Here is a 282,118-nt window from a genome sequence, read left to right on the forward strand (position 1 = left end):
TGCACATGAATCTTCTCGACTAATAGCAATAAGCGCTTAGACTTATATACCACTTCACAATGCTTTACAGCCCTCTCTAAGTGGTTTACAGAGTCAGCCTCTTGCCCCAACTATCTGGGTCCTCATTTTACCCAACTCGGAAGAATGGAAGGCTGAGTCAACTTTGAGCTGGTCAGGATCGAACTCCTGGCAATTGGCAGAATTAACCTGCAATACTGCATTCTAACAGGAAGGAAGGAAGGAAGGAAGGAAGGAGGGAAGGAAGGAAGGAAGGAAGGAAGGAAGGAAGGAAGGAAGGAAGGAAGGAAGGAAGGAAGGAAGGATAGCAATAGCACTTAGACTTATATACCGCTTCACACTGCTTTACAGCCCTCTCTAAGAGGTTTACAGAGTCAGCATATTTGCCCCCAACAATCTGGGTCCTCATTTTACCAGCCTCTGAAGGATGGAAGGCCGAGTCAACCTTGAGCCGGTCAGGATCGAACTACCAAATTGCAGGCAGCCGGCAGTCAGCAGAAGTAGCTTGCAGTCCTGCACTGTAACCACTGCGCCACCTCGGCTCCTATATATGAACCCCGGATGCTACCACGATCATAAATTGGTGTTTAGCACCCAAACTTCAATCGTGTAACCGTTGTAGGGACGGTGAACTGGTCATCGGTCATTTTTTTCAATCCCACTGTAACTTCAAACGGTCACTAAGCGAACGGTTCTAAGCCGGGAACTACTTGTAAAGATCGAAGCGTAGTTTTGGCTGCCATCCCAAAAACAGATCACGTACCTGGGGTGTGGCTGGAAGGCATCATGCCCCACGCCCGAGACATCCTGGCGGACCTCTGCCAGGGCAGCCACCGCCTCCTGGGCAACAGCCATGGCCGAGCGAGGCCTGTGATGGGCCAGGAAGATTCTGCTTGCCCCCTGGATCTCCTCCACGGTTCCTGGTGAAGGGATTTTGCCGGATCCAGGCTTAAAGTGAGCGGCCAGCGCAAGGACCAACCTCATGATGCATTTCAGATTCCCGTCCACGATATCTAGAAGACACAAATACGTCAAAATGGCCATGAGCTGCCCAAGGGGAAGGCATGTGAAGCTGTCGTTCAAGCCACAAAGGACAGCCCAGAGCCACCGCAATAGTAATGACCCCTTATAGGGGGATGAGTTGTGGTCCGCCAGCAGCCTGCAGAGCTGGCAGCAGAGTCAGACAGTGAGGAGGCTGGGGAGGACAATGGGCCAGTCCTGGAGTCAGGGGAAGGCCCAGACGAGGGCTCAGAGTCGGAGGCAGAGATGGGGCCAGGGCCATCTGGGAGCGATGCATGGACTCCGGAGCCTCCAGAGGCTGACAATAGAGAGGCAGAGGAACAGGAGGAGCCTGTTCCTAGTACACACATGCAAAGAGCTGCCAGAAGGCAAGAGCAGCTAGAGCAAAAAGGACGACTCAGGAGTAAGGCCAGGAGATGATTGGCCCCTCCCAGAAAGCTTGAAAGAGCAGCAAGGGCTCTTGGGCTCTTTGTAGGAAAGCAATGTTGCTGCATTTGTTTCTGGTCTGCTTCTCTTCCTTCTGAACTTGTGCCAAGAAAAGCCTTTGGCAGGGTGCCAAAGTAGACAAAGGTTTGTGATAAGGTTGAAGGACTGTTTATGAAGAATTTGTTTGGACTTAATTTGGACTAAGCTGAGAATGAAGTAATTCTCAGCTGTTTTAATAAAATGCGTTTGTTTAGGACTGATTGTGTCTTGGGCCTGGGTCACAACAGGGTGATCCTGGACTTACAACCAAAATGGAGCTCAACATTTCTGTTGCTAAGTGAGACAATTGTTAAGTTAGTTTTGCTGTATTTTATGATTCTTCTTGCCACAGTTGTTAAGTGAATCACTGCAGCTGTTAAATTAGTAACGCCGTTGTTAAGTGGACTTTGTTGTTCAGAAGATCTCATTCTCTTTCTCATTTTCTATCTTTCTCTCATTCTCTCTCCCTCTCTCTCATTTTCTCTCTCTTTTTTTCTCTTTCTCTCTTTCCCCTCCCTCTCTCTCATTCTCTCATTTATTTCTCTCTCATTCTCTCTCTTCTCATTCTCTCTCTCTCTCATTTTCTCTGTCTTTCTCTCACTTATTCTCTCTCTCTCATTTTTTCTCTCTCTCTCATTCTCTCTCTCATTCTCTCTCTCATTTTCTCTTTCTCTCATAATCTCTCTCTCTCATTCTCTCTCTCATTCTCTCTCTTATTTTCTATCTTTCTCTCATACTCTCTCTCTCTCTCATTTTCTCTGTCTTTCTCTCTCATGCTCTCTCTCCCTCTCGTTTTCTTTCTCTCGTTCTCTCTCTCTTCTCATTCTCTCTCTCTCTCATTTTCTCTCTTTCTCTCACTTACTCTCTCTTTTTCACATTCTCTCTCTCTCTCTCTCTCTCTCTCATTCTCTTTCTCTCTCTCATTCTCTCTCATTCTCTCTCTTATTTTCTATCTTTCTCTCATTCTCTCTCTCATTTTCTCTTTCTCTTTCATGCTCTCTCTCCCTCTCGTTTTCTTTCTCTCGTTCTCTCTCTTCTTTCTCTCTCTCTCTTTTTCTCTCTTTCTTTCACTTATTCTCTCTCTCTCATTTTTTCTTTCTCTCTCTCATTCTCTCTCTCTCATTCTCTCTCTCATTTTCTTTCTCTCATACTCTTTCTCTCTCTCTCATTTTCTCTGTCTTTCTCTCTCATGCTCTCTCTCCCTCTCTCGTTTTCTTTCTCTCGTTCCCTCTCTCTCTTCTCATTCTCTCTCCCTCCCTCCCATGTTCTACTCTCTTCAGCAAGAGAAGCCCCAGGGTGGACTGGAGCACCCAGGCCCTTCACGGTGAGTGGCTTAAGGGTTGAGGCTCACCTTGAGCCGAGATCTGGTGCATGCGGATCTTCTTGGAGGCCACGAATTGTAGGACTTTTTCCACGTTCTCCTTCATGGCCTGCTGGTTGGTGGGCGATTCCTCCACAGCACTGAGTTTCTCTCCAGCTGCAAGAGAGGAGCAGCCAAATTTTAGGGCAACTCTTAAATCTGCAGGTGTGGAGTTTGGCAGGGGGACAGTGGTCAACCCCCCCTTGGCCTAGGATGCCACTGTGAATATATAAAAATATATTTTGTTCTCTTCTTGGAGCATCAAAAAGCTACTACAGGCAATCCTCGACTTACAACAGTCCATTTAGTGACCATTCAAAGTTAAAACGGCATGGAAAAAAATGACTTATGACCGTTTTTCACACTTACGACCCCATGGTCACGGGATCCAAAATTCAGTCCCGGGAAGCCAAGTGATCCCCTTCTGCGACCTTCTGACAAGCAAAGTCAATGGGGAAGCCACATTCACTTAATAAATGAATATTACTGACTTAACAACTGCGGCAAGAAACATTGTAAAATGGGGCAAAACCCCCTTGAGAAATGTCTCACTTAACAACCTAAATTTTGGGCTCAGCTGTGGCCGTAATTCGAGGACCTCCAGTACAGTATTGAACTTCAACTCCCAGAATTCCCCCCTTTAAGTGAAATGTAAGTAGGGCAAACAGGCGGGAGGTGAACGGTGATGTGGAGCCTTCTCTCCTGCCCCCTTTCTCTGCTCCTCCCCCTTAATCCAGATTAAATCCAGGCTACTGAGCCCCGAAAACCATCCAAATGTCTTTGAATAGAATAGAATAGAATAGAATTCTTTATTGGCCAAGTGTTATTGGACACACAAGGAATTTGTCTTTGGTGCAAATGCTCTCAGTGTACACAAAAGAAAAGATACCTTCATCAAGGTACAACATTTACAGCACAAATGGTGGTCAATATATCAATATAAATATAATATAAATCATTGCAATGAGGCTACTCACCTACGATCTCAATGAGGGATGCAAGGACCACGCCATCGCGGAGGTCGCGTCTCAAATCCTGCACCGGTTGAATTTCTGGCTTCTTCTTTAGCTGTGAATTCACCCAGGTGACGTAGGACTGCAGCTGTTGCTGGAAAAAAGGAAGGAAGGAAGGAAGGACGTGGCTCAGACTGGTAAAACAGTCTGTTATTAACACAACTGCCTGCAATTACTGCAGGTTCTAGTCCCACCAGGCCCAAGGTTGACTCAGCCTTCCATCCGTTATAAGGTAGGTAAAATGAGGACCCAGATTGTTGGGGGCAATAAGTTGACTTTGCATATAAATATACAAATAGGATGAAGACTTGCTAACATAGTGTAAGCCGCCCTGAGTCTTCGGAGAAGGGCGGGATATAAATGCAAATAAAATTTAAAAAAAAACACTAAATGACTTCACTCAAGTGTAATGAAAGCATTAGCTTCTCCTTCTCTCTCCCTCTCTATCTATCTACTTACCTGCTATCTATCTATCATCCATCTATCTATCATCTATCTGTCTGTCTGTCTATCTATATCATCAATCATCTGTCTCTATCTATCTTCTGTCTGTCTGTCTGTCTATCATCTGTCTGTCTGTCTGTCTGTCTATATCATCAATCATCTGCCTCTATCTATCTATCTGTCTGTCTGTCTGTCTGTCTATCTATCTATCTATCTACTTACCTGCTATCTATCTATCTATCATCTATCTGTCTCTACCTCTTCTATCTACCTATCTTCAACCTACCTACATATCTATCTATCTATCTATCATATATCTACCTACCTACCCATGTACCTATCTTCAACCTACCTACATATCTATCTATCATATATCTACCTACCTATGTACCTACCTCTCCACCTACCGACCTAAGCAGCACCCCTACATTTAAAAAAAGCAAACACCCCTCCATAGAAAACCTTGCACCAATAACACTCTTTGTTCTGCAATAGGGTGCAATGGGAAAAAACAGTAGTGGGGCATGGAGGGACATTTGGGATGCAAATGAGAGTGGAGCTCTTCCCACTAGGCCCTACTGCCCCGCCTTATGGGACTTCGAGCCTTTCACGCGCCGCCCCAGCACGCAAGAGCAAGACAATCTTTCTTGCCACTGTTGTTAAGTGAATCACTGCAGTTCAGTTAGTGACAGAGTTGTTAAAGTAAAACTTGGTTTCCCCATTGACTTTGTTTGTCAGAAGGTTGCAAAAGGAAATCACGTAACCCCGGGACACTGCAACCGTCATAAATGTGAGTTGTTTGCCAAGCGTCTGAATGAGCCTCTGGTGGCTCAGACTGGTAAGACAGTCTGTTATTAACAGCAGCTGCTTGCAATTGCTGCAGGTTCAAGTCCCACCAGGCCCAAGGTTGACTCAGCCTTCCATCCTTTATAAGGTAGGTAAAATGGGGACCCAGATTGTTGGGGGCAATAAAAATTGACTTTGTATATAATATACAAATGGATGAAGACTATTGCTTAACACAATGTAAGCCGCCCTGAGTCTTCGGAGAAGGGCGGAATATAAATGCAAATAAAAAAAAATTTGTTTGCGTAAATCATCAGGATGCTACAACAGTCGCTAAGTGTAAAAAATGATCATAAGTCAGGTGAACTAATTATCTCCTGCAAACTCCACTCCCCTTTCGCTCCTCTTTTATTCCCTCTGGGAGGGGCCATTCACTGTCCACCTGTGGCCTTACTCCCAAGTCGACCCTTGTTCTTCAGCTGTTCCCTTCGTCTGGCAACTCTGTGCATGCGCACATTGGGAACAGGCTCCAGCTGTTCATCTGCCTCACTGATATCGGACTCCAAAGACAGCTTGATAACTGGCATTCGGCCCTGGCCCTCTCTCTGCCTCCGACGCAGAGCCCTCATCAGAGCCTTCCCCACAGACTCCAGGACTGGCCCATGTTCCTCCCCAACCTCCTCACTGTTTGAATCTGGGACTGCCATAAGTCAAGGGCTGCCTGCACACCCAAAACCCCTCTCTGTTTAAAAATTTTGCTGCCTTCCTCTTTTAAAGAGGCTGCCCCACTGAAGAGCGGTGCTCATCATATTGTCGTGTCCCACTCCTCCTCTGACCGCCGGGTCTGGGAAGTCTGTATCAAGCGTGGCCACGAAGCTTCTGCAGCTTTGCCAAATTCCTGTCAGAGTTCTCAGGGCAGGCAGGAATCCAAGGTGTGACTTCAGCAACCAGATGAGACTTTGCCTGATTCAAGGAATGCCCAAAAAGCAGATCCTTTATATAGGCCATGTGGTGTGGCTCCATGACTCAGCACTTATCCAGGCCTGCCCCTCCCTTCCTTTTGCTGATGTCGCCTCTCCATTCTCCGGAAGCTTGGATCCCTCCACCCTCCAGCTGCCGGCAATTCCAGCTCATGACTGGCTTCATACTCCTCATGTTCACATGCTGTGGGGGAGGTGTTTATTTGCTCAGTTTGTGCGGGCATGGTGCCAGGACTGGGGGCTGGAGGCATGCCAGGCCGTTCGTCTTCATTATCCGTCTCTGGCTGAGATAACAGGAGATGAGAGGGGCCTGGCTGCGGAGAGGGGGGCGAGCGAGGCACAACACATATCCAAGTCTGGACGTGAACTTTCATGAATAGTTTGAGACTCTTTCGGAGAAATTCCCGCAGAACTTCGCGGCTTATTATGCCCGCGGAAAACTCCCTTACGGGATTTTTTTTTGCCAGACTGAATGGAGATTTTAAATTCCTCCCAAACAAGGAAAAAAAACAGAGGGGGAGAAAGCAGCTATCTGTCAACTGCGACAGCTGAAGGATTAACAAGCGGCAGAAATAATAAGGCATTAAAATTTAATGGAAAGAAAGAAGAGCAGAGGGATGTTAAATGCATAGAAAGCAGAAAACTACAGAAGGGGGGGGGAACAAACCCCCCACCCCACCCAAAAATAAATAAATAAATAAAAAGAGATGTGAAAAGGAAGGGAATTTAGGGCAATTGCTTCTTTATTTATGACTTCTCCCACATGCATGTCTCGAATTGTGCTAATATAGCGGAAAAAGTGCTTCCCTAAGGCTCCCTGGAGCAGAATAAAAGGCTGACTGGATCTTGATTGAAAATAAATGTATCTTGCATTCTGTCAGCATCGATGCTCTCTCACCCCGAGAAGGTGAAGAAGGCGCCCACACAACGGCTGTGTTTTCCCAAGATCGCTCAGGTTTTCACATAACGAAAGAGGAAAATACCACAGTTCGGGTTTTCAAAAATCATGCCCGGATGCGTTCGCAAACATTAGGCGTAACTGCGGATTTCACACTTATTTCCACATCCCTGCTGAATAAAAAAAGTTCAACCGACAATAAAAGTTATTGTCTAAACTGGAGAGGATCTCAACTCCGATAGCAAGAGGGTCAACGGGCCTTAAGTTAATGTGAATTCCTCTCATTCACCTCCAGCAAAGTCTTTCAAGGGAGAATTTACAGTCAGGGACCTTTTCTGGCTTGGGGAGCTGCCAGGACAATATCTTCAAAACCTGGCAAACAGTCTCTGAGAGTTACAAGCCAATTAAGTGAACTAATTGTCTCCTGCAAACTCCACTCCTCTTTCGCTCCTCTTTATTCCCTCTGGGAGGGGCCATTCACCGTCCACCTGTGGCGTTACTCCCGAGTCGACCCTTGTTCCTTAGCTGTTCCCTTCTCCTGGCAGCTCTTCACATGCACACGCCGGGAACAGGCTCCAGCTGTTCTTCTGCCCACTGATGTCCGAATCCGAAGGCAGTTAAAAACTGTCAGATGGCCCTGGCCCCATCTCTGCCTCCGACGCAGAGCCCTCATCAGAGCCTTCCCCAGACTCCAGGACTGGCCCATGTTCCTCCCCAACCTCCTCACTGTTTGAATCTGCTGCCAGCTTTGCTGGCAGTTGCCAGGCCACAACAGATAGGGTAGACATCCCTAGCTCCCACAACCATTCAGTCTATGTCCAGCTTCCACACCATCTTGCTCTTCTTTGCACAGTTTCTAGACTCTCAATATATTTTCTGTATCATAGGGACCAAAACTGGACTCTGTATCCCCTCTGTGGTCTTACCAGTGCTGTACAAAGAAGTACTAACATTTCACGTGATCCTGATGCTATCCCTGTTGTTGATGCAGCCCAAGACTGTGTTGGCTTTTTGTTAAGTTATTAGGTAACAACATCAGGGCTAGTATATAGACAGAGAGCAAACTCCCCTTCTAGCACTGATGATGTTACCTGGTTTGGTAGCGAAACATCTTCAAGAAAGCAACCCAGCTCAGAACCACCAAGGATTCCCCAAAAATGATATTTAGAATATATTGAGACTCCATGATGTTTGTAAAGAAAAAGATTTAAGATAGCATTGTGCTGGAGATGTAGTAAGGATATGGTAGTCCTCTGTTTATAACCAGCGGCTTAGTGACTGTTTGAAATTACAATGGACCCCTCCCCAGTCGGTACTTAAGACCCAGTTCTAAAACGCCAAAAACCGGGCGGAAGAAAGAAAGAAATTTATGCAAAATACAGTATGTTAAAAAAGGAAGTATTCCGAATGTATTAGTAATAAATATATGCAGGCTTAAATAATAATTACACTGAATACGTATATATAGAATTGTCACTGTTAACAGCTGTAATAATATATTATTCTTTGGGGAACAGGGGTTGTTGAATTTTTTATTTCCTAAAGCAATTTCTATGCATTTTTTTTCTTTTTCAAATGTACCGCATTTACACTGCAATTATCTCTTGTCTTTTGTTCTTTTTTTTTCTGCTACTATTTTAAAAGCAAAAAAAAAAAAAAAATCAATAAAAAAACAAACCTCCCAGCCGATTTCTGCCTTTTGTCTAAAGAGCTTTAATTACCGAGATCCTCCCGTCTTGCAAATCAGGTCAAAGCTTGCAAGCTTTTCATCTGAGGGTTTGCCCGTGAATGGAAATCTCTGCTTTGCATTTTTAATGAATTAGTTTTAAAGTTGCTTGCTTCCTTGACATTTTTAATTACAGATTTCTTTTGTACGTTAAACCGCGAGCAGATGTTCCATTCTGCTTTGGCGCTGCATGGAAATCGGAGGAAACCGAGAAGGATAAAAGGGGAGCCCGTAATAAGAGATTATTAATGAAGATAAGGAACGTTATACGGCTGGAGACCTCGGCGGACGACGAAAAGTGGAATCACGTCAGCTTACGTCTAGTCTGGATCCGATCGTTTTTCTCTCCCTGGGGAAGGGTTTCTATGTAGAACTTCCATCGCTGAAAACTAAAACTGGAGAACATGAATCTCCCAGAAGGCCATTTACGCACAGGTGGTTTTTAAGATATTATTAATACCTTTAGACCAATATATAAATCAGGCATGAAAAAGATGTCGAGACTCTGGAAAGACTGCAGAGAAGAGCAAGGGGACTGGAGGCTCAAACATACCAAAGAACGGTTGCAGGAACTGGGCCTGGCTAGTCCAGGGGTGAAATTCAAATTCTTTTACTACCAGTTCTATGGGCGTGTCTTGGTGGGTGTGGTGTGGCTTGGTAGGCGTGTCTTGGTGGGCAAGGTAGGGGAAGAATACTGCAAAATCTCCATTCCCTCCCCACTCTGGACCCAGCCAGAGGTGGTATTTGCCAGTTCTCTGAACTACTCAAAATTTCCACTACCGGTTCTCTGAACTGCTCAAAATTGCCGCTACCGGTTCGCCAGAACCTGTCAGAACCTGCTTGGATTTCACCCCTGGGCTAGTCTAGTGAAGAGAAGGACCAGGGGAGACAGGATAGCAGGCTTCCAATATTTGAGGGGCTGTCCCAGAGAGGAGGAAGGGGGTCAAGCTATTCTCCAAAGGAAAGGAAAGGAAAGGAAAGGAAAGGAAAGGAAAGGAAAGGAAAGGAAAGGAAAGGAAAGGAAAGGAAAGGAAAGGAAAGGAAAGGAAAGGAAAGGAAAGGAAAGGAAAGGAAAGGAAAGGAAAGGAAGAAAGCAAAGGGTAAGGAAGGAAGGGAAGAGAAGGGAAGAAGGGAAAGATGGGGAAGAGGTGGGAAGACAGGGAAAAGAAGGGAATTTCCAACGTTCCCTACCAGCTTCCCCTAAGGAAAGTCAATGGGGAAGCCAGTAGGAAGTCGGAAGTCATTCCTGCCCCCACTGCTTCTGGGCCTGCCCACGGTCATTCTGTTCCTCTCTACAGATAAGGGCATATCTCAAAGACAATGACCTAAAGGGCCACAGGTTGTTTGGTAATGTTTTAAAAATTGGCGACAGGCCTACCCATTCTAAAGAGGAAGAAGAAAGAAGGGCCGCATGGAAGCTCCCTTGAAGCATTGATGCTCCGATCCTTGCTCGGGTTCTCATGTTTCTTGTGGCGTCAGACGTGGCTGTGAGGAGAGCGACAGGGATCCATCTCAGTTTCTCTCTTCACCAGAGCACCTTGCACGCCGCAGCGCCTAGCAACAGGTTCTGGAAATTTAAAAATAGCTGGCACATTTTCTCTCTGATTTTTTTCGCCCCGTTTCCAAGGAGAAGCAATCAGGGGGGCAGGATTAAGCTGGGTTCAGCTGTGGAATTCAGCAATTAACCCCCTGAAGCCGGTATAGATTGGGAAACGGGAGTTCTGGCGTTCGCTTTATAACACCGGGCAGACCCTGAAACGTAAGCCTTGTCAATCGGATCTTTTCGATACACCTATTTCACTCCACGAAACATTTAGAAATGCTTTGTGTATCCAACCTCTATCAATCTGTGCCTGGGCGTGCTGAATTCTGCCTGCAAAATGTTCATTGCTTGATTTAAAGGTATTGGCTGCCAACTCCAACGGACCAAGATAGACGGTAGATACCGCAGCGGTCAACGAATCGTCCAAAAATAGGACAACTTCATTCATTAAAAAGCCTCTCCTCCATGATAAATCTCATCTCATCTATCTCTTTCCATCCATCTAGCTTTACAAATATGGAGGAGAGAGGGTGCACTTTTAAAAGGCTTTGTGATCAACCAATTCATTCCCAGCCTTCAGAACTATTTCCCCATTCCAAATATTGGAAATGATTCAAAAGAGTCCTTTTTCCAGAGATCTCCACTGATTCCAAAACTTCAATAAATAAATAAATAAATAAAACAAAATAAAACAAAAAGGCCATTTAAGTGCCTCTTCCGTCCCGTGCTTGTCATCCAGTGCTTCTTTTTTCCCTTCAAGGAAAATAAATACTTTCTTTCTCCTTTTATGACTGTCCAAGTCACAAGAGCATGATAAACTCAATCAGCAGTTCCATAATTCGGACTTCAACTGCCAGGCTGCAACTTCCATAGGAATGAATGTATGCATGTATATATGTCTGTGTGTTTGTGTGTGTGTGTGTGTTTGTTTGTGTGTGTATATGTGTGTGTGTGTGTCTGTGTGTATATATATGTATATGTGTGTATGTATATGTATATGTATATATCTGTGTATATACATGTGTCTATATATATGTATATATGTGTGTTTGTGTGTTTATACATACGTGTGTGTGTGTACACACACACAAACACACACATATATATATGGAGGATGTGGTGGCTCAGTGGCTAAGACGCTGATCTTGTCGATTGAAAGGTTGGCAGTTCGGCGGTTCGAATCCCTAGTGCCGCATAACAGGGTGAGCTCCCATTACTTGTCCCAGCTTCTGCCAACCTAGCAGATCGAAATCAGGTAAAAAATGCAAGTAGTATATTACTATATATATATATATATATATATATATATATATATATATATATATATATATATATATATATATATATATATATATATATATATATATATATATATATAGTATATAGTATATAGTATATAATGTATAATTATTATGCATAATAATAATAATCGGTTCTACCATGTTTATATCTCTTCCCTCAAGCAGGGTTTCTCAACCTTAGCAAAACTTTTCAGACTTGTGGACTTCAACTCCCAGAATTCCCCAGCCAGCAAGGAATTCTGGGAGTTGAAGTCCACACATCTTAAAGCAGCTAAATGTTGGCTGGGCACTTCTGGGAGTTGAAGTCCCACCAGTCTTAAAAGTTGCCACAGTTGGACACCTTTCTTCTAATCGTTGGGCATGATCTAATGTGGAGTTGCCCTCCTCATCCTGAAAATGCGTTCTGGGGGTGCAAACGAACCCCCTTCTAACGAGAAAAGGGGGACCCCTATTCTCTTTGGCTCAGTGACTCCCTGAGATTGAACGAAGATGGGCTGGGATCCCACAGCCACCAAAAGGAAGGCAGGAAGACGCAGAAACAAAGGAAATTTCTCCACCAGCCTTCCCAAGTCCAGCCGCAGATGGGCTGCCCAATTCCCCACAGGGCCTAAATACGTTTTGGCTGGGATGAATGAAAACAAGACCAGGGGATTATTGGAGCAGCAGCCATATGTTCCTTGCCGTACAACACACTTAAAAGCACTTTTCCACCGTCACTGTGATTAATGGTGTGCATTCTTACCAAGTCATACATTTCTAGGAGCAAAACTAAATGGCCTGGAATACAACGCACATTATTGCTTAAAATGCAGAACAAAACTCCCACGAATGTCCAGCAGCTTGAAGAGAAATAAGGCCACACCCTAAGGAGGGTCATGCTGTACCCAAGGAAAACTCCACATGGGGCCAAAAGCTTTGAAGATTTGAGCTGATTTTTAAGGGAACTAGCAGGAAGTCAGAGAACTTAAAGTCATGGGAGCCTCAGTTCTCCACAGGAAACATGCTTTGAAAGCTGGAATAAGAACATCTTTATCCTATTTCCTACCCATATTTGAAACTCTTACAACAGAAAAGGAAATTATTTTCAGAACAAGCCAGACTAATGATAGCATCTACTGTGAAGTGAAGGATGAATATCTGGTGTCTAAAGTACAGGACTGGCATACATGGGTTGGGTTGGGTTGGGTTGGGTTGGGTTGGGTTGGGTTGGGTTGGGTTGGGTTGGATTGGGGGGAAAAAACCCACTGAAACAAAGTCAACTGAAAGTTGGCTCTTCAACCTACATCATGAAGCACAGTTCCAGACAACTCCCATCTTGCTGGGCACTCCAAATTTTTCTGTATTTCTGGGAAATGCACATTCCTGACATCAAACTATGATCCTTTGGTGTGGACAGACCATGCAATTCCATCCAGTTCTTAGATAGTTTATCTAAGAACTGGATGGGAACTCCCTTCAGACAATCAGGCATGCAAACGTCACATGGTTTCCCAAACCTCTTCCAAAACTTGGCTTTGGCCACCAACAAATAAGACAACCACATCTTCATGAGACCAACTAGACTCAGGTTACTGACACCAATCGGTGAATATCATCCGTGGACCCTCTCATAGGGGATTTTTTTCCAAAAATGTTGCTTAAACAAAAGTTGAAGCAAACAAAAGTCATCAACCCGAATCCAAACATCAAGGAGTACTTGTCCATCCTCTTATTACACCAATTTTCTGCTTTCATTAGAAGCTCCAAACATTAGGAGTACTAAACCTTACCGCAAAGTTTACAGTTCCATCTCCCGCACTCAGCAAGCTGAGAATTATTTAAGCCAGTTTTTTCTCAAACTCAGCCACTTTTAAGATGTCTGGACTTCAACCCCCAGAACTCCCCAGCCAGCAAAGAACGCTGGGAGTTGAAGTCTGCATCTCTTAAAAAGTTAGTAAAGTTTGAGAAACGGTCGATTTTAAATCTCATCAAAATGAATGGTTCTTTGCAAAGCACCAGCCAAACTGCCCAGCATTTCCACTCCAGCCCGCAGACACCACCACCCCTCTCCCTCCAATTTCTCCCGCGTCCAACATCTCCCTCCCCCCCACAGAGCCCCAGAGGAACGGGAGCACCGCCTGGAGACGAAGACGAAGCATCCTTTACCTCTAAGCTCTCCTGCGCGACATCCCACAGTTTCTCCCGGGCCTGGCAGGCAAGCATTTTTCACAATGCCTTCCCACCCCAAGCATGGAGTTCTTGGCTCACGCTGAGCAACTCCTCCTGCCTTGGAGAAGACCCCCGTTTTCCTCCTTCCACCGGAGGCGAAGACTGCACAGCTGATGGCCAACCTCTCCCAGGGTCCCTTAGAGGCAGCCCCTTACTGCAAAGGGGATGCTGGACCCCGGGTCAAGGCTCTTACTGGGCATGCTCCAAGGAGATCAGCCGCTTGGGAGATGCCTTCCCGATCTGTTCCCGCAGAGCCGAACAGCTCCTTCTGCAAGTCCCAGGAACGAGACGGGAAAAACATCTGCAACATATTTCCAGAGTATGCCGGCCTCTCTCCACGCAGGGGCTGCGAGCACTTAAAGGAAGGAGGGGAGGGCGAGGAGGGGGGAGGGCCAAAGTGGCCTGGCTAAAAAAGGGAAATGCATTAAATATATATTATATATATATATACACAGCCGTACACACACATAAGAATTAAAAGGAGCCCAAAGGTTAACAGGACTTCCCACTCTGAAACTCTGGAAGGAAAAGCTGAAAGTTAGCCCAAGCAGAACACGCTCTTCATTTATAAACACAAACTTCAGAACACTTTGCAAGGGAGATCTCATTTAGTTAAGTTAATAAATCCCACAAAACCGGGGGCCACGTGGTTTGAATTTACACAATACCAAGGGGCGTTCCTAGGGGAAAATAGGGTTCCAGCTTAATGGAAATCAAGCAGTAAAAAATCGTGCGTGCGTTTTGTTTTTAATACGGACATGACTGAAATAGTATAGTGAAGGGTTAAAAACAAAACAGTACCAGTAATTTAAAATGACGGTTCACAAACTCACAGAGTAGTTACAGAAAGAGCTAAATGAAGTTTGGTTCTCCCAGCAATCTTGGGGATGTGAGTTGCCCTCTTAACTCTTCTCTGCATATTTCTAGACTTTTAAAAAGCAGAGCTGCACACAAGATCAGAGTGGAGATTATGCAGTGCCGATGAATAGAATAGAATAGAATAGAATAGAATAGAATAGAATAGAATAGAATAGAATAGAATAGAATAGAATAGAATAGAATAGAATTTTTTATTGGCCAAATGAGCTTGGACACACAAGGAATTTGTCTTTGGTGCATAGGCTCCCAGTGTAACATCATGTAGAAAAGAATTGATGTACTTATCTGCACAAAAGTTATGGCAATAAGCAAACTGGCAAGACCCAGGAAGTGGATGGTTAATGCAAAGATGCAATTAATCTCTCAGCCACATTTGGATAAATGAGTAAAAGGGCAAATAAGCTGAAAAACAGCTTCTATCCCAGAGCAGTAACTATACTGAATTCTACTGCATAGTGCAATATTAATGCAATATCGGGGTTTTAGTTCAATTGTATAGAACAGTGATGGCTAGCCTTTTTGCCGTCATGTGCCAGGGAGGGAGGGTCCCATCGGAAGTTGGCAAATGGGCCGTTTCTGGCCTCGGGGGGGAGGGGCGTTTTCGCCCTCCCCAAGCTCCTAGAAAGGCTCTGGAGCCTGGGGAGACAGAAAAATGGGCCTCCCCTACCACCACCCCGAGGCCCTCAGAGGCAGGAAACAGCCTGTATCCCTACTTCCAGTGGGCCCAGAAGGCCCAAAAATCAGCTGGCCGGCCTATGCATGCGTGCCGGAGCTGAGTTTGCGTGCCCACCGATATGGCTATGTGTGCCACAGGCTCACCATCACGGGTATAGAATGTAAAGGATGTGCGTTTGTGTTTTATTTTTATAATTGTAATGTACACTGAAGATGGCATTTATTTTTGTTGTACGAGATGCAATGACAATAAACTAAACTAAACTAAACTAAACTAAACTAAACTAAACTAAAGATGCGATCATGCAAAGAAATTTTTGTTCTGCACAGTAAATGACTTCGCTTCTCTCTTCTTTTTTGGATGATAATTTTTCCCCCCTCTTTTTAGAAAACAGAACAATAGAGTTTGGAAGGGACTTTGAAGGTCTTCTAGTCCAACCCCTTTCTCAGGCAGGAGACCCTAGGCCCGTGATGGCGAACCGATGGCACGCGTGCCCAAAATGGCACACAAAGTCATGTTGCCCGGCACGTATGGGCTTTCCTGTTTGTCTTCCGGGTTTCTGAGCACATGTGCGCAAGCTGTCCTTCGCACGCGCGGCAGTGCCGAAAACTGGTGTGAAATTCGGGTTTTCCGGAGCGTGATCCCTTCATGCGCATGGCAGTGCCTGCATGCCAGCCAACTGATTGTTGGGCACGCATGCCTGCTAGAACCCGAAGTTTGGCTTTTGACGAGCGCGTGGGCACACGTGCAACATTTCCGCGCAACCTTTTCAGCACTTGATGCTGAATCACCATCACTGCCCTATTTATTTATTTCGTCTTGCTGGACTCGCTTAAAGTTTTAAAATTATCAAATTGATTTTATGGGTTTTAAATTTCTTGTAAATTTTATAGGGAAATATTTTATTTAAAGTAGCCAAATGGAATAGGTTTTTTAAGGGTTGTTTTTAGCTTTGTATGTGTTGTTTTGCTTCCCTGTATTTTATTCTGGCTGTACACCGCCCTGAGTCCTTCGGGAGAAGGGCGGTCTATAAATTAAAATATTCTATTCTATTCTATTCTATTCTATTCTATTCTATTCTATTCTATTCTATTCTATGCCATTTCCGACAAGTGGCTGTCCAATCTCTTCTTAAAAGCATCCCATTTTATTTGTTAAACGAAACCATTTTTTTAAAAAAAAACAATTTAATGGAGGTGAGGTCTCTCAGCCCTGTTGAGAAAACAGATGGGGAATTATCAGGGTCAGCCTCGGGAATAATCCTGTCTGCAGAGCTGATTATATACATTTATTTTTTTCCAATCAACCAACCCAAGGAAGCATTTTTCTGTTTTCCTGTCTGGGCTCCTGAGGGCGGCTTCAAAGAAAGACTCGGTGAAGGCAACAGACGATATTATTCTTCCTTACCTGCTTTCTGAGGGAAGAAACTCCGCAGAAGTGAGATAAAAGCTAACAGAAGAGCGGAGTCAACAAAAAAAAGGGGGGGTTGGAATTGTGAGGTGCCTTTTCACACCCATCACATGTGCAACTCACGTGTTGAAAAAGGTCGGGGGGTTTTAGTTGCGCTGTTGTGGCCATCTTGATATTTTAACACACACCCCCATGCCTCTGCAATAAATATAATCCTCGGGTATTATGACCGTCATGGAGCCTGCCCATGACGGTCGTTAAGTCATACTGGCTGTCAATGATTACTTCAGCTTCAATCACAACAATCCACGAGCAAATAAGAGCAAATAAGAGGACCATTCCTAAGAGGACTATAAGGGGCGTGCATAAGAGCACATCTTTTATCTTTTATCAATTTTTAAATGGGGTTTTTAGTATGGAAATTTTTAATTTTTAGGCTAATTTAAATAAGTTTTTTAAATGGTATTTTAATCTGTACATTGTATTGTTTTATCTTGCCTGTACACCGCCCTGAGTCCTTCGGGAGAAGGGCGGTATAAAAATCAAATAAATAAATAAATAAATAAATAAAAGTGCCTACCGTTCCTGTCCTATTGTTCCCTTCATTATATCAAATTAATATAGTTGATGCATATTTTTTTACTTATATATATATATATTTTCTTCAAGATATGTTGTTTTATCTATGACAATTGTTTGTGTATACTGTTGTGACAAAAAGAAATAAATAAAAAAAAAATACGAACTCAAGCTAAACCGCTCCGAACTCGATTGCAGAAAATATGACTTCAGTAACAGAGTGGTCAATGCCTGGAATGCACTACATGACTCTGTAGTTTCTTCCTCAAACCCCCAAAACTTTAACCTTAGACTGTCTACTGTTGACCTCGCCCCATTCCTAAGAGGTCTGTCAGGGGCGTGCATAAGAGCACAAACGTGCCTACCGTCCCTGTCCTAATGTTCCTTTTTACTTACCCTTTTCATGTATCCAAATTATGCTTATACTTTTACCTGTTATCTTATACATGATTGACAAATAAATACATAAAAATAAAAAATAAAACAGGTCAGCCACATGACCAACCTAATTTTAAGACTTTTTGGCCTGTTTTACGACCATGCAATGAAACAGGTAGATTTTCATTCTTTACCTGTCCATATAGGCATTTCTTTGTGCAATCTGGACTTCCTAAAATGCTATAAAATAAACGTGTCAGATCTCCACTTCTTCACTTCTGTGGTCTCAGTGCACCAGCGTAAATGAATGTTTGCACACAACCTTTTTGCTATTTCTAAAGTTATGACGCTCAGAAGCGGCCACCTCCCTATATCGTATTATCGAAAGGATGTTTATTATTGTCTAGTCAAAATGCCCCCAAAACCCTAATACTAAAACATTTAACGACTGCAGCATGTCAAAAGTCCCCTCCTCATATAATCTCAAGGGAGCCGTAGCTAATTAAACCAAATTGGACTTATTAGTGGAAGACACCGGGGAATTTTCAGTGCAAACTTGGGACAGCTGTCTCTCGTTCTTAGCACTTAGCTTTTAAAAATGGCTATTTTTCTCCCCCATAAATTCTGAAATCCTTCAAACTTTCTAGCTGAGATGTTTGCTTTTCAGGATGAACTGTCTTCAAAGCCGTATAAATATTGAAAGAGACGAAACAGGGCAGACTAAGCGATATTGATGGGTGGACCGTGATTTTGAGGTTTTTACAATCAGGCTCCAAAGAAGAAATCTTTTCGAGCTACGACCGTAATTGAACTCACAAAATTAGGAGTTGTGATGGCAGCAGGTGACCACATGGCCAGGTCCAATTTTTTGCAGCAATTGTTAAGCAAACACCACCGTCGTTAAGTAAACCCGTTATGTGCCATGGGGCAGATTTTGCAAGGCAAAATCATCATTAAATCACAGTTTTGTAATTGTGCAAACAGCCGTAAGTTGCTGAGCATCCGAACTGCAGTCACGTGACCACGGGGGAAACCCAGAAATTATCATTTTGAAACCGGGTTGCAAGTAGCTTTAGGAGAGTCCGTCGTAACTTCGAATGGTTGCTAAGCAACCGTTCGTAAGTCAAGGACCTCCTGTCTCATTCCAGACCCAAAGTATATAAAACTTACTGCTGATTTTAGACACACAAGAGAAATACCCCTCAAAAGTAATACTCCTCTCTTCCTTCTTTGATCTTTCCCTGAAAACCAGCCTTACAAAAATTGATATTCCAGTTTCCCCCGAAGGATTTGATTCCTTCAAACGAGTCTTTTTTCTGCCAGGCTGAGATTTCAAAGCGCTTAAGAGGAAATCTTGGATCAAGCCCCGAAATCTGAAAACTGGTTTTAAGAGGCAGGAAGCTGAGAAATTGATCTCTGGATTTGCTGAGCACAATATCACTGGACTCTGGGGTTGTTGTTTTTTTTGCAAATGAAAATAAGACTTTTTTGCCGGAGAGTTGGTTGCAAGGGGGACAATACCGCCTTTCATTCATCTCCAGAAATCATAATAAATGAGGTCATTGGAGCAAAGCTGCTCAGGCCAGCTTAAGAAAGAGATTGGCTGTCAAAAGGAACAGGCAGGGTGATACAAGAAATGAAAATATGACACCCCAGCCCTAGCGCGAGGCACTCCCCCCTCAAAAGAACTTCAATTTACGTTCATAATTAAGAACAGAATTTCCACTGCTAACCATGGCCGTCGGTAAGCGAGTTGCACCAATTTTTGATTCCAAATATTATCTTATTCATTCCCAAAATAAACTTTGAATATTCAGCTAAAAGTACTTCGGTAAAGGTTATAGAGCCACAGAGATACCTGTTAAGGCGGCCTCAAATAAGCAAAAATTAAGGAAAACAGGCAGCGACTTTACTGTAGCAGGGAGTTGCTTAGCTACCTAAAATATAAATTTACACCTGGTTGGTAATGACCTCTGCTGGTCAATTCTAATAAAATAAATCCTTCTGCCCCCAAATATCTTCTTTTCCCTCTCCAGACACGATCTGTGCCACAGTATATTCAGATATCATTCCTATTTTTTTTTTAATCTGCATATTTTAAAAAATAACACGCGTCCTCCGATTGTAAGAATTTCAGAGCTGCCTTGTAGAGACCTAACCGTATTTTGCTCCCAACCAATACGGGGCAAGGTTATTTATGGACGCACATCTCGTGGGTTGCCCTCATTATGAAGGTAGACTACTTGGCACATGGGAGGCTCTTTTGGGCATCACCAGGCACCAAGGACCCCAATCGGTGGGATTCAAAAGACCCCGGTGAGCCCTAGCTGTAATCTTATCTTTGTTTTTGTCGGTTTTATGGTTAATTTCTTTCTTGGATGGTTGCAGGCTACCCACACTAATTGAGATTTGGGCAACGTCCAGCTGGGTTTAATCTATTATTATTATTAGCGTTAACCTTCAAATCGTTCATTTATTAATTGTTGGGAGACTCACTGAAGTTTCTCTGGGCTGTGACGGATAACCGGTTCTTCCTTCCTCAGCTGGGATCTCCATGCTGGCGCTTAGAAACCTGGGTGAGCAGAGAGGGAGAGTTCTTCTAGCAAGCGGAGGTCCATTTTCCGTCTTCAAAGACTTCAAGCTGTCTGTGCCACCTGCGAGAAAATAAAAACCAGGTGTGTGAAGAGCAGATGTTGCGGGAGAACCACGATAAATCTCTGCTGCCAGAACAGGTCTGTGCTGGTAGAACAGGGTTGCCCAACGTGGCAATTTAAAAATGTATGGACTTCAACTCCCAGAAATCCCCAGGCACCTTATGTGGGAGTTCAACTCCTGGTCCACCCATGCTGGCTATAGACTTCTGGGAGTTGAAGTCCACATATCTTAAAGTTGCTAGTAGAACATCAGGAACAGTCAAACAGCAAATCCCTTTAATTATACATAGGCTGCTTTGAGGAGGTGATGTTACCAGACTCCTTCAACAGTCCTGGACTTACAATCATCCGTTTAGCGACTGTATGAAGTTACAACGACATTGAAAAAATGTGACTTATGCCCAGTCCTTACACTTACAACCATGGCTGCCTCCCCATGGTCATGTGATCAAAATTTGGGCACTTGGCAACAACCACTGTGTATTTATGACAAGGGCAGCATCCCCTGGTCACATGATTATATACACACACATACACGCATATACATACATAAAAATCTATATCTATATATATATTAGTTATATAGAGATATAGATACAGATTTTTCAATTTCAATTTAATTTCAATTTTAATTGCAATCAGAATAGAGCTGGAAGGGACCTTGGAGATCTTCTAGTCCAACTCCCTACTCAAGCAGGGGACCCTATAGCAGATAGATGGATGGATGGATGGATGGAGAGAGATAGAAAGAAGATGAGGGATGGATGGATGGATGGGTATAGAATACACGATAGATACAAAGACAGATAGAGAGTTTAGGGTACATAAATTATATAGATACCATGGATGGATGGATGGATGGATGGATGGATGGAGATAGATAGATAGATAGATAGATAGATAGATAGATAGATAGATAGATGGATAGATAGATAGATAGATAGATAGATAGATAGATAGATAGGCAGACTGACGGACAGACAGAGATGAGAGAGAGAGAGAGAGAAAGATTATGTAGTAATAGAGATAGATAGATAGATAGATAGATAGATAGATAGATAGATAGATAGATAGACAGATAGACAGACAGACAGACACAGAGATGAGAAAGTATGTAGTGATGATAGATAGATAGATAGATAGATAGATAGATAGATAGATAGATAGATAGATAGATAGATAGATAGATAGATAGATAGATAGATAGGCAGACTGACGGACAGACAGAGATGAGAGAGAGAGAGAGAGAAAGATTATGTAGTAATAGAGATAGATAGATAGATAGATAGATAGATAGATAGATAGATAGATAGATAGATAGATAGACAGATAGACAGACAGACAGACACAGAGATGAGAAAGTATGTAGTGATGATAGATAGATAGATAGATAGATAGATAGATAGATAGATAGATAGATAGATAGATAGATAGATAGATAAAGATGGGCGGCCAATAATTTTTAATAATAATATTTATTTATTTATTTATTTATTTATTCGATTTTTTATACCGGCGTCTCCCGAAGGACTCAGGGCGGTGTACAGCCAAAAATAAAAACAAACAATACAATATACAATTTAAAATACAAATTAAAAAACTTATTTTATAATTGGCCTAAAAAACTTTAAAATATATAAAACTAAAACCCCATTAAAATTAATAATAGATAATTTAAAATCAATAAAATCAATAATAATAATAATAAATAAATTACCATTTGCGATCTTCCTAGCTGGCTTCCTAACAACCAAAGTCAATGGGAGAAGCTGAATTCATTGAACATGATTCACCCAACAACTTCAGTGATTCACTTAATAACCATGTGGTTCACTTAACAGCTGCAAGTGATTTGCTTAAAAACCATGGCAAAAATGCTTGTAAAATCGGTGCAACTCACTTAACCCCTGCCTCGTTTATCAATGGACATTCCTATCTCAATTGTGGTCCTAAACTGAGGACTATCTCTTATATTTACAGCCAGACTGTACACTGACGCAAAAATTCATTGTTCCTTTGAGAGTATGGAAGACCCCTGAAAAATTTCTTCCCAATGTTAAAACTTATCTAGCAATGCTGATTAACTTTTGTTAACGTATCTGCTGCATACTGTATTCATTTTTCAGCCCTTGTTAATATTTCACCATCAGGAAAAAAAATCCAAATGGCCTCTGTAAAAATGAGCTTATTATGCCTTATTAAAATTTCTTATTGCTGACTCTTTGCTCGTTCTATGCACGGAGTTTTGCTTAAGTGCTGCTTTCTACAGAAAGGGGTGTGTGTGTGTGTGTGTGTATGTATGTATATATATATATATAATTAAAAACCTAACTAATAAGCCTGATCTATTACAGACTCTTCTCCATGCTTATATGAAAGCACTAAATTTAACAGTTTAATAATTCATAATTACATTTAATTGGAGGTATCGAAAGCTGGTGCTTCCCTAAGCCAAAACTTTCTCTATCAGGGGATTTAAAATAAATTGGAAGGAACAAACGTGCCCCAATAAGACCCATGAATTTGTCAGCCTTACGTTTCCTAATATCCACTTTTCCCCAAGGATTATTCATAGGGACAATTTGCACAGGTCTCCACTAAAAAACCAGCACAGAAATCCACTCCCCATTTCCTGCTGCGCCCTTCCCCAATTTTTTGCAACATTGCAAAGTCCATTCCCTGTGGGCCCCCCAAAACTTTTGCAATATTACTCCATTCCCTGCTAAACCCCCCCTCCCCAATTTTTGCAATATTGCAAAATATTGCAGTCCTTCCTGTTAAAGACTACTTCAGCTTTAATTGCAATAATACAAGAGCAACCAATAGATTTAAACTTAATGTTAACCGCTTTAATCGAGATTGCAGAAAATATGACTTCTGTAACAGAATCATCAGTGCTTGGAATACTTTACCTGACTCTGTGGTCTCTTCCCAAAATCCTCAAAGCTTTAACCAAAAACTCTCTACTATTGACCTCACCCCATTCCTAAGAGGTCTGTAAGGGACATGCATAAGAGCACAAACCTGTCCTATTGTTTCTCTTTTTCTCCTTCTTATATATATATATATATATATATGCTTATTCCTCCTAATATTTACTCATATATATGTTTATACACTATATAATCTTTTTGTATGATACTTATATATATTGTTGTGACAAAATAAATAAATAAATAAATAAATAGTCTGCTTTCCGCTGCCCACTCCCCCACCCCAATTTTTGCAACACTGCGAAGTCCGGTCCCTGTGAGCCCTCAAAACTTTTGGAACATTACACCATTCCCTGCTGCCCCTTCCCCAAATTTTTTTGCAACATTGCAAAGTGTATTCCCTGCTGCTCCCCCCACCCCACTCCGTTCCATTTTTTTGCAATATCGCAGCCCATTCTCTGCTGGCCCTCCCACTCCCCAATTTTTGCAACACTGCAAAGTCCGTTCCCTGTGAGCCCCCAAAACTTTTGCAATATTACACCATTCCCTGCTGCCCCTTCCCCAATTTTTTTTTGCAAAGTCCTTTCCCTGCTAACCCCCCCCTCCCCAATTTTTGCAATATTGCAGCCCATTCCCTGCTGGCCCTCCCACTCTCCCCCCAAAGTCCGTTCCCTGTGGCCCCCCCCAAACTTTTGCAATATTGCACCATTCCCTGCGGCCCCTTCCCCAATTTTTTTTGCAAAGTCCATTCCCTGCTAAACCCCCTCCCCAATTTTTGCAATATTGCATCCCATTCCTGCTGGCCTCCCACTCCGCCCCCAAAGTCCGTTCCTGTGGGCCCCCAAACTTTTGCAATATTGCACCATTCCCTGCGGCCCCTTCCCCAATTTTTTTTGCAAAGTCCATTCCCTGCTAAACCCCCCCTCCCCAACTTTTGCAATATTGCATCCCATTCCTGCTGGTCCTCCCACTCTCCCCAAAGTCCGTTCCTGTGGGCCCCCAAACTTTTGCAATATTGCACCATTCCCTGCGGCCCCTTCCCCAATTTTTTTTGCAAAGTCCATTCCCTGCTAAACCCCCCCTCCCCAATTTTTGCAATATTGCATCCCATTCCCTGCTGGCCCTCCCACTCCGCCCCCAAAGTCCGTTCCCTGTGGGGCCCCCCAAACTTTTGCAACCCTGGAAACACCCCCACCCCACTTCTTGCAAAAGCGGCCTGGCCCGGCAAGGGAAGCGGCGGGGCTGCCCAGAGGAGGCCAGGCTCGGGCCCCCAGCCCCCAGGGACCCCCGGGGACCCAACACTGGATGCTTCCCCCCCCCCAGCACCCACCTTCGGGGTCTCCCCGCCAACAGCAGAGCCCGGCCAGGCCCGGCGGGGTTGCATCGCCTCCCGGGAGCAGCCGGCCATCCCAGCGCGTTCCCGTTGCCTTGGAGACGCGCGCCGCGGCGCCCTCTCGCGGCTGGACCGCAAACCGCATCCTCCCTCTTGCAAAAGGCCTCAAATTTTAAAATCCAGATTAGATGACACAAAAGAAACCACGCGCGCACCTTTTGCGCCCAGGCTCGGCTGAGAGGCCGGCTGCTGGAGCGCAAAGGCTCGCCAGATGCAAAAATGCACGAGCCGAATTGGCTGCAGAGCTCCGTTGAGAGTCGGGGTTGCTGTCATTTGAGTTGTGTTGGTGTTTGTGTGTGTGTGTGTTTCTGATAGAATAGAATAGGATAGGATATTGGAATGAAGCATAGGATAGGATAGGATAGGATAGAATAGCTTACATAGTGTAAGCCGCCCTGAGTCTTCTGAGAAGGGCGGGATATAAATGTAAATAAAATAAAAAAAGGATAGGATAGGATATTGAAATGAATAGAATAGAATAGAATAGAATAGAATAGAATAGAATAGAATAGAATAGAATAGAATAGAGGAATGAAGGATAGCATAGGATAGGATAGGATATCGAAATGAATAGAATAGAATAGAGTAGAATAGAATAGAATAGAGTAGAATAGAATAGAATAGAATAGAATAGAATAGAATAGAATAGAATAGAATATAGGAATGAAGGATAGCATAGGATAGGATAGGATATCGAAATGAATAGAATAGAATAGAATAGAATAGAATAGAATAGAATAGAATAGAATAGAATAGAATAGAATAGAATAGAATAGAATAGAATAGAATAGAATTTTTATTGGCCAAGTGTGATTGGACACACAAGGAATTTGTCTTGGTGCATATGCTCTCAGTGTACATAAAAGAAGAGATACGTTCATCAAGGTACAACATTTACAACACAATTGATGATCAATATATCAGTGTAAATCATAAGGATTGCCAGCAACAAGTTATAGTCATACAGTCATAAATGGAAAGAGATTGGTGATGGGAACTATGAGATGATTAATAGTAGTGCAGATTCAGTAAATAGTCTGACAGTGTTGATGGAATTATTTGTTTAGCAGAGTGATGGCCTTCGGGAAAAAACTGTTCTTGTGTCTAGTTGTTCTGGTGTGCAGTGCTCTGTAGCGTCGTTTTGAAGGTAGGAGTTGAAACAGTTTATGTCCAGGATGTGAAGGATCTGTAAATATTTTCACAGCCCTCTTCTTGATTCGTGCAGTATACAGGTCCTCAATGGAAGGCAGGTTGGTAGAAATTATTTTTTCTGCAGTTCTAATTATCCTCTGAAGTCTGTGTTTTTCTTGTTGGGTTGCAGAACCGAACCGAAGAATAGAATAGAATAGAATAGAATAGAATAGAATAGAATAGAATAGAATAGAATAGAATAGAATAGAATAGAATAGAATAATTATTTTTTATTGGCCAAGTGTGATTGGACACACAAGGAATTTGTCTTGGTGCATATACTCTCAAGGTGCCCGGAATCACTTTGGAGAGCCGGATGGAAATTAATTACAAATATAAATATAAAATATAAATACATACACACCCCGACTGGAAATTTGTTTGATGCATGGCCCGTCCTTTGGATGTGAAGTTGGAGGGCGTGATCACACACACGCACACACACACACAAAGAGGGAGGCAGTTGTTTGCAACTTGCTGGTAAAAGCCAAGTCAGAAGGAGTTAACCCAATAGGCAATCCACCTTGATGATAAGAGAAAAAAGAAAGAAAGAAGGAAGGAAGGAAGGAAGGAAGGAAAGGAAAGGAGAGAGAGAGAAAGGAAGAAGGGAAGAAGAAAGAAAGAAAGAAGGAAAGGAGGAAAGGAAAAGGAAGGAAAGAGGAAAGGAAAAGGAACCCAGGGGAAGGATGGCATGTTTCCCCATAATAAAATCAACAGAGCCTCCAGGGTTAACTATAAAAAATATTTATTCTTCTGTAATAAAAGGTGCAGCTCATGAACCAGGAGCCAGGAAATTATTAACTACCTCCCATAATTTCTCTAAACACCCAAAGGAGGAAGAAAACAGACCTTTCAAGACACAAACTTACTTTCCAGAAAATGTTCCTCTTAGTGGAACTTCTAGGGTTATTTAACTATTCGTCATAACAAATATTGATCATTAGAAAAAGGGGATTTTAATACCTCTCAGCTTGGCGGCCGCTGAAAAGGATCCCAGAATCAATTTCCTTCATATAATGGTTAACAGAGTAATTGTGCCATTTTATTATGATTTTGTCAACAGAAACTGTCCAGTTACTCCAATTATTTGCAAGAGAAAACAGCCTGTGCTCAGATCAAGAGTTGTTCATTATGAAAAGCATGTGTGAAAGTAAACACCAGCAAAAAACAAAAACAAAACCCAACCCCAACAACAGGGCCAAATAAAACAAAACAAAACAATCCCTTCTGAAGTTCTAGAAAAACATTTCACCCACATTCATTCTTGTGGACTTTGGAAGGCCAGAATGAGATTCATTCAGGCTGAAATGCTCTCGAGCAATTCATAACGTATCGGTGAGGCTGGCTAAAAATTAACCCTGATATTGAAGGATAATTATTGCAAAGCTAAAATGAACAGATTGATTGGCCTGCCTGCATCCATATAGAATTCAAAGGGTTTGCAGATGTTAACTCTTTTTTTTTTTAAAAAAAGACATTTTTGTGCTGTTTCTGTAAAAGTGTTGCATAAACTAGCTTGAAAACAACCGGCAACTGATACCTCAAAGTGGATTTAATACTTTAAAAAGAGCACAGAATATTCCCATATTTAGCTTGTGATGCTTTCAAAGGTTTGTTCATACTGGAGCTCTGTTTTTGAATGGCTGTTGGCTTACACCAATGTTCCTGCCCAAACATAACTGCATCAAATGAACATTAAAACAACTGGCATTTATTTTATTCCCCAGTTTATTTTAAGTTGGGAGAGTCCTCATACTTCAGGCTCTGTGCAAATATTGTCTTCTCCAATATTCCATTTATATTGCACCGAAATGCCGTCTGTCTGTGTTTACCAAATTTATTTTTAAATTAAATATAATTATTGTCACTGTGAATCTCAATATTCACAATCCTGAAAAAACCTTTTAAAGTCATAAATACAGTTTAGAAATTTAAAAAACAACAACAACCCACACTTCATAACATCTTTCAGATTTTTTTCCGGGTGCCTTGAGGACTAGCGCTGTGATCCTTTTAAAATAATATTCGAGCGGGTCGAGCATTGAGCGATCTCGCTTCAATTTCGAATCTGATCTGATTCCAGTTCAATAAATACAAATAGGATTCGGAAACACAGAAAATATGTCTTCGTGATTGATAAAATTCAGTGCAAATAATAAACATAAATTATTGGGGGAAATTTTTTTTTAGAACAAAACCGGGGATCACGTTTCTTTTATTTAGCATTTGTTTTTTTAAAAAAGCTAATTCCTCTGTTACTTAGGGCAATTTATTTGCGCTTCTTCACAAAACATTGGATTAGCTGTTAAATATATGGTACCTCTTTAGCCAAAGGTGTAAACTAGACCGTTTTTCGCAGGCTAAAAATTCTGCAGAGCAGCTGCGGATAAAAGAAACTTTTCTTCCTTATATTTTCCACAGCAGGCAAGCTGATGTATCTCCAAACCCTATTTATTCGACAGTCCAAGGTTGGATCTGGAAAGCAAATCTCACGCCTTCCATTCCTAGTTTCACTAGCTTGTGAAAACACACAGACAAACAAACCTGACAGACCGACTTATTTGTGACAATATTGTGAAGTTCAACAGTAGTGTGTATCCAACAGCAAAGCAAAAGAGCCAAGGGCGATTTCTTTAGGCTGTTTCGCTCTTCCGACATTGCGAGTCCTTTTGGGAGTCCACTGTGACCACTAGGCTATCCTCCTCCATTTAAATATCTCCCAAATATTGGAGAGCTGCAGTCCCATGGCTCTAGAGGAGTTGGGAAGTAGCTTAACAAGGGGTGGAGCGATCCAAAGGATTCCCATGTCTTTTTGTAAACATGGTGACCACAGGATTACCCCTTGCGTCAGTCTCTTCAATGGTCCTCCTTCTCTGCTGATCTCTCGTCTTACTACCATCGTTGTTGACAGGACAAGAAGCAACCGGTGGAAACCAAACAAGGCCAGAAGCAACTAAGGTGGAATTTCCTGACAGTGAGAACAATTAATCCATGGAACAACTTGCCTCCAGAAGTCGTGGGTGCTTCATCACTGGAGGTTTTTAAGAAGAGATTGGACAACTGTTTGTCTGAAATGATCGAGGGTCTTTTGCTTGAGCAGGGGGTTGGATTAGAAGACCTCCAAGGTCTCTTCCAACTCTTGTTACTTCTTTATTCAGTTGTCTGATCCACACTGGCTGGGGAACTCTGGGAGTTGAAGCCCACCCATCTTAAAATGGCCAAAACTGAGAAATACTGCTTTTCAAGAAAGACAGGCCAATGATCTCGCCGTGCGGAAAGAAGACAGGTGACCCTTTCTGCCAAAATTGTCACCCGCCATAATTTCCAAACCATTTCCTTCCAAGGATACACACTCTAAGAAGGCAACAGGGGGCCCTGATCCTCTTTTCCCCTCGAAAATAATCTAATTTTAGCACGTGAGGAATCTGCATAATTTTACAACATCATTGTCTTTTTCCTGGATCCAGTTCCACCACGTGGAATCTTCTCTTCGCTCCATTCCTGGTCACCCCGGAGCTAGGTTTTCAGTCTGGTGAAAAGAGATCCTTGTTTCTTCATGAGCTGAGCTGCCGAAGGGATCACGCACTTGTTACACACACCAAGAAAATCCGTAGCCATTTCCTCCCTTACCAATTGGAGAACATTTCCAACACCTGCCAAATTTCACACGTCCTTTGCTCCAAGAACTGCTGCAAATGAACGTCCAAGCGAAGACACCCCCTCCACACCCTCAAAAGTTTTCTGTAGTGTGCTTCCCCCCTCCCCTCCCCTTTATATCAAAAAACAAGCCCTTTCGATATAAAGACATCCTGCAATGATTGCTTGGAGAACAAAATCTTGCAAAACTTTATGTTGCTTACGGCCGTATTTCAGCTGGGCTTCGCCCTCCAGTTTGCTCTCTTGCTTGGTAACATGATCCAAGAAGCCATTTTTCCTCTGCAACTTATTCACTTATCCCACTGCCCAAAGGGCTAATTTTCTCGCCCCCCCACTCTAGAAAATAATCCTTCCTCCAAGATTCCATTTTGATCTGATCCAGATTGCAGGTTGTTTTTTTTTTCTTGAAAGCACCTGTGGTTTCTGATGTCATTTAACAACATCTTTATACCAGAGTCCCGTTCTTGTTGTCGTATTTCAGGGGGGCTCGGGGGAAATTGAGGGTGGCGTATTCCGTCGCATTCTGCGACTGGAGGTTTCTCACCTCCTGGGCGGAGCGTTCGCGGGGCTTGGCGAAGACCTGAATGTCGGCGTAATGCACGCTGCTTTCGTCCAGCTTCATGTTCTTCGGCTTGCTCACCGTGGCGTAGACGGGGAACTCCGAGACATCGTCATAGACTGGGCCCACCTCAAGACCCTTGGCAGAGAGAGAGAGAGAGAGAAAGAAAGAGAGAAATCAAATTCAATTCGGGTGCAATTCAAGGTGTTGGTTACCACCTTTAAAGCGCTCCATGGCTTAGGACCGGGGTATTTACGGGACCGCCTTCTGCCACCGTTTGCATCCCATCGACCTGTGTGCTCCCATAGGGAGGGCCTCCTCAGGATGCCGTCAGCCAAACAAAGTCGGCTGGCGACCCCCAGGGGGAGAGCCTTCTCCGTGGGAGCACCTACCCTCTGGAATGAGCTTCCCCCAGGACTTCGACAACTTCCTGACCTCCGGACCTTTCGCTGAGAGCTGAAGACGTACTTATTCTTCCATGCAGGACTGGCATAAAATTAATAACTATTAGTAATTTTAATGGGGTTTTTTATGGTTTTACTGTGTATTTTAATTAATGGGCCAAATTGAATAGGTTTTTTAAAATTGGTTTTAATTGTATATTGTACTTTTTACTGTGTTTTACTTGGCTGTAAACCGCCCTGAGTCCTTCGGGAGAAGGGCGGTATAGAAATTAAATAATAATGATAATGATAATGATAATGATAATGATAATGATAATTATTATTATTATTATTATTATTATTATTATTATTATTATTATTATTATTAAATCACTGAGGCTCAGGTCAAACTTTTAGAAATAAGAGGTTTACAACCCAACTGGCGCTCGCTCTCCGTTCCTTAACAGGAGCATGAAATAAATATTGGGTTAACTCTGCCCTCCAGGAAGGGGAGCTACATAAAAAGTCAGTTTTGCACCCCATAGGACAGACCTTTGGGGTTAAATTAAACAACAGAAATTTTGAGCTGAGTTGTCATCATAAGTAGAGGACTACGTATAACCAGGGGTGTAATTTTGCCCCATTTTATGATCTTTACGGCCATCGCTGTTAAGTGAATCGCAGCAGCTGTTAATTTAGTCACACGGTCGTTAAGCGAATCCGGATTCCACATTGATTTTCCTTGCCAGAAGGTCACAGGACATTGCGGCCTTCATAAATAGGACCCAGTTGCCAAGCGTCCGAATTTTGATCGCGTGATGACAGCGGTCGTAAGTATGAAAAACGGTCTTAAGTCGCTTTTTTCCGTGCTGTTGTAATTTTGATCGGTTGCTATATGAACTGTTGTAAGTCAAGGTTATCTGTATTTTCTTTTTCCTTCGAATGTTTTTATTCTGTAAATTATGGTTCAATTCAAAACTAATTATGGAATAAAAAGGAAGTTCTCTCCCCGAGAAGGGAATTTATTTACCTTATTGATTTCTGGCGTCTGTAAACTCGGCTTACTGATTCTTGTATCTGTAGGGGAGAAAAAACAGTGATAATTGCTGAACTGACATCGCTTGAAATCACAAAAGCCTTGAATCTGAATAGAATGAGAAAACTCCAAGGCCCTGTGGCTGTTTTCATATTTAGGGAATTCAGTTAAATCTCAGAAAATAGGAGAGCAGACTGAAATTTCCACAGCTTACCTGGATAAGAATATCTGTATTTAAATCCAGAATCATATCTAACCCCCTAGATGCAGAGATTTGAAACTAAGGATTTTGGGTTTCAAAATCCTTAACTGATTACAAACTATGCAAAAATTTTGTTGTGGGTTTGCCTTCTCAGAATGCAAGTTTTCAAGCCGCACATCGGCGTTATTTTGCGTTGAATGTCAACTCCTAGCTAGCTGCTCCTTTGTTTCTAAGCAAAAAGAAAAGAATTGGCCCCGAACTACACTTCTCAGGGCGAAATAAAACCAGAAAGAAAGAAAGAAAGAAAGAAAGAAAGAAAGAAAGAAAGAAAGGAAGGAAGGAAGGAAGGAAGGAAGGAAGGAAGGAAGGAAGGAAGGAAGGAAGGAAGGAAGGAAGGAAGGAAGGAAGGAAGGAAGGAAGGAAAGAAAGAAGGAAGGAAGGAAGGAAGGAAGGAAGGAAGGAAGGAAGGAAGGAAGGAAGGAAGGAAGGAAGAAAGAAAGAAAGAGAAAGAAAAAAGAAAGAAAGACAGACAGACAGACAGACCATTTCAAACAACAATTCACGGAGGTGGAGATGAATGTGATTCGTGATGCCATTGTCATAATCCTCAGCTAAGTGCCAAGAACCTTCATTATGCCCTTTGCAAATTTTTAACCCAATAGGCCCCCGCCCCAACTCATCCCTTTGGTGGGCCGTTTCCCATGAAGCCTCAAGGTGTCCTGGACTACAATGCCCATGTCAACATTCAGCCCAGCAGAAGGATCCCGAGATTGCTGGAATTTTCTGCTTGTTTCTTTGCAAACTCTCGCCAAAGGTATTTTGCAAGAATAAGTTTCCCCCAGGCAGTTTTTATTTATTTATTTACTCTCAGGAAAACGACGCCTAAGCAGAGAGACTGAATTCAGTTATTTCTTCGCCCTGGAATATTTCTGCACTCTCCTCTCCTAGATCCCTTCTCACGTCGGCCCAGCCACTTCCAACCTGTGGCCATGGTAGTTTCCTTGGCCTTGCTGCCATTTCATGCTGGCTATCCAGACTCACTGGGGCCTGTAAATGGGATAAATTAATAAATGCATCTGTATGGCTTACCTGGTTTTCCTTTGTCCCTCTTCAACAGCGAAGGGCAGTTGCTGTTTTCAGAAAAGAGAGAAAGAGGCACGAATGAATTTTGAGAGGATTCAAATTCTGACAGCGGTTTCATGACTCTTTCGCAAATAACACACTTGATCTGTTGCCTGACTAGGTGGCTCAGTGGCTAAGACACTGAGCTTGTCGATCCGAAAGGTTGGCAGTTCGGCGGTTCGAATCCCTAGCACAGGTCTCCTGCGTCAGCAGGGGGTTGGACTAGATGACCTCCAAGGTCCCTTCCGACTGTTACTGTTACAGTTAGCCAAAAGGCCAAAAAGGGAATAACAAAACAGCAAGTCTGTGTGGATCATAATAGAATAGAAAATAGACTAGACTAGACTAGAATAGAATAGAATAGAATAGAATAGAATAGAATAACTTTATTGTCACTTTGAATGTGCACTAATTGGCTTACATTAAAAATGAAATTTCATTGCACACAGCTCTCAAATGGTCACCACCAATTTTACACTACATAAACATGGCAAGATAAATAAGTAGGTAAGTAGGTAAGTAAGTAAGTAAGTAAGTAAGTAAGTAAGTAAGTAAGTAAATAAATATACCCTGTTTCCCCGAAAATAAGACATCCCCTGATAATAAGCCCAATCGGGCTTTTGAGCACATGCACTAAAATAAGCCTCCCACCTGCTCCCGAAAATATTTAAACGCAGAACTGGAAATCAGGTAAGACGGCAAGAGGAGCCCTGTCTTGCTCCTCGCACCCCAAAATAATAAGACCTCCCCAAAAATAAAGCCAAGTGCTTATTTCGGGGTTCGAAAAAATATAAGACAGGGTCTTATTTTCGGGGAAACACGGTAAAATTATGTATATACCCACGCATATTATACAACACAGAGAAACAACACAGTCTAGTTCGGATGTATATATATATATGTACACAGCGAGAGAAACGAATCTTGTGAGTTGAGCTGTCACAGAATCGGGGAGTCCTGCTAGAAATACTTCGAAACCTCCCTCCAAAGCTGGGGGTGGTCTCCAACCTTGGCAACTTTAAGACTTGTGGACTTCAACTCCCAGAGTTCGGGCTTTGCTGCTGCTGTCCCACCTCTTACAATATTCAGTCTCTCTACATTACGAAGTCCTGGGACTTGGCAGCCGCTTGGAGCACAAGGAGTGGCTTTCTGAATAAGTTGCCTGTTGCGTTTCACATTCAATTCCATTTCAGTTTCCCAGCAACAAGAAAATGAGATATTTAAAAAAAAAGGGGAAAAAAAGAATAGAGGTCTGAGAACTTGCACCGTAAGACATGAAAGAGTGCAGGGAATTCACCTCCTGGCTCGACTTACCCCAAACCGGTCTGTCCTTTCTGACAGATGGGCATGCCTTTAAAACGGGGTAGCTTTTAAATACAATACTTTTTTTAAAAAAACATTTCCTGCTTGCTCCTTCATGTCGTCAGTGCTGTTGTCAGGGGCCCCAAAGCGCTATTGTTTTGGGGGGGGTCTTCCTTGCCCGAGGGGGACATTCATGCTCTGCCTTCTATCTCCCCGTTGGCATCATCCCCACCACCGTGGCCCGCCAAAATTTTGAACATGAGAAGGTACTAAAAAATGATTGGGCTCCTTCAAGAGGTTGGCGCAACGTGAACTTCCGCCACTTACGGAAAGCCACAGAGGGATGTTGGGGAGGGGGGGGAGGAGAATGGCAACGGGGAGGGTGGGCTTCAAAAATTTTAGCAAGGGGTTCTCTGCCTGGTTGCTGGGTGGGCGTGGGCATGGTGGGCGTGGCCTAGTTGGCTTCCTGCACCACGGTACGGAGGCGTTTTTGCCCTCCCCGGGCTCTGGAGGCGTTCCTTGAGCCTCCGGGAGGGTGAAAAGGGCCTCCCCAGGCTCTGGAGGCCCTCTGAAGGCTGGAAACGGCCCCATTTCTGGCCTTCCCACTTCCAGTAGGCCTGTTTTTCACATTCCCTGAGCCTCCGCGCACGCCCTACATCCAAAACGGGCCATGTGGGGACTCCTGGGAGGAGAGGGGCGGGGTGGGCGGGGCCAGCCAGGAATGGGATTTGGGGGTTCTCTTAACTGCACAGAATCTTAGCTAGAGGTTCTCCCGAACCCCTGCGAACCCCCAACAGCCCACCCCTGGCTGTGGCGGAATCCCCCATCCCCACCCTTCTTTCTCCGGGCAGCGAGTCAAAACAGCAGCTGGATGACCTTCTGTTGAACAGACACTCAGTTCTAGTCTGTGTAGCCTCAACTCCCCCCACTTCCTGAAAGGAAGACGGCGGCGTGGGGGAATATCCAGATGGGTATGAAGGGCCTCTGGTGGCTCAACAGACTAATGCAGTCTGTTATTAACACAGCTGCTTGCAATTACTGCAGGTTCTAGTCCCACCAGGCCCAAGGTTGACTCAGCCTTCCATCCTTTATAAGGTAGGTAAAATGAGGACCCAGATTGTTGGGGGCAATAAAAGTTGACTTTGTATATAATATACAAATGGATGAAGACTATTGCTTAACACAGTGTAAGCCGCCCTGAGTCTTCGGAGAAGGGCGGGATATAAATTCAAATAATAATTTAAAAAAAAGATGCAGCAACCAACAAACCCATCGTGCCCAGACGCCCTAAACAGACCCCCCCACCTTTTTTTTCCAGCCCTCCAAACAAGAAGAAGGATCAACTCTCCTCTAAATAAGATGAGCTGTTCTGCAGCTTTCTTTGATGGTGGGGAATTCAAGACTCTCCCCCCCACCCTATTCTGTCCCTTTCAGGGGCATTTCCCTCCCCACTCCAGAGGGATTGGGGGGGGTTGTTCCTGCAGCCCTTTTCATCTCCCCTGAAAGACAAAAGAGCCTGTTGCCCTTTTAGGAACAAGGAACAGCAGGGGTGGTCAGTGCCAAGACTGCCTTAAATAGCTCAGCCTTGAATCGGAGCGGGTCATAATCATTGGCGCTCCATGGTTGGCATTTCAAGCAAAGAATGAAAAGGGCCCAGGTCGCTTTTCCAGATCGCTTTTCTCTTTGTAGGGGAGGGAAAGAAATAGATGGCAGAGTCTGCCTCCCCCCACCATTCAGCCCACCGCCTCAAATAGATCCTTTTCTCAACCTTCGCAGCTGGAAGACGGCGTGGACTTATAAGTTCCAGAATTCCCCGGCCAGCTATGTTGCTAGGGAATTCTGGGAGTTGAAGTCAGCACCCGTCTTCCAGCTGCGGAAGTTAAGAAACACCATTCTAGGTCAATGTTCAATTTTGGGGATATACCACTCCACGTAAGAAAACCCCCAAAATTCAACATTGACCTCGACGTATGAATGTAGTAAATAACTATTGTAAGCACTGAGTTCTTATTTTTTATGAAAAAGAAAAAAAAATCAACGCTTCCAAAGGAACCATTCAGCAGGGAAGGCATAGATTAGATATAGAGATAGAGATAGAGATAGAGATAGACAGATAGACAGATAGACAGATAGATAGATAGATAGATAGATAGATAGATAGATAGATAGATAGATAGATAGATAGATAGATAGATAGATAGACAGATAGACAGATAGATAGATAGATAGATAGATAGATAGATAGATAGATAGATAGATAGATAGATAGATAGATAGATAGACAGATAGACAGATAGACAGATAGACAGATAGATAGATAGATAGATAGATAGATAGATAGATAGATAGATAGATAGATAGATAGATAGATAGATCTCCACCCATTTCATGATTTGGGGTGATTCTTGATAGGAGGCGAGGGCTGAATAGAATAAAATAGAATTTTTTATTGGCCAAGTGCGATTGGACACACAAGGAATTTGTCTTTGGTGCATACGCTCTCAATGTACATAAAAGAAAAGAAAGAATTCTTGAAAAACGTATCTTTTCTTTTATGTACATTGAGAGGTACAACAATGATAGTACAAATAGGGTACAAAAGAGCAATCAGGAAACAATATCAATATAAACGTAAGGATACAAGCCTCTGTGGCTCAGAGTTTTAAGACAGTCTGTTATTAACACAGCTGCTTGCAATTACTGCAGATTCAAGTCCCACCAGGCCCAAGGTTGACTCAGCCTTCCATCCTTTATAAGGTAGGTAAAATGAGGACCCAGATTGTTGGGGGTAATAAAAGTTAAGACTTTGTATATAAATATACAAATAGAATGAAGACTATTGCTAACATAGTGTAAGCCGCCCTGAGCCTTTGGAGAAGGGTGGGATAAAAATGCAAATTAAAAAAAACAACAAAGTTACAGTCATAAGTGGGAGGAGATGGGTGATGGGAACGATGAGAAGATTGATAGTAGTGCAGATTTAGTCAATAGTTTGACAGTGTTGAATTAGGACTAAGGGAAATATTGCCATCTTTGGGGGGGGGGCTCCAGATGGGCATATGGGAAGGAGGGAAGTGATGCCCCCTCCCTCCACATCAGCCAAGATGAATTGCCAGAATTAAAGCCCCTTCCCCAAACAGTGCGACACTTCCGTGCACCTCCGCTAAGTGACGCTGATTCCTCCGATTTGGCCCCAGCAGCAGCTGGCTCGCCTTTCCCACGGAGCTAAAAGCGTCTCTTTCTAAAAGCGAAGCGGAGTTTCCGCTCCGCTTTTCCCAGAAAGGATGAGCTGCTAGGAGGCAAACTGAGTCGGCCCAGGATCGGGGGGTGCAGAACTTTAGGAGACCCGCACCCCCACTTAAAAAAATTAGAGCGTCTTAAAGGAGGAGTTTCCAACCTTGGGAACTTTTAAGACTTGTGGACTTCAGCTCCCAGAATTCCCCAGCCAGCACGTAGATGCTTTAAGATGTGTGGACTTCAACTCCCAGAATTCCTTGCTGAATTCCACAAGTCTTAAAGTTCCCAAGGTTGGAGACTCCTGGGGTCGAGAAGCTAAAATCCCAAATTCCACTGGGGGGGGAGGGGAGGGAGTAGGAAAGTTTCTCTCCTGGCCAATGGCCCCAAGAGAGCGTCCGTCTTTGTGTGTGTGTTTGTGTCTGTGTGTTTGTGTGTGTTTGCCTGTGTGTGTGTTATGTGTGTGTGTTATGTGCGTGTGTTATGTGTGTGTGTGTTTGTCTGTGTGTTTGTGTGTGTGTGGTCTGTGTGTGTGTGTTTGTGTATTTGTGCGTGTGTTATTTATTTATTTTATTTATTTATTTATTACATTTTTATACCGCCCTTCTCCCGAAGGACTCAGGGCGGTGTACAGCCAAGGGTAAAACTCAATATATATACAATTAAAACCAGAATTTAAAACAAAGCAAATCACAAAAAAAGGCCGACATTTAAATTTAAAAAATTTAAAACCCTAAAACAATAAAAACCCAATTTAAAATAGTAAAACTATTATGCCTATTATGTGTGTGTATTTGTTATTTGTGTGTGTGCTTAACTGAGTGTGTGTTTACCTCTGTGTGTGTATGTGTGTATTTGTGTGTGTGTATTGTGTGTGTATGTTTGTGTAATTGTGTATTATGTGTGTGTATTTATTTGTGTGTGTGGGCGTTGTGTGTTTGTGTCTGTGTGCATTTGTGTGTTGTGTGTGTGCCAGGGAGACGCGCCAGCTGAGCCGAGCGCCGCTCCCAGAAACCTCTTCCTTTCCCCTCTCGCCCGCCTCTCTCTGGGAATACAAAGCCAATCGTCCGCGGCTGGCAGAGGAGCGCAGAAGCCCCCGCCCCGATAGGGGGGCACCGCCCTCCCTCCCGCGACCCCCCGCCGCTCCATTCAGGCGCCCCCCGAGCCCTCCCGGCTCCTTCCCGCGATGAGCCCAGCCAGGCAGCCAGGCAGCCGGGGGGCGGTGGTCGGTCGGTGGGTCGGGGGGCTGGAGGGGCCGGGCAGGAGCGGCTGGGGAAGCGGGAGGCGCTCTGTGCATGGGCAGAGGTTGCTGCTGGCCGGGGGGGGTCTTCCTCCTCCTCCTCCTCCCGCCCCCCCCCCCTTCCGCAGACTCACCGGCCGGCGCAGCAGCCGCAGCGGTTCCCCATGGCGGTGGGCGCCGCTTCCTGGTCCCGGCTCGGCCCCGGGATGGCAGCCCGGCCGCGGGCGAGCAGGAGGCGGGCAGGAGGACGAGGAGGAGGAGGAGGAGGAGGGCGGAGGTGTCGGGTTTCCCGGCCGCCCTCTGCTGGCGGCGCTGGCGGGCGGCGCGGGGGGCGGCGGCCAGTCGGGGCGTTGTCCCACCTTCGGCCCCGCGGAGCTCGCCTTCCCACGGCCCCGACAAGCGGGGAGCCTCCGGAGCGCTCTCAGCCCCATCATCCACAGCCCTTCTACTCCCAGCATCCTCATCCTGCCCCATCATCCACAACCTTCCCATTCCCATCATCCACAACCTTTCCACTTCCAGCATCCTGCCCCATCATCCACAACCTTCCCATTCCCATCATCCACAACCTTTTGCCTTCCAGCATCCTCATCCTGCCCCATCATCCACAACCTTCCCATTCCCATCATCCACAACCTTTTGCCTTCCAGCATCCTCATCCTGCCCCATCATCCACAACCTTTCCATTCCCAGCATCCCCAACCTTTCCACTTCCAGCATCCTGCCCCATCATCCACAACCTTTCAATTCCCATTATGCACAACCTTTCCACTTCTAGCATCCCCCTCCTGCCCCATCATCGACAACCTTTCCATTCCCATCATCCACAGCCTTTCCACTTCCAGCATTCGGCCACATCGTGCACAACCATTCCACCCCCAACATCCCCCTCCTGCTCCATCACCCACAACCATCATTCCATCATCCTGCCCCATCATCCCCAGTCATTCCAGTCCCATCACCCACAACCTTTAAGCTGTCGCAAGGAAAGAGTCGGGGAGCCTTCTCCGCCCAGAAAGTCCCCACTGGGGGAGCTGATTTGGGGCCCGTGCCAGGGCCAGGGTGGGGCCACAATGCTGCCATTGAAGCTGTGTTGAGTTGGAGGCACTGTGGTGGCTGCCATTTTGACTTTTTTGCCCCACTTTCCATTTTATGGAACCCCCCTCCTGTGCTGCTGGCACAGTCCCCAGAAAGATGCTTCTACCCATTTTATTTTATTTTATTTTATTTTAATTTTATTTATTTATTTATTGGGAAAAATTTATTTCCCCAATACAAGATTTTGTAAATGCAGAATGGGAGCTTTTTACGAGCAGCAGATCTTCCTGGTGGCTTCCTTCCAGATCCCTGGAGATCCTCTCCTACGTTTCCCCCCTCCCCAGATCCCCAAAGAAAGCAGAAAAACAGGACATCCAACAGGAAAGGCTGCATGTTGCAGGGCGGGGTGGGGGCAGCCAGCCCTGTTGGATTGTGGCTCCCTATAATACGTGCAGCTGTTAAATGGGGAGGGGGGCAACCCTTCCGAGAACAGCAGCAACAGGTGGCCTTCTGGAGCCGTCCCCCCCCCACAACCCAGATTTTGATACCCTGGGAAAGAGGCCTGGCTGCCAGGCGCCCAGCCTGTCCATCACCTCCCATCATTTGGCAGGAGGGGGAGAGGTAGAAGCAGAGAGATTGACCCCTGTCATTCATTTCATTCTTTAATGAAAACCCTTTGCTAACAGGAGGGGGCAGCGGCCAGGTAGACGAAACCTCAGAGGAGATGTTCAAAAATGCTTATATACCCCCTCCCCCACCCTCTGGAACAGGGGTCTCCAACTTGGCAGCTTTAAGCCTGGTGGACCTCAACTCCCAGAATTCCCCAGCCAGCTTTGCTGCCCAAGAGGTTGTAAAAAAATGCTTTTAAAAGGCTCTGACAATCCCAGCTGAGTTGCCTGATCGTCAGGGGCTTTTGTTTTCTTTTAAAAGCATTTTTTTTTTGCTTTTAAAAGGAAAAAAAGCCTCTGACAATCAGGCAACTAAGCTGCAATCATCAGAGGCTTTTAAAAGCATTTTTTTTATTGGCTGAAGAGGTTGTAAAAAAACACTTTTAAAAGCTCTGATGATCCCAGCTGAGCCGCGCGATCATCAGAGGCTTTTTTTTTTACTTTTAAAAGCATTTTTTAAAAATTTTAAAAGCTGAAGAAAAATGCTTTTAAAAGGAAAAAAAAACCCTCTGATGATTGCGTGGCTCAGCTGGGCATGGGGGGGGGGCAGGGATTTATGCTATCAGTTCTCCGAACCACCCGCCATCATCGCTACCAGATCGGACGATCCGGTCCAAACCGGGAGCATTTCACCCTGGCTCCACCCACCTACCCGGACATCTCGATGCATGTGTAAAAGTGTCACATGCCCACAAGCGAACCGGTAGAGAAAGAAATTGAAACCCACTACTTCCCCAGACCCATGATACAAGCAACACAGGAGTGTGACCTTTGCTCTCAACATCCATCCCTCTCCCCCCTCTCCCAAGGTTTCCACAAGCCATGAATGTAGGGTAAGAAGTGGCTTGGGTTGCAAAGCATCTTGGTACCGTTCGTTTAGTGACCGTTCAAAGTTACAGCGGCCCAGGTCGGCGGTTCGAATCCCTAGTATAGGTCTCCTGTAGCTCAGGGGTCTCCAACCTTGGCAACTTTTAAGACTTGTGGACTTCAACTCCCAGAGTTCCTCAGCCAGCAAAGCTGGGATTTGGAGTCCACAAGTCTTAAAATTGCCAAGGTTGGAGACCCCTGGTATAGATGACCTCCAAGGTTCCTTCCAGCTCTGTTACAGTTAACTTCAAGAGGCCCTGAACAAAGTGACTTATGACCATTTTTCACCCTTACGACCGCTACAGCGTCCCCAGAGTCACGTGACTTACCGGTATATTCGGGTGCTGGACAACTGACTCGCATTTATAACGGTCGCCGTGTCCCCAGTGGGGTGGGGGGGGCGGGGTGTCGTGCGATCCCCTTTTGCAACCTGACAAGCAACTGTCTGTGGGGAAAACCCGATTCGGTTAACGACCGGATTTCTAATTTAAGAACTGTACTGATTCCACTTAACAAAGGTGCCCCCCCCCCAAAAAAAACACCTCGCAAAACTCGCTAACTAACTAAATTAACTAACTAACTAACTAAACTAAACTAACAAATTTCTCAGCGAGATAAATTTTACGTTCAGTCTCGGCTGTAAGTGCAGGACTGTGATTTTTGTGCGGCTGGAGGCAGACAGGAAAATGCAAAACAAAAAAAACACAACCACCACATTTTGCAAGGTGCTCAACTTGTTGCTGGCAGTCCTTATGATTTATATTGATATATTGACCATCAATTGTGTTGTAAGTGTTGTACCTTGATGAACGTATCTTTTTTTTATGTACACTGAGAGCATATGCACCAAGACAAATTCCTTGTGTGTCCAATCACACTTGGCCAATAAAAATTCTATTCTATTCTATTCTATCTGGCTCCTCCCCTCCCAATTTGTGTCCCTGCAATGGCTTTTCACTTGAGTGCAGAAAGACAAACGCTCCCCCCGCTTCTCCGCCCCTCCCTGCGCCACCAAGCCAGTCTTGGCTGCCTGTTCACATTCCCTTTTCATAACGCGTCTGTGGGCACAAAAGGCCAACACACACCCCCCACCCTCTTAAGAGCGCCCTCGGGTGTGTTTTTTGTGTGCTGTCCTGATCAAATCCAGCCTGTACTGGCATCCAAAGGTAAGCCCTGCGTTTTGGTAGGGAGGGGATGGAGGTCCAGGTGGGAGATGGGAGGTCAGCCATCGTTGGGCACCAACAGGAGAGGGCACCGTGCCAAACCGTGGAAGATCAGATCCGAGGAATTTCTGGAGTCCAGAAAGATTTGGGACCGGGTGGGGGGTAGGAGGGAGAAAGCAAAGTCCAATTTATGGCGAATAGATTAACCGGCGGCGCAAAGGTTTAGTGCTGCCCCAAATACCTTTCTTAGGAATGTTGAATTTTAATGATTTATTTATTTTATTTGTCACAACAGTATATATAAGCATGAAAATAACTATATAAGCATATATATGAGCATAAGTATGTGATAACTAATGGACACAGGTCCGAAATCCTGGCTCCTGTGATTCACTGCTTAGCGATCCAAATTTTCCTTGTCTCTCCAATTTGTGCCTGGCAAGGTTTTGTCAGAACAAACCTGGAAAAACCACGTGTGTTGCTCTAGGAAGGAGGGTGACCTGAATCATTTATAAAACTTACGAAAACTGTTTGAGGGTCTTGCAGATGGCCAGCACGAAACGTTCTTCTTGGGAAAATCCTCCCATGATTAGAGAGATCCATTTGGCCTCCAATTGGTGTAGCACTTCACCTCCCACCCCCCATCCAGAAAGTCCCAAAAGTGGACAATCTAGCTTAAAAAAATGTTTTCAAAAAACACAAACACAAATATAATTAGAATTCAGCACTGCAGACAAGTTTCACACAGCCGAGAGTTGTTATTGCAGCCTGCTTTCCAGATTATGTGGGTCAGCGGCTGCAACTCAAATGTGCTTTATTAAATGTAAACTGTTTCAACTCCTACCCTCAAAACGACGCTATAGAGCACTGCACACCAGAACAACTAGACACAAGAACAGTTTTTTCCCAAAGGCCATCATCACTCTGCTAAACAATTAATTCCCTCAACACTGCCAAACTATTTACTAAATCTACACTACTATTAATCTTCTCATCGTTCCCATCACCCATCTCTTTCCACTTACGACTGTATGACTGTAACCTTGTTGCTGGTAATCCTTATAATTTATATTGATATATTAACCATCATTTGTGTTGTAAACGTTGTACCTTGATGAAGGTATCTTTTCTGTTATGTACACCGAGAGCATATGCATCAAGACAAATTCCTTGTGTGTCCAATCACACTTGGCCAATAAAAATTCTATTCTATTCTATTCTATCTGGCTCCTCCCCTCCCAATTTGTGTCCCTGCAATGGCTTTTCACTTGAGTGCAGAAAGACAAACGCTCTCCCCCGCTTCTCCACCCCTCCCTGCGCCACCAAGCCAGTCTTGGCTGCCTGTTCACATTCCCTTTTCATAACGCGTCTGTGGGCACAAAAGGCCAACACACACCCCCCACCCTCTTAAGAGCGCCCTCGGGTGTGTTTTTTGTGTGCTGTCCTGATCAAATCCAGCCTGTGCAGGCATCCAAAGGTAAGCCCTGCGTTTTGGTAGGGAGGGGATGGAGGTCCAGGTGGGAGATGGGAGGTCAGCCATCGTTGGGCACCAACAGGAGAGGGCACCGTGCCAAACCGTGGAAGATCAGATCCGAGGAATTTCTGGAGTCCAGAAAGATTTGGGAGCTCGGGGGGGAGGGAGAAAGCAAAGTCCAATTTATGGCGAATAGATTAACCGGCGGCGCAAAGGTTTAGTGCTGCCCCAAATGCCTTTCTTAGGAACGTTGAATTTTAACTATTTATTTATTTTATTTGTCACAACAATATATATAAGCATGAAAATAACTATATAAGCATATATATGAGCATAAGTATGTGATAACTAATGGACACAGGTCCGAAATCCTGGCTCCTGTGATTCACTGCTTAGCGATCCAAATTTTCCTTGTCTCTCCAATTTGTGCCTGGCAAGGTTTTGTCAGAACAAACCTGGAAAAACCACGTGTGTTGCTCTAGGAAGGAGGGTGACCTGAATCATTTATAAAACTTACGAAAACTGTTTGAGGGTCTTCCAGATGGCCAGCAGGAAACGTTCTTCTTGGGAAAATCCTCCCATGATTAGAGAGATCCATTTGGCCTCCAATTGGTGTAGCACTTCACCTCCCACCCCCCATCCAGAAAGTCCCAAAAGTGGACAATCTAGCTTAAAAAAATGTTTTCAAAAAACACAAACACAAATATAATTAGAATTCAGCACTGCAGACAAGTTTCACACAGCCGAGAGTTGTTATTGCAGCCTGCTTTCCAGATTATGTGGGTCAGCGGCTGCAACTCAAATGTGCTTTATTAAATGTAAACTGTTTCAACTCCTACCCTCAAAACGACGCTATAGAGCAGTGCACACCAGAACAACTAGACACAAGAACAGTTTTTTCCCGAAGGCCATCACTCTGCTAAACAATTAATTCCCTCAACACTGCCAAACTATTTACTAAATCTACACTACTATTAATCTTCTCATCGTTCCCATCACCCATCTCTTTCCACTTACGACTGTATGACTGTAACCTTGTTGCTGGTAATCCTTATGATTTATATTGATATATTAACCATCATTTGTGTTGTAAATGTTGTACCTTGATGAATGTATCTTTTCTTTTATGTACACTGAGACCATATGCACCAAAGACAAATTCCTTGTGTGTCCAATCACACTTGGCCAATAAAAAATTCTATTCTATTCTATTCTATTCTTTCTTTTCGGTTGTGGCTTTACAGCCGGCTGTTTCTCATTGCACTGAAACACAAGCAAGCTGTGAGTTGGACGTGGCCCTCCAGCCAAAGAATGTTTTCTCCCTGTTGAAAATATACTGGTGGCCTTCGAAACCCGGCAACCATCAAGCCCCAAGTCGTTCCAAAAATTTGGGTCTGTGCAGTGATGGGATTCAGCCGGTTCGCACCTATTTGGGAGAACCGGTTGTTAACTTTCTAAGCAGTTTGGAGAACCGGTTCTCGGAAGAAATCTTATTTTGTTTTTTTTTACAGAAACTGCCTCTCTGGTTAACCTGTGTTACATTGTAACAGCTAAGGCGAAGCGCCCATCAACCTGAGCAACGTTGAGTTGACCACACCCACAGGGTCACATGACCACCGAGCCACGCCTACCCAGCTGGTCATTAGCGCAGAGAACCGGTTGTTAAATTAGCTTTTAGTCCGTATGATGGGAAAAGTTTATTGGATGAAAAGTTTAGCTAAGTAACCTAGAGTTAGGTGAATGTGGGATATTTTTGTATCTCTGTTTAACTGTTTGCATTTATTTATTTACTTTCCTCTCCCAAGTTATGATTCATCAATAGTTCTGAAAGCAGGTTCTTTGCTTTATACATTTTTTTTTAATTTTAAAATCTCATTTAATCATCAACAGATGAGTAAAAGAAGTTACAGAATTCCAAAATAAAAAGGGCCAATCATTTGAAAATGGAAGGAATTATGATGGGTAGTTAAACCAAGCCCATCTCAACAAGGCCGCCGATTAATTTTTTGGTAAAGAAAGTAAAGTTGAATCATTTGCAACTCTCTTAATGCCAGCAACATTGCGAGCGCCATCTTCTCCCATCTACTGGCCTTCCAAATGCTTTGGACCACAATTCCCATCAGCACACTGGCAGGAAAATGGTAGGAATTATGGTACCCGTTCAAAATGAAAAACGAAAAGGAATTCGGTTTACCCATATCACAGGTTTCAAACTGGTGCGGTGGCCTTTTACTGTCTCCCATCATAATCCTGGGAATTATATTTCGAAGAAAGAAGGGTTAGAGGGCATCTGAAAAGATAAGATGGAGAAGCTTCTTTGAATGAAAGCCCTAGATATTTGGGGAGGAGAAGAAGAGGCCAAGGAGACCAACTAGACATGAGCTTTTGATGTCCATGAAAGACTACTTCCAGACTTGCCTACTCAAACTGACCAAAATTAGGTCATTCTAGAACAGGGGTCTCCAACCTTGGCAACTTTAAGCCTGGAGGACTTTAATTCCCAGAATTCCCCAGCCAGCAAAGTTAAAGACCTCCAGGCTTAAAGTTGCCAAGGTTGGAGACCCCTGTTCTAGAAGGATGCTTTAAGGATCTGAGATCTCTCCTGAACTTCCTTCTTTCCTTTCAGGTTGTCCTTGGAAGGTGACTTCCACCTCGTTGACTTTGGCCTTCAGTTCCTTCCCAGTCCGCCGGACGTCAATGCTGAGGATGCCATCGTGGGTCACGGTGGCTTTGACCGACAAAGGATCGACATCCAAGGGGAGGATGTAGGTCCGGGTGAACTCGCGCGAGATGTATCCATGTCGGTCGATCTTCTGAGGATGCTGGGCCGTCACCTCCAGGAGGTTGTCCATGGTGCGGACAGCGATTTCATCGGGGGTGAACTGGCAGACGTCAAGGAAAACCTGGAATTTGTGTTCATTGAGGGTGACCTCTGAAATCCCTCGTTCCAGCTGTTTGTTGATCCGGGGCCTGATATAATAACCGTGGTACAAGGTTGGAGCCAGAATATCTCCAGGGGAAAGGCCTAGAAGAAACAAGGGTAGTGGCTTAACATATATGATGGTTTATAAGAGGTCCTGTTGTGACCCAGGCCCAAGTAGGTAATAGTAAACTCAGTCAGTTCAAAAACAAACAAACTTTATTAGAACAGCTGAGAATTAACTCATTCTCAGCGTCGTCCAAACTAAATCAAAGCAAATTCTTCCTAACACAATTCTTCAATCTTATCACCAACCTTGGTCTAATTAGGCAAACTGCCAAAGGCTTTTCTTGGCAAAGGTTCAAAAGCAGAAGATGCCTACAAGAAATAAATGCAGCAAGACAAGGAGCAAGGCTATCAACGTTGTTTTCTGACAAAGAGCCCAAGAGCCATTGCTGGTCTTTTAAGCCTTATGGGAGGGGCCAATCTTGGCCCGACTCCCGAGTCATCCTCTTTGCCTTAGCTGCTCTTGCCTTCTGGCAGCTAAAGGAACAGGCATGCATTAGGAACAGGCTCCTCCTGTTCCTTTGCCTCACTACTGTCAGCCTCTGGAGGCTCGAGTCCGCACATCACTCCCAGATGGCCCTGGCCCCATCTCTGCCTCCTACGCAGAGCCCTCATCCGGGCCTTCCCCAGCCTCCAGGACTGGCCCATGTTCTTCCTCAGCCTCATCGCTGTCTGACTCCGTTGCCAGTTCTGCAGGCTGCTGGCGGATCACAACAGATCCTTAGTGCTCTCTGAGCTTGATTTTTTCCTTGTAGACATTTCATGACCCAGCTAGGGAACATTATCAATATGGTGCATGGTGTTTGGGTCGTGAAACATCTACAAGAAAACAACCAAGCTCAGAGAGCACCAAGGACCCTGAGCTACAAATATTCCCTTCTATAGATTATGGTTTGTTTCATTATTTTATGGCTGAAAAAAGCAGGAGGGAGGGTTGCAGCGAGAGAAAGCAATTTTGAGCAGAAGAAGGAATCTGTGAGAAGAAGCAAAGGGTTTTGATTTCTAAAGAATAGAAGCAGCGGTATGAAATTGTATGAAAGCGGTATGAAAGAAGAAAGGGTCAACTTATTTTCTAAAGCACCCAAAGGCAGAACAAGAAGCAATGGGTGGAAACTAAGCGAGAGGAGCAATCTGGAATTAAGGAGACAATTAACCAGTGGAACAGCTTGCCACCAGAAATCGTGGCTGCTCCGTCACTGGAGGGTGTTAAGAAACCGGACAGTCACTTATCTGAAATAGTATAGGTTCTGCTGCTCGAGCAGGGGGCTGGACTAGAAGACCTCCAAGGTCCCTTCCAGCTCTATTCTGATTGACTGATTGATTGAAACCGACCTCCAGCTCATGACTTGCTCCTCCAAACCCCCCCCCCCCCCAATTGCTTCCACAGCTAAGCAAGATCTTTTTCAGAAGGCCGGTATTTGGTTTGAAAAACCCGCGCAAAGCCTTCAGAGGAAAGGCTGGAATGGGTCCCATGGCATTCACACCCATTGTCCACTCCCAATAGCTTCCCAAGGGCTGCTGGTGGAGAAGACGGACTCTTCCTTGGAGGAGAAATGGCAGCTCCGTTGCTGAGCACGCGGCTTGGCAGAGCCAAGGAAGGTCCCTGCCCAGGTGCCAAGAAAGACCTCCACTGCCAATAAAGCCGCCTGCTAACAGCTTTGCTTTGGGGGTCTCCAAGGAGAGGGCAGCACCATCTCTCTCTCCCACCCTGCAGAGCCCCAATCTCTTCGGCCTCCCCCGTCTCCAACTTCTGCCAGTTTCTCTTCCCCAAGGGGGGCTCCATCCTGGTTATGTCGGGAGGCCCTGCCTGGCATGGTTAGCTGGGCCACAAAGATTCCCCCAACCCCTTCTTGTGCAAGGCAGTTGTTCTACCGGTTCATGCCAAGAGCTCCACTCCCTGCAGGCTGCCCGGCGGGGCTGGGAGGTGGGGTGGGGGGGTGGCGGAGCGATGGCTGCCTCTGCATTCCTTCCAGGGGCGTTTCGGCCTCGCGTGCCAGCTGGGCTATTCAGCGATTAAGTGGGCTTCCCAAAGTCTCCAGCTAGCAGCAGCGTTGTTGTTTTTTTCCCTTCTCCAAAAGCTCCCTCTTCGTGCCAGCCGACTGCATTCTACCAGCTCTGTTTGTGCCAGGGGAGGGGAGGGACAGGCAGGGACGGGGAGTGGGGGGGGGAGGACTGGTCAGAAACATCTCCTTGTCTGCATCCAGATGGAGATTATTATTAGGAGGAGGAGAATTCCAAACTGTTTGCAACCATATCTTCATCACCCTCACTTGTTCACAATACTGAGGTTTTCCTTTGTCATTTCCTTTGTTCCTCTTTCTATCGTATTTTTTACTACTATCGTGAGCTGCCCGGAGTTGTTCGCGAAGCTGGGCGGCAGCTGAATCGAGTCATTAAAAGCAATCTCTCTATAATTAAAGGACGTTGCCACGAGCATCCAAATGAGCCACAGAAAGGCAGGCTGGCAAGCAAGTTTCCAGACCTCAGGAATTTGGCCGAGAACCCACCAACCGGTGAGTTCTCTCGCCTTTCTGCGGAAGCCGAAGAGAAATGGCCGGCCGTTGGGAAGATTTTCATTTGGGTCTCTCTGCCTTGAGCAGGGCGCTGAGCTCGACAGCCTCAAGGGAACCCTTCAGAGGTGGGTTTCAGCAGGTTCTGACCAGTTCTGGAGAACCGGTGGCGGAAATTTTGAGTAGTTCGGAGAACCGGTAGCAAACATTCTGACTGGCCCCGCCCCCATCTATTCTCCGCCTCTCAGCTGATGGGCAGGAAATGGGCATTTTGCAGTATCCTTCCCCTGGATTGGGGAGGGAATGGAGATTTTACAGTATCCTTCCCCTGCCACGCCCACCAAGCCACGCCCACAGAACCAGTAGTAAAAAAATTTGAAACCCACCACTGGCAACTTTTCCAATTTTCAAGATTCAAGGCAAAGCCAAGCTTTTCCTTGGAAAAACTCTTTTGTCTTTGTGAAGCTTTGGGGCAGGAGAGGAGGCAGGGAGGATAGTAACAGTTACAGAGTTGGAAGGGACCTTGGAGGTCATTTAGCCCAACCCCCTGCTCACGCAGGAGACCTGTACCAGGGATTCGAACTGCCGACCTTTCTGATCGACAAGCTCCGTCGATCAGAAAGTTCCCTATAATATAATAGGTTTCCCTATCTGACGAGCCTATGAAACACAACCAGCAGCATGATAAAAATACTACAAATTTTACGGCAAAGAAGGAACTTTTAAGCATGCCCGAATCATCTACCGGACTTGAGTTAGTTCTAGACAACTGACCCACCTTACAAGCCTGGGATTTCCAGAATGAAGTGTGCCCCCCACCTCCACCCCCCAAATGGTCCCTTTCCACTCCCCACCCAGTACTGATGGTAGGTAGGATGCTCAGCTGGGCTTCCTCCAAGCAAGTTAACCAAAACTAATCTGGAAGGTCCTCCTCCCCAAACTTCCAAATCTCCGTAAGTATGGTTTGCTGGCCCAAATATTGTCTCCCTCTACACAACCACACAACCAAGGCCTGAAAAAGAGCCAAAGAAGGCTCACGATGCACTTTTTAGCACACTGGAATGGGGAAGGGGAGGGGGTGGTGGAAATGCACCCCAGATTAACTAATCCCAGGAAGGTCCTTCCATCCTAGAGCAGGAAACATCTGAAACTTGCAATCTGGAAGGGTGGTGGGAGGGGGTGGATGTCTGCCCCTGCCCGCCTTACCTTCTCCAAAATTCTGGTCGTAAACCTTGCTGGGGTTGGCAAACTCGCACTCGGGGCTCATGGGGTAGGCGTGGGGCAGGCTGTGCTGCTGAGCCATGGTGAGCAAGCTTCTCTTGATATGCCCGCTTGCCCAACGCCTTCCTTGGGAAGTTTGCAGCCAGCCAGCCGGCTGGCTTAGACACTTGGATCAAGCAAATTCCACCGGGGTGGGTTAGGGGAGAGAAAGCGATAAAAGATGGACCAAAATAGACAGGCGGCTCCTGCCATACTGAGCCTCCAGGAAGGGCCAGATGCTCATGGCTCTGCAACCCCCCCCCACTCTTCCCCAAGGAGAACATCTACTGGCTACTAGAAGGTGGTGAGAGATCTCTTGGACCAGCAACTCTTGGGGAAAACTTGGGGGGAGGGGGAGGAGATCTCATGTGACTCCTGGAGTTCGAATCGGACCGCAGCTGAATTCAGATGGTCTCATTATGGCTGCTGCTGCCTCCACTGTCCAGGTTAAGAGGGTGATGATTAATGGGGGGGAAACTCTCACCACGCAGAAGTGATGCAATTCCCTGGGTACTTTCACGCCCACCTTGAGGTGAGGGACAGACAGGCTGGGCTGTCTTCCTTGGTGCCCTGCAGGGTGTTGATCAAATGGCCGCAGGGCTTCTTGAACACGCTGGACCGGACCTCTGAGATGCGTGCAACAGTGGGCTTCCCATGTGCCTCGTGCACAACCATCTGCGGCCCCCAGTGGTGGGTTTCAAATTTTTTTAACTACCGGTTCTGTGGGTGCTTAGTGGGCATGGCAGGGGAAGGATACTGTAAAATCCCCATTCCCACCCCAATCCAGGGGAAGGATACTGTAAAATCCCCATTTCCTCCCCAGAGTACTAGCGTGCCAGGAGCGGGGGGGGTCGTGCACGTATGCGTGGGGGTGGGGTGCATAGAATTATGGGTGTGGGCATGCGCGCGACCCCACCCCACCCCACCCCCCTGCCTCCCGGCACGCAATGGCAAAAAAGTTAGCCATCACTGACCTATAAAATCCCTTCCAACACTGTTAATCTAATCTAATCCGACGTTCAAACTGTGTGGGTTTTAACAGATACGGATGTTCAGAAACCAGAAACCCCCTGCACTTCTTTTGGGATAGCAAATTCCCCTTGTTTGCATAGAGCGAAATCAGAGATTGGAGCCTGACTGTCTGCTTCGCCGCTGAAGCCCCATTTCCTCTGCCCTAGAGATCAGACGCTCAGCTGACATTGGTGGCATTGGATCTTGGCTGTCACAGAACAGCCCCAGAGACAGAGCATGTTGCCCTGGAAGCATGACACATGCAATAACACACTAACCATACTTCAGCTTTGGGTACAGTGCACATCCAATACTTACGACTGGTAGAGGGTTGTGCTGTGTGTACCTTCCTACAGTTAGTTCATCGCTGATTAGGAATTAGTGTTTGGATGAACGCAACTGATGAGGCTAACTTCCCCATGAATTCTGTTGCAGTCAAAAGGACAAGAAATAGACCTCTTAAGAAAGCTAAAGCTACTTTTACTGGTAATGAGATCGACAATAATAGAGGAATCTTGCAAGCCTGATGGGGCTGCACCATCCCCTTCCTCTTCCTCCTCCTTATATGTCACTGAATCAGGGAGATGTCTGTCTGATCCGCTTCCAGATGTTATCTTGTTGCTCTGGACTTTAAAAAAAAACATTTCAGCCCCTTTTGGTTAAGATTCCTGCGTGTCTTAGTCATCTTCCTTACTATCTACGGCTCCTAATCCCAAATTCTGAGCTTCAGAAAAGCATCGTCCCGAAGATTTCGATGCAGGCAGTCACACTGAGTTCAAAGGAAGCTTCATCCTTCATTTTTATACCTGTTTTCATAAACGCTTGGAAATTTCTCAGCGGGCAGGAAAGTAGATTTGCCGGTTGACTTGGAGCAGAAAATGGATGGCAGGAAAAAAATTAGACATCTCTCTTGCCTTCTGTCTCTCCCCAAAACACAAATCAAGGCCAATTTATATGTAAAACAGCCAAAGTAAAATGAATTTAGGAAAGGCAAAACCGTTCTCAGCAGTTATCGAGATTCCTTCCCCCCCCCCCAACCCCGTTTTAATCAGCTCATCGCTGGAATAAAGTCTGTGTCATATTTCTTTTCTGCTTTGGGAATATTCTCTGTCTGCAGAAATTCCCATCAACATCCCTTTTTGCCAGGTTTGAGGGTGTTGCTGGATGCCATCACTAAAATTTGACTCCCATTTGTTTTGCCTGGCTATTAAAAAAAAAACCAGAGCAAAAACAAATCCAGTTTCTCCATTTTGACAGATTGCAAGTGACAAGCCAGTCCCCAAGAGTTTTGAGGTTTCGTGCAACCCTAGACCTTAGTGCTTCGGTAGCTACAGCTGCCATAAACCTCAGCCTTTAAAGTCCTATGATGGAGTACGTCTTATATTTGCATCGGTAGATCAGGCTGCAAAACCTTCACTGCTCCCAGCTGCTGACAGCCAGCGACTGAATCTGGAAGCCTTATTACGCCTCTAGGAATAATCGTAGGGGTTTATTGCAATGGTGAAATTCAATTTTTTTTACTACCGGTTCTGTGGGCGTGGCTTGGTGGCCATGGTGTGACTTGGTGGGCATGGCAGGGGAAGGATACTGCAAAATCTCCATTTCCACCCCACTCCAGGGAAAGGATACTGCAAAATCCCTATTCCCTCCCCACTTTGGGACCAGCCAGAGGTGGTGTTTGCCGATTCTCTGAACTACTCAACCTTTCTGCTACCAGTTCTCCAGAACCTGTCAGAACCTGCTGGTTTATTGCCATAACATTTTTCAACAATACACAATGCCTTTCTTCATTTCAAAGGGCTCCTGAAAAGAAAATTCAGAACTTATCCTGCATAAAGTTTTGGAAACTTGGCTGTTGTTGTTTTTCTTCTTCAAATGTTTACACTCCCAACCTAACCAAAGTGTGCTAAATGTCCACTCCACCCTTTCACAGAGTCACAACATGTGTTTATTGACCTCACGGTTGCAATATAAATAGGCACGTTTATTGCTGAATGCAGGCTGACTCAGATGTTCCTTAACTGACACTTGTCAAGTGAAAACACACCAGCAGAGGACTCGACTTGGGAACAGGTCGTATTTCCAAGTAACCATGGACAGGTCCTCTACTCAGAGCTTTCTTTATGATCCCAGGATCTGATTTCCAAGGAGAACTGTTAATTACTCAGGAAACTGCAGAATGGAGGCCGTTGTTCTGGGTCCCCCCAGCATCTGATGACAAAGGAAGGTTTATTTAACCCACCTTCTTAATTTCACCGTCTGGAAATTGTGTCAAGGTGATGGATGGATGGATGGATGGATGGATGGATGGATGGATAGATAGATAGATAGATAGATAGATAGATAGATAGATAGGACTATAAAAAAGATATTGAGACTCTAGAAAGCGTGCAGAGAACAGCAACCAGGATGATGAGAGGACTGAAGGCTAAAACATACGATGAATGGTTGCAGGAAGTGGGCCAGGCTAGTCTAGTGAAGAGAAGGACCAGGGGAGACAGGATAGCAGGCTTCTAATATTTGAGGGGCTGCCACAGAGAGGAGGAGGTCAAGCTATTCTCCAAAGCACCTGAAGGCCAGACAAGGGACAATGGATGGAAACTGATCAAGGAGAGATTCCACCTGGAAATAAGGAGGAATTTTCTGACAGTGAGAACAATCAACCCATGGAACAGAAGTTGCCTTCGGAAGTTGTGGGAGCTTCATCACTGGAGGCTTTCAAGAAGGGACTAGACTGCCACCTGTCAGAAATGGTGTAGAGTCTCCCGCTTGGACAGGGGGTTGGACTAGATGCCCTACAAGGTCCCTTCCAATTCTGTTAATGCAATGAGGGGTTTAGACTCGGCAAAGATGACTTGAGATCTGACAAGGAGAAACTCTCAGCTCTCGGGGCAAAGGCCTGGCAGCGCTTACACCCTCACATACTTTGGGGGTGAAGAAAGAGGAAACGAAAGAGAAACGGGGGAAACTGGTCCAACCACATTCATGGCGTGCTCAACTGGAGGTGGTGCTGCCACGATTGGCAGGAGCAGCCTTGCGTAGGTCTCCCGCCCACCTGGCCTGAGCAAAGGGGTTTAAATTTAACCCAGTGGGAAAAAATGATTCATCTCTTCTCTCTCGCAGTCCTATTAAAAACATTTGGTTCAGGGGTGAGGTCAAGGAAGCAACCCATCCACCCACCCCCCACATGGTTCCCAAGGCCGAAATGAATGACCCAGGCTGTGTCAGAAGTCTTCTGGTGAAGTCAGGGGTCTGCAAGAGGAAAAGGGGGGCTTTGGGGAACAGGAGAGGGAGGGAAGGAGGGAGGGGAAGGGAAGGGAAGGGAAGGGAAGGGAGGAAGGAAGGAAGGAAGGAAGGAAGGAAGGAAGGAAGAAGGAGGGAAAAAAGGAAAGGAGGCAGGAAAGGAAAGGAGAAAAGGGAAGGAAGGAAGGAAGGAAGGAAGGAAGGAAGGAAGGAAGGAAGGAAGGAAGGAAGGAAGGAGGAAGGAAGGAAAGGAAAGGAAAGGAAAGGAAAGAAAGAAAGGAAGAAGAAGGAAGGAAGGAAGGAGGAAGGAAGGAAGGAAGAAAGGAAAGGAAAGGAAAGAAAATGAAAGGAAGAAAGGAAGAAGGAAACAAAAGAAATGGAGAAGGAGAAGGAAGAAAGGAGGGAGGGAGAAGAAAGGAAAAAGGACAGGGAGAAGGAAAGAAAATGGAGAAGAAAAGAAGAACGGAAGAAGGAAACAAAAGAAAGGAAGGAAGGAAGGAAATGGTTTTGGATCCATTGAATCCAACTTCTAACTCCCATCTAAAGTCTTTGCAACATCCCAAGACCAGTTGATCGTTTACCCTTCTGCCGTGACATTCACAACGGAGATTAGATATTTGAAGAGTGTGACCCTCCATACCCTTCCTTGCCTTTCTCTCCCCCCACGCCCCTTATGCTCTCTAACCCAACGGCCATCATCCTCAAGTGTTGCGGTGGTGACCTCATCTTCCAACCCTTGGCGGGCCTTCCATTCATCAGGCCAAGATGACTCCACTCCCCCAGGGAGGGTGCAAGGTCCTGAATCCCTTCTCTTGGCCGTTCAGCCCAAGAAGAGGAGGAGGAGGAGGAGGAGGCTGTTGCGGGCCAGATGACCGAAGGCCAGCCTGATGCCAGCTTCCTTGCACTCTTTCCGAGACAAAGATAGTCAAGGCAGGATTCACCCCGGCGGCCGGCAGAAGGAGCAGGAATGTGGATCACGCTGGCTGAGCCTTTCTTTTTTCTTTTCCAGAGACAGGAGGGGGCGGGGGGGGGGAGGAAAGAGAAGCTGTTTCTGCTGACCAGCTAGAATTTCACTGTGTTCTTTTCCGTCCGGCCATGCGGGCGCTGAGAGGCCTCTGCCAGGCCCCCCCACCCCACCCCCAGCCAATGGCCGTCGGACGCAGGCAGAAGAGCAGGATCAGGCTGGGCTCGCTGACATCATGGGTCGGGAGGATTTAGTCAGGGCAAAGCCTGGCACCAGGGAAGCATATAAAGCCAGGCTCCCTCGGCTCTCCGGTATGCGCTGCGCTTGGGTGGGGGGGAGATGGACGTCACCATCCACCACCCCTTCTTCCGTAGACGGCTCTTCCCCGGCCCCTCGCCCGGCCGCTTCTTCAGCCAACGTTTTGGGGAGCCCCTCATGGAATCCGAACTCTTCGCAGGCAGCTGGCCCCTGGGCTCCTACCTGGAGAGGCCCTTCGCCTTCAGGAACGCCGGATGGATAGACAGCGGACTCCCCCAGGTAACCCTTCCCCTTGCGCCGATCCCAGGAGAGGGCACCTGCTGACCTTTTATATATATATATTTATTAAACGAAGGAAATTTATACAGCCGCCCAACTCACTCGTGTTGGTTCCAGGAGCTTACAAAACCCCAAGACCAAAACCGAATAAACCCTCACACAGACACACACAGAGACACACATACACAGAGTAACAACAATCAGGCCAGCCCCTTGATGGTCTCCGTCTCATCCTCTGCTCCCTAGGGTTCGGGGCAAAACCGCACCTGCAGGGCCTTTTGAAAGAGGGCCAAAGAAAGAGCAAATTTATCTCTGCAAGGATGTTGTGTCCCCCGCCCGCCTGCCCGCCCCCGGGGGAAGGAGCTACCACGGAGAAGGCCCTTCTTCTTGGTCCCACCAGATGGACCCTCTTAAAGAGACGGGACCTGTAACACCTCTTGCCTCCCACCCACCCAGTTCCGATGGGTCAGTGGGCATCACAGGGAAGGAACGATCCTTCTGCTAGTCTGTTCCCAAGCCACGTAGGTTTGTTACCTTTGCTCTGTTATTCCTCTCTTTGTGAGGTTTGCATGCAGCAGAGCGAGGATGGTGGCAGGAGGGGCTCCATGGCAAAAGGCTCTTAATTTGGGTGTCGCTGATGACTTCTGTTGAGACAGGTTATACTAATAATAATAGTAACAACAACAACAACAACGAGTTGGAAGGGACTTTAGAGGTCTTCTAGTCCAGTCCCCTGCCCAGGCAGGAAACCCTACACCACTTCAGACAGATGGTTATCCAACCTCTTCTTAAAAACTTCCAGCGTTGGAGCATTCGCAACTTCTGGAGGAAAGTTGTTCCACTTATTGATTGTTCTAACTGTCAGGAAATTTCTCTTTAGTTCTAAGTTGCTTCTCTCCTTGATCAGTTTCCACCTGTTGCTTCTTGTCCTGCCCTCAGGTGCTCTGGAGAATAGTTTGACTCCCTCTTCTTTGTGGCAGCCCCTGAGAGATTGGAACACTGCTATCCTGTCTCCCCTAGTCCTTCTTTTCATTAAATTGGACATACCCAGTTCCTGCAATTGTTCTTCATATGTTTTAGTCTCCAGTCTCCTAATCATATAAATTTAAGCAATTTCCTTTCCTTCCTTCCTTCCTTCCCTCCTTCCTTCATCATTCCAACCCCAACTTGTCTGTCATCAGATGCGTTTGGAGAACGATACGTTTTCCGTCAACCTGGACGTGAAGCATTTCTCGCCCGAGGAGCTGAAGGTCAAGGTCTGGGGAGACGTGATTGAAGTCCAGGGGAAGCACGAGGAGCGCCAGGTTGGTCTCTTTGGGGGATGAGCCCGTTCGGCATGGCAGGGAAGGAAGGAAGGAGGGAGGGAGGGAGGGAAGGAAGGAAGGAAGGGAGGGAGGGAGGGAGGGAGGGAGGAAGGAAGGAAGGGAAATTGCTTAAATTTATATGTCACCACTTCACTCTCCGAAGCGGGACATCTAGGGAGGCCAAATTAATTGGCTTATCCTTTCATTTAAAAAAAATAACCAGGGGCAGACAGAGATGAGGTTAATCACGAGATGAGTAATCGCCCAGGCTGCTTCAGGGTGGCTTGTCCAGTTCTCAGGGAGGGGATGGAACCCAAGATATTTTCCACTGTAAGATACTGCTTATTTCATCTATTTATTCATTAGATTTATCTCCTGCCTTTATGACGGTGTAAGTGATTCAAAGCAGCGAACATACTTAATACTCCTTCTTCCTCTGATTTTTCCCCGTAACAACCCCCCTGTGAGGTGGGTTGGGCTGAGAGAGGGAGAGGGACTGGCCCAAAAGTCACCTAGCTGGTTTTCCTCTCCTTAAGGTGGGACTAGAACTCACAGTCTCCAGGTGATTGTCCCAAAGTAACCCAGCTGGCTTTCATGCCTAATGCGGGACTAGAACTCACCATCTCCGGGTAATTGGCCCAAAGTCATCCAATCGGTTTTCTTCTCAAGGTGGGACTACAACTCACTGTCTCCCGGTGATTGGCCCAAAGTCACCTAGCCGGTTTTCCTCTCCTTAAGGTGGGACTAGAACTCACAGTCTCCAGGTGATTGTCCCAAAGTAACCCAGCTGGCTTTCATGCCTAATGCAAGACTAGAACTCACCATCTCCGGGTAATTGGCCCAAAGTCATCCAATCGGTTTTCCTCTCAAGGTGGGACTACAACTCACTGTCTCCCGGTGATTGGCCCAAAGTCACCTAGCTGGCTTTCATGCCCAAAACAGAACTAGAACTCCCAGTCTCCTGGTTTCTAGACCGCCACTTTCACCACTGAATCAAACAGGCTCCTGCAGGACGATTCCCAAACTGACCATGCAATGCCTTTTCTGCCTCCCCCTCCCCCACAAAGGACGAACACGGCGTCATCGCCCGCGAGTTCAACAGGAAGTACAGAATCCCAGCCGATGTGGACCCCCTCACCATCACCTCCTCCCTCTCCTCGGATGGCGTCCTGACGGTGAATGGACCAAGGAAACTCAAGGAAGTTCCGGAGCGCCGCATCCCCGTCACACGGGAAGAAACATCGGCCCTCCTCCCAGGACCAAGGAAATAGAGAGACCCTCGGAGACCCCGACCCTTTTTTATACCAAAGAAAGCCTTTCCATAAGGACAGAAACGGCAAATCGATTCATTTATTTCTCTGTGCAAAGATAGGCACGCGAGCTGCTTTAGTGACAAATAAAACGGGTGGTAGCTTCTTCCCTGAACCTTCCTGGCCAGCTGCAATCTTAGCCAAGGCTCGGTCCTGAACAGGGAGGGTTTAATCCGGCTGTGGAACTGCGAAGAGAGTCACACACAAAACTAGGAAGGAACCAGGAAGGGAAACACGGACGTGTTGGGAATCTCCTGGCAGGCATTTCTTTTATTTTAGGAACTGCTGCCCATTAACCGAGCTTCTAATCTTGCGGGGGTGGGCAAGGAGACCCTCCGGCAGAGATTTCCAGCCCCAGGTGATCCTGGAGCAGCGGCCTACTGCTTCGGCGGCGTCTCGGCTGCTTCCGTGGGCTTCCCTTCGGCCAAGGAGCAGGCTGCCCTGCCGTGCGGAGGCTCGTAATCGATCATGTAGCACGACCGAGCGGTGGGCTTGATCGGAGGTGGCTCCAGCTCGGGCTGGTGTCCGGGGAACCAGTGAGGCTCGCGCGTCACCCCTAAGAGCACAGAGAGGACGGGAAAAGGCAGGAAAGCAAAGCCTGTATGTGTGTGTGTGTGTAGCAACACTTAGCCCACACACTGGGCTCCTTTTGCAACAGCCCAAGGCAGCCCTGGCCTGCCCTTCTCCTAACGAAAGGGGATCCCCCTAACTCAGGGGTCTCCAACCTTGGTCCCTTTAAGACTTGTGGATTTCAACTCCCAGAGTCCCTCAGCCAGCAAAGCTGGGAGTTGAAGTCCACAAGTCTTAAAGGGACCAAGGTTGGAGACCCCTGCCCTAACTAATCCCCCTAACGAATGGGGTGGCCTGAAAGGCCAATAAGCTGCCCTGCTTTGCAGGAATTTCAACATAGGTTGTCCTCGAGTTACGACCACAACTGAGCCCAAAACAACTGTTGGTAAGATGTTAAGTGAGGTTTCCTCCATTTTACCCCCTCCCCCCTTTTTGCCACCGTTGTTAAGCAAATCACTGCAGTTTTTAAATCAGTCACACGGCTGTTAAGTGAATCTGGCTTCCCGTTGAATTCGCTTTGTCGGAAGGGCGTCACGTGACTCTCCGGGACACGGCAACGGGTCACAAATACCAAGTTGCCAAGTGTACAAATTTTGATCACGTGACTACGGGAAAGCTGCAACGGCCCTAAGGGTGAAACACAGTCCTGGGTCACTTTTTTGCCGTGCCGTCGTAACTTCAAACAGTCACTACACGAAGAGTTGCAAGTCAGGGACTACTTTTCTATCTTCCTGGCTTTGTTGAAAATCACACCTGGACCCTTATGCCAGCCCAAGGCTTCGGGTTGCTAATGGGGCTTAGCTGGAATCCCCCAAACCCAAAAAACAAAACAAAACCAACAACGGTGGGATGAGGAAGGAGCAACAGCTCCTTTGCACATCTGGGTTTGTTTCATTGATTGTCCTGGGGTGCGCCTGAGATTCTCCCCCCCCCGCCCCCCAGTCTTTGCTTGGGATATCAATTTTGATCTGAGCCCCCTTGGAATCTCTCAGCTCCACATGCTACCTACCAGTGCTTGTATCTGTCTCATTTCAACTCTTCTGCTAGGAATCTTTTGGGGGTGGGAAATATATATATATATATATATATATATATATATATATATATATATATATATATATATATATGTTGGAAGTGTCTTGGCGACGTTGACGAAGTCTCATTCGTCATCTTCAGGCTTCAGCTTCGTGCTTCTGGGAGCAATGTGTGATCGCAGCTGTTTCTTCCTTTTTAACTGCTTTAACTGCTCCCAGAAGCACGAAGCTGAAGCCTGAAGATGACGAATGAGACTTCGTCGAAACGTCGCCAAGACACTTCCAATTTTACGCGGGAGAAAACCCGAATAACCAAAGACCTACATACAAACACCCGCGAAAACCTCAGAAAACAAATATATATAGAAGCCCTTGCTCTCTTGGCTGAGTGTTTTCTTCCTGCGTGTTAAGTTTTGTACACCTACTTCTTAATCTGCGAGGCTTTTCCTTGGAATAGTCTGACGCGTACGTGGCCTCAAAATAGTGACCGTACTGCAAGGGAAAGTGCAGGGTCAGTGTCCACGCTTCGTTCAGAAGGCCCTTTTTCCTTCACTCCAAGCCCAACCTTCAACCTTTCTCCCCTAAGCAGCCCTGCGACTAGGAGACCGACAGGGTTTTAGGGCAGCGCAGCGGGAAAACGAGGAGGGTGACGTGATCACCTCCGAATACCTGAACTCAGAAGTCAGCCTTGTTAGGTTCAATTAGATTGCTGCCCCCAAAAATATGCACACAGGGTGGCAGACAAGGAAAATAACCCAGGAGCTGAACAGAGAAAGTAAGACAAAAAAATAATATTAAGAATGGAATGGAATGGAGTGGAGTGGAGTGGAGTGGAATGGAATGGAATAGAATAGAATAGAATAGAATAGAATAGAATAGAATAGAATAGAATAGAATAGAGGAATGGAAGGGAAGGGAAGGGAAGAGAAGAGAAGAGAAGAGAATAAGGAAGGGAAGGGAAGGGAAGGGAAGAGAAGAGAATAAGGAAGGGAAGGGAAGGGAAGGGAAGGGAAGAGAAGAGAATAAGGAAGGGAAGGGAAGGGAAGGGAAGGGAAGGGAAGGGAAGGGAAGAGAAGAGAAGAGAAGAGAAGAGAAGAGAAGAGAAGAGAAGAGAAGAGAAGAGAAGAGAAGAGAAGAGAAGAGAATGGAACAGGAAATGGGTGTGGAATGGAATGGGGAATGGGAATAGAAATGGGAATAGGAGACAGTTGGAAGGGACACTGGAGGTCTTCTAGTCCAACCTGGCTAGGTGGATCAGTGGCTAAGACATTGAGCTTGCCATTTGGCGGTTCGGTGGTTCAAATCCCTAGTATAGGTCTCCTGCGTGAGCAGGGGTTGGACTAGACGACCTCCAAGGTCCCTTCCAACTGTGTTACCGTTATAAACCCTGTGCTCACAATAGGCCGAATGTGTTCCACGAGATTTTTTCAGATTGCTTGATTTTTTTTTAAAAGCAACTTTTCGTTTCGATTGGAGGCTGTGCAAAATGTTTTAAATATCGTCTCTGTGGCCATTGTTTAACTACACCGGTGTCTCATAAGAGGCCTAGAGAGTCTGGCTTTTTCCTCTTACCTTTTATGCACATCAGGCGATAGGTTAGGCTGAAAGAGAACTCACACCGCACAAAATCTTAAGTGTGGATTTTCTGGGTGTTGCACGACAGTCATTCGTGAACCCGATCTACAGTGGTTCGAAAAACCATGACTTATGGTACATTATTCAACAAACCATAGTTTGAAACAAGGGTTGGGTGGATAAAATGCATGAACCCAACTGCTGCCTGCCTCCAGGTTATGCAGAGCTATCGTGCCTCTGATCCAGCCCTACAGGAGTTCTGAAGGCTGAGCTTCAGGCCTTTGCAAATTATAAAATGCCCTTTAGCCTTGGTGATGTTCCCTAGCTGAGTCATGAAACATGTGCAAGAAAACAATTAAGCCCAGAGACCACCAAGGACCCCATCCTCCCCCTCCCCGACTCCACAAACCCGCCTCCTTTCTAGCACTGATGATGTTCCCTAGCTGGGTCATGAAATGTATGCAAGAAAACAACAAAGCTCAGAGAGCACCGAGGACTCCATAAAAGGTAAAGGTTCCCGTTGCACATACGTGCTAGTCGTTCCTGACTCTAGGGGGCAGTGCTCATCTCCGTTTCAAAGATGAGGAGCCAGCGCTGTCCGAAGACGAGATGGTCATGTGGACAGCATGACTCAATGCCAAAGGCGCACGGAACGCTGTGACCTTCCCACCAAAGGTGGTCCCTATTTTTCTACTTGCATTTTTTACGTGCTAAATTGGCAGAAGCTGGGACAAGTAACAGGAGCTCACCCCCTCATGCGACGCCGGGGATTCGAACTGCTGAACTGCTGACTTTTCAATCGACAAGGTCAGTGCCTTAGCCATTGAGCCACCATGTCCCTATGAGGACTCCATAGAGAATTATAAAAAGCCCCAAAGCCCTGGATAATTAGCAACGGCCCTTTTTGTGGCGACCCAGCGAGCAGAATCCTGTCCCAAGGACGGACAGCCTGACCTGGGAAGGGAGAGGTTTGAGTTGCCTCCTTCTCTGGATGTCGTAACGCTCCTCATTCCAGTTCCCCAAGAGGGTCTTGTTGGTGTACATGTCCTCGTTGGTGGTGCACCTCCAGCCATATTGGAAGAACTTGGAGGTGCTGTTCCAGTCCGTCCACACTTCCCCGTGGCCGTCCGCTTGGAGCAAGCAGCCATGAAGAGGGTTAAAGAAGCACGACAGGGACATGTCCTGGGTGGAGACAGGAAAACAGGCCAAGGGCTGTACAGCAAATCAAGAAAGCCCCTACTAGCAGTCCTTGACTTAAAAAGCTAAAGGTTTCCCTCGCACATATGTGCTAGTCGTTCCTGACTCTAGGGGGCGGTGCTCATCTCCGTTTCAAAGCCGAAGAGCCAGCGCTGTCCGAAGACGTCTCCGTGGTCATGTGGCCGGCATGACTTAATGCCAGAGGTGCACGGAACGCTGTTCCCTTCCCACCAAAGGTGGTCCCTATTTTTTCTAACTTGCATTTTTTACCTGCTTTCGAACAGATAGGTTGGCAGAAGCTGGGACAAGTAACGGGAGCTCACCCCATTATGCAGTTTACAGTCAAGTTACGTCAAGTTAACTTAAGTCAAGTTGCCCTTACAGGCATTCATTTAACAGCCGTTCAAAGTTACAACAATGCCAAAAAAACAAGAAAGTGATTTGGCAACGATGCCAAAAAAAACCAAGAAAGAAATGCTCCTTGCATTTACAACCAAACAAGTCACGTGATCTACCAAATCCAGGTGCTTGGCGACCAGCGCGTAATAGGCCGTCTTCGACTTAACAACTTCCAAGTTTCTGCTGTTAAGTGAGACATTGGTCACGTGAGGTTTTTGCTCCATTTTACAACTGTTTTTTTTTTAATTGAAAAGGTTTTACAACAACAATTAAATTTTTTCCCTCCCCTCCCCCTCCAACTTTTCTTGCCACCGTTGTTAAGTGAATCAGCGCAGTTGACAAGTTAATAACCTGGTTGTTAAGTGAACCTGGCTTCCCCCATCGACTTTGCTTCGAAGTTCGCAAGAGGGGATCGCGTGACCCCGGCGACACCGCGACCATCATAAATATGAATCGGTTGTTAAGCATCCAAATTTTGATCACGTGATCATGGGGGAAGCTGCAAAGGACGTAACTTTGAAAAACGGTCGTAAGTCACATTTTTCAGTGTTGCTGGAACTTGGAACAGTCACTAAATGAACCGTTCACTAAATAAAGTAAGTCGGGGGGACTATCTGTATTTCTCCCTTTTGCAATGTCAGTTCCTCCGTCATTTTAATCCATTTATTCTGGAGTAATTTTAATCCAGAAGAGCAAACTGATGGCCAAGAGAATAATTAAAGGGGGAAAAGGGAATTTCCCACCCATCCCCCCAACGCTTCAGCCTGGAATGGTGAGAAATCGGGACGCTCGGCAGCCAGAAATACCTCGGACTCAGAAGTTGTAGTAGTAGTGATATTGGAACTACCGCTCTCGTCCAAACTCCACATTTTCTTGCTACTTTTCCCGTTTCTCAGTTGGAAGATCTCAGAAAAAATGGAACACCTCAGAAACCTGGGTGCGAAAGCTATCGATGGATTTTAAAAGTGCCAAGGGCTTTGCTGTGGTTGGGGACCTGGGGCAGCCAGCCCCCCCAAAAAACCCCTAATTTGTTTAGTTTGTGATGTAATCTGCTGATAATTGGGGAGGACTGAAGTCACTGTCCTCAGCTGAGATGAGAGACTTTTAATATTTACAGACCCCCCTCACATCCTGGACATAAACTATTTCAACTCCTACCCTTAAAACGACGCTATAGAGCACTGCACACCAGAACAACTATACACAAGAACAGTTTTTTCCCGAAGGCCATCACTCTGCTAAACAAATCATTCCCTCAACACTGTCAAACGATTTACAGTTTGCACTACTATTAATCTTCTCATCGTTCCCATCACCCATCTCTTTCCACTTATGACTGTATGACTGTATAACTTTGTTGCTTGTATCCTTATGATTTCTATTGATATTAATTGGTTCCTGATTGCTTATTTGTACCCTATGATTCTTGATCTTTTCTTTTATGTACACTGAGAGCATATGCACCAAGACAAATTCCTTGTGTGCCCAATCACACTTGGCCAATAAAATTCTATTCTATTCTATTCTATTCTATTCTATTCTATTCTATTCTATTCTATTCTATTCTATTCTATTCTATTCTATCCCAAACTGCATCTTGCCAACAGAGGTGGGCACTAAGAGCTTTGGCCCCTTTGGCCACCAGCCTGGCATGAAGAGGTCCTGGTTTTTTTTCTGCTGCGTCTTCATATTGTTTTCTTTAAAGCTCTTTCTTTTTTTGTCATGTTTATGCAGTGTATATTGGAAGTGGTGTCCCTTCAAGAGCTGCATGCAAAGGAATTTCATTTTAATGTATGCCGATTAAGTGTACATTTAAAGTGACAATAAATTTATATTTTAGGTCTTGTTGCCTTTCTCTTGCCCATCGTTCTCCATGAGTGAAGAGAGGTCTAAGTGGGCTCTAGCTGTCCCTGGATTAAAGTGGTCAAAGGCAGGGAATGGGAAGAGAAGAGAGGGGCAGGAGAAGGATGGCAGTGGGGCCAGCCACCGTACTTGCCCTCCTGCTGACGGTGGGGCACAAAAGTCCCATGGGCACCTCCAGACAGCCGATTTCGTGCACTCCCTTCAATAAGAGGGTGGCTCCAAGTACCTGTATAATTTACTCGGAATAAGATATGCTTCTCTTTTTTTTTGTATATTGTAATATTTGTTAACATAGGTAGGCAACTTGTTTTGATTTTGCAGACACCGAGAGGGTCTTGGGGAACCCCCAGGGACCCTTAGGCCGTGCTTTAAGAAGCCCCAACTTAGAAGAACCCTGCATCTCCCCCTCCATTCCTCAGAAAAGGGTGGACTAAATGCTCTCTAGAGGTACCGTCCAGCTGTAAAACCCCATCCCTTCCCTTCCTGTTTTTCCCCCCTCCCTCTTTTCTTTCTTTCTTTTTCTCTTTCCTTCCTTCTCCCCCTCCCTTGTTTCCTCCTTCCTTATCTCCTCCCTTCTTTTCTTTTCTTTTTCTTTCTTTCTCCTTTTATTACTTTCTTTCTTTCTTTTTCTTTCTTTCCTTCCTTCCTTCCCTTCCCTTCTCTTTTTCTTTCTTTCTCTTTCCTTCCTTCTTTCCCTCCCTCCCTTGTTCCCTCCTTATCTCCTTCCTTCTTCCCCTTCATCTTTCTTTTTCTTTCTCCTTTTCTTTCTTTCCTTCCTTCTTTTTCTTTCTTTTTCTTTCCTTCCTTCTTTCCCTCCCTCCCTTGTTCCCTCCTTATCTCCTTCCTTCTTCCCCTTCATCTTTCTTTTCTTTCTTTCTTTCTCTTTCCTTCTTTTCTTTCTTTCTTTCCTTCCTTCTTCCCTCCTCCCTCATCTCCTTCCTTCTTCCCTTCATCTTTCTTTCTTTTCTTTCTTTCTTTCTTTCTTTCTTCCTTCTTCCTCCTCCCTTATTCCTCCTTATCTCCTTCCTTCTTCCACTTCATCTTTATTTTCTTTCTTCCTTCTTCCTTCCTTCTTTTCTTTCTTTTCTTTCCTTCCTTCTTCCTCCTCCCTTATTCCCTCCTTCCTTATTTCCTTCCTTTCTTTCTTTCTTTCTTTCTTTCCTTTTCTTTCTTTCTTTCTTTCTTTCTTTCCTTTCCTCTCGCTCCTCTGTCCTTTCTCTTTCTTCCTTCCTTCCTTCTTCCTTCTTTATTCCTTCATTTCCTTCCTTCCCCTTTTTTTAAAAACAAGCCATGCCTTGCCAGCTTTCATACTTCCGCCCCTCCCCCTCTCCTCCCCCTTTTTTTTTTAAAAAAAAAATGCCACATTTTTTTTCTTCCACGGGTGGCCCGATTTGAGCTAAATGGGCTTTGGCTCCCCTCGAAATGCATTGTCCCAAAAATGGGGGGGGGGAAAAAGTGAGCGGGAAAAAGAGAGACGATAGACTGCTCCTGAACATGGAGGCTCCACCGCCCCCCCCCCTCCCCAGACAACCGTCCCAACCCTTCCCAAGAAGTGACCCCCTCCCCTCCCAACCGACCACGAAAACAACCCTAACAGCTGCAATAAAAGAAATAATTTGAACCCCCCCCCCCCGGTTCCTACCTGCCGAAGTCGCCCCCGCTGCCAAGAAAGCCTCGGAAAGTCCGAAAAGGGAGGGGGGGGGAAATTGGAGCCGTTCCTATGGCAACCGCAGAAGCCGCGCAGCAGGAAGGAGGGGGCGCGCGCTCTATCTCGCGCGCGCGCCGGAAGTGACGCACAAAACGCTCGACCGCGCCACGGAGCCCTTCTTCGAAGGGGAGGGGCTGGGGAGGAGGAGGAGGAGGAGAAGGGGGAAAGTTTGCGATAGTTTTGCGGTGTATTTAATCCTTTTTTTTCCCCCTCCCTTTCCGTGAATTTGTTTTATAAGTTGGTCAGAAGGGGATTTGGGAAGGGGGGTGAGAGAACGGATCAGCTGGGTGTTGTGGCCTTGCCGTACCCATCATCCCCAGCCAGGTGTCGGGCGCCTGTCCTTTGCTTTCCTCTCCCAAAGAATCCAGAATATAATAGGGATAAGAATAGCCAGGTGATCTATTACAATAATATAATATTCTGTTAAAATAATATAATATACCACCCCTGAGGTGTGCTTTGAAAGAAAGCAGTGGAATGAAATTGTAGCCTGGGAGGGACCTTGAGGTCATCTAGTCCAAACCCCCCCCCCGCCCCGCCCAAGGCAGGAGGCCTCATATAATCTGGAAAAAATAATTGTCCAGCTTTTTTTCTTTTCTTTTCTTTTCTTGAAAACCTTCAGTGATGGAGCAACCACATCCTGGGAGGCCAAGCTGTTCCCTTGATGAGTTGTTATCGCTTTCAAGAAATTTCTCCTTAGTTCTAGGCTGGATTTCCCATTGATCAGCTTCCACTTATTGCTTCCTGTGCAAAGGCAACCTGGACTGTGGCAGTTCACCTCCTTGGTTTCACTCCTGCAGCCTCCTTGGAGGCAGTTTTGTCAGAGAACCAAGATCTTTCTCTAATCCAGCAGGAGCCCTGAGGGGCTGCTTCCTTCAAGTTTTGGGGCGCAGCCTTCCCACTTTGCAAGCTATTTTGTCTTATCCTGGCTACCGCTGAGCGATGCTTGGTTGCTCCTCTGCTACACAACAAGAGATCTGGTGATCTCTAAGCATCTCCTCAGTTCCTATTCCAAAAACGATTCGGCCGATTGCCTCAGAAGCTACAGACTAAAGGAGCAGAATCCCCTGAAGTCTTCTGCAGGCCAAACTCTGGCTTTTGACAGTGACCGTTTTCCTTCATGCAGCACCAACAAGCACGTTTCCTCCTGGTTGGGGAAGGAAATTTTTCCTTCTCGGTCCATCTGTACAAAGAAAGAGGCTGTGACACTCATATTATTGCAACCTGCTACGGTAGTGAAGAGTCTATATCTGAACAAGCTTTCACCAAATCCAACGTACAGTTTCTGAGAGACAAAGGTAAACGAGGTGTGGGGGAAGCAGTAGTATTATTATAAACTTTTATTCATTAAACATGAAACTCAAGTCAACTGAACATTTAAAAACGCATCACAAATACTATTGACTGGTACTAATGGTTGATACGGGTGGCTGTCAGCGTTCTAGGTATCAACCAAGTACCTTCTTAAGATGTACGATGTTCTGAGTAGCGCAGTTTTTTGCAGTTTCGCTGGTGGTATTGCAGGAAGCTGCAATTTGTTGATGTATCTTATAAAATTCTTGGACATGGTACCAAGTGCCCCGATGACAATGGGTATCATTGTTACATGTTTCATCCATAGCCGTGTAGTTTCTATGGCCAGGTTGCAATATTTCATCATTTTTTCCAGTTCTTTTTCTTTGGCGTCTTCTGGTATCGCTATTATTATTATTATTAGTAGTAGTAGTAGTAGTATTTGCAGTCAGTCAGCTGTTCAGCTTGGCATTTTTGTCTACCTATCGAGTCCTTACCAAGGACCCGGGATAGGCAAATCTGGATGTTTGATGGTGTTACAGATATTGGTGCAGGATGGAAGCTGTTCCAAATAAAGCTACCTTCTGCAATTGACTGATGGCAAATTTGTCAATGCCCATTGTGTTCAAGTAGTGCTCCAATTGTTGTTATTGTTGTTGTTGCATTTTTGTTAACCTTATATTTTGTTTACCTGGGAAAAAAACAATTGTTAAACAATTGTGTGTTATTATTCTTTTAATAATCCAGGTGCCGAAGTCTACTTTTCTGTCAACTGCACAAAACTGAAGGAATACTTCTCGCCGGCTATAAGGAATTTTGACCGTATTTATTTCAATTTCCCCCATTGTGGAAAAAAGGCTGGAATAAAAAAGAACAGGGAGCTTCTTGCCAGGTTTTTCTGCAGGTGAGACAAAGCAAGGCTGCGTACTTTTTTCTTGTTCCATATGTGTGTCTGTTTCAAGGCCATTATGTTTACATTAGAAGTCTCAAAATATAGATGTCAAGAAGATAGAGCTACCTTTGTTACTCTTAAGAGCATTGGGCAAAGAGCTGTTGGACAGGACATGGTATCGGCAGAGGAAATATAACTGAGAATTTCTATGGCTTTGGTTCTTGGTCTTGCTATCCCTGTATCCCTATCACATTTCTGATATCAATACAATTGAACGTGTCCAGAAATATTTTACAAGAAGAGTTCTCCATTCCTCTGAAAACAACAAAATACCTTATCCCACCAGACTTGAAATTCTAGGCTTAGAAAACTTGGAACTCCGTCGCCTTCAACAAGACCTAAATTTAACTCACAGAATCATCTATTGTAATGTCCTTCCTGTTAAAAGACTACTTCAGCTTTAATTGCAATAATACAAGAGCAACCAACAGATTTAAACTTAATGTTAACCGTTTTAATCTAGATTGCAGAAAATATGACTTCTATAACAGATTCATTAGTGCTTGGAACACTTTACCTGACTCTGTGGTCTCTTCCCATAATCCTAAAAGCTTTAACCAAAAACTTTCCACTATTGACCTCACCCCATTCCTAAGAGGACCATAAGGGGCGTGCATAAGAGCAGTGCATACTTATATATATTGTTGTGACAAAATAAAAATAAATAAAAAAGTATGCACTTTCAACAGCAAAGATTTTTATGTAAAACAATATTTCAGAAGTCTGCTGAAAAGATACCTTTGGAGCTGTTTTTCCTTTTTTCTTAAAAAAAGAAAACTTCTGAGAAAGACAGCTTGCTACATTAGCTGCGTGGCAAGGACACCCCTCTTTTCCCTTTTATTCCAGTTGTGCAGATGTTCTGGCAGAGAAAGGAGATGTCCACGTGGCACTTTGCAAAGGACAAGGAGGCACCCCTGCAGACCAGCCGGTGCGTGAGTGGCACAACAGCTGGCAAGTTGCGGAGATGGCAGCAGAAGCAGGATTTATCTTGAGCGGCATCGAGCCATTTAATATCAGAGATGTCGGTGGATATAAATGTACAGGCTACAGGTAAGTTGCGGTTGATCCTATTCCAGTTGCCATCTTGGATGTTGCGCAAATGCTCCTGTCTCTGCTTACCAAATGCTCCTGTCTCTTTTGGGAAGCATCATGCAAATTCTGTGGGTGAGAACTGCACATACAGGATTTGTTTCTCATAAAACTAATATGCCCCATATTTAAATTTCTATTACCTCTAGGAGAAAAGATTTATGACTCTGTTGGTTCTCAGGCCTTTGTGGGGGCAAATTTATTGAAGGAACAGATTAAATTACTAACAAAACCCTATACAAATTTGAGGAATAATCAGACCTATACAGCCTTCCTTAACTGAATTCTTAATTGGGCTACCAACCTGCCTTCCATTGAGGTCCTGTATACTGCATGAGTCAAAAAGAGGGCTGTGAAAATATTTACAGACCCCTCGCATCCTGGACACAAACTGTTTCAACTCCTATCGTCAAAACGACGCTACAGAGCACTGCACACTGGAACAACTAAACACAAGAACAGTTTCTTCCCAAACGCCCTCACTTGCTAAACAAATAATTCCCTCAACACTGTCAAACTATTCACTAAGTCTGCACTACTATTAACCTTCTCATTGTTCCCATCACCCATCTCCTCCCACTTATGACTGTAACTCTGTTGTTCGTATCCTTACGATTTATATTGATATTGTTTCCTGATTGCTTATTTGTATCCTTTGACTATCATTAAGTGTTGTAAGTGTTGTAGTACCTTGATGAAGGTATCTTTTCTTTTATGTACACTGAGAGCATTTGCACCAAGACAAATTCCTTGTGTGTCCAATCACACTTGGCCAATAAAAAATTCTATTCTATTCTATTCTATTCTATTCTATTCTATTCTATTCTATTCTATTCTGTATATGTTGGACAACAGCTCCTTCATCTCACAAAGAATGTTCTTCAGTTGACACCTTTCAGCCTGAATCTTGCCTGGTGCTTCAGGCAGCCCAATGTTAATCTTCTGTATTTTGGATTCCATCGGTTTGCTTTTGATTGGCTCAGCTAATTGTACAAATGAACAGCATTGATTCTTCTGCTCCCAAACTTCATCTGCTTTCTTCCTAGGAATCAGGATAAATCTTTCTGCATAGAAGGCGCTCTGGATCACATATTCACACGGAGTGTGCCATTTCGGCATTCTCAACCTTCGATTTGCAAAATGGAGCTGGAAGGCGAGTCAGTGTCCTGCCAAATTCCGCAGATGTTCCTAGATAAGATAAACAGGTATGCAGCAAAATTTCCAGATCCTTTGAGTCTGGTCTCTGCATAATGTAATCAACTTGGCTGATGGGGTGTGTGTGTGTGATCTTAAATGGAACATTTAAGGGTGGGGGGGTCTACATTTCCTTTGGTTTCCAGATGCCTGTTGGACTGACATCTGAGAAAGTCAAATAATACTAAGGAAAGGGCTAAAAATTGTTACACACTTTCCCATTTACCCAACAAGAAAAACACAGACTTCAGAGGATAATTAGAACTGCAGAAAAAATAATTGCTACCAACCTGCCTTCCATTGAGGTCCTGTATACTGCATGAGTCAAAAAGAGGGCTGTGAAAATATTTACAGACCCCTCGCATCCTGGACACAAACTGTTTCAACTCCTACCCTCAAAACGACGCTACAGAGCACTGCACACTGGAACAACTAAACACAAGAACAGTTTCTTCCCAAACGCCATCACTGCTAAACAAATAATTCCCTCAACACTGTCAGACTATTTACTGAATCTGCACTACTATTAACCTTCTCATTGTTCCCATCACCCATCTCCTCCCACTTATGACTGTAACTCTGTTGCTCGTATCCTTACGATTTATATTGATATTGTTTCCTGATTGCTTATTTGTATCCTTTGACTATCATTAAGTGTTGTAAGTGTTGTAGTACCTTGATGAAGGTATCTTTTCTTTTATGTACACTGAGAGCATTTGCACCAAGACAAATTCCTTGTGTGTCCAATCACACTTGGCCAATAAAAAATACTATACTATACTATTATATTCTATTCTGTTCTGTTCTGTTCTGTTCTATTCTGTATATGTTGGACAACAGCTCCTTCATCTCACAAAGAATGTTCTTCAGTTGACACCTTTCAGCCTGAATCTTGCCTGATGCTTCAGTCAGCCCAACACTAATCTTCTGTATTTTGGATTTCATCGGTTTGCTTTCGATTGGCTCAGCTAATTGTACAAATGAACAGCATTGATTCTTCTGCTCCCAAACTTCATCTGCTTTCTTCCTAGGAATCAGGATAAATCTTTCTGCATAGAAGGCGCTCTGGATCACATATTCACACGGAGTGTGCCATTTCGGCATTCACAACCTTCGATTTGCAAAGTGGAGCTGGAAGGCGAGTCAGTGTCCTGCCAAATTCCGCAGATGTTCCTAGATAAGATAAACAGGTATGCAGCAAAATTTCCAGATCCTTTGAGTCTGGTCTCTGCATAATGTAATCAACTTGGCTGATGGGGGGGGGGTGATCTTAAATGGAACATTTAAGGTTGGGGGGGGTGTCTACATTTCCTTTGGCTTCCAGATGCCTGTTGGACTGACATCTGAGAAAGTCGAATAATACTAAGGAAAGGGCTAAAAATTGTTACACACTTTCCCATTTACCCAACAAGAAAAACACAGACTTCAGAGGATAATTAGAACTGCAGAAAAAATAATTGCTACCAACCTGCCTTCCATTGAGGACCTGTATACTGCACGAATCAAGAAGAGGGCTGTGAAAATATTTGCAGATCCCTCGCATCCTGGACATAAACTGTTTCAACTCCTACCCTCAAAACGACGCTATAGAGCACTGCACAGCAGAACAACTAGACACAAGAACAGTTTTTTCCCGAAGGCCATCACTCTGCTAAACAAATAATTCCCTCAACACTGTCAGACTATTTACTGAATCTGCACTACTATTAATCGTCTCATAGTTCCCATCACCAATCTCTTTCCACTTATGACTGTATGACTGTAACTTGTTGCTGGCAATCCTTATGATTTATATTGATATATTGATCATCAATTGTGTTGTAAATGTTGTACCTTGATGAACGTATCTTTTCTTTTATGTACACTGAGAGCATATGCACCAAGACAAATTCCTTGTGTGTCCAATCACACTTGGCCAATAAAATTCAATTCAATTCTATTCTATTCTATTACTGCTCCATTTACTGTTTTTGAAAGTACAACGTCTGAGGTTAGTGGCTTGTCCCTCTTTAATACTTCTTTTTTTCTAATATTTTTTATAATCTGAACTAGGAACTACTTAGGTGTTGATTCGAATCATCCTGTGAGAACCATAAATGAAAAACTAATTGACGGCCTCGGCAGATCGTTCGCAGTTCAGAAGGTGAATTCTTCATTTCCCTTGGTATTCAAAGACCATTCTGCTTCATCGGACGCCTTTTGGATGGTTCCTGTGGCCAAAAGCCGCCCTGAAATTAAGTCTGTGGCTTCTAAAGGAACTGATGAGGACCAGGATTTGACTTGGACCTCAGGACAATATTACCTTCGGCCTTCCCAGTTGGTTTTCCTTCATTCTATTGTAAAGCAAAGAGGCTTTTCTCCTCAGAGTTTGTTGGCCCTCAGTGGACTGGCTTTTAAACAGTGTAAAATTTCAGTTCACGTGCCTCCTATTTTTCATGAGGCCCTCTTTATCTGCGCAGTTAAGGAAGAGGTAGAAGAGTCACAACTCCTGACGGAAGGCCTCCTAGGCACGTTGAATTCTTTACTGCGGTCATCCGATGTTAAGTTGGACTCTCTGAACCAGGAGTCAGAAAGCACTCAGCAAAATACCTTTCTACCTTCTCCCGAATCGTTTCTCCTCAACACAAAATACACTGTGACTGTCAGCTGCCACGGCTCTGATTCCGGCCCCAAAGAATTTCCCGTCGGGACAATAAGCACCGTTCGGTGTCAACCTCCAAGCGTTACTCAAAACACGGTCTGCATTTCTTTGAACCTCGACCTTCTGGCGATGCGCGCGTGTGGCATTTCCGACTGGCGGATGCTCTGGACTCCGGACGAGCGTTTCGCGAGCCAGTTTTTGGGGGGCCGTTTAGGCGTTTTCCAGAGCTTTTCCCTCCACCCGCCAGCCTACGTGCACGACATCAGCTTTTGGCTTCCAGAGGCAGAAACATTCCGCGAAATCCAGTTTCATACCATTGCCAGGCGTGTGTCTTTAGACGCGGTTGCGTCTGTCCAGCTGCTGGACCGTTTTCGGCACCCGGGCGCAGCACACGCCACCAGCTTGTGCTACAGGCTCACCTACCAGTCTTGCGACAAAGCGCTCGCTCGCCCCCAGGCGGCGGCCATGCAGATGGCGCTTAGGGAAGAACTGCAGCGTTGTCTCCGGGTGGTGGTTAGGTAGGAGGACCAGGAGGAGAACTTGGCAGGGAGGGCCAGTGGTAGTGCGGGCAAAATAGGAGGAGGGAGCTGTGCTGGATGTTTTGGCCGCCTGGAGTTACTGATAAAATATAAGAAAGCCGGAATTTAAATAAAATAAATGATTAAAAACAATTTTTCCCGACGGGCAATATTCATTCATTTACTTATTAAATTTATTTATTAGATTGAACTGCATACATTTTATTTATTTATTTTTTATTTATTTGCATTTATATCCCGCCCTTCTCCGAAGATGGCAAGCATCTATAAACGCTCTAAAAAAGCAATAACATTTGCAGCAATAAATGCCGCCCTGTGCAATTGCACCCAAATTGCAATTGGGGCGCAATGGAGAAAACCAATCTAGGGGAAGGCAATTAGGAGACGGAAGGACCTTCGGGTTGCAAATAAGATCGGAGCTCTTCCCACTAGGCCCTCCTGCCCCGCTTGGTGCCCTTCTTTTTTTTTTTTTTTTTACACGACCCGCCGTCGCTGCACCAAAGCGCCGCGCGAGCCCGCAGGAGCAAAGGCGTGGGAAAGGGGAGAGCAACTGCGCCTGCGCCGTGCCCACAGTGAAGATGGCGGCGGGCGGCGTCGCGTCCCCGCACTGAGCGCCACGAGCCCGGCCGCCTGTGCCCACACCCGGCATGGCAGCCAAGGGGGCCCGGCAGCGGCCTCGATGGGGCGGCGGGGATTCGGCGGCGCCTGCCCGGCAGCGAGACGAGGGGCTTCCTCCGCCGCAGCCGCCCGCCGAGGAGACCAAAGCCGAGTAGGGGCCGAGAGCGGGGAGGGTTTCTGCCCCAGCGGGCGTTCCGGTGGGGTCTGGACTACAACTCCCATCACCCCTCAGTGTCCTCAGCCGTCCATTAGAAGGTGGAAGAGACTGAGGGGTGATGGGAGTTGTAGTTTACTGCCCCCCTCACACCCCGCTGCTGAGAACCCAGGCTTGGAAAGGGGAGGGGGTGGTCTCTCGCGTGCTATTCATGGGATGAGGGTATTATGGGCTGGCCTGGAGGGGTAAATGGGGAGGGGGGGGAGAAAGGAGGACCCCCATTTGGGGCGGAGGAGGGGAGGCAGGAGAAGGGAATGGGGTTGCACCTCCTTTTAATTCAAATCTTGTCTGAAATGCCTGGGCTGGGGGTTGGACTAGAAGACCTCCAAGGTCCCTTCCAACTCTGTTGTTGCTGTTATTATTTATTATTATTATTAATCCATTCAATGGCCAGCCTTGGGGTGCCCGCCCCAAGTGACATCAACAAGAGGAAAGGTGGACTTGTTATTTTTCTCCCATCCACAAATCATCATTTTGCAAAAACAAAAACAACAACAACATACTTTTAATAGGTCCCTTTAACCAGGTTCTCTCCTGCAGGGCGATCAGGCCAGCTTTAAACCTTGATGCAAGTAGCAATTGATCGATTCGAAACGGGGTCTCTCCAAACTTGCCCATTTTTAAAGACTCGTGGACTTCAACTCCCAGGATTCCTCAGCCAGAACTCCACCCCACACCAAGTTTCAAAGAATACCCGATATGATGGCTGGGGAATTCTGGGAGTTGAAGTCCACAAGTCTTAAAAAGTGGCCAAGTTTGGGGGAGCCCTGATTAAAAATAAGAGTAGCATTTTAAGTAAAGAATAAGTGAGGTTCAGATGCAAGGGCGCTTTTTTTCATGATCTTTTTTACTCCTTAAATGCCCCAATTTGTCCCTCTATTCAGCCAGAATAGCTGTCCAAGCAGCACCCTTTCCTTCTCCTCTCTCTCATCTTTCCAACTCCCTTCTACAGGATTAATAACGGCCACTTTGCTTTTCTCTTAGATCCTCAGGAACCAAAGCAGGTCAAGTTTGGGCTCCTGAAGGATCAACGGCTTTCAAGTGTCTAATCTCAGCCAGGTTCTGCGCAGCTCTGCTAAGTAACATCTCTGACTGCGATGAAACCTTTAACTACTGGGAACCGGTGAGTATCGTCCTTGCCTGTGATAATAATACCTCTTATTAGCTTGCAGGACAGTGAATGCTTCATCGGCCTCTTTAATCACTTGCTGGATTTAAAAGTCGTGACTTGCTCTCAGCTGAACCCTTTAAAACCAGGTCACGGAGACTGTAAAGATTAGCTTCCTAGGACAATCATCAGGGTACCAAAATGCCTCCCATTTTCTTCTTGATGACTGACAGGTATCCCAAAGGTACTTTTCCAAAAGGCAACTGGACTTTTCTTGGGGTTTTTTCTTGGTTTGGCTTCTTCGGTTCTTCTTAGAATAGAATAGAATAGAATAGAATAGAATAGAATAGAATAGAATAGAATAGAATAGAATAGAATAGAATAGAATAGAATAGAATAGAATAGAATAGAATAGAATAGAATAGAATAGAATAGAATAGAATAGAATAGAATAGAATAGAATAGAATAGAATAGAATAGAACAGAACAGAACAGAACAGAACAGAACATTAGAATAGGATAATAGAATACAAAATTAGAATAGAATAAGGAATAGAATAGAATAGAATAATAGAATAGAAAATTAGAATAGAATAGAATAGAATAGAATAGAATAGAATAGAATAGAATAGAATAGAATAGAATAGAATAGAATAGAATTCTTTATTGGCCAAGTGTGATTGGACACACAAGGAATTTGTCTCAGTGCATAAGCTCTCAGCGTAAATAAAAGAAAAGATCCTTTCGTCAAGAATCCTAAGAATCCCATAACATTTAATGATAGTCATAGGGTACAAATAAGCAATCAGGAAACAATATCAATATAAAATTGTAAGGATACAAGCAACGAAGTTACAGTCATAAGTGGAAGGAGATGGGTGATGGGAACAATGAGAAAATTAATAGTGCAGATTTAGTCAATAGTTTGACAATGTTGAGGGAATTATTTGTTTAGCAGAGTGATGGCATTTGGGGAAAAAAACTGTCCTTGTGTCTAGTTGTTCTGGTGTGCAGTGCTCTATAGCGTCGTTTTGAGGGTAGGAGTTGAAACAGTTTATGTCCAGGATGTGAGAGGTCTGTAGATACTTTCACAGCCCTCTTTTTGACTCGTGCAGTATACAGGTCTTCAATGGAAGGCAGTTTGGTAGCCATTGTTTTTTCTGCAGTTCTAATTATCCTCTGAAGTCTGTGTCTGTCTTGTTGGGTTGCAGAATATTTTCCAAAAACAAAACCCCCAAGAAAACCCAGTTTCCTTTTTTGGGGGGAAAAACATATTTGGGCAACCATGACCTGGATGATTGAGACTCTCTGCAGACACTTTGACAGGTCCTGGCTGAGTGCTTAATATTCATCCTTGTATGCCTGTATGTTGTAGATAGCAAAACGTTGGACATTTTTTTGTTGTGAGTTTCTTTTATAGATGCACTACCTCGTTTATGGCAAAGGATTCCAGACGTGGGAATATTCTCCTGTTTATGCCATTCGCTCCTATGCGTACCTGTGGCTCCATGCTCTGCCGGCCCTCTTCCATGCTAGAGTTCTCCAAACAAACAAGGTAACACGAATTGCAGTCACATGACCCTGGGATGTCACAAATGTTCATAACTGCGGTGCAGTTGCCCAAATTCAGGTCATTAGTCCCTTTTCTTTTCTTTTTTATCCAATTTTTTTTTATTAATTTTACTACAACAACACAACACCAACATATATAACACAAACACATAATATGCGTTTTCTTTTTACATGTCATAAATTAACGAAAGAAATAAAGGGAAGAGACAGAATACTATCAAGTAGGGACTAAGTGGTACGATTGGTTAGAGAACAGGAGAGGTAAATATGAATAAATGATGGAGAAGAGAAGGTGACAAAAGTATAAAATATTGTAAATGAATAAAACTAGATATAAAGAAACGATAAAGGTAAGAAAAGAGGGGAAAAATGGGGAATATATAAAGCAGAAAGTATGTGGAACAAAACTGACATGTAAAAAGAAAACACATATACGTTTTTGTTATACATAAGTCCCCTTTCAATGTCCATCGTAACTTTGAATGGTTGCTAAGTGGCCAGTCGTAAGTCAAGAACTATCTGTATGCATTCATTTTACTTTCTTAAGCCTGCTCTGTTTTAAGTCCCTTATCTCTGCAATTCCTCCTTCTTTTGTGTTCCTGGCCAGCAGGTAGAGCTCTTGCTTCTTTTTTGTGTGTTGTCGAGCTGGGCTCTTTGCTTCTTTCCCTCTTTGGGGGAAGTTGTGGCTTTATCAGCAACTCCCCCCATGTCCTGGCTGGGAGAAAGTCTTCTAACGGGAGGGAGGCAGCTCTAAGGCCTGCAATTCTGCTCTTCTGCACCCTGACCTATTGAGCCCAGGTCTAATCAAAACACGATTTAGTCGGCCTAACAGACATTCTGAATGGCAAACTGAGTTGGGGGAAAAAGAAAGAGAAACCTGGTAGCTTTTATCATCCTGCATTTTGTGTGAACACAGCCACTGTCTTGTTTCTAGAAATTTTGTAACCGGAGCTGTTCTTCCTAGGTCCTCATCTTCTATTTCCTGCGCTGCCTTTTGGCCTTCCTGAGTTGCGTTTGCGAGCTTTATTTTTACAAGTGAGTATCGGTTAGGGCCTCCTCAGTTATCTTTGTGCACTGCTGACGAAGATCTGTGGGAGCGGCATCTCCCCATCTGCTATGTAATGTTCATCGTTTAATGACCCCATAATCCCTTGCGGGGTGGAAACGGGGCAACTGAATGGAACTAGCAGAGTGTTTACTGGTCGGATGCCCTTCTTGTCACCAATGCGGAGTTACATTCAGCAGACATATTCTCATTGTGCCCAGAGAGAGAAATATCAGCCTCTACCTAGGATTGAACTCACAGCCTCCTGATTGTGAGAGCGCCACCTCTAGGCCACCGCACCACTCTCCATCTGCTATGTCATGGTTATAGCAAATCACAGCAGCAAAATAAACATTGGTTCTCCAATCTTGATGGGCTTCCTGCAGATGTTTCATTACCAGGCTAGGTCACCTCATCCGTGTCTGAAGGAGCAGAATTCGTGCATTGGCAAGCAACTCTATATAAACAGCCAGCAAACCTCACTCCCCCATGCACTGATGATGTGATCTGGCCTGGTAATGAGACATCTGACGGGAAAAATCCCAAATTTCAAAGAATACCTGACAACTTTAGCTGTCAGCAGCCCACTACTGTAGGTGAGCCATCCTGAAACGCTCAGCACCCCCAGAAGAGGCTCCCTCTCTCTCCTCTGTCTCCCAGGGCAGTGTGCAGGAAGTTTGGGCTTCACGTGAGCAGGCTGATGCTGGCGTTCTTGATACTTAGCAGCGGGATGTTCTGCTCAGCCTCAGGTAAGTCACGGCAGGAGTCGGGCGGGAACCAATTTTGTGGTTCGACTAAGTACATCCAGTTTTCAACTTACGATCCTAACCGGGGCTGGAAAAATCCTCGGTTAAGCAGCGCAGTCCTTAAGCAAAGGGTCCAGGACTTTTTGCCTTGAACTCTTGGCGCTGCCTGTTTCTCCACCAGGGTTTCGCCTCCGTGTTATTACGCCCCAGCACTTTGGGCCATGGCGTCCCAGTCCCTTCGCCGTGGCCCATTCGTCACAGAACAGTTCGTGTCGGGCTTTTGGGCGCACAGGACAGTTGGAAGCTCCAAACTGACAGAGCCTCCCTCTAAACTGCAGCCCCCGCTGTACCCCCAAAGCCCCTGAACCCCTGCACCGATTGGCTTCAAACTTCAAAAGGCCAGGAACCACAAAATCCTTTTGACATCTCTCTCTCTCCCCTCCCTCCCTCTCTCCCCCCGCTCTCTCTGTATCTCTCTATGTCTCTCTTTCTCTCCCACTCTGTATCTCTCTGTCTCTGCCCTGGCCGCTTTTCCATCCCCCACCGTCACCCTCACTTTCTCAGGCCAGGCCAGGAGTTGACTGGGAGGGGAGGGCGAGGGGAGGGGCGGGGCCAGCCAGTGGTGGGATCACCTGACAGGGAGTCACAGCAGAGGGCCCAAAGAGCTGCAGGTTGCTGACCCCTGGCCTAGGCCGTCCATCAGGCCTCAGATGGAGAGTCAGCAGCTCCCAGGTCTGGAGGTAGCTGATGAGGGAGAGGAGGAACAGCTGGGTCCAGTGCCTGACGCATGGGTGCGCAGAAGGCTGAGGAGAGGAGAACAGTGGAAATCTATGGGCCGGTCCTTGGGATGGAAGAGCCACCACTGCTAGCAAAGGCCCCTCCTCCCTAGCTCTGGGGATAAAAAGCAGGGGGCAGAGATGAATAGGTGTGGCAGACCCTTCCGGTCCTCTACTGATAGCCTATACTTCCAAATCCTGCCTCGGAATTATCAGAATTCTTCTTGGAATCTGCAGCGCCTTCTGGGTATATATCTCTGCTGTGAGAGCGCAGCTGCTGGCGCTCCTAATAAAGGGAACGTTTCGTTAACTACAAAGGGCTTGTCGTGTTTGGGAGCCGGGTCAGAACACTTTCTGGATGCCAAACTCTCTTCTGCCTCCTCTTCTTTGCAGCCTTCCTTCCCAGCAGCTTCTGCATGTACTGTACCATCGTAGCCATGACAGGCTGGTACATGGACCGAACATCATTGGCAGTCCTGGGTGTGGCCGCCGGAGCCATTGTGGGTTGGCCGTTCAGCGCAGCACTTGGGTAAGTGGAGGTCAGAAGGAGGGATGCCGGAATTGTTTCAGGATGGCAGGCCGTGAACAGAAGCGCCCAGAGGCGTGTTTCTCAGCCTTGGCGACTTTTAGATGGGTGGACTTCAGCTGTGCTGGCTGGGGAATTCTGGGAATTGAAAAGTCCACCCATCTGAAAGTTGCCAGGGTTGAAAAACTCAGCTCCAGAGGGTCGTTCGGGAACTGGGATTGGAGGAGGCTTCCCAAACACCTTCCTTCTAAGTAGGTAACATCGGCAGTGCAAGAAGAGAATAGGATGTGCAGAGTGGAGGAGGAGAAAAAGGAAGAGAGGAGGAAGAGAGTCGTGGGCTCCTTGGTGCTCTCTGAGCCTGGTTGTCTTCTTGCAGACATTTCATGACCCAGCTAGGTTACATCATCAGTGCTAGAAGGGTTTGCTCTATTAATGTACTGGTGGCTGGCTCTGTCAGTGTTGGTGGGAACCACTTTGGTGCTTCTTTGATTAGGCTGTTGGTTACTATTTGACAGTTTGTCTGAGTAGATAAATTCCTTGATTGGGGTATGGGGTATGACGTTGAGCTGAAATAGTTTCCCCCACCTTCACTAATAACCTCCCTCGGTCTTCCATTGGGCAGCCTCCCAATTGCTTTTGACTTGCTGGTCCTGAAAAGACGGTGGAAGAGTTTCCTGCAGTGGTCTTTGGTGTCTCTACTGGTGTTTCTGGTGAGTCTCCCACGGTCAGCGGGGGGGGGGAGGGGAGAAGGGAGCACCCCTCAACCCTGCTTTTGGTGGGCTTCTACGTCACCCTTTGCCCTTGGAAACAAAGCCTCCTTCATTAAGCTAAGTAGCCGTTCTGTCGGAGGTGGACTTCACATAATTTAACAACCGGTTCGCCTAGTGCAGAACTGAAAATGTGAATGCATGCACACACGCTTTGCTTGCACACTCGTCTTCCGCCCTTGCGCGCGGCTTCAAACAGACGGGAATTTCATACGTGCGGCTTCCAGCACACCGTCTCGGGCAGCCGCGGTGAGTAGAGCGGGCGAGGCACAGAAACCAGCTGGGCTGCGTGGACAGGGCGAGCGAACCACAGAGTGAGATATATAGGATGGGATAGCACTGGGGCCGATGAATGGGCCCAGCCAGTGGTTGGAACTACCGGTACGGACGAACCGATCCGAACTGGCAGCAGCCCATCTCTGCGTTCTATCCTGCATTTTCCAAACTGGGGAATCTAAGTGCTGGCAGGGCCCAAAGTGCAGGACAAAGCTCTGAACGGTGGCTTGTTTCTCAATGAAGGTGCCCATGGTGGCCATCGATAGCTACCACTATGGGAAGCTGGTGGTAGCTCCTCTGAACATCATCTTGTATAACATCTTCACCCCACACGGTCCAGACCTTTACGGTGAGTCTACCTGCGGGCAGGAGGAAACGTTTCGGGGCGATGATGGGGTGGTCGCACGGTCTTCCTTCCCCCTACCTGGGTTTTATTTCTCCATAGAAATAAAACTTTGCTTGTCAGCTGTGGTTACAAAAGGCCATCACATCTTACATACACACACACACACACAAGCTCCTGGCTGGGACAGTGTCTCCAGGGAGCTCCTGACCTCTTTCTCCTTTCCATCCTGCAGGCACAGAGCCCTGGTCCTTCTACTTCATCAACGGCTTCCTGAACTTCAACGTGGCCTTTGTCCTGGCCTTGCTGGCTTTGCCCTTGACCTGCCTAATGGAGAGCCTTCTGCAGAAGTTTCGAGGTGAGCCCAGTAGACCTCAACACCTGAGTTGTGTTGGGGGTAGAGTCCCTGGGCAGACTCACCCAGCATCTGTCCCTGCCTCCAAAGAGGAAACATCTGGATCAGGGGTCTCCAACCTTGGCAACTTTAAGACTTGTGGACTTCAACTCCCAGTTGAAGCTGGCTGAGGAATTCTGGGAGTTAAAGTCCACAAGTCTTAAAGTTACCAAGGTTGGAGACCCCTGATCTGGATGGTGTGTTCTGACCAAGCCATCCAAGCACAGAAGACCTCCTTCGACTTCCTGGTTCAGGAAAGAGGCTGTCCCATCCCTCCAAAAAGCCTCCTCTTCTATTTAATTATTATTATTATTATTTATTTTAGTCAATTTTTTATAAGGCAACTCCGGCCAACTTACAGCTTACACAAAGACAAATAGAAAAATAATCAAAGTGCAATGTGCAGAAATGGATTAAGATGTCGCTGGAAATTAAGGAAAGGGAAGAGTCGGAATACTATAAAGTGTGGAACAAACTATATGATTGGTTAGAAAAAAGAAAACAAAATAATAAATCGGAATATTAATCTAATTAGGTTAAAACTTGGAAGTGTAAATTACTGAATAGTGTTAAAGGGACAATTACGGTTCTATAAATAGACACCAATGTAAATATAAGCACGTAGATGAACGATGGAATTAAGAACAGAGAGTATATATCTATGTTGATACAGCAAACTGTAAAATAATATATGATGTTATGTTTGCTACATGTTTTTAATGTGTTTTTGTTTTTTGTTGCATTTTTCTTTGTTTTAAAAGTTTAATAAAAATGACTTTAAAAAAATAATCAAAAGTATTAAAACCACACAAATCGACCTTTTACAATTCGTCCCCAAAATAAACCCAACAGGTTTTTTTCTCCTTCCCTCTGCCCCTGATCCTCTTTCGGTCTGTCTCTTCTTCCAGTCCAAAACCTGGGCCGCCCATACTGGCTGACGCTTTCTCCCATGTACATCTGGATCCTGATTTTCTTCAGCCAGCCGCACAAAGAGGAGAGGTTTCTATACCCCATCTACCCCCTGATTTGTCTCTGCGGAGCGGTGGGGCTCTCGGCCCTCCAGGTGCGTTTTGGAGGCAGAAGCAATGTGGGGCAGGGGGCAAGAGAGGAGGGATGGGAAGGAGGGTGCTTGTTCTGTCTCCTTCCCCACTTCGGAGCAACGAGCCGGCCTTCAGCCAGCGGATTCACGGCTCTTATCAGTCCTGGCAGAGAAATCGCAGCTGCCTGCCAAAGTTCAAACAAATGACTCACGTAGCAAGACTTTCAGCTCTTTTTGAAACGGTTCAGCTAAACTTTTGCTTCCCGTGGAGTGAGAGCAGTCCCAAAGCTCCTTATATATCCTGTGGGGTGGGACTCCTGCCCCACTCTTCCTTTTGATGACGCCACCTCTCTAATCTTCTGAAGCATGGGTCAAGCCAAGCTTGATTATTATTATCAGCTGGGTCTGAAGGCGTAGCCTGGGGAAGGGAGGAATCAGGGGATGACGGCCTCATTACGTCCTCCGACTGGTCTGGTTCTGGCTCCTGGAGCCGAGCCAAAGGAATTGGTGCTCCCGAGGTAAGCCTTACTGGCCCTTCCCCCTCACTCTCGGAGTCACTTTCGGGCATGGGGCCAGGTTCGGGGGCTGGAGTCACAACAATGTTTCTCCCAGTGGGCCTAAACTTTTGAGCAAGGGTCTCCTACCATGGTGTCGTGTCCCACTCCTCCGCTGAGGACCGGGTCAGGGAAATCCGAATCAGGCGTGCCTCTGCAGCTCTGCCAAAGTCCTAGCAAAGTTCTCAAGGCAGGCAGGAGACCAGAAAGTGACTTCAGCAAGAAGTCAGAGAATGCCAGAAAGCAGATCCTTTATATAGGCCATGGGGTGTGGCTCCATGACCCAGCACTTATCCAGGCCTGCCCCTCCCTTCCTTCTGTCGCCTCCGCCTATCAATTCTTCTGAAGCGAGGGTCACTCCAGTCTGCAGCTGTTGGTAATTGACCTTCCTCAGGCTCACATGCTGTGGGGGAGGGGGAGGGGTCTAGTTGCTCTGTTTGCCTGGGCATGGAGCCAGAGCTGGGGGCTGGAGGTACTTCTTCCTCCTCAGCCTGTCTGGGCATGGAGCCAGGGCTGGGGCCGGGAGGCATACTAGGACATTCCTCAGCGTTCGGAAGCAGATAAGAAGGCCCCGGCTGCGGTGAAAGCGGGCGAGACACAACACATGGCAACTTTTAAGACTTACGGACTTCAACTCCCAGAATTCCCCAGCACTCATGTTTTTCTCTCTCTTCCTGTCCCCCTCCAGAAATGTTATCACTTCGTTTTCCAACGGTACCGTCTAGAGCATTACACCGTCTCTTCCAACTGGCTGGCGCTGGGCACCGTCCTGGTCTTCGGCCTGCTCTCCTTCTCCCGCTCGGTGGCTTTATTCAGAGGTGGGTTTGGGCAAGGCAAGGAGGGATCCCAGGATCTATGACCATTCGCCACGGTGAACTTGGTCAGCTTGGCCAATGCCAACTTGCCATGGCCAGCTAGCTGCGGGACAAGAGCTAGGCTAACATCAAGGAATTGGTGGGACAGAACCATTAACGGAAGGAAGGGCGCAGAAAGAAGGGGCAGAACGAAATGTGAACGGCCAAAATTAAAATGATTTTTATTGAATTTAAATCATTCAATAGAATTTTTCACGTTGTTCCGTGGTAAGTTTTCTCCAGTGGTGAAATCCAATTGTTTTCTTACTACCGGTTCTGTGGGTGTGGCAGGGGAAGGATACTGCAAAATCCCCATTCCCATCCCACTCTAGGGGAAGGATACTGCAAAGTGTCTATTTCCTCCCCATTCCTGGGGAAAGGATATTGCAAAATCCCCATTCCCTCCTCACTCCTGGGGGAAGGATACTGCAAAATCTCCATTCCCACCCCACTCTGGGGCCAGCCAGAGATGGCATTTGCTGGTTCTCCGAACTACTCAAAATTTCCGCTACCGGTTCTCCAGAACCTGCTTGTCGTGTCCCACTCCTCCTCTGATGGCCGGGTCTGGGAAGTCTGTATCAAGCGTGGCCACAAAGCCTCTGCAGCTTTGCCAAAGTTCTGTCAGAGTTCTCAGGGCAGGCAGGAGTCCAAGATGTGACTTCAGCAATCCAAATTAGACTTTGCCTGACTCAAAGAATGCCAGAAAACAGATCCTTTATATAAGCCATGGGGTATGGCTGCATGACTCAGCACTTATCCAGGCCTGCCCCTCCCTTCCTTTTGCTGACGTCGCCTCTCCATTCTCCAGAAGCGTGGATCCGTCCACCCTCCAGCTGCCGGCAATTCCAGCTTGTGACTGGCTTCAGGCTCCTCATGTTCACATGCTGTGGGGGAGAGGTTTATTTGCTCGGTTTGTCCGGGCATTGTGCCAGGACTGGGGGCTGGAGGCATGCCAGGCCATTCGTCTTGCTCGGTCTGTCCAGGTATGGTGCCAGGACTGGGGGCTGGAGGCATGCCAGGCCGGTCGTCTGCACTATCAGTCCCTGGCTAAGATAACAGGAGATGAGAGGGGCCTGGCTGCGGAGAGGGGGGCGGGCGAGGCACAACATTGCTGGATTTCATGCCTGGTTTTCCCACAGCGAGTTGACTGTGGCAAGTTGTCCCATTCCCAGGTTCCCATTCTTCCTTGACCACGCAGAGCAATTAACCAGTAGATCCTCTGCAGGGATCGGTTCCTCTTCCCCATCCCCCACCCTTATCACCCTCTGCAGCGATCCGCCCGGTTACAGTCAGGCTCCTCAAAGGGTTTAGGTCCTGATTCATCATTCAGCAGTAGGATTTTATCTAACATGGCTTTCTAAGTCTTGATTCCCTTTGATTCTGGGGAGGCAGGGAGGGAGGTCTATCCTGATCCCCTCAAAAGCTCTAAGCTACGTTGGGTCCATAATTTGGAGGGAGGGGGTGTGTCTTATCACAGATAAGCAGAGTGTTTTTCAGCCTTTGGTCACCTGAAGTTGGTGGACTTCAACTCCCAGAATCCCCCAACCAACAAGCTTGAGCAATGGCTTCAGCCTTCTGGCTGGGGGATCCTGGGAGTTGAAGTCCACCCATCTTAAAAGGGGGAAAAACTGAGTCAAGACACGAGGGGGGAAGAAAGGATAGGAGGAGAAGAAGGAGGGGAAGATAGAGGGTTAGAAAGGTTGGAAGTGAGAAGTGGGAAAGAGGAGGGGAAGTAGGAAAGGGAGGAGAAGGATGGTGGGGAAAGTCGAAGAAGGATGAGAAGGGTAGAAAGGATTAAGGGAGGGAGTGGCGGTCGAGCAGCCCTGTTGGAGTATAATTTGAGTATAGGATCGATTGTTGGATAAGTGATTGTATTGTACATTGGTCAAATTGTGGGAATTATTATGGAAAATAAAAAAAAATGAATATATATATATAAAAAAAGACACGCAGCCTGGTCTTTCTCCAGGTGTTGTGACGGTATCACCCTGGACTACTCAACCAACCTGGGATCTTTGGGCAGTTCTGGGACTTTCTGCATCTGGTTGGAGAAGTGTTTGAGGGAGACATTAGCTCATTTTTTTTCTGTAGCCGTGGGCGACTTTTCTCCTCTTTCTTTTTCCACTCGCTGCTTTTGCTGCCCAGGTTACCACGGGCCTCTGGACCTTTACCCAGAGTTCCACAGAATTGCCACAGATCCCACAATCCACACCGTGCCCGAAGGCAGGCCGGTCCACATCTGTGTCGGGAAGGAGTGGTACCGGTTTCCCAGCAGCTTCGTCCTTCCAGAGAAGTAAGTTCCCGGTCCAAAATCAGAGTCTGATTACTGCCTGGGCACACAGGAGGCACCGCTGCTCATGCCGGCAGTAAGGGGACCCTGCCTGGGCCACAAAGCCAGGGGAGGTAGGAAGCCATAGAATAACAGAACTGGAAAGGACCTTGGAGGTCTCCTAGTCCAAGCCCTGCTCAAGCAGGAGACTCTAGACCCGTCACAGCGAACCTATGGTACGCGTGCCACAGGTACCACGCATAGCCATATCATACGTGCACACCGGCCAGCTGATTTTCAGGCCTTCTGGGCCCACCAGAAGTTGGCAAACGGGCTGTTTCTGGCATCTGGAGGATCTCCAGGGGTGGGGGTGGAGAAGGCCGTTTTCGCCCTCCCCAAGCTCCTAGAGACGCCCTGGAGGCTGGGGACAGGGTAGAATGGACTGGACTGGACTGGACTGGACTGGAATGGAATGGAATGGAATAGAATAGAATAGAATAGAATAGAATAGAATAGAATAGAATAGAATGGAATGGAATAGAATGGAATGGAATGGAATGGAATGGAATGGAATGGAATGGAATGGAATGGTACGGAATAGAATGGAATGGAACGAAATGGAACGAAATGAAATGGAATGGAATGGAATGGAATGGAATGGAATGGAATGGAATGGAATGGAATGGAATGGAATGGAATGGAATGGAATGGAATGGAATGGAATGGAATGGAATGGAATGGAATGGAATGGAATGGAATGGAATGGAATGGAATGGAATGGAATGGAATGGAATGGAATGGAATGGAATGGAATGGAATGGAATGGAATGGAATGGAATGGAATGGAATGGAATGGAATGGAATGGAATGGAATGGAATGGAATGGAATGGAATGGAATGGAATGGAATGGAATGGAATGGAATGGAATGGAATGGAATGGAATGGAGTGGAGTGGAGTGGAGTGGAGTGGAGTGGAATGGAATGGAATGGAATGGAATGGAATAGAATAGAATGGAATGGAATGGAATGGAATAGAATAGAATAGAATTGAATTGAATTGAATTGAATTGAATTGAATTGAATTTTATTGGCCAAGTGTGATTGGACACACAAGGAATTTGTCTTTGATGCATACGCTCTCAGTGCACATAAAAGAAAAGCTACATTTGTCAAGAATCATAAGATACAGCACTTAAATGATAGTAAAAGGGTACAAATAAGCAATCAGGAAACAATAGCAATGTGAATCGTAAATTGGATACAAGCCACAAAGTTACAGTCATAAGTGGAAGGAGATGTGTGATGAGAACGATGAGAAGATTAATAGCAGTGCAGATTTAGTCAATACTTTGACAGTGTTGAGGGAATTATTTGTTTAGCAGAGTGATGGCATGGAGGAAATAGCTGTTCTTGTGTCTAGTTGTCCTGGTGTGCAGTGCTCTGTAGCTTCGTTTTGATGGTAGGAGTTGAAACAGGATGTGAGGGGTCTGTAGATATTTTCCCAGCCCTCTTTTTGACTCATGCAGTGTACAGGTCCTCAATGGAAGGCAGGTTGGTAGCCATTGTTTTTTCTGCAGTTCTAATTATCCTCTGAAGTCAGTGTCTTTCTTGTTGGGTTGCAGAACCAAACCAGACAGTTATGGAGGTGCAGATGACAATCGTTCCTCTTGGCCCATTTGAACCCATGGGAAGGGGGCCACCACCAGCCAGCCAGCCCTTCCCCATCCACCCCTCTGCCTGCCTCCATCTTGTGCTTGCTCACTTAAAAGCCCAGGTGCGCCCTTTATAAAAACATCTATTCCTCCTTTCTTCCCGCAGCTGGCAGCTTCAGTTCATCGCCTCCGAATTCCGGGGCCAGTTGCCCAAACCGTTTGCCAAGGGCCCGGGGGCCACCCGCCTCATTCCCACAGACATGAACGATCAAAACCGAGAAGAACCTTCCAGATACGTAAGTGGGGGGGCTGTTTTGTTTTCATCTAGGCCCATCTCTCGCAGCACATCATTCCAAGTCTTGCCAGTTTGTCTTGCCTCTGTCCTCCTTCAGCAGGTTTAGGCCACTGCGGTGAATCTTGATTGCCAAACGTGTTTTTACACATGCTGTGAGAACCAGTTCCACTCGTGCTGTTTATTTTCTCTTAATTTTGTCGTCTTCACGAACTTCTGAAATCAACGCTTTTTGTGAATTGGGGAAGTTCTTGCTCAGAATTGTTAGGGGTTTTTTGACAGCTTTGGCCACCTAATACTTTGGCCACACAATGAGAAGGAAGGACTCACTGGAGAAGAGCCTAATGCTGGGAACGATTTGAGGGCAAAAGAAGAAAGGGACAACAGAGAATGAGGTGGCTGGATGGAGTCACTGAAGCTTCAATGGACTCCAGAGGATGGTAGAGGACAGGAAGGCCTGGAGGAACGTTGTCCATGGGGTCGCAATGGGTCGGACACGACTTTGCAACTAACAACAATGATAGATAGATAGATAGATAGATAGATAGATAGATAGATAGATAGATAGATAGATAGATAGATAGATAGACAGACAGACAGACTGACTGACTGACTGACTGACTGACTGACTGACTGACTGACCTGACCTGACCTGACCTGACCTGACCTGACCTGACCTGACCTGACCGACTGACCGACTGACCGACTGACTGACTGCAAGGTGATCCAACTGGTTAATCCTAGAGGAGATCAACCCTGACTGCTCTTTAGAAGGCCAGATCCTGAAGAGGAAACTCAAATACTTTGGCCACCTAATGAGAAGGAAGGACACCCTGGAGAAGAGCCGAATGCTGGGAACGATGGAGGGCAAAAGAAGAAGGAGATGGCAGAGAACGAGGTGGCTGGATGGAGCCACTGAAGCAGTTGGCATGAGCTTCAATGGACTCCAGAGGATGGCAGAGGACAGGAAGGCCTGAAGGAACATTGTCCATGGAGTCGCGATGGGTCGGACACGACTTCGCAACTAACAACAACAACAGCAACAAACGACAGCTGCAGCAGTGTAACTGGGGGTAACCTGCAGTCTGTTCCTCTTTTGCTTTAAAGAAAAGCAAAGTCTTTCTTATCCCTTGAATGTTTTTTATGTTAGTGTTGACTCACTGGCTAATAGAAAAAGAAAACCTAGCCGTTTCCTGGAGCTTCCTTCCTCCCTGCAGGGAGTCCTGAAAAGCAGCAGCTGAAATTCTCCCCTGCCGCACCAGAGTCTTCCAGCTCTATCGACAGAAGAGACTCTGCGTAGTTCAGGATTGAACTGTGGGGTCCTGGGTGGTCTTTGGGCTTGGTGATTTTCTGCCAGACGTTTCATGACCCAGCTAGGTAGCATCATCAGTGCTAAAAATAAGATGTTTCTACCCCAAAGGTGCTTCTTTCCAAAAGATAATTGGAATTTCTTGGGGGTTATTTTGTTTGCTTGTTTGAAAATGTTTCACTTCTCATCCAAGAAGCTTCTTCAGATTAAATCATTCCTGGGGTAATATTTGTAGTACCGATGATGTTACCTAGTTGGGGCATGAAACGCCTGCAAGAAAAACAGTCTTGCAGGAAGGAGTCTCTCTGCCATGGCTGGGATCAGCTACCCGGCCCAGGCAGCTTTGCTCAGAGAATCCACCCAGCAGGCTGAGGGATCCTCTCCTCACTGAGGCCCTTTCCTCCCGTAGTTCGACATCTCCAAATGCCACTACTTGGTGGATCTCGACAGCCCCGACGAAGCTCCCCGGGAGCCCAGATACGCGGCTAACAAGGAGGAGTGGATCACGATCGCTTACAAGCCTTTCCTGGATAGTTTAAGGTGAGAGTCCAGGGCACGCTGGCAGTGCGGGGAGCCCTCTGGCTCAGTGGTGAAATCTGAACCGGTTTACTACCGGTTTGCTTGCTGCATGCACCGCGCACACCAAATGCAAGGGGCACTTGCACGCTCATTGCACGCCAAAAGGAGGCATAGGGTAAGTAGAACGGTGCATGGGGGATCAGCTGTGGCGCACGATCTTTTTTTTTTTTACTTCTAAAAGCATTTTTTTTACAGTTTTTTTTTTTTACTTTTAAAAGCATTTTTTTTACATTTTCTTCGGCCAAATAGGTTGTAAAAAATGCTTTTAAAAGTTAAAAAAAAAGGCCTCTTGATGATCACGCAGCTCAATTGGGATCATCAGAACCTCTTTTTTTTAACCTTTTAAAAGCATTTTTTAAAAGAAGCAGGGAAGTGGGTGATCGGGTGGGCATGGGTTGGGGGCGGGAGGGATTTTTGCTACCGGTTCTCCGAACCACCTGCCGCCATAGCTACCGGATCGGCCGATCCGGTTCCAAACCGGGAGCATTTCACCCCTGCTCTGGCTCCTTGTGGGTGGAAAACGCCTCGAATGCCAGCTTGGGCGATCGGATGGTGTCGTATCAGACAAGCTGCCCTATTCAAGCCAAGACGGGTTGGTAATCCCAACAAGAAAACAGGCTGTGGGTCATCGGCACTTCAGTCTCCCAACCACCCCACCCCCCACCAAATGAGTTTCTAGGGGGCTGAAGTTCATGCCACCCCGCCATCCCTTCTCATCCAGGTCAAGGGGTGGACTAGAAGACCTCCAAAGCCCTTTCTAACCCTGTGAATCTATGATGGTCTTTGGTCACCTTTTTCCCCTTGCTAGGGGGAGATAGAGGGATGTGGTGGCTCAGTTGGCTAAGACGCTGAACTTGTCGATTGAAAGGTCGGCAGTTCAGCTGTTCGAATCCCAAGTGCCGCGTAACGGGGTGAGCTCCCATTCCTTGTCCCAGCTTCTGCCAACCTAGCAGTTCGAAAGCAGGTAAAAAAAAATGCAAGTAGCAAAATAGGGACCACCTTTGGTGGGAAGGGAAGAGGGTTCCGTGCGCCTTTGGCGTTCAGTCATGCCGGCCACATGACCACGGAGATGTCTTTGGACAGTGCTGGCTCTTCCGCGGAGATGAGCACCGCCCCCTAGAGTTGGGAACGACTAGCGCGTATGTGCGAGGGGAACCTTTACCTTTTAGGGGGAGATAGAGGAAGTGCCAGCCATCTGTGAAGGGAGGCCTGGAAAAGATGAGGAGGTCTTAAGAGGAGGGGGAGGGTGGCTCGGAGGTGGCAGCCCCTTCCTCTCCTCTCCCACCCTGAAGGGGGTGGCAACGGAAAGGGTCTGTTTCCCCCCACGAGACAAGACACAAAAGGCAGGTGCTGGAGAACAGCTTCTCTCTTAGCAAAGAAAAGCTAATTGCTGGATGAGATGAGGGGGGTGGAGAAGGCAGGGTGAGAATTCCCCCAGGGAGAGAAAGCAGTTGGGAGGAAGACAGGAAGAGCCAGGTCAAATTTCTCTCCTTCCCTCCCCAACCAGGGAAATCGGTAGCCAGGTGGTTCGGCTCTTTGCCTCGCCCCTTCTTGCTTTGCAGGGGCTGATAGCATTTATCAGCTGGTGCTTTGCAGCCCAAAGAAAGTTGAAAGGAAGGAAGGAAAAAGAGAGGGGAGGGAGGATGGGAGGAAAGGAAAAAGGAAGGGAAAGGAAAGGGAGGAAGGAACGAGGGAAAGGAAGAGGAAGATGAGAGAAGGAAGGAAGGAAGAATGAGATGAAGGGGAGGAAAGAGAAGAAAAGATGCAAGGAAAGGAGAAAAGAAAGGAAAGAGAGGAAGGAAGGAAAGGAAGAGAAAGAGAGATCAGAGAAGGAAGGAAGAAGAATGAGATGAAGGAAAGGGAGGAAAGGAAAGAGGCAAGGAAAGATGAAAGGAAAGGAAAGGGAGGAAGGAACAGGGGAAAGGAAGGAGATGAGAGAAGGTAGGAAGAAGAATGAGATGGAGGAAGGGGAGGAAAGGAAAGAAAAGAGGAAAGGAGAAAAGAAAGGAAAGAAGGAAGGAAAGGAAAGGAGAAAGAGATGAGAAGAAAGGAAGAAGAATGAGATGGAGAAGAGGAGGAAAGGAAAGACGCAAGGAAAGGAGAAAAGAAAGGAAAGAGAGGAAGGAAGGAAAGGAAGAGAAAGAGAGATGAGAGAAGGAAGGAAGAAGAATGAGAGGAAGGAAGGGGAGGAGAGGAGAGGAGAGGAAAGGGAAAGAGAGAAATACCCATGGAGGGAGGGAAGGTGTGTGTGTGGGGGAGTATGCGAAAAGGGTGAACGCTCCCCCCACCTCCTGGTGGGAGGGGGGGGCTTTGTCCTTCTCGCAAGGGGCTTCTCCGCTCCTTCTGGGGGTTCCCTCCACCCGCCGGATTCGAGTCTCCGGCTGACGTCACCAAGAGCCGCAGAGCCAGCTCTCCCTCTGGCTCCGATAAATGGGGCTTTAATTGAATTAGAGAACACTCGGAGGAGCCATTGACTAATCACGGTGCCCGGCTAGCAGCTTTGTCTGGGCCCCCTGACTCCTGCATTGGCAGCAGGAAGACTTGGGGTTCCCGGCTGGGCTCCAGCTCCCCTCCCACCCACCCACCCCCACCCAATTTTCCTTCCCCCCCCCAGTGCTTCCAAGGGAGGGGCTCAGCCGTCGTCCTGCATCTCAAGCCCACGGCCATCTTTCCACCAAGCTACTCGGCAAACCCCTTCAAAAGCCGGTCTCCCCTTTCGGGCCAAAGTGGACCCCCAGACATGAACACGGATCCGGGGGGGGATGCTTTGCCTGAGGGGGGGGGGGGACAAGGGACAGCCTTCCCGGGAGAGTTGGGCGTGGAGACCCAGTAGAATGAGCCACAGGGCAGAGAATGGAATTTCAGCTCTGTTGAAAGACGGCTCCCGTGACTTCTTCCCGGCTATTTAATCATCTTCCCCTGTGACAATATTAAAATATCCTTATCATCATCTTCCGTGTCACTTTGGAGACTTGTGGACTTCAGCTCCCAGAATTCCCCAGCCCTGCCTGGGGAAGTCTGGGAGTTCGAAGTCCACAAGTCTTTAAAGCTGCCAAGGCTGGAGAGCCCACCTCCCACCCCGCCTTAAGGCAGGGATGGGCTTCCAAAATTTTAGCGAGGGGTTTTCTCTGCCCGGTTTGCTGGGTGGGGGTGGCCATGGTGGGCATGGCCTGGTCAGCCTCCTGCACCACAGCAGGGAGGGGGGGAGCGTTTTTGCCATCCCCGGGCTCCGGAGGCTGGAAATGGGCCCGTTTCCAGTCTTCCCAAACTTCCGGTAGGCCTGTTTTTCGCCCTTCCTGAGCCTCCGCGCAGGCCCTGCACTTACCTGCATCCGAAACAAGCCACATGTGGACTCCTGGGAGGGGTGGGGTGGGGTGAGTGGGGCCAGCCAGGAGTGAGGTTTGGGGGTTCTCTGAACTGCACAGAATTTTAGCTAGAGGTTTTCCTGAACCCCTGCGGACCCCCCCCCAGCAGCAGGGGGTGAAATGCTCCCGGTTCAGACCGGGTCAGCTGATCCGGTAGCAATGGTGGCGGGTAGTTCGGAGAACCAGTGGCAAAAATCCCTGGGACCCCCCCAATGCCCAGCTGAGCCACACGATCGTCAGAGCCTTTTTTTTTTACTTTTAAAAGCATTTTGAAAGAGAGAGAGAGGGAGAGAGAGAAAGAAAGAAAAAGAAAGAAAGAAAGAGAAAGAAAGAAAGAAGGAGGGAGGGAGGAAAAAAGGAGAGGAAGGAAGGACTAAAAACCTGGCACTAGACGCAGCTTCAGAGGATAATCCAGGGCTGGAAGGGACCTGGAGGTCATCTAGCCCAACCCTGCTCCAGCAGAACATTGTTACATTGTTAGTGAGTTTCTGTCTTTTGATCCTCCAGTCACATGGTTACATAGCCACGCCCACCCAGTCACATGACCCCACCACCCCACCAAGCCACGTCCACAGAACCGGTAGGACAGAAATTTAGATGTCACCCCTGCCCAGCAGCCCACCCTGCCCTGCCTTAAGGGACCCCATCCAAGGTTGTTTAGGCCTCAACCTGAAAACTTTCTTGTCTTCTTCTAGATCCGCAAGGTTTTTCCGGGCTTTCTACATTCCTTTCCTTTCCGACCAACACACAAAATATATGAACTACACCATCTTGAAACCTCGGCGGGCGAAACTCGGCCGGAAGAAATCGGGAGCCTAAAGGGGCCGGAGCAGATCCCCGGCTTCCTCTTCGAATTTTTTACGATCCTTTTCCCCAGTTTGGCGAGTTCTGGCCTAAGAGACCTTAGAAAGAGACAGACAGACAGACAGACAGACAGACAGACAGACAGACAGACAGACAGACAGACAGACAGAAAGAAAGAAAGAAAGAAAGAAAGAAAGAACAAAAAACTTGCTGTGTTTCTGACAGTTTCCCATTTTTTGACTGATCCGTTCGGCAGGACACGGAAGAGATCCGACGGTTCCTTTTCAAAAACACCCCCGGGGGAAAAAAAATATTTGCAATATTGCTCTTAATTCTGGTTAAGGGAGCCAAAAGAGCAGACTGGATTCCTGGCTGCAGAGCAGGGCTGGGCTGGACAGGGATGCGGTGGGGGCTGGGGCCATTTCCAAACACCCCCCAGCCCCCCAACTTCCCCTCCCTCCCACCCACCCCCACCTATCTGTCCCCCCCCCCCGAGCAAACACGCCTTCATCTGATGCTTTGAGAGGCCTCGCCAGGCCACCACTAAAAATGTCTGCGAAAAAAGAGCAAGCCTGAGCCGAAATAATTTGCACTTTGGAAAATTGTGCTATTCAAGCGAAACCCGACTCGTGGGATGGGCATTTTTTTCAAAAGCGCCGCCGTCTTTTCATGCCCGCTTTTTTTCTCCCCAAAACAAAACTTTTTTTAGGATTTTTCCCTTCCCGGGCTCTTCGCCGGGTTCTGGATTTGTCTGGAAAACATCTGGCTGGATTGTGTTTCTGGATCTGGGGAGGGGGAGCATCCAATGCTGATTGTGTCTCCCTCCCCCCACCTCTTCCACTGTTTGGTTGTGAAATATCGTTTTGTTCCATCCCACCCGATCCGGGCTCTGTAAAACTTCAGTGTTGATTAAAAAGAAAATTGGCCTTTCGGTTCCATGTGTGGCCTCCCCCCCGACCCCCACCCCCACCCCGAGAAGGAAGAAAGCAAGACTGGGGTGCCCTTGTTTTCCCTGTGGCCCCCCACCCTTGTGGAGTTTTGTGTAGACCCTACAACAGGCAAAAAGTAGTTGACATGAATACAATAAGAGTAGAGTAGAGTACAATACAATACAATATACAATACAATACATATTGGAATATAGAATAGAATAGAATAGAATAGAATAGAATAGAATAGAATAGAATAGATATTGGAATGAAGAATAGAATGGAATAAAACATAGGATAGGATAAAGGATAGGATGAAATAGAATAGAATAGAATAGGAAGGGACCTTGGAGGTCTTCTAGTCCAACCCCCTGCTTAGGCAGGAAACTACACCACTTCAGACAAATGGTTTATCCAACATCATCTTAAGAACTTCCAGGGTTGGAGCAGATCCTTTGCCTAAGAGCGATTGGGGATCAGGTTCACCCCCAAAAGCTTTGCCTAAATTCTGGGGTCTCTTCCTTGCTTCTCCCACTCCCTCAAAATGACTTTGGGGGCCTACCAGGCAATCAGCGATGAGCAGAAGAGGGTGGGTGGGTAGCTGTGGGAAGGGCTGGAAATCACCACATCTTGAGCCGATTTTCCGGTGACTTGGAGTGACCCAACTGGCTTATACAAGGGCAGCGTGAACCAACATCATCCCGAAGCCCCAAACTATTATTAAATTAAGAAATTGCTGCTAGGATCCAGAATTCCCCCCCCCCCTCATTTTTGGCTCTAATTCTAGCCTGTGAACGGTTGGGTCTTTGCATCTTCTGAAAATAGACAGATAATTGTCTTCCGCAGCTGCTCGGACGGCTCCGCCGACGCACTTGGAACGCAGGACCCTCCATGGCTGCCAAGATGGGCATCAGCTGGTTTTGTGGGTTTCCCATTCACAATCTGACCGTGCGCCGGGCAAAAGCAGGCTTGACCTCTTGCCAAGACATCTCGGCTCCCCAACAGTTCCTCCCTGGGGTCAAAGCACGGCCTCCAGCAGGCCTTTGCCAGCAGGTTTTTCCAGGCGGAATGGGAGGTTTTGCCTGGAACTCTTGGTGCTGCCTGTTTCTCCACCAGGGTTTCGCCTCTGCGTTATTATGCCTTAGCACTTTGGGCCACGGCCCCTCCATCCCAGTCCCTTCGACGTGGCCCATTTGTCGCAGTACAATTCGCATCAGGCTTTTGGGTGCACAGGACAGTTCAAAGCCAGCCAATCGGTGCAGGGGGCTCAGGGGCTTTGGGTGTAGATTGGGGGCTGCAGTTCAGAGGGAGGCTCGGTTAGTTTAGAGCTTTGAAATGTCCTGTGCGCCAGAAGCCGGACGCGAACTGTACTGCGACGAATGGGCCACGGCGAAGGGACTGGGACGGAGGGGCCCTGACCCCAAAGTACCGGGGCGTAATAACACAGAGGCGAAACCCTGGTGGAGAAACAGGCAGCGCCAAGAGTTCGAGGCGAAAAGTCCTGGACCCTTTTCCAGGGGCTCGAAGGACGGTGCTGACTCCATCAAGGAGACGGCTGCTTCAAAAAGCTTTTGGGGGGGGAATTTCATCGCCCAACTTAAACAGCAAGTGTGGCAGGCCACAACCAAGTGCCTTAACCACCTAGCAATCTACCACCGAGGAACTAAATACGGGGGAAGAAACATCCCGCAGCGCTCCATGTAAGAAGCCATTTGTCTGGAACGGTTTAGGGCCTTGATGGCGAGTCTATGGCACCCGTGGCAGAGGTGGGACGCAGCGCCCCCTCTGATGGCACACAAGCCATTACCGCAGTTCAGCTCTGCTACGCATTTTTTTTTATTTGCATTTATATCCCGCCCTTCTCCGAAGACTCAGGGCGGCTTACACTATGTCAAGCAATAGTCTTCATCCATTTGTATATTATATACAAAGTCAACTTTTATTGCCCCCAACAATCTGGGTCCTCATTTTACCTACCTTATAAAGGATGGAAGGCTGAGTCAACCTTGGGCCTGGTGGGGCTTGAATCTGCAGTAATTGCAAGCAGCTGTGTTAAAAACAGACTGTTTTAGCAGTCTGAGCCACCAGAGGCCCCTAGGCTGCCTCCTACCAGCCAGCAGGTTTTCAGGTCTCTGCTATGCATGCGCAGGAGGGTGGGATGTGTGCGGGGGGCATACACCAGAGGTGGGTTTCAGCAGGTTCTGTCCAGTTCTGTAGAACCGGTAGCGGAAATTTTGAGTAGTTCAGAGAACCGGTAGTAAAAATTTTGACTGGCCCCGCCCCCATCTATTCACTGCCTCCCAAGTCCCAGCTGATCGGGGGGGAAATGGGGATTTTGCAGTTGCCTTCCCCTGGAATGGGGTGGAAATGGAGATTTTACAGTATCCTTTCCCTGGAATGGGGTGGGAATGGAGATTTTGCAGTATCCTTCCCCTGGAATGGGGTGGGAATGGAGATTTTACAGTATCCTTCCCCTGGAATGGGGTGGGAATGATCCTTCCCCTGGAATGGGGAGGGAATGGAGATTTTGCAGTATCCTTCCCTGAATTCTGACTGGCCTCTCTCCCATCTAATCTCTGCCTCCCAAGTCCCAGTTGATCGGGAGGAAATGGAGATTTTGCAGTATCCTTCCCCTGGAATGGGGTGGGAATGGAGATTTTGCAGTATCCTTCCCCTGGTGTGGGGAGGGAATGGAGATTTTACAGTATCCTTCCCCTGCCACGCCCACCAAGCCATGCCATGCCCACCAAGGTACGCCCACAGATTTGGTAGTAAAAATTTTTGAAACCCACCACTGACACACACGCATGCATGGGGGGGTGGGGTACATGCGCAGAGACTGTGCACACATTATATTTTGAGAGTTCGGGCACGCCCGTGAGCATTCATGCGTATGTGGGCATTGGGCACTCGGTCCGGAAAAGGTTAGCCGTCACTGGTTTAGGGTTTCCTGCTTGAGCAGGGGGTTAGACTAGAAGGCCTCCGAGGTCCCTCCCAACTCTCTTATTCTGAGGCTGGAAAATATGTGACTTCTCTCATCCTCCCGTAGACCACAAGTGAATTTGTGCAAAGTGTCATTTTCTGCAAACAAAACTCGTCCCGAGCCTCACCTCACCTGCATGTCTTCCTCACATACCATCTGAGCCTCTGTGGCTCAGACTGCTAATGCAGTCTGTTATTAACAGCAGCTGCCTGCAATTACTGCAGGGTCTAGTCCCACCAGGCCCAAGGTTGACTCAGCCTTCCGTCCTTTATAAGGTAGGTAAAATGAGGACCCAGATTGTTGGGGGGGCAATAAGTTGACTTTGTATATAAATATACAGATAGGATGAAGACTATTGCTAACATAGTGTAAGCCGCCCTGAGTCTTCGGAGAAGGGCGGGATATAAATGCAAATAAAAAAAAACCCCAAAAAAACACAAAACCATGAGGTTCTTCTTCCTCAGCTTAAGACAGTCTTCTCTAAGCCCTCCATAAACAAACCGCCAGATCTGGACTTCAGGGCTGGGTTCCAGCAGGCAGAACCGCCATCCAAACAAGCTCAAGCAAAAACACACAAAAAATATAAAGATTAAGTGCTGTTAGAAATGCTAACAGCTTGTTCGGAACAGCAAATATTGATGGATTAATCTCCAATGTTTTTCCCATGTTCTCAGCTTTTGAAGGCGGGTTTCTGGCAGAGGCAACCCGAAGTCCTTTGTAAGGATGGACTGGAGAAAGTTTGAGGATAGAGATGGAGTCACTTAGGGCAGGGGTCTCCAATCTCGGCAACTTTAAGCCTGGAGGACTTCAACTCCCAGAATTCTGGGAGTTCAAGTCCTCCGGGTTTAAAGTTGCCAAGGTTGGAGACCCCTGGCTTAGGCTAATGGAACTTCAAGTTAATAACACTTGATTATAAATTATGGTTCCTGGGTGTAGTTCAAAGCAGGGCTCTCCAACCGTGGCAACTTTAAGACTTGTGGACTTCAACTCCCAGTATTCCTCAGCCAATTCTGGGAGTTGAAGTCCACAAGTCTTAAAGTTGCCAACGGTTGAGAGACCCCTGGTTTAAAGGGCTCCGTTCAACCCCGGAAAGTCTGATATGGTTTGGTCTCCAGGACGATCTTCTTGAAGAGAAACCAACCTGGCCATCCCAGAGACAGGGCTTGTGCTACTTCACTTCACATGGACTCCGAGAGCGTATGCACCAAGACAAATTCCTTGTGTGTCCAATCACACTTGGCCAAGAAAAAATTCTATTCTATTCTATTCGGTCATGGGAGATGCGCTGAAGTCTTGAGGAGAAGCCTGTCCATGAAACCCCCCCTGTGCTTTTGGAGCTACCCTACCTGGGAGTTTGATTTCCTTCTTCTGCAAGCAGGTCGAAACAGAGCTTTCTTTTTAAAAAAGAAAAGAAAAAGAAAAGTTTTTTATTTTCCCTAATAATTTCAGCAATTTAACCAGTGTACAGTACAATCATTTGTCAAACAATTAATCATCCCTTAAATTGTACTCAATTGGGCCTGCTCAGCCGCCCCTCCCTTCCTTAATCCTTTCTACCCTTCTCTACCTTCTTCTACTTTCCCCATCCCTCCTCCTCCTCCTCGCTTTCCTACTTCCTCTCCTCCTTCCCACTTCTCACTTCCATCCTTTCTTACCCTTTCACTTCCCCTCCTTCTTCTCCTCCTATCCCTTCTTTCCTACCTACCTACCTACCTACTTTCTTCCTTCTCTCTACTCCTCTCTCCCTACCCTTTCCCTTCTGGAGTGGTTGCTGAGCAGCCCCGACTTTACACCATTCCAACCTATTTAGTTCTTCAATTATTCCTGTACATTGGCAATCAATCAGTTTATAATCTTCCCCCTCCCCCCCCACTTTCCCCCTCCCACCTCCCTCCCAAGACTTCCCAGAACAGAATACAGGATATAATGTCTAACAAACATAATCTAAAATAAAACATAAAACATAATCCTCGATATGATTAAGGTGGGAAACAGAGCTTTCTTGAAGGCTGTTTCAGCTTAGAAGACCCGATCTGGTGAAGGTTCTTCTCACCCATCATTCTGACTTTCAGAAGATAATAACAGTATGGTGGTTGGTTTCCAATTATCACTTCTTGAAACGAGGGGGCTTTTTTCTGTGTTTAACCATAAGCGCTTCGGTGGTGGGTTGCTCCCGGTTTGGTCCGGTTCTTGCGAACCGGTTGTAATGGCGGTGGGAAGCTCTGCCCACCCACCCACCCGGACGTCATCATGGATAATCTGCGCATGTGCGGAAGCGAACCAATAGTAAAGTTAAGTGGAACCAACCCCTGGCTCTTTGCGCTTTTGGGGCCACCAAGAGCCTTGACTGCAGCACCATACGGCAGGGGTGAAATGCTTCTGAATCAGACCGGATTGCGCGATCCGGTAGCGATCGTGGCCAGTAGTTCGGCGATCCGGTAGAGATGGTGGAGCAAAGCTCTGCCCACCTGCCCAGGTATCATTACTTCCTGGTTTTAACCAGGAAGTAATGTGTTTTTTAATCTCCTACGCATATGCAGAAGGTTTTGTGCATGTGCAGAAGGTGTGCGCGTGTGTGTGTGACACGCACAGTGCGTGCACTTCCGAGCCGGTAAGGAAGGTAAGTAGATTTCACCCCTGCCATACGGTCCAACGTTTCTCAACCTTGGCAACTTTTGAGAGGTGTTGACTTCAACTCCCAGAATTCCAGCAGCCCATTAAAACAACCTCCCCTTCGCTGCTGAAGGGGGAAGGGCTGTGAATGTGGGAATGCTTCGGACAGTGCCGAAGTTTCTCCTTAGAGGGAAGCTGCCCCTTGCAGCCGCCTGGCACGGGAGAGAAGGCTGCTTCTTAAGGGCGGATGAAGGGCATGCCAAGAATGGATGATCTCCTGGCATGAATCCTGAGCGAAGGGAACCCTGGAGAGAAGATTTGGCAGGTGGCTGCTGTCTTCCACTCCACCCCTGCTCACCACCTCTCTTCTCTTCCCCCTTTCCACCCTCGTTTTTGGAAAAGTCCACCCTTTCTGCAAACCCGTTAAGCCTTTCTGGCTTAACAAACCTCCCCCCCTCCATGCTCCCCAAGCCAAATGAAATTTTGAGTACAGCCCTCCCCCGCCAAGGAAGGTTGCTTGAAGTAGCCCATTTTTTTTCCCCCGCTTCCCATCCTTGGGGCCAAGGGTTAGACTTGTCTCCGCACGGACCATTTTTATTTTTTAAACCAACCTGCTCCTGCGCAGAGTTTTGTCACCATCTTCGCAGCGCCCCTTTTGTTTCGTATTTTTTTTCTTTTCAAAACAAACCCAGAGCAGTGATTTAAATCCAAATTTCTTTACTACCGGTTCTGTGGGTGTGGCTTGGTGTGTGTGGCTTAGTGGGCATGGCAGGGGAAGAATACTGCAAAATCTCCATTCCTTCCCCAGTCCAGGGGAAAGGTACTGCAAAATCTCCATTCCCTCCCCACTCCATGGGAAGGATACTGCAAAATCCCCATTCCCATCCCATTCCACGGGAAGGATACTGCAAAATCTCCATTCCCTCCCCACTCCTGGGGAAGGATACTGCAAAATCTCCATTCCCTCCCTACTCGAGGGGAAGGATATTGCAAAATCTCCATTCCTTCCCCAGTCCAGGGGAAAGATACTGCAAAATCTCCATTCCCTCCCCACTCCTGGGGGAAGGATACTGCAAAATCTCCATTCCCTCCCTACTCGAGGGGAAGGATATTGCAAAATCTCCATTCCCACCCCATTCCATGGGAAGGATACTGCAAAATCTCCATTCCTTCCCCAGTCCAGGGGAAAGATACTGCAAAATCTCCATTCTCTCCCCACTCCATGGGAAGGATACTGCAAAATCCCCATTCCCATCCCATTCCACGGGAAGGATACTGCAAAATCTCCATTCCCTCCCCACTCCTGGGGAAGGATACTGCAAAATCTCCATTCCCTCCCTACTCGAGGGGAAGGATATTGCAAAATCTCCATTCCCACGACATTCCAGGGGAAGGATACTGCAAAATTCCCACCCCACTCCAGAGGAAAGATACTACAAAACCTCCATTCCCTCCCCATTCTGGGGCCAGCCAGAGGTGATATTTGCCGGTTCTCTGAACTGCTCAAAATTTCCGCTACCGGTTGCCCAGAACCTGTCAGAACCTGCTGGATTTCAACCCTGCCCCAGAGGTTAGGGGCTCCCCCCCCTCTCCTTTTTCCTGTTTCTCTGGGTCCTTTCCCCAAAAAAAAGGGAACCCTGCAAAAAAAACCAAAAACCCCAGGAACTGGCTAGCAGGCACAGAAACCAGAATTAAGAGATGGAAAAGGGAAGAAAAGTGCGAGTGATTGCACAAACACACATGCACGCACACAGAAAGACTCACCCATTCCTGTATCTCATGCAGAACTCTAAATGCATTCCCTGTGGTGCCGTCCCTCCCTCTCCCCCCACCACTATACCCACAGCCAGAAAACGAGCCAGCGCAACCCTATTGGACACTTACCAAAAATGTGCTTGGCTATTTTGTAAAAAAATAAATAAATGTGAACAGCCCCAGTGTGGAAGGATTTGGACTTTGAATTAGAACAAGGAGGAATGAATAGTGGATAAGGGAACAGGAGGGGCAGCTGGAAGCTCTGGGTTTTGCATGCACAATTAGAAGGCCATTTCCCCCCCTCCCCACACAGATACACACACACACACACCAGAAAATGTCCTTGCTTCTTTGTGGCCCAGAAAGGATCCCAAGTAGTTTAGGACAAGGGTCTCCAACCTTGGCAACTTTAAGACTTGTGGACTTCAGCTCCCAGAGTTCAACTCCCAGAGAATTCTGGGAGTTGAAGTCCACAAGTCTTAAAGTTGCCAAGGTTGGAAACCCCTGGTTTAGGATTTTGGCTTCCCTCGAACAGCCTGAGCAACTCAGGGGCTGCCCCAAAGAAGAGGGAGTCAAGCTATTCTCCAAAGCACCTGAGGGTAGAACAAGAAGCAATGGGTGGAAACTAATTGAGGAGAGAAGCAACCTGGAACTAAGGAGAAATTTCCTGACAGTTGGAACAATTAATCAGTGGAACGACTTGCCTGCAGGAGTTGTGAATGCCCCAACACTGGAAATTTTTAAGAAGATGTTGGATAACCATCTGTCTGAGATGGTCTCCAACCATGGTCCCTTTAAGACTTGTGGACTTCAACTCCCAGAGTCCCTGAGCCAGCAAAGCTGGGAGTTGAAGTCCACAAGTCTTAAAGGGACCAAGGTTGGAGACCCCTGGTTTGGAGAATAGTTTGACCCCCTCTTCTTTGGGGCAGCCCCTCAAATACTGGAAGACCGCTGCCACTTGTCCCTCCCATCTTAGTCCGAGGGTCATCAGTAAAGAATTCAGCACCTGTTTCAGCCCCCTCCCCCTTGATTGCACTAACTTGGGCAGCTATTTGGGGGTCAAGAACTGTCTCCTCTCAAGGCAGTCAAGACCCCTCCCCCTCCCCTCCCCTGCCAGCCTGCAGGAAAGCTCCCCCCCACTCGCCAAGGAGAGCTGGCAGCTGATGCTGGCTCCCTTCCAAGCAGGATGGGAAAAAGTAGGGGGGTTGGAGGGCCGGGAGAGGAGAATACATTTGGAGCAGCATTGTCTGATTTCCAAAGGTCCTGCCACAGGACTCCCATGGGGATGGGGGAGGGAAGGACCTGGTTTCCATGGCTACTGCTAATGATGTCATTCTTATAAGGCAGCCAGGGACCCCTCCATGCTCCAGGCCAGCTGGGGGATGGGTGGGTTGGTGTTTTTTTTTGCATGGGGTGGGGGGAAAGCAGTGGAAGTAGATAACCCTCCCCCTCCCGGGGCCAGTCTGGTAAACTCTGCAGCTCGGATCCTGCAGGGGGTTTTGCAATCCGTGGACCGTGGACCATTTTGCAAAAGTTGCACGAGACCCTGGTTGCTCCCAGGAGTGGGTGAGTCCCCTCCCCCACCCCCAAATCTCAGGCCTCCTCAATTCTCAGCTTGGTTGCCCCAGCTTGGGAAAAGCACTTTCCACAGCCCTGCAGCCAGGAAAGGAGGCAATCTTTTCAAACAGTTAGCGGGATTCATCCAGCAGGCATTGGGTGCAAATTCTGCCTTTGCTATTAATGATCCCCCAGAGGCTGCAGATGGGTCGGGCTCTGCAGCTTGAGCAGGAAACCGGAGGCTGCCCTTGAACCCAGGACCTCGGGACCCCTTGCCCTGTGGGGATGGTACTGGAGCCCTGCCTTGGCATGCAGAGAGTGGCAAACCGGGTGAGATTAATGAATAATTCAGGCCAATAGATATCTGGCTTCCTTTCCTGGGTGGGGCGAGGAGGGGGGGGAGAGGATGGCATTCCCCCCCCACCCCCATTCCGGGTGATTGTGGGCACGTACCCGCCGGTCTCCTTGGGAGCCGTTGCCATGCCAACGCATGTGCTCGGCTGATTGTCACTTGCTGAAAGTTTGATTTTGCAGCAGCAGCTGGAGAAGCCCGAAAGCCATTTGAGTCATATTTGGTGCCCACCGTTGGCAAAGGGAACGGGCACATCAGCCCACCCTGGCCTGGCCTTTAGAGGCAGTCACTTTACACCCACACACCCACACCCACACCCACCCACCCACACACACACACACACACACACACACACACACACAGAGGTTAAGGGGGTTTCCTTACATGGGAACTGTTGGGGTGCCCAGAAACTGTGCCAAACGAGGGACTCCTCCAAACTCTTGGGACCCAAATTCCCCAGAATTTCACCATCTTTTGCCATCGGTCCAAGTGGCGCATCTGAACTTTTGACAGCTGCCCATCCTGATGCAGCCAATGACCCATTGGCCAGCTTGAGAAGGCCGGCCCAGCTGTTGCGATGCCCAGCAGGGCAGCTGCATCTGGACAAAAGGGGGAAAGGTCACCTCTAGACAAATTCACACATTTTGCCAATTTGCAAGACCCTCCCCAGCTGGCCCTAGCTTGCAGCTCAAGTGTGTCTTTCCTGTTCAGGGATTATAATTCAGGTGTGTGTGTGAATAGAATAGAATTTTTCTTTTATTGGCCAAGTGTGATTGGACACACAAGGAATTTGTCCTGGTGCATAAGCTCTCAGTGTACATAAAAGATACCTTCATCAAGAATCATAAGGTATAACACTTAATGATAGTGTGTGTGTGTGTGTGTACGCACTGCTTTACCTATCATACAAAACCACAACCCAGAGCCTCCTCAAAATAGGTGACGCGGTGGCTCAGGGGATAGGACGTTGAGCTTGTCGATCTAAAGGTCGGCATCTCAGTGGTTCGAATCCCTAGTGCTTCCATGTAACAGGGTGAGCTCCCGTTGCTTGTCCCAGCTTCTGCCAACCTAGCAGTTTGAAAGCACGTAAAAAATGCAAGTAGAAAAAATAGGGACCACCTTTGGTGGGAAGGTAACAGTGTTCCGTGCGCCTTTGGCGTTGAGTCATGCCGGCCACATGACCACGGAGACGTCTTCAGACAGCGCTGGCTCTTTGGCTTTGAAAGGGAGATGAGCACCGCCCCCTAGAGTTGGGAACGACTAGCACGTATGTGCGAGGGGAACCTTTACTTTTCCCTTATTATAGGTTTGGAGGAAGTCAGATGCCATTCTTGGGTGTTTATTTTTTTCCTTTTCTTCTCTCTTTCCGTCCTTCTAGTTCTCTCTCTCTTTCCTCTTTCTCCTTTTTCTCCCCACCCTTCTTATTTTATATGTTAGTTCTTACAGGCAGTTTTTTTTTGTTTTTTGCAAAATTTAAGAAAACGGTTAGGAAGAACAGAGCAAAACTGGCACAGCCAGGCAATGACTTCATGCAGTGTGAGAACGCAGCCATTGGTTGTCGCTAAGCTTCCTTTCCACACTCGGCCTATTTCTACACTTGTGTGTGTGTGTGTGTGTGTGTGTGTGTGTCTAAGAGCCACTCTTGATTGCTGGCGACGACCTGAACTGAGTTCCTGCATTTTTGGAAGTTTTTGCCTTTTGCCAACGAACAGCTGGCTGGGTGCCTAAGGGAGGATTAAAACTCACAAGGTTTCTGCTTTCCAGCCTCGACTTTCACCCCGAGTGTGTTTCCACTGTGCCAGCTTTTAAAGATGGGCTGAGCCCCCAGAATCCCCCGTTTTATATAACCTCTTTATCACAAAAGCCTGGGCAATCCGCCGCTGTGCATTTTTTAAAAAACACGGAGTGAAAATGGTTATTAAGACACGTTGCTTTGCTGAACGGTGCTATCCAGGGCAGTTGCTTTTTCAACTTTGAGCAACTTTTAAGAGGGTGGGACTTCAACTCCCAGAATTCCCCAGCCGTAGCTGGCTGGGGAATCCTGGGAGTTGGAAGCCCCAGCCCTCTTAAAAGTTGAAAAATACTCTTGGTCATTTAATCTATTTCGTAATACAGAAGGGAGAGACGTTTTTCCCAACTGCAGTGAAATGCCACTAAATACAACTTAAAAGGCCTTTTCGGAGGAGGCAGCTCAGCATCTTAACCAGTGGTGAAATCCAATTTTTTTTTTACTACTGGTTGTGTGGGCGTGGCTTAGTGAGTGCGGTGTGGCTTGGTGGGCGTGGCAGGGGAAGGGTACTGCAAAATCCCCATTCCCTCCCCATTCCAGGGGAAGGATACTGCAAAATCTCCATTCCCTCCCCACTCCAGGGGAAGGATACTGCAAAATCTCCATTCCCTCCCCACTCCAGGGGAAGGATACTGCAAATTCCCACCCCACTCCTGGGGGAAGGATATTGCAAAATCTCCATTCCCTCCCCACTCCAGGGAAAGGATACTGCAAATTCCCACCCCACTCCAGCGGGAAGGATATTGCAAAATCCCCATTCCCTCCCCACTCTGGGGCCAGCCAGAGGTGGTATTTGGCGGTTCTCCAAACTACTTAAAATTTCTGCTGCTGGTTCTCCGAAATGCTCAAAATTTCCGCCACCGGTTCTCCAGAACCTGCTGGATTTCACCCCTGATCTTAACCCGATTTGCCACCTCAAAACACCCAGCAGGTTGAATTTCTACCCTCAAGGAAGAGAGAGAGAAAAAACGAAAAATCCCAGCGTAATTTCCCATGGCACCGTGCAAAGTGACTTGTTTGCGTTCGGGATTACTCATACCACACAATAATCCTGAGGGTAGAAATCAAACTTGACAAGGGATTAAGCTGCACAGGGAAGCCACCCGTTTTTGGCCTGGAGGAAGGCTGCAATCTGCTTATTGGCAGCCTGTAGTATCAAAGGGGGAAGAATGAAGGAGGTGGGAGTTTAAGGCTACCTGCATTTTTGGAGCGATAGGCGAGATCTGCCCCAGAAATGTGTGGTTTCTGCTAAAAAAATAATAATAATGAATTGCTATTGCACAAGACATTTATAAGGGTTGTGGTCCGCCAGCAGCCTGCAGAGCTGGTAATGGAGTCAGAAAGCAATGAGGCTGAGGAAGAGCGTGGGCCAGTCCTGAAGGCTGTGGAAGGCCCAGATGAGGGCTCTGCGTCAGAGGCAGAGATGGTGCCAGGGCCGTTGGGGAGCGATGTGCAGACTCCAGAGCCTCCAGAGGCTGATAGTAGTGAGGCAGAGGAACAGGAGGCGTCTGTTCCTAATGCACGCATGAGAAGAGCTGCCAGAAGGCAAGAGCAGCTCAAGCACAGAGGACGACTCGGGAGTAAGGCCGAGAGATGATTGGCCCCTCCAATAAGGCTTAAAAGACCAGCAACGGTGTTTGGGCTCTTTGCCAGCAAACAACCTTGATAGCTTTGTCTTGCTGCATTTGTTTTGTATCGGTGTCTTCTCAATTTTTGTCAAGAAAGGCCTTTGCCTAATTGGACCAAGATTGGTGATAGGACTGAGGAATTGTGTTGGGAGGAATTCGCTTTAATTTAGTTGAACTATGCTGAGCATGAGTTAATTCTCAGCTGCTCTAATAAAGTTTGTTTGTTTTTACACTGACTGAGTTTCCTAGTTCGTACTTGGGCCTGGGTCACAACAATAAGTCAGAGAGAATAGGACAAGAAAAATCCTGCTGAGGATGTTACGTAGTCTGGTAAAGAAATGTTCAGAAACTAAATAGGAACAAGCCCAGGAGATCAAACCCAAACTGCCAAAATAATATATTATTTTCTAACTTTACGATTCCTTCCTAGTCTGCATAGGTCGAACTACACCAAAACTCCAAGCTTTGAAGAACTAGAGCAGCCCTCAGGACAGCAAACTTGGGAAGGAGAACTTAAGAAGAATAGGAGGGATACAGTGTACAGGTAGTCCTCGTTTAGTGACCACAATTTAAAACAGGCAACTTGGATGTGAAACCCAAGTGGCTGCTAAGGGAACCAGCAATTGTGCTGACGGTATTCAACATTCCTGCAAAGACTGTGAATGGACAGACTGGTTGCTGATTCTGTAAACCGCTTAGAAAGGGCTATAAAAGTATTATGAAGCGGTATGTAAAGTCTAAGCACTATTGCTATCTAACATCCTAATATGTAACAGCCAACCAAGAGTCCTGGTGGCGCAGCGGTTAGAATGCAGTATTGCAGGCTAACTGCTGACCGCCAGGAGTTCGATCTTGACCGACTTAAGGTTGACTCAGCCTTCCATCCTTCCAAGGTGGGTAAAATGAGGCCTCTGGTGGCTCAACAGGCTAAGTAATCTGTTATTAACATAGCTGCTTGCAATTACTGCAAGTTCAAGTCCCACCAGGCCCAAGGTTGACTCAGCCTTCCATCCTTTATAAGGTAGGTAAAATGAGGACCCAGATTGTTGGGGGCAATAAAAGTTGACTTTGTATATAATATACAAATGGATGAAGACTATTGCTTAACACAATGTAAGCCGCCCTGAGTCTTTGGAGAAGGGCGGGCTATAAATTCAAATTAAAAAAAAATGAGGATGCATTTGAAGATGCCGACTCTGTAAACCGCTTTGAGGGTTGTAAAAGGACAGTGAAGCGGCATATAAATCTAAGTGCTATTGCGTCCCAAGTCAGAATCTTAATCCACCACAACAATGGGCCTTCCCAGATGTCCTGGGAGCTACCTGGGATCAAGGTGGGGACCTGTTGTTTCTGCTGCTGGACCTTTTATTTATAACTACGCCCGCTTTTGTGAGCAGCTTCCTGAAGATCCGTAAGAGAGAGGCTGCCGATGACCAAAAACAGGAGCTGATGTCATACAGCTCACAAATATATATATTTTTTAAAAAACGGAAGGTCCAAGTTCTTTATTCTGCATTAATACATTGCAATTGCTTTGACAGAATCCGGCATGTAAATACTACAGAGGGAGCTCCCCCCCACATCCCAAAAGAGGCGTTTGCAACCTTAGTGCAGGTTTCCCCAAGCGAAGGCTAAATCCTTTTAACTCTTTTTTTTTTGTTTCCTTAAAAAATACATTAAAGAACGTACCACACACATATTGCACTTGTCTCCAGAGTAAAAGATTGTGGGAAACAACCCTCCCCCCCAAAAAAAAACGACGTCTCACCAAAGTCTCTTCAAAGGGACCTGCGTTTTCAACGGATAAAGCTAGTCGTTTCCTAAAAACCAAAAAAACAGTAGCGTTCACAAAACCCTTCCGAAAGGACCCGCACAGTAGATTGGACGAAAAGCGGCTACGCTTTAAACGAGCTGGAACACGGGAGGAAGAAGAGGTGGTGGTCTTGCAGGTAGGACGAGCCCGGCTGGGTAAAATGCACGTTTCCTGGATCGCGGTTGTCGGAAAGCCACCAATAGGGCCAGAAACATGAGCGTTGGTTTAAAGCAGAGGGAAGAGATGGAGGGGACCGTTCGAACTAGTTTTACATTCAGAGGCTCGGTCCCAACGTGGGGAGCGGGGGAGAGGGAAGGGGAGAAAAAGCATTTCCCAACAAGGCTGGGGTCACTCGGGGGCCCCCCTCCCCAATCTGCACCAGATGGGCCCTTGGAAGAACAGTTGGGAGCCCCAGACCAGCTCGGTTGCCTCGCCTTCAGTAAACCTGGCGTCCCCTCCGAGTCCTCGTGGAATAGATCTCTAGCCAAGAGATACCTGCTCACAGGTTTGCTACCTGTGCAGTTTAGAGAGGGAACGGGAGGTGGGGGGTTTTGCACAAAATCAACAGCCTTCTGCCCCTGCCTGGGTAATCGGGATGCTACAAGAAAAGCGTCTTTACTCCTTAGGTGGGTTGGCAACGGAGCCGCCCAGTGGGCTTCCTACTCGCTCAATCAGGTCTGCTGTGAGGGGACAGGTTGTGTGGGTGGGTGGGTGGGGGTCTTCCTCCAGGGTTCAAAGAGGGAAGGAAGGGCTCACCTGGGCTTCATTCCTCCCCCCATCCTTCTCCACCTGAGGTCCCCAATATGGCCGATGGATTTCCTTAGGCTGGGGCGATCTCTTCCCGCTCACGAAAGCTGAACAAGGGTTGACCCCCATGGAAGGAGGCGGACAAAAGGTTTCCATGCCCCATTGGGTGTGAAACGTCTGCGGGGTGGATGGGGGGAAAGCACCCTCCGAAGCCACCAGGCCAGCACCATGGGAACACGGATTCCTTCTCCCAGGGGTTGGAGCCGAGGGGGAAGGGAAGCAACAGCGCCATTAAGATGGGCCTTCTGCCCCTCCTGGGGGATGTCCTTCCCATTTCCAGCTGTTCCCCTCCTGCTTCCCAAGGAGATCCGGTGGGCGGTGCACCGGTTTCTTCTTGCGAATTTTGGGGAGCCAACGATTGGAGGACATCGTTATGGGGGCAACCTGTTTCTCTTCTTTCAAACTGGCCCAAACTTTTCAAACAGAGTAGAAGACATCTAGGGCAGGGGTCTCCAACCTTGGTCCCTTTAAGACTTGTGGACTTCAACTCCCAGAGTCCCTCAGCCAGCAAACCTGGCTGAGGAACTCTGGGAGTTGAAGTCCACAAGTCTTAAAGGGACCAAGGTTGGAGACCCCTGATCTAGGGTATTTGGGGCTGAAGGCTTCTTCCCCAAATCTTATTGCAGTTACCCTACAGCTGGGTTTTTCCAACCTTGGCCGTTTAAAGACGGGTGGACTTCAACTCCCAGAATTCTCTAGCTTGCTGGCTAAGGGGAGGGGTGGGGAGTTCTGGGAGTTGAAGTCCACCCATCTTAAAACGGCCAAGATTTGAGAAATGCCAGCAGATCCCTGGAGCAAAAACCAGAGGCCTTCCCTTGGCTTTCTACCAGGCTAAATTTGCTGAGTGAGCCTCTTTCTTTTTGTGCTTAAAAAAACTTGGGAGGTTGTGCTTCAATTTTTACCCAGTTCCAACAGAAGGCTTCCAACCGGTCTCAAATGCTAAGCCAACCCCCACCTCCCCACCCCGCCGCCCACTCCTCTTGAAATAAATTCGTCGTCTATTTGTGTCTTTCCTAGAGAGGTTGATGCTTTTAGAGCGAACACCTGTTGAAGTGATGAACAAGTCAATGGTTGCCGATCCTAAATATTGCTGTAATACTTCTTTTTTTTTCCCCAAGGAAAATTAAAATCAGGTCTAGAGATGAGCGAGTCGGAAAGAATTATGGGGGGGGGGTGTTAAAGAAAGACGAAACCCGCATTCCACATGGTGGAACCCGGTCTCTGAAGGGACTTTGGTGTCAGCCTAGACAAGAGATGGGGGTGGTTTAAAAAAATAATAATAATAATTCAGAATTTTTAAAAAAAGAGAAAGGAAGGGTCTTAGAAAGAACCGAAAAAAAGGCACGGCACTATCACGTCACATGGGTTTTCTGGTAAGCTTATTCTGCTTTGTCCTTAAAACACTACACCCCTAAATAGTTGCCCAAATATGCAAAGCCTAAGAACAACCATCAACGCACACTCTTGAAGTCCCAAGTAGATTTGCTTCCTCTAAAAAAAGAAAGAAAGAAAGAAACAAAAAATAGCTACAAAGGGCAGCTCAGAACAATTTGTCCAGTGATCAAGTTCTTCCCAAGGTTGCCTTGATGCTGCTTTAGCGTCAAGACTCCCGGATCTCCTTCCCTGCTGGTCGGTCGCTGGAGGACCTCAACAATCCCACCATGTTGACTCCCAAGATGGACCGAGGGATGCTTTCGCCGACAATTCAGGGAGTTCTCGAGATATGCAAAGGTTCGGAGTTCCCTGCGAGTCATCCGGTCAACAAAACAGAGTTCCTGCAAGTCCTTTGAAGAACGTCTACACAGGGGCAGGAGGGAACTACGGCCCTTTTAGGACTTGTGGACTTCAACTCCCGGAATTCTCAGGAATTCTGGGAGTTGTGAAGTCCATAAATCCGAAGAGGGCCATGGTTTCCCGCCTCTGACCTACAGCCTAGCCTAGCTGAGCAGACCAGTTCTCAAGCCCTCGGGCGTCCTACATTCCTGACTGGCTTCCGGTGTCGACGACCTCTCGGCCAGATTCCGATGAAAATAATAATAATGTATTGCTTTTATTGCCAAGTATGATGTAGAGCAAATCCACTCCTTTTCCTGAATTCTGCCAGGTTCCCCTCTGACAAGAGGGTTGAGCGGTGAGCAGGACACCCCAGATGTCTGGAAGGACCCCCGCCTTCTGCCTTCTCAGAAGTGGGTCTTCCTCCTTTCCCTTCAGAGTGGTCCTTTGCTCTGTGGGAAGGTGCGGGGCCTTCCTTCAGCCCTTCCAGCCGCCCGCCCCCCTCGAAAGGGAGCCCTGGCTCTTCTCCGCTAGTACCAGTTCAGAGAGTTTGGCTCTTCATCCGTGAAGCTCGAAAGGTTTGGAGAAGCAGCCATGGGAGCCCAGAAGGGAAATCCGCAGCCACGGTACGACTTCGACTTCAACCCGCGTTCTCCTTCTCCAAGAAAGCTGCTAGTTCACCAAGACGTAGCCTCCGTGTTGGGGATCGACCGTCTCCATCATTTCACAATCCAAGAGGCCCGGCAACTGGGCAAGGTTTAAGGTGTCATAGCTGGACTGAGAGCCAGGAGGTTCCGAGCCCCTCTGGACATTGGTCATGGCTACGCCGCTCTGCTGGGTGGGCTCCAGGGGATACACAGGCTGGCCGGCATAGTCTAGGTCGGGCGAGAGGCCAAGCGGCCCTTCGCAAGTCTGGTAGGGGTACTGCTGCTGCTGCTGGGATGGAACTTGGGGAGAGCTGTGGAGGGCAGGGGGAGGCGGCTGGCCAAGCTGCAGCTTCTGATAATGGCTGAGGAAAGGGTCGTATTGCATGTCTTCAGCAGACGGCGGCTCCATGACGGGGCTCAAGGGCTGCACCAGGCTGAATTGGGAAGGAGGGGGAGGAGGAGGAGGAGGGGGAGGAGGAGGGGGCTCCTCGTGGCAAGGGAGGGGCAGCTGGCTGGATCGGGAGTAGGCGCCCTCAGCGATCTGCATCTGGTTGAAGTAGGTCTGCAGCTGAGATTGCTTCTGGAGGAAGAGGTGCTTCTGATACAACCTAAACCGAGAGGTGGAGAAGAGCGAGTTAAGTCTCCAGGGATCTCCAACCTTGGCAGCTTTTCAGACTCGTGGACTTCAACTCCCAGAATTCTCCAGCTCAGATTGGCAAGAGGATTCTGTTAACTTCATGATGTACTGAGTGGGAAAGGAAGATCTGGGCTATTTAGCTTGGGGAGAGCTTTTCTTCCCGCAACAAAGGGAGTCTTTGTGTGTGTGTGTGAAAATTCTGTTTCCAGTGGAAGAACCCACTGTTAAGGTGGACTGTGCTCCCCTGAAGTTGCGCTGCTTATGCCGTCTTTGCAAAAGGGGGCTTGCTGGCATTCTGACCTCCTCCCCCACTGAGCTTAGGGCTCACCTGTGCTCCTGCAGCTGCTGTTCCAGGCTCCGAGGTATCTCCTTGCAAAACATCTGGCAAGCGTGCTGGGCTTTGGAAAGCAGGCTGGGCTTCTGGAAGGAGAAAGGGAAGAGAGAGCGCAAGGCGCAGCATTTCAAAGCTGCCATCGGAAGTCTTGACAAGTCAGGTGGGAGGGCTGAATTTGTGGGCTGGGTCTAAGAATCCTTCCCCCGAAAGAGGGAAAGAGGCAACAGGTTTGCAGAGAAGACCCAACCCCTCTCCTCCTGCCCCTCCCCCTTTGCTCCTTCCCACTAAGTGGATCCGAGAACGAAAGGCAGCCTCTTCCAATGAACAACTTATGTCTGTTGACTTTTAAGGCTTTCCAGGAAGGCCACGTACCTGAAGCCGGTGCTGCAGATACTGCGTTTCTAAGCTCTGACGCCTGGATAGCAACGGGGGATGGAGGCTGCTGGGGAAGGTGGGCGCTGCCTCCTGCGGCAAAGGTGCCTCTTCCTTCAGAGAAAAAAGGGTGGGGGGAAGGGAAGAACACCTTATGGGCCAAAGGTGGACTTAGAAGGGAGCAGAGAAACAAATGGCCACAACGCTGGATCCCTGGTCAGACTCTTGAGGAAGGAGGAGAAGAACCCCCAATTCAAAATAATTCCATCCTCCACCATAGCGGTGAAATCCTACTGGTTCACACCGGTTCGGATGTACCGGTAGTGATAAAAACTACAGGTTCGGGTGAACCGGTAGTTTAAAAAAAAAAAAAGCTACCAGTTCCTTCGAACTGGTATTTCCAACGATCAGCTGTGCCGCGGATCTAAATTGCGCGGCACAACTGTTCTCTCCCCCCCCCTCGCTGTTCTACTTACCTTCCCAAGCCTTCTTTCACAATGCGTATTGTGCATGCGCGGGCGCAGCGTGCATTTTGGGTGCACTGCGCATGCGCGAGCAGAGAACCGGTAGCAAACCGGAGACAATTTCACCAATGCTCCACCACCACCACCTCCAAGCCACCCTCAAACGTTCAGCCTGCATTTGTTTCGCTGCGGTATGGAGGAAGGAAGAGCAAAAGGTCTTGTTCTGTCCTCCTTCGCCTCCGTCCGAGCGATGGCTTAATTAGCCGGCACTATCAGCTCTGGCAGCAGAATAGCGAGCGTCTGCCAAGTGTCTCTGTTATCTCCCTCAATGCCGATGAGTCACCCAGGAACAAACTTCAGCTCTTAGTTAATCAGTTGATTTGCCTGCTATGAAGAGGCACAGCAGCCCTTGCTGCTTTTATATCCTGTGGGGTGTGGCTCCATGACTCAGCACTTCCTAGGCCTGCCCCACCCCTGCTTCTGTTGTTCCCGCCTCTCCTGCCTACGAAACCTAGGGTCCAGCCAGGCCTGATTGCCATCAGCCGGGTCTGGAGGCGTGGCCTGGGCAGGGGAAGAGTCAGGGGATGGAGGCCTCGTTATCTCCTCCACCTGGCCTGCCTCTGGCTCCTGGAGCTGAGCCAGGGAAGCCGGTGCTCCCGAGGTAAGTCCTGATGGCCCTTCCCCCTCACTTTCCAAGTCACTTTCTGGCAGGGGCCCCGGCTTGGTGGGCGCAGACACAACAGGTCTTGGCCCCCAAGGAGACCTCCAGATCTTGAGATTCTCTAGACTAGCAGGAATGGCACCAAGACAGTAGACAGGGCCACATTTCATGCCCAGATGAATTAAAGGCCTGTGCCTGGCATGCTGCTGCAGCTTCCATCACCCTACATCTATCTAAGCCGTCTCCCCGATCCCCAAAATTCAGAATTTCAGAAGCTGTTGGTGAGGTGGGCCCTAAGACATCTGCACGCATTCCGGGACCAGGTTTGTTTATAATGTAGGAGCTCAGTGACTCGAGAGAGACCCAACCCAGATGACGAAAATTCCTCGCCAAGGACGTACCTGCTGGGGACCAGTCTCAAGGTCTGGCAAGTGAGGAGAAGCGGATTCCAGGGAAAGTTCGTCTTCTGACCTCATCTGGTCATACAACAACTGGACTTTGTTCAGCTCCAGGATGCCTTTGGTTCGGGCCAAGTTCTGAAGGTGTTGCCTGAACGCTACAATTCCTGTTAGAAGGTGAAAGAGCAGAGAAGGTGTCTACGGAGATTCTCAGTTCTCCAGGTCACATTTTTCCCAAAGGTGCTTTTTTTTTTTCAACAGGCAACGGGACTTTCTGGTTTTTTTCTTTGAAGACATTTTGCTTCTCATCCAAGAAGCTTCTTCAGCTCTGACTGGATGGTGGGGAAGGAACAAAGGAAGTGAGAAAGAGAAAGGAGGGAGGGAGGGAGGAAGGAGAGACAAAGAGGAAGGGAGGGAGGAAGGAAGGGAGGAAGGAGGGAGAGACAAAGAGGAAGGGAGGGAGGGAGGCGGGAAAGTAGGAAGAAGAGATAAAGAGGAAGAAAGGAAGAGAGGGAGGGAGGGAGGGAGAGACAAAGAAGAAGGAAGGAAGAGGAGACAAAGAGGAAGGAAGGAAGGAGGGTAAGTAGGAAGGAGAGAGAAAGAGGAAGAAAGGAAGAGAGGGAGGGAGGGAGGGAGGGAGGGAGGACTATGGAGTCCTCCAGGTCCTGGTTGTCCCAAAGGTGCTTTTTTCAAGAGGCAGCTGGACTTTCTGGTTTTTCTTTGAAGATGTTTCGCTTCTCCTCCAAGAAGCTTCTTCAGCTTACTGAAGAAGCGTCTTGGATGAGCTGCAGAGCTGAAACAGGTTTTTTTGGGGGATAAGAAGTGAAACGTTCTTCAAAGAAAAACAACAACCACCAGAAAGTCCAGTTGCCTCTTGAAAAAAAGCACCTCTGGATATTTAGCAGAGCAATTCCAAGTAATTGAAAAATTCTTTCCCATGCAGGTTGTGATGACCGACTTCTGAATTCTCTTTGGGTTCCAGCTTCAAGTTTGCAAAGAGGCCATCCCCGACCCCCTTTGGGCCAAGTCAACCCATAGTGGCCCCAACTGCTGCAGCCAAGGGCAACGAGGCTTTGGCCATCCTCTGACGCCCCTCAATCCAGAGCTGTTACCTTGGGTCAGGGACGTGTCCGATGCCCTGCGCCCCTCTCGAAAGCTGACTGGGGAACGGTTGTGGGCTTCCCGCTTGTGGGCCGCCAACGCCTGCATGGCTGGATTAGGCGGTCTCAGGCCAATGAAAGAGGGAGTCAACCTCGGAGCTGGCGGGTTGCCCAGGACCATCTCCTTCAAGGAGGAGGTGTCTTCCAGGAAGTTTAAATCCCTCTGGATCGATCCCATGTCGTATTCCGAGTCAACGCTGCTCAGGGATTGGTTCTCGTCCACGGAGAAGACTTTTCCTTCAGGACCCAAGAAGAACCACAAGAAACAGAATTAGCCGTCATCCGCCAGAATCGTTGGCGTCTAAAGTCCTAGAAAGGCAACAGATCGTTTCGCGGGACCTACAAGAAGGGTTTTTTTTTTCTTTCTCAGTAGCGTTCTCACTCATCCTCCCCCATATAAGCTACTTTTGACTTTACAGGATGAGGCCGAAGTTTCCCTCGGTGGCTTCCTCTAACGCAAGACTCTCCAACCTTGGCAACTTTTTAAGACTCGTGGACTTCAACTCCCAGAATTCCCCAGCCAGCCAGCAAGCCTGGCTTCCAAGGGGACAGAGCACCAAGCTCCGCTGAAGGCAGGCAGGAGACGGGCGGCTCATCCTGCATCCTTTGGAGCTCTCCACGGGGGGCCTTTGAAACCTGGCTTTAGTTTCCACACTCTGTGACCTGACCTCCCGTTCAAGCCGGTTATCTCTGGAAAATCCCGAGTCTGCAGAAAATGCAACGCCAGGCATGAATCGCTTTAGAGGAATGGCCCTCCCAACAGGAGTCGGTTGCTCAACGGTGATTTTGGTACATCCTACTCCTTTCTTTCTCTTTATGTTCTTTTTTTCTCGCTCTCCTTCCTTCCTTCTTTCTCTCTCTCCTTCCTTCTCTCTTTTTCTGTCTTTCTTTCTCCTTCCTTCTTTCTCGCTTTCTCCTTCCTTCCTTTCTCTCTCCTTCCTTCCTTCTTTCTTTCTCTCTCCTTCCTTCTTTTTTTTCTCTCTCCTCTCTCTTTTTGTCTCTCTCTCCTTCCTTCTTTCTCTCTTTCTCCTTCCTTCTTTCTCTATCCTTCCTTTTTCTTTCTCTCTCCTTCCTTCTCTTTTTCCGTCTTTCTCTTTCCTTCCTTCTTTCTCTCCTTCCTTCCTTCTTTCTCTCCTTCTCTCTCTCTTTCTCTCTCTCTCCTTCCTTCTCTTTTTCTCTCCTTCCTTCTCTCTCTTTTTCTGTCTTTCTCTTTCCTTCCTACTTTTTTTCTCTCTCTCTCCTTCCTTCTCTCTCTCTTTCTTAAAGCAGGCCATCCTTTAGAGCAGGGATGTCCAAACTTGGCCCCTTGAAGAGTGGTGGACTTCAACTCTCAGAATTCCCCAGCCAGCAACTTGCTCATATTTACAGCTCATGCTGGCTGGGGAATTCTGGGAGTTGAAGTCCACCACTCTTCAAGGGGCCAAGTTTGGACACCCCTGCTTTAGAGCATGGGCAGGCCTCCCTCTTGCAGACAACTAACATATGCCCCGCAAACAGAAGCACGTGAACCGAGAGAAAGTTGTTCTCTTGAGGGGGCTTCTCCTGCCTGCCACCAGCCCAATGAAGCCCTTGCCAGCTGGTGGCTTCTAAGCTGACACTCTTTGCTCTCCCCAATCTTTGCACCCTGTCATGAGATGGCTTGGCACAGCAAGCAGCCACCACCTGTACGGTTCTACTCCTCGGGTCTCCCTGCGAAGCAGATTCATGGCTGGTTCCCAAGGCAGGCAGAAGACGCATGGGTCCTCTTTGCTCGACGGTTGAATACAGTGGGACGTAAAACGGAGTGGGAGGGCCTTCTACTGCGCCCCTTCAGTGGTCTGTAGGGTTAGACCTTCTACCATTCCTCAGCTTGTGACACGAAGTCCATGAAATTACTCAGACTGAGGACTGCTCTTCAGCCTTTAAGTGGGACTCCACCAGGAGGGTCTCCTGCTTGAGCAGGGGGTTGAACTAGAAGACCTCCAAGGTCCCTTCCCACTCTTGCAATTCTGTTACCCTGTTTTCCTTCCTTCCTTCCTTCCTTCCTTCCTTCCTTCCTTCCTTCCTTCCTTCCATCCTTCCTTCCTTCCTTCCTTCCTTCCCCATCACTGGAGCTTTTTAAGAAGAGATTGGACAACCATTTGTCTGGAATGGTCTAGGGCCTCCTGCTTGAGCAGAGGGCTGGACTAGAAAACCTCCCAGGCCCCTTCCAACTCTTGATTCTGTTATCAACCTTCCTCCATCTGGTGCGGTGGGATTGTCCTTCCACTAATTCCCAGACAGCATAAGGCGGGGGAAGGTTGGATCAGAAATGACCCCTTTGTTTGAAGCTCTGATCTCCAGCCTGGACCCCCGAACCCCCGTTTCCTACCTGGGCCTGGCATGGCCAAGAGGGGATTGGTCACTTCTGCCAGGGTATGTCGCCTCTTCCCACTGCGAGACCCTTGCAATGCCGCGAAGGCTTGGGCAGGATCCGTTTCAGATTCCCCTTCGGCTTCGATCCCTTCGTCGATGGACGTTTCCATCATGCTGGTCGGGAGGGACTGGCACCCCTTCCTTACCATCATTGGGGGAACAGGATCCAGCAGGCAACCATTCACCTAATCAGAAGGAGAAAAGAAACCCGCACGGAAGCCATTCGTTTAGTGACGAGATGATCCCTGATTTGTCACTCATTTAGCGACCGAACTTAAAACGCCACTGGAAAAAAAAGGAACTTATGAGCAATCCTCGCCCTTGTGACAACCAAAGCACCTCCCATGGTCGTGTGATCAAAAACAGAGCTAAGGAGTTGATTTAAAAGAGCCAGAGTGGCGTAGTGGCGAGAATGCAGTATTGCAGGCTGACTCCGCCCACTGCCAGGAGTTCGATCCTGACCGGCTCAAGGTTGACTCAGCCTTCCATCCTTCCGAGGTCAGTCAAATGAGGACCCAGGTTGTTGGGGGCAAGAGGCTGACTCTTTAAATCGCTGAGCGTGGGCTGTAAAGCCTTATGAAGCGGTTTCTAAATCCAACTGCTGTTGCTATTGCTAGACCAGTGTTTCTTGACCTTAGCAAGTTTAATTCAGCTCCCAGAATTCCCCAGCCAGCAAGGGTCACCACCACGAAAGGGGGTTTCTCATATCCCTCATGCTTTTTTCACAAGAGTGGGTTTCTTCAGCCCCCCATCTCTCTGCTGAAGTCTAAGTCCAAGCTCACTGGAGCAGCCATGTCTTTGTATAACCATGGTGACGGTGTCACTCCCCATCAATCAAGCTTAGAACCAGCCCCCTTTACTGGGGAGGGGGAGGAAGTGGGCAAGGAGGGGCTGGGACACACGCCACAAGAAGCAAAAGGGAACACAAGCATCATGCCATGCACCCCCCGCCCCCGCAGAGCGAAAAGGCGAGACGCCCTTACTTTGGGGGTGTCAATTCTCTCTTCCTCCATGAAGGCCGTTTCCGCCTGGCAGACGGATCTGGAAAAGGAGAAGGCCTCTGCTGTCGGAGGGAGGCCAGGAGACCTTCGGAGCCGTAGGTTTTGAGAGTGCAGGTTTACAGGTGCAACAGAAGCCTGCAAAGGGCGAGAGAAAAGAACAGTCCACAGGTGATTCAAGCAGAAGCCAAAGGAAATGGGGAAGTTCAAAGATTCTATGACGGAAAGGGGGGAAAAGTGAATAGAATAGAATAGAATAGAATAGAATAGAATAGAATAGAATAGAATAGAATAGAATAATGAATGGAATGGAATAGAATAGAATAGAATGGAATGGAATAGAATAGAATTTAGAATAGAATAGAATTTTTATCGGCCAAGTGTGATTGGACATACAAGGAATTTGTCTTGGTGCATATGCTCTCAGTGTACATAAAAAAAAAGATACGTTCATCAAGGTACAACATTTACAACACAATTGATGGTCAATATATCAATATAAATCATTAGGATTGCCAGCAACAAGTTATAGTCATACAGTCATAAATGGAAAGAGATTGGTGATGGGAACTATGAGAAGATTAATAGTAGTGCAGATTCAGTAAATAGTTTGACAGTGTTGATGGGAATTATTTGTTTAGCAGACTGATGGCCTTTGGGAAAAAACTGTTCTTGTGTCTAGTTGTTCTGGTGTGCAGTGCTCTATAGCGTCGATTTGAGGGTAGGAATAGAATAGAATGGAATGGAATGGAATGGAATGGAATAGAATAGAATATATGGAGTGGAGTGGACTGGGGTAGAATAGAATAGAGTAGAATAGAATAGAATAGAATAGAATAGAAAATATGGAAATGGAAAGTAACACACAAAGAAACACATAGAGGTGGGTCACGTGGATTTTTGTGGCAGGTTTATTTAAAAGGGGACTACCAGGAGCTTGGAATAACTGGTGGTGGCACGGTGTACACTTTACTCGGGAGAGCTTTCTGGGCAGAAAATTCCTCGCTCTTCCAAGTTCTAGACTGTCCAGCCGCTCTAGAACAGAGCCCTGGTGCGTGTGTGTGTGTTACCTTTGCGACTGTTTGTTCGGCAATGGTGCTGGGTCGCCGCTGGCGAGAGTCTAACCGCTGATCGATGGGGAAGCTACTGCGGTGGGACTTCAGCCTCTCTACTAGCAGGTAGTAGATAGCAGCAAAGTGGTTGTAGCTTTTATCCTGCAGAGACTGAGAAGGAAACAAGCACCGGAGAGTTAAGTCAGAGCATCGGTTCTTCCCCGAGATTTCCGGAGGCGGGGAAACAAAATTGCAGGCTACAGGAAACCAGGAGCACGACTCAGATAAACCTCCAAGTGCTTCAAAAACCCTCTAAAAAGATGCGAGCGACCAGCTGTCTGCAAGGGATATAAATCCTTCCATTCCCCACCGTGCAGTCAGAGCTGAAGAAGCTTCTTGGATGAGAAGCGAAACGTCTTCAAAAGAAAAAAACAAAAAAAATCCAGCAGCCTCCTGAAAAAGCATCTTTGGGACAATCAAAATTTTAGCAAGGGGTTCTCTGCCCAGTTGCTGTGGCCACGGTGGGTGTGGCCTAGTCGGATTCCTGCACTATGTGTGTGTGGGGGGGTCATTTTTGCCCTCCCCAGGCTCCGGAGGCTTTTCTTGAGCCTCCGGGAAGGCAAAAATGGCCTCCCAAGGCTCCGGAGGCTTTTCTTGAGCCTCCGGGAAGGCAAAAATGGCCTCCCAAGGCTCCGGAGGCCTTCTGGAGGCCGGAAATGGGCCCGTTTCCAGCCTTCCCAAGCCTCTGCGCACACCTTGCACTTGCCTGAATCCAAAATGGGCCGCGTGGGGACTCCTGGGAGAGGCGGGGCAGGGTGGGCGGGGCCAGCCAGGAGTGGGATTTGGGGGTTCTCTGAACTGCACAGAACCTTAACTAGAGGTTCTCCTGAACCCCTGCGAACCTCCAGCAGCCCTGAGTGTACCCCGGCGGACTCTTACACCCTGTGGCCATTGGGGAATCCCACCCCCCCAAAAAAAAACCCTTTTGCAGAGGGGAGCTCAACCACCCCACCAACTCAGGTCTTCTGATGCTTGTAAAAGCGAAACCCAACTCTGGCTGGCTCTTTCCCAATTCCGAGGCCCCGGAGAGAAGCGAAGCTCCGAAGCTCAAAATTTCATTGACGTACATCCTTCCCCCACCCCCCCAATCCTAACCTCTCCCCCCCCCCCCGCTCCCACCCCCCTGCTGGAGTTGCTGGCAGGGAGCATTAATATTGCAGGCTCCACACCAGCTAAAAATATCGACCGCTCTTAGGAAGCGATCGCACGGAGTCCGTCGGGAACGCTTGAGCATTTATTTCTGGAAAGAAGCAGTTCGGGGTTTGGAATCCTAGCCGAGAGACCGAACATATAAAAGGCAGCTCTGCACGTTTTTTTAAGGAGAAGAGTCCGTTCTCAGGCCGGGCAGAAGCTTCAATGCAAAAAAAGAAGGCTTTTGATTTCCTGTTTTTCTTCCGGATCGTAATTTCCCAAAACTTCCCCAAACTTCCTGAATACCCCCCCGCTTTGTCCTTTGGATGCTAAACCTCAAACGTGAAACTTTAAGGAGTGTTCCTGCGCTGACAGACATGGGTTCCTGCAGTAATGAGAACTGGCCCCTTTTTAAAGGAAGAAAATAGTGATGATCTGAGCTGTCTGGAGGGAATTTCCAAAAGTTGTGGTTAGGGGGGAAAAAAACAAAAAACCGTGAAAGGAAAAGTACCTATTTTTTTCCCCAGTTCTGATATATATTTCCACCACCCCTCCCCCGAACTGCACAATAAAATAACAGCAACAATGGAAATCCCTGGTAATAAAGCAGCCCCTCTTCTCTGACATTTCGGAGACCTAAGATATAGATAGTCCTCGACTTACAACAACAATGGGGATCGGAATTTCCACTGCTAAGCAAGGTGGGTTCGTAAGTGAGTCACACCCGATTCGACTAACGGTTTTTTTGGCCACCTTCGTTTACACGAATCCCTGCGGTTGTTAAGTGGACAGTGAGGTCCTTAAGCGAATCCAGCTTCCCCCCATGGACTCTGCTCGTTGGAAGACTTGGCTTGTGATCTGGGAAGGATCCCAAATGGTGATCACAGGACTTTGGGACGTTGCAAGTATGGTAATATCTGCCCGTTGCCCAAACACCCACATTTCTGATCATGTAACGGTGGGGAATTCTGTGTCGGTCGTAAGTGCAAGGACCATGGAAGTCCCTTTATTCAGTGCCACTCCAACTTTGAATGGTCGCTACACGAATAATTGCAAATTACAGGACGACCCTATAAGCAGGATTACTTTTATTCTGCAATTATTTTACTAAACCAATGCAAATATTGCAGAGGCAGATATTTCTCTCTCTGGGCACACCGAGAATGTATCTGCTGAACAAAACTCCGCACTGGCGACAGGAAGGGCATCCGGCCATTAATATACTCTGCTAGCTCCGTTCAGTTGCCCAGGCTCCACCAGCTAAAAATATCGACCGCTCTTAGGAAGCGATCGCACGGAGTCCGTCGGGAACGCTTGAGCATTTATTTCTGGAAAGAAGCAGTTCGGGGTTTGGAATCCTAGCCGAGAGACCGAACATATAAAAGGCAGCTCTGCACGTTTCTTAAGGAGAAGAGTCCGTTCTCAGGCCAGGCAGAAGCTTCAATGCAAAAAAAGAAGGCTTTTGATTTCCTGTTTTTCTTCCGGATCGTAATTTCCCAAAACTTCCCCAAACTTCCTGAACACCTCCCCGCTTTGTCCTTTGGATGCTAAACCTCAAACGTGAAACTTGAAGGAGTGTTCCTGCGCTGACAGACATGGGTTCCTGCAGTAATGAGAACTGGCCCCTTTTTAAAGGAAGAAATTAGTGATGATCTGAGCTGTCTGGAGGGAATTTCCAAAAGTTGTGGTTAGGGGGGAAAAAAACAAAAAACCGTGAAAGGAAAAGTACCTATTTTTTCCCCCAGTTCTGATATATATTTCCACCACCCCTCCCCCGAACTGCACAATAAAATAACAGCAACAATGGAAATCCCTGGTAATAAAGCAGCCCCTCTTCTCTGACATTTCGGAGACCTAAGATATAGATAGTCCTCGACTTACAACAACAATGGGGATCGGAATTTCCACTGCTAAGCAAGGTGGGTTCGTAAGTGAGTCGCACCCGATTCGACTAACGGTTTTTTTGGCCACCTTCGTTTACACGAATCCCTGCGGTTGTTAAGTGGACAGTGAGGTCCTTAAGCGAATCCAGCTTCCCCCCATGGACTCTGCTCGTTGGAAGACTTGGCTTGTGATCTGGGAAGGATCCCAAATGGTGATCACAGGACTTTGGGACGTTGCAAGTATGGTAATATCTGCCCGTTGCCCAAACACCCACATTTCTGATCATGTAACGGTGGGGAATTCTGTGTCGGTCGTAAGTGCAAGGACCATGGAAGTCCCTTTATTCAGTGCCACTCCAACTCTGAATGGTCGCTACACGAATAATTGCAAATTACAGGACGACCCTATCAGCAGGATTACTTTTATTCTGCAATTATTTTACTAAACCAATGCAAATATTGCAGAGGCAGATATTTCTCTCTCTGGGCACACCGAGAATGTATCTGCTGAACAAAACTCCGCACTGGCGACAGGTAGGGCATCCGGCCATTAATACACTCTGCTAGCTCCGTTCAGTTGCCCAGGCTCCACCCCCTGCAAGGGATTATTAAAAGATGATGATGGATGCAAGTATTTAGGCCCTTCTGCTGGAAGTATCTCCCCCAAAAACCTGAGAATGAAATAAAAATCAAAAGCAGAGCAATAATCCAAGAGATTAAATCAGAACTCTCCAGACTTGGCAGCTTTAAGACTTGTGGATTTCAACTCCCAGAATTCCCCGGCCAGACGTGAAATCCAGACATTTTAAAGCATGCTGGTTGGGGAATTCTGGGAGTTGAAGTCCATCCGTCTTCCAGTGGCCAAGGCTGAGAAACATGGGTCTGGCTGGGGGAATTCTGGGAGTTGAAGTCCATAAGTCTTAAAGCTGCCACTTTCGGAGGCCCCTGGGTTAAAATCATTTCTCAACGCTGGAGATTTGTCTTTACCTCAATGGTCTTTTGCTGGTCAATTCCCAGGCTGTGCATCAACCGCAGGACCTGCTCGTTGTATTCTCCGATGGGAGATCCACTCGCTTGCCCCTGGGAATAGAGAGCGGGTCTTTGGACCGGAACCTCTATTAGCATCCACTTGTGCTCTTTAATCTGAGCAATGCTCAGTCTCTTGGATGGATCCAGAACCAGCATCCTCCGGATGAGATGCTCGCACTCTGCGCCGGCCCCAAAAACGAGAAAGAGAGTTGGATACAGGAAGGAGTGCGTCTCGATAGAGAATAGAATAATATAACAATAACTTTACTGTCACTTCTGAATGTACACTAATCGGCGTATACCGTGTTTCCCCCCAAAATAAGACCCTGTGTTATATTTTTTTGAACCTCAAAATTTATTTTCGGGGAGGTCTTATTATTTTGGGGTGTGTGGAGCCCCTCTTGCCATCTTACCTGATTTCCAGCTCTGCGTTTAAATATTTTCGGGGAGGGCTTATTGGGATGTGTGTTATTTGGTGGGGGGGGGGAGCTTATTTTAGTGCATGCGCTCAAAAGTCCGATTGGGCTTATTAACAGGGGATGTCTTATTTTGGGGGAAACGGGGTATTAAAACGAAATTTCGATCAGAGGTGACCCAAAATTTAGTGCCATTAAGTTTAAGTGTACTTTATTGTCATTGCACCTCGTATAAGGAAATTAAATGCCATCTTCAATGTATATAATACATAAGAAAACTAAAAAAAATAAAACAAAAAAACACATCCTTTACATTCTACGCAATTATTATTCACCTTCTTCTCATTCTATACATTATTACATCATCTATACATTACAAGCCATTAATACAGGTAATCACCCTTTAACAGCCCCTACTGGGACCAACAACTCTGTCACTAAGTGACACGGTTGTTAAGTGAAACATCCATAGACAAATGGCTGCAAAAGTTGAGGGATTAAAGAAAAAATATATAGTTAATTTTGTTTCTGCTTGGAAACCACTTCTGAACTTTGTGCTTGGGGAGGAAAAAAACCCGAAACTTTGATTTTGGGTTTTATTGATTAGATAGGTTTGTGGTTAGAGAAGTGGCTACTTTATGCTATTATGTAAAAGTGAAAAGTTGAGGTTTGATATTACTATCTTATTCTACTGCACCAAAGAGAGTTGGAAGCCTCTTCTTTCTTTCTTTCTTTCCCCCCTCTTTTCTACACTCTTCCCTTCCCTTTTCCCTCCCCTATTTTCCCTACCATTTTCTTTTGTATTAATATTATAAACTAATTAAAAAAAAAAAGAACGTTAAAGTGAGACATCACATGATTGGGACTTGCCATTTCACCGCTGGCTTCTCTGCTTGTTGGAAACCAGATGTGAAAGCTGCCAATGGCGATGTGATGTGACCACGAAACTGCAAGGATCGTAAATGTCCCCTGGTTGCAAAGTGCCCACATGTCAATCATCTGACTAGGAGGACAATGGACCAGTGGTGAAATCTGAACCGGTTTATTACCGGTTCGCTGGCCTTGCATGCACGCCAAACACAAACTACACGCACCAAACACAAACTGCGCACACACCAAAAGGAGGTTTGGGAAGGTAAGTAGAATTGTATGTGTTTGTGGGGGGAGGGGGAGATCAGCTGTGGTGCGCGTGGGAAGCTTTTTAAAAAAAATTTAAATCATTTTTTACTACCAGCTCGGGCGAATAGGTAGTAAAAATGCTTTTAAAAAGTAAAAAAAAAAAAAAGGTTCTGATGATCGCGCAGCACAGCTGTGATCGTTGGAGCCTTTTTTAAAGAATTTTTTTATTACTTAATTGCCGGAACCGGTAGTAAAAAAATGCCTAAAAAGTTTTTAAAAAAAGTTCCGACGATCAGCTAAGCGACACACAATCGTCGGAACTTTTAAAAAAAAAAACTTTTTAAAGCATTTTTAACTACCGGTTCCAGAGAACTGGTAGTAAAAAAATGCTAAAAAAGTTAAAAAAAAAAGTTCCGACAATCACGCGTCGCTCAGCTGATTGTCAGAATTTTTGTTTTGTTTTTTTACATTTTTTACTACAGGTTCAGTGAACCAGTATCATCAAACTGGCCCAAACAGGTAGCATTTCACCCCTGCAATGGACCTATCACAAGTGAGAGAATCGGCTCTAAAGTGAGTTGCCCAAAGGCCAAAAAAAAGAAAAGAAAAAAAAAGAATTGGATCTTTGGGACTTCTCTTCCCTTCTCATCTCCAATCCCTATAGCAGATGAGAATCCGCAGGGAACGAAGGTGGAAAGATCCCGAAAGCAGCGGTGGCTGTACCTTCAGACATGAAATAGGGGATGCGGAACCTTCCTTCCAAAACTCTCTGCCGCAGGATGGGGAGGGTCGGTCCATCGAAGGGCAAAGCTCCACAAACCAAGACGTAAAGGACCACGCCCATACTCTGCAAAAGAGGATGGCGGGATCTGAGATCAGGGGACACAAGATGCCTTCAACACAACCCTGTTCCAAGCATAGTAGTCATCGTATCATGTTTCGTTTCCTTCCTTCCTTCCTTCCTTCCTTCCTTCCTTCCTTCCTTCCTTCCTTTTCTCCTTCCCATTCCCATCTCCTTCCTTTCCTTCCTCCTCTCTTTCCTTCCTTTCTCTCCCCCACCCATTCTCATCTCTCTCCTTCCTTCCCTCCCTCCCTCTCCTTCCTTCCTCTCTCCCTCCCATTCCCATCTCCTTCCTTTCTTCTCTCTCTCTCTCCTCCCACTCCCATCATTTTCCTTTCCTTTACTCTTCCTTCCCTTTCCTCCCTCCCATTCATCCTTCCTCCCTCCCTTCCTCCCTCCCTTCCTTCCTTTCTTCCCAATTTTGCAACATCTGGCCGAGCACTTCTCTGACCAGCCCTGGTTCATATCAAAGCCACCGTTAGGGAGAAAACATTGACCGGTTTTGTCAGCAAAGTCTCGCCCCGCCCCGCCGTTCTCCGTGCTCTAAGGCACATTCTTTCCTTCTGGGATCCACAGGCAGGATGTTTTCGTTAGCAGCCCGGCCAAGTCAACAGCTCCTGCCATCAATCCCCGTCGTTTTGGCACATTTGCGGAGAGTGTGCGGTGCTTTTGTCAGCCCATTTGGGGTGGGCAGAGGGTTTATTTGGAAGTGAAGGGCAGGGGACCCTGGGCAGGGGGCAGCTGCTCCTCATTACAGAGCCCTAATGGATAAATTTGGCTGTTCAGCAGGGTGGGAGAGGACGGCCGCTGATGTTGGGACCCTGCCCTGCTTCTGAAGGACCAACTTCAGAGATGGCCTTTGGTCCTTAAGGGACCTGCCCTTACATCCGCCGTCCGGGCCTGTGAACCGATCAGCAGATAGGCCGATACTGCTGGAAAGAGAAAGAAGCTTCTAGACCGCTTTGTGCTCTTCTCCGCTCGCCTTGCGTGACCCAAAAGGGGGGAAGACTTTGCCTCCAAATCCACAAGAGCGTCCGCAGAAGCCCTGCTAATCCCAGGAGAGGCTCAGAATGCATTAAAAAACAAAAAGAAGACATAAGGCCCTGGGCTCTGCTAGGTGTCCTCTGAGGGACTCTGGTGTCTCCCGCATGTTTCCTTTTCCCTCCAGAGCTGCATGAAGGAAGAAGGACTGCCAAAGGCCAGACTTCCTTCTCCCTAGAAAGCTAGCAGCCAAATCCCTCCAGCCTTTGAGAATCTGGTGGGATCTCCCAAGGGGGAAGAATTTAATCTGCTAAACCCAGTGTTGACACGCCAACACAGGCTGGTCCAGATTCAAGACGGGGAGAGAGAGAGAGAGAGAAAGACAGAGAGAATGAGAGGGAGAGAGAGAGACAGAAGGAGAGGGAGGGAGGGAGAGACAATGAGAGAGAAAGAGAGAAAATGAGAGAGGGAGAGAATGAGAAAGACAAAGACAAAGAAAATGAGAGACAGAGAGAGAATGAGGGGGAGAGACAGAATGTGTGTGTGTGTGTGTGAAAGAGAGAGAGAGAGAATGAGAGGGAGGGAGAGAGAGAGAGATGAGAGAGAAAGAGAGAAAATGGGAGAGAATGAGAAAGACAAGGAAGAAGAAAGTCAGACACAGAGAGAATGAGGGGGGAGAGAGAGAATGAGAGAAAGAGAAAAAGAGAGAGAGACAGAGAATGAAAGGGAGGGAGGGAGAGAGAATGAGAGGGAGAGAGACAGACAGAAAATGAGAGAAAGACAAAGAAAATGGGGGGACGACGACGACAAAGAAGGAGAATCGGAGTCCATTTTCTGCATCAGCTAAGCTGCTTCCTGTCTTGCAGGTTTTCAAGGGGAAACCCTTTTTGGTCTGAAAGCTCTCTTCTTGCAACAAGAAGAAGATATTTTTAGCAACTTAGAAAAACAAAATGTAAAGTAGAAAAGGAACAGTGTGTTTAAAGAAAAAGGAAGTGCTTCGTTTTAACATTATGCAGGTACCCAAATGTCCAGCTGCGGCCCCTCGTACTGCTGGCCTTCGAAGACCTCGGGAGCTGCGTAAGGAGGACTTCCGCACCACGTGGTCAGAGGCTCCCCGCTTTTGTAGAAGTTTCCAAACCCAAAATCTGCAGAGGAGGAAGAAGAAGAAGGGGAAAACAAAAACAAAACAACAGGCAATTGATCCTGCTGTTCTACTTGGCAGGTGTCAAGAAAAGACAAGCAGAGATTTCTCATGGGTGCTGGCTTAGGCGCTGGGAGAAACAGAAAGCTTTCATGGATCCAGCCCAACTCCTGGGCTCCGGATAATTTTTTTTTTTTTTTGAAAACGTTTCGCTTCTCCTTCAAGAAGCTTCTTCAGTTCTCCTTGGATGAGAAGCGGAAACATTTTCAAAGAAAAACACCAAGACAGTCCAGTTGACATTTAATGGCGTGGGACGGGGGGGGGGGGAGAGAGAGAGAGAGAGAGAGAGAGAGAAACAAAATATTTGGGACAACCATGACCTAAAAACAATTGAGAATCTCCATAGACATCTAACCATTGGGAGGCTTTGCCGAGGATCCGAAATGAAGTTTTAGCAGACCTGATCCGATCCCCCCGTTTCCCGTTTCCCCCCCCCTTTGCTATTTGATTCAAAAAGCTCCGCCGAGCCCAGTTGGCATTTTGAAAGGAGGCGACCCGTGGCGGCCTAGATCCAACATCTGGGAATGGGGGAAAAAAACCCCCAAACAAACCACTGTCCCACCGTCGCTAAGAAACCACGTGGGGACATCTGAGGAAGTCACCTGGCATCAGGCTTGGCTGGAGGCCGACTCGATCGCCCCCCTGCCCCCTCTGCTTTGACCTCTCCGAAATTTGAAAGGGCCGACAATGGAAGCTGCGAATCGGCTGGCCGAAGGGAGCATTCCTCTTCTCAGATATATGTTGTTGCTGCCAATACACACACAAACACACACCCTTTCCAAGGAATGGTTGAAATCCCTACCTCCTGAAAGGCCCCGAGCATTCCAAATATGCATATGTATATGTGTGTGTATCTATGTATGTATGTATATATGTATGTATGTATGTATATTTGGCAGCTCAAAAGGGCAGAGGAGACAATGGAGGAACAAGAAAGGCCTGTTTGTCCCCTTTCCCGTGTCAACGTCACCTGCCCAGCCAGCCTCTGGCAATGAGGCAGCCGGAGGGAGGGAGGGAGGGAAGGGTGTGGATTCGAACTAGCGCAGCACAGTCCTTGGTGGGAAAGCCTCATGGAGAGAGAGGGGAGTGTGTGCCTGTTTCATTTGTCTCAGCGGTGTCTGTTCCTTTCGTACGCCGTCCAGTCACCCGCATTGCTGGCAGGGCGAGAACTCGTGCGGAGCTCAGTTTGGAAATCGGGGCTTTCTTTCGAAAGAGGCTGCCCTGATTTCTGGGGCACGAAGTACGGGAAAGGCACAAATAAATTCTCCGCCGCGGCGGGTTTTGCAATTCATCCCTTCTCGGGTCAAATGCCTTTTGTCCCTGGGTGTGTGTGTGTGGGGGGGGCTGGTATTTGGGTGAAGGGGCATCTGATCCCTGGTGAAATTTCAGGAGAACCTGATGAGTAAATTTCACAGAGCTGTGGGGTCCTTGGGGCTCTCTCGGATGTTTCATTACCTGACGTGGTAACAGAATCAGCACTAAAAGGCCCTTGTGTATAAACCCCTCCTCCCTTCTAGCACTGATGATGTTCCCAACTTGGGTCATGAAACGTCTGGAAGAAAAAAGCCAAGTTCAGATAGCACCAAGGACCCCACAATCCATCCATCCATCCTTCCTTCCTTCCTTCCTTCCTTCCTTCCTTCCTTTCCTTCCTTTCCTTCCTTCCTTCCTTCCTTCCTTCCTTCCTTCCTTCCTTCCTTCCTTCCTTCCTTCTGAATATGTTCCCTACTTGGGTCATAAAATGTCTGGAAGAAAAAAACCAAGCTTCAGCTGAATAGGTTGTAAAAACTGCTTTTAAATGGTTAAAAAAAGGGCTCTGACGATCACAGCTGAGCTGCGTGATCGTCAGAACCTTTTTTTTTTAACCTTTTAAAAGCATTTTTTTTTACAACCTGTTCCTACCATTCAGGTGGGAAAAGCGAATGAGCCAGAAAGAAGAGGCAAGCGGGCAATTGGGTGGGTGGCAGGGATTTTGGTGATCGGTTCTCCGAACCACCTGCCGCCATCGCTACCGGATCGGCCGATCCGGTCCGAACCGGGAGCATTTCACCCCTGGATCCGGTCTTATTTTCGGGGAAACATGGTAAGTACCTGCCAAGAGTTGCAAAAATATCGAAACCTTTTAACAGCATAAGATGGTCCTTTACAAGCTAGTAAACCTACCCCAGAGGCAAAATTAAACTACAATAATATATGACCTGTGTTACTAATGCCAGCTGCACTGAAGTCATTTCAGCATCCGTTCCCGCTTCCCTATTGCTGTCAATCCCTCTGGAACTCAATGCCCCCAGTTTTGAGTTCTTCCTTCTTGGAACCAAATGCTCTCTGCCAAAGTTGCGAGAGATAATTTCTTCCAAGAACTTGACAGCGTTACAAACATCTCCCCGCTTCTCGTTCCTCTCAAAAAAAAAATAATAATTTAAAATTCTAGTCGGGCAATCCAAGAATCCTTTGCATTATACCGAGGCAGAAAGGGAAATTATCCTACTGCGGCAAACATCTGCTGTATTTAAATTTGTAATTAAAACAGAATCAAGCGTGCTAAAATAACCCAAGAGTTTCCATTTTTGAGTTGCTGCTGCTTCTTTCTAACCCTCCACCCCCCTCAAAATTAATTAATTTGATTGTAACCTGCACATCTGGCAGGGGGTAGTAGGGGGTTGCTACGGCGCTGCAAACAGGAGTAAAACTCTGCCACATTCAGCAGGACTCTGATTTGGCCAAGAAGGGGGGGGGGAGGAAAGGTCATGGAGGAGCAATTTTTAGCAAGACTTTTGGGCCAATTTTAACTAATCCTCATGAGTACGAGTGGGATGGGGAGATGGCTGTTTTTATTATCATTATTATTTTTGTCAGCTGCCAAGAGTCACCGAAAGTGAGCAGGAGGCCATATAAATTCTAGAAATAAACAGATAAATAAATAAACAAACAAACAAACACCCCAGCACCCCATGAGGAAGCTATTGACGTCTGGAATACCTGCTATCTTAATATTCATGTTGTTATCGAGCAGGAGATTCTCGGCTTTGAGATCCCGGTGTACGATCTTCCGGCCGTGACAATATTCCACAGCCGAGAGGATCTGCCAGAATTTGCGCCTGGCATCCGTCTCGCTCAAACGTCCCCGGTTGGCCAGGTAATCTGCGGAAAGAGGAAAGGCGAAAGGTGAGTTGGACGGAAGGCAGCTCAGGAGGTGCTTCTTGGGGGGGGGGGGAGGTTCCCGGGGGGGGGGAGGAAGGGGGGGTGTCTCTCCTCTCTCTCAAATTTGGAAGCCGAGCTTGGCAGCATCCCGTAATCAGGCAACAGGAGGGGACGCTTTGAGAGTTCATAGCTAGGAGAAAGTTCCCGCATTTGTATGCACGGCTGCCTGCTCTGCCTGGCTTGATGGAAAACAGAAAGGAGACACGGCCAATTCTCCCCTGGAAGAGCAAATGGCCCAGCCTTTCTTCCTTCCTTCCTAGGACGTTCTGTCCTGGCTCTTTGCAAGAACAAGGACTCGAAAAGTGTTGTTTGGAGGCCACCTGGAACTTTCTATGTGTGCCTGGGAACGGGTGGGGGGGGGAGAGAGAGGGGGGAGACAGGGAGAGAGCGAGTAGGGAGGGAGGGAAAGGGGGAGAGAGAAAGAGAAAGGGAGGGAGGGACAGAGAAAGAGAGAGAAGAAGGGACGGAGGGGGAGAGAATGAGAGGGAGGGAGGGAGAGAAAGAGGGGGAGAAAGAGGGAGGGTGAGAGAGAAAGAGGGAGAGGGAGAGAGGAGGGGAGGAGGGGGGGGGGAGAGGGAGAAGGAGGAAGGGAGAGAAAGAGAGGGGCAGGAGAGAGAGAGGGAGGGAGGAAGGGAGGGAGAGAGAGAAAGGAAGAGAGGAGGGAGAAGGAGGAAGGTGGGGGAGAGGGAGAGAAGAGGGAGGGAGGAGGAGGGAGAGAAAGAGAGAGAAGAGGAGAGAAAGAGGGAAAGGGAGGGAGGAAGGGAGGGAGAGAGAGAAAGGGAGAGGGAAAGGCAGAGGGAAGAGGGGAGAGAGAGTGAAAGAGAAAGAGAGAGAGAGAGGGAGGGAGGGAGGAAAACTTCAACGCTTTCAGCCCCCCTTAAAGCTGTACAGGTAAGCAGGAAATCAGGCTTAATCCAGCCATCCGGGACATTTTCTCACAAGGTTCCGGATTTGAGATCTCCTGCTTCTGCTACAAGTGAGGCGAGGCCTTTTCCTTTGATTATTAATTTTAAAAAAAATATTATTTTTTTTTGCAAAGCTCGGGACAGCAGTCAAATAAGACATTGCCCGACGTCCTGGCTTCACCCTGCCGGAACGTCCTCCTTCCATATTCTGATGGTAAAATCACAAACAGGAAGGCGCATCTGACGCTAGAATTGAAGTCCTAAGGAAGGGCTTTTGCTTGTTTTCACACCCGGTTATAAGATTATTATTATTATTTTTCTGAACTACACTCCCCCCCCCACTTCCAAAACTATATTCCCTAAACCAGGGGTCTCCAACCTTGGCAACTTTTAAGACTTGTGGACTTCAACTCCCAGAATTCCCCAGCCAGCCAGTCCTGCTTCCTCTTCCTGTCGCAAATCCATATTCTAAGACAGGGGTCTCCAACCTTGGCAACTTTAAGACTTCTGGACTTCAACTCCCAGAATTCCCCAGCCAGCTTCGGGGAGTTGAAGTCCACAAGTCTTAAAGTTGCCAAGGTTGGAGAACCCTGTTCTTAAACTACATTCCTCTCCAAAAGCCAAGTTTTAAGATCTTTCTGGAATGGCCTTTGTTATAAAGGTCAGCCTTTTATTTCGGAAAGCTGTCCTTTAAGATTTATTTATTTTTCAAACGGCCGTTTACTGCAGCAAATGGTACCACTTAATGCAGGCTCTTTCAAATTCATGCGAAACATGTGGAGAGGGAATTGCCCTTTAAAAACAAACAAGCTTGCATCATGTGCCCTTCGATTTTTCAGTACTTTTTTCCTTTATTAAAACAAGCCTTTTTTGTAAGGTTTGCCCTTCAAATGTTTCTTGCAAAGCTACGTTCTAAACGTAAACAACTAAAGCAAAAGAAAAATTATCCTCTTTCGGATTTTTTTTTTCCAGATTTGTCCTTTTATTTCTCCCTTCAAAATTTTCTTGCAAAGCTAAGCTCTAAATGTAAACAACTGAAGAAAAAAATTATTCCGCTTTCGGATTTTCCCTTTATTTTTTTCCTGACAAAATAAGGTCATATATACCAAGGACTCGCCCGAAGAAAAAATGCTTTTAGAAGTAAAAAAAAAACCCAAAAAAAAACACCCTCTGATGATTGCGCGGTTCAGCTGGGCATGGGCAGGCAGAAAGGGATTTTTGCTATCGGTTCTCCGAACCACCCGCCGCCATCGTTACCGGATCGGACGATCCGGTCCAAATCAGGAGCATTTCGCCCCTGCCAAGGAGAGAATTGGATCGCATGCCCCCTGCCCAAAACGTGCCAGAAACAATAGGAAAATAGTATCTTTCAGGTGTTCCTCTTGTAATACCAAGAGCATAAAGACGCTGCGCTTCTATTCATCACACAGTTTCAGCCAATACAGGTAGACTTATGTTGGAAGTTACAACGGCACAGAAAAAATGTGACTTATGATCCTTGCAATGCAACGCTCCCCCCACCCCCACCCCGCCAAATCCCGGTGATCAAAATTCGCCCAGTTGGCAACCGGCCCCAACCAAGAGAAAAATCCACCCTAAGAAGTTTGTATCCCCCCCCCCCTTTTCCCTTGGCAAGAACATTTTAGTACACATGGGGTTTACTAAAACCCACTGCGGCGGCGGCTGCTAGCTCTTTAAGACGATTTATACAGATTGGGGTGGACGCGCAACGGATGGGAGTGGAAAAAGTCATGACCTTCTATGGTGCACAAGTAAGGTGCGTGTGCTGTGTGTGTTTCTTCAGAAACGCACAATGAACACAGCCGCCTGGCAGCTACACAAGAGGGGGGGAAGCCAGTGGGGGGGGGGAATAAGGAGGAGGAGGAGAGGCCATTTCTAAGCCACCCGGAGAAAACCTGTCCGGGATGATTTCAAACGGCTTTCGAAAGCCATTTGGAGAGGAAAAAAAAACGATTTTGCAGGACGCATTTATCAAATACAATTTTAAAAAGGCTCTTTTGTTTTTTGAAAACGTACTTAATTAGCTAGACTGGCGGGGAAGAGAGAGAGACATTATAAGTGTTTTTTAAAAAGAGATTTCGTATGTAATCTTTAGAGAAAAAAAACAGGGCTAGGAAACTGGACAGGCCCTCAAATTAACCGTAGGTTTCCTTTCTGCAACTCTCCAGGGAGAGATCAAAGAGGCTGAATTTTCTCCCCCCCCCCCGCCCACAAATAAACAAAAGGAGATGATGTAACCACGGATGGCAGCCCTGCTTGCCTTTGCCATAATCTCACCGCCAGATCTGATTAGTGGTTTTACTTACGGATTTTCAGCCAAACAGGTTATACAATGGCTGTGCCACCAAGGGAGGTTGGCCTAGAAACCTCGTGTCTCAGGAACAGAATAGAATAGAATAGAATATTTTAATTTATAGACCGCCCTTCTCCCGAAGGACTCAGGGCGGTGTACGAACGGATACGAACGGTACGAAGGGAAGAGACGATTTGTTGTTGTTTTTTGGGGTGGAGGAAGAGAGAATAAATACCTCCCCCCTCTAAATAAGCAGTCCAGTTGGGGTGGGGATGGGGGGGCGTAAGGGCACCCCCATTTTGTATGCTTTTTGTGATTTACGCGACGACTTGCAGAGTTAGGTGAGCTGCGTTCGTATCTGTGCGGGACGCAAAGGGTAAGGAAGAAACAAAAAAGTTGTGTTGTGTTGTGTTCCTTTTTTGTAGTGTGGGAGAGAAGGGTAAGGAAATCAGTTCTGAGCCAACGTCCCCAGGAAGGGATTTTTAAGGGCTGCATTCGGGCATTTTGGGGAAGTTGATTATTATAATACTCACCAAGTATTATAATGGACTTCAACTCCCAGGATCTGCCAAGCCGCCATGGCTGAGAAACGCTGAATTAGCATAGCTGACGTGAGTGACATCGAGTTGGCCACGCCCACCCAGCCACATGACCACCTAGCCACACCCACCCAGCTGGTCATTAAGCAGATCGTATTAGTGGCCCGCAGGATTTAAAATTACAAATTTAGCGGTCCCTGAGGTCCGAAAGGTTGATGACCCCTGGACTAGAAGACCTCCAAGGTCTCTTCCAACTCTTGTTATTTTATTCTATTCTTCAGAGGGTTTCCTCTTGGATCATCTCTGGCCTCTTTTTGAGAAGAAAAGCAGATTAGAAGAGCAACAGTCTGATTTTAATTACTAGGGGCAGCCTGAAAACAGTTGTGTGCTTCTAGAAGGCTTTTGAATTCAGGGGATGGGATAAAAAAAAAAGAAAAGTCATTACGACACTGTTGAAAGGACACATATTCAATCAACAACATGTTTCTGCACCAGAAACATTCGGCCCGGTGTGTGTGTGTGTGGGGGGGGGGGGGTGCCTGCCTAAAATCATTGTCGACAAACATTTACTTAACCTCTAATGTACGTACACCACCAACGGAAAGCAACTTCCCTACCGTTGCCAAGAAAAAGACACGGGGTATCCATGAAATGAACTCAAAAGGACAAAAAGTTTGACCAAGTTAGCAGAGATGGCTAAAGTGACTGTTCGATTAAAAGGGAGGGGGGGGGAGACAATTATTTTTATTTCAACTTGGAAACCGCTTCTGGACTTTGTGCTTGAGATGAGGGGAAAAACCTAAAATTTTGATTTTGGGGTTTACTGATTAAATAGGTTTGTTGTATGATTTTATACAATTATATAAAAATTTTAAAAAATGAAGGTTTGATGCCAAACCAAAGGTAGTCGGAAGTCAATGCCTTTTCTTTCTATTCTCCCCCCCCACACACACACACTTTTCTACACTTTTCGGAAGTTGTGGGAGCTTCATCCCTGGAGGCTTTCAAGAAGAGATTGGACTGCCATTTGTGTAGGGTCTTCTGCTTGGGCGGGGGGTGGGTGGGTTGGACTAGATGACCTCCAAGGTCCCTTCCAACTCTGTTAATCTTCCCTACCCTATTCCCTCCCGTATGGTTCCTATTATTTTTCTTTCGCGTTTTTGTATTTTAGATTACCACCTTATAATGAAAGCAACTTTTTACGCATTAAATTGTGAGCCCTGCTATTTCTCCCGTAAAAAATTACAGGTTAGAATCAAAGCAGGGATTGAAAGCGAGTCTGGGATGAAGCATTGCAAAGATGGAAGTGAAGAGACTTCGCGGAATGACGAGACTGATATATTTGGCTGAGCAATACTAAAAAGTCTTTTCACCCTCCACTGGGATAGAATTGCTGGGTGTGAATTTGTACCGTCTTACAACAGTGCAGGATTTTTGACAAAAAGAAAAAGAAAAAAGCCAGCTACTTGCTACTGTTCACAAGAGGCTGTTGAAAACACCAGCTGGGCTTTTCCTCTAAGAAGATTTGGGAGGACTGACCGGATAATAATAATTTAAGAGGCAGCTTTCCCCCAGAGTGACAGCTCATTGACGAGGGATACTATGAGATCATGTCAAAGGACAAGCGAGGACCGGATCAGCCAGGAAAGAAGAAACAAAAATGACCCATCAACCTCCAAACTCCACAACAGACTTGCTAACTTTGTCTGGGGGTGGGGAGATATCTTAACCACTCTGCATTTTTCTTTCCAGATTAACAGAGTTGGAAGGGACCTTGTAGGTCATCTAGTCCAACCCCCTGCCCAAGCAGGAAACCCTACACCATTTCTGACATATCTGGCAGTCCAAACTCTTCTTGGAAGCTTCCAGCTCCAACTTCTGAAGACAAGCTATTACATTGGTTGATTGCTCTCACTGTCAGGAAATTTCTCCTTATTTCTCGGTTGAATCTCTCCTTGATCACTTTCCATCCATTATTCCTTCTCTGGCCTTTTTGAGAAGAAAAGCAGATTAGAAGAGCAACAGTCTGATTTTAATTACTAGGGGCAGCCTGAAAACAGTTGTGTGCTTCTAGAAGGCTTTTGAATTCAGGGGATGGGATAAAAAAAAAAGAAAAGTCATTACGACACTGTTGAAAGGACACATATTCAATCAACAACATGTTTCTGCACCAGAAACATTCGGCCCGGTGTGTGTGTGTGTGTGGGGGGGGGTTGCCTGCCTAAAATCATTGTCGACAAACATTTACTTAACCTCTAATGTACGTACACCACCAACAGAAAACAACTTCCCTACCGTTGCCAAGAAAAAGACACGGGGTATCCGTGAAATGAACTCAAAAGGACAAAAAGTTTGACCAAGTTAGCAGAGATGGCTAAAGTGACTGTTCGATTAAAAGGGAGGGGGGGGGGAGACAATTATTTTTATTTCAACTTGGAAACCGCTTCTGGACTTTGTGCTTGAGGTTGGGGAAAAAACCTGAAATTTTGATTTTGGGGTTTATTGATTAAATAGGTTTGTTGTATGATTTTATACAATTATATAACAATTTTAAAAAATGAAGGTTTGATGCCAAACCAAAGGTAGTCGGAAGTCAATGCCTTTTCTTTCTATTCTCCCACACACACACACACACTTTTCTACACTTTTCGGAAGTTGTGGGAGCTTCATCCCTGGAGGCTTTCAAGAAGAGATTGGACTGCCATTTGTGTAGGGTCTTCTGCTTGGGCGGGGGGTGGGTGGGTTGGACTAGATGATCTCCAAGGTCCCTTCCAACTCTGTTAATCTTCCCTACCCTATTCCCTCCCGTATGGTTCCTATTATTTTTCTTTCGCGTTTTTGTATTTTAGATTACCACCTTATAATGAAAGCAACTTTTTACGCATTAAATTGTGAGGCCTGCTATTTCTCCCGTAAAAAATTACAGGTTAGAATCAAAGCAGGGATTGAAAGCGAGTCTGGGATGAAGCATTGCAAAGATGGAAGTGAAGAGACTTCGCGGAATGACGAGACTGATATATTTGGCTGAGCAATACTAAAAAGTCTTTTCACCCTCCACTGGGATAGAATTGCTGGGTGTGAATTTGTACCGTCTTACAACAGTGCAGGATTTTTGACAAAAAGAAAAAGAAAAAAGCCAGCTACTTGCTACTGTTCACAAGAGGCTGTTGAAAACACCAGCTGGGCTTTTCCTCTAAGAAGATTTGGGAGGACTGACCGGATAATAATAATTTAAGAGGCAGCTTTCCCCCAGAGTGACAGCTCATTGACGAGGGATACTATGAGATCATGTCAAAGGACAAGCGAGGACCGGATCAGCCAGGAAAGAAGAAACAAAAATGATCCATCAACCTCCAAACTCCACAACAGACTTGCTAACTTTGTCTGGGGGCAGGGGGGGGGAGATATCTTAATCACTCTGCATTTTTCTTTCCAGATTAACAGAGTTGGAAGGGACCTTGTAGGTCATCTAGTCCAACCCCCTGCCCAAGCAGGAGACCCTACACCATTTCTGACATATCTGGCAGTCCAAACTCTTCTTGGAAGCTTCCAGCTCCCGCAACTTCTGAAGACAAGCTATTACATTGGTTGATTGCTCTCACTGTCAGGAAATTTCTCCTTATTTCTCGGTTGAATCTCTCCTTGATCACTTTCCATCCATTATTCCTTCTCTGGCCTTTAGATACAGATTAACAGAGTTGGAAGGGACCTTGTAGGTCATCTAGGCCAACCCCCTACCCAAGCAGACCCTATACCATTTTTGACAGATGGCAGTCCCATCTCTTCTTGAAAGCTTCCCTTCAGGTGCCCTGGAACATAGCGTGACCCCTTCCTCTCTGTGGCAGCCCCTCAAATATTGAAAGAGTGCTATCGTGTCTCCCCTGGTCCTTCTCTTCACTAGACCAGAGATGCCGAGTTTCTGCAAGCGGTCATCGTATGTTTTAGAGGCCCTAAAATCATCCTGGTTGCTCTTCTCTGCACTCTTTCTAGAGTCTCAACATCTTTTTTTTTAGTCTCTCTTTCTCTCCTATCATCCATCTATCTATCTATCTATCTATCTATCTATCTATCTATCTATCTATCTATCTATCTATCTATCTATCTATCTATCTATCTATCTATCTATCTATCTATCATCCCCCCCATCTCTCTCATCTATCCATCTAGGCCAGGGGTGTCCAAACTTGGCCCCTTGAAGAGTGATGGCCTTCAACTCCCAGAATTCCCCAGCCAGCAACTTGCTCTATTTATTTATTTATTTATTTATTTATTTATTTATTTATTTATTTATTTATTTATTTATTTATTTGCATCAATATCCCGCCCTTCTCTGAAGACTCAGGGCGGCTTACACAGTGTTAAGCAATAGTCTTCATCCATTTGTATATTATATACAAAGTCAACTTTTATTGCCCCCAACAATCTGGGTCCTCATTTTACCTACCTTATAAAGGATGGAAGGCTGAGTCAACCTTAGGCCTGGTGGGACTTGAACCTGCAGTAATTGTAGGCAGCTGTGTTAATAACAGACTGTCTTTGTCTGTTTTACCTGTTATCTTTTACCTGTCTTTGTCTGTTGAGTCACCAGATGCCCCATTTATAGCTCATGCTGGCTGGGGAATTCTGGGAGTTGAAGTCCACCACTTTTCAAGGGGCCAAGTTTGGACATCCCTGATCTAGGTCCTACTTGACCTACAACCTCCTGAAGTCATTTTAATTGGGGTAATTCAGGAGAACTGGAAACCACCTCAGTTTCAAACAGAACAATAGCTGGAATAAACAGATCTTTCACTTGGAAATGAGGCCACTTCCTGCCCTGCTCGAAGCAGCAACTCTCTGGGCTCTCATTTGCAAGAAATCCCAACGCGGAACAACAGTTTGGAAGTATCCCAGGGATGGTGACTAAACTAAGGAATCCAGTCCAATGAAGATACCAGCTGTTTGGGCTTTCCTTTCTCGAGAATTTCCATCCTCTTTCCTCTCTCTCCCCCCTCCCCCCAACTCTTATTACCACGTAATTTGCCAGCTAGGAAATCCTGGGGGAAAGTTTGTTAAAAGCAAGCTGAGCAAAGAAAATTAAAATGCATGCACTTGGCAGTCTCTTTATGTGCTGCTGGGAGACTGGTTGGAGAGGGTCATCAGGGAATTACTTCTTTTGCAGGATCTTCGGACCATACTGCTCCCCCCCCCCCGCCCCCGTTGCTGACCACGAGAGCTGCAAACTTTCAAGGGAAAGGTGGACTGCCAAACCAGCTGGGTGTTCATTGTTTATTTCATTTATTTTGTCAATCATATATAAGATAACAGGTAAAAGTATAAACATAATTTGGAGACATGAAAAGAGTAAGTAAAAAGGAACATTAGGACAGGGACGGTAGGCACGCAGGTGTGCTTATGCACGCCCCTTACAGACCTCTTAGGAATGGGGTGAGGTCAACAGTAGACAGTCTAAGGTTAAAGTTTTGGGGGTTTGGGGAAGAACCTACAGAGTCAGGTAGGGCATTCCAGGCATTGACCACTCTGTTGCTGAAGTCGTATTTTCTGCAATCAAGTTTGGAGCAGTTTACCTTGAGTTTGTATCTATTGTTTGCTCATGTATTGTTGTGGTTGAAGCTGAAGTAGTCATTGACAGGTAGGACATTGTGGTAGATAATTTTATGTACTATGCTTAGGTCAGACTGAAGTCGGTGAGGTTCTAAATTGTCTAAGACCAAAATTTGGAGTCTGGTAGCATAAGGTATTTTATTGCGAGCAGAGGAGTGGAGGACTCTTCTCGTAAAATATCTCTGGACTCTCTAGATTGTATTTATGTCTGATATGCAGTGCGGGTTCCAGACAGATGAGCTGTATTCAAGAATTGGTCTAGCAAACGTTTTGGATGCTCTGGTTAGTAGTGTAATATTACCGGAGAAGAAGCTATGCAGGATTAAGTTAACAACTCTTAGTGCCTTTTTGGCAATGTTGTTTACAGGGGACTCTGGCACTTAGACCTTTAGAAATGAGTACTCCAAGGTCCTTGACAGAGTGAGGGTCATCTATAAGGTCATGTCCATTTAATTAGTATTTTATGTTTTGATTTTTTTTTGCCAATGTGCAAGACAGAGCCTTTGTTGGTTGAGATTTGAAGTTGCCACCTGTTAGAACAATCTGACACATAAGTCGAGGTCTTTTTGTTCAATGCCAGCTTGCCTCACAGTTCATGCTTAGGCAAGAAAGCAAAGCCCTTTGATTTAGCGTGCTCGGCACAGACGGCCGGGTACAGGATTAATAATCAGATGGTATGAAAGCAAGCAACTTTTTTAAGAGGCTTCACGTGCAACCGAGCTGGTGACCCAGCAACAGAGGCCTCCCGCTCCCTGTTTCACAGGCCAACAGCACCAGGAATTTGGCTTGCCAACTCTTTGCTATTTAAGGAAGGAAAAGAACAACAGCCAGAATCCACAATTCTGGGATCAACCAGAGATCAGTGTTTTTCTAACTTTAAGAGGTGTGGACTTCAACTTCCAGAATTCCCCAGCCAGCGCTAAACATTTGAAAAACATCGAATGAGACGAACGTGGGTTAAGATACGGCCCTTAACTCTGATTTAGCCGGGAGAAGATATGTCTGTCCTGTGGTCTTCTCTTCTTTATAAAAGTCTCCGAGGATTATCACAATCCCTTGGAGAGCAAGCAAGGCCACAAGTAAAGAAGACTTTAGATACAGATTAACAGAGTTGGAAGGGACCTTGTAGGTCATCTAGACCAATCCCCCGCCCAAGCAGGAGACCCTACACCATTTCGGACAGATGGCAGTCCAGTCTCTTCTTGAAAGCCTCCAGTGATGAAGCTGCCACAACTTCCAAAGGCAACTTCTGTTCCTTTGGTTGATTGTTCTGTCAGAAACTTCCTCATTTCTAGGTGGAATCTCTCCTTGATCAATTTCCATCCATTATTCCTTGTCTGGCCTTCAGGTGCTTTGGAGAATAGCTTGACCCCCTTCCTCTCTGTGGCAGCCCCTCAAATATTGGAAGACTGACATCATTAATCCCCTGGTCCTTCTCTTCACTAGACTAGCCTGGCCCACTTCCTGCAACCATTCATTGTATGTTTTAGCCTCCAGGCCCCTAAAATCATCCTGGTTGCTCTTCTCTGCACTCTTTCTAGAGTCTCGACATCTTTTTGATAGTGTGGTGACCAAAACTGGATGCAGTACTTTAAAGGGGAGTAGATACTTGAGCTGCTGTTGCTTATTTTCCGGCAGAAGTAGTGGGAGAAACACACAACCAGGAGCTCAAACGTCTTGTTTAAGTGCTTTGTGTGTTTACATAGCCTCCTCTGACTATTTGCTTTCTGGACGTGGTTATCAGTACAGATGCCCTTCCGTGCCTTGCTTTAGCAAAAGGGTACAGTTGGCAAAACAGAGCAGCTATGCCCAGAGGTTCTTCTCTGATACCACGTTAGATAAAACAAAATATTAACCAGGTTCGATTCCCTCCCCCCCCTCTTCTTATCAGTTCTGAACATTCGCAAGGCTCCCGGGAGAAAGTCAAGTGGACCGGTAGCTGCTGCGGTCACCAAGAGAAACTCTCCAGTTGGAACAGAGGTGGCTGATAAAAGTCACCTTACACACAACCACGGTGGGGAAGTGGCTGGGGAGGCACCCTGGCAAGGAAGTCCCGCGGCTTTGCTCCAGGTATGAAACACGTTGACGGAACGCCAGGAGTTCTCATCACGTGCCGTTACACCAAGAAAGGTGGATTTAATATAAACCCAACCGAGTGTTGACGGAAAAAAAAAAAAACCCAACCCAAGGGAGATCTATGATTTATTTCTGCTGACTTTTATTATCAACAGCGTCCCTATTCCGGGCTCTTATAAAACGTCTTTGTACGCATGTGGCTAATCTGCCTTTGAGGCAATGGAAATTCTAGTGGCCAGGCTGCTGAGGACAAAAAAAAGCAGACTTAGAATGACAGAATAACAGAGTTCGCAAGGGACCTTGGAGGTCTTCTAGTTCAGGGGTCTCCAACCTTGGCAACTTTAAGCCTGGCGGACTTCAACTCCCAGAATTCCCCAGCCAGCTTTGCTGGCTGGGGAATTCTGGGAGTTGAAGTCCGCCAGGCTTAAAGTTGCCAAGGTTGGAGAGCCCTGCCCTAGACCATTCCAGACAAATGGTTGTCCACTGATGGAACACCCACAATTTCGGGAGTCAACCTGTTCCACTGTTTAACTGTTCTAAAGGTAAAGGTTCCCCTCGCACATACGTGCTAGTCGTTCCCGACTCTAGGGGGCGGTGCTCATCTCCGTTTCAAAGCCGAAGAGCCAGCACCGTCCGAAGACGTCTCCATGGTCATGTGGCCGGCATGACTCAACGCCAAAGGCGCACGGAACGCTGTTACCTTCCCACCAAAGGTGGTCCCTATTTTTTCTACTTGCCTTTTTTACGTGCTTTCGAAACTGCTAGGTTGGCAGAAGCTGGGACAAGTAACGGGAGCTCACCCTGTTACACGGCAGCACTGGGGATTCGAACCGCCGAGCTGCCAACCTTTCGATCGACAAGCTCAACGTCCTAGCCCCTGAGCCACCCTATTTAACTGTTCTAACTGCCTAGAATTTTCTCCTTAGTTCTAAGTTGATTCTCTCTTTAATAATCTTCCACCAGTTTAGTTCTTGTCCTGCCCTCAAGTGTTTGGGAGAATAGAACCATAGGATCGTACCGCTGGAAGGGACTTTAGATGTCCTCTAATCTAGGCCAACTCCCTGCTTCAAGCAGGAGACCCTATACCATTCTGGACAAATGGCTGTCCAATCTCTTTTGGAAAGCCTCCAGTATTGGAGCACCCACAACTTCTGGAGGCAAGTTGTTCCACTGATTCATTGTTCTCACTGCCGGAAAATTCCTCCTTATTTCTAGGTTGCTTCTCTCTTTGATGAGTTTCCACCCATTGCTTCTTGTCCTGCCTTCAGGGGCTTTGGAGAATAGGTTGACCCCCCTCTTCTTTGGGGCAAAGGCAAGGCACTGAAGCAACTTTGGAGATATCACCCAGGGCTTTTCACCTCCTCTTTCTCCAGTCTCATGGCCACAAGGCAAATGCACGGAGTCCCAGTTGCTCTTCTACCTTTCAGCACAACCTTATTGCCATTAAACTGGGACTTCCTCCAAGCCAAGAACTTGGATTGCCAAGGGGCCTCAATTAGACATAGTCCCCGACTTGCGATCATCCATTTAACGAGCGGCACTGAAAAAGGTGATTGAAAAAGACAATCATCCACATAGCCTATTGGTGTTTTTAAGGCTCCCCCCACTCTCTCTTCTGCGTTATTCTTTTGTATAAAAAAAAATAATAATAATTTATTTGCAAAGAAAAAAAATGCCCATTTTTCTAAAGCAGCCCTTGTTAAGAGTTCAACCCATTTCTAAAAAGTCTAAATAAGGTTACCAGGGATATTTTATGCAAAACCATAATGACATAACACATTCCGAGCATGGCTCTGCATAATTTTTTAATACCAGGGAAGACTTCTGATTCACATACATTATGTATGTAATTAAAAGCATATGCAAATTCTACAACGTATTCCAAAAGCGGTTCTTTGGATCGTGGCCCTTGACTCTCAATTGAAGCATTACTTGCCTGGAATTCCTGCTAGGCAATTTTTAACTTTTCTTTTGAAAGCAGGTGAATTTCACAGTATAAAAGGCCCCCAAGTTCATTCCTTCCACAATAGCAGCACCAAGAGATATATGGGTAGCCCTCAACTTACAACCATTCATTTAGTGACCAGCTCAAGTTACAACGGCAGCAGAAAAAAACGATCCTCGCACTTATGACCGGAGTGCAGCATCCCGGAGTCACGTGATCACCACTTACGACCTTCCCAGCCGGCTTCTGACAAGCCAAATCAACGGGAGGATACCTGATTCGCTTAATGATCGTGTGATTCACTTTGACCTCTGCAGTGATTCGCTTAACAGCCACGGCAAAAAAGGTCGCTAACCCGGGCACAACTCCATTAATAAGTATCTTGCTTTTTCTCATTAGAATGAGAAAAACCTATGACAAGAAAACATAATTATACATATAACAACCGCAGGGATTAAGGGGAGAGGACTGGAGGTTAAAACATATGAAGAACGGTTGCAGGAACTAGGTATGTCTAGTTTCATGAAAAGAAGGACTAGGGGAGACATGATAGCAGTGTTCCAATATCTCAGAGGCTGCCCCAAAGAAGAGGGAGTCAAGCTATTCTCCAAAGCACCTGAGGGCAGGACAAGAAGCAATGGGTGGAAACTAATCAAGGAGAGAAACAACTCAGAACTAAGGAGAAATTTCCTGACAGTGAGAACAATTTATCAGCGGAACAACTTGCCTCCAGAAGTTGTGAAGGCTCCAACACTGGAAGTTTTTAAGAAGAGACTGGATATGGTGTAGAGTTTCCTACCTAAGCAGAGGGTTGGACTAGAAGGCCTCCAAGGTCCCTTCCAACCATTCTATTCTATTCTATTCTATTCTATTCTATTCCACCCCACCCCACCCCACTCCAGTCCATCTATTCTATTCTATTCTATTCTATTCTATTCTATTCTATTCTATTCTATTCTATTCTATTCTATTCTATTCTATTCTATTCTATTCTATTCTACTCTGCAGCACATGAAATTCAGAACACTAGATAACACTACTGATCCTTAACCTCGGTAAAACTGCCAATGTTAGAACGGGACATTACAGATTATACCAGAGGAACAACATCCAGAAAAAGTTCCTGCAGAAAGAGAGAAACGGACCATGAATAAATAATTTAAAAAACAACAACACACACACACCGCTGATTTTGTTCTCGCACGCAAGCTGATGGCTCAGTGAGGAATTTCCTCTTAAAAGAGATTTCTCTCTGAGCCCTGGAAATACTGCACAATCATGCATCCAACACACACACACACACACACACACACACACACACACACACACACACACACACACCCCTCCCTAAAAGAACGCTAGGCTCTTTGGGAAGCCTAAACCTGTGAAAGTACCTGCTTTTCTCAATGGTGAAACACCGAAATACTTTTTTAAAAAAGAGCAGAACAATAATATTTATCTGCCGAAGATGATTAAAACGGGGCAAAACGAGGGGGGGCCACCATGCCATCCAGGAAATCGGGCATCTGCAGAGCAACACACGGCCTCACGATGAGGAAGTGAAGCACGAACAAAAATAGCTCCAAGCCAGCGTTTCTCAACCATGAAAATTTTCAGATGTGCGAGGCTGGGTGGGGGGAATTCTGGGAGTTGAAGTCCACGCATCTAAAAGGGACCAAGGTTGAGAAACAAAGGTCGAACCCAGGGAAATCCAACCGTGGCAGCTTTAAGCCTGGCAGACTTCAATTCCCAGAATTCCCCAGCCAGCTTTGCAGTGTTATTAACTTGAGGGTCCATTAGCCTAAGCCAGGGGTCTCCAACCTTGGTAAGTTTAAGCCTGGCGGACTTCAACTCCCAGAATTTCCCAGCCAGCTGCTTAAATATGCCAAGGTTGGAGACCCCGAGTTTAACCTTTCTCATTTTATGCTCCACAGAAAATGGGCTCAATTCATCCCACCGTTCGAATTTTATCTCAAAATTCTGCAGAAGCTGGGCCAAGGGATGGATTAGGCCCAAGGACATGGAAGATAACTCAGGCTTGTGGTTGTCCTTGGGCGTTCTCTGAGTTTGGTGGCTATCAGTAGGTTATCAACCTCGATAACACAATCACTAGCTCTGATGATATTGCCCAGTTTGGTCACGAGACGTCTGCAAGAAAACCACCAAGCTCGGAAACCAGAATTCGACCCTGAGCAATGGGAATATGGAGCTCTCTTCTGTCGGGACCAAACTCTTGTCTGCCACTTGTCTATCAGGGACCCCACGCAAATTCCTTCTGCCGTTAAACCCTCCAAGCTATTCCGAAATAGAAACCAAGATTGCAGCCTGACTATTAGTCATCGTCTGGATTTTGTGTTCCGAAACATCCCGAGACAAAGAAGTATCTAAGAAATGTGACATTGGAGGAAGTCGCCCTTAGCCATATAATCTATCACGTGCCACCTTTTTTTTTTTTTTTTTTGCACAATCCAACCGCACAACTGCCAATCTTATCCAACGAGGACTCGAGATAAAACCGGCGAATTAGATTAAAGGGAGCCTTTACGTTTCAGCTCTTAAAAGACTTCAACGGTTGCTTTCTTACTCCCGACGTCCTTTGCATACCTTATCTGGTTAAACACTTCCAGGACGTTCTGATTATTTTGATTGCACAGTGGGAACCTTCAGATGTTCTTTCTCTAATGTGCTATCGTAAGACTGCAATCCATCGGCACCCAGTGCCCTTCGGCAGGGTTTCTCAACCTTGACGGCTTTAAGATGTGCAGACTTCAACTCCCAGAATTCTGGGGAATTCTGGGAGTTGAAGTCCGCACATCTTAAAGCCGTCAAGGTGGAGAGAAACACGGCCCTTCGGGATTCGGTGCAGAACAAACTTTCCCCAAAAGAATGACGCCACACAAGTTTGACCATGAGGATTCTAAATAAGGACAAAGATAAAATAATACTCAAAGTACTTTGGTTTTCCAAAGATCTCACAGTAGCCTTTTGGGTTGGAAAAAGAGAAAGAATAACAACACCACTGAGTGAGAGATTACTGAACACGCATGCATCAAAAGTTTTAGGTTATCTCAAAAGGCCTCGACAAGTCCAGCGGGTTTGTTAAAAATGTTAATCGACAAAATAATCTTTCTTACATATAGCCTGTAATTGCTCAGTTCTGCACCGGTTTCTCTTCCAACTCCAAATCTTATGTCAGTTTGGCCACTTCAGACCACTGATGAAATGAATTATGCCTCACAAAAGATTCTACCTTTTTAATAAAAGGCATTAATCCCAAAAATGTGCTACCTCTTCCTGATTTGGGTGACCCAAACAGGAAGAATCTGGAACTATCTTTCCCGGATTTATTTTAGAAGGCACAAACTTGCAAGAGATTTCGCTCTTGAAATGATGGACAGCCCGATGGGACTGTGCTAGTGAGATTACAAAACTACCCCTCTGCAGGTGGATAATTTCAAACTTCCCTTACGCGTCCTGAATTAAGGAGCGGAATAAACATTTCAAAGCCAGGCAAGACTCAAAAAAGTTGAACTTAAGATTGCGAGGACATTTAGAGAACGGATTATTGCAGGACACGTGGATCCCCTGAGAAATCATTCTGGAGTCCCAATCAACGGTTACAAATAATTTGAAAAAATAGTTCGGTTTTAACTGTTGATACCAGACAGCCAAAGCCAATTGGGTTCACGATAAAAATGTTTGCCATTTGCCCTAAAACAGGTCTGGAATGTCGGAATCTGTGCTGTTATGTTCTCATTGTCATCGTCTTAGCCAACGTTGCCAATAATCTAAGAGAAGGGAAACTGAAATTTATGAAGCCTGCACTTCCCCTTCTCAAACAGAGCAAGAGAAACACTTGTAGGATACAACGTGCCAATGGAAAGAGGAACCATCTTAATTTTGGGACTGAAGATCCCTCAAGAGGACATATTGGAGTGAATAATCCACTGTCCAAAATCCCCCGTCTTTGTTTCTGGATGACTGAGCAGAGAAAAGCTTCTATTTTTAAGAGCAAAGAGAATTTCCAAGTACATTGCAGTACGCAACTGCTGGAAGAAACCAATGAGCTATTTTTATAGTCGGAAAGCTTACCAAATATTTCTCCGTTTTTGGCATATTCTGTCACAAGGTAAAGCATGCTTTTGGTCTCCATCACCTGTGAATAAAAGAAATGAAGAGCATTTTAACTGGCGAAAAGACGGGGGTGGAGGGAACCTCAGGAAATCTTGGAAGCAACTTTTTCAGTATTTCTCCTGAGGTAAATGAAACACCAGAGGTATCGTTACGCGTATAAAAATTCAAATTTACTTCAAGAATTCAAAGAGGAAGGCAGGATGGAGGGAAGGCTTCCCTAAATCAGTGATTAAAAGGAATATCTCATTACCGGAACACAAAACAACTTTAAGATACATGGAGGTTTCTCAGAATAAACCACAAGACGAAGCCTGAAATTTGTGGGATTTGGGCCAATGTGCTGAAGCAATAACTTCCAAATTAGCAGGCGAACAAATAAAATCCATAGTCCTGAATCCTTCATCGCTCCTTGACACACTTAGCATTTATTGTGGGATGCCAAATATAAGAAAACAATGCCAGATAAGTTTGAATCCTGAAGGCAGAGACAAGATAAATCACTTGGGCACTGAAATGTTAAGATGTTTTTTTTTCCCCCCCTGGGAAGATCTGTCTCATTAAACAATTCTCCAATGGCTTTTGCACAAAATAGGAAGGCGAATAAGAACTGCAACAGAATTTTTGAAATCTTGCAAGAACAGAATATTCCTGTTGAGGGTTTTTGCCGATCAACCGGATTCTTCTCCAGGCTGTTATAATTTGGGGTAAAGGCAAGACAGCATTTGTCAACTGGGGTATTTTAGACGATCCAACTAGATCAGAAACAATTTCAGTCTCCCAAGTGTTTAAATATGAAAATGAGGGAATTGGATGGAATCCACGAAGGTTTATGCCAGAATACATTTCTTTGCTCTCATGCTATCACAAGACACTTCCAAGAACTTCAAATATCCTCCCCCGCCCCCCTAAATCGAACACAGATTGCAAACTCCCGGAGAAGGAACTGCTGGCGTTAGTGAATAATAATCTCATTCAGAATGTTAAAACAGCCAGGCAGCTTGCTAGAACAAAGGAGAGACCGAAAGGCTTTTAATAAATGCAGAAAGTTGGGAGAGTTTGCAAAACTGGGAGGATTTTTCTCGGGCCTTGAGAAAGTCTGACATCATGCCCAAAGTAATCGCTTGATCAAAGGTAGGCATCGGCGGGCTTGTTCACCGAAGCAACAAGCTGTGGTCAGGGGAGGAAACTCTGCAGCTAGAAGATGTGCAAGGGTGGTGAGCAAGGGCTGTTGCTAGTCAGAGCAGGCCTCCTGGCGCACACAAATCAGCAAACTCTCCAACGTAATTTCTCTGGTTGAGATAAAAGGTGCCAGCTCTTCACCACAGTTGGTTAGAACAAGTCTGTCTGTCTGTCTGTCTATCTGTCTGTCTATCTATCTAAATCTTCCTACTTATATCCATCCATCATCTATCTAAATCTATTTACCTACCTACCTACCTCCATCCATCCATCCATCCATCCATCTCTCCATCCATCCATCTATCTAAATCTAACTATCTACCTCCCTCCATCCATCCATCATCTATCATCCATCCATCCATCTATCTATATCTACCTACATCCATCAATCCATCTAAATCTACCTAACTACCTACATCCATCATCTATCGATCTATCTATCCATCCATTCATCCATCCATCCATCCATCCATCTATATCTACCTACATCCATCCATCCATCCATCCATCCATCCATCCATCCATCCATCCATCCATCCATCTATATCTACCTATATCCATCCATCCATCTAAATCTACCTAACTACCTACATCCATCATTCATCCATCCATCCATCCATCCATCCATCTATCTATCTATCATCTATCTAAATCTACCTCCCGCCCTCCCTCCCTCCCTCCATCCATCCATCCAATTTCTACACTGCCCATCTCACCAAAGTAATTCTGGGCAGTTTACAAACAACACTATAAAATAATATAAAAACGTGACTCAGTTAAAAAGAGAATTTAAAAAAAAAACAAGATTAAAATTAACAAATTAAAACTTTTTTTTTTTTAAAAAAAACAGAGTTAAGAAATCAACAAGGCTGAAAAGATTTGCATGAAACACCATCCAACCCGTAAGCTGGGAGGCTTCTGGGGAATGTATTTATTGGTAAAATCATTGGAAGGATTTGGATAATTGGAAGTCAAAGAAAGTCTCAACTGCCCGATAGCAAAAAAAAAAAAGCAAAGACTTTTTAAAGATGACTAAAAGAATACTGCTGACAGCTGGTTGGTTTTTCCAGAAGATCTCAGAGCATGAAATAGTATTATGTGGGGGGTTTTTTAATGCTCAGGATCGTTCTCTCATTTCTAAATTCCAGTTCAAATAAGTAAGCTGTTTGTTTTATAATATCGGCTGTTAACCGCTTGATTTATAGTATGCTGTCAATGTTGAGACATGATTTAATAAAAGCCCAGGCCAAACCTCGTTAAACACAAATGCTTCTTCTTGAAATGGCCGGGAGGTCTCTTCTTCTTGAGCTTCAACATTTAATACGAGTAATTTGTTAATGACATTGGGTAAACTAATAAAGATAGTTCTAAGCAAGGCCTTTAGGACGAGATTTACAATGATCTGAATCTAGTGGCATCTGGCGGCTCACAGCGCGGCTTCTGAACCACTCTGTTCATTTGGCTGATTCAGGCCTGGGATTTGCTCCCGAATTGCTGCATTCCTTGTCAGCGCTTAAAACTTCTATTCTTGAATTTTGGCTCACTCCATCGTGAAGTCTCAACGACTTCTTACTTTGATTCTACAACTGGCTGTCATCGTTTCAAACATCTGGTTTTGTCTCATAAGAAAGATTTGCGTTCAAAATCAAACCATCCTTCTTTATCAGACAGATCAACAGGAGTATCAAAACGAGTAGACTAAAACATGGAGGCTAGAACATATGAAGAACGGTTGCAGGAACTGGGTAGGTCTAGTTTAATGAAAAGAAGGACTAGGGGAGACATGATAGCATGTTGCAATCTCTCAGGGGCTGCCACAAAGAAGAGGGAGTCAAGCTATTCTCCAAAGCACCTGAAGGCAGGACAAGAAGCAATGAGTGGAAACTAATCAAAGAGAAAAGCAATCTAGAACTAAGGAGAAATTTCCTGACAGTAGAACAACTAATCAGTGGAACAACTTGCCTGCAGAAGTTGTGAAGGCTCCAACACTGGAAGTTTTTAAGAAGATGTTGGATAACCATTTGTCTGAAGTGGTGTGGAGTTTCCTGCCTGAGCAAGGGGTTGGACTAGAAAACCTCCAAGGTCCCTTCCAACTCTGTAACTCTAAAAGTAGCGCTTAACTGTTAAAGGGGCATAATGTAGCTTTCCATAGCAATGTTACGTAAATTCCTGATTGTTTAATACTTTGTGTGTGCGCACAACTCGCATAAGAGAAAAGATAATCAATGCTAATGGAGATACGGTGCCCTAAACAAGGACTTTTCTAAGATATTTACTTGATTGATGCCAAGGTGATATTATTTTTGGTAGGACAGCATGGAGGAATATAATACGAGACCGCCTGCTGTTACCCTATGCCTCCCACCGACCCGTACGCTCTCACAGAGAGGGTCTTCTCAGGGTGCCGTCCGCCAAACAATGTCGGCTGGCGACCCCCAGGAGTAGGGCCTTCTCTGTGGGAGCATCGACGCTCTGGAATGAACTTCCCCCTGGCCTACGTCAAGTGCCTGATCTTCGGACCTTCCGTCGTGAGCTAAAAACATATTTATTCATTCAAGCGGGACTGGCATAATAGTTTGGTTTTATATTGGGGTTTTATTAATATTTTAAATTTTAAATTCATTTTAACTTTCAGCCGTCTAATAATTGCTATATTTTAATGCATTTTAATTGTATATATCTTGTATTTTATTCTGGCTGTACATCGCCCTGAGTCCTTCGGGAGAAGGGCGGTATAAAAATTTAATAAAATAATAATAATAAATAATAATAATGAGGAAGGCCATATTAAAGACAAATATTACACAATCTATTTAAACTTTCAAACTTATTTAAGAACTAAACTTGTCTGAAGGAATTAGATCAGTCTTCAGAGCTTTGGCCAGTTAACAACTCACCAATAAATTGGGAGAATCGATAAACAGGTTCCATATAAATTCATATTTGTGGAATAGATGTGGTTTAGCATTAAGTGTAAGCAATCCAAATATTTAATGCGGAGAAACAACAGTCACTGCTCAGAAACCGAAGAAAACTCTTACCTTCCTACTCTTCAGGTCAAAGCCTTTTATGTATGACCTACGGACTTCAACTCCCAGAATTCCCGAGCCGGACGTGCACAGCTAGCCCAGGAATTCTGGGAGTTGAAGTCCACAGCTTTAAAGGGGCCACAGATGCTCACCCCTGCTTTAGACCAAGAGCAAAAGTCATGGATTGCAATGATGAAAATGGAAGCTGGCAAATGAGAGGTTTTTGAAATCCCGCCGTTCACTGTTCCACGTTAGGAAATTGTGGCGTAGGGAAATCGTTCTACTTGAAACACTCTGTGGCAAAGCTATTCAGGTCACACTGCAGATTACATAAACAGGATCCTGTTAGAGACGAAGTCCCACTGATCCATCTGACCTTATGTTTCGCGAGAGCCAATAGCCTCAAGTGACTCGCTGCATTCCTGAAAGGCTCTAAGCCAGGATTCTTCCCCAACGTGGCTTGTTAGTAAGAAAGTGGGCTGAGGAGTGTTGCTCCCACTTCACGGTTTCTTCAAGCAGAGGCGGATAAACTAAGTAGCCTCTGGTGGCTCAACAGACTAATGCAGTCTGTTATTAACAGCAGCTGCTTGCAATTACTGCAGGTTCAAGCCCAGCCCAAGGTTGACTCAGCCTTCCATCCTTTATAAGGTAGGTAAAATGAGGACCCAGATTGTTGGGGGCAATAAGTCGACTTTGTATATAATATACAAATGGAAGAAGACTATTGCTTGACATAGTGTAAGCTGCCCTGAGTCTTCGGAGAAGGGCGGGATATAAATGCAAATAAATAATAATAATAATAATAATAATAGAAGAAGAAGAAGAAGAAGAAGAAGAAGAAGAAGAAGAAGAAGAAGAAGAAGAAGAAGAAGAAGAAGAAGAAGAAGAAGAAGAAGAAGAAGAAGAAGAAGAAGAAGAAGAAGAAGAAGAAGAAGAAGAAGAAGAAGAAGAAGAAGAAGAAGAAGAAGAAGAAGAAGAAGAAGAAGAAGAAGAAGAAGAAGAAGAAGAAGCAGCAGCAGCAACCAGGATGGAAAAGTTCAGCCATGGCCTTACACGCCTGGATTTCAATATTTCTAAACAATGTCAAACCACGGTTCCTTGGAGACCAACAAGCCAGGAATCAAGCCATTCAGATATATGATGGTTAACCCTGCAAGTCTTTGGTTAGCATAGCTGCCCCTGCAGACAGAAGGAGCCACATAGGCACAATTGTGCAACACGGGTTAGAAGCACAAATAATCCTCGACTTACAACCACAACTGAGCCCAAAGTTTCTGTTACTAAGTGAGACAGTTAAGTCAACTTTGGGCCATCTTACAACCTTAGTTCCTTAAGTGAATCACTGTAAATCTGAAGTTAATAACACAGTCATTAAGGGAATCTGGCTTCCCCATTGACTGGTTAAGTAAGTTTTCCCTCCACCTTATGACTTTTCTCGCCACGTTCGTTAAGTGAATCAATACAGTTCTTACATTAGTAACCTGGTTGTTAAGTGAACCCGGTTTCCCCATGGACTTCGCTTGTCAGAAGGTTGCCCAAGGGGATCACATGACCCTGGGACATGGCAACCGCCATAGATATGGACTAGTTGCTGAGTGACTGAATTTTGATCCTACGACCATGGGGACGCCGCAACGGTTGCGTAAGTGTGAAAAAAACGGTCGTAAGTCCCTTTTTCCAGTGTCGTTGCTTAACTTTGAACGGTCACTAAACGGACGGTTGTAAGCCCACCTGTACTTGCTAAGACACTGAGCTTGTCGATCAGAAAGGTCGGCAGTTCATCGGTTCGAATCCCTAGTACAGGTCTCTTGCGAGAGCAGAGGGTTGGACTAGATGACCGTCCAAGGTCCCTTCCAACTCGGTTACGGTTAATCTTCCTAACCATCATTAAGTCAAGATTCTGGCATTCTGAAGAACCGCTGTTGCTGCTGCTACCGATTTTCCTAACTGAACAAAATCCCGGCAGGCTAGCCTACATCGGTTAAAAAAACCTGTTCCTTTCAACAATGCCTGAGTCAACAATTTTAAGGCCAGCTCCCCTTGGCTGTTTGTTGCTGAAGTCAAGGGAAGTTCAGGCTGGTGAATTCATGAATTATTCAAAGCCGTACGGTTGTTAACGTTCAAAAAAGGGACGAAGGGAAAAACTAACCTTGAAGGATCTGAAGTATCAAATTGTTTCTAGATTTGTACACGGGGACGAATTAATCACTGCTCAATAATTCCACCAACGGCAACCAAACCACGGACAGATTCAGGAGCTGACTGGTTTTAACAGTAACAGAGCTGGAAGGGACCTCGGAGGTCATCTAGCCCAACCCCCTGCTCAGAGAGGAGACCTGTACTAGGGATTCGAACCACCGAACCTGCCGACCTTTCAGATCGACAAACTCAAGTGTCTTAAGCCGCTGAGCCACCTAGTCAAGCAAAAAGTTTAAAAGGTTGGGTTCCCCGTCAAGTTTTGAACTTTCAGATTCGAGAGGCGAGAGGGTCACGTACCTGATAAAGCTTGATAATATGTGGATGGTCCAGCATTTTCATGATCTGTACCTCCCGGTAAATTTTTTCCAGGTTGACAGAATCGAGCTGAGATTTGTCGATGATTTTTATTGCTACCTAGGAACACACAAAAAAACCGGGGATGAGGTCAACCCTGCCTTCACAAGCCACTTCACCAAAGTGCAAAGAAACTGCTACCAGCCAGTTCTGACTTGATGCTAAAACATCGCATGAAGAAAAAAAATCAAGGAGTTGGGGGGTGGATTGAGTGCAGAGGTGGGTTTCACGTTATGTTACCACCACCGGTTTGCCACACACCGAAAATGTGTGTGTGCATTCTGCGCATGACCTTCTGCGCATTTTGCTCACATGCGCAGCTTCCATGCATGCACGCGGCTTAGAAAACATGGCTAAATAGGAGAGCATAGCATCTGGGCATGGGGGGTTGTCCCACCCGCAGGTCGCCACTATCGGTTCGCCCGAACCGGTACAAACCGCTGAATACCACCATTGATTGAGTGGGAGCAAATATTATATTGCGCTCTGCTTGAGTTGATAGAAGTTGGTTCTTGAAAGAATGGGATCCACATTCACTGGCCAACACATTTCTCCCTAGCAACCTGTTCCAAAGACTTCTCCCAACTCTCTTAAAGTAGATTTTGAGAACATATGGGGAAAGGGAGGAGTTTACACAAACATTCCCATGACACTGGAGTCCCCTAATTTATCTCATATCCCGCTGTGGGAGAATGAGCGGCAGAAGCTAGGGGCAGAGTGAAGAGAGGGACCAGCCTGGAGTCTCTACACAGTCACAAGCAAGATCGGTCCAGCCTTCCTTGAGTGCTGTTGGCCGTTATGTAACTCTTAATAAGCGTGGTGGCGCCGTGGTTAGAATGCGGGACTGCCAGGCAACTTCTGCTAACTGCCTGCAATTTGGCAGTTCGAATCTCACCAGGCTCAAGGTTGACTCAGCCTTCCGTCCTTGAAGGTCAGTAATATGAGGACCCAGATTGTTGGGGGCAATAGGCTGACTCTGTAAACTGCTTAGAGAGGGCTGTAAAAGCACTGGGAAGCAGTATAGTACTAAGTGCTAGTACTATCTTCTTTCTTTCCTTCTTTCCTTCCTTCCTTCCCTCCCTCAGTGGTTAGAATGCAGTATTGCAGGCTAACTCTGCAGACTGCCAGCAGTTTGATCCTGACTGGCTCAAGGTTGACTCAGCCTTCCATCCTTCTGAGGTGGGTAAAATGAGGACCCAGATTGTTGGGGGCAAATATACTGATTCTGTAAACCGCTTAGAGAGGGCGGTATATAAGTCTAAGGGATATTGCTATTAGTCGAGAAGATTCTACAGATTCTACAGGCTACAGCAATAAATCGGTTTAATTGAACCTGATCCCGGAGCATCAACTCTTATTCTGTTTGTGCTAAAATAGAACAGAATGCTTTCAAGTAAGTATTGACCCTTATCATGGCAGCCAGGCATCACGACCGGAGAGCAAACTTTCTGAGGTTTTATCTTGGAAACAAAGGATAAGCAAGCAAGGGACTGTGGCCGAGAAAGAAAACAAATAAATAAACCAGACATTGCTTCACACCAAATGTGCCTCAAAGGTTGCTCCTATTAAAAGTGCATGACTAATATGTTGTGCATTAGTCATATGTTTAACTCACATTCTCTGTGCTTGCAGGAGGAATCCCCCCACCCACAAATCCTCAGAGATGGGGGAAGTGGGGGGGAAAAAGGTTATTTAACGTAAAACTGCCCTTTAAGAAAGTGCCATTAGAAAGCAAAATCAATGGGGCTGATTTATTGCATGTTTTCCTATTTAACTATGATTAATGTTTCGGACACTTAAAAACCCACACAGGTTGTGCTAGAATAACAATTGAGACCAACATTTATGTTGTTAAGTGAGACATTTGCTTGTCAGAAGGTCGCAAAAGGGGATCACACAACCCCGGGACACTGCAACCATCCTAAATGTGAGTCAGTTGTCAACCATCTTAATGTAAATCTTAATGAAAAATCTTCCTTCCTTCCTTCCTTCCTATCTCCCTCCCTCCCTCTCTGTTAGAATGCTTTTTTAATGCCATTATAAATTTGAACAGTCTCTAAGAAAAATGCTGTAAGTGGAGGACTCCTGTATATTATTGTACAAGAGCTTAGGGCAGGAGTCAGCAACCTGCGGCTCTGGAGCCGCATGTGGCTCTTTCGCCCTTCTGCTGCGGCTCCCTGTCACTCAAAATATGCGTCACAACCGCCAATGCGCGACACCCGCCGGCATGCGATTTATTGAGCTTTTCAACCATGGAAAAATCCAAGAGAAGAAAAGTTTCAGGAGGAAACAGAACATTTAATTTAACTACATATGCTAGTTTTGGGGCCGCTCAAGAAATAGTCAGGCACGGGAAGAGTTTTTGTGGCTCCCGGTGTTGTTTTTTTCTGTGGGAAACGGGTCCAAATGGCTCTTTTGAGTGTTTAAGGTTGCAGAGCCCTGGCTTAGGGAAAGCTAAGCCATTTAGCTGAACCTGATTCAAACTATCTACAAATCTGTGAACAAAAAAAAAAAAAAAAAAGAGCCAAAGAGACATATCCATTTAGAAATTAAAATATATCCACATTAAAATTAAAAATTAAAATGTATATAGTATACAAATGGATGAAGACTATTGCCTGACATAGTGTAAGCCGCCCTGAGTCTTCGGAGAAGGGCGGGATATAAATGCAAATAAAAAAAATAAAAAAAAATAAATAAATAAAAAATCACAGTGCATTGTCAGTGAGGAATCAGGCAAGAGCAGAATGACCTCTGAAAAACACAATATCAATTGTTGTTGTTTTTTCTCCCTCTCTCAAACAGACGTTGGCCGGCAGGTTTGGCTCATAATTACACAATGTGATTTATTTGGTTTTCCCCCTTATCAATCTTCCGAGTTTTTATTAAGTTGCTTTTTATCCAGAGAGCGTTATTCCAAACTTTTACAGTGTTCTTTTTTTTTTCTTTGTATGCTGGACAGTACATAGAAGAGGCAAATATTGAATATAAAAAAACCCAAAATGGGTCTAGCAGACATTTTTCTCTCCAGAATATTAAAAGCTGCAATCCATTTGAGAAAGAGAAAATTTCTAGGGAAATCTTTCTTCGTGGTGCACATAATTTGCTGCTTGCAAGGCAGTGTAAAAACTATACAGCATCTCCAGAATGTCTCAAGATTGATAAGACGACTATTCTCATCCTCTCGGTTGGTGGGCTTCCAATAGCATCCCACTGGCCCAGTGGAAACGTAAAAAAAAAAAAAAAAACGCCTCTTAAAACTTCTTCTAAAATGTGAATAAATGTAATGAAGACGTTGACAGCAGTGTTTCTCTCAACCATGGCAACTTGGAAGATGAATGGACTTGAAGCCCACCCATGGCCCAAGGTTGAGACATCCTGGTTCACCCATCGCATTTCTTTTTTCTACGCATTTATTTTAGGCAAATCCGGATGGCGTGCAGGGCTTGGGCTGCAAAAAAAGGGACTGTGCAGGTAGTCCTCGAGTTACGACCACAATTGAGCCCAACTTTTCTGTGGTTAAGGGAGAAATTTGCTAAGTGGGTTGTGACCATTTTTACGACCTTCCTAGCCACAGTTAATAACCCGGTTGTTAAGCAAATCTGGCTTCGCCATGGACTCTGCTCGTCATCGCCAAAGCGGTGGTGAAATTCAAATTTTTTTACTACCGGTTCTGTGGGCGTGGATTGGTGGGCGTGGCAGGGGGAAGGATACTGCAAAATCCCCATTCCCTCCCCACTCCTGGGGGAAGGATACTGCAAAATCCCCATTCCCTTCCCGCTCCTGGGGGAAGGACACTGCAAAATCCCCATTCCCTCCCCGCTCCTGGGGAAAGGACACTGCAAAACCCCCATTCCCTCCCCGCTCCTGGGGGAAGGACACTGCAAAATCCCCATTCCCTCCCCGCTCCTGGGGGAAGGACACTGCAAAATCCCCATTCCCTCCCCGCTCCTGGGGGAAGGATACTGCAAAATCCCCATTCCCTTCCCGCTCCTGGGGGAAGGACACTGCAAAATCCCCATTCCCTCCCCACTCCTTAGGGAAGGATACTGCAAAATCCCCATTCCCTCCCTGCTCCTGGGGGAAGGATACTGCAAAATCTCCATTCCCTCCCCACTCCTTAGGGAAGGATACTGCAAAATCCCCATTCCCTCCCTGCTCCTGGGGGAAGGATACTGCAAAATCTCCATTCCCACCCCACTCTGGGGCCAGCCATAGGTGGTATTTACCAGTTCTCCGAACTACTCGAAATTTCCCCTACCGGTTCTCCAAAACCTGTCAGAACCTGCTGGATTTCACCCCTGTGCCAAAGGGGATCATGTGACCCTAGGATGCCACAACGGTCATAAGTATGAACCAGAGGAAAAATGGTCGTCACTTTTTTCAGTGATGGCGTAAATTTTGGACGGCCGCCAAATGAACTATTGTAACTCGAGGGCTACCTGTGCTTTACCTCTGTCCCAAAATATTCAAAATATCCCGTGTCAGGTTTTCTCTAACAACAGGTCTATTTAGGAGAGATTATTTTTCCAAGTCGCCGTCATCGGTAACCATCCTGGACGAGCAAAATTCCCCTGCAACCCTCTGCGGAAACAAAGCGGTGGTTTGATGCAATAGGAAATTCCATCTTTTCTTCTACTTTTTTTTTTTGGCCTTATCGGAGGAGTGGGGGGGTGGGTGGGAAGTATTTATATCTCGAATCACATCTGAACCTGGTGATCGACAACAAGAACCTAGGCCCGGAAACTGAAAGTCAATCTCACTGGGAGAAGAAGGCATCAAACCCACACTTCTCTCCCTTGTTTACCCAACAGATAACCAGCTTATGAAAATGTCACGACGTATAATTAAGATGAGCAGGGCTTCCAATGGGAGACAGAACGATGAATCACCAGAAATAGCTTTTATTAGGAATAAAGAGTAGAAACTCTTATTCATCCCCCGAAAACCTTGCATGCATCAAGAGAAAAGGAGAAGAAGAAAAAAGAAGAAGGAAAAAAAAAAGAAGGCGGCACAGGAAAGCAGCTTGCACTATTCAAACAAAACAAAATCTTCAGAGATGCAGAAGACGCTTGTGAAGAGACACAAAGCAGATGGACCCGGCTTGTATTTTGGCAACAGGAGGACGTTATTCTCCCTGTGCTATCGAATTATTTCCAAATAAAAGAGAAGAAGGATCTCGGTTCGTTTTTTGAACTAGGATATGACACTTTTAAGAGAAGACACCCAATCTTGCACACGGTTAAGACCTGTGGACTTCAACTCCCAGAATTCCCCAGCCAGCATGGGAGCTGGAAGTCCACAGGTCTTAAATTTGCCAACAAACGAAGGCAAAAATTATATGTGTCCCAGGATAATGTTGCAGGAACAGGTCAAAGGTGCTATTCGGCCCTGATCCCAGGATGTTGGCGACTCCAGGTTCTGCTAGAATGTGATCTCTGGCTGGCTGGCTTTATGAGACTACTTCTCGTTCATAAACATCACAGCTAATCCTCTGAAGTTTATGTTTGTCAGGATTATAAGCCTCAGCATCTCAGCTACGAGCTGTGGGCCGACTGCGAAGGCCAATTCAGCCTCTGGCCCGTGTTATTTGGGGAGGGGGGGCGAGAAATGGACAAAACCTTCCGTTCCGAATTGATGCAAGTCAAGATATGCCGTTCAAGATATGCCTGAAACCTCTTTGGTATTTCCAAGCCATTCAGATATTTGGCAAAGAGGTGGTGTGTTGTGTCTCCCCCCCCCGCCCCGGCCCCGGCCTGAAGAAATACAAAATAATGGAAGCAGAGAACGACCGCAAGGTTAGGTCATGGACAGGAAGGATGGTGAGGAGCAAGGAACGCCTTCGGGTGGGTACTGAGCTGGCCATACAGCTAGTCCTCCAGTTACGATGGCATTTGGGACCAGGATTGCTGTCACTAAGCAAGACTGACGTAAGTGTTATGCTGCTTCTAGAATTTTGTATGGCTGCAGCCAAAAGTAAAAAACTTCAGAACCTAAAAGAAAGAGAGGTGATATTTTGAAAATGGGGAAGTGGGCAAATTTTGCTAATCAGTCACTCCTCTTCTTCTCCTTCTCCGATAGATAAGTAGAGATAGATATAGATGATCGATCTAACTATCTATCTATCTATCTATCTATCTATCTATCTATCTATCTATCTATCTATCTATCTATCTATCCATCTATCCATCTATCTATCCATCCACATACCCATACAAGCAAAATAACCTTTCCAAACAACGAGGAAAGAAATTTCTTCTGAAGGTCTGCAAGCGATGCAGTTCCAAGTAGTTCACTTCTTGGTAAGTCAGATGTTTCACACCAAAGTCAGTGTGGTCAATTCCACGAATGTTCTTCAGCTTCTGAAATCGGAAAAGGAACTCTGTGCTACATTAACGCCAAGGCATCCTGATCACAACCAAACCTCCTCTGACCTTCTCTCCAGCTACTCTTATACCGTGAAACGAGGCCTGCCCTTCACTGCTCAAGTCCTTGCAGGAGACCTGGCCACCCACAGATATTTCTACTTTTTTTTTTTTTTTAAAAAGCATTCTATCAAGTTCACCCAGGGCTCCAATATATTGTAGGTTTAGTTCTGCTGGGCATCAGCAAAGCTCAGCTTGATAAAACAGCAAAAAACAAACAAACCTATGCATCTCTTTATACCTGCGATGCACTGCCAAGCTTTGACACATGAAACTTTAGTGGACCTTCACAATCTAAACCAGATTCATCACCATGGCATCAAATTCCACTGCATTGGACTATTTTATCCACCCAATCAGCCCCTGTCCGTTAGATTATTTCTGCTGTTTAAATCTTGTTTCTGAAGAGACAAATATGGTCAAGTTTGGAAATTGGGTTTCAGTTCAAAACTACAGGATTCGAGGCAAACATCATTAAAAACCCCATTTCAATGGATTTTATTTATTTATTTATTTTATTTTATTTGCATTTATATCCCGCCCTTCTCTGAAGACTCAGGGCGGCTTATACTATGTTAGCAATAGTCTTCATCCATTTGTATATTATATACAAAGTCAACTTATTGCCCCCATCAATCTGGGTCCTCATTTTACCTACCTTATAAAGGATGGAAGGCTGAGTCAACCTTGGGCCTGATGGGACTAGAACCTGCAGTAATTGCAGGCAGCTGTGTTAATAACAGACTGTCTTACCAGTCTGAGCCACAGAGGCCCAGTTGGTCATTGATTTGGCAGTTGGTCATTGATTTGGATGGTTCAGTAACCATGGCTGAGCTGAACAAGTGCTAAACCAAAACTACATATGTATTTTTATGGCTGGCCAGAAACTTGGTGACTGGATCTCCCACAACAGACTCTCCCCCTAAGGAGTTTTGCATGTAATTATAGGCAGCAAATATTTCCCTGTGGATACCTATTCAGAAGATGAGCTTTGAGAGTGTAAGATTTTAGTCTATATAAGGAAATTGTTTTTAGGTTTTGTAACGAAACAGCACAAATTAACTGCACCGTTAGCATCTGGTCAAAGGCCTACGGCAGGGGTCTGCAACCTTAGACACTCAAAGAGCCATTTGGACCAGTTTCTCACAGAAAAGAAAACACCGGCAGCCACAAAAACCTTCCTGTGTCTGACTATTTCTTGAGCGACCCCAAAACTAGCATATGTAGTTGAATTTAACATTCAGTTTTCTTCTGAAACTTTTATTTTTTTGGATTTATCCATGGTTGGCCTACCGGGGGTTGAAAAGCTCAATATATCGCGTGCCGGCGGGTTCTGCACATTGGCGATTGTGACATATATTTTGAGTGATAGGGAGCCGCAGTAGAGGGTTGAAAGAGCCACATGAGGCTCCAGAGCCGCAGGTTGCTGACCAATGGCCTAGGGCGCCCTTGGCCACATTGACTTGATGGGACCACCAATGGGAAAATCTGTATTAATAAAGGAGAATATTTGTAGCTCAGGGTTGAAACGAGGGGAGCTTGGTGCTCTCTTCAGCATTAAAACTGGATTTTTAAACCCGACTATCGTTAAGGTCAAAAACGGAAACTTCTGAATGTTGCTTCTTGACTGCACAGCTGAAGTGTGGGCCAGAACATTTAGGAAAATTCATTTCTGTAAACCTCATCCCAGACTAATGTTTAAGATGACATAGCAACGTTCTTCTTGTATATATGACGATGGTAAATGAGGCAGCGCATAGCTCTGAAGACACGCAATCTCCGTTCCGGGCAGAGCAATTAAAAGTGTGGTGCGATTTAACGCTCAACTTCTACTCGAGGGGGAATTCAACATTTGAAAGGAAGCATTCGAATAGAAAGCAAAATAAATAACTAAATCCCTATTTATGAATCCCTTCTGTCTAAAGAACCAGAGGCCCTGGAAGGAACATCATGATAAGAAAAAAATCGTGACGGACAACATGGTCTTATGACTACAGAACCAGATGGAAAACTTTCTCTGCCCTGTCTTCGCTTCCAAAATATTCAGCTCTGATCGATGCAGCTTTAGAGACTTGCAATGGAGCAACAGGCTGTAAACCAATTTATTCATTAGCCTTTACGCCTTGGCTAAAGGCACCGAGGCCACAAATTGCTATTTAAATGCCAGCGCTCCTAAAAGGAAAGATCAGCCCCGATTAAACTGCGCGTCAATGCCAGAGAACTGTTCTTTTTGGATCTCTCCCCCAAAGCCAGATCCAACTCGATGTGGATCGGCTTTCTTGACGTGATTTTCTGAATGAATGGAGAAAAAAAAAATCTCTAAGAGAGTTCTCGTGAATGTAATGACACTGTCAGAGTCTTTCAACGTAATTATTTATTAAACCTGTATACCATCACTTTCAATAAACTGACCAGAAATCTACTCAATCTTTGTTGAGTAGGAGGCATTCATCGGTCTCCACCAAGAACTTTTAAAAACCCAACTTAATACGACTGCTTTAATTGTTCTTCCGATGCTTAACACAGCCACCTATTTATCCAGCAAATTACAGATAGCCCTCCACTTACGACCACAATAGAGCCAGAAATTTATGTTGCTAAGTGAGACGTTTAAGTGAGTTTTGCCCCATCTTTCTTGCCACCGTCGCTAAGTCAATCACTGCAGCAGTGAAGTTAGTTCACGTCGTTACGTGAATCCCTGGCTTGTCAGGAGGTCACAAAAGAGGATCACTTGTCCCCAGGACACCGACATAAATACGAATCAATTGCCAAGCGTGTGAATTCTGGTCACATGACCATGGGGATTGCCGTAATGCTCGTCAGGGTGAAAAATGGTCGTAAGTCCCCTTTTTCCCCCCAGCACCGTTGTAACTTCGAATGGTCACTAAATGAACTCTTGTAAGTTGAGGACTCCTTGCATAATTACACACGTCCTCTGTATGGCCCCCCCACCACCAACCCTCACACTGAACTTAAACTTTTTGCCTTTCCAAAACGGTGTCCTTAAAGCAGGGCAAACAAAATTACACGACCGATGCCAGATTTCGGAGAAAAGGATTTGCCTTCTGCGGGAAACCACACCATTAACAATGATCAAGGTGTGACTTTTTAAATATGTTTTAATGATAGTTAACAAGTGGAACCACAAAGCTACTTCCACAGTTGTTGCCACGCTTGTCCAAGCAGTGAAAGGCTGGCTGAGACAATCCATCCATGCTGTGTGCAACAGTCACACTTCGAATACGTGCCTCTAGATTAGGCTATGCCTCCAGAGAATTTTTCCTGCTAAGCACAAAAGAAATCAAAAGTTTGTCAAAAAGCTGCCAGCTGGCTTTTGCACTTTGGAAACGGGCAAAGGAAAGGAATCAGTTCGCCTTCCTTTCTCTTCCTTTCCGAACAAGCAAACGGCGTTACTAGCTAAAAAAAGATGGATGGGGTGCAAGATCAGGACGGGCCTAGACTAGCTGTTCTTTTCTTGATGTTGGGATGGCAAAAGCGAGAGAGAAATTTATGCATCGCATTGTATTCTCAGCTACTGGGAGGAAAAAAGAGGCTGGAAGGACAAAGGCCTAGCAGTCAAAAGGTGGATTTGTGCCATCTAAGAGTCGGCAGAAACCAGAAACGTCTGGGAAAACGGACCACAGTTCCGATTAGCAGTTAAAATCTGGGATCGTCATGGTTTATCTGCTTGTATCCCCGAAGCTCAAGTAATTGTTTAAAAGGGTCACGTCCTCTTTCGTAAATCGAGATTGATTTTCAAATTATTTTTGTTATGAGAGTTATTGATCCACTTATTTTTTCCAAAGCGCCGGAAGGCAAGAGAAGAAACGATGGATGGAAACTAATCGAGAGAGAGAAGCAACCTGGAATTAAGGGGAAACTTTCCTGACAGCGAGGACAATCAACCAATGGAACAGAAGTTGCCTTCAGAAGTTGTGGGTGTTCCATCACTGGAGGTTTTTAAGAAGAGATTGTTGGACAGCCACTTGTCTCAAATTGTGTAGGGTTTCCTGCTTGAGTAGGAGGCTGGACTAGAAGACCTCCAAGGTCCCTTCCAGATATATTCTGATTGAATCCTTGGAAAGTCACGACGTTTTTCTACCATCCCCCCCCTCCAAAGTTCTCTCTATGGGTTTCTTTCATTTCCTCTCCAAAATGAATCACAAAATCCCCACCCCTTTATTCCCAATTCCAAATCCAATGAAATAATTCCTCACCGTTCTACCCGAGGCTGGTCCTGCTAGCTCAAGGCCCTCTGAAGTCCCGTTTTCCTTGAAGCAGGTTCATCTCAAGATCACCATTCCTCCTAGTGAAGGAACTCCCTTTCCGGAAACATCCACTTGACTTGAAGATGCCTTTCTCCATCTCAAACCCATGATTTCGTTCACACAACTGTTGCTCTCTGGTTGTCCCTTCCTCTTGTCATTTTGGCAGTTGGTTCTAAAATACCCACCCACTCAAGATTTGTGATTCCCCCGAAGTTTCCTTACTTCTGTCCTTTTTTGGAGGAAACTCTTTGGATTTCAGAAAGCAGCTTCAATGTATATAATCTTCTGAAGAACATCCTACGTTATCTCCTTTTGAGGCTTCTCAATATCTCTGGATCTTCCATGGGAGGATGGTTTAAGTCAGGCTGGTTTAGATGACCTGCGGCTCTGGAGCCATCTACTGTGGCTCCCTGTCGCTCAAAATCTGCGTCACAACCGCCAATGTGCAACACCCAGCCGGCACGTGATTTATTGAGCTTCTTGGCCCATCTTTCAAGCAGGTTCATCTCAAGATCACCATTCCTCCTAGTGAAGGAACTCCCTTCCAGATATATTCTGATTGAATCCTTGGAAAGTCACGACGTTTTTCTACCATCCCCCCCCTCCAAAGTTCTCTCTATGGGTTTCTTTCATTTCCTCTCCAAAATGAATCACAAAATCCCCACCCCTTTATTCCCAATTCCAAATCCAACGAAATAATTCCTCACCGTTCCACCCGAGGCTGGTCCTGCTAGCTCAAGGCCCTCTGAAGTCCCGTTTTCTTTCAAGCAGGTTCATCTCAAGATCACCATTCCTCCTAGTGAAGGAACTCCCTTCCCAGAAACATCCACTTGACTTGAAGATGCCTTTCTCCATCTCACCCCATGACTTCGTTCACACAACTGTTGCTCTCTGGTTGTCCCTTCCTCTTGTCATTTTGGCAGTTGGTTCTAAAATACCCACCCACTCAAGATTTGTGATTCCCCCGAAGTTTCCTTACTTCTGTCCTTTTTTGGAGGAAACTCTTTGGATTTCAGAAAGCAGCTTCAATGTATATAATCTTCTGAAGAACATCCTACGTTATCTCCTTTTGAGGCTTCTCAATATCTCTGGATCTTCCATGGGAGGATGGTTTAGATCAGGCTGGTTTAGATGACCTGCGGCTCTGGAGCCCCGCGTGGTTCTTTCATCCCTCTACTGTGGCTCCCAGAATTCCCCAGCCAGCTTTGCTGGGAGTTGAAGTCCTCCAGGCTTAAAGTTGCCAAGGTTGGAGACCCCTGCCCTAGATGGTGTAGCTAAACATTGACAGGAAGCTATTTCCAGCCCCTCACAGAGAGAGACGCAAAGATCATCCAGAAATCAAGCAAACAGGAGGGCCTTTGATCTTTGAAGGAGGTCTTCCTGAAGACTTTCCTTTTGGTCACGTTCCGTGCACAAAGTCTCAGAAATATATTCAGCTGCCATAAGGCGGTATTGTTCCCCCTCGTCTACACCCTGCAGGAGCATCCTACTTATTTGGAGGTGGGGGGAAAAAGAGGACAGGGGCTCTCCGTTTGGAGAAAGACCACCTTCTCTTGAGGTAGTCTTTTCCAAAGAAGCCACTTACCGAGGTGGTCCTCACACCATCTTTGGTAGTCTTCCATGTTTTTCCTTGGAGCAGCTGCTACAATTTCTCAGGATAAGGAGGAGGAGTAGAATTCTGTATTCCATAATATATTACTATTATTATTCTCTTGCTTACTAGTATCTATCGCTTCCCACTTACTATAACCATGTTGCTAATTTATATAGTTTTTGTTTTCTAGTACGATTTGATTGCTTATAAGTAACCTTGACTATCACTAAGAGTTGAATCCTTTTATTCTCGATGAATGTATTTTATTCTCCTTTAGAAGAGAAGAGAAGAGAAGAGAAGAGAACAGAATAGAATAGAATTTTTTATTGGCCAAGTGCGATTGGACACACTAGGAATTTGTCTTGGTGCATAGGCTCTAAGTGTACATAAAAGAAATGTTTATCAAGAATTCTAAGGTACAACACTTAATGATAGTCATAGGGTACAAGTAAGCAATCAGGAAGCAATCAATATCAGTATAAATCGTAAGGATACAAGCAACAAAGATACAATCATAAGTGGAAGGAGATGGGTGATGGATACGATGAAAAGATTAATAGTAGTGCAGGTTTAGTAAATAGTTTGACAGTGTTGAGGGAATTATTTGTTTAGCAGAGTGATGGCGTTCGGGAATAAACTGTTCTTGTGTCTAATTGTTCTGGTGTGCAGTGCTCTGTAGCGTCGTTTTGAAGGTAGGAGTTGAAACAGTTTATGTCCAGGATGCGAGGGGTCTGTAAATATTTTCACGGCCCTCTTCTTGATTCGTGCAGTATACAGGTCCTCAATGGTAGGCAGGTTGGTAGCAATTATTTTTTCTGCAGTTCTAATTATCCTCTGAAGTCTGTGTCTGTCTTGTTGGGTTGCAGAACCGAACCAGACAGTTATAGAGGTGCAGATAACAGACTCAATCATTCCTCTGTAGTACTGGATCAGCAACTCCTTGGGCAGTTTGAGCTTTCTGAGTTGGCACAGAAAGAACATTCTTTGTTGTGCTTTTTATGTACACTAAGAGCATATGCACCAAAGACAAATTCCTCGTGTGTCCAGTCACACTTGGCCAATAAAAAATTCTATTCTATCCTATTTATTATTTACCTTTTAAGGAAGAAACACAGAGGCTACCACCATTCCTTCCCCCCAAAAAAAGCTTCCAAAAGCCACTTACAAGCGCAGCATCCACAGATTCAAATGTCATTTCAGGTTTCACATCATCAAACATCGAAAAGCCACAAACAACCATTTTTAAAGTGGTAGTAGTAGCAATAGTAAGAAAGCAAAAGCAGTACCGATATTGACAGGTGCCTTGGCTTCAATCCCAAAACAAACGGAGCAACCCTTGAATACCTTCGACACTGACAGAATCTCCATCAATCAACTGCAAAAAGGCAATTTTGGATCAGCTTCTATTCCGTTTCCATCTTTTAACACCATTAAACCACATTTGCCTATCTCAGATCCTTGGAAAGGAATCGAAAGGTGAATAAAAATACTAAATCCAGTCTGAACATAATACCGATACATAAAACGTGTACGCTCCCCGATTCTCAAAAATCCTGGGTGGCTCACAACAACCCAGCCAAGAAATTACAATATAACATAAACAGGAAAGAAAGAAAAAGAATAAATAAAAGTTTCTCTGGTCTACTTAAGAGTTGCGATGTACCTAGGAAAGAATGCCAGGTAGGAAAGCCAACATTTGAACCTGCCACTCATCCTCTCTCCCGTCTACCTTCAGATGGATGCCTTTGAATCTACTGCCCAGGAGAGGAATCTTCCCGGGATGATCTTATCATTGGATCCACAGAGATCTCTGGAAAGATCTGAAGCAGCGTTTGTCACGAGCTCCCGAGAAGAGCAACGGCACCACTCAGGAGCCTTCTTCCAAAGCCAGTCGAGCACCACATGCCTTTGGTTGTGGGGGGGGGGGCACCTCTGCACCAAGCAATCTGCATGGGGGGGTCCCCCCTTTCAGGCTATGCACCCCATTGCTGTCCCAAAGCTGCTTCCCCCCCTCCCCGAAAAAAAAGGCAAGTGGATTTCCTTAGCTTTTGACCTTCGGGACAACCTGGATGACTGAGAATCCCTACAGACGCCCCACCCCCCCATTTGCTCTTTTCTCTCACACCCTGACCTCCGAGACACACACAAACACACACACACACATTCCAGGGGGTGGGTGTCTGTCTGCCCTTCCACCTGCAACCCCATGCCCAGGGCAAGGTGGGCAACACAGCCAGCCTGTCTGCAGCGTCACTGCAGTCCCGACTTGGAGGGGTGTGTGTGTCACAGCATTGCAGGCGAGGGGGCACCCCCCCCCAAAGCCATGGGGGTGCCCTACCTGACTCCTTACTCCCCCCGCCCCAATTTTGGGTCCCAAATGTGAGGCAGGGTCAGGGGGAGGCAGATTGAAGAGCAGGATCTCCTCCAAGCCAAAGGGATCCCCTTAATGAATCCCTGCTCCCCCCCCAACTTCAGATCCCAAACAGTGAGGAGGATCTGGGAGAGGCATATTGAAGAATAAGATCCCCCCCCAAAGCCGTGGGGATCCCCCTACTTAACCCCTGCTTACCCCCAGCCTCCCCCCAATTTAGGGTCCCAAATGTGGGGCGGGGGGGTGTAGAGGCAGATTGAAGAGCAGGATCTCCTCCAAGCCAAGGGGATCCCCTTAATGAATCCCTGCTCCCCCCCCAGCTTCAGATCCCAAACAGTGGGGAGGATCTGGGGGAGACATACTGAAGAGCAAGAGCCCCACCACCACAAAGCCATGGGGATCCCCTTACTTAATCCCTACTTCTTCCCACCCCCCCAATTTAGGGTCCCAAATGTGGGGTGGGGGGGTGTAGAGGCAGATTGAAGAGCAGGATCTCCTCCAAGCCAACGGGATCCCCTTACTGAATCCCTGCTTCCTCCCCCCAACTTCAGATCCCAAACAGTGGGGAGGATCTGGGGGAGACATACTGAAGAGCAAGAGCCCCCCCCCAAAGCCATGGGGATCCCCTTACTGCTTCCCTGCTTCCCCCCCATTTTAGGGTCCCAAATGTGGGGTAGGGTCAAGGGGGCATATTGAGAGCAAGAGCCCCCCCCACAAAGCCATGGGGATCCTCTTACTGCTTCCCCCCAGACCCTCCCCATTTTAGGGTCCCAAATGTGGGGTAGGGTCTTGGGAGGCATACTAAAGAGCAGGACACCCCCCTCTCCTTGCGCAGAGGGAAGCCCCCCCCCTCACCCCCAAATCCCAGCTTCTCACATCCTGGACCCCCTTTCGAGTCAGCCCCCCCCATCCCTCCCCACAGACACGTGTCTCCCCGTTCCCACGACCTTCCCCCTCCCTCCCTCCCTCTCTCACCTCGCTGCGCGTGATGCGGTGCCGGCCCAGCTTGACCACGGCGAAGTTGCCCTTGCCCAGCGTGCCCTCGATCTCGTAGAAGCCGACGCGCACCGGCACCGAAGCGCCGCGGGGCGGTTGAGGCTGAGGCTGAGCCGGCGAAGGGGAGGAGGACGGCGGCGGCGGCGGCGGCGGGGCTGCAGGAGCAGCGCGGCGGCGGCCGGAGGGAGCCGCCGGGGCTCGGCCATCACCATGCTGCCCGGGTCGGCTCCCGCGCCTCACCCGCCGCCGCCGCCGCCGCCGCCAAGGACGGAGAGCCGCTGAGGGAGCCGGAGGGGGACGCGGGGACGCGCACGCGCGCTCCCTCCCTCCCTCCCTCTCGGACGCCCCGCCCCTTGCGCGTCACCACGGGGCGGAGCGCGTCGCCCCGGCAACCGCCGCCCGCCGCCAATCCGGCCGCTCGGCTCGAGGGGGCGGGGCCGCTCCCGCCAAATAAAAGGGGAAAAAAAAAAAAAACCCAACGACACAACACCCCAGCGGGAGAGATTCCCATCATGCCCCGCGCGAGGCAGCCCTCGCTCGGGGCACGGATCGTGAGGGGAACCGCTTTCCTTTTTTTTCCCTTTTTTTTTCTCTCTCTCTTCTGTCACATAGAGGGGTCCAGACCTGGGTGGGTGGGGGAGGTCGCCTGTAAAAGCCTTCGATCCCGAGAATGTGTCACGGAGGAGCCGTAGCTGCCCCCTTCTTTCCGCTTGGTTTGGGTCGACACGCGTCCTGAGCACGCGCGTGGCCAACCCTCCCCCCGCCCCCCCCCCAAAAAAAATCTCCCTTACCACTGGATGTGCCTCGTTCGGCTCGTGCGACCCGCTGTAGCGATCCGAGCCCGGGAGAAGCTGGTGACGATGTTGGTTTGGTCTGGTCTCAAACCAGGGTTTGTTTAGCTAGGATCATGGTTTGAATCCAAAGCAAGGGGCCAAATCTGCCCCCCCCCCTTAAAAATCAAAACATTCACACTGCAAGATCTGCTCATTGGATTGGAATTACAGGGAGTCCGTGACTTTGCTACCATTGGTTTAATTAATATTTTTTCTATTTGCATTTATATCCCAGTTTCAGTTCAAAACTACAGGATTCGAGGCAAACATCATTAAAAACCCCATTTCAATGGATTTCATTTATTTATTTATTTATTTTATTTGCATTTATATCCCGCCCTTCTCCGAAGACTCAGGGCGGCTTACACTATGTTAGCAATAGTCTTCATCCATTTGTATATTATATACAAAGTCAACTTTTATTGCCCCCAACAATCTGGGTCCTCATTTTACCTACCTTATAAAGGATGGAAGGCTGAGTCAACCTTGGGCCTGGTGGGACTAGAACCTGCAGTAATTGTAGGCTGCTGCTGTTAATAACAGACTGACTTAGTCTGTTGAGCCACCAGAGGCCCTTATAATAATCGGTTTAATATTTGTTTAAATTCTGGTCCAAATGACGGGACTCCCTGTAATGCGTAAATTTTAATTCCGGATTGGGTAGCTTTGGGTCTGAGCTCGGGGATCCTCCTGCAGGAATGCAAACTCTGGATCTCTTGGGACCTAAAGCAGGGATCTCCAACCTTGGCAACTTTAAGCCTGGCGGACTTCAACTGCCAGAATTTCCCCAGCCAGCTTTGCTTTCTGGGAGCTGAAGTCCGCCAGGCTTAAAGTTGCCACGGTTGGAGACCCCTGATCTAAAGAGCCTGCCAATAGGAAGTTAATGCAAGCAAAGGAACGATCACGCACAAGTCTTGGAATTAGGAATTGACCTGCCTGCTTTTATCTCTTTTTATCTTTTTACCTTTCAAGGTGCATCTGCAAAGCCAGCTCGCTGAAGACATTCGAATGCATTGATGGAAGATAAAAGAGATTCCCAAGTCATCCAAGTCGTGGTTGCCCCAAAGGTGCTTTTGCAAGAGGACCAGGGAGCTGGAAGGGACCTTGTAGGTCATCTAGTCCAACCCCCTGCCCAAGCAGGAGACCCTACACCCGTGATGGCGAACCCATGGCGCAGGTGGCACGCCCGTGGTGGGCAGACGAGCTCAGCTCATTTTTTGGGCCTTCTGGGCCCACCGGAAGTAGGGAAACAGACTGTTTCCTGCCTCTGGAGGGCCGGGGGGTGGTAAGGAAGGCCCGTTTTTTTGCTCTCCCCAGGCTCCAGAACCTTTCTAGGAGTTTGGGGAGGGTGAAAACAGCCTTCCCCAACCCCCTGGAGGCCCTTCGGAGGCCGGAAACTGCCCATTTGCTGACTTCCAATGGGACCTAGAAAGGCTCTGGAACCTGGGGAGGGCGACTGTGCCATCACGTGCCAAAAGCGGGGGGGGGAGCTCAGGGGGGAGCACATGCATGCATGAGGGGTGGGGCACATAGAATTATGGGTGTGGACATGTGCGCGCGCAGTCCCCCCATCACTGGCCTACACCATTTCTGACAGGTGGCAGTCCGGTCTCTTCTTGAAAGCTTCCGGTGATGAAGCTCCCACAACATCCGAAGGCAACTTCTGTTCTATGGGTTGATTGTTCTCATCGGACTTTTTCCAAGAGGCAACTGTACGTTCTGGTTTTCCTTTGAAGGCGTTTTGCTTCTCATGCGAGAAGCGTCTTCACAGAAAAACCAGAAAGTCCAGTTGCCTCTTGAAAAAAGCACCTTTGGGATAGAATAAATTGAATTTGCATCTTGCATCGATGCAACTGTAACTTCAATGGCATTGCAAATTAATATTTGTAGTGTGTAATTTTAGGATATGACCGAGTTGTGAAGTTCAGGAGAAGGGTGACGCTGGTTTAGTTACGGTTGTTCAGTCGCTAAGTCGTGCACAACTCTTCGCAGCCCCTGTGGACCACAGCACATTAGTACCCCTGTTCCCCAAATTCATGTTCATTGCATTGATGACACCATCTAACCATCTCATTTTCTGGAGCCCCATTCTTTGGCCTTCCCTCTTTCCCAACATCAGTATCTTCTCCAAGGAGTCCTCTTTTCTCATCTGGTGGCCAAAGTATCTTGAGCTTCAGTTTCATTTCGAATAGAAATAGAAAGAATAGAATAGAATAGAATAGAATAGAATAGAATAGAATAGAATAGAATAGAATAGAATAGAATAGAATAGAATAGAATAGAATAGAATAGAACCTTGAGGTCTTCTAGGCCAGCCCCCTGCTTCAGGGTCCAGGACTTTTTGCCTCGAACTCTTGGCACTGCCTGTTTCTCTACCAGGGTTTCGCCTCCATGTTATTATGACCCGGCACTTTGGGCCACGGTCCCTTTGCCGTGGCCCATTTGTCACAGTACAGTTTGCGTCGGGCTTTTGGGTGCACAGGACAGTTTGAAGCGCCGAACTGACAGAGCCTCCCTCTGAACTGCAGCCCCTGCTCTACCCCCAAAGCCCCTGAGCCCTGCACCGATTGGCTGGCTTTGAACTGTCCTCTGCGCCGAAAAGCCCGACGTGAACTGTACTGCGACGAAGGGACTGGGATGGAGGGGCCGTGGCCCAAAGTGCCAAGGCGTAATAACGCAGAGGCGAAACCATGGTGGAGAAACAGGCAGCACCAAGAGTTCGAGGCGAAAAGTCCCATTCCGCCCTGCTTCAGTATCTGTCCTTCCAAAGGACACTCACGGTTGGTTTCCTTTAGGGTTGGCTGACGTGATTTCACACTCCAAGGGACTTTGACGTCTTCTCCAACACACAATTCGACAGCATCAATTCTTCGGCGTGTTTAGTTACAGATTTCAGAACAAAGGCATCCTAGGTTCACATCATACCCCATAACTTACATGCCCCTCCATCCATCCTGTCTTGATTTAATGGGCGAGAAGCAGACGTTGGCCAAAGGGAATGGTTGCCTAACGAAGCAAGCCTGTCTCTGAGGTGCCGCTGTTCTTTTTTGATCTTCGAAGTGATCCTATAATTCACAAAAACAATTAAAGGGCTCTTAGCCTTGGCGACTCTCACTTGGGGGATTGCAAAACTCTTCCCAATTATATAGTAACGCGAAGGCAGTTGGTGACTTGGGACTTGGCTTGTAACTAAAGATTAGTTGGGGATTCTTCCGTTTAAGGAAAGAAATCCAACAGAATGGGAGAGGCATATTAAGCATGGATTGGGATTCCATAGTTACATACTGGACACTGCTTATATCCATTCGTGACATGTATTGCCTTGGCTTCAGCATTTTAATAAAAGTGAAGCACTTGCTACAATTGCGAACTGAACAATTCTGTTCTTAAATACAGTTTTTATTTTAAAAAATGAAAAAGGAAGCGCAAAAACTAATACAAATCTAAAGTAAGAAACAGGAGAAGAAAAAAAGCTAAAAATGCAAGAAAGGAAAAAAAATAGAGAAACAATCTTTGCAACAAGTAAGAAGTATAATTATTTATTTACCTCTTATTCTATGGTTACAATAGAACTCTTTTCTTTCTGTAATCTATTTCCATTTTAAGCAAAAAAAATTCACAAGGTGTTTCCAGTCAGTAATAAATGGAGATAGAATTATTGAACACAGCCCAGAGAACTATCCAGTAATGGCCAAATAAATGCGATAAATAAATGAATATTGCATTTGCTCCGATCAAACAAGCCAATTTTGCCATCTCGGCAAGTTTTACCATCTTCACTCTCCATTCTTCCATAGCAGGGAGCGCCAAATCCTTCCATCTTTGTGCAGATAACTTGTTCCCGTTATCATAAAACAAAAACAAAATCTCGTGACTTTTTTCCAACTATTCAACCATCCATCCATCAATCCCAAAAGAAGATTGTCCATTAATGCAATATCTCCCTTTTGTAATTTCAGGGCCATTTTCTTTTCCTAATTCATACGCTAGCCTCGTAACGGCGAACCTATGGCACGGGTGCCCAAAGTGGCATGCGAGGCTATGTTGCTCGGCGCGTGCAGCCTTGCCTGCTTGTTTTTCCGGATTTCTGGTGTGCCTGTGCGCATGACAACCAGCTCTTGCGGCAGTGCTGAAAAAACAGGGTGCGCATGCATGCTGGCCAACTGATTTGTCGGGCGCGGATGCGCCCAGAACCCAGAAGTTTGGCGTTTCCAAAACACGATCCCTTCACACATCCTGCAGTGCCAAAAATCAGCCTGCGCATGTGTGCTGGCCAGCCGATTGTCGGGCGTGCATGTGTGCTACAACCCGGAAGTTTGGCTTTTCCGGAGCGCAGCCCTGACGAGCGAGCGCACACGTGTCATTTCTGCATGACCTTTTTGGCACTTGATGCCGAAAAGTTTCGCCATCACTGCGCTAGCCACTTCCCTGACTCATCTGCAAAATCAATTGTTTTGTTCTTTATACAACCAATATTTATAGGCTGGGCAATTCTAAAATACAAGTTATTTACATATTGGTGATCCAGCCGTTGACCTCGTCCCCTCTCTCCCCCACCCCACCCCCAACCAACTGGAGGTCAATTTCTTGTATTCTTTCATGCCATGCTTAAGTTTTCTATAATTAAATCTTGACAGGAAGGCAAACCAATTCTTGGCAACAGCTGTTTTTGCCTTGCATGTATCTTAAAAGGGATAATTTAGGCTGGGAGTGAGGAGGCAACAGGCAGTAACATTTATACTGGATTTTCTCACGGAAGAAGCTTCACTCCATCGTTTCTATCTTACTCATTCATTTTCTCTGAAGTGGAGCTAATTCTGGGACGGCGAGATTCCTAGGACTTTTAAAGTGGATTTTCAAAACCATAATGAAGCTTAAGAGTGCTTAGAGCCAGGATGTCCAACCTTGGCAAGTTTTAAGACTTGTGGACTTCAACTCCCTGAATTCATAGATGACTGGGGAATTCTGGGAGTTGAAGTCCACAGGTCTTAAAAGTTGCCAGGGTTGGACACCTCTAATTTAGAAGCTTTTGCAAACTCATCTGCAACATGCAAATTCAACGTCATCTCCCTTACAGCTCGGGTGTTCCTCCCATCCTTTTTGCCAGAAGGTCTGGCTCCTTTGAAGATCCAGTCAGCTGCTTGTCTCAAGATACAACAACAGAGGTGTGGTCCATGCTGTTGGAAGGACGGCAGCTCTTCGCATGCGTGCACTAGGAACAGGCTCCTCCTGTTCCTCTGCCTCTCTGCTGTCTGCCTCTGGAGGCTCCGGAGTCCGCACATCACTCCCCAATGGCCCCGGCCCCACCTCTGCCTCTGATGCAGAGCCCTCTTCCGGGCCTTTTCCTGACTCCAGGACTGGCCCATGTTTTCCTCAGCCTCATCGCTATCCGACTCCACTGCTGGCGGATTACAACAGCATCTCTATAAAGATTTCTGCCGGAATCTGTTTTACTATGCAGGAAACTGGGGCTGGAGCATGTGTCTCTATTTCTCCTTTGGGGAAATATAATATTCTGCCTCTTTTAATATCCCGCAAAATATGTCATTTTTCGGGGGGGGGGTGTCTTCCCACAAGGCCAATCTGTTGTGGAAAACAACCAACCAAACTGAATTTGCCTTCCGGTTCTGTGACCAGACAATCCAGGACTTTTGGCTCGGCGGTGGAGAGAATCCTGCAGGAGAAATGGTCGCGAAGTGTTCTTCGGACAGTCGCTTCAGCATAAAGATCGAATCACCCACCGTGCTGGTACTGGACATACAACAGTTCATTTAGTGACCAGAGTCAGCGATGGGTTTCACATTTTGTTGCTATTGGTTCGCCGCGTGCCCACGTCCTCGCTTCGCACACACACACACCTTCCGCACACGTGCCTGGCCTTCAGCACATGCGCCCCGGCCTCAAAACCATGCCTAAATAGGACGGCATAGAACCCCATCCGTGATCTCCGCTACCGGTTCGCCTGAACCGGTATGAACCGGCTGAAGACCACCTCTGATCAAAGTTACAAGGGCACTGAAAAAGAAGGACTTACGTTTTTCACAGTTACGACCGTCGCAGCATCCCCATGAACATGCGATCCAAAATTCAGAGACGCTTGGCAACCAGTTCGTATTTATGACGGTCCCAGTGGTCCCAGAGTCACGTGATCCCCTTGGGCGACCTTCGGACCAGCAACGTCAATGGGGACGTCAGATTCGCTTAACAACCGGGTTACTAACATATCCGCTCCAGTGATTCACTTAACAACCGGGGCGAGAAAGGACGTAAAATGGGTCAAAACTCAAATGTCTCACTCAACAACAGAAATTTGGGACTGAATTGTGGTCGTAAGTCGAGGGCGACTTGTAGCTACTGTGGAATGAAAGCACTTCGGACCTTCCCTTTACTAATTTTGTACCTGGCTCCACGGAGTTCCCACGTCCAGGGTTTCCACGTTGCAATGAAAATAGAGGTTTTGGGTCCTGCTGCACCCAGAGTTCTCCAGACCATGCGGAGCCGGCGAGATGCTGTTTGCATTTCTGCCAAATGATGACTTGCTCCGTTATGCTTACCCGTTGTTTTATTGCCTTCCTGATTTAGCTATTTTAGAAGGTTCCGGTGAATGAGCAACTGCAGAGTAAGATTAGTCAGCATTCTCCCCCCAGAGATGCTGGAGACAACCAAGAAGCAGCTAAGAATAGTTCCGCCTAGACAATGATCTCCTACCAGTCTATTCATAAACCCATTCGTTATTCCTTCTGCTGGGGGAAAAAAAAAAGGTCAGAATATTTCACTCGTTCAAGGCCCTGATCGGATGTGGATAATGAGCAGCACTGTACATACAGATACAGATTAACAGAGTTGGAAAGGACCTCGGAGGTCATCTAGTCCAACCCACCCACCCCCACCCGCCCAAGCGGGAGACCTTACACCATTTCGGACAGATGGCAGTCTAGTCCCTTCTTGAAAGCCTCCAGTGATGAAGCTCCCACAACTTCCAAAGGCAACTTCTGTTCCATGGGTTGATTGTTCTCACTGTCAGAAAATTCCTCCTTATTTCCAGATTGAATCTCTCCTTGGTCAGTTTCCTTGTCCGGCCTTCGGGTGCTTTGGAAAACAGCTTAACCCCCTTCCTCCTCTCTGTGGCAGCCCCTCAAATATTGGAAGCCTGCTATCCTGTCTCCCTGGGCCTTCTCTTCACTGGACTAGCCAGGCCCAGTTCCTGCAACCTTTCATTGCATGTTTTAGCCTCCAGTCCCCTCATCATCCTGGTTGCTCTTCTCTGCACTCTTTCTAGAGTCTCAACATCTTTTTTATAGTGTGGTGACCAAAATTGGATCACCTGTAATTATTCTTTCATGCTACCAAAACTTTTCTGAAAAGTCCCAAACTTAAAAAGCTTTTTTTTTCTCTGGAGCTATAATGCATGCATACTTTTTAAAAGAAACATCTCATTCAAGTCGATGCCTTTTTAAAATTTTAACTGTTAAGTCAAAACCAGGGATCAAAACGTCACCCGTATCATGAAGCAGCTTAGACACCATATTTGCTGCGTTCCTTGGGAAGAAGGGGCATTCCACCAAAGGGACAGCCTTTAATTTTGCCCAGGGTACCTTTGAAAGGAAACAGAATATAAAAGGCCACAGCTGCTTTTCCAACTGGGTTTTAATGAACCCTTTTTCCAATTCGAAGCCTGCCCATCTATTTAGAAGGTTCCGGTGAATGAGCAACTGCAGAGTAAGATTAGTCAGCATTCTCCCCCAGAGATGCTGGAGACAACCAAGAAGCAGCTAAGAATAGTTCCGCCTAGACAATGATCTCCTACCAGTCTATTCATAAACCCATTCGTTATTCCTTCTGCTGGGAAAAAAAAGGTCAGAATATTTCACTCGTTCAAGGCCCTGATCGGATGTGGATAATGAGCAGCACTGTACATACAGATACAGATTAACAGAGTTGGAAAGGACCTCGGAGGTCATCTAGTCCAACCCACCCACCCACCCGCCCAAGCAGGAGACCTTACACCATTTCGGACAGATGGCAGTCTAGTCCCTTCTTGGAAGCCTCCAGTGATGAAGCTCCCACAACTTCCAAAGGCAACTTCTGTTCCATGGGTTGATTGTTCTCACTGTCAGAAAATACCTCCTTATTTCCAGATTGAATCTCTCCTTGGTCAGTTTCCTTGTCCGGCCTTCGGGTGCTTTGGAAAACAGCTTAACCCCCTTCCTCCTCTCTGTGGCAGCCCCTCAAATATTGGAAGCCTGCTATCCTGTCTCCCTGGGCCTTCTCTTCACTGGACTAGCCAGGCCCAGTTCCTGCAACCTTTCATGGTATGTTTTAGCCTCCAGTCCCCTAATCATCCTGGTTGCTCTTCTCTGCACTCTTTCTAGAGTCTCAACATCTTTTTTATAGTGTGGTGACCAAAATTGGATCACCTGTAATTATTCTTTCATGCTACCAAAACTTTTCTGAAAAGTCCCAAACTTAAAAAGCTTTTTTTTTCTCTGGAGCTATAATGCATGCATACTTTTTAAAAGAAACATCTCATTCAAGTCGATGCCTTTTTAAAATTTTATAGGGGTTTTAATTGGTTTTAATATTTATACTATTTTTAATTAATTTGGCTTTTGAATAAGTTTCTTAATGGTTTTCTTAATTTGTATATATATGTTTTTTAGCTGCCTGTGAACCGCCCTGAGTCCTTCGGGAGATAGGGCGGTATACAAATATGAATAATAAATAAATAAATAAATAAAAATAAAAGGCGCCCTCTAGCGATACTAGGTGGCTAGGGGATGCGGGGGCTTAGTGGGTAAGACTCTGAGCTTGTCAATCGAAAGGTTGGCAGTTCAGTGGTTTGAATCCCTAGTGCCGCATAACGGGGTGAGCTTGTCCCAGCCTCTGCCAACCTAACAGTTTGAAAACAGGTAAAAAATGCAAGTAGAAAAAATAGGGACCACCTTTGGTGGGAAGGAAACAGCATTCCGTGCACCTTCAGCGATGAGTCATGCCGGCCACATAATCATGGAGATGTCTTGGGACAGCGTTGGCTCTTCGGCTTTGAAACGGAGATGAGCTCTGCCCCCTAGAGTCGGGAACGACTAGCACGCATGTGCAAGGGGAACCTTAACCTTTACCTAACGATACATGGTTTTTTCCCAGGACATTTTCGGGTGTTGAAAAAAAAAAACCCAACAAAACACGACCTTTCAAAAATGTCCTATTTTTAACCTCCTCGAATTCTTCATTCTTCAACCGTTCAAAGAGATCTTGACAAAGGGAACGTCTTGGAGACGGCAAGAACATTCTTATTTTCTGAGAAATTTCACCCAAATTGTACTCTATCCAACTCTAAAAAGGAACGCCAGTCGCCTCTTTACCAGACGAACCAAGTGCTTTGGTGTCACCCCACAACTGCTTTCAAAAATAAATATGTACCTCAGATAAAAATTAACGCCGAATCTGCAAGCACGCACTGATCCTGGCTGGTGCGCGCCCATCCTTTGTCTTGTTCCAAACTTGAAACCCTCTTCATCTCCAGTCCCCTAATCATCCTGGTTGCTCTTCTCTGCACTCTTTCTAGAGTCTCAACATCTCTTTTATAGTGTGGTGACCAAAATTGGATCACCTGCAATTATTCTTTCATGCTACCAAAACTTTTCTGAAAAGTCCCAAACTTAAAAAGCTTTTTTTTTCTGGAGCTATAATGCATGCATACTTTTTAAAAGAAACATCTCATTCAAGTCGATGCCTTTTTAAAATTTTAACTGTTAAGTCAAAACCAGGGATCAAACGTCACCCGTATCATGAAGCAGTATCCTTCCCCAGGAATGGAGATTTTGCAGTATCCTTCCCCAGGAGTGGGAGGAATGGGATTTTGCAATATCCTTCCCCAGGAGTGGGGAAGGAATGGAGATTTTGCAGTATCCTTCCCCAGGAGTGGGAGGAATGGGATTTTGCAATATCCTTCCCCAGGAGTGGGAGGAATGGGATTTTGCAGTATCCTTCCCCAGGAGTGGGGAAGGAATGGAGATTTTGCAGTATCCTTCCCCAGGAGTGGGGAGGGAATGGGGATTTTACAGTATCCTTCCCCCAGGAGTGGGGATTTTGCAGTATCCTTCCCTCAGGAGTGGGGAAGGAATGGAGATTTTGCAGTATCCTTCCCCCAGGAGTGGGGAAGGAATGGAGATTTTGCAGTATCCTTCCCCCAGGAGTGGGGAGGGAATGGGGATTTTGCAGTATCCTTCCCCCAGGAGTGGGGAGGGAATGGGGATTTTGCAGTATCCTTCCCCCGGGAGTGGGGTGGGAATGTAGATTTTGCAGTATCCTTCCCCCAGGAGTGGGGAGGGAATGGGGATTTTGCAATATCTTTCCCCCAGGAGTGGGGAAGGAATGTAGATTTTGCAGTATCCTTCCCTCAGGAGTGGGGAGGGAATGGGGATTTTGCAATATCCTTCCCCCAGGAGTGGAGAAGGAATGTAGATTTTGCAGTATCCTTCCCCCAGGAGTGGGGAGGGAATGGAGAAGGAATGTAGATTTTGCAGTATCCTTCCCGACAGCATGCAAAATGCGGTCAAGTGATTGATAAGATGTGAAAAGGTTGGAGCCAGGCGTTTTTCCAAACATAGCTCATTTCCTCTTTCTCCTAAATCAACAACAGAAATTTGGGACTGAATTGTGGTCGTAAGTCGAGGCCGACTTGTAGCTACTGTGGAATGAAAGCACTTCGGACCTTCCCTTTACTAATTTTGTACCTGGCTCCACGGAGTTCCCACGTCCAGGGTTCCCACGTTGCAATGAAAATAGAGGTTTTGGGTCCTGCTGCACCCAGAGTTCTCCAGACCATGCGGAGCCGGCGAGATGCTGTTTGCATTTCTGCCAATGATGACTTGCTCCGTTATGCTTACCCGTTGTTTTATTGCCTTCCTGATTTAGCTATTTTAGAAGGTTCCGGTGAATGAGCAACTGCAGAGTAAGATTAGTCAGCATTCTCCCCCCAGAGATGCTCGAGACAACCAAGAAGCAGCTAAGAATAGTTCCGCCTAGACAATGATCTCCTACCAGTCTATTCATAAACCCATTCGTTATTCCCTCTGCTGGGAAAAAAAAAAAAGGTCAGAATATTTCACTCGTTCAAGGCCCTGATCGGATGTGGATAATGAGCAGCACTGTACATACAGATACAGATTAACAGAGTTGGAAAGGACCTCGGAGGTCATCTAGTCCAACCCACCCACCCCCACCCGCCCAAGCAGGAGACCTTACACCATTTCGGACAGATGGCAGTCTAGTCCCTTCTTGAAAGCCTCCAGTGATGAAGCTCCCACAACTTCCAAAGGCAACTTCTGTTCCATGGGTTGATTGTTCTCACTGTCAGAAAATTCCTCCTTATTTCCAGATTGAATCTCTCCTTGGTCAGTTTCCTTGTCCGGCCTTCGGGTGCTTTGGAAAACAGCTTAACCCCCTTCCTCCTCTCTGTGGCAGCCCCTCAAATATTGGAAGCCTGCTATCCTGTCTCCCTGGGCCTTCTCTTCACTGGACTAGCCAGGCCCAGTTCCTGCAACCTTTCATGGTATGTTTTAGCCTCCAGTCCCCTAATCATCCTGGTTGCTCTTCTCTGCACTCTTTCTAGAGTCTCAACATCTTTTTTATAGTGTGGTGACCAAAATTGGATCACCTGCAATTATTCTTTCATGCTACCAAAACTTTTCTGAAAAGTCCCAAACTTAAAAAGCTTTTTTTTTTTTCTGGAGCTATAATGCATGCATACTTTTTAAAAGAAACATCTCATTCAAGTCGATGCCTTTTTAAAATTTTATAGGGTTTTAATTGGTTTTAATATTTATACTATTTTTAATTAATTTGGCTTTTGAATAAGTTTCTTAATGGTTTTCTTAATTTGTATATATATGTTTTAGCTGCCTGTGAACCGCCCTGAGTCCTTCGGGAGATAGGGCGGTATACAAATATGAATAATAAATAAATAAATAAATAACAATAAAAAGCGCCCTCTAGCGATACTAGGTGGCTTACTAGGGATGCGGGGGCTTAGTGAGTAAGACGTTGATGCTTGTCGATCGAAAGGTCGGCAGTTCATCGGTTCGAATCCCTAGTGCCGCATAACGGGGTGAGCTTCCGTTACTTGTCCCAGCTTCTGCAAACCTAGCAGTTCGAAAATGGATAAAAAATGCAAGTAGAAAAAATAGGGACCACCTTTGGTGGGAAGGAAACAGCGTTCCGTGCACCTTTGGCAATGAGTCATGTCGGCCACATGACCACGGAGACGTCTTCGGACAGCACTGGCTCTTCAGCTTTGAAACGGAGATGAGCACTGCCCCCTAGAGTCGGGAATGACTAGCACGCATGTGCAAGGGGAACCTTAACCTTTACCTAACAATACATGTTTTTTTCCCAGGACATTTTCGGGTGTTGAAAAAAAACACCCCAACAAAACACGACCTCTCAAAAATGTCCTATTTTTAACCTCCTCGAATTCTTCATTCTTCAACCGTTCAAAGAGATCTTGACAAAGGGAACGTCTTGGAGACGGCAAGAACATTCTTATTTTCTGAGAAATTTCACCCAAATTGTACTCCTATCCAACTCTAAAAAAAGGAACGCCAGTCGCCTCTTTTACCAGACGAACCAAGTGCTTTGGTGTCACCCCCACAACTGCTTTCCAAAAAATAAATATGTACCTCAGATAAAAATTAACGCCGAATCTGCAAGCACGCACTGATCCTGGCTGGTGCGCACCCATCCTTTTGTCTTGTTCCAAACTTGGAAACCCTCTTCATCTCCAGCCGACATCATCACCTCACTTCAGCTTTCTTTTTTAAATTTTTTTTAAAAAAAAACAGTTTTATGCCCTTGCTTGGCGGCTTCTTGCACCGGATCACAACTTTAAAAACGTCTGTGCGAAACAGCTGGCTTGATCTTCGGATGGGCCACCCCGTCACCGACAGCATGCAAAAATGCGGTCAAGTGATTGATAAGATGTGAAAAGGTTGGAGCCAGGCGTTTTTCCAAACATAGCTCATTTCCTCTTTCTCTCCTAAATCAACAACAGATGATTCTGGGCCTGCTAGGAGAGGAAAGCAACAGAGAACGGAGAACGAGCAGCCATGACAACACCAGCAACTCATCCAGCAGCTTTGCAGAAACTATAACCACCATAAAGAGGGGAAAACTGGAGAATCGTTCAGGCTGGCTACTAGGCAAGGTTGAAATCCAGCAGGTTCTGACAGGTTCTGGAGAACCGGTAGTGGAAATTTTGAGCAGTTTGGAGAACCGGCAAATGCCATCTCTGGCTGGTCCCAGAGTAGGGTGGGAATGGAGATTTTGCAGTATCCTTCCCCCAGGAGTGGGGAGGGAATGGGGATTTTGTAATATCTTTCCCCCAGGAGTGGGGAAGGAATGGGGATTTTGCAGTATCCTTCCCCCTGGAGTGGAGAAGGAATGGAGATTTTGCAGTATCCTTCCCCCAGGAGTGGGGTGGGAATGGAGATTTTGCAATACCTTTCCCCCAGGAGTGGGGAAGGAATGGAGATTTTGCAATATCCTTCCCCCAGGAGTGGAGAAGGAATGTAGATTTTGCAGTATCCTTCCCCCAGGAGTGGGGAGGGAATGGGGATTTTGCAATATCTTTCCCCCAGGAGTGGGGAAGGAATGGAGATTTTGCAGTATCCTTCCCTCAGGAGTGGGGAGGGAATGGGGATTTTGCAATATCCTTCCCCCAGGAGTGGGGAGGGAATGGGGATTTTGCAATATCCTTCCCCTGCCACGCCCACCAAGCCACACCACGTCCACCAAGCCATGCCCACAGAACCGGCAGTAAAAAAAAAATGGATTTCACCACTGCTACTTGGGCTTAATCCACTGCAGTTTGGCACCCAGAGCCAAGCTTGCTTTGTAATCATGTCTCCATCTCCTAATCCCGCCTCCGTCACATATTGTCACCACTTTCCAGAAAACCTGGCATTTAGGAGATCAACACACGTTTCCCAAGGTAGCTACTTCCTAGGAGAACCTGTCAGAGATGATGTGCAAAGATGCATTAAAAAGTGGCATTTGATAAAGACCGCAACAGCTGTAAAAAGGGCAGTAATCAGTGGTAGAAAACTGACCGGGTTAAATATTTCTGTTGGCAAAGCAACATCATCAGTGGCCTGCATTTTTACGGTTCACACCCACAACATATGATTGTTTCTCGGGCTGTGCAAAGATTCCAGACAGAGGCACGGTTTATTTGAGTCTTTGCACTGAATTGACTTCCAAATGGTATCAATCAATGTCAAATATTGAATTGTTGAACCAGATGCTTTGAAATTTAAAGTCGGTTTTTGGAAATCCCTCCATATACGTTACTTTTTTTCTGGAGATTTTGGTGTACATCTTGGCTTCCGGCTGTTTAGGAGATAATTTTTGAGTTTAAATCCTGTTACGTTTAGCTCTCTTTCTCAGAAAATGAAAGTAAGATCTGGGGTTATGAAGCCTGTCAATATCAAATGATAGATCTGTATATTGCCACAATTCCCTACTGTACATTTTCAATAGCCTCTCTAGCTGCCTAGCCCTCACTGATAGATGAAGGAACTTCTTATAATAATACAAGAAACTTCTTTCAAGCTCAGATTCCACAGATAAAGGAAATTATTTCCCCTTGAGCAAATACTGTTGGCGAAAATGAATCGCTTTACAAAAAACACCAAGCAAGGAAAGAATTGAAGTGCATTTAACTGCTGAAATGAAAGAGGTGTCATAATAAGAGATTAGGAAGATTGATAATCAACTCTTTGATTAGTTACTATTTCTCTACTACAGTTAACCTTCTATTGTTCATTACCACTCCAACTACTGCTAACGGGAATCCTGAATACCTTTGCTTTTAGCTAACCTAGGATTAACATGCACATTGCTAACTCCAACATTAGGTTTAAGAGTTATTACCATTTATGCTCCTCAGTGTAGGAAGCTGATAAATTCCGCTGAAGATAAGGCAAGATTGAAAGAGGCCCCTGAAAAAGACCCAGTGCAAAAAAAAAAGACCCCTATAATCTTAACCTGTTGTTGCTCTGCAACCAAACACGTTTATTTCTTTGTTCAAGAGATTCCCAACATTTCATTCAGACATGCACAAGAGAAACATGGCAGTAAGGCAATACCAAAGTGCAGGAAAAACTACCCGGATTGAAATGAAAACTGCAAATGCCAGTGGCTTTTCCTAGGCACAGATGCTCGGGTGTCTACCAGTCATGACATGAGACTATGAGTAAGGCTCTTCCGACCCCCACCCCAACATGCCCCAGGCATTAAGCAACCACAAGCTGTGCCTCACCTCATTTGACCCGATGTAGTCATCCTTTGGCGATTCTCATGACACCGCTTGGCTCGTGTGCAGCAGAGAAAGCCAAGAGGAACCATTACACATTCGCCAGTCGTGTGGCATCAGGAGACCACGTCCAACCATGAGACTTCAAAACCACCTTCCCCCATCTTTTTCCTTGGTTGGGGTGTGTCTTTTTCATCCCACAACATTGCATAATCCTAGAGTGATCGAATCTCACTTGAGCATCAACATCCCATCCGGAGTTTCTCCAGACCATTGTTAATTCTTGGGAGTTTTCTCCTCCCCTCTTCAATCTTTGGGGACCTTCTCCCAAAAATTTAGTTTTGCTGTTTCCACTTAGAAAGGAAAGCACAAGGAAAAGTTCTAATCAAGGTAGCCTTTTGGTCCTTCAGCTCAGAGGTTCTTGCAAACATTCCACCACATCGCAGCAATTCAACCGCCGTGGCCACAGGCTTCATGCATTCAACACCAGAACAAAACCCCTCACTCCATGGCGATGTAAGATGATATCACATGCACATATCAAAAGCTTTTGAAGTGTCGTAGAGTAGCACATGCACAGAACATCACACCAGCTTTTTAATGCTTTTTAAAAAAGCCCCCCCCTCCCTCTTTCATCTGTCACACATCAAATAACAAAGGAAGGCACCAGAAAATATTTCTATGTCATATCTTGCTGCTTCTCCACGTGGACAGCCACCGAAAGAGTTGATATTTTGAGTTGAATAGCACAAGCGTAAAGGTATCAAAATTTGCATATGATCCAGGGGTGAAATGCTCTCGGTTCAGACCGGATCGCCCGATCTGGTAGCAATGGCAGTGGGTAGTTCGGAGAACCGGTAGCAAAAATCTCTGCCCCGCCCCCTGCCCACATGCCCAGCTGAGCCACGCGATCATCAGTAGTTGTTTTTTTTAACTTTTAAAAGCATTTTTTCTTTGGCTGAAAAAATGCTTTTCAAAGTAAAAAAAAAAGCCTCTGATGATTGCATGTCACAGCTGGGATCTTCAGAGGCTTTTAAAAGCATTTTTTCTACAACCTCTAAGAGGTTGTAGAAAAAAATGCTTTTAAAAGGCTCTGACGATCGCAGCTGAGCTGCCTGATTGCCAGAGCCTTTTAAAAGCATTTTTTAACAACCTCTTTGGCCAAAGAGGTTGTAGAAAAAAATGCTTTTAAAAGTTAAAAAAAAAAAGTTTGCCATGCCCACCCAGTCACATTACACCCCCACCCCCACTCAGCCATGCTCAGAGAACTGGTAGTAACAAATTTTACATTTCACCACTGAGCACAAGTATAAGGATATCAAAATTTGCATACGATTTCAAATAATACATTGCTTATTTGCTCTTAATTTTTTCTAAGAACAGTAGGATAGCTTTCGACAAGGTAAATCTGGACATGATTTCAGAATTGGCAACTGCGTGTTGCTTAGAACCACAGGGATGTTATTTGTTTCCCAAATCTGCCAATCTCATCCTGGACAGAAAGCATCTGAGATATGAAGGAAACAATCTTTGGCAACTGTTTTTTTGTTTTTTTTAAACTAACTCCGAGTTCATCCCTTTTCTACTCTGCTTCCAAGAAACAGGTCTGCCCACAACTGCAAAGGAGTTCTTATCACTTTGCACCGCTTCTGAACCAAACCAAAAATGTCTATATCAACACAGAAGATACTGTAGTTAGAAAACGTCCTTTCCTTTATCCTCGGATCAGTCTGCAAAAAAATACCATGTGGAAGAATAGAAGAGCAGGGGGGGGGGGAAACACTCCTCCTTTCTGATAAAAATTTTGGAGTACCAAACAGGTAAAGATGGAAACTCGGCAGCTGATCAAAGCCAGGTGGCGATAAACAAAACCCGTGTTATATTTAGCCATATCTCACCAATTCCATCTGGATGTCAACAATTCCTTGATGTGCTTATTATAATGCAAAACATGTTGTCAGGTTCTAGATGATCAGGAGGCTGTAACAAGGAAGGGAATCAAGTTCTCCCAAAATCATTTCCTGGTCAATAAAATCTCTGCTTTCATGTTTAAAGATGGACGGAAAAAGAAGGTGACCAGCAACAAACTGGACGGACTCAATGACAGAGATGATGGGTTCACCAGTGGAAGATCTGAATGATCAAACTAGGGGTAGATCTTCATGGACAAAACATGGTGGCTAGGAATTAAAAACAAGTTGATGACGTCCATCCATCCATCCATCCAACCAACCAACCAACCAACGGTCAAGCAACCAACCAACCATATGCCCCTTTTAGGAAGGGAAAGGAAACCGCTCCGCAATTCAGCAGCACACAATGTCTGTGTGTACTAAAGTTTGTATCAATGGGGGCATTCCTCAGCTTGAATCTATCTCTCACCACCAGCTCTTTAATATCCATAAATTTCATTTTCTACCCAAGCTGACTCTTTGCTTTGCCCCACTTGGTCATGGCACAGTTCATAGATGTCGTTTGTGACAAATCCGCTTTCGGTGCTTGCCAAAGTCACAAAGCCACTCTCTGAGTTGTTGACCACCATATTGTCATAGTCTCCACAGAGGTCTTCTCCTCCAAGACGGACACGGAAAGAGGAGTTTTGGGTTTGGGGTCTCGTTCCAGCAAGATCGGCCTCCCCCTGTGTTTTAATCACATTATAGATCTCTAAACTGGGGCTGTTTTGTGTTTTGGTAGACGACCAGGCATCTTTCTCCTTCGTGTTTGCTTCTCTCTGCTCCCGTCTCCTTGGCAGGAAAAAAAGAAAGAAGGAAGGAAGGAAGGAAAGAAAAATACATTAACTTCCTTCTGATTTTCCTACTGAGTTTTCTTCTACTTTCTAACTTGGGTTACTCATGAATGAACTTCATGGTTTTGCTGGATGCTTGGATGAGTCAGACAGATAAGAAGGGGCAGCCTTGCTTTTTGATAGTTTTTTTATTAAAATATTTTTTAAAGAAGAGACAACCTTAGGGAGATCTAAGTGCCAGCGCCCACTGTAACAACATTGCCAGAAAGGCATTAAGGGTTGTAAACTTAATCTTGCATAGCTTCTTCTCTGGTAATATCACACTACTAACCAGAACAGGGGTCTCCAACCTTGACAACTTTAAGACTTGTGGACTTCAACTCCCAGAATTCCTCATCCAGGTTTGCTGGCTGAGGTATTCTGGGAGTTGAAGTCCACAAGTCTTAAAGTTGCTAAGGTTGGAGACCCCTGAACCAGAGCATACAAAATATTTGCTAGACCAATTCTTGAATACAGCTCATCTGTCTGGAACCTGCACTGAATATCGGATATTAATACAATTGAGCGTGTCCAGAAATATTTCACAAGAAGAGTCCTCCACTCCTCTGCTCGCAACAAAATACCTTATGCCACCAGACCTGAAATTTTGGGCTTAGAAAATTTAGAACTACACCGCCTTCGGTCTGACCTAAGCATAGCTCATAAAATCATCTGCTACAATGTCCTACCTGTCAATGACTACTTCAGCTTTAACCACAACATTACATGAGCACACAACAGATACAAACTTAAAGTGAATTGCTCAAAACTCGATTGCAGAAAATACGACTTCAGCAACAGAGTGGTCAATGCCTGGAATGCACTACCTGACTCTGTAGTTTCATCGCAAAACCCCCAAAACTTTAACCTTAGACTGTCTACTGTAGACCTCGCCCCATTCCTAAGAGGTCTGTAAGAGACGTGCGTAAGAGCACCAGCGTGCCTTCCGTCCCTGTCCTAATGTTTCCTCTATTTGTATCTATTTTATGTATCCAATCTATGTTTATACTTATTACCTAATACGTTCTTGACAAATAAATAAATAAATAAAAATAAATAAATAAAAATAAACTTGGCTGGGAGACCACCAGGAAAAATCGTCAGGGGCAAAGGATGGATCCGAAAAGGTGTTAAAAAAAAAAAGACTAAGGCAATTGCAGCTCACTTGTTTAACCTTCCTTATTATTCCTCTGTTAGACATGAATAAAATACTTTTGAAAACACCCCCTTAAAAAAGGAATAGGCTGGTGACCCCCACAGAGGTAGAATACGCTTCAGCCATAAGGTCAGTCTATAATGTATTACTGTGAGATCAAAATGCACCCAAAATTTAAGAGTAGAGAAGCCACGAGACCTGAATTCAAGTTTAAGAACAACTCAGATGTCGCAACAAAAGATGGCTTGTCAGGAGGAAGGCTTAAGTTCTTCCTTTTTTGACTCCTGCTGACGAGCATCCCCTTCCTGTGAGTGGGTAGGGAGGCTAAATCTGGAAACCACTCCAATGCAATCCCTCCCCTCTTCAACTCATGGACAAAAGAGTGATTCTGGGGCAGGGAAAGACTTTACTTGCAACTGGGTGTAAATTATGGACAAGTTCTCTTGGGTCCAAAGAAAGTGTGCGTTAGCCCTGTAAGGTAGACCAGAACAAGAAACCAACGGCATGTAGATCAGGACTACTTCGATTGTAACAGCTTTTGGGGCAGGACCTTGCGAGCCCGAATGTGCGCTTTAAGTTTGTGTGAATTGGGGTGGGACTTGTTTTCTCGCATTCTTGTCTTGGCCTGGGCTCAAGCCCCGCTTATCTAATCATTGCCATGGTAGCAAACGGAGGTGGGTTTCAGCAGGTTCTGACAAGTTATGAAGAACCGGTAGCATAAATTTTGAGTAGTTTGGAGAACCGGTAGTAAAAATTCTGACTGGCCACGTCCCCATCTATTCTCTCAAGACCCAGCTATTCGGAAGGAAATGGGGATTTTGCGGTAACCTTCCCCTGCCACGCCCAAGCCATGCCCACCAAGCCATGCCACGCCCACCAAGCTACACCCACAGAACTGGTATTAAAAATTTTTTTGAAACCCACCACTGGTAGCAACTCTTCTTCCTGTCTTTCAAGGCCTTCCCCCATGTCCGCTAAAGCAGGGGACTCCAAGTGGGCAACTTTACAACTTGTGGTAGTATTGTAGTATTCCTCACTGAGGAATTCTGGGAATTGAAATCCACAAGCCATCAAGAGACTGGCAGAGGAATTCTGGGAGTTGAAGCCCACAAGTCGTAAAGATACCAGGTTGGAGACCCCTCCTGCTCTAAAGCATAGGGATTGTAGGGATCTAAATTCAAGGAACAAAATTCCTTGAGCAAAACGAGTTGGCCCATGGAGTGGCCTTCCCTATGCTTAGTTTGTAAGACCCCTATTATTTCCTGAAAGGTCTCAAAAATTAGTTTTTCCTCTCGGGACAAGATGCTTTTCTTAGCCAAACACCTATTCCAACGAGGAAAACATATCAGTCGTGCACAGACAACAATATCCTCTCTATTTCTCCTCCTCCCTCTTTCTTGTCCATCCTTGCTTGGAACCTGCCCAGTCCACCCTAGCTGCCCTCCAAATTGTTCTCGGCTTGTATAATAATGCCACTTGCCTCTTTGAGTAAACCCAAAAGATAAAAACGGCAATGGTGATCAAGAGAAGCAAAGCGGGTATGCTTGAAATTAAGATGTATAGAAGGCTCCAAGCAGGCTCTGAAGAGAAAAGAAAGCAAGAGTTTTAAATGTGTTACTGAGAACAAAATTTTTATCACAGTAGAATTGTGACTTTTGCCACCACCACCCTCATTTATTTATAAGTCGTGGGGAGACACTCTCTGTAGGGTATAACACAAAAAGAACAATGTATATTAATTCTCTTTGGATGCGGCAAAGGCATTCATCCTCCAAGAAATTCAGGGTATTACAGGGGTGAAATGTTCCAGGTTCGGACCGGATCGCCTGATCTGGTAGTGATGGCGGAAGGTGGTTTGGAGAACCGGTAGCAAAAATCCCTGCTCCCCCCACCCCCGCCTATACCCCCCCAATCACCCAGTCGCCCGCTTGCCTGCTTGCCTCTTCTTTCCAGCTCCCTCACTTTTCCCACCCAAATGGTAGGAATAGGTTATAAAAAATGCTTTTAAAAGGTAAAAAAAAAGGCTCTGAGGATCACAGCTGAGCTGCGCGATCATCAGAGCCTTTTTTTATTTTTAAAAGCATTTTTAACAACCTACTTGGCTGAATAGGTTGTAAAAAATGCTTTTAAAAGGTTAAAAAAAAGGCTCTGAGGATCACCTGTGCGATCATCAGAGCCTTTTTTTTTAGTTTTAAAAGCATTTTTTTACAACCTATTCGGCCGAATAGGTTGTAAAAAAATGCTTTTAAAAGTAAAAAAAAAAGTCGCGCGACACAGCTGATAACCCCCCACCGTGTGCTGTTCTACTTACCCCATGCCTCCTTTTGGTGAGCACTGCGCATGCGCGTGTGTGCACCTCGCATTTGGTGCGTGGTGTGTACTGCACATGCCTGCGCATAATGCGCATTTGGCACGCAGCCCTTATGTGCAACCAGCGAACTGGTAATAAACCAGTTCAGATTTCACCACTGAAATCTGCGGTATTGTTAAAACAGCTTTGGAGAAAGGAAATTGCAACTGCATTTTTAAAGTATTTGTTTCTTATTAGGAGGGCTTCATAAAGGTAAACATGACATAATCTAAAGTAAGATTAAATCAAAGGAAAAGTGTGAATTCAGAAATCAAGAAACGTGATTAAGAAATATGAATAAGAAAAGATAACTGAAGTAAAGACTTCCAACTTCCTTTGCAGCAATTATAAAAAACTTATCCTTTCTCCGTCCTCGTTAAAATTACGAGAAATTTCAGTGGTGTTTTTTTTTTACCTTTAGCCTCCGGGAGGGTTTTGTTCGCGACAGCCTCCTGCCTGGGGATTTCTGGGGTTGTGAATGGCGAAGACCCTGTTATGTACCCTAGGAAAGAAATCCGAGTGTTACAACTTAAGGATGTTGTCTTAATAATGCAAAGACTTGATTTGGATAATTCAAGATTAAGGAGGCCCTAAAACGGATGGAAGAGGATTTAGGATTAAGATAACGTCCACATTTTGGGGCCAACCAGCTCGAAAAGGATCAATTAGCGTCAAAGATTCCAAAAAGCAATTGAGAGTCATGGGTTCAAAAGAGCAAGTTTTACTTATTTATTAGTTAACACAACATTTCTCAACCTTTGCAAACTTTAAGATGTTTGCGTAAACATGCATGCTGGGGGAATTCTGGGAGTTGAAGTCCGCACATCTTAAAGTTGACAAGGTTGGGAAACGCTGATTTAATGGCTAACCGTGTCTTTCCTTTGGGAGTGGAGGAAACTCCAGAGAGGGGATGAATCTCTCCTTCTTTTCCCATAAACAATAACAACAACCCTGTGAGGAAGGTTGGCTGAAATGCAGAGATCTTCTGAAGTCATCAGCAGGCTCCTTGGCTCTATGATTAAACGTGGACTCAAATCTAGGCCTCCCTAATATACCTCATTGTCTTTCTCACTCCTCTTAACAATTTATTTTGCTTTTTTTGGTGCATTGTTTGTTATTTGTGCTAAATTTGGCGTTTTTCCCAGCAAAAGTCTCAACCTCCAAATGTTACCTGTCGGAGAGGCAGCCAATTCAGAGAAAACTGTTGGCTTTTCTGCAAAAAAGGGAAGAAAAACAATCATGAGACAGTGCACATGCCGAAAAACCAAACCCCAAATCCTATATTTGATTACAGGGATTTTAAAGCCAACGTGCGGGAAGCAAATGTCTGCATAGCAACTCCAAAAGCAAGAAAACAATCTGCTTTTCAGAATTCAGGTGTGAACGTAAAAGTCGGGCCTCAAACCGAATTTTCCCAACCAGAATTTTCAGTTGCCAACCAAGACCGTTGTTAGCTGACTTCCACCTGATTTTATGACCTTTTTTTTGGCCAAGGCTGTTAAGTGCATCACTGCAGTCGAGGGGTGAAATTCACTGCCTCATTCACTCGGCCGAAGAGGTTGTAGAAAAAAATGCTGTTAAAAGGCTCTGGCGATCCCAGATAAGTTGCCTGATCGTCAGAGGCTTTTAAAAGCATTTTTTTTACAACCTCTTCAGAAGAGGTTGTAGAAAAAATGCTTTTAAAAGTAAAAAAAAAAAAAGTTGGCCATGCCCACCCAGTCACATTACCCCCCCAAGCCACGCCCACAGAACCAGTAGTAACAAATTTTATATTTCACCACTGATGTTGACTAATTAAATTTTGGGGGTAAAAATCCATAACTTGCTACCAAAATGATTAGGGGACTGGAGGCTAAAACATATGAAGAACGGTTGCAGGAACTGGGCATGGCTAGTCTACTGAAGAGAAGGACCAGAGGAGACATGGTAGCAGTTTTCCAATATCTCAGGGGCTGCCCCAAAGAAGAGGGAGTCAAACTATTCTCCAAAGCACCTGAGGGCAGGACAAGAAGCAACGGAAGGAAACTAAGGAGAGAAGCAACCTAGAACTAAGGAGAAATTTGCCCTGTTTTACGACCTTTCTTGCCTCAGTTGTTAAGTGAACCACTGCAGTTGATAAGTTAGTAACCCCTTTGTTAAACAAATCCGGCTTCCCTATTGACTTTGCTCATGGGAAGCTTGCAAAAGGGGATCACCTGACCCTGCGACACCGCCACCCGTCATAAATATGAGCCAGTTGCCAAGCATTTTGATTTTTGATTGCAGGGATGCCATAACGGTCGTAAGTGTGAAAAACGATTGTAAGTCGCTTTTCTAAGTGCCCTTGTAACTTCCAACGGTCACTAAACAGACAGTTGTAACTCAAGGATTACCAACGTTGTGAGCATCCCCAAATATAAATGACGTCAGGTTACCTTCCGAATATTTACAAATAAAGTTGTTTTTCATGTTGCATCGGTCATCGTTCCACTGGAACAGGTAACGTCCCCCGTCGCCGGCAGGTGCCGAGGGCTGGTGATACATCACCACACACCACTCGCTTCCACAGGAGGGCTCATCTGCATACCAGTTTCTGTAGGAAGGCCAAGCAAATCGTGAGAGTGAACCCCACCTCCAAGGAGCTGCTGATCCAGTTCTACAGAGGAATTATTGAGTCTGTCATCTGTGCCTCTATAACTGCCTGGTTTGGTTCTGCAACCCAACAAGAAAGACGCAGACTTCAGAGGATCATTAGAACTGCAGAAAAAACAATGGCTACCAACCTACCTTCCATTGAGGACCTGTATACTGCACGAGTCAAAAAGAGGGCTATGAAAATATTTACAGACCCCTCGCATCCTGGACATAAACTGTTTCAACTCCTACCCTCAGAACGACGCTATAGAGCACAGCACACCAGAACAACTAGACACAAGAACAGTTTTTCCCAAACGCCATCACTCTGATAAACAAATAATTCCCTCAACACTGTCAAAGTATTGACTAAATCTGCACTACTATTAATCTTCTCATCGTTCCCATCACCCATCTCCTTCCACTTATGACTGTATGGCTATAACTTTGTTGCTTGTATCCTTATGATTTATATTGATATTGATTTTTGCCTAATTGCTTATTTGTTCCCTATGACTATCATGAAGTGTTGTACCTTAGAATTCTTGATGAACGTATCTTTTCTTTTATGTACACTGAGAGCTTATGCACCAGGACAAATTCCTTGTGTGTCTAATCACACTTGGCCAATAAAAAATTCTATTCTATTCTATTCTATTCTATTCTATTCTATTCTATTCTATTCTATTCTATTCTACTCTACCCTACCCAACCCTACCCTACCCTACCCTACCCTACCCTACCCTACCCTACCCTACCCTACCCTACCCTACCCTATTCTATTCTATTCTATTCTATTCTATTCTATTCTATTCTATTCTATTCTATTCTATTCTATTCTATTCTAAATTCTTGAGGGAAACGTCATTCTGGCTTACCGAAAGGTATATGAACTCCCATCAGTCCAGGTGTACAGAGATGGACATTGGGTGTCGTTCTTGGGTTCTTCTTCTCTCTGGAGACCGATCCAGAAATCGCCATCGGAGGCCGAATAACGCTGGATCATCTTCTCAACCAACACCTGTTCTGACTGGGATTCGATGCTGACCAGGTCGGCGCCGTCTCTTCGGCAGGTTTGAAGGGCTTCCTGGAAGCCAACCCTGCGGGCGACTTCGTGAAAGTAAACGATTTTGTAGCAAGGGCGTTGCGTGCCTCTCAGGCAGACGGTCTGACCTATGGAGCAGAAACAACCTCAGGGACAGGGAGGAGAGCTGGATTGTCCAACTGTGGCAACTTTAGGAGTGTTCTGACTTGGGCTTCCCAAGAGCATGAAGCAGACTCCTTTTTCCCAACAAAAAACTCTTTTTATTAAGTTACTGTGAATTCCTCTCATTCACATCCAGCAAAGTCTTTCAAGGGAGAATTTACAGTCACAGACCTTCTCTGGCTTGGAGAGCTGCCAGGCCGATATTATTGTGGTCCACCAGCAGCGTGTGGAGCTGGCAGTGGAGTTGGACAGTGAGGAGGCTGGGGAGGACAATGGGTCAGTCCTGGAGTCTGGGGAAGGCCTGGATGAGGGCTCTGCGTCGGAGGCAGAGATGGGGCCAGGGCCATCTGGGAGTGATGCGCAGGCTCCGGAGCCTCCAGAGGCTGAAAATAGAGAGGCAGAGGAACAGGAGGAGCCTGTGCCTAGTGCACGTATGTGAAGAGCTGCCAGAAGGCAAGAACAGCTAAAGCAAAAAGGATGACTCAGGAGTAAGGCCAGGAGATGATTGGCCCCTCCCATAAGGCTTAAAAGAGCAGCAACGGCTCTTTGTAGAGCTGAAGAAGCTTCTTGGATGAGAAGCGAAAAGCCTCCAAAGGGGGGGAAAAAAGTCCAGTTGCCTCCTGAAGAAGCACCTTTGGGTTTATTTCAAATCTGAACTGAGATCCAAGCAAGGATCCTCAGATTTACTCTCCTGATTGAGCAGGGGGCTGGACTAGAAGACCTCTGAGGTCCCTTCGAACTCTATCCTATCCTATCCTATCCTATATTTATTATTCTATTCTATTCTATTCTATTCTATTCTATTCTATTCTATTCTATTCTATTCTATTCTATTCTATTCTATTCTATTCTATTCTATTCTCCATCAGTTGGCAGTAATTTATTTCAATACTTGATTTATATGGCCTCCCACTGTATAGCAGTGACTGGCAGCCTGCAAAGTGAAACCCAATTAGAACAATCCAAAATAATAAACAAACGCCTGATGTCGGAAAGAACTGATTCAAAACTTAAAATAAGAACATAAATCATCAGAGTTTGCTTTTAATGAGAGGTCCTTAAGTGGCTGGATCTTCTCAGTGTCTTTTGCATAATTGCCAAGACGCTGCCTGCTCCGTTGTTCAGTCTCCTTTGGACGGACGTTGCTAAAACAGAAATAAGTGGACTACTCCAGCTTTGGGAATCAGTTCACCCATTGAGGGTGGGTGGACGTACCGTACTTTGAGCATTTTAGGCAGAAGATTTGCAAACCAGGAGTAAAGTATTGTTAAGTTAACCCTTAAATCACCCTCAGTAACATTGACTTATAGAGAAAGCTCGTTTGGAGTTGGTTCAGCCAGATTTTTGCAACCCCTTGCCAAACTATTTGAATTTTATCAGCAAAATGTAAAGTTACTTTTAGGCAAGAAAGAAAGAGAATTTTGTATTTTGCACATGATTGCATCCACGTGGTCATTATAAGAAACACGAATCTGAACAGATCTGATGAGAAGTTGACAAGCCATCAACCTGCCTTTCCCCTTGGAAGACTCCAAAGCAGGGAGGCAGAGAAAGGCGAGGGTTGGATAGCGAGATTGGCAGCATATTAGTTAGTTGATTAATTAAATCTTAGTTCCCATAGAGGAGGAAACTGATTACCTACAAGTTCTATAATGGAGTCCAACTTTTCAGGCAAAAGGCTAATTTTGCTCCAGTTTAAAACAGCTTTTAAACGATGCCTAAGTTATGAAATTGAGAACTTCCAGGGCTGGTTCGGAAGCCCCAAAGCTATCGCATAAAAGTGCTCCAAGGACCCTCCCCCTTACTGAGAATTGGATTCTGGCAGCTTCAAAGGCGGCCAACAGAAGGAATGTACAGTAATTTTAATAAAATCATCTTCAGCCACGTCGGTTAAAGAGAGTGAGCTCCTTTGGAGTTGGTTCAGCCGGGCTTTTGCGACCCCTTGCCAAAATCAATTTGTGTTTTATCAGCAAAATGTAAAGTTATTTTTTAGGCAAGACAGAAAGAGAGGCAGCGATGGCGGGATGGCCACTGCTACGGTCCCCCCCCCCCCCCCCGCGGCTGTCCACTCTTGTGATCTCACCAGGTCACTTTCTGGAGATCATTCTGGGAAAGTAAATTGATTTCCCGAGCAAACTCATTTATTATGTCACATATGCAAGGGTGAAATATAAAATTTGTTACTACTAGTTCTGTGGGCATGGCTTGGTGGTGGTGGTGGGGTAATGTGACTGGGTGGGCTTCAGCCGAAGAAGTTGTAAAAATGCTTTTAAAAGCCGCTGATGATCAGGCAACTCAGCTGGGATCGCCTGTGCAGCCTTTTAAAAGCACTTTTTTTACAGCCTCTTCGGCTGAAGAGGTTGTAGAAAAAATGCTTTTAAAAGGTTCAGATGATCCCAAGTGAGCTGCGCAATCATCAGAGGCTTTTTTCTTACTTTTAAAAGCATTTTTTCGACTGAAGAAAAAATGCTTTTAAAAGTAAAAAAAAAAAAAAAACCTCTGATAATCATGCGGCTCAGTTGGGCATATGGGGCAGGGTAGGGATTTTTGCTACCGGTTCTCCAAACCACCCGCCGCCATCGCTACTGGATCGGGTGATCCGGTCCAAACTGGGTGCATTTCACCCCTGCATGTACCCCTAAATGTTTCCAGGCCTTTCAGATATATTGGACTATGTTTCCCATAATTTCCAACCAGCATGGTCAGGGCTGGGGATTGTGGGAGCTGCGGTCCAAGCCATCCAGAGTCCACTGTATTGGAGAAGGCTGAGCTTCGAGGAACGGAATAGCAAAAGAATGCTAAATATAATAAGTACCCACAACAGAATCATTGGCCAGCTAATCTCCACCCTGACTCCCCGTCCCTCCTTTTTCATGGTTTCATGACAGACCCTCAGCTGTTGGGGAAGGGGCAAAGTCTGTCCTGACAAACCCTCTAGACTCTAGAAAGAGTGCAGAGAAGAGCAACAAAGATGATTAGGGGACTGGAGGATAAAACATATGAAGAACGGTTGCAGGAACTGGGTATGTCTAGTTTAACAAAAAGAAGGACCAGGGGAGACATGATAGCAGTGTTCCAATATCTCAGGGGCTGCCACAGAGAAGTGGGAGTTGGGCTGTTCTCCAGAGCACCTGAGGGTAGAACAAGAAGCAATGGGTGGAAACTGATCAAGGAAAGAAGCAACTTAGAACTAAGGAGAAATTTCCTGACAGTTAGAACAATTAATAAGTGGAACGACTTGCCTTCAGAAGTTGTGAATGCTCCAACACTGGAAATTTTTAAGAAAATGTTGGATAACCATCTGACTGAGATGGTGTAGGGTTTCCTGCCTGGGCAGGGGGTTGGACTAGAAGGCCTCCAAGGTCCCTTCCAACTCTGATGTTATGTTATGTTATGTTATGTTATTAAACCCAACTGCATGAAGGTTTCCTCAGACCAAGTTTGTTGGTTGGTAGGTTGGTTGGTTGGTTGGTTTATTTATTGTATTTATATCTCACTACAATCCCTGGAGTCTCTTGCTGGTTTACGGGAATACAACAGCCGTTAAAACAGCTCTGGCTGAAATTAAAACAATTTTTTGATTATATATAATACATAGACACATATATCCATCATACACACACACATACACACACACACACACACACACACACACACATCATCCATCTATCCATCCATCCATCCATCTATCTATCTATCTATCTATCTATCTATCTATCTATCTATCTATCTATCTATCTATCTATCTATCTATCTATCTATCTATCTATCTATCTATCTATCTATCTATCTATCTATCTATCCAGGGGTGAAATCCAGCAGGTTCTGACAGGTTCTGGAGAACTGGTAGCGGCAATTTTGAGCAGTTTGGAGAAACACCCCAGGAGTGGGGAGGGAATGGAGATTTTGCAGTATCCTTCCCCTGCCATGCCCACCAAGCCATGCCCACAAAACCGATAGTAAAAAAATTTGGATTTCACCACTGCATCTATCTATCTATTCCGGTACACACACACACACAGAGAGAGACAGACAGAGAGAGAGAGAACGCACAACTCAACTGTGGTCCCTTTTTTCCAGGGTGGTGGGGGCATCCTTCCAAAGCTCTGGCCGCAGCCCTCCACCCTCTTCATTCTCCACAAATACTTGGGGGCTCTACCTGCAGTCCAGAAGTGCAACCTTCCAGCTTGCCATTTGTCCTTAGTTCGTTGCAAGCCTTAAAGCCAGGAGTTGCCAACTTAAAGTAGGTTCTGTGAACACCTGGTGCCTACTGGGCCTTTGCTGCCCACCCACCTACCCCAGCCTCACAGGATGAGGTTAAGGTGAAACAGCCAAAGGGGCCTCTCCGATCCCGGACGGAGATCAAGGTGGAAATAGAGCCCCGCTAGGGTCCATCTCCAGTGTCCGGATTGGACTCCACACAAGAAGTTTAGGGAGCCGCGAGAATCCCAGCTACGATGCCCTCCCGAATCCGGCTTAGCCCTTGGGCTGATACCCCGAATGGAAGCGGCTTCAGGTTCCGACGGCTGCGGATCTCCGAGGCAGCCCTGCCTGAATCCAGGGATGCCTCGGAGATCCGCAGCACGTCGGGATTTCACAGGCCACGGGGGCGCCCCCATTTGGCCGCCCCCCAAACATCTGAGCGGCCCGACGGGAGGCTAAAGGGGCCCCCCTTTGGCTCAGGGCCGGACTCCGGCAACTGAGGACCCCCTCTTCACTCCGTACTTGGAAACGCGCCCATCGCCCAACAGCAGACACGACCCCTCCCCACGCCTTTAGAGAAGTTGTGGGGCGGGGGGAGAGTCCGGTCCGGGGGCAGCTTTGGCAGACAAAGTAGGGGCGTCCTCCCAGCCTTCTGACTGCTCCCCCTCCCCAGCCCACTCGGGACTTCCCTCCCTTCCTTGCCCGGCTGCCTTTCCGCGAGGACGAGCGCACGAAGACGCCACTCGCGATCCGCGAATCGGGATGGCCGCGATTGCCCGGTTGGTGCTGGGTGGGGGGAGACGGGAGGAGATCTGCACCCCCTTCCCGGCCCCTCGGAGAGCAGTTGAACCCCTCCACCACCCCTCTGACCCCCCCTTTTTCCCGGCTTGACGAGAGGGGGGGGTGTCTTAGCCTCCCGCTTAGCATCCCCCCCTATCCTGCCCGCAGACCGCGGCCGTAAATCGGAACGCGATGCTAGATTCCCTCGGACTTTTTTGCAAGTTTCCTCCGCTCGGCGGGTCCCGCTCCAGCTGGTCCTGCCCATCCCCGTCCCTGCGCTTCGCTCTGCCCCGTCCAGCCTCTGCCCGCCCGAAGGCCGAACTCACCGCTGGGCAGCCGCGCCTCCCGGCTGCCCGCCGGCTCGCAGAAGGCGCCCAGCCTCAGGAGCAGCAGCGGGAGCTGCCAGAGCCCGCTGGCCGCTCCCCCGTCGCAGCCCGGGACCCACATGGCCGCAGCAGCAGCCGCCGGAGCCTGTGCAGCCGCGGAGCGTCTGGGCCGGGCGAAGGGAGGCGAAGCGACTCCGCCTCCGGGCCGGGGGCCAGCCCGGAGGGGAGGGGAAGGAGGCCGCTGGAGGGGCTCCCGGGGGCGGAGGGCGCGCCTTGGCTGGCAGCCGGCGAGGCTGGGGGACCCCGAGGGTGGACGGCAGCGCCGAGGAGGGAAACTAGGATGGATTCAGACCACACTGGGGGCTCCATCCATCCCTTGCAAGTATAAGAGAAGAAGAGTTGGAAGGGCAGGGAAGTTGGGGGTCTTCTAATCCGACCCCCTGCTTAGGCAGGTAACCCTATACCGTTTCAGACAAATTTAAGAAGTCCAATCTCTTCTTCAAAATGACTATAAAGACAAGTATAGTTGTTTAATAACAACAACAACAACAACAACAACAACAAAAGAGTTGGAAGGGACCTTGGAGATCTTCTAGTCCAACCCCCTGCCCAGGCTGGAAACCCTACACCACTTCAGACAAAGGGTTATCCAACATCTTCTTTAAAAGCTTCCAGAGTTGGAGCATTCACAACTTCTGCAGGCAAGTTGTCCCACTGATTAATTGTTCTAACGAACTAAAATTTCCATCAGGAAATTCCTCCTTAGTTCTAAGTTGCTTCTCTCCTTGATGAGTTTCCACCCATTGCTTCTTGTCCTACCATCAGGTCTTTGGAGAATAGTTTGACTCCCTCTTCTTTGGGGCAACCCCTGAGATACTGGAATACTGCTATCATGTCTCCCCTAGTCCTTCTTTTCATTAAACTGGACATATCCAGTTCCTGCAACCGTTCTTCATATGTTTTAACCTCCAGTCCCCTAATCATCTTTGTTGCTCTTCTCTGCACTCTTTCTAGAGTCTCCACATCTTTTTTACATTGTGGCGACCCAAATTGGATGCAGTATTCCAAGTGTGGCCTTACCAAGGTATTATAAAGTGGCACTAACACTTCACGTGATCTTGATTCTATCCCTCTGTTGATGCAGCCTAGAACTGTGTTGGCTTTTTTGGCAGCTGCAGAACACTGCTGGCTCATATTTAAATGGTTTTCCACCAGGACTCCAAGATCCTTCTCACAGTTACTACTGTTGAGCCAGGGATCACCTATGCCGTACCTGTGCATTTTGTTTTTCTTGCCTAAAATGTAGAAAGTTACTTTTTTCACCATTAAATTTCATTTCGTTAGATAGCGCCCAATGTTCAAGTCTTCAAAGTGCAAAGAACCGATTCCCAAAGTGCATTATGGACAGGTATGAACTGGCTCCCCTCATCTCCCACTGAGCAGGCAGCTGTTTGTGTGTGTGTGTGTTTAAAGGTGCCCTCTATCCAACAAAGCCATGTACAGCCTGTTTTAGTGGCACGGTACAATCAAATAACATTTTTTGTTTTGTTCTGAAAATAATCAGTCTGGCTAAATCAGTGATGGCTAACCTTTTGGCCGTTGTAGGGGGAGTACGGGGGGGGTTGTCGCACACACCCACACCCATAATTCAATGCACCTTGCTTTGCGCATGCGTGCACGACCCCCTCTCTTTTGGCACGCGATGGCACGGTGGGCCCAGTAGACCCATTTTCCATTCTCCCCAGGCTCCAGAGACTTTCTTGGAGCCTGGGGAGGGTGAATATGGCCTTTCCCACCCCGGAGGCCGGAAACAGCCTGTTTCCCAATTTCCGGTGGGCCTGGAAGGGCCGAAAATCAGCTGGCCAGCGCACGCATGCACAGTGGAGCTGAGCTAGGGCAACACTCGCATGCCCACAGATATGGCTCTGCGTGTCGCCTGTGGCAGGCGTGCCGTAGGTTCGCCACCATGGGGCTAAATCGCAGGTTTGTCATCTTGTTTGAATCCAGAAAACTGTGGTTGAGGAAAAACCACCATCCCGGCAACCTTAAGTCGGCATCTTTTCAAGACCTCCCGGAAGAGGAAGAGGCCTTGGGAGAGATTTTGCTTGGGAAAAGAGAGGGAAATGCATATGGAAAGCGGCTCCTGTCGCAGGATCGGCTCCTGCCCAGATGCTGACGGGACACATTTGCCTGCTGCCTTCCTGAGCGCTGGGAAGCCGGACCGGGCTGAGCTTCCGGGATCCCGAGCCAACTTTCCACTCATCCTGGTTTGGAAACGGCTTCCAGATGCCCAGCCGGGGTGAGGAAGGAAAGGAGTACAGCTGCAAACGTGCTATTGTGGCTTTGGGGTTGGGACGGAGCAGCCAAAAGTGTGGAGGTTCTCCTCCCCCCATGCCCCCCCCCTTTGTGTGTGTATGTGCATATATATATATATATAACAGATAGAGCAACCGCTTCACAGTGCTTTACAGCCCTCTCTAAGCGGTTTTCAGAGCCAGCCTGTAAACCTGCAATATTGCTTTCTAACTACTGCACACCATGGAAGGAAGGAAGGAAGGAAGGAAGGAAGGAATAGCAATAGCACTTAGACTTACATACCACTTCATACTGCTTTAACAGCCCTCTCTAAGTGGTTTACAGAGTCAGCCTCTTGCCCCCAACAATCTGGGTCCTCATTTTACCTGTCTTGGAAGGATGGAAGGCTGAGTCAACCTTGAGCTGGTGAGAATTGAACTGCTGGCAGTTGGCAGAATTAACCTGCAATACTGCATTCTAACAGACAGGAAGGAAGGGAGGGAGGGAGGGAGGGAGGGAGGGCAATAGCACTTAAACTTATATACTACTTCATAGCACTTTTACAGCCCTCTCTAAGCGGTTTTCAGAGCCAGCCTGTAAACCTGCAATATTGCTTTCTAACTACTGCACACCATGGAAGGAAGGAAGGAAGGAAGGAAGGAAGGAAGGAAGGCAGGAAGGAAGGAAGGAAGGCAGGAAGGAAGGAAGGAAGGCAGGAAGGAAGGAATAGCAATAGCACTTAGACTTACATACCACTTCATACTGCTTTAACAGCCCTCTCTAAGTGGTTTACAGAGTCAGCCTCTTGCCCCCAACAATCTGGGTCCTCATTTTATCTGTCTTGGAAGGATGGAAGGCCGAGTCAACCTTGAGCTGGTGAGAATTGAACTGCTGGCAGTTGGCAGCGTTAACCTGCAAATGTTGCTTTCTAATTACTGCACACCATGGAAGGAAGGAAGGAAGGAAGGAAGGAAGGAAGGAAGGAAGGAAGGAAAGAAAGAAAGAAAAGGAAGGAGGAAGAAAGGAAGGAAGGAAGAAAGGAGGGAGGAAAGAAGGAGAGGAAGGAAAGACTGCAAATCTGGCACTAGACACAGCTTCAGAGGATAATCCAGGGCTGGAAGGGACCTGGAGGTCATCTATTCCAGCCCAGCTCCAGCAGGACATTGTTAGTGAGTTTCTGTCTTTTGATCCCCCAGTCACATAGCCACGCCCACCCAGCCACATGACCCCCTCCACCAAGCCACGCTCACCAAGCCATGCCCACAAAACCGGTAGGAAAGAAATGTAGATTTCAACACTGGTTCCCAGGTTATCGTATGGAGCCACGCAATTAGGATGTTAACAGAATAACAGAGTTAGAAGGGGCCTTGGAGGTCTTCTAGCCCAACCCCAAGGTTTCTTTCGTGGACCGATTCAACAAACCATGGTTCCGACAAAGAACAGCTTAGAACAACGCATGAACGCAGCCACTCAAAAGCGGATTGGGATTAAACCGCTCTCTCATATTGCTAAAATTCTGGCTGTCGCGTTGTGATCTTGTGATGCTGCGGAGAAATCAGTGATGAATATTTGCTTCATCTCGTCTCCCTATTAACGGTGGAGGAATTTCTTGGAAGGCTGGACTCGAACGATTCCAACCCCTGTTCCAACCTGGCCTGCGTCCCTTGGAAGCCGCATCAGCAATTTCCTAAGTGGCTTTCTGATTTATGAAGCTGGAGGTGGGGGCTGGGGGGTTTAATCTGTGTGTGTATGTGCACAATCAGGCAGGCACACTCATTCCTTCCCGAGACACACACAAAATCTGCCTCCAGTTCATGCTGACTAGCAGAAACAGGCCTTCAAGTTACGCCCGCTGCCAGGAAAAGAGGAGCTGGGTGCTGTGGCAGATCAAAGAATTAAATATGAGACAGCCGTGTGCAGCGGCAGCCGAAAAAGCCAAGGCAATCCTAAACTGCATTCACAGAGGGATACAATCAAGATCAAGGGAGGTACTAATACCACTCCATAAAGCCTTAGTAAGGCTACACCTAGAGTACTGCATCCAGTTTTGGTCACCACACTATAAAAAAGATGTTGAGACTCTGGAAAGAGTGCAGAGAAGAGCAACCAGCATGATTAGAGGACTGGAGGCTAAAACATATGGAGAACAGTTGCAGGAACTGGGCCTGGGTAGTCTAGGGAAGAGAAGGACCAGGGGAGATAGGATAGCAGTCTTCCAGTATTTGAGGGGCTGCCATAGAGAGCAGGAAGGGGGTCAAGCTATTCTCCAAAGCACCTGAAGGCCAGACAAGGAATAATGGATGGAAACTGATCAAGGAGAGATTCAACCTGGAAATAAGGAGGAATTTTCTGACAGTGAGAGCAATCAACCGATGGAACAGAAGTTGCCTTCGGAAGTTGTGGGAGTTTCATCACTGGAAGCTTTCAAGAAGAGACTGGACTGCCGTCTGTCAGAAATGGTGTAGGGTCTCCTGCTTGGGTGTGTGGGGGGGGTTGGACTAAATGACCTGCGAGGTCCCTTCCAACTCTGTTAATCTGTTAAACCTGCTATCAAAACTATTAACCCTCTTTTATTAATCTTACTCCCGCAAACATTTCTCAGTGGGTCTTCCCATGGATCAGAGAGAAAACCACATAATTTGAGCCGAGAAGTCATTGTCAGCCATTCCGTTCCGTCGTGTCTCTCCATGCCCCTCCGTCTCTCAGATCTGACCACCTCCTTCAGAATCTGCCATGGTCATCCCGGTGTCACCCTCCATAGGGTCCAGCCAATGGGTGGCAGGGTGGATCCTTCTGCTTTTTCCACTGATCGCTCCTAGCATGACTGAATTGTGAGTCAGCTCTCATGACATGGCCAAAGGATGGCAGACTCTGTGCAGGGGTGACATCTAAATTTCTCTCCTACCGGTTCTGTGGGCATGGCTTGGTGAGCGTGGCTTGATGGGGGGGGGGTCATAGGACTGGGTGGGCGTGGCTATGTGATTGGGGGATCAAAAGACAGACGCTCACTAACAATGTCCTGCTGGAGCAGGGTTGGATTAGATGACCTCCAGGTCCCTTCCAGCCCTGGATTATCCTCTGAATCTGCATCTAGTGCCAGGTTTGTAGTTGTTCCTTCCTCTCCTTTTTCCTCCCTCCCCCTTCCTTCCTTCCTTCCTTCCTTCCTTTCCTTTCCTTTCTTTCTTCCTTCCTTCCTTCCTTCCTTCCCTTTCCTTCCTTCCTTCCTTCCTTCCTTCCTTCTTTCCTTTCTTCCCTTCCTTTCTTTTTCTCTCTCTCTCAAACAAACCCCCCCCCATTTTTTGCCTAGCAGGCTTCAGCTTTTTGACCTTTTAAAAAATGCTTTTAAAAGTTGAAAAAAAACTTTGTGTGTGTGCAAAGAGAATGTGTGCGCGGCGAACCGGTAGCAACAAAACACGAAACCGACCGCTGCTTCAGATTCTTGGTCGGCGGCATCTACCGGCCACCCCAGGACAATCCCTCACCAGCCAGAAAACGCCTGGTTTACGGGCCAGGCCTTTGGTTAACTAAGAGCTCTGAACCTGGGTTAAACACCCCAGTCAAAACAAGCTCAATTATAGCAGCAATTCCTTTTTTTGACACGGTGAGGGCCGAGTGGCATTTTCCGCCCCTGCCGCCTTCCTCCTCCTCCCACCCCACCAAAAAAAAACCTCCAAATGCAAAAAAACTCTTTTAAGGCCAAGATTTTTGAAAATCGGAACAGAAAAAACGACGATGACAACAACTACAACAACAACAAGACAACCCTTTTCTGGCAACGGAGGGTACCGTTTCCTGCATGCCGACCAAACAAGGGAAGGGATTCAGCTTCGCGGCAAGTTCATCTCAGCACATTGATGTCGCAGGGCCAGAAGGGAACTAGGAGGCAAAAACAGAAAAAAAACAAGGCAGAAATTCACCGCGCAATCTCGGGCGGGTTGGGAAAGAGCCAGCTGTTTTAGCACGCTAATTTCATTTACTCAGAAGAGAGTGAATGGGGGGGGGGAGGTTGTTCCGCAAAACGTGACATGCTGTACTAAGATGGAAACCAGCTTTCCCCCCCCCCCGCCCCCCACACCGCCTGGTCTGCCTGCCAGGAGTTTGGGAGCTCTGGAATTTCTCCTGCTGGCTGGCTGGGTATCTTGGAAATTCAAGTCCCAAGGCAGGATTCAAAAAAAAAAAAAAAAAAGACTACACGAATAAATAATATCAACGAAACACAAGAGCTAGGAAGGGTGATAGAAACGTCGCCGTTCAGAGCGAAGGGAGATTCAACATCTCAGCTCGCAGGCTTGTTTTAACGCTTTGGGTGTTTCTCCGGAGATTTCTCGCCCAGGAGTAAGTCCCACGGGGCAATGGGTGGCCGAAAGATCATCCATCCCAGCCCTGCGGAGAGCTAGTCTGTCAAACATGCAGAGAAGTCCAAGGGGAGGGGGAGAGGGGCGGACTACATCAACGATGAGCCACAATGAGCCGCTGTCAGATGCCAAGGACAGGCTGGCTGAAAATACAAACAAGCCTTCTAGGTTGGTGTCCCTGGTCGGAATCCTCAAGGTAACGCCTTTACGCTCTCTTCATCCTCCGACTGTTCTTCCTTCTCCTTTTTGGAACTAAAGAAAAAGAATTAAGGACACCCTGAGGTCATTAGGAACACTTCCCGTCTCCTCCTTCTCCCCAAATGCCTAGCATGGATGACATTACCCAGTTGGGTCACGAAACGTCTGCAAGAAAACCACCAAGCTGAGAGAGTACCAAGGACTTCACAGTCCTCTTCTTCATCCTCCTTCTCATCCTCCTCAACTCAACCAACGCCCACTCCCTTCTAGCACTGATGACGTTACCCAGTTGGGTTGTGAGACGTCTGCGAGACAACTTCGGAGAGTACCAAGGACCCCCACAAATATTCTATCAGTACCTTGGAAAGGTTCAAAAACTGGCCTATAAGATCAACCGATTAGAGCAGGGGTCTCCAGCTTTGGCAACTTTAAGACTTGTGGACTTCAACTCCCAAAGTTGGCATTTCCCCAAGGGCTGGAAGTTGTCATAATGGAGAAAAATGCCAGCCATTAATGAATTAAAAGGCGAAAACTGCTGAGAGGAGAAAGGGAAGGCGCCAAATCAGCTTTTTCAGAGAGGTAATTTTAAAGGTGAAAAGGCAAAAAGCCACCTTTGGAGAATATATGGAGCACCCAGGTTGATTTCTTGGCTAAAAAAAAAACCCAAACAAACTGGACCAGTTGGCTCGTCTTCAATTCCGGGAATTCTTTCGCATGCGGTTCTTTCTCTGGTTTGCGTGAAAAAAATTCTAAATCGGGCAGGAGATTTTACCTCGCATCTTCCTGGTCCCTGAAATTATTTTTTTTTAAAAAAAGAGAGAGAGATGGAAAGAAGAGGGGAAAAGTTAAGACTTTTCAAAACGATACAGGCATTTGTTTACAATCGGGATCCCCGAAACACTAAGACAAATAGGGGGAGGGACTTGCCGTCCTGATATTACCTTTCTGGCGCTTTGCATTTTGGCTTGTGTGGCCGAGATAAAGACTCTTTCTGAGAGGAAAAACAAAATGGCCGTTAAAAACTTCGCCTGTTCTTTTGCTGGGTGGGAGGGAAGAGTGCAAAATTGGTGGGTGTTCTGTGGAGTCCTTGATGTGAACCCCACTCCTTCTTGCACTGATGATGTTCCCTAGTTGGGTAATGAATCATCTGCAGGAAAACCACCAAGCTCAGAGAGCACCAAGGATCCCACAGTCGTCGTCGTCCTCCTCCTCCTCCTCCTCCTCCTCCTCCTCCTCCTCTTTTCCACAAACGCCACTCCCTTCTAGCACTGATGATGTTCCCTAGTTGGGTAATGAAACATCTGCAAGAAAACATCTGCAAGAAGGGCCTCTGGTGGCTCAGACTGCTAAGACAGTTTGTTATTAACAGCAGCTGCTTGCAATTACTGCAGGTTCAAGTCCCACCAGGCCCAAGGTTGACTCAGCCTTCCATCCTTTATAAGGTAGGTAAAATGAGGACCCAGATTGTTGGGGGCAATAAAAGTTGACTTTGTATATAATATACAGATGGATGAAGACTATTGCTTAACACAGTGTAAGCCACCCTGAGTCTTCGGAGAAGGGCAGGATATAAATGCAAATAAATTAAAAAAAAAACACCACCAAGCTCAGAGAGCACCAAGCACCCTACAATTCAGCCCTGAGCTACGTATATTCTCTCGTGGGTATTCCCATGGGTCTGAATTTTGCAGTAGGGTTGACAGCTTTAAATACACGACACCGTTAAGAGGTTAGAAAAGAAGAACACACGAAGCAAAAACATTCACCCAAAAATGCTGAGGAATTGTCCCGTCAGCTAAAAAAAAGAAAGACAGCGAAGTCAGAAATGCAGGAAGAGCTCCCGATGAAACCGATTCAAAAGTGGAAGAATGAGAAACGGGACAAAACGGTCCTTGACAGATTCAAGCCAGTTGAGCTAAATGTGTACTAAATATCAATTTTTCCTGCTCCATATAATTAAGGCAGTTTCTCCCCCACCAATCACCCCCTTTAAATAACTCTATCCAACCCTCTCTTTCCGCAAAGCTCTCCGCGGAGCAGAACCATCATTCTAAATTCATGCCAGGCTCCTGGCACCCTTTCCAGCTTTCTGGCGGACCGAATTATAGCCTGGCTACTAAACCAGCCAAATTTCAATAGCATTCCTGGCTTTTATCCCTTCTTTTGTGTTACATGCTGCAGCTGGCAGGAGGGAAGAAATGAGAAAGGAAAATTAAGCAAGGAAGCAATGCTTGGTGAGAGAGAGAGAGAGAGCGGGGGTGGGGAAGAGAGAGAGATGGAGAGAGGGAGAGAAAGAGAGAGATGGAGAGAGGGGGAGAAAGAGAGAGAGAGGTTTGGACAATCTAAAAAGCCATCTTACCGATATCCTCTCTTCCCTTTGTCTTTTCAGTAATGCAATGATGTCTTCTCTTTTTTTAGCCTGTGAAGAAAGATGTTTACAATGGTGAGGAGGAGGGAAGTAGATTGGTTAATTCCAGAGACTCCGTGTTTCTCCAACCAGAGGTGTGGACATGCTGGCCGGGGAATTCTGGGGGTTTGAAGCAGGGGTGAAATGCTCCTGGTTTGGACCGGATCGCCTGATCGGTAGTTTGGAGAACCGGTAGCAAAAAACCCTGCCTCCCCTCCTTGCCCAGCTGAGCCACGGGATCATCGGAGGTTTTGTTTTTTAACTTTTAAAAGCATTTTTTCTTCGGCCAAAAATGCTGAGGAATTGTCCCGTCAGCTAAAAAAAAGAAAGACAGCGAAGTCAGAAATGCAGGAAGAGCTCCCGATGAAACCGATTCAAAAGTGGAAGAATGAGAAACGGGACAAAACGGTCCTTGACAGATTCAAGCCAGTTGAGCTAAATGTGTACTAAATATCAATTTTTCCTGCTCCATATAATTAAGGCAGTTTCTCCCCCACCAATCACCCCCTTTAAATAACTCTATCCAACCCTCTCTTTCCGCAAAGCTCTCCGCGGAGCAGAACCATCATTCTAAATTCATGCCAGGCTCCTGGCACCCTTTCCAGCTTTCTGGCGGACCGAATTACAGCCTGGCTACTAAACCAGCCAAATTTCAATAGCATTCCTGGCTTTTATCCCTTCTTTTGTGTTACATGCTGCAGCTGGCAGGAGGGAAGAAATGAGAAAGGAAAATTAAGCAAGGAAGCAATGCTTGGTGAGAGAGAGAGAGAGAGCGGGGGTGGGGAAGAGAGAGAGATGGAGAGAGGGAGAGAAAGAGAGAGAGGGAGAGAGGGGGAGAAAGAGAGAGAGAGGTTTGGACAATCTAAAAAGCCATCTTACCGATATCCTCTCTTCCCTTTGTCTTTTCAGTAACGCAATGATGTCTTCTCTTTTTTTAGCCTGTGAAGAAAGATGTTTGCAATGGTGAGGAGGAGGGAAGTAGATTGGTTAATTCCAGAGACTCCGTGTTTCTCCAACCAGAGGTGTGGACATGCTGGCCGGGGAATTCTGGGGGTTTGAAGCAGGGGTGAAATGCTCCTGGTTTGAACCGGATCGCCTGATCGGTAGTTTGGAGAACCGGTAGCAAAAAACCCTGCCTCCCCTCCTTGCCCAGCTGAGCCACGGGATCATCAGAGGGTTTTTTTAAAACTTTTAAAAGCATTTTTTCTTCGGCCAAAAAAATGCTTTTAAAAGTAAAAAAAAAAGCCCAGCTGAGTTGCCTGATTGTCAGAGGCTTTTCTTTTCTTTTAAAAGCATTTTTTTTGCTTTTAAAAGTAAAAAAAAAGCCTTTGATGATCGAGCGGCTCAGCTGGGATCGTCAGAAGCTTTTAAAAGCATTTTTTCCTACAATCTCTTTGGCGAAAGAGGTTGTAAAAAATTGCTTTTAAAAGGCTCCTCTGACGATCCCAGCAGAGTTGCCAGATCGTCAGAGGCTTTTTTTTTTCTTTTAAAGGCAAAAAAAATGCTTTGAAAAGAAAAGAAAAGCCTCTGACGATTAGGCAACTCAGCTGGAATCGTCAGAGGAGCCTTTTAAAAGCAATTTTTTACAACCTCTTCAGCCCAAACATCCAGGACTATAAACTAGCAAACTTGACTTTTAAACCGGTTGAGGAAACGAACAATCCTGCGCTCGTTTCTTTGAGCAGAATTATTTAAGGGAAATCCCAAACGGCAGAGTTTGGAAGACTAGACTCATTTCTCCTGATAATCCCATTTCTCTGAGCCAGGTCTAATGGAAGCCCCCTCGATCAAACCCATTAGGGGATTGTTAATTGCCACGAATACGAATGCCGGTTTGCCGGCAGCCACTGCAGAGCTCAGCACATTTCATTCTTTTCCTAGGGACTGGCTGCCCCTGGCTCCATTCCCACGCTTACTCGGCAAACTTTTTCCTTTTTTTAACAAGAGAGCGTGGAGGGGGAAAAAGAAAGAAAGAAAGAAAAAGCCCTTTAAGACTGTATTAGTGTAGCTCTTAACTTTCGCAGACTGCTGTAACACGATGTGGATTAGATGTGGAGAACCACGTTATTTATTCCTATCGATCGGTGTTGATGATTTATTTATGCGTTGGTGAGCCAACAGGCCAAAGTTGTTCGGCTCCACACTGGACCTCAGGAGTTAATTAACTAAGAGCTAATGGGTTTGTCCATGAGGGTCCATTACAGACTCGAAGTTTCCCGTCATAGTCTGCAGCAGCCTTTATCAAGGAGGAAGGTCCAACGAACCTAGAAATGAGACAACGGCTGTTTCTGGAAGAGATGCTCAGTTCAGCCAGTTCTAACCAGTTCGTGTGAACCTGTAGCACTGGTGGCTGCGGGAGGCTCTGCCCACCTGCCCGGACGTCATCACGTCCGATTTTTGATGCTCTGCACATGCGCAGAGATGTCACGCATGCTCACATTTGCGAACTGGTAGCGAAGGTAAGTCAATAATAATAATAATAATAATAATAATAATAATAATAATAATAATAATAATAATAATAATAATAATAATAATAATAATAATAATGTTTTAATTTGTATACCGCCCTTCTCCCGAAGGACTCAGGGCGGTGAACAGGCAAATAAAATACAAACAGAAACATACACCATAATTAAAACAACCCTTAAAAAACTGATTCAAATTTGCCAGAAAATTTAAAATGACATTACACCCCATAAAATTACAGAAATTTTAAAACCCATCAAAGTTCAATTAAAATTTAAATTTAAAATTTAAAATCAGGCCAGTCCAGCCATACGAAATAAATAGGTTTTAAGTCAACACTACCCCTGCTTGGGAGGCCCATTTAGACTCACCACTGTAGGAAAGAGAAACCAGAAACAGACAGACATCGACTTACGAACACAGTGCTAAGCCAGGGGGCTGTTAAATGAGCCGCACCTGATTTTCTTGCCGCCGTCGTTGAAAATGACTTAATTCTCAGCGGTTCTAATAAAGTCTGATTGTTTTTGAACGGATTGCCTCTACTACTACCTACTTGGGCCTCGGTCACAACAGGCAGCTTTCTCCCTTCTTTAGAAATATTGACTTGCATATTGTTCTGACCCAGCTCCCCAAACACGACAAACCCTCTGTAGTGGAAGCAATGATTCCTTTATTAGGAGCGCCGGCAAAAAGTTTCTCTCTCACCACAGGCTAACAAGTCTGTCCGGCCGGGAGATGGATAGTTGTCAGCCACATCTATTCGTCTCCGCCTCCTGCTTTTTATCCCCAGAGCTAGTAAGGGGCTTCGCTAGCAGTGGTGGCTCTTCCATCCCAAGGACTGGCCCATAGATTTCCACTGCTCTCCTCTCCTCTTGCCTTCTGCGCATCCGCGCGTCAGGCACCGGACTCAGCTGTTCCTCCGCTTCCTCATCAGCCACCTCCAGACCTGGGGGCTGTTGACTCTCCATCTGAGGGCTGTCGGACAGCCCAGGCTCCGCCTCGGTCTCTCTCTCCCCCCGACAGCTCCATTCCCTCCTCCCCCTCGGAGCTCTCAGGTTGCCTTGATGCTGGCCCCGACTCCCACGCCTCTTCCTCCTCCTCTGATTCAGCTGCTAGGAGGGGCCGGTGGCTGATAGGCCACAACAGTCAACCAGCCCCCTGGAAGCAATCAGTGGTGGGTTTCAATTTTTTTTACTACCAGTTCTGTGGGCGTGGCTTGGTGGCGTGGCTTGGCTTGGTGGGCATGGCAGGGGAAGGATACTGCAAAATCCCCATTTCCTGCCGATCAGCTGGGACTTGGGAGGCAGAGAATAGATGGGGGCGGGGCCAGTCAGAATTTTTACTACCGGTTCTCTGAACTAGTCATAATTTCCGCTACCGGTTCTCCAGAACTGGTCAGAACCTGCTGAAACCCACCTCTGGAAGCAATGCAAATTCTTCTGCCTCTTTTATGTTTCTGGTCTGAATGGCGAACAAATCTTCTTTTCTCTCGGATTTACAACGCAATCTAATCATCTTTCGGAAGGAGATAATCAGCCGGAGTGCTCCGTTACACAAAGATGGAAAATCTTTTGCTGATTCACAGAGCACGGAATAGCCCTGGCAGCTTTCTCCCCTTTTTAGAAATATCGACTTGCACGCAACGCTCTGAATTCTAACCTTCTTCCCGAAAAGCTCAAGGGAATACGACCAAAACTGAGCCCGAAATGTCCGTTGCTGAGCGAAACAGCTATGGAGGGAGTTTTGCTCCATTTTATGACCTTCCTTGCCAAGTGAACCTCTGCAGTTCTTGAGTTGCTAACCCAGTTGTTAAGTGAAACCGACTTCCCCTGTTGACTTTTGCTTGCCAAAAGGTCGCAAAAGCGGGTATCACATGACCCCTGAGACATTGCAATCGTCATAAATTTGAATCAGTTGCCAATGGCCCGAATTTTGATCGTGCGAGCATAGGGAGGCTGGACATGTTGTAAGTGTGAAAAATGGTCATAAGTCACTTTTTTTCAGTGCCGTTGTAACTTGGGACGGTCACTAAATGAAGGGTTGTAAGCAGGGGTGAAATCTACTTTCCTTCCCTACTGGTTCGTGCCACGTGCGCGCACCAACCCTCTGCGCATGCACAAACCCTTCTGCGCATACGCAGAGGGTAAAAAACAGGTTACTTCCTGCTTAAAACCAGGAAGGCATGACGACCAGACATGTGGGTGGAGCCACTGGCCGTCATTGCTACCTGTTCGGCTAAACCGGGCCAAACCGGGAGCATTTCACCCCTGCTGTAAGTCAAGGATGGTCTACAATACCCAAAAATAAAAGTTTAGAATGGAGCTAGTTCTGAAAACCAGCAGAATCCGCTCACCTTCTCCAGGTAGTTTTCTTTCCATACGTCTTTCTCCATTTCCGAGTTTCTCTCTTCTCGTTCTAAACAATTGTTTTCAAGGAAATGGTTTAAAATTCATTTTAAAAATAAAGAATCTTTTCATTATTTTTCAAGCAGAATTGTCTGGATGTGAGATTTGTAGCTGGGGAGAGTTTATGGCAGCCCAAAATGAGAAGGGCTTTAGAAAAAGGCATCATTTTTTGTGAGTTGTTGATTAGTCCGAAAAAGTGCTACCAGATTTTCTGGAGTAACAATTATTTTTATTTTGACTACAATAAACAAAGATATTGAAGGACATTGGATGCACAAGTTAGCCTAAAGGAAGAACGAGAAGGCTATTTCTTGCTAAAAAATCCTGCAGAAAGTTAAGTTTTCCATTTTTGGTTCTCTTGATCTCATCCTCAAATGAGGAAAAAAGGAAGAGAAAAAATTATTTTAAGTCAACAAAGTGACCTGCAACAATTAGTTTAAACCAGGGCAACTAAACTAAAGTTGGCAACTCTGGGAGTTGAAGTCCACAAATCTTAAAGTTGTCAAGGTTGGAGACCCCTGGTTTAAACAACAAAGCAATTCACAGTCACGTTTGGAAATTTTCCTGTCCGGGTTTACACGCCATATAAATCTTGACTTATGTACAGCTGGTAGAATAAGGTGCCATTTTCTGGATTTACATATCAAGCTTAATCAAAAAGTACAAACTGTATTTTGGCTTAGATTGGAGGTGAGCAGCTACGGCCCTTTTAAGGACCTGTGGACTTCAACTCCCAGAATTCCCGAGCCAGCAATTCTGGGAGTTGAAATCCACAGGTCCTTAAAGGGTCCATAGCTGTTCACCCAAGTTACAACATATAGGAAACTCAGGTGCAGAAAGATACCAGAGAGATGTGTCTCCCTGCTTCGTGTTCTTGCAATAAGAACAAGTGCATTTGTTTTTTCGAACAATGCCAATTAAAAACACTCTCCTTTCCATCTGCTGCTTGGGTCAAGATCACCTACCAGGTCATGCATAGGACTGAATCAATTGATTGGCACCGATTGGCACCCCTTGATTGGCATTCAGGGAGTGCCTTTTACAAGGATTTTGAGGCGTTTAAGTGGTTTGGCTTAAAGATTCTATTACGATAAATATCAGGGTGCCCTCCAAAATTCCCATTTTGGTAAAACCGTATACTTACTGTCACTCACGGAGGATGAAACAGACAAATGGCTGCTTTTCGCTAAATAAATAAATAAATAAATAAATAAATAAAAATATTGCAACGGATTGAAATCACCGATTGCGTTTCTCCTTTGAACATTTGTGGGATCGTTTTTTCCACCTTAGCAGCAGAAAAATCCACATTAATTGACAACCTCCATAGACATTTCGATCGCAGATGCTAACCCACCCCCCTGCAATGCAGGCCAATTCCTAGGAGGGAATCCAGGGGGGTGGCATTGAAGGGGCATTCAAAGAAAAGGGACTCGGCTGAAGGAGACGGGACAATGGCGTGCAAAGAGAACGGAGGCCAAGCAGAAGAAGCACCGCAAAGCCAAGGAAGGTTGGAAGCCACTTGTCTGAAATGGTATAGGGTTTCCTGTTTGAGCAGGGGGTTGGACTAGAAGACCTCCAAGGTCCCTTTCCAATTCTGTTATTCTTCCTTCCTTCCTTCCTTCCTTCCTTCCTTCCTTCTCTCTCCCTTCTTCCTTCTTTCTCTCTCCTTCATTCCTTCTATTCCTTAGTTCCTTTTCTCTTTTATTCTTTTCTTCCTTGCCTGCCTTCTCTCTCCCTTCTTCCTCCCTCCCTCCCTCTCTCCCTTTCTCCCCATTATTGGAGACTTTTAAGAAGAGATTGGACAACCATTTGTCTGGAACAGGATAGGATTTCCTGCTTGAGCAAGGGGTTGGACTAGAAGACCTCCAAGGTCCCTTCCAACTCTTATTCTGCTATTCCTCTCTCCCTTTTTCTCCTCCCTCCCTCCTCCATCACCGAAGACGTTTAAGAAGAGATGAGCCAACCCCTTCTCATAGGGTTTCCTGCTCGAGCAGAGGGTCGGACTAGAAGACCTCTAAGGTCCCCTCCGTTTCTCTTCTTCGGTTGATCCCCTTAAGCCGCCCGGATGCCCAGCTGCGGGCTCGGAGCCAGCCCGGGGCCGGCTCTCCCTGTGCCCGGAGAGTGGCTGCCCGTCCGCCCACCCGTCCCTCCGCCAAGGCTACCGGCCGAACTCCGTCGCGGGCAGGAGGCGCCGTCGCAAAGCGAGCCGCCCCGGGCGCCCAGCCGGGACTCGAGCGGCGGCTGGAGGTGACGGAGTCCCAGAAGGACTTGGCCAGTGCCACGTCCTGCTCGCTGGAGCCGGCGAAGGCCAGCGGGGCGGCTGCGGGGGAAGGCGCGGGCGCGGGCGGCGAGCTGGCCATGGCCGAGGGCGTGGGCGAGCGCGGCCGCTTGGTCTCCACGGCTCCGCGCGCCGCGGCACCCGCCGGCCGATCCTGCCGTTGGCCCGGGGAGGAGGGGCGGCCGTCGGGAGACGCCCGCGGGCGCCTGCCGAGACCTTCCTCGTTCCTCCCGACGGACTGCCCTGGGGAAGGGGAGGGGGCTGCGGGGACGGGCAGAATCCCAGAATCACACACGGGAGGGTTTCAAACAGAGATTGGACAGCTACCTGGCTGAAATGGTCGAGGGTCTCCTCCTTCAGCAGAGGGATGGACTAGAAGACCTCCAAGGTCCCTTCCAACTCTGTTGTTTTGTTATGTTATGTTGTTACGTATGCGGTTATGCCGTTTTCCTTCCTTCCTTCCTTCCTTCCTTCCTTCCTTCCTTCCTTCCTTCATTCCTTCTCTCTATTCCTTAATTCCTTTTCTCTTTTATTCTTTTCTTCCTTGCCTGCCTTCTCTCTCCCTTCTTCCTCCCGCCCTCCCTCCCTCTCTCCCTCTCTCCCCATCACCGAAGACTTTTAAGAAGAGATTGGACAACCATTTGTCTGGAACAGGATAGGATTTCCTGCTTGAGCAAGGGGTTGGACTAGAAGACCTCCAAGGTCCCTTCCAACTCTTATTCTGCTATTCCTCTCTCCCTTTTTCTCCTCCCTCCCTCCTCCATCACCGAAGACGTTTAAGAAGAGATGAGCCAACCCCTTCTCATAGGGTTTCCTGCTCGAGCAGAGGGTCGGACTAGAAGACCTCTAAGGTCCCCTCCGTTTCTCTTCTTCGGTTGATCCCCTTAAGCCGCCCGGATGCCCAGCTGCGGGCTCGGAGCCAGCCCGGGGCCGGCTCTCCCTGTGCCCGGAGAGTGGCTGCCCGTCCGCCCACCCGTCCCTCCGCCAAGGCTACCGGCCGAGCTCCGTCGCGGGCAGGAGGCGCCGTCGCAAAGCGAGCCGCCCCGGGCGCCCAGCCGGGACTCGAGCGGCGGCTGGAGGGTGACGGAGTTCCAGAAGGACTTGGCCAGCGCCACGTCCTGCTCGCTGGAGCCGGCGAAGGCCAGCGGGGCGGCTGCGGGGGAAGGCGCGGGCGCGGGCGGCGAGCTGGCCATGGCCGAGGGCGTGGGCGAGCGCGGCCGCTTGGTCTCCATGGCTCCGCGCGCCGCGGCACCCGCCGGCCGATCCTGCCGTTGGCCCGGGGGGGAGGAGGGGGCGGCCGTCGGGAGACGCCCGCGGGCGCCCCTGCCGAGACCTTCCCTCGTTCCTCCCGACGGGACTGCCCTGGGGAAGGGGAGGGGGCTGCGGGGAGGGGCAGAATCCCAGAATCACACACGGGAGGGTTTCAAACAGAGATTGGACAGCTACCTGGCTGAAATGGTCGAGGGTCTCCTCCTTCAGCAGAGGGATGGACTAGAAGACCTCCAAGGTCCCTTCCAACTCTGTTGTTTTGTTATGTTATGTTGTTACGTATGCGGTTATGCCGTTTTCCTTCCTTCCTTCCTTCCTTCCTTCCTTCCTTCCTTCCTTCCTTCCTTCCTTCTCTATCACTGGAGCTTTTTAAGAAGAGGTTAGACAACCATTTCCTGGAATGGTAAAGAGTTTCCTACTACAGCATGAAGGTGGGACTAGAAGACCTCTAACGTCCCTTCCATCTCTTAGCTGGATAGTTAGTTAGATCTTCTAGTCCCATCCCCTGCCTGAGCAGGAGAACCTGTGCCATTAGTACAGGTTGCCCTGTACTAATGGTTGGCTAGTCTCTTCTTCAAGCCTCTTCTTGAAAGTGATGGAGAACTCAGAACTTCTGGAGGCAAATTGTTACACTGATTAATTGTTCTGTCAGGAAATTTCTCCTTAGTTCTAAGTTGCTTCTTTCCTTAGTTAGTTTCCACCCATTGCTTCTTGTCCTGTCTTCAGGTGTTTCGGAGAATAGCTTGACTCCCTCTTCTTTGGGGCAGCCCCTGAGATATTGGAACACTGCTATCATGTCTCCCCTAGTCCTTCTTTTCATTAAACTAGCCATATCCAGTTCCTGCAACCGTTCTTCATATGTTTTATCCTCCGGTCCCCTAATCTTCTTTGTTGCTCTTCTCTGCACTCTTTCTAGAGTCTCAACATCTTTTTTTTTATATCGTGAGCTTTTGCTTACACCCGATCTCTTGCACCCGATGGCCCAGGTTGGCAGCCTTCTCTCACCTGTCAATTAAGCAGCCGAGGCGAGTCTTTCACAGCCTTGGCAACTAAACTGGGTGGACTTCAACTCCCAGAATTCCCCAGCCCAGCGTGGAAGCTGCCAAGGTGGAGAAACTCTGCCGGCTGGGGAATTCTGGGAACTGAAGTCCACCTGTCTTCAAATTGCTAAGGTTGAGAAGCATCACTGTAGTCTAGTTTATTGCCTCCAGAGCAATACAGAGTGAGTAGCTGAATGTATTCAGACTTTATTATTATTATTATTTAGTTTATTCATTAAATGCCATATCTGTGGGCACACGAGCATTGCCCTAGCTCAGCTCCAGCTGATTTTTGGGCCTTCCTGGCCTACCAGAAGTCAGGAAACGAGCTGTTTCTGGCCGCCACAGGGCCTCCGGGGGTTGGGGAGGTCGTTTTCGCCCTCCCCAGGCTCCAAGAAAACCTCTGGAGCCTGTGGAGGGTGAAAAATGGGCCTTCTGGTCCCACCAGAAGCCAGGAAACAGGCCGTTTCTGGCCTGGGAGGGCCTCTGTGGGAGTGGGGGAAGGCCGTGTTCGCCCTCCCCAGGCTCCAAGAAAGCTTCTGGAGCCTGGGGAGAGAGAAAAACGGGCCTTCCGGTCCCACATGCCGTCGCGTGTCAAAAGTGGGGGAAGCGTGGGAGGGGCACGCGTGCATGCGCGGGGGAGGTGGGGTGCATTGAATTATGGGTCTGAGGCATGGGTGCACGCAAAACTCCTGCGCTCCCCCCGCTTTTGGCACGGCAAAAAGTTTAGCCATCACTGATCTAGGCAGAATCCCAGACCCCACCCCCACATCCAATGCCCCATTGGGGATACGGGTCCTTAGGTAGTCCTCGACTTACAACGGTAATGCAGGCCAGAATTAGCGTTGCAAGTTCTGCCTGTCATTATGTAGGTCATCACAGGATCCTGGCTGATTTTACAATTTTTTATTTATTTATTTATTTATTTATTTATTGCCACGGTGCTTAAACAGACGCAGCGGTCCTAAGTGAACCCGCCGTCAGCCATGGGACTTTTTTTTTGGGCCAAACACGTCATTAATTGCAGTCGTCACGTGACCTTGGGGCCCCTCCAAGTATCCGTAAATACGGGCGGGTTGCCCGCTCGCCCAAATTGCAATCGTGCAACAACGGGTTGGTGCAGGGGTGGCCAATCAGAATCTCAAATTACAGGTTGCAGGTTCCTTTTTTCAGGGGGCGGGGTGTCCATCAAAATTTTAGCAAGGGGTTCTCTGCCTGGTTGCTGAGTGGGCGTGGCCAGAGTGGGCATGGACTAGTCAGCCTCCTGCACCACGGCAGGGGGGGCTGTTTTTGCCCTTCCTGGGCTCTGGAGGCTTTCCTCAAGCTTCCAGGAGGGCAAAAATGTCCTCCCCAGGCTCCGGAGGCCCTCTGGAGGCTGGAAATGGGCCAAACCTCCGGTAGGCCCATTTTTCGCCCTCCCTGAGCCTCCGTGCACACCTGCATCCAAAACGGGCTGTGTGGGGACTCCTGGGAGGGGCAGGGTGGGCGAGGCCAGCCAGGAGTGAGATTTGGGGGTTCTCCGAACTGCACAGAATCTTAGCTAGAGGTTCTCCCGAACCCCTTGCGAACTCCCAGCAGCCCACCCCTGGGTCCATCTTAACTTCAAACGGTCACTAAGGGAGCAGTCATAATTTGAGGACTCTGTAAAACGCCGTTTCCCTTTGACCTGTCCTCAGAAGTTCTGGGAAACAATACAATCAAAGTATCTTGGAAAAAGAGTCGCCAAAGACTTTTAATGTTGGCATTTATTAGAGAGAGAGAGAGATCTCAAAGGAACAACAGACGGAGGAGGTCTTGAAGAGAAGACTTCTTAAGGCACATACCAAAACTTTTAAACTAAACTCCTTTTTCCAAAACATTTTTTAAAAATCCTTCGTTCTTTCCATTCTCACATAGCCTTAATTTTCGCTGCTTTGCTGGCCAATGGGGGAAAGAAATCAGAATTTGTCATCTCTTTCATTTGTCTCCTGTCTTTTTGGTTCATATCAAGTCCCTCTAGGAACTGACCGTCAGCTGAATATTATGGGCTGTCAGCACTCTTGTCGAGCCGCGGCAGTTGCCGGTAAATGACCCACATTGATCAACCAGAAATTTAATTAACCACCCATCTGGACAGGGAACTGCAGTCTAAACGAATGAAAAGTTAATAAATCTAGTACCGGGGTTTCCTATTATGTAAACGGATTGTTGATGAGGGCTGAGATAAAACTTACTCTCAGGAATTTATCCTTCTAGTAGCTATGTTGGTTAGGCAATGTTGAGAAGTGCAGCCTCGAAAGCTTTGGAGCAGGGCAGGGCTCTCCAACTCTGGCAACTTTAAGACTTGTGGACTTTAACTCTTAGAATTCAGGAATTCTAGGAGTTGAAGTCCACAAGTCTTAAAGTTGCCAAGGTTGGAGATCCCTGCTTTGTAGAACATCAAGGTGGGATGACCTAACCTGCGTTGTACCCTAAAGTTTCTCAACTTTAGAGACTTGAAGATGGGTGGACTTCAATTCCCAGAATTCTCCAGCCCAGCTATGCTGAAGTCTACCCCTCTTAAAGCCACTGTGGTTGAAGAACGCTTCTTCACAGTCCTGCACAGGGTGGCTTCTTCTACCCTTCAACCTGTAGACTAGTCCATCCAGCAGATTGCAAAAACTGCAGGGAGAGGCCACCTTTTCACTTGGCTATGTTGTTAGTGATTGTTACCTTGGTCAATCAGCTAACTACACTGCCTAGTGACAAGGCTGATGTTCAGGCCTAATTTCTCTCCCCCCACCGTGGGGGGTCTTTAGAGATCATCCAGGCTCCCTCAGTGGTTTCCAAACTGGATTTTCTGTCTTTAAGATACTCATTTCATGCTACCCAGACAAAATTGCAGAGGACAAGAGACTACCAAAGCTCCTCTCGATTCTGTTTTCTGAACTTCACCATCTGGGTACCATCACCCAATTCCCCATCAGGGCAGGAGATCCACCCTTGGGCTTTTGGAAGATCTTGTTAGCGTGGGACCTGTTTTTCATTTCACTTCATGTAGGGCCTTGAAGACAACAGCTGCTCTTCCTACCAGCTTTCCATGATAGGTCCTGAATGTCAACCACAACAACCCACCAATCTGCCGCAAGGGAACCCTGTAATTTGGCCAACTGCCCTCACTGTGCGGTCATCACAAAACTATGCAGAAGTTGGGAGTGTCTCCACTACTTCTTTGCTCCAGCATTTTCTTATGACTGATTGACTTCCTTCCTCGCTGTTGAGTTGGTAACCTCTTAACACGGATCAGGAGGTCTGCATAAAAGGTGTAATTCCTTGGGTTCCAGCTGAGAAGACTTCCTAGAGATTGAAGAATTCTGCGGATTGTTTTGTTGACAGTGAAGCTAGTGATTGCTGGGGAGATACACAATCAGCTAACTACACTGCCTACAAACCAAACGTGATTATCTGGAGGAGCCAACCTGGAAAAAAACACAAGAAACACACACACACAGTGAAGGTTCAGCAGCTGTTCCTTTGCGATTCACCACCGTAAAAATGTCACATTCCTGGATTACAACATTTTGTGACAAGATCCTGGCCTGCTGATCCCTTTTGTTTTTCCCTATGTTGAAGTTTCTAGACCTCATGATTGGCCAAAATAGACTTGCAACTCCCTATCTCATGAGTCTAAGAAGTGGGAGATGGTGGACTATTTCAACTCTTTACTCAATTCTGAAACAGTCATTAGAAATATGTACGTTTAATATGAAATAACCACTAATCAAGCAGGCTAGTTTTGCTAAGTATGCTACGTAAAACCACTCTCTAAGGCAGGGGTCTCCAACCTTGGTAACTTTAAGACTTGTGGACTTCAACTCCCAAAGCTGGCTGAGGAATTCTGAGAGTTGAAGTCCACAAGTCTTAAAGTTGCCAAGGTTGGAGACCCCTGCTCTAAGGCTCTACGGTTCTCGAGATACCCCTCCCTCCTGAAACCAGACTAACCTAACCCCAGTCTGATGTTGCTTTTGAATTAAGCTGCTTCTCCTTATATTTTGTCCTCTGTCAATGAGCAGTGCCAGGGACTAAGTATAGACTTAAGGAAGGAGGAAGCAACTCCACCTGTAAAAATTACAGTGCTTTTCTACAGAGAGTTAAACAATCTGCTGCATCCCAAATCTGCAGTTAGCAAGTCCTTCCTTCAAGTTGGCAGGGTTACTGATTAGATTAGAATAGAATAACAGAGTTGGAAGGGACCTTGGAGGTCTTCTAGTCCAACCCCCTGCTTAGGCAGAAAACCCTACACCACTTCAGACAAATGGTTGTCCAATCTCTTCTTAAAAACTTCCAGTGTTGGAGCATTCAGAACTTCTGGTTCCACTGATTAATTGTTCTAACTGTCAGGAAATTTCTCCTTATTTCTAAGTTGCTTCTCTCCTTGATTAGTTTCCACCTGTTGCTTCTTGTCCTGCCTTCAGGTGCTTTGGAGAATAGCTTGACCCCACCCCCTCTTCTTTGTGGCAGCCCCCGAGAGGTTGGAAGACTGCTATCGTGTCACCCCCAGCCTTTCCTTTCATTAAACTAGATAATGAAACGAAACTAATCTGCAATTGCTCTTATCACTCAGCCATCTTCATCCAGCTAAGCGTCACCCCAAATTTAAACTCGGCTTATCCTCCAGGCAGGCCAAGGGCTCAGGGACAGCGGTATCCATTCTCTAAGCCCACCTTGTGCCTCTCAACATGAGGAATTCAGGATTCCAGGTTGTTCACCATCTCCCCTCTCCCAGGTTTGGCCTCCTGTGCCAGGCCACCTTTGTTCCTTAGTCCTTAGTCCAATGCTTCTGAAGCAACAGAAAACAGCACCGACATTTAGAAGAGATCTCGCAAAAAAAAAACTAACGTTCCTCATAAACTTCTGGTTTTACAGATTGAGGCAGTTCCTTTAAAAACAAGCTTCTGGAACAAGACCATAAAAGGAAGTTTAGAATTTGCCCATAAGAAGCTTACCTTGATATAATGCTGGTGAAAAATTGGCTTGGTTGCAAAACCTGAGCTGGGAAGGAATAATAATAATAATTAAAAAAAAAAACCAGTGGTGCTTTTCCATTTTCTTCTCAAATGGATAATCTTCGTGGCTTCTGAAAGCAGCAGAGATATCCCAGGACTTCTATGAGGGACTTCTAGGATGGGTCTCTAAACCAGCATCCTTGATCACTTCAGCCGTGGTTCCTATACCTGGTTAAGAGAAAGACTCGAGATTACAGGCAGATCCAAGCGATCTCAACTCTGGCGTCTCTGGTCTTGAGGTGTGCCCCAAATCCCCAATCCTAGGATTTGTGTGGACTCTGTAACCATGGATGGTCAGGTGTGGCTTACAAACCAAACCAAGCCCAGCTCAGCTCTCTTGAAAGGGGGCAGGTTGATTTCTCCTTGAGGTGACCGAATGATGCAATGTTTCCATGGACTTTCTCAAACAATCTCAAGACTTTTGAAATCAACCTGACGCTATTGCAAGTAGACTTTCCTCTTACCACCATTTTTTACTGACTGGTTGAAAAACGGCCCTCAAAAAAAGTGACTTCTGACCAGTCCTCTCACTTACAACGGTTGCAGAATCCCTACGGCCATGGGATCACAATACAAGCCCTTGGCAGCCAGCATGTGTTTACCACGGTTCTAACATCCCAGGGTTATGTGATTGCCATTTGCAATCTTCCCAGCTGGCTTCCAACCAGGAGTCCATGATGGGGGGGAGGGGGATGCTGGATTCGCCTTAACGACCACGTGACTCACTTAACAACTGTAGTGATTTGCTTAACAATGCTGCCCCCCCCAAAAAAGGTTGCAAAATTAGGCGTGGCTTGCTTAACAACTATCTTGCTTAGCAGTGGAAAATCTGGTCCCCATTGTGTTCATAAGTCAAGGACAGGTACCGTGTTTTCCCGAAAATAAGACCCTGTCTTATATTTTTTTGAACACCGAAATAAGCGTGTGGCCTTATTTTCGGGGAGGTCTTATTATTTTGGGGCGCATGGAGCAAGACGGGGCTCCTCTTGCTATCTTACCTGATTTCCAGTTCTGTCTCCCTAACCCGAGGAAATGGTGGGGGCTGGCTGTGCATATGCTTAAATATTTTCGGGGAGGGCTTATTTTCGGGGAGGGCTTATTTTAGCACACATGCTCAAAAGCCTGATTGGGCTTATTATCCGGGGAGGTCTTATTTTTGGGGAAACATGGCATTAGCAGAGTGAAGATACGATGCCGGGGGAGAAGAGGTTGACCGTATCTCTTAGGTGCCCTCCACTTAGACTACTGTCTAGACTAGGGCTGGGCAACTATGGCCCCTTTATGACCTATGGACTTCAACTCCCAGAATTCCTGAGCCAGCATGCTGGCTCAGAAATTCTGGGAGTTGAAGTCCATAGGTCATAAAGGGGCCATAGTTGCCCAGCCCTGGTCTAGACTATCATTAAATGAAGAATGATGGTTTGGCAGTGCTGAAAGCTAAAGGATTTAACATTGAACCTGGGGAATTCAGACCGATGGATGGAATTGCATTTATAGTTTACCTTTTTTTTCAAAGAGCTGAAAGCACCAAATGCGAGTCTCCCTTAACTCCAAGAGTCTTGCTCATGTATATTTCACCCGGCACGAGGCAAAATGCCAGGGAGAGATTTAGTGAAAGGAGATGGGGTTAGAACAGTGTTTCTCAGCTTCCGCCATTTTGAGACGTGTCGACTTCAACGCCCAGAATTCCCCAGCCCGTTGTTGCTGGCTGGGGGATTGTGGGAATTGAAAGTCCCTCCCTCTTAAAGCATGCTGGCTGGGGAATTCTGAGAATCGAAGTCCACACATCTTAAAGTGGCAAAGTGGTTGAGAAAGGTAGAAATAAATTAGGTCGAACCAATTTTGTGCAGTTTTACAGAATATCCAAGTGGAAAAGCTTCACAGCCAGGTAAGTCTTTGGCTTGTCACACAAGTGAGATGGCCGGCGCTATAAATATAAACAAACAAACATAGATATCAGGGGTGAGATCCAGCAGGTTCTGACAGGTTCTGGAGAACCAGCAGCAGAAATTTTGAGTAGTTCGGAGAACTGGAAAATACCACCTCTGGCTGGCCCCAGAGTAGGGTGGGAATGGAGATTTTGCAATATCCTTCCCCTGCCATGCCTACCAAGCCATGTCCACCAAGCCACGCCCACAGAACCGGTAGTAAAAAAAATTGGATTTCACCCCTGATAGATATCCACCTGGATATACAGTATAATCCATCCAATCATGTGTAAATATATTCGGAATAGTAGCATTACTAAAACAGAAATGTTGCATACATTCCTTGGTAGATGAAATGAAATGTTTTTAAGACAGGAAAACGAAAATTTGACACGTAGAACTTATTAGGGTTTAAAGGACTCTCCCTGAGTCCTTCGGGAGATGGGCGGTATACAAATATAATAAATAATAATAATAATAATAATAATAATAATAATAATAATAATAATAATAATAATAATAATAATAATAATAATAAATACGGGAAAGTATTTTTAAATCCAGTTTCCATTAGGAAGTTGACCACCGAAAAGGAATCAAGTTTTGAACACCTGGAATCCAAGCAATTGTTGTTTTTAAGAGCCAATTGCTTGAGAAGGGCCGTGGTGGCTCAAGGCTGTAAGAAGCCTGTTATTAAAACCAGCTGCCTGCAATTACTGCAGGTTCTAGTCCCACCAGGTCCAAGGTTGACTCAGCCTTCCATCCTTTATAAGGTAGGTAAAATGAGGACCCAGATTGTTGGGGGGGCAATAAGTTGACTTTGTAAATATACAAATAGAATGAGACTATTGCCTTACACACTGTAAGCCGCCCTGAGTCTTCGGAGAAGGGCGGGATATAAATGTAAACAAAAAAAAAGAAAAAAAAAAAAAGAAAAGAGGCTAGCAAAGTTATAAAACATTGGTCCACCGGATGGATATGGTCAGGGTGAAATCCAGCAGGTTCTGACAGGTTCTGGAGAACTGGTAGCAGAAATTTTGAGCAGTTCGGAGAACCGGCAGCGGAAATTTTGAGTACTTCGGAGAACCGGCAAAATACCACATCTGGCTTGTCCCAGAGTGGTGATTTTGCAATATCCTTCCCGCAGGAGTGGGGAGGGAAGGGGGATTTTGCAATATCCTTCCTTTGCCACACCCACCAAGCCACAACACGTCCACCAAGCCACGCCCACAGAACCGGTAGTTAAAAAAAAATTGGATGCTCCAATGCTACCATCAAAAATTGTCCCTGAACGGCAGAGCCAGGAAGAACAATTTATCTATTTATTAAATTTAGAAACTGCCCGCTTTCCTCAAATCGAGAAAAAAAATTATTTAGAAGTTGCCTATTTATGACCTGTGCAGAAGTTGACAAGAGAGAGCCTACCGGAATCATGTTAAAGATTTCAGCCAAGCCATGCCAGGTCCCTCCCAATGACCTCTCCTCCTGCTGCCCATCTTACCTGCCCCAAAGGACCATCGGGCTCTTCTCTCACCTTCCTTCCCAACCCAGGTGGTTTTCTTCTGGGCCATCCAGCTCTTGTTTCCCGTCTCTTGGGAGAGTCCCATCTCCACGCCACGTTTGCCGAAGATGAGCACGATAGAAAGGAGAGTGGCGGGTGGAAAGGCCTTAGACTTTCTCCCTGGGGCAGGAAAATCCAAAGAAAGTCCCAGCCACCCACCATCTTCCTATGCTCAGGAGGGCAATGTTTGCTCCAAGCCAAGCCTGCTGTTGCTAGAGAACTGATGCATGGCTTTGCTTACAGTCCTGTCTGGACTTGCCCTGCAGAAGAGGGAGACCCAGAATTTAATCCATGAAGGAATGCTTGGACTGAGATCGGTACTCCATCCAAAATCTGGAAAAGGTGGAAACCCTTCCTTCCTTCCTTCCTTCCTTCCTTCCTTCCTTCCTTCCTTCCTTCCTTCCTATGTCTTCTTCCTTCCTTCCTTCCTTCCTTCCTTCCTTCCTTCCTTCCTTCCTTCCTTCCTTCCTTCCTTCCTATGTCTTCTTCCTTCCTTCCTTCCTTCCTTCCTTCCTTCCTTCCTTCCTTCCTTCCTTCCTTCCTTCCTTCCTTCCTTCCTTCCTTCCTTCCTTCCTTCCTTCCTTCCTTCCTTCCTTCCTTCCTTCCTATGTCTTCTTCCTTCCTTCCTTCCTTCCTTCCTTCCTTCCTTCCTTCCTTCCTTCCTTCCTTCCTATGTCTCCTTCCTTCTTTCCTTCCTTCCTTCCTTCCTTCCTTCCTTCCTTCCTTCCTTCCTTCCTTCCTTCCTTCCTTCCTTCCTTCCTTCCTTCCTTCCTTCCTTCCTTCCTTCTGAATGGATCTCTTCATTTCCCCACTGTTGGAGTACAAACAAATCCTTTCAAAGTCTTCCCCTGCATCCTTCCCCCTCCCTCCCTCCCCTGTCCATGAGCGAGGTGGACCCCCCCAAACCAGTAGTGAAATCCATTTTTTTAAACTACCGGTTCTGAGGGCGTGGCTTGGTGGGCGTGGCTTGGCTTGGTGGACACGGCAGGGGAAGGATACTGCAAAATCTTCATTCTCACACCACTCCAGGGGGAAGGATATTGCAAAATCCCCATTCCCTCCCCGCTCCAGGGGGAAGGATATTGCAAAATCCCCATTCCCTCCCCGCTCCAGGGGGAAGGATATTGCAAAATCCCCATTCCCTCCCCGCTCTGGGGCCAACCAGTGGTGGTATCTGCCAGTTCTTCGAACTGCTCAAAATTTCCGCTACCGGTTCTGCAGAACCTGCAGGATTTCACCCCTGCCCCAAACCATCTTCTGCAGTCACCTGGTCAACGCAACCTTCGCCTTCATATTCCGACCAAGGTGGGGCAGCCTTCGTTGGTAGCACAGTGGAGGTCACAGACTGGGAAGGGAGACAGGATAGAGATTGGCCTGGGCAATGGGGTTCTTTAATTTTCAAGGATGGAAAAGAACTCACAAGGATTGGTCAAAAAAGGGCAAGATGGCGACCGGGAAGGCGGAATTGAACCTCTGCTTTTCTCCTCTGCTGTGTACCATCTTGCCTCTTTTCGCCTCCCCCGATGACTCCGCTGACTTCCAACCCAGCCACAGGGAGATTCCCCCCAAACCCAGGGCCTAAAATGCCTCCTTCGAACGGAAATCGAGACAGGATAATTTGGAGAGGAAATAAAGTGGAATGGACCCCTCTTGGCTTTTAGCCAGAGTTGAGAGGCAAAGCACAGCAAACAGGAAAGGATCCATCGGATGGCGGTTTCCAATCAGAGGAATCTCAACCAGGCTTTTCCAGGCCAACAATTTTGATGGAAAGGCTTTTTTGGACTGTAAAATGCATTATTCGGAACAGATGCTACTGGATTCCCAAAGTTGGGCTGTCTGGCTGTCCCGCCCTTTGCTGGCTAGGGAATTCTAGGAGCTGGAAGTCCGCACATATTAAAAGTTGGTTGAGAAACCTCTGCTATAATGTGGATTTCTTCAAAGCGGTTTTTACCCCCTTCCTTTGGCTAAACATAAGAGGCTTAGACCAGAAAGAAGATATAGTTGTCTCTTCCTCTTCTTTTTCTCAGGTGCGGGGCTGGCATAACAGAAACAGAGTGGGAAGGGACCTTGGAGGTCTTCTAGTCCAACCCACTGCTCAAGCAGGAGACCCTAGGCCACTTCAAACAGACATTTGTCTCATCTTTTCTTCAAAACCTCCAGTGATGGAAATCCAGCTGATTTTAGGCTCAGCCCAAGGACTGCAGGGGGAAAAAAAAAGGAGAAATCTAATTTGGGGACTACCTTGATTTAGGTGCTCACTCACCTCTATGGCACACACCTGTTACGGCTGCAAAAGCTCCACCTCTCCTTATTTAAACCCCTGAAGGTGAGCAAGAAAGCTATTTGGCTAACAGAAGGGAATGTTTGTTTAAGGACAAGGAGAAGGCTGCAGAGTTTGAGAGAAAGACACGTGCAAATGCTGGCTGAATCATCTCAAGCAAAAGCTGGTTTATATGTTTCTCAGCCGGGATCCCTGAATTCTCAGCCAATCTGTGCATGTTTGACTAGCTCAGCTAAGGCTATTTTTCTGAAGGTAATTCTAGATCATCTCAGGGGTGTGTCTGTGTAATATTGTTTTGTCCCGGGAACTCTGTTCTTATGTATCAGCTGTAATGTGGATTAGTGTAAGAATGTTTTAACTTCCTCTCGCTAATCCACGTTAATTTAACTTCCTGAGTAAAACCCAGCTTTTGCCAATTGTTCAACCAATGATGGTTAAAACCAATGCTGGCTTAGCAGAATGCACAAACCTGGTTTGCAAAGTGTTGTCTTGCAATACTGAATATTGGAAAGTGGCAGTTTGAAGATGGATAGCTGGGGAATTCAGGGAGTTGAAGTCCACCCAACTTCAAGTTCCAAGGATGAGAAGTAGTGGTCTACACCCAACATGGAGGTGGTACTGCAATTTTCATTCTCCTTGGCCAGCGGTTAAGTCTCTTACATGCTATATCTGTCTACTCCATGATTGTATTGGCCGGGGAGGATGGGGGTTGTTATTTTAACTAGCAAGTTTTAGTAATAGTATCTGGGGGAGCAACGGGTTGGGAATAATGTTGGCTTCCTTTGGACACCAAAAGTAGGGAACAAGGCAAACTGTCCACCTTTAAAACCTGTAGCCGATACGTGGCTGGGAGATTCTGAACATGCTAGCACAAAGTAATGACAACGATAGGAAGAGCTGAATATCTCCTATTTAAATAAAAATAACTCTCATTCTTGGTTTGTATGCTTGTAATGGTGTGTGAGCAGCATTCTCTAATCCTTGGCTTAGGTTGTTTAAGGTCTTCTCCTCAATGGTTGCAGCCATCATTTGTGGCTTGAATTCTGAATCTAGTCAATTGTGGCTTAGACTCCCACCTGAAAATAAGCAAACTATAGCTTGGGGGGGTCCTTGGTACCCTCTGAGTTTGCTTGTTTTCTGCAGATATTTCATTACCCAGACTAGGTAACATTAGCAGCACTGGCACTGATGTTATCTAGATGAGTAATACGACATCTACAAGAAAACAATTAAACCCAGAGAGTAGCAAGGCCCCCGCAGTCAGCCTTCCCTCCTACTCCTTCTCCACTCTACAAACCCCACTCCCTTCTTCTAACATTGATGATGTTACCTAGTTGGGTCATGAAATGTCTGCAAGAAAACAACCAAGCTCAGAGACCTCCAAGGACTCTCTACAGTCCTCCAACAACTTCCTCCTCTTCTTCCTCTCCTCCTCCTCCTCCCTCCCTCCCCTCTTCTCCTCTATGCAAACCCCACTCCCTTCTAGCACTGATGATGTTAGCTAGTTTGGGTAATGAAACATCTGCAAGAAAACTACCTCGGAGGGCACCAAGGACCCTTCATTTCAACCCAGAGCTGACCCTGACCTACAGATGTTCTCCTTTATCAATAATCTCTAGCTTGATATGTGTGATACGAATGCACAAAAAAAAAAAGTGTGGGGGGCTCCAAAGCCTTTGGCAGACCAAGCCAAGATAGTTGTGAGGCCCTGACAAGTCCTGTTGGTTACAGGAACAGGGCTGACTCTGGGTCTTCTGCTCCAATCCCCCCCCCCGCCCCAGTTGTGTTCCTGCAGTGGAGGTCCTCTTGCAGTAGCGACGACATGAAGGATGAAATTGCAGCCACGGTCTTCTTCATCACCCGCCTGGCTAAAAAACACAACAAGCTGAACAAGCAGCAGATGGAGAAGTTTGCATCCACGCTGACCACGCTTCTCTTCGAGCGGTACAAAAACCACTGGTATCTTGACAATCCCACGAAAGGACAAGGCTTCCGGTAAGAGATTTCCCCCCCAGGGGAGCCTCTCTTGCTCTAGTTCAGGGGTCTCCAACCTTGGTCCCTTTAAGACTTGTGGACTTCAACTCCCAGAGTTCCTCAGCCAGCTTTGCTTTGCTGGCTGAGGAACTCTGGGAGTTGAAGTCCACAAGTCTTAAAGGGACCAAGGTTGGAGACCCCTGCTCTAGTTCTCTTGCAAAATGGGGGCCTGCCCCTCCCTAAAACAGCCTCATCACCTGTTTCCTGCCCACCCCAGCAAAATTCTCAGCCGATTTTTCTCAGCCTGTATTTTTCCTCCCCAAAATATGAAGAGAGCTGCTTGAAGTCAACGCCAGGCCCTACCGTTGGGTAACCCAATTAAGTCCTTGCTGGTGAGAAGAGGTGGCACTAGCAGCAGCACCACCACCTCACTGTCTCCAGTTAGAAGGTGGTTTGGGGTCGTCTTCCTGATTCCCTAATCTGCCCCGCCCCGTTTTTCAGATTCCCTGGCTAAATTTGTGTGGCGTGGACCAGAAGGTCCCACCGCCAGGATCTCCTCATCAATCTCTTGGGTTTCTTGGGTCAACCCAACCTACTTTCTGGGCTTGATGAGAAGATGGCTTTGCAACCAAAGCCAGAGATGGTGGGGCTATATGGCCGCACACCAATCCCTTAGATTTTGAAGCCATTCAAAATCTAAGGGACCGGTTTGGACAAAACTCAGCAGCACATTTTAGTGCAGCTGTTGATAAAAATAGGATCGCCAACATCCGATGGCGGATATGGCACAAGAAGATGATGCCCACAACACACACACACAGAGTTGGGACTTAGAGCATTGGGAAACTGAGCAGCCGAATTTTCTATCGGGTTTTGCTGCCTCAGCACAGTCCTGGTTGGTTTTAACATGAAGCATGTAACTGGGTTCCCGGAATAACCCAGTCTGGGCTTGCTACTCCGTTGCCTCATAAACTAACATAGGCTGCATTCACACAACCCCTAAGTGTGGTTCAAACGAGAGAAGCGTAGACCTTGATGGGATTGGAGCTGCTAAGCTTCTCTCTGCTGTTGACTAGTTTGAATGTGGATGGGAGCTAGGTCAGTCTGGATGTTAGCTCAGGGCTCCTTTCTCCCAGATGCCTTTCAGAAGTTCTCTGGCTCCTTTGCGTGGCCTCCTCTTCTCAGTTAGGGTTAACACCAAAGAATGCGTCTTTTTTTTTTTTTTTAGAAAATTTTTATTGGTTTTAAAAACAAAAACAATGGACATTGCTCTACGTCTCTGGTTTCTATCATTTACATCAAGTTCAAGTTGCTATATCATATATTCCTCAGTCTATATACAAATTTACTTATCTCCTAATTCCTTATATATCAAGTATATACTATATTACTACTACCCCTACAACTATATACATATTTAATAGACCTATTATACCCTCACAAGTACAATATATGTTGATGTATACATTTCCAGAAATTCCTTATCTTTTGTTTATGGCATTCTTCCTCCTATCAAGCCCATCGTAGAATTTACTCCAGACTTCATAGTACCTTGATTTGCTTTTGTCTTTGAGTTCTAAAATAAGTCTGTCCATTTCTGCACAGTCGTAAATTTTGCTTATTACTTCTTCTTCTGAGGGTATTTCTTTACGCTTCCATTTTTGAGCAAATGCTAATCTTGTCGCAGTTAATATATGCAATGTTAAGTAGATTACATTTTTATTGTATTTGCCATCCATCATGCCCAATAAGAAGAATTCTGGTTTGACTTCCATTTTGACCATCAGCATCTCTTCTAACCAGCTTCTTATTTGCTGCCAGAATTTTTTTAGTTTTTTTATGGCACTCCCATCACATGTGATAGTATGATCCTAACTCGATTTCACATTTCCAACAAATTGGCGAATATTTTTTTTACTAATTTTTGCCAATCTTGTGGAATGGGAGGTGCAGAAGGGCATGTCTTGATGACTTTCCCCTTTTCAGGTGCATCAGGCTAAATCCTTTGCAGGCAAAAGATCCTCTCTTGGACCAAGCGTGCATTGCGAGCAACGTGGACTTTCAGAGCCTCGGTTTGCCCAAAGAGATGACCATCTGGGTTGACCCCTTTGATGTCTGCTGCAGGTGAGTCTATCATGCTCTTTCTCTGCCCCCTGTGATGGGCGTTTTGACATCCAGGCAAAGCCAGAGTTGGGTTAGCCTGTTGTGGTCTGCCAGCAGCCTGCAGAGCTGGCAATGGAGTTGGACAGCAATGAGGCTGAGGAAGAGCATGGGCCAGTCCTGGAGGCTGGGGAAGGCCTGGATGAGGGCTCTGCGTTGGAGGCTGAGGTGGGGCCAGGGCCATCTGGGAGTGAGGTGCGGACTCCAGAGCCTCCAGAGGCTGACAGTAGTGAGGCAGAGGAACAGGAGGAGCCTGTTCCTAATGCATGCATGGGAAGAGCAGCCAGAGGGCAAGAGCAGCTCAAGCAAAGAGGACAACTCGGGAGTAGGGCCAAGAGATGATTGGCCCCTCCCAAAAGGCTTAAAAGACCAGCAATGGCGTTTGGGCTCTTTCCTGGAAAACAACATTGATAGCTTCGTCTTGCATTTATTTTTGTATCGGTGTCTTCTGAACTTTTGCCAAGAAAGGCCTTTGGCAGTTTGCCTAATTGGACCAAGATTGGTGATAGGACTGAGGAATTTGTGTTGGGAGGAATTTGCTTTAATTTAGTTGGACTACGATGAGAATGAAATAATTCTCAGCTGTTTGAATAGACTGTGTTTGTTTTTACACTGACTGAGTTTCCTACTACCTACTGGGGCCTGGGTCACAACATAGCCCTGGTTTGCTGAACCAACTGCAGTTGATGGGAGGCATTAAGCCAAGCATTCACCTGACAAATGGGCACAGCCCAAGAGTAGATGCAATGGCCTCCTTTAAGCTGACTCTGCCCCGGGTCCAAACATTCTGCTGGTTTTTCTTCTAGTTTGGGCTTAGTGTGTTGAGCCAACCAAGCAATTGGTGTGTGGCTTAGCATAGAGGTCCCCAAACTTGGCAGCTTTAAGAGTTGTGGACTTCAACTCCCAGAATTCCCCCAGCCAGACCCCTGTTTCTCAATCTTGGCCACTGGAAGACGGATGGACTTCAACTCCCAGAATTCCCCAACCAGCATGCTTTAAAATGTCTGGATTTCATGTCTGGCCGGGGAATTCTGGGAGTTGAAGTCCACAAGCCTTCAAGCTGCCAAGTTTGAAGACCTCTATTGTAGGTGTGTTTTTATTTCATGGTATGTATAAAATAATGTGTTTTCATTCTATCGTGGAATATAGGAATATTCCAAATTTATATGTGTCAGATGGGTGGCAGAGAGCTGAGAAGGAAGGAAGGAAGGGAAGGAAGGAAGGAAGGAAAGAAAATGAATTGGGAAGGGAGGGTGGTAGAGAGAAGAAAGAGAGAGAAAGGGAAGAAGGAAAAGGGAGGAGCAGATAGTAATTAAAATATAATAAGTAGTTTAGAGCAACAAAGGAAGGAATTTGGGAAACTTTGCTCTAAGGACCAAGTTATGCCTTGCTTGAGGCTCTATTTTCTGCCCTGCTTAACCCCACCCCCACCCCTCATTTAGATACGGCGAGAAAAATCCAGCGTTCACCGTGGCTCACTTCACAGGCCAAGAGAACGACCAGGACGTGTCTCAGGGCATCCGGCAAGCGGTGGAGAAGGCCTCCTCCTCCTCCTCCTCCTCCACCTCCTCCTCCACCACCACCTCCGATTATCACTCCGGCACTTCTTCTGAGGAGGATGGCACCATCAGGGAACCCAAAAGCATCCCAACTGTTAGCAATCCCAACAGCATCTATCAGGTGAGAGAAAAGGAACTAAGGAGGGTGGGGGCTTCGACTCCAGGATTTCTCAAACTTGGCCCCTTTAAGATGGGCGGACTTCAACTCCCACAATTCCCCAGCCATTGAAGAGCATTCAAACTTGCCAAAATTGAGATACATCCATCTCCCTCTCTCCCATCCCCTCTTTCCTTCCTCCTTTCCTCCCTTCCTTTCGTCTTTATTCTCCTATTCCTTCCTTCCTTCTCTCTATTCTCCTATTTCTTCCTTCCTTCCTTCCTTCCTTCCTTCCTTCCTTCCTTCCTTCCTTCCTTCCTTCCTTCCTTCCTTCCTTCCTTCCTTCCTTCCCCTTCCCTTCCCTTCCCTTTCCTCATGGTTCCTTCCTTCCTCCCTCCCTTCCTTATTTTTTATTTCTTTTATTTTTTAAATTTATTTTAATTTTAATTTATATCCCGCCCTTCTCCGAAGACTCAGGGCGGCTTACACTGTGTTAAGCAATAGTCTTCATCCATTTGTATATTGTATACGAAGTCAACTTTTATTGCCCCCAACAATCTGGGTCCTCATTTTACCTACCTTATAAAGGATGGAAGGCTGAGTCAACCTTGGGCCTGGTGGGGCTTAAACTTGCAGTAATTGCAAGCAGCTGTTTTAATAACAGCAGACTTAGTCTGCTGAGCCACCAAAGGCCCCTTCCTTCCTTCTCCCTCTATTCTCCTATTCCTCCCTTCCTTCCCTCTTTATTCTCCTATTCCTTCCTTCCTTCCTTCCTTCCTTCCTTCCTTCCTTCCTTCCTTCCTTCCTTCCTTCCTTCCTTCCTTCCTTCCTTCCTTCCATCCATCCTTCTTTTCTTCCTTCTTCCTTCCTTCCTTCCTTCCTTCCTTCCTTCCTTCCTCCTCTTCCTTCTTCCCTCCCTCCCTCCTTCTCTTTTCTCTCCTCTTTCCCCTCCCTCCCTCCCAGAAAGAAGCAACATCTCGCTTCCCGGGGGGGGGAGTCCATTCCCAGAAACTGAGAAAGACCCCCTTAATGTATCGAAGCGCCAGGGCCAATTCCACCTGGGCTGGAAGTCCCGAGCGAGTCATTGACGATTGGGAGGGTCATCGTGAATGCCTGAACCCAAGAGAAAGAGAAGCGGGGAGTGGAGGTTGGGGGGGAGAGGAAAACTATGGCGCTTCTTAGAAACTTTCCCAGAGTTCCATCAAGAGCAGCTCAGTCAGAACGATGGGAGAGGAAGGAGCTGAGCGGAGGAGTTGCAAGAGGCTGGCAGAAGACGGGTACCATCCCTCCTCGGCCTTCACTCCCGTTGTCTCCATCTACTTTCAGTGCAACGAGCCGTTCCCCCTGTGGTCCCAGTATTCTCACCGAAGATGCTTTGTTCCTGATGGCATCCAATCAAACCCTTCGGCTGCTTACTATTTCCACTACAAGGGCTACAAAGTCTACCGCCCCTCCCTGCCGTTCAGTTGCCCGCGGGTGGACAGGTACCACTGGGTCAGCTCCAGTCGATAAAGCTCCGATTTGCACCCTGGGCCAGAGCCTGGACAACGGGCAGCTGAAATGCCGGTGGGCAGCTGGCGTTCGTTCCCCAGGAGAAAAACCAATTTTTTGAAGCACTTAAGACAATTCTGGTCCCCAACTCCCTCCCTCTCTCATTCCCTCTCTCTCTCTCTCTCTCTCTCTTGTGTTCGCGAACTTTTAAAAAATTATTTGCTTTGTAAAGCTTTTTTTTAAATATGTGTATATATAAAACGCATGCTCGCAAGCGGCGGTCTCTTTTAAACATTTTTAATACTGTTTTTTTTAAAATGGCCATGAATGAAAAATGAACTGCGAGATGGCGCTTGCGGGAAAACTGTGAAAAAGGAAATTCTCTTCATTAATAAAATGGAATGTTTTCTTGGTTGCTTTTTAAAGAACCAGTTACTCTGTGAAGAAAGGAGAGGGACATAGATATTGGGGGGGCGGTGGTCTTCTGAAAAAGTGGGCCAGCTCAATAAACAAATATTTTTTCCACTAAAGCCTCGAGACCAGGCAGCGTTGTAGGGAAATCACCTAAATTTTTCACAGAAAGTTGGTTTATTTCATTTCTGCATTGTGAAAAGATAGAGCACTAGATGTTCTATCTGGGCTACCTTCTAAGCCAGGATCTCCTTGGGCAAAGGTCTCTTTCTTTGTGTTTTCAAGATCATTTTTGCAGATACAACATCTACTGGACCTTGGTGATCGACTGATCTTACGAAAGCTAAACAGGATGGGACTTGGATGGGAAATTATTGGAGAAAGACTGTAACTCTGGACTAGATTAGAAACTTGAGTGAGGTGGGGGGCGGAAATCTGGAAAGAATGAACGGAAGGTCTCTTCCATACTGTTGTCAAAGAATGTTTTATCGGTACATCCATGAATTCACCATGTCCACGGGCGAGTCAAAATATCAGGATGATAGCCGCAGTCATGTGAACAAATGTCTCTCGTTTTTACACCCAATACATTGAAAGTGGTCTGAGGCCATGTGGTCCTCTCTGAATCAAACTATTGTGGTCCACCAGCAGCCACCAGACAGTGGGGAGGCTGGGCTCTGGGCTTCCTTCCTTCCTTCCTTCCTTCCTTCCTTCCTTCCTTCCTTCCTTCCTTCCTTCCTTCCTTCCTTCCTTCCTTCCTTCCTTCCCTCCTTCCCTCCCTTCCTCCCTTCGCCCCTTCCCTTCCCTCCCTCTTCCTTCTTTCCCTCCCTCCCTTGCTTCCCCCTCCCTCCCTCCCTCCCTCCCTCCCTCCCTCCCTATACTAAACTGCAAAACAGTCAGTTTAGTTTGAGCTAAGCATATTGGGTGAACCTGGTTAACTGTGGTCTCTGGCTTATTGTCTCCCGCAAATCCAGACAATCATGATTAAATCATTTGGTGATTCATCCACTAGTTTATTTGGAGTACACATTTTCTTTTCAAGCGGAACAGTAGTGTGGTCACCTGAAGCCACCGAAACCCTTTGAAGATACAATATCATTGTTGTTAGCATGCGCGCAGCCCCCAGCAACGCGCTGGCCCTTTGCTCAACAGCCCTGAACCAAAGCAGAACCAAAGATTGCGTATCTTTGACCTTGCAAAACAAGAGGAAAAAAACAACAACAGACAAGGTGGAAGCTACAGAACAATGCTGAAATGTTTTCGATAAATGCATCTACGTGACATTATTATTTATCGCTTTCTACGAGGTCAGCAGCGTATACTATAGCTATACTATCTCTGAGATATGGTCTCCTTACGGAGTAGCTTTCTGATGATCTATTCTAAATGAGTTTGATTATTGCTTCATCACTTGAAAGGAATCTATAGACTGAATCATTTGTCACACTGCATAACAGAAAAACAGAACTGGAAGGAACCCTTTGCTCAAGCAGGAGAGAGCCTGAACCATTCTGGACAAATGGTTGTGCAATCTCTTCTTAAAAATCTCCAGTGTTGGAGCTCCCACAACATCATAAAAATATGATTAAATAAATAAATAAAAATAAATAAACATCTTGAGGCAAGTTGTTCCACTGGGTAATTGTTCCAACTGTCATGAAATTTCTCCTTAGTTCCAGGCTGCTTCTCTCCTTGATTAGCTTAATTAAATTAAATGAGATAATACAAGAAGAAAGATGACATCCACCCACATCACATCAGGCTTCTCCAACGGCTTTTCCCAAAAGAACCCCCCTCCCCCCCACCGCAAAGATGCAAGTTTTAATCTCCCAGAGAGACCTGAGACGCTGGTTATAATGCTGCCTTTCATAGTTCACGCAACCCTAACATACGATCATCACACTTGTGAGCAACGATGTAATAATATTCCACGTGGATTAATAATTCAGACAACCCCAGTCTTCCTCCTCCTTTCAGGTTCCTTCTGACCATTTATTTTCCAATGGTTGTGCTCCGGGAATGCAGGAAAAGGGCCGAAGTTGGTCATCCATGGTCCTTCCATTCTTCTGCCTTAGTGACTTCTACCAGAGCTTCCAAAATTCACTCAGGCCGTTGGTCCTTCTGAAGCTTCCTGTGAAGCCTCTCTATTTCCTGGCTCAACCATTGGTCTTCCAGGAACAGGACCTCCATTTGGTCCTTCTCCGTCGCTCTGCTGACATCCTGGAGCAGGAGAGAGGAAGCGTATGAAGACCTGAAGGATCTACACAGGCTTAGGAAGCTGGATGGGAGATGATGATGGAGAATAGTAGAGGAGTTCGGGTTGATCTGTGGAATACTTGTTCTTAGTTGGAGTTGTTCACTTTCTTACAAATCTAAGACTTAGCTCATAGACCCAAAAACACTCATACATGGACATACACCCACACACAGGATATTCACGGCAACAAACCTCTCCAACCAGGATATTTTTACAGGAAGCAGAGAATATCTCACCTTTTGGGAGTCCGTGCAGCCCTTCACCTTGGCACGCAGGGGCTCCGAGAGAAGCTCAGCACATGCCTCCTCGCTCTTCTGCAATGCCTGCTTGACCACAGTGGCCGCAGATTTACCCTCTTCTGAAAATGCTGATGCCTGGAGCCTCAGTGAGAACATTTCCCCCAGGCAGGCTTTAAGGGCCTGAGAGGCAAAAAATAAAATGAAAATGAAAATTTCAGAAAATACTTTACCTGGAGAGAGTCCAGGGGTGGGGTTCAGAAATTTGAGCAACCGGTTCTCTGTTCAGTTGCTGGGTGGGCGTGGGCGTGGTGGGCATGGCCTGCTTGGATTCCTGCACCACTGGGGGGTCATTTTTGCCCTCCCCAGACTTGGAGGCTTTCCTCAAGGCGCTGGGTGGGCAAAAACTGCCTCCCCCGGGCTCCGGAGGCCCTCCGGAGGCCAGAAACAGGCCCGTCTTCAGACTTCCAGTACTTCTGGTAGTCCTGTTTTTTGCTCTCCTCAGGCTCCGGAGGCTATTATCGAGCCTCTGGGAGGGCAAAAATGGCCTCCCCCAGGCTCTAGAGGCCCTCCGGAGGCCGGAAACGGGCCTGTTTCTGGACTTCCAGTAGGCCCATTTTCCGCCCTCCCAGAGCCTCCATGCAGGCCCTGCACTTACATGGCATCCCAAATGGGCTGTATGGAGACTTTTGGGAGGGGTGGGCGGGGTTGGTGGGGTCAGCCAGTCCTCGCAACAACCAGTTCGCCGAACCAGGTTAAAATTAACACCCGGCTTGCCCAAACTGGTCCGAACCGGTTGAATCCCACCCCGAGAGAGTCGATTCAGAAAGCTTCATAGGAAACCAAATGCTTTCCAGGGAAAGGATAAGGAGGTTATTTGTAGCTCAGGGTGTCAATAGCTCTCTGCTTACAGGAGGGAAGTCATAAATACTGAGGATTGTTCGGTTGGATGGACTGAACCTGAAATCCTGGGAGTTGAAGTCCACCTATTTTAAAGTTGCCCAAGTTGAGAAAGGCTAGATTAGAGACCAATGAGGTTCGTGGCAAAGCAGCATTTTGCAAACTAGGAAAGGACAGAGAGGAAAACCTCAGAGTTTAAGTCAGCTGTTATTCTTCACCTGGTAAAACAGCCTTCGAAAAGCTGGCTTGGAATCTTGGTTGAAGTCATTGGCAGTGATGTGGGCCAAGCAGTGGACAAGAAGCAGGACAAAGCTCCCGGCACAGGCCAGGGATTCTCTTAAGACAAACAGTTGATGGCCAGGAATCTGAAGAAAAGGAAGATTAAAAATCCCTTTAAAAACGTTTGCAAAAAAAGGAAAGTGGAGACCAGTAAGATTCTGACATCCATGATCTTCAAGTTTCTAATATTTAGGAAATTCTCCATCACATCTTCCTTTTTAAACACTCTCCTTGGCTTGCTCATGCCCAAACTTGTATTTTCAACCATGCTGCGATGACCTAACCATCTTCTTCAGGTTTTTGGGCCTGGATGGAAGATGCAAATGAAGGTAGTAACTTGCGCCCCCCGAACCGGGCCCCCTGCCAAAAAGTGACTCGGAAAGTGAGGGGGAAAGGCCATCAGGACTTACCTCTGGAGCACCGGCTTCCCTGGCTCAGCTCCAGGAGCCAGAGGCAGGCCAGGTGGAGGAGATAACGAGGCCTCCATCCCTTGACTCTTCCCCCCCCCAGGCCACACCTCCAGACCCGGCTGATGGCAATCAGGCCTGGCTGGACCCTAGGTTTCGTAGGCAGGAGAAGCAGGAACAACAGAAGCAGGGGTGGGGCAGGCCTAGAAAGTGCTGAGTCACGGAGCCACACCCCACAGAGTATAAAAGCAGCCCTGGCTGCTCTTCTGCTCCATGTAGGGCAAAAGAACTGAACTATTTGACTCATGGAGGAGTGAGCTGAACTCTTTGACTCGTGAAGAATTGAGCTGAACATTCGGCTTGGACTGCTGACTTCCTGGTTGCCTGGCAACCCCAAGATAAAAGGGAGTCTTTGGCAGGCAGCTGCAGATTCCCTGCCAGGACTGATAGCAGCTGTGAACTCAATTACTGGCTCGTTTAGCCAGCTCGCGTGGCTGAGGCCGGGAGGGGAAAGAACATAACTCATCAAAAAGAGCCTGGGCATTGCCTCTTTAAGAGATAAGCACAACCACAACTGGATCCATGAAGTGAAACACTTTTGGACAGATGCACAGATTTTTCTTGAACTTTGCTTCCACTCCTTGAGTGGGTTAGTAATTAAATCATGGTGTACTTACTCCTGATGTGTGGAATAAGCTAATAATGGTTAGTGGAATCCAGCTAAAGAACCGTCATTGTAGTTTCTTTGCCACTACAGGCCTTATGCAGAAACCATACTATCTATCCCAAAGCCAATAGGACAGTGCAGTGTGTGAACTACCTCCGTACCTGTTAACATTTTGCACTCAGGAATAGCTTACCTGGTAATAAAAGGTGTTTCTGAAAGCATTCCCAGGAACTTTGCTAGAAGGAATTCTGGAGGCAAGACACAATTCCACCTCTGGAGCCTAAGAGTAACCGGAAAGGGTGGCTATGATTCGCTTTCCAATCCAGGATAATAACATAGAAATTCAAAATACAAGTTTATTTGGGCTGTTCACTGAGGAAATGAAATTCCAACAGAAGAGAATTTTTCTAACTCAGGGTTGAACTTTGGAGTCCTTGATGCTCTCTGGGCTTGCTTGGTTTGCTTACAAATGTCTCATTACCCAATGAGGTAACGTCATCAGTATGAGGTGTGTGAGGTTTTCTCCCTGTTGTTATACAATAGTTTGCTCTCCTAGGGTTTGTACAGGTGTGTTGTTTTCTCCTTGGTAGCTTCTTGATTAGGGTATTGTTTTCTTTTTGGTTGTTTGTCTGGAGTTAATCCCTGCTTATCTGGGTGTAGGCTGCTGGAGGGAATGTGTTCTGGCCTTTTTGTTCCCTTCTTTTCTTTTTTATTGTCTCTTGAATAAAATTTGAAATCCCTTTGTTTCCATTTTATGTGTTCAGTATTCGGGAGAGAAAATCTTGATTGGTAGAAGGTGCAGTTGCTTTCATATATAAGGGCTGAAATCAGTACTGGTATTCAGCCGGTTCTGTGCGGTTTGGGAGAACCTATAGCGGCAGCTGTGGGTGCTCCGCACACCCGCCCGGACGTCATCATGTCCCATTTATCCATGTTTTTGATGCTCTGCGCATGTGCGTGAGCTCACAATTGCACACCGGTAGCAAAAGTAAGTGAATAGCACCCCTGGCTGAAACCTACAGCAAAATGAGAGTTTCTCGTGCATAAAGAGAGGAAAATTGAAACGAGAACCAGTTGGATGGACAGTACTGGTGAAAAAAGAAATTTTTACTTCTCAAAATAGTAATTACTCCTATTTTTATTTCCGCTATTTTGGAAGACAATGGGATAGCAACAAAAGGGAACGCAGCATGGTTATCTTGCAGATGCCAGGCCGACCCATTGATTAGAGCCAACATTTCTTCAAGTTTTATAAAAGAAACTATTTCTTTTAAATATTTTTTTTCTTTCTCAGATTCCATGCAGAATGGAAACTGTTGGTTTAAGACACTTTCACTTTTTCAACACTTACACCGATATAAGGTCGGAGAAATTGCAGAATGACAATGCCGTACTGGTAGGTTACAAATTCTCTCGCAGAAAGGCTTGAAACAAGAACAGGGACAAGTTCTCCAGATTTCTGCAGCATTTGAAGATCCAATACATCCTGGAAAGAATTGTGAGTTTCTGCCAGAAAATGAAAACAGGCACTGAATTCATTTCTGTTCCATTTTTAAAAAAAAATATATAAACACTTTGTTTAAATAAAGACTTTGGAGCACTTATAATATATTAGCAAACTCAACTCTCTCCTGAAATCTTACACTTTAAGACAGGGGTCTCCAACCTTGGTCCTTTTAAGACTTGTGGACTTCAACTCCCAGAGTCCCTCAGCCAGCTTTGTTGGCTGAGGGACTCTGGGAGTTGAAGTCCACAAGTCTTAAAGGGACCAAGGTTGGAGACCCCTGCTTTAAGAAGTTTGGCAAGGTTTCTGTCCATAGATGAGAAACAATAAAGGAAATGGCTTAGAAGAACTTCAACCTGTCTTTCTTGGTCTTTTGGAGCCCGATGTCAATCTTGCTAAACTGAAGCCGATTATTTGCATCATTAAAGATACACTCTAGGTCCATGATGACGAACCTATGGCACGTGTGCCACCGGTGGCACACGGAGCCATATCTGTGGGCACGCGAGCGTTGCCCTAGCTCAGCTCCAGCGTGCATGCGCGCACTGGTCAGCTGATTTTCGGGCCTTCCGGGCCCACAGGAAGTCGAGGAACAGGCTGTTTCCTGTCTCCAGAGGGCCTCTGGGGGGATGGGGAAAGCCATTTTCACCCTCCCTAGGCTCCTAGAAAGTCTCTGGAGCCTGGGGAGGGTGAAAAACAGGCCTACCGGGCCCACTGAGCCATCACATGCCAAAAGCGGGATTGTGCGTGCATGCACGGGGGGTGGGTGCATTGAATTATGGGTATGGGCACACACGTGTCCCATTTGGCACACGACAGCAAAAAGGTTAACCATCACTGCTGTAGGAATTGCTAGGGAGGAGCCGACTTAACTCTCTTCCTCCCAACCAACCAACCAACCAATCAATCTAATCTTCACTGTATCTTCTTGGTCCCCTGGAATGCAGCCCCTCCCTTCTGGGAATCCAGACTACATTCCATCACATCAACTTATTTTTGTGCCATAATCTTGGGGAATTCTGGGAACTATAAAAAAAGGGCTTGGGGACTTCAGAGGTTTCATGGCATGCTCAACCTTGGCAAATTGTTAAATCAATTTGATTATTAAATTGGAGACCTCTTTTGACCCCAGCCTTTAGTATATATATTTTTTAAAAAACATGGTCAGCACACCATGGTCAGTGGTACCTCCTGTTTCCTGATGTTCCTCAGGAGACAAAGAACCTCTTTTGTTCTCCTCCAAGGTCTGGAGCACCGATTTTAGCAAGGGGATCAATTTTTTATTGATGACCTCCCAACTTCCACAGGGAGTCGCCGCCATGCTGTAGAACCTTGCAGCCGGGTAGCTCATGAAGCTTTGAGAAGATCCAGAGAGACGGTCCTGAGATAGAGAAAAGAGGTTATGGTTCTGCAAAATAAGGCCTTTTTTTTTTTGGAACTTTCCTTATGGACCATCTCCTGCTAGAAGAATCATGAGTGGGACTATGCTTACAAGGAGAAATAGAATATGGTGAATGAGGTCTTTAATGTTCTCTGTGCTTGGTTTATATGTCTATGGAGATTCTCAGTCACCCAGGTCATGGTTGTCAAAAGGCAGCGAGACTTCGTTTCGTTTTTGAAGATGTTTGGCTTCTCATCCAAGAAGTAAAGAATGGATGAGAAATGAAACATCTTCAAACAAAACAAAGGAAGTCCAGTTGCCTTTTGAAAAAGCACCTTTGTGGGACCTCTGGTGCTTGGTTGTTTTTCTGTAGACATTTCATTATCCAAGCAGGTAACATCATTGATAATGTAACCTAGTTGGGTAATGAAGCATCTGCAAGAAAACAGCCGGGCTCAGAGAGCACCAAGGACTCCACAGTTCAATCCTGTGTCACAAATATTCTCTTTTTATGAACAAGCTTTGGTTGGGAGAGACTGTTGTGGTCTGCCAGCAGCACTGTGGAGCTGGCAGTGGAGTCGGACAGTGATGAGGCTGAGGAAGAACATGGGCCAGTCCTGGAGGCTGGGGAAGGCCCAAACGAGGGCTCTGCGTCGGAGGCTGAGGTGAGGCCAGGGCCATCGGGGAGCGATGTGCGGACTCCAGAGCCTCCAGAGGCTGACAGTAGTGAGGCAGAGGAACAGGAGGAGCCTGTTCCTAATGCACGCATGAGAAGAGCTGCCAGAAGGCAAGAGCAGCTCAAACAAAGAGGACAACTCGGGAGTAGGGCCAAGAGATGATTGGCCTCTCCCATAAGGCTTAAAAGACCAGCAACGGCATTTGGGCTCTTTGCCGGAAAACAACATTGATAGCTTCATCTTGTTGCATTTATTTTGTATCAGTGTCTTCTGAACTTTTGCCAAGAAAGGCCTTTGGCAGTTTGCCTAATTGGATCAAGGTTGGTGATAGGACTGAGGAATTTGTGTTGGGAGGAATTTGCTTTAATTTAGTTGGACTACACTGAGAATGAAGTAATTCTCAGCTGTTTGAATAAAGTTTGTTTGTTTTTACACTGACTGAGTTTCCTACTACCTACTGGGGCCTGGGTCACAACAGAGACACCGATTTCCACAAGGGATGGTTCAACCTGGATAAATGTCTTACAATCCCTGGGGAGAGGCTGACTCCATCTCCAGCCTCACGGAGGAACGCCATACCTTTGTCTGGAAGGCCACAATGTCTGACAAGAGTCGCAGATATTCCAATCTGCAATATTCAGTCTCCACTTTGGTCTGCTGGGTTGCGACATGTTGCTGGAATTCTGTCAAGAAATGCACTTTGGTCTGGAAAGAAATGTAGTGTATTTCTGTCTCATTTATGGTAGTCATGTCTAAGTTTTTCATCATCATCATCATCATTTAACGACCCCATAATCCCTTGCAGTGTGGAGTCTGGGCAACTGAATGGAGCTAGCAGAGTGTTTTAATGGCTGGAGGCCCTTCCTGTTGCCAGTGCGGAGTTTTGTTCAGCAGATACATTCTCACTGTGTCTATGTCTACATTTTTTATTCATGTATTTAATAAGACAAAGGATCTGTCCGGACAATGCATTTCCTAGTTGTTTATAATAAGTGAGTGGCTACAGGCGGTTCTCAACTTACAGCCACAACTGAGCCATAATGTATGTTGCTAAGCGAGACATTTGTTGAGTTTCACCCCGTTTTACGACCTTTCTTGCCACGGCTATTAAGCGAATCCCTGCAATTGTTAAGTTAGATACATGGCTGTTCAGACAATCTGGCTTCTTCCCCATCGACTTTGCTTGTCAGAAGCAGGGGATCATGTGACCGTGAGACATGGCAACCGTCATAAGTACATGCCAGTTGCCAAGCCTCTGAATCCACGGGTATGGGGCGACAGTCGTAAGTATAAAAAAAAAATGGTTGTAGATGGTTGCAGTCTTCCCATGGTCACGTGATCAAAAAATTGGAAACTGTGGAGCAGCCATTGATAAAAATAATAATAATAACAACAGAGTTGGAAAGGACTTTAGAGGTCTTCTAGTCCAACCCCCTGCCCAGGCAGGAAACCCTACACCACTTCAGATAACTGGTTATCCAACATCTTCTTAAAAACTTCCAGTGTTGGAACATTCACAACTTCTGGAGGCAAATTGTCCCACTGATTAATTGTTCTAACGAACTAAAATTTCCGTCAGGAAATTCCTCCTTAGTTCTAAGTTGCTTCTCTCCTTGATGAGTTTCCACCCATTGCTTCTTGTCCTACCATCAGGTCTTTGGAGAATAGTTTGACTCCCTCTTCTTTGTGGCAACCCCTGAGATATTGGAAGACTGCTATCATGTCTCCCCTAGTCCTTCTTCTCATCAAAGTAGACATACCCAGTTCCTGCAACCGTTCATCGTATGTTTTAGCCTCCAGTCCCCTCATCACCTTTGTTGCTCTTCTCTGCACTCTTTCTAGAGTCTCCACATCTTTTTTACATTGTGGCGACCAAAACTGAATGCAATATTCCAAGTGTGGCCTTACCAAGGCATTATAAAGTGGCACTAACACTTCACGTGATCTTGATTCTATCCCTCTGTTTATGCAGCCCAGAACTGTGTTGGCTTTTTTGGCAGCTGCTGCACAAGGCTGGCTCATATCTAAATGGTTGTCCACTAGGACTCCAAGATCCCTCTCACAGGTACTACTATTGAGCAAGGTACCACCTATACGACACATTTTCTTTTGAAACAGGTATTAAAAACCGAGATCCCAGTAGATCAGAGTTGTGAGGGGGGGGCAGCGGGAATCACCTTTCTGAATTTCTCTCTGATGGCTTCCCGGGTGCAGAAATTCCTGCTCCAATGTCGCTCGGCTTCCTTTAGCTGCATCTCGATCCGATGATCTTCCAGCTGCGTTTTCCGAACGAACTGCACCAATTTTTCCAAAGTTTTCCTGAGCAAAAGCTGGACTTTGGCCTCCTGGTCTTTTTCGTCCTTGTTAACTACAAAACACCAAATTCTCAGACTGGGAAGGACTGTAAGCGGAAATCCATCTTCTGGACTAACCATTGTCTCCCCCCACGCAGCCCCCCCCCTTCAAATGTCTGTCCCTTTAAAACCATGGAAAGGTTGACCATCTCTGAGGTCAACACTAGACATGACTTTAATTGCAAGACATGAATATGCAAAATAAGGAGCCCCCCCCAACTGACCAACCTAGCTTTAACTGGCATGGAAAGCAAGCCATCATTTGATCATGGTCTCCTCTCCTCACGCCCTGGGTTTCAGGGTTATTCTGACCTAATCACGCAGGGCTCCCTTACGGTGAGATGAGCAGCAAATAAATTTAATTAATAAATAAACTCAGTTTACAATCAAATCACCTCCTATTTTGCTTCAGGTTTACACAACGCACGCAGACAAATCCTGAAATCACTGTTTTTATTTTACATCTCTCCTTTCCTTTCCTTTCCTTTCCTTCCTCCCTCCCTCCTTCTCTCTCTTTTTCTTTCTCTCTCTCTTTCTCAAAATTTCATCTCTCTTTCTCTCTGTCTCTCTCTTTCTCTTTCCTTCTCTCTCAAAATTTAGTCTCTCTCTATCTTTCTCTCTCTTTCTCCTTCTCTCTCTCTCTCTTTCTCTCTCTCTCTTTCCCTCTCCCTCTCTTTCTTTCTCTCTCTCTCTCTCTCCACAGCAGGCATCTTTTCATAAAGACATTTTGAATGCTCCAAATATTCTGCAAGTATTCTACCCCATTTATGTAGAATTCTTTCCTTACCTCTCGACCATAAAGTTCGTTCAGGGTCTCCCAATGTTGTCAGGTCTCGGCCGACCTGCCTTTGACTTTCTTGGACTGAAGACGATTCTAGGAGGTGGCAAATTTTGTCAGCCGATTTTAATTTCTCCCTAAACCAGGACTGCAGGAGAGGAAAATACAGAGAAAATTGTGGGCTGAGAGACCTGGATGGGTAGATTGGGCAGATGGGTAGAAAACTTCCTAGCAATTAACATCACGAGAAAATCCCAGACTCACCTTTCCAATTTTCCCTTCCTTGGCAGCATCGAGGATATCCTGAGACAGGTGATCCACCTCCTTAAGTATCTCCTGTTCTTTCTCTCGTTGGGACCGCCAATAAGCCCGCCTGGCCATCAGCTCCTTGACCAGGGCAGCTAACTGTAAATTACACACATGTTACAAAGAGGTTTTGGAGAATCCATATGAGAAAACTCCCTCTCTGAAGGCAGTTGAAGAGCATTACCAAATCGGGGTCTATGTTTTCTCTCGGCAAGCATCCATGGGATTGGACTACAGGAAGGACAGCCTTGGTCCAAGGGTTGATCTGAGCTCCGATCACTGGTCCCATCTCCCCTGTGATGGGATCAATGGCTTTGAAGCCTATTGTGATGGGAACCAGGCCTACAAGACAGGCAAAGAAAACTAATCTTTAGGTGTTGTAGGACGTTAGCACGCACCGCTCTCCTAGAAGAATGAAATATTTTAGGAAATATTAAAAAGGCAGAATATATTTCCCTGGATGAGAAATGGAGAAACATGTTTTAAAGACAAAGCAGCTCCCATCTTCCTGCCTCCCCCCCCCTTTGTTAATGGGCTAGAGGCATAAACCCATGTTGTGACCCAGGCCCAAGTAGGTAGCAGTAAACTCAGTCCGTGAAAAAACAAACAAACTTTATTCAAACAGCTGAGAATTACTTCATTTCTAGTGTCGTTCAACTCAAATTAAAACAAATTCCTCCCAACACAAATTCCTCGGTCCTATTGCAAACCTTGGTCCAATTAGGCAACCTGCCAAAGGCCTTTCTTGGCAAACGTTCAGAAGTCACAAAAATAAATGCAAGATGTAGACGAAGCAGAAGACGCAGCTACCAACGTTGTTTTCCGGCAAAGAGTCCAAACGCCATTGCTGGTCTGTTCTAAGCCTTATGGGAGGGGCCAATCATCTCTTGGCCTTACGCCCGAGTCATCTATCATGGTCCTATACTATTCTGAACTTTCTTTCGGCTTGATGGGATGGATACACATGATTATAAACAGAATGACAGAATAACAGAATAATAGAGTTGGAAGGGACCTCAACGGTCCTCCAATCCAACCTGCTACTCGGGCAGGAGAACCTATATACCATTTGAGACAAATGGTTGTCCAATCTCTTCTTAAAAACCTCCAGAGCACCTACAACTTCTGGAGGCAAGTTGTTCAACTGATTAATTATTCTCACTGGTTAATTTATATACTATGTTTACTGTGGTTTGATTGGTTTAGAATTAAGACGTTGTATGAATTTATCCCCTTGTGGTTTATTGGAAAGTGATAGTTAACAAAGCCAAAGCCATTGGCTCACCTGGGGTGAACCAATCTTGGTGTCCAATTAGATGTGACAACAAGGATATCAAAGGTGATCACAAACAGATTTTACCTTTTCCGTCAGCATCTTCTGTCACCCCAGCTAATGGTATCGGCTGACCCGTTTTCCAATCACATTCTACACCAAGGATTGGAACCATCAATTCCGAACTTCCAGGGTCTGGAATTTTCATCCCAAACACAGCAGAGATCCAAAATTCTGTGTTGAGATACTTGATCATTCCTAATTTTGTTTATAACAAGGACAAAACGTATCACTAAAATTAGAACTACAGATGGCCAATGAATGACCAAGGTTTTGAGAACCTACCTGAGATGTATATTTGTGCCTGCCTTCCTTCCTTCCTTCCTTCCTTCCTTCCTTCCTTCCTTCCTTCCTTCCTTCCTTCCTTCCTTCCTCCCTCCCTCCCTCCCTCCCTCCCTCCCCATTTTTCCTCCTCCTCCTCCTCCCCCCCTCCTCCTCCCTAACGTGGTTAGTTTCACACTGGTTTTCTGCAATGTACAAAACTAGCTATTGTGGCTTATAAACAAAGATCTATAAGCAAGATCTGTGAATAAAAGATGAAGCACAGATTGTATTTAACAGCTATATTTGAAGAGGATGAATAGATGAAGGCAACCTTAGAAGACCTGAAAGGCCAGGTTAGGCATAGATCATCACGGGGCGGAAAAATCTATGTGGTTGCTAGGAGTCGACAATGACTTCATGGCACACGATCAATTTTAGACGGCTCCAAAAAGATAGAATAACAACTGTTCAACTATAAAAGAAGAAAAAATAGACTTGGGCACCCAACTGAAGGGAGAGTGAATTTTCCTTCCTGCTTCCCATCCTCTCTGACTAGTAAGCCCATCCTAAACTCTGTAGCTCCTCCATCAACAGCTTCATCCTTAAGCTTTGTGGAACATGTCACTCTCAGAGGTGAGTTAAGTCCTCAATCCTTTGGACCTTCCGCAAAGGAGTCACAATGTGGCTGTGTAGCCTTGCGTGGTGGACACAGGGCTCCATACAACCATGGGGCCACGGGAACCCCCACTTGTATTAAATCCCCCCCCAATCTCAGAATACTTCACCTTTTGAAATTTTATAATCTTTTTATAATTTTAATTTGTTAAACTCTATATCCATGATGGCGAACCTATGGCATAGGTGCCAAGGGTGGCACGCGTAGCCATATCAGTGGGCACGCGAGCTCAGCTCCGGCGTGCATGTGCGCTTAAACAAAAAAAACACCACACCCAAACAAACTAATAAATAAATAAAATCCATCCCAAGACCTACCCAGCTTTCCACCCGTTCTCTTGACCCTGGAAGCACCGTCTCGTTGCTTCTCCAGGTTCTGTAGCTGGTACATCAAATAATCAAGCTTGTGGGCCAGTGCTGTTTTCATGACTTCTTCTGGCCCATCGAGACTTTTTGGCAAAGTACCTGTTGACCTTAAATCCTTGCCGATGGAGTCTTTATATTCCTGCAGAGCTTTCACCACGAGGGTCTGGGCGATGAGAACGTTGGCTTCCAACAGTACCTGGTAGCCCCCTGCATGAGGGACTACTTTGTCCTGCCGAAGGGAGAGGCCCTGCATGCGAGCCATCTTGCCACTCAAGGGCTCCACAAAGGGATCTCCAGGAAGCAGGAGGTCTCCAGAAGGACCTTGTAATCCTCCTAGTGGAACAACGAGTCCTGTGTTCAGAGGACAGCAAGAGAACATTAGTCCATCTCAGCTCACCTTGAATAGATCCTCAACTGATGGTAGATGCCTTCAACTCTTATTTCTATCCTTCATAAACCATGATAAGTCACAACAGGGTCAGATAATGTGGATTGCTATGTTCTGTGAAATGGACCTCAATTCGTTGTCTCTGAAATTCATCGGGAAGTGGAGTAAATCAAGACCCATTAGATTTTGGGGTACCTCCATTTAATCCATATCATGGAGTTGATTGAATTTTCAGAAAATCATAAATAGGTTGATTTTCATTATTAAAAATCGATGGTACAAGGCTGGGCAGAATGGGAAATGTTTTCTAATCTTCTGAGCTTAGAAGACCAAAGCAAACCTATTTTTAATGCCTTGTTTATTATATTTATTGATTGGATAACCTACTCTTTGAGAGAATCAAAGCAGCTGGGACAGCTGACTTAATGGATAGAGTCTTTTCATTATTTTTCATTGCCTTCTTCCAAGTAATCTCTCTATTGTCAATATATATATATATTCATTCTCCCCCTGTATTTGACAAAGCTGGAAAGTGTATTGATTTTTTTCCTCTAGCTTCTGAAATAATATTTTGAAAAAAATCCATGGCTTTTCTCTATGGCTTTGCATGTAGGCAGCAGTCCATGTACAGCTCTACTTCTTAACCCTCTGGGCTTCTCATCAAAACTGGGGGCCCCCCAGAATAATCACCATTCTCTAAAAAGGGGCCCCCTTCCTTCCCCTTGTCCTTGCTGGTCTGCTATTGTCAAACCATAAAGATCAAAGGAGTAATTAAGGAAGAACTCAAAATGTTAAAAAAACTGGAATCATAAGCAGGAAACATCTGGAGATAAGTAGTATTCTAGCTCAACCTCGGCTGAAGAGATTGTAGAAAAAATGCTTTTAAAAGGTTCTGAGCCGCGCGATCACCAGAGGCTTATTTTTTTACTTTTAAAAACATTTTTTCAGCCGAAGAAAAAATGCTTTTAAATGTAAAAAAAAACCAACCTCTAATGATCGCGTGGCTCAGCTGGGCATGGGGGTGGGGAAGGGATTTTTGCTCCCGGTTCTCCAAACCACCTGCCGCCAGTGCTACCGGATCAGGCGATCCGGTCCGAACCAGGAGTATTTTCACCCCTGCCCTCCTCTCATCTCTTTCTTGAACAAAACTAGTCCAACAATCAAGTTTTTTCTCTACCTGTATTACTGTCCAAACTGACACCAAGGATGGGAACGGTTTTCCCACTTTCTGGTGCTTTCATGGGCCCCCCGATTTCGAGGGGGGTCACCATCCCTGTGAGAGGATTCAGGTATGTCCCACCCAAGGTCAGCCATTGGCCGGTTTGGGGATGAGCAGTGATGGCAAGAATTGGCACTTCCATTCCAGTAACTGGATCTTGCATCAGGCCTCCAAACTTAAATACTTTCTCAGGTTGCAGAACAGGTAAGTTCATCTTTCCTGGAAGGCCAGTTTCAGGACAAATAGGATACGGAACAAAGGAGAAGATTGGGAGGTCCAAATGATGTTGAATTTCTCCTAAAGAGAAACAGAACATATAAGAACAGCATTCAAGGATCAAGCATTGAAGGGCATTATGATTGATTAGTTGGGGTTAAAACAGCCCATAGTTGTCCCCAGCTTGTTCCCTTCAAATGCAGCATGGCCCACCTGGGTTGGAAGTCCAGCACACACCTACAGAGCCCAAGACCAGAAAAGGTCTAACCCTACAGCAAGAATGATAGCAACAGAACTTAGACTTATATTCCGCTTCCCAGTGCTTCTACAGCCCTCTCTAAGCGGTTTACAGAGTCAGCCTATTGTCCCCAAAAATCTGGGTCCTCATTTTACTGAACTTGGAAGGATGGAAGGCTGAGTCAACCTTGAGCTGGTCAGGATCGAACTCCTGGCTGAGGGCAGAGTTAGCCTACAATACTGCATTCTAACTACTGCATCACCATGGCAAGAAGGAAGGAAGGAAGGAAGGAAGGAAGGAAGGAAGGAAGGAAGGAAGGAAGGAAGGAAGGAAGGAATAGGAATAGGAATAGGAATAGCACTTAGACTTATATACCGCTTCACAGTGCTCTACAGCCCTCTCTAAGTGGTTTACAGAGTCGACATATTGCCCCCAACAATCTGGGTCCTCATTTTACCCACCTCAGAAGGATGGAAGGCTGAGTCAACCTTGAGCCTGGTGAGATTCGAACTGCCAAATTGCAGGCAGCCGGCAGTCAGCAGAAGTAGCCTGCAGTACTGCACTCTAACCATGGCTCATATGGTGACAGGACAATCAAAAGCAATTAGATCTGATCAAGAGTGATGAAGAATTCAAACTGAAGCTTCTAAACAGAAGGATATGATAACGTTCCTTAAAACACCGTGGTAAAGTATATTCTTACCAGATACTAAATCAACCATGGGGATCAGCTTGGATTTGACAGGATCAAAGCCAACATTCCCAGCTATTGGGAGCAATTTTCCTGTCCCAGGATGCAGGAAGTGATCTGGAGATGCAGATTTCATGGATCGATTGGCTAAAACCATGACGGCATCTTTGTTGGGCATTAACAGACCCATGGCAAGATCCTGATGCAGAACCTCTTCTGTCTTTAAGGATCCACTTGGTTCTAGGAACGACGATGGAGACCATGAAAAGACACAAATCTTTGGTGGCTCAGACATTTAAAGGCAGCATTAACTGGATTCCAAACCCAGCCTTCAATTTGGACAGATGTCCAACAGGAATGCAGACGGAGAACGGAACAGAGTCGCTTGAATGCTGAGATGGGTGGCATATGTTTAATTTATTCATTTTATTTTATTTTTATTTTCGTCAAGCATGTATTTTATGACAGATACAAGTGTAAATGTAATTATAAATTCATGAAATGGATACGAGTAAAAGAAAAACATTAGGACAGGGACGGTAGGCACGCTGGTGCGCTTATGCACGCCCTTTATAGACCTCTTAGGAATGGGGTGAGGTCGACAGTAGGCGGTCATAAGGTTAAAGTTTTTCATCAATTAAACTTTTGCTATATTTATTTATTTGTCTCCCACCTTCGTTGTTAGAAACGGATAATGCATTCTGCACTATGACCCTTATCAGCTAAAGTCCTTAGGAGAGCAACATTGATAAAGCAAGCCCCACTTTTTAAAAATGCAAACTTTTAAGGGGTTCCCTTTTACCAACAAGCTCGTCCTTGGGGAGCACCCTGGTCTTCTCTTTGTCCAGAAGGCCTGCTCCTGTTCCTTCTCCAAGAAGACCCCACTGCGTGAGCCGATGGGTCTCCTTAACCATCGTGCTGGTGAGCTTCTTGATTGCAGCATCTATGAGGTTCAACAACCTGAGAAGAAGAAGACAGCAAACAAGCTGTCCCCAAACAAGCTATGTTTCAAAGAGAGTCCCCTCCCCCCAAGTCTTGCTATTGACTAGCTAGAAATCACAACCACCTGGTCAAGGAGACCAGGAGGAACTGGGTTGGCGCAGTCAAGCTTTTAAGGATTGCTCTTACCTCCAGTGCTCCGGTTTAGAATTTGAACCAAGCTCTTCTCCAGAAACCAGCTCATCCAACATCTCCACCTGCCTCACAACGTCCTGGAGAGCAGAATTAAAGGCCACCCAGTGTTCCTCCTCATGCTTCAGATGCTGAGTCAAGAGGTTGATCTGCCTGTTCAAACTCTCTTCGTATTCTGCTGCCCGATGCTTTCTGCACCTAATTTCCTCTTCCGCCTAAATCACAACGGTAAAGTAGGGACATGTCATCTAGAACCATCCTTTCCAACATTCAAGCCTTTGGATGCACTCTGTTCTGGCTGAGGGAAGGAGGGAGGGAGGGAAAGAAGGAAAAAGGAAGGAAGGCAGTAAGAAGGAGGGAGGGAGGGATGAAGGCATGAAGGGAGGCAGGCAGGAAGGAAGGAAGAAGAGGAAGGGAGGGATGAAGGGATGAAGGCAGGCAGGAAGACAGGAAGGAAGAAGAGAGGAAGGGAGGGATAAAGGGATGAAGGCAGACAGGCAGGAAGGAAGGAAGAAGAGAGAAAGGGAGGGATGAAGGCATGAAGGCAGGCAGACAGGCAGGCAGGAAGGAAGGAAAGGAGAGCATTGAAGTCTCTACAGGATGTGGGATCTCTTCCTGATTCTTTCATCATATGGGTTTCATATGGACTTCAACTCCCAGAATTCTGGGAGTTGAAATCCACACGCCTTAACCTTGCCATGGTTGAAAAAAAAAATCTGTTTTAAGGGCATACTGGGGACAATACTCAGGTTTTCCCACCCCTGTCAAAAAAAACTCAGAAAAGTTCCTTTGATTCTCATACCTCTTCTTTCACTTTCATGTAATCTCCCACTAGAGCCTCACTGCAAGGTTTTCCTCCATCGGGAATGCACATTTTGGCTACCCAAAGATCTCGGAGGGAGGCCAATTCCTCCAGGAGTTTGAAGTATATGGATTTCAGCTACAAATGAAATGTGCGTAGAGAAGATTTAACGGTTTAACAGAGTTGGAAGGGACCTTGCATGTCATCTACAGTAGTTGAGGGGTCGGCAACCTTAAACGCTCAAAAGAGCCATTTGGATTTGTTTTCCACAGAAAAGAAAACACCGGGAGCCACAAAACCCTTCTGACATCTAAAATGAAGATAACTCTGCATATATCGTTTTTTACAGGGGTGAAATGCTCCCGTTTCAGACCGGATTACCCGATCCGGTAGCAATGGCGGCGGGTGGTTTGGAGAACCCCCACACACCCCAATGTAGCGTCGGCCGAAAAAATGCTTTTAAAAGTAAAAAAAAAAAAGCCTCTGAGGATCACGTGGCTCAGCTGGGATCATCAGAGGAGCCTTTTAAAAGCATTTTTTCTACAACCTCTTTGGCCTACCTATCTCTATTGCTATCACTATCACTATCTCTAGATATATATCTCTATATCCATCCATCATCTGTCTGTCTGTCTGTCTGCCTACCTACCTACCTACCTACCTCTATCTATCTATCTATCTATCTATCTATCTATCATCTATCTATCTATCTCTGTCTACCTACCCATCTCTCTCTCTCTCTCTAATCTATCATCCATCCATCCATCCATCCATCCACCCACCTATCCTATCCTATCCTATCCTATCCTATCCTATCTTACCTTACCTTACCTTACCTTATCTTTCTATCTATCTATCTATCTATCTATCTATCTATCTATCTATCTATCTATCTATCTATCTATCTATCTATCTATCTATCTATCATCTATCTATCTCTGTCTACCTACCCATCTCTCTCTCTCTCTCTCTCTCTCTCTCTAATCTATCATCCATCCATCCATCCATCCACCCACTCACCCACCTATCCTATCCTATCCTATCCTATCCTATCCTCTCCTATCCTATCCTATCCTATCCTATCCTATCCTATCCTATCCTATCTTTCTATCTTTCTATCTATCTATCCTATCTATCTATCCTATCCTTACCTTATCTATCTATCTGTCTGTCTGTCTGTCTGTCTGTCTGTCTGTCTGTCTGTCTATCTATCTATCTATCTATCTATCTATCTATCTATCTATCTATCTCTCATTCCAAAGTTTACAGAAGATGACCAGGACTTCTTCAATGGAGAGAAGTAAGCGAACTCTTCCTTTCTTTGCATCACACACATACAGACACACACACCCAATAATTTGCTGCTTGTCAATTAGTCTTTAAAGAGAAAAAAAACCCAACTTTCTGCATGGAAGAAATTCACAGTTCCTTGACTTGTTCCTTGACTTCTACATGGCAATAACTCACCTCTTCTTTAAACTGACTTAGTTTGGTTGTCACAGCCAGAGATTGGGTAAGCAGAATTTCGAAAAACACATTGGTGTTGAAGGAGTCAAGGTCTAGGAGGTCTTCAGAGTCCCATAGTTTGCACTGGTCTACGAAGAGAATGACACTTAATGCATACTTCTTAGGGCAACCAGTAATAGCAGGCTAGAGCAGGGGTCTCCAACCTTGGCCACTTTAAGACTTGCGGACTTCAACTCCCAGAATTCCCCACATGCTGGCTGGGGAATTCTGGGAGGTGAAGTCCACAAATCTTCAAGCTGCCAAATTTGGAGACCCCTGGTTTAGAGAATACGTGACTAAGAAAAATGCTTTGGGCCCAAATCTTTGCAGTTAAATACGGCAACCATTGGATTGCACCAGCTTTCTCATTTGATAGATATCCCCCAATCTGTGCTAATTTCAAAGTGAGCTATTTGCCAGGAGATAATTACAGTGCAATTTGCTTAGCAGCGTTCAGGGGAAGCATTCATCCAAGCTAATTCTTTGCGGACGTGCGGTTTTATTTTTATCACATAAAAAAATAACATCTACCTTCTCTTCTTTCCACCTGGTTGGAATTTTTCTCCAAACACCCCTTTGCTTGTGTGCCAGATTGATATTTCCGGATGACCAGAATTTTGGATTCTCTGGATGAATATTTATCCAGATTATATTTCAACTGCAATTTTCGGAATTGAGGAGTGGAACTTCCTTTGTTGGCCCATCCAAAAGCTTGGCAAAGAATCTGTAACGTTTGGAGAGAAAAAAGGGCTTGCTGAATCAAGAAAACGTCTGAGAAAATTGATGCACAAGGATGCATTTCTATGGATGGTTGTCGTCATCGTTGTCTGAACTTACAATCAGCACGAGATAGATGAGGATGAGGAAGACGAGGGCGATGGTTATTCCAATGATTGCCGGCCAATCGGGTTTCAGAACTAGAGCTGGGATCTTTGCGATGCCTACTTGAACAACATAACCGGGAGTTGTTGGGTAGAATGGTCCTTCTTCGTAACATTGTCCACCAAATGGCAGGATTCGTATATACTGCTCAAAAGGAGCACACGGGCAGGGAAAATTAGATCAGAATTTGGAGGTATGGTGTTGTTGTGTGCTCTAGGATAGTATTACTCAACCTTGGCAACTTTAAAATGGGTGGACTTCATCTCCCAGCGTTCCCTAGCCAACCATGGTCTACTTTCTAAAAGGGGTAGAAAGTTCTATCTCTCTCTCTCTGTTTCTCTCTCTCTCTCTGTGTGTCTCTCTCTATCATCTATCATCTATCTATCATCTATCATGTATCATCTATCTATCATGTATCATCTATCTATCAGCTATCAGCTATCAGCTATCTATCACCTATCATCTATCATCTATCTATCATCTATCATCTATCTATCATCTATCATTATCATCTATCTATCATCTATCATCTATCATCTATCTATCATCTATCATCTACCTATCATCTATCATCTATCTATCATCTATCATCTATCTATCATGTATCATGTATAATCTGTCTATCAGCTATCAGCTATCATCATAAAAATTGAATAAATAAATTAAAATCTATCTATCATCTATCAGCTGTCATCTATCTATCATGTATCATCTATTTATCATCTATCATCTATCATCATCATCTATCTATCATCTATCATGTATCATCTATCTATCATGTATCATGTATAATCCATCTATCATCTATCATCTATCTATCATCTATCATCTATCTATCATCTATCATCTATCCTCTATGATATCTATCTACAGTATCTATTTATTTATCCTATCTCTAGCATCTATCTATCTCTATCCATCCACTCATCCACCCATCTACCCACCATCCATTTATCCATGAATCCATCCATGAATCAATCCCTCCCTCCCTTCCTCCATCCATCCATCCACAGCAGTGTTTCTCAACTGTGTCAACTTGAAGATGTGAGGACTTCAACTCCCCCTGGTTGAGGAATTCTGGGAGTTAAAGTCCACCCATCTTCAAGTTGCCAAGGTTGAGGAAACCTGTTCTATAATTATGATATCATTCTTCATGCTCGATGTTTAGTTTTACCTTGTAATGGTTTCGGTCTCAAAGTAAGTAAATTAAAAATTATACACATCCCTTAAGAGATCCATGGTGAAGGCTGCTGATCAAAGCCATAGGAATGAAGAATGGAACCATGATCCCATTTGATAAATCTCCTGCCCCTTCACAGGACACTCATTCCAAGTCTGTCCTGAAAGCCAAGCTGCTGGGACCAAAACCCACCATTTTTTTGTGCTGATTGCTACTCAGCCTCAAGATGTAAGTGCCAGGATCGTAGAGTTGGAATAGGAAGAAGAAAAAGCTGGTTGAAGTGGAAGCCAATCGCATTTCCTCTGCGAGTTTGCGGAAAGCACCCCAGTCAAAATCTTGGTTTGTATTGTATAAATTATTGCTAGGAAGGAACACAAGATAAAAGGCACCAGTTGTCTAACATGATTTCATTCCCAAAAAAGACTTCCCTCAAGGGGTGAAATCTGGTAGGTTCTGACAGGTTCTGGAGAACCGGTAGTGGAAATTTTGACTAGTTCAGAGAACTGGCAAATACCACCTCTGGCTGGCCCCAGAGTGGGATGGGAATGGGGATTTTGCAGTATCCTTCCCCTGCCATGCCCACCAAGCGACGCCCACAGAACCGGTAGTAAAAAAAAATTGGATTTCACCGCTGCTTTCCTCTAATGTTTAATCTGCAATTCCACCCAAGAATGATGATCAGTCAATGAAACAAAACACAGAGAATGGCTTTAGATCAACCAGGGAGTTGAACAGCATATAAAAGACTAGTAAGGTGGGTAGCACATAAATAAATAAAGTTTTCTACTCTGGAGAAGTTGAAAAAGCCCACAGGTCTAGAAACAGGAATTTGACATTGACCCGGGCCATGACTTATTTTAGCAACTGTTAGCGAAATTAGCAAACCTGGTTGATCTATCTCTTTCGTTGTTTTTTTTAAAAAATAGCACAGGAAAATGACTCAGTGAAATGAGAAATCAGCGGGATCTAGAATGGGAGGTAGGAAGACACACCTCGCAGGGGTTCAGAATTGTACTTACACATCATAAACAGGGTAGTGGTCTTTAGAAACAATGAACATGAGCCTCTCGTGCATTTGGAGGCACACCGTTGGGTTAAGAATGCCAGTTAACGTGCTCTTCGGTGTAGCATTGGCAGGTTCTGGCTGGGAAAATCGAAAACCACTTTTGGCAGAAGTCCCTGAATGAACAACAACAACAACAACACAACAAAACCCCTTAGTGAAATAGATCTGCGTTTTCATTCACGGACGGGCACAATTTGACGAATCACATTTTGTTATTGTTCGTTCGTCTTTCGTGTTGTGGTTCCCCCCTGGGAGAAAAACTTGCAAGTTCTGCGGGCGTGGTTTGGTGGGCGTGGTGTGTGGTTTGGTGGGCGTGGTTTGGTGGGCATGGCAGGGAAAGGATATTGCAAAATCTCCATTCCCTCCCCACTCCTGGGGGAAAGATATTGCAAAATTCCCATTCCCTCCCCACTATTAGAACACAGCAGCCTGCAATTACTGCAGGTTCAAGCCCGGCCCAAGGTTGACTCAGCCTTCCATCCTTTATAAGGTAGGTAAAATGAGGACCCAGATTGTTGGGGGGGGGGCAATAAGTTGACTTTGTAAATATACAAATAGAATGAGACTATTGCCTTACACACTGTAAGCTGCCCTGAGTCTTCGGAGAAGGGCGGGATATAAATGTAAAAACAACAAAAACAACAACAACTCTGGAGCCAGCCAGAGGTTGCATTTGCCGGTTCTCCACACTACTCAAAATTTCTGCTACCAGTTCTCCAGAACCTGTCAGAACCTGCTGGATTTCACCCCTGCTGTGACAGGGTCCTGTTCACTGTGCATAACCCCCCCCCCCCCACTTTGACCCTCTCCAAAATGCCAAGTCTGACCTCTCACCACCGAAGGGTTACCAAACGTGATGCCTACGTACGTGAAATCTCCCAGGACTTTGCAGCCCACAAATCACTTGGGGAAGCTGATGGGATCTGGCTTTGTGTTGCAAAGAGATGTTGTAGTATTTCTGGTTCAGGATCGTTCACACCTATAAATCCCCTTCCTGTAAGGATGGAGAAGGAATTGGTTATCCTCACAATCTCTTAACCTGAATCCGTATTTCATGCTTTATTCCAGCCTCCTCTTTGCTCTCAGGTGCGTCAAGACTTTTGGTGAACTTTAGAATAGAAAAGAATAGAATTTTTTTATTGGCCAAGTGTGATTGGACACACAAGGAATTTGTCTTGGTTCATAGGCTCTCAGTATATGTAAAAGAAAAGATACCTTCATCAAGGTACAACATGTACAATACTTAATGATAGTCATAGGGTACAAATTTAACACTTAATGATACAACACTTAATGATAGTCATAGGCTACAAATAAGCAATCAGGAAGCAATATCAATATAAATCCAGTGATGGGATTCAGCCAGTTCGCACCACTTCGGGAGAACCGGTTGTTAATTTTCTGAGCAGTTTGGCAAACTGGTTATTGGAAGAAATAATTAGGGCAGAGAACCGGGTGTTAAATTACTTGAATCTCACCACTGTATAAATCGTAAGGATAGAAGCAAAAAAGTTACAGTCATATAGTCATAAGTGGAAGGAGATGGGTGATGGGAACAATGAGAAGATTGATAGAAGTGCAGATTTAGACAATAGTTTGACAGTATTGAGGGAATTATTTGTTTAGCAGAGTGATGGCGTTTGGGGGAAAACTGTTCTTGTGTCTAGTTGTTCTGGTGTGCAGTGCTCTATAGTGTCGTTTTGAGCGTAGGAGTTGAAACAGTTTATGTCTAGGATGTGAGGGGTCTGTAGATATTTTCACAGCCCTCTTTTTGACTCATGCAGTATACAGGTCCTCAATGGAAGGCAGGTTGGTAGCCATTGTTTTTTCTGCAGTTCTAATTATCCTCTGAAGTCAGTGTCTTTCTTGTTGGGTTACAGAGCCAAACCAGACAGTTATAGAGGTGCAAATGACAGGCTCAATCATTCCACTGTAGAACTGAATCAGCAGCTCTTTGGGCAGTTTGAGCTTTCTAAGTTGGCGCAGAAAGAACATTTTTGTTGTACACTGTGAGCATACGCACCAAAGATAAAACCAGAGGGAAAATCTGAAGCAAAGAAATATGGACTGTCTCTCTTCTTTGGTCCTTCCTTACCATTTGTCTTTACCACGTAGACTGGCTGGGGCTCTTGGGTCTCTGAGGCACAGAGATTTTGAGCATGGAAACCGAGTCCTTGCAAAGAAGCTGCTAGCTCTTCCCAAAAAATATCAACCTAGGAAAAATTTGAAGACAAGGCGTCTTTAATCCCATCTCCAGGTGGCAATGTTCTCAGGAGCCTAAATTTGGGGTCAGACTTAGCAGGAAGCTGTCCTCCCTCCATCTCCAGCTTCCCACCTAGGAGAAAAGGATGTGTCAAGCACAACAGACGAAGTCGGTAACTTTATTGTCTACCACCTACATTACAAGAACCTCCCCAGACTGTTTGCCTTCTCCTGGGAACGGCCAGATAAGGCTTTATGAATCTTGAAAGGGGAGGTCAAGCTTATGTTGCTTGCAGCCGTGCAAGGACTCCATGCTAGATCCTCGCTTGATTCTCCCTTCCAGCCTGGTTGGCACTTTCCCAATAGTAAAATGCTAATTTCATCTAACCAAGGAGAAACCAGAGTGAGAACTAAAGAAAACCCAGGTTAAAACTGGCTCAGGTTTGCACATTACGCATGGAACTACGGATCGTGTGAACACAGCGCTGCTGATTTTTTCGAAGAACGCGACTTTTAATTAGGTCCCAATTATACAGACAAATGTTCCTCATAAAAAGCTGACGGGTTGGGGAATATGCTGTTTATGCTATTCTATCACCAGCAAATTCTGGGGGGAATCTAGCATTATTTCTGTGCCTGAGAGATTCAGGTTTTGTTGGTGACAGTTCCAACTTCCTTCGCAAAATGATAATTGGATTTCAGCTGGCCCTTGGGAAGATACTCAGCCCAAGCATTCTAGATTTCTGATAAAACGAGCAGCTCTGGAAAAAATCCGCTCCCTTCTCAACTTTCATTACCTGCCTGCCATTTTTGTACACGATGGAAAATCGGGCTCGGTTGTCTTCACAAAAGAATTTCAAAATGCCTCTTTGCGGTTGTCGGCACCGGAGACCACATGTGTTGCCCACTTGACAAAGGCAAAGTCCAAGAACTTTGTCATAACCTTGATAGTCTTGGGGGATGTCACAAACCTAGCCGGGAAGATCCAGAAAAAAACCCAATGTTTCCTTGAATGAAAATTTACACTGTACAGGTAATCCTTGACATATGACCTCCCTGGAGGTACTTACACCAGGGATTTAAAATTCCCACTGCTATCCCATAGGGGTCAAGTGATGACATTTCAAGCACTCATCAACCAGGCAATCGCATGACTATATTTTACAACAATTTTCACTGAAAACCTGTATTTACTTCTGGCCCATAGCGATCCATCGGTCCCCTTTACAATTGTGATGTTTGTTTAATGACCGCTGCAAAAGAAGATGGTAAAATCGGATCAGTTACATACAGTGGTGAAATCTGAACCGGTTTACTATCGGTTCGCTGGCTGCGCATCCTGCCAGTAAAAAAAAAGTTTAAAAAGTTTAAAAAAAGGCTCTGACGATCGCGCGGCTCAGCTGTGATCGTCAGAACCTCTTTTTTTAACCTTTTAAAAGCATTTTTTTACAGCCTATTCAGCCCGAAGAAGTTGTTAAAAATGCTTTTAAAAGTTAAAAAAAAAAGGCTCTGATGATCATGCGGCTCAGCCTTTTAAAAGCATTTTTTAAAAGAAGTGGCAAGTGGGCAAGCGGGCAAGCGGGCAAGCAGGTGACCAGGTGATTGGGTGGGCATGGGTAGGAGGGCCAATCCGGTCTGAAGCGGGAGCATTTCACCCCTGGTCACATGGATGATCCAATTTATGACTGTCAGGAATTACGACAGTGACGGGCCTAGCTTAGCACCCTTTGAGTGAATCAAGGAAAATGCTACCAAGCTGGAAGATCAGTGGCCAAAACGGGGGCTGCAAAGCCAGTTGCACCAGATCCCCAACCACAGTAGGCTTCTCCCACAACCCTCCACTCACCTGGTCTGAACAGTAGTGAGCCCACTCCTCCTTAGTTAAGCACTGGCCATTTTGGTTCCGGACAGTATCATCCCTACAAATATCATAGGTTTCTTTGACGCAATCCCACCGCCTGTCTTCTCGGAGGCTCCGATACCCGGGAGCACAGGGGCATTGAGCATCGCTGGGCTGGAAAGAGAAGAAGTTAAATCCATCCCTCTGGAATGTCCACCCTCCCCTCAATTGGGGTCCTTAGTGCTCTCTGAGTTAGTTTGTTTACTTACAGACCTTTTGTTACCCAACTAGGGAACATAACTCAGAAAGCTCAAACTGCCCAAGGAGCTGCTGATTCAATTCTATAGAGGAATTATTGAGTCTGTCATTTGCACCTCTATAACTGCCTGGTTCGGTTCTGCAACCCAACAAGAAAAACACAGACTTCAGAGGATAATTAGAACTGCAGAAAAAATAATTGCTACCAACCTGCCTTCCATTGAGGACCTGTATACTGCACGAATCAAGAAGAGGGCCGTGAAAATATTTGCAGATCCCTCGCATCCTGGACATAAACTGTTTCAACTCCTACCCTCAAAACGACGCTATAGAGCACTGCACACCAGAACAACTAGACACAAGAACAGTTTTTTCCCGAAGGCCATCACTCTGCTAAACAAATAATTCCCTCAACACTGTCAGACTATTTACTGAATCTGCACTACTATTAATTGTTTCATAGTTCCCATCACCAATCTCTTTCCACTTATGACTGTATGACTATAACTTGTTGCTGGCAATCCTTATGATTTATATTGATATATTGACCATCAATTGTGTTGTAAATGTTGTACCTTGATGAACGTATCTTTTCTTTTATGTACACTGAGAGCATATGCACCAAGACAAATTCCTTGTGTGTCCAATCACACTTGGCCAATAAAAAATTCTATTCTATTCTATTCTATAATCATTGGTTAGAAGGGAGTGGAGTAAACAGAGAGCAAACTCCATCCCCTTCTAGCACTCATGATGTTACCCAGCTAGATAATGAAATGCCTGCAACCAAGCTCAAAAAACAGCAAGGACCCCACCATGACCCATGTCTGCCAACAGCCATGTCAAGGGATCATTTAGAGCAAAATCCACACCCCATACCTGAAAAATGCGGCCTTGCCGAAGGCACACGCAGGTATTTTGGCCCTCTTTGGGTTGCACGGCCTCCGAGCCACACGGCAAGCAAGCGACCTGGCCCATTTTAGCACTGAAGAAATTCACCGGACAGGCCAGGCAGGTGAGAGAGGAAGACAATCCCGCAGAACGGAAAGTGCCTTCTGGGCACGGAATGGGGGAGCTATTGCCAACCGGGCAGAAGAAACCTTGAAAAGGAGAACAAAACCATGAATGGAATCTACTTGCATCTGGCCCTGAAGAGGGAGATGAAGTCCACCCATCTTACAGTTGCCAAAGTTGAGAAATATTAATCTAAAGCAATGTTTAGCCAATGTGGGCAATGTTTAGCCTCATTTGGGGGCACAGTCTGTTCTGAATAACTGAATAACAGAGTTGGAAGGGACCTTGGAGGTCTTCTAGTCCAACCCCCTGTTTAGGCAGGAAACCCTACATCACTTCAGACAAATGGTTGTCCAGTCCCTTCTTAAAAACTTCCAGTGTTGGAGCATTCACAACTTCTGGAGGCAAGTTGTTCCGCTGGTTAATTGTTCTCACTGTCAGGAAATTTCTCCTTAGTTCTAAGTTGCTTCTCTCCTTGATGAGTTTCCATCCGTTGCTTCTTGTCCAGCCCTTTGGAGAATAGGTGGATCCAGGGATGAAATTCAGCAAGTTCTGACAGGTTCTGGAGAACCGGTAGCGGAAATTTTGAGTAGTTTGGAGAACCGGCAAATACCACCTCTGGCTGGCCCCAGAGTGCACTGGGAGTGGGGATTTTGCAATATCCTTCCCCTGGAGTGGGGAAGGAATTGGGAGTTTGCAGAATCCTTCCCCCGCCATGCCCACCAAGCCACGCCCACCAAGCCATACCAAGCCACGCCCACAGAACCAGTAGTAAAAAAACCTGAATTTCGCCACTGGGTTGACCCCCTCTTCTCTGTGGCAGCCCCTGAAATATTGGAACACTGCTTTATCATGTCACCCCTGATCCTTTCTTTCGTTAAGTTATCCCTAACCAATTCCAGCAAACCGTTCTTTAAAAGGTTTATCCTCCAGTCCCCCAATCATCTTTGTTGCTCTTCTCTGCGCTCTTTCTAGAATTTCAACCTCTGGGATCCTTCTGCGATCGTTCCATGTACCTTCCGGGCAGGCAGATGAGTTCTGTTGTCTTCTCCCGCAATTAAACCCATTTTTGCATCCTTCTTTCTGCAGCGTAGGATTGCCAGCCGGGCAAGCTGTAAAAACAGAGAAAAGGAAGATGAAGAGAAACATCGTCCTTGCTTTCAGGCTGAGCACCGTTCAGTCTTTGAAGAAGAGACACGGGTTGATGTCCGTTTCTAAATATTTCATCACGCAGGGTTGAAATGCCGCCAAGGGGAAACTGGATCCCGTTGTTGTTTTCGTGGAGAGGGTCAGAGAGCACAACGGAACAACGACACAATGCAAGGTGAGCCTAGAAGAAAGATGTTGACGTGAAACCAAGTTCAGGAATTCGTATCCTACTTGCTCTGCGTTGCTAGGGGGCCCTGAAAACTCTGCATGTTCAAATTCCTGGATGCTTTGCGCCCACTCCATTTTTTTATATTTATCAGTGGAACAGAATACTTTATTGACTAAGTGTGATGGAATTTGGAATTTAGAATTTGGAACACAAGGAATTGATCTCTGGTGCAGAAGCTCTCAATGTACATGCGGAGCAACAAAGTAATAATAATCATAATAACAAAGCAATGATAATCATAATAATGATATCAATAGGAGAAGGTAGTGGAACAGATGAGAAGAATAAGAGAAGGGGCGTGCATAAGCGCACAAACGTGCCTACCGTTCCTGTCCTATTGTTTTTCTTTTCTTCTTCCTATATATGTTTATATGTGTATATACTATATAATCTTTTTGTATGATGTTGTGACAAAATAAATAAATAAAATAAATAAATAGAAGCACTGCCCTACTACATGAGTAAATATATTTAGACGTAAGACATTACTGTGAGAATCAGCTGGTCTTGTCTCTTTGAAAAACTTCAATGATGGAGCACCCACAACTTCTGGAGGCAAGTTGTTCCACTGATTAATTGTTCTAACTGTCAGGAAATTTCTCCTTAGTTCTAAGTTGCTTCTCTCCTTGATCAGTTTCCACCCATTGCTTCTTGTCCTGCCCTCAGGTACTTTGGAGAATAGCTTGACTCCCTCTTCTTTGTGGCAACCCCTGAGATATTGGAAGACTGCTATCATGTCTCCCCATGTCCTTCTTTTCATCAAACTAGACATACCCAATTCTTGTAACCGTTCTTTGAAAGTTTTAGTGGTTCAGCAGGTGTGATGGTACACGGAATAAAACTGTCTCTGGGTCTGGTTGTTTTGGCATGCTATGCCTTATAACATCATCCAAGAGTAGGAGGGAAATTAATATTGAGAAAAATATTAAGAATATTAAGAAAAACGATACGGCCACCCACCTTATGGTGACTCCAGGCAGTTTACAGAAATAAAATCCCAATAAAAGCCAATAAACTCCAACACTGGAAGTTTTTAAGAAGAGGTTGGATAACCATTTGTCTGAATTGGCGTAGGGGTTCCTGCCTAAGCAGGGGGTTGGACTAGAAGACCTCCAAGGTCCCTTCCAACTCTGCTATTCTATTCTATTCTATTCTATTCTATTCTATTCTATTCTATTCTATTCTATTCTATTCTATTCTATTCTATTCCATCCCATCCCATCCCATCCCATCCCATTCTATTCTATTCTGTTCTATTCATTCCACTCTATTCCTGTATCTTATCCTATCCTATCTTATCCTGTTCTATTCTATTCTATTCTTCATTCCAATATTCTATTCTATTCTATTCTATTCTATTCTATTCTATTCTATTCATTCCACTCTATTCCTATATCCTATCCTATCCTGTCCTGTCCTGTCCTGTCCTGTCCGGTTCTATTCTATTCTATTCTATTCTATTCTATTCTATTCTATTCTATTCTATTCTTCATTCCAATATTCTATTCTATTCTATTCTATTCTATTCTATTCTATTCTATTCTGTTCTGTTCTGTTCTGTTCTGTTCTGTTCTGTTCTGTTCTGTTCTGTTCTGTTCCATTCTATCCTGCTGGTGATATCAAACCAACCACTTGATGGGTTGCTCGTCACCCTGGGGTCCCCAAGTCCATTAGCCAAACTACATTTGGCACATTACACAAGCTGTGTGCTGCACAGTATTTTTTTTTTTTTGTAAAACCAACACCAGTGTCTTTGGGTGCTTTTTGCCAAATATACACTCTTCTCTTTTTGAAAACATCATCGCAAAATTCAGGAAAGCATCAATACCACTGAACCGGATGGTGCATTTCTGTTTGTCGAGAGTGCTGTCCATCAGCCAGGTTTCTAGTCCTCATGGTTAGAAAGCCATGTGTGGAAATACGTAAGCCAGTTAATGTGGACTGGTTTATCTACGCCTGTTGTTATCAGCCTCCGATCTTTTTAATTTGACTTCTTGTCTTTGTCATACACAACCACGTTTCTTGACAACTGGCATTGGGCCAGAAAGATAAGACTTCCCTGTTTGTAAAGTCAACTCTGTCGGATTAATTACAGCCTCTTGTCGCTAACAAAGGTATCAAGCTCTTTTCCGTCGGAATAATATTACTCGTTCTAAACAATTGTTTGGCAGGTGGTAAAATGAGAGCCAGCCACTTGATTTCACTGGAGCGAGTTTCCCCCTCTGAGTTTTGCTTGTTTTAAGGCACTTTAACACTCTCAAGTTTCTGGTCCTTATGGTTTTGAAAAAAACTGGAAAAGCACACAGATAATTTCAAAACATCACGTGCCTCCATAAGGGACTCGCGGAGCATCAAGTTGGCTGGAAAAATACAGGGAGGGCAATTAAGGCTTTAAAATTTTTATTTTTTACACAATTTCTCATGTGTTGTTTTGTGGTTTCCTGGATTTTGTAGCCCAGAAATTGCAAACTTTTGCCTATCGTCCAATGTGGTTCCATCTGCAGCCAACCTCTTTAGAGATGCTTTAGAGATGTGAGATTATCAAACCACACATCAGGGTTATCTTCTTTTTTCATTTCTCCCCCCCTCCTCCCCCCCCAAATCTTTTCTATGGTACCCTGTTAGGAATTCAACAGGAGAAGCTCTTCCAGATAGAGGGGAAGATGTGAAGAGTTTATTTTATTTTATTTATTTATATTTATTTATTTTGTCACAACAATATACATAATCATCACACAAAAAGATTATATAGTATATAAACATATATATGAAGAAATATAAGGAGGTATAAGCATATATATATATATATATAAGAAGAAAAAAAGAAAAACAATAGGACAGGAACGGTAGGCACGTTTGTGCTCTTATGCACGCCCCTTATGGTCTTCTTAGGAATGGGGTGAAGTAAATAGTAGAAAGTTTTTGGTTAAAGCTTTTGGGATTATGAGAAGAGACCACAGAGTCAGGTAAAATGTTCCAAGCACTGATGATTCTGTTACAGAAGTCGTATTTTCTGCAATCTAGATTAAAGCGGTTGACATTAAGTTTAAATCTGTTGGTTGCTCTTGTATTATTGCAATTAAAGCTGAAGTAGTCTTTAACAGGAAGGACATTACAATAGATGATTCTGTGAGTTAAACTTAGGTCTTGTTGAAGGCGGCAACGGAGTTCTAAATTTTCTAAGCCTAGGATTTCAAGTCTGGTGGGATAAGGTATTTTGTTGTTCTTTTTTTTTGAATTGAGGTTCTATTGTGTTAGCCTGCCAAGTTCCTTTGAAATGCATCTAGACTAGAGGTTTCCCAGATGCAAAGTCTTCCAGGAAGAGCCAAGTTAATGAAGATATTTTTTTGAACAGGGGTCTCCAACCTTGGTCCCTTTAAGACTTGTGGACTTCAACTCCCAGAGTTCCTCAGCCAGCTTTGAAGTCCACAAGTCTTAAAGGGACCAAGGTTGGAGACCCCTGATTTTGAAGATTCAACACTGACCCCATGTGGCTCACTGCAACACAACCACACCATTTCCTTCTACAACAGAATTTCTACAATTTCAGTTAAACTCCCTCAAGCTGGTTTTGATGGCTGGTGACTTAGCCGGAAACATTCATGCTGTCTTAAGACAGAATTGATTTCCTTAGAATTTCTACTCTTTCCACGTGAATTTCCAGGGTGTTAGTTGCCAAAGGTGCTAGCAGTTTCCTCCTGATTTTGGTCTACCCCAGGGCAGTGTTTGTTTGTTTTTTAACCTTGGCCCCTTTAAGATCGGTGGACTTCAACTCCCAGAATTCTCTAGCCAGCTATGCTGGCTAGCAAATTCTGGGAATTGAAGTCCACTCATCTTTAGGCGGGTCATGGTTGAAAAACACTGTTTTTTCAGTCCCTGTGTAATTTCGTCCACTAGATGGCACTGTGACCCCAAAAACTCTAGTAAAAATTGATTTCTGACTTCAGGTTGAACACAACCTCTGAATAAAATAGCAAAACCTGAACCAATGAGAAATGTCCATTTCAGCAGGAAAATATGCATAAGTATAGACTCACATCCTCCAACCAGGGATGAAATCCAGCAGGTTCTGACCGGTTCTGGAGAACCGGTAGCAGAAATTTTGAGTAGTTCGGAGAACCGGCAAATACCACTTCTGGCTGGGTGGGATGGGAATGGAGAGTGGGATGGGAATGGAGATTTTGCAATATCCTTCCTCCAGGAGTGGGGAGGGAATGGGGATTTTGCAATATCCTTCCCCCTGGAGTTGGGAGGGAATGGAGATTTTGCAGTGAACTTCCCCTGCCATGCCCACCAAGCCACATCACACCCACCAAGCCATGCCCACAGAACCGGTAGTAAAAAAAGTTAAATTTCACCACTGCCTCCAAAGGGGACACAGTGGCTCAGGGGCTAAGAGGGGCCGGTTTAGCTCACGCTGGTAAAAGCCTGTTATTAAGAACACAGTAGCCTGCAATTACTGCAGGTTCGAGCCCGGCCCAAGGTTGACTCAGCCTTCCATCCTTTATAAGGTAGGTAAAATGAGGACCCAGATTGTTGGGGGGGCAATAAGTTGACTTTGTAAAAATATACAAATAGAATGAGACTATTGCCTTACACAATGTAAGCCGCCCTGAGTCTTCGGAGAAGGGCGGGGTATAAATGTAAACAAAAAAAAACAAAAAAAAAAAGACATTGAGCTTGTCGTTCAAAAGGTTGGCAGCTCAGTGGTTCGAATCCCTAGTGTTGCCGTGTAACGGGGTGAGCTCCGGTTACTTCTCCCAGCTTCTGCCAACCTAGCAGTTTCGAAAGCACGTAAAAAATGTAAGTAGAAAAAATAGGGACCACCTTTGGTGGGAAGGTAACAGCGTTCCTTGCACCTTTGGCGTTGAGTCATGCCGGCCACATGACCATGGAGATATCTTCGGACAGCGCTGGCTCTTTGGCTTTGAAACGGAGATGAGCACCGCCCCCTAGAGTCGGGAACGATTAGCACGTATGTGCGAGGGGGACCTTTATTACTGCCTCCAACCTTTGATTCTGAAACTATCGTGTGATTTTCTTTTGCTGCTGCTTGGTTTTGGGATACGATCTAACCAAACGCACACAGCCTTGGTCATCCATGTTTTAAAACTATTTTGGCATTTGGCCATGAAAGTTTGTTTCAGCACCTGCAGGGTGGAGAGCTGAAAGGACTCTTAGCAGAAGGATTTTTTTAAAAAAGCTATGATGACCAATTCTTTCTCCTATGTCTGGTGTTTCACTCTGCAGATCTTTCTCCTCTAAATCTTTGCAGCCCCAAACTGTTACTGGGTATTGGTGTTATTGGTGTTAATCATTCTCTTCTCTGTCTCTCCCATCTCAGCCTATAATCCCTGAGGAGGTGCAGGGAGTTCTTGGTTTATAACCGTTTGTTTAGTGATCATTCAAAGCAATGATGGGATTCAAGTAATTTAACACCCGGTTCTCTGCCCTAATGATTTCTTCCTACAACCAATTCACCAAACTGCTCAGAAAGTTAACAACCGGTTCTCCCGAAGTGGTGTGAACCGGCTGAATCCCACCACTGATTCAAAGTGAGAACGGGACTGGGAAAAAAACTGACTTACTATTGTTCCTCGCACATACAGCCATCGAAGTATCTCCAGGGTCCTGTGATCAAAATTTGGGCACCTGGCAACCGCTGTATATTTACGACAGATGCAATGTCCCAAGGTCAATTGTAGCAAAAAAAAAAAGGTTGTAGAATTGACTCACTTAAAAGCTGTCTTGCTTAGCAACATAAATTCAGGTTCTAATTGGGGTCATAAGGTGAAGACTACCTGTATACAGGAATGGACCTTTCACTTATATAAATATAAATATATATAAATATATAACAAACTATTCTAAAAATACAAGTTCCAGGTATATTTGTATAAAAAGAAACAGACATTCTGCGAACTCAGAAACTAAATATGTATATATTTATACAATGTCGGCTGGTGACCCCCAGGGGGAGGGCCTTCTCTGTGGGGGCACCAATCCTCTGGAATGAGCTACCACCGGGTATCCACCAACTCCCTGATCTCCGGACCTTTCGACGCGAGCTGAAAACATTTCTGTTTCATCGCACAGGACTGGCCTAATGGTTTTAAATGTGTTGTAAATGTTATACCTTGATGAACATATCTTTTCTTTTATGTACACTGAGAGCATATGCACCAAGACAAATTCCTTGTGTGTCCAATCACACTTGGCCAATAAAAATTCTATTCTATTCTATATTCTATTCTATTAAATGGGGTTTTTATTGGTTTTAAATGGTCCAGCCAACTTTGAATTTTTGCTTTTAAATTGGTTTTAACTTTTATATTGATTGTTTTATTTTGGCTGTAAACCGCCCTGAGTCCTTCGGGAGAGGGGCAGTATAGAAATTTAAATAATTAATAAATAAATAAATAAATAAATAAATAAATAAATAAATAAATAAATAAATAAATATATGTATGTATGTATGTATATGTGTGTGTGCGTGTGTGTATATATAATATATATAATTTATTTTTGCTAATAAAGAAATAAAGGGAGACTAGTATAGATCTATTTCGAGCTATTTAGCTCTCATCAGCTAGCCATACCCTTACTCATATTTGAACTTGGGCTACCTGCATATTAGGCAGTTTTATATATATATAATATTAGATTAAATTAGATTAACAGAGTTAGAAGGTACTTTGTAGGTCATCTAATCCAGCCCCCCCCACCCAAGCAGGAGACCCTACACCATTTCTGACAGATGTCAGTCTAGTCCCTTCTTGAAAGCCTCCAGTGATGAAGCTCCCACAACTTCTGAAGGCAACTTCTGTTCCACTGGCTGATTGCTCTCACTGTCTCCTTATTTCTAGGCTGAATCTCTCCTTGATCAGTTTCCATCCATTATTCCTTGTCTGACCTCCCCACCCAAGCTGCAGTATTTACCCATCATCCACAACTGTCCTTCTTTTCACAGCTTAGAATGTTTGTTTGTCAACTTTCCTTGACAGGGGAAAGACAGGCGTGTAGTGTGAACGTCCCTTTTCAAATTCAAAGTTATTTAGAATTAGAAACTTCCTTCATTGCTCCATCTCTCTCCTTAAACTGATGCAATGATAAATAATGTGGCTTATCTTGGCACGAGGCCCGGCATTTGCTTTGGTTTGTGCTTCGAAGGAAGCCCTTCCGAGAGATGAACATTTGGAATCAGAAAGGAGTTTTAGAGGACCGACACTTCAGTTTTTAACAACTGGCATGAAGCATCCTCTATCACATTGCGCAAAGCCTAAGAAAAGACAAAGGATTTTTTCCCTGCTTCATAAAAAATGAGCAAATGGCTCAAGTCGAGTCTGATGAGATTTTAAATCCATTATTTTAAGCCAGGCTCTTTATTATTTTTATTTAATCAATGAATCAAGCCAGATGAAATTCAGAGATGATTCTCCTTCTCCTTCTCTTCTCCTCCTCTTCCACTTCTTCTTTCTCTTCTTCCTCCTCCTCCTCTTGTTCTTGTTCTTGTTCTTCTTCTTGTTGTTGTTGTTCTTCTTGTTATTGTTGTTGTTGTTGTTGTTGTCTTTCTTCTTCTTCTCCTCCTCTTCCTCTTCCTCTTCTTCTTTCTCTTCCTCCTCCTCCTCTTCTTCTTGTTCTTCTTGTTCTTGTTCTTGTTCTTCTTCTTCTTCTTCTTCTTCTTCTTCTTCTTCTTCTTCTTCTTGTTCTTCTTGTTGTTGTTCTTCTTCTTCCTCTTCTTCTTCTTCTTCTTCTCCTCCTCCTCCTCCTCCTCCTCCTCCTCCTCCTCCTCCTCTTCTTCTTCTTCTTCTTCATCTTCTTCTTCTTCCTCCTCCTCCTCTTCCTCCTCCTCCTCCTCCTCCTCCCCCTCCTCCTCCTCCTCCTCCTCCTCCTCCTCCTCTTCTCCTCCTCCTCCTCCTCCTCCTCCTTATTTCCCTCCTCCTTCTCCTTAGTACTCCAA

General features: G+C 46.1%; 13 protein-coding genes and 1 long non-coding RNA gene across 20 annotated transcripts in view; 4 read left to right on the forward strand and 10 right to left on the reverse strand.

The window, feature by feature from the left end:
- Positions 1-24,641, reverse strand: part of DIXDC1 (DIX domain containing 1) — a 52,065-nt gene extending 27,424 nt beyond the window's left edge. For 2 of the 5 annotated variants that reach the window (XM_058194575.1, XM_058194574.1), the window contains exons 1-4: positions 13,956-14,101; positions 3,841-3,970; positions 2,855-2,980; positions 782-1,031 (exon numbers count right to left, since the gene is read on the reverse strand). In XM_058194575.1, the coding sequence (XP_058050558.1) occupies positions 782-1,031; positions 2,855-2,980; positions 3,841-3,970; positions 13,956-14,072 (623 nt within the window). In that variant the 5' untranslated portion in view covers positions 14,073-14,101. Of the gene's footprint in view, positions 1-781; positions 1,032-2,854; positions 2,981-3,840; positions 3,971-13,699; positions 14,102-20,180; positions 20,339-24,601 lie in introns of those variants that run through there. The other 3 variants (XM_058194576.1, XM_058194577.1, XM_058194578.1) reach the window with 3 other exon arrangements.
- Positions 24,642-27,795: 3,154 nt separating this feature from the next.
- C9H11orf52 (chromosome 9 C11orf52 homolog) lies at positions 27,796-38,839 on the reverse strand. Its single transcript, XM_058194681.1, has 4 exons — positions 38,725-38,839; positions 32,782-32,822; positions 31,485-31,531; positions 27,796-30,209 (listed from the first exon to the last, which is right to left on the reverse strand). Exons 1-4 carry the CDS (start codon positions 38,754-38,756, stop codon positions 29,958-29,960), a joined length of 372 nt encoding a protein of 123 aa, XP_058050664.1. The 5' UTR covers positions 38,757-38,839; the 3' UTR covers positions 27,796-29,957.
- Positions 38,840-45,635: 6,796 nt separating this feature from the next.
- HSPB2 (heat shock protein family B (small) member 2) lies at positions 45,636-51,307 on the reverse strand. Its single transcript, XM_058194592.1, has 2 exons — positions 50,503-51,307; positions 45,636-46,825 (listed from the first exon to the last, which is right to left on the reverse strand). Exons 1-2 carry the CDS (start codon positions 50,597-50,599, stop codon positions 46,383-46,385), a joined length of 540 nt encoding a protein of 179 aa, XP_058050575.1. The 5' UTR covers positions 50,600-51,307; the 3' UTR covers positions 45,636-46,382.
- Positions 51,308-55,289: 3,982 nt separating this feature from the next.
- Positions 55,290-59,031, forward strand: CRYAB (crystallin alpha B). The gene is made up of 3 exons (XM_058194593.1): positions 55,290-56,311; positions 57,493-57,615; positions 58,683-59,031. The coding sequence occupies exons 1-3, from the start codon at positions 56,114-56,116 to the stop codon at positions 58,884-58,886; spliced, it is 525 nt and encodes a 174-aa protein (XP_058050576.1). The 5' UTR covers positions 55,290-56,113; the 3' UTR covers positions 58,887-59,031.
- Positions 58,948-67,316, reverse strand: CFAP68 (cilia and flagella associated protein 68). 2 transcript variants are annotated; one of them, XM_058194591.1, is made up of 4 exons: positions 67,206-67,316; positions 63,059-63,286; positions 60,955-61,021; positions 58,948-59,481 (listed from the first exon to the last, which is right to left on the reverse strand). In XM_058194591.1, the coding sequence occupies exons 2-4, from the start codon at positions 63,281-63,283 to the stop codon at positions 59,303-59,305; spliced, it is 471 nt and encodes a 156-aa protein (XP_058050574.1). In that variant the 5' UTR covers positions 63,284-63,286; positions 67,206-67,316; the 3' UTR covers positions 58,948-59,302. The 2 variants fall into 2 exon arrangements, with proteins under 2 accessions (XP_058050574.1, XP_058050573.1); XM_058194590.1 differs by lacking the exon at positions 67,206-67,316 and adding an exon at positions 64,507-64,584 and having other exon boundaries at positions 63,059-63,316.
- Positions 67,317-67,438: 122 nt separating this feature from the next.
- FDXACB1 (ferredoxin-fold anticodon binding domain containing 1) lies at positions 67,439-75,076 on the forward strand. Its single transcript, XM_058194615.1, has 6 exons — positions 67,439-67,665; positions 67,894-68,569; positions 69,312-69,468; positions 70,363-70,566; positions 71,652-71,810; positions 73,852-75,076. Exons 2-6 carry the CDS (start codon positions 68,392-68,394, stop codon positions 74,960-74,962), a joined length of 1,809 nt encoding a protein of 602 aa, XP_058050598.1. The 5' UTR covers positions 67,439-67,665; positions 67,894-68,391; the 3' UTR covers positions 74,963-75,076.
- Positions 75,077-75,549: 473 nt separating this feature from the next.
- Positions 75,550-97,008, forward strand: ALG9 (ALG9 alpha-1,2-mannosyltransferase). Of its 2 annotated transcripts, XM_058194613.1 has the most exons (15): positions 75,550-75,748; positions 76,796-76,934; positions 78,340-78,474; positions 79,456-79,526; positions 80,197-80,285; positions 81,452-81,587; positions 82,207-82,294; positions 82,871-82,976; positions 83,206-83,328; positions 84,273-84,427; positions 85,646-85,775; positions 87,957-88,104; positions 89,900-90,029; positions 91,744-91,874; positions 95,974-97,008. In XM_058194613.1, exons 1-15 carry the CDS (start codon positions 75,627-75,629, stop codon positions 96,095-96,097), a joined length of 1,827 nt encoding a protein of 608 aa, XP_058050596.1. In that variant the 5' UTR covers positions 75,550-75,626; the 3' UTR covers positions 96,098-97,008. The 2 variants fall into 2 exon arrangements, with proteins under 2 accessions (XP_058050596.1, XP_058050597.1); XM_058194614.1 differs by lacking the exon at positions 75,550-75,748 and having other exon boundaries at positions 78,328-78,474.
- A 14,170-nt stretch (positions 97,009-111,178) lies between these two features.
- Positions 111,179-175,267, reverse strand: SIK2 (salt inducible kinase 2). The gene is made up of 15 exons (XM_058194357.1): positions 174,972-175,267; positions 159,282-159,398; positions 152,536-152,599; positions 134,839-135,000; positions 131,679-131,803; positions 129,560-129,683; positions 127,260-127,480; positions 123,217-123,369; positions 122,132-122,284; positions 121,105-121,333; positions 118,707-118,991; positions 117,598-117,761; positions 116,072-116,185; positions 115,694-115,785; positions 111,179-115,336 (listed from the first exon to the last, which is right to left on the reverse strand). Exons 2-15 carry the CDS (start codon positions 159,321-159,323, stop codon positions 114,754-114,756), a joined length of 2,511 nt encoding a protein of 836 aa, XP_058050340.1. The 5' UTR covers positions 159,324-159,398; positions 174,972-175,267; the 3' UTR covers positions 111,179-114,753.
- Positions 175,268-192,387: 17,120 nt separating this feature from the next.
- Positions 192,388-206,729, reverse strand: LAYN (layilin). Its single transcript, XM_058194699.1, has 7 exons — positions 206,559-206,729; positions 200,921-201,215; positions 199,844-200,001; positions 198,601-198,642; positions 197,845-197,931; positions 196,560-196,659; positions 192,388-193,882 (listed from the first exon to the last, which is right to left on the reverse strand). The coding sequence occupies exons 1-7, from the start codon at positions 206,677-206,679 to the stop codon at positions 193,531-193,533; spliced, it is 1,155 nt and encodes a 384-aa protein (XP_058050682.1). The 5' UTR covers positions 206,680-206,729; the 3' UTR covers positions 192,388-193,530.
- A 6,409-nt stretch (positions 206,730-213,138) lies between these two features.
- Positions 213,139-224,220, reverse strand: HOATZ (HOATZ cilia and flagella associated protein). Its single transcript, XM_058194701.1, has 7 exons — positions 223,963-224,220; positions 221,832-221,873; positions 220,636-220,697; positions 216,693-216,752; positions 214,348-214,397; positions 214,179-214,196; positions 213,139-213,460 (listed from the first exon to the last, which is right to left on the reverse strand). Exons 1-7 carry the CDS (start codon positions 224,198-224,200, stop codon positions 213,400-213,402), a joined length of 531 nt encoding a protein of 176 aa, XP_058050684.1. The 5' UTR covers positions 224,201-224,220; the 3' UTR covers positions 213,139-213,399.
- A 13,673-nt stretch (positions 224,221-237,893) lies between these two features.
- BTG4 (BTG anti-proliferation factor 4) lies at positions 237,894-243,373 on the forward strand. The gene is made up of 4 exons (XM_058194700.1): positions 237,894-238,066; positions 240,032-240,169; positions 241,648-241,885; positions 243,188-243,373. Exons 1-4 carry the CDS (start codon positions 237,894-237,896, stop codon positions 243,371-243,373), a joined length of 735 nt encoding a protein of 244 aa, XP_058050683.1.
- Positions 243,374-245,587: 2,214 nt separating this feature from the next.
- Positions 245,588-261,063, reverse strand: LOC131203933 (uncharacterized). Its single transcript, XM_058194663.1, has 15 exons — positions 260,912-261,063; positions 259,713-260,051; positions 258,100-258,498; positions 256,870-257,040; positions 255,694-255,851; positions 255,468-255,608; positions 255,213-255,351; positions 254,249-254,439; positions 252,651-252,776; positions 251,202-251,394; positions 249,861-250,015; positions 248,703-248,789; positions 247,375-247,521; positions 246,257-246,439; positions 245,588-245,983 (listed from the first exon to the last, which is right to left on the reverse strand). The coding sequence occupies exons 1-15, from the start codon at positions 261,054-261,056 to the stop codon at positions 245,864-245,866; spliced, it is 2,694 nt and encodes an 897-aa protein (XP_058050646.1). The 5' UTR covers positions 261,057-261,063; the 3' UTR covers positions 245,588-245,863.
- Positions 261,064-261,598: 535 nt separating this feature from the next.
- LOC131203934 (uncharacterized) lies at positions 261,599-270,883 on the reverse strand. The gene is made up of 12 exons (XM_058194664.1): positions 270,863-270,883; positions 270,466-270,639; positions 269,562-269,679; positions 268,335-268,460; positions 267,420-267,579; positions 266,593-266,761; positions 265,176-265,364; positions 264,870-265,062; positions 264,300-264,427; positions 262,833-262,970; positions 262,028-262,245; positions 261,599-261,859 (listed from the first exon to the last, which is right to left on the reverse strand). Exons 1-12 carry the CDS (start codon positions 270,881-270,883, stop codon positions 261,667-261,669), a joined length of 1,827 nt encoding a protein of 608 aa, XP_058050647.1. The 3' UTR covers positions 261,599-261,666.
- A 665-nt stretch (positions 270,884-271,548) lies between these two features.
- LOC131203961 (uncharacterized) lies at positions 271,549-273,898 on the reverse strand. The gene is made up of 3 exons (XR_009156500.1): positions 273,797-273,898; positions 272,646-272,866; positions 271,549-271,682 (listed from the first exon to the last, which is right to left on the reverse strand). It is a non-coding gene; the product is annotated as an uncharacterized LOC131203961 (long non-coding RNA).
- Between the last annotated feature and the right edge of the window lie 8,220 nt (positions 273,899-282,118).

Source organism: Ahaetulla prasina, chromosome 9, assembly GCF_028640845.1.
Source record: "Ahaetulla prasina isolate Xishuangbanna chromosome 9, ASM2864084v1, whole genome shotgun sequence".
Classification (NCBI taxonomy): domain Eukaryota; kingdom Metazoa; phylum Chordata; class Lepidosauria; order Squamata; family Colubridae; genus Ahaetulla; species Ahaetulla prasina.

Coding starts and splice junctions, on each gene's coding strand:
- C9H11orf52 (XM_058194681.1), bottom strand. CDS start 38,756: ATGGGGAACCGCTGCGGCTGCTGCGCCGGCCG. Junction 31,532..32,781: donor GAGGGACAAAGGAAAACCAG/GTAAGCCATACA, acceptor TCTCCCCTACAG/ATACAAGAATCAGTAAGCCG. Junction 30,210..31,484: donor AGACGCCAGAAATCAATAAG/GTAAATAAATTC, acceptor CTCTCTGCCAAG/GGTCTTGAGGTGGGCCCAGT.
- HSPB2 (XM_058194592.1), bottom strand. CDS start 50,599: ATGGCTCAGCAGCACAGCCTGCCCCACGCCTACCCCATGAGCCCCGAG. Junction 46,826..50,502: donor CGACCAGAATTTTGGAGAAG/GTAAGGCGGGCA, acceptor TGTTTCTTCTAG/GCCTTTCCCCTGGAGATATT.
- CRYAB (XM_058194593.1), top strand. CDS start 56,114: ATGGACGTCACCATCCACCACCCCTTCTTCCGTAGACGGCTCTTCCCC. Junction 56,312..57,492: donor TAGACAGCGGACTCCCCCAG/GTAACCCTTCCC, acceptor GTCTGTCATCAG/ATGCGTTTGGAGAACGATAC. Junction 57,616..58,682: donor GGAAGCACGAGGAGCGCCAG/GTTGGTCTCTTT, acceptor TCCCCCACAAAG/GACGAACACGGCGTCATCGC.
- CFAP68 (XM_058194590.1), bottom strand. CDS start 64,569: ATGTGGAGTTTGGACGAGAGCGGTAGTTCCAATATCACTACTACTACA. Junction 61,022..63,058: donor TCAAACCTCTCCCTTCCCAG/GTCAGGCTGTCC, acceptor TTTCCCTTGCAG/TACGGTCACTATTTTGAGGC. Junction 59,482..60,954: donor AAAGCCTCGCAGATTAAGAA/GTAGGTGTACAA, acceptor CTGTGCTCTTAG/GGGTGACGCGCGAGCCTCAC.
- FDXACB1 (XM_058194615.1), top strand. CDS start 68,392: ATGCAGCACCAACAAGCACGTTTCCTCCTGGTTGGGGAAGGAAATTTT. Junction 69,469..70,362: donor CTTGCCAGGTTTTTCTGCAG/GTGAGACAAAGC, acceptor CTTTTATTCCAG/TTGTGCAGATGTTCTGGCAG. Junction 70,567..71,651: donor TATAAATGTACAGGCTACAG/GTAAGTTGCGGT, acceptor CTTTCTTCCTAG/GAATCAGGATAAATCTTTCT.
- ALG9 (XM_058194613.1), top strand. CDS start 75,627: ATGGCAGCCAAGGGGGCCCGGCAGCGGCCTCGATGGGGCGGCGGGGAT. Junction 82,977..83,205: donor ACACGGTCCAGACCTTTACG/GTGAGTCTACCT, acceptor TCCATCCTGCAG/GCACAGAGCCCTGGTCCTTC. Junction 85,776..87,956: donor CTCGGTGGCTTTATTCAGAG/GTGGGTTTGGGC, acceptor TTTGCTGCCCAG/GTTACCACGGGCCTCTGGAC.
- SIK2 (XM_058194357.1), bottom strand. CDS start 159,323: ATGAAAATGCTGGACCATCCACATATTATCAAGCTTTATCAG. Junction 127,481..129,559: donor CCCCTATTTCATGTCTGAAG/GTACAGCCACCG, acceptor GGGCCGGCGCAG/AGTGCGAGCATCTCATCCGG. Junction 123,370..127,259: donor ACCAGCAAAAGACCATTGAG/GTAAAGACAAAT, acceptor TTTCCTTCTCAG/TCTCTGCAGGATAAAAGCTA.
- LAYN (XM_058194699.1), bottom strand. CDS start 206,679: ATGTGGGTCCCGGGCTGCGACGGGGGAGCGGCCAGCGGGCTCTGGCAG. Junction 200,002..200,920: donor GGGAGTTCATATACCTTTCG/GTAAGCCAGAAT, acceptor GCCTTCCTACAG/AAACTGGTATGCAGATGAGC. Junction 197,932..198,600: donor ATTGGCTGCCTCTCCGACAG/GTAACATTTGGA, acceptor TTTCTTTCCTAG/GGTACATAACAGGGTCTTCG.
- HOATZ (XM_058194701.1), bottom strand. CDS start 224,200: ATGGAGACCAAGCGGCCGCGCTCGCCCACGCCCTCGGCCATGGCCAGC. Junction 221,874..223,962: donor CCCGCGACGGAGCTCGGCCG/GTAGCCTTGGCG, acceptor TTATTTATTTAG/CGAAAAGCAGCCATTTGTCT. Junction 220,698..221,831: donor TTCATCCTCCGTGAGTGACA/GTAAGTATACGG, acceptor ACAATTGTTTAG/AACGAGAAGAGAGAAACTCG.
- BTG4 (XM_058194700.1), top strand. CDS start 237,894: ATGAAGGATGAAATTGCAGCCACGGTCTTCTTCATCACCCGCCTGGCT. Junction 238,067..240,031: donor ACGAAAGGACAAGGCTTCCG/GTAAGAGATTTC, acceptor TCCCCTTTTCAG/GTGCATCAGGCTAAATCCTT. Junction 241,886..243,187: donor ATCCCAACAGCATCTATCAG/GTGAGAGAAAAG, acceptor ATCTACTTTCAG/TGCAACGAGCCGTTCCCCCT.
- LOC131203933 (XM_058194663.1), bottom strand. CDS start 261,056: ATGGTTTTAGCCAATCGATCCATGAAATCTGCATCTCCAGATCACTTC. Junction 260,052..260,911: donor CATGGTTGATTTAGTATCTG/GTAAGAATATAC, acceptor GTTTCTCTTTAG/GAGAAATTCAACATCATTTG. Junction 251,395..252,650: donor TTGTGGCCTTCCAGACAAAG/GTATGGCGTTCC, acceptor TCTCTATCTCAG/GACCGTCTCTCTGGATCTTC.
- LOC131203934 (XM_058194664.1), bottom strand. CDS start 270,883: ATGGATCGCTATGGGCCAGAA. Junction 265,365..266,592: donor GCAATCAGCACAAAAAAATG/GTGGGTTTTGGT, acceptor CCTTTTGAGCAG/TATATACGAATCCTGCCATT. Junction 265,063..265,175: donor TCATCTATCTCGTGCTGATT/GTAAGTTCAGAC, acceptor CAAACGTTACAG/ATTCTTTGCCAAGCTTTTGG.